The 265236-nt window shown below is 36.0% G+C and overlaps 4 protein-coding genes across 6 annotated transcripts in view; 2 read left to right on the plus strand and 2 right to left on the minus strand.

Annotated features, from left to right (window-relative positions):
* LOC144436804 (E3 ubiquitin-protein ligase RNF213-like) overlaps window positions 1–62827 on the minus strand; it is a 71136-nt gene extending 8309 nt beyond the window's left edge. Inside the window, exons 1-63 of the mRNA XM_078125664.1 lie at window positions 62654–62827; window positions 60214–60479; window positions 59582–59806; window positions 58107–58296; window positions 55991–56070; window positions 53517–53832; window positions 52646–52783; window positions 50663–50779; window positions 50292–50457; window positions 45350–45634; window positions 43753–44336; window positions 42680–42833; window positions 42084–42301; window positions 41086–41391; window positions 39824–40644; window positions 39236–39369; window positions 38854–38946; window positions 36790–36976; window positions 35471–35708; window positions 33932–34046; window positions 33191–33473; window positions 32087–32255; window positions 31408–31514; window positions 30324–30521; window positions 29691–29813; window positions 29032–29149; window positions 27863–28172; window positions 27347–27480; window positions 26768–26860; window positions 25057–25251; window positions 24320–24483; window positions 23238–23460; window positions 22447–22617; window positions 21926–22101; window positions 21654–21773; window positions 20874–21039; window positions 20285–20367; window positions 18638–18791; window positions 18179–18286; window positions 17736–17821; window positions 16375–16563; window positions 15809–15920; window positions 15020–15229; window positions 13955–14085; window positions 11310–11779; window positions 9709–10182; window positions 9225–9406; window positions 8697–8912; window positions 8249–8445; window positions 7433–7541; window positions 6868–6968; window positions 6482–6628; window positions 5979–6218; window positions 5374–5509; window positions 4763–5158; window positions 4451–4567; window positions 3974–4078; window positions 3544–3597; window positions 2713–2922; window positions 2132–2213; window positions 1656–1785; window positions 1202–1358; window positions 485–677 (exon numbers count right to left, since the gene is read on the minus strand). Of these exons, the coding sequence (XP_077981790.1) occupies window positions 485–677; window positions 1202–1358; window positions 1656–1785; window positions 2132–2213; window positions 2713–2922; window positions 3544–3597; window positions 3974–4078; window positions 4451–4567; window positions 4763–5158; window positions 5374–5509; window positions 5979–6218; window positions 6482–6628; window positions 6868–6968; window positions 7433–7541; window positions 8249–8445; window positions 8697–8912; window positions 9225–9406; window positions 9709–10182; window positions 11310–11779; window positions 13955–14085; window positions 15020–15229; window positions 15809–15920; window positions 16375–16563; window positions 17736–17821; window positions 18179–18286; window positions 18638–18791; window positions 20285–20367; window positions 20874–21039; window positions 21654–21773; window positions 21926–22101; window positions 22447–22617; window positions 23238–23460; window positions 24320–24483; window positions 25057–25251; window positions 26768–26860; window positions 27347–27480; window positions 27863–28172; window positions 29032–29149; window positions 29691–29813; window positions 30324–30521; window positions 31408–31514; window positions 32087–32255; window positions 33191–33473; window positions 33932–34046; window positions 35471–35708; window positions 36790–36976; window positions 38854–38946; window positions 39236–39369; window positions 39824–40644; window positions 41086–41391; window positions 42084–42301; window positions 42680–42833; window positions 43753–44336; window positions 45350–45634; window positions 50292–50457; window positions 50663–50779; window positions 52646–52783; window positions 53517–53832; window positions 55991–56070; window positions 58107–58296; window positions 59582–59806; window positions 60214–60479; window positions 62654–62827 (12346 nt within the window). The remainder of the gene's footprint in view (window positions 1–484; window positions 678–1201; window positions 1359–1655; window positions 1786–2131; window positions 2214–2712; window positions 2923–3543; window positions 3598–3973; window positions 4079–4450; window positions 4568–4762; window positions 5159–5373; window positions 5510–5978; window positions 6219–6481; window positions 6629–6867; window positions 6969–7432; window positions 7542–8248; window positions 8446–8696; window positions 8913–9224; window positions 9407–9708; window positions 10183–11309; window positions 11780–13954; window positions 14086–15019; window positions 15230–15808; window positions 15921–16374; window positions 16564–17735; window positions 17822–18178; window positions 18287–18637; window positions 18792–20284; window positions 20368–20873; window positions 21040–21653; window positions 21774–21925; window positions 22102–22446; window positions 22618–23237; window positions 23461–24319; window positions 24484–25056; window positions 25252–26767; window positions 26861–27346; window positions 27481–27862; window positions 28173–29031; window positions 29150–29690; window positions 29814–30323; window positions 30522–31407; window positions 31515–32086; window positions 32256–33190; window positions 33474–33931; window positions 34047–35470; window positions 35709–36789; window positions 36977–38853; window positions 38947–39235; window positions 39370–39823; window positions 40645–41085; window positions 41392–42083; window positions 42302–42679; window positions 42834–43752; window positions 44337–45349; window positions 45635–50291; window positions 50458–50662; window positions 50780–52645; window positions 52784–53516; window positions 53833–55990; window positions 56071–58106; window positions 58297–59581; window positions 59807–60213; window positions 60480–62653) is intronic.
* Window positions 62828–81642: 18815 nt separating this feature from the next.
* On the plus strand, window positions 81643–126583 carry LOC144436226 (histone-arginine methyltransferase CARM1-like). The gene is made up of 14 exons (XM_078124963.1): window positions 81643–81775; window positions 86245–86367; window positions 90401–90507; window positions 97590–97694; window positions 103753–103863; window positions 105649–105826; window positions 112000–112090; window positions 113161–113242; window positions 113643–113818; window positions 116225–116279; window positions 117222–117304; window positions 117916–118184; window positions 121453–121578; window positions 122942–126583. The coding sequence occupies exons 1-14, from the start codon at window positions 81643–81645 to the stop codon at window positions 123205–123207; spliced, it is 1905 nt and encodes a 634-aa protein (XP_077981089.1). The 3' UTR covers window positions 123208–126583.
* A 2483-nt stretch (window positions 126584–129066) lies between these two features.
* On the minus strand, window positions 129067–136922 carry LOC144436575 (mediator of RNA polymerase II transcription subunit 8-like). The gene is made up of 8 exons (XM_078125396.1): window positions 136895–136922; window positions 135562–135680; window positions 135139–135173; window positions 134522–134631; window positions 133428–133568; window positions 131855–131942; window positions 130819–130980; window positions 129067–130543 (listed from the first exon to the last, which is right to left on the minus strand). Exons 1-8 carry the CDS (start codon window positions 136898–136900, stop codon window positions 130455–130457), a joined length of 750 nt encoding a protein of 249 aa, XP_077981522.1. The 5' UTR covers window positions 136901–136922; the 3' UTR covers window positions 129067–130454.
* A 69-nt stretch (window positions 136923–136991) lies between these two features.
* LOC144436100 (KICSTOR complex protein SZT2-like) lies at window positions 136992–236660 on the plus strand. 3 transcript variants are annotated; one of them, XM_078124785.1, is made up of 65 exons: window positions 136992–137123; window positions 138388–138513; window positions 138710–138883; window positions 139966–140043; window positions 141701–141793; window positions 142494–142593; window positions 143214–143414; window positions 143827–144047; window positions 144908–145007; window positions 147309–147332; window positions 152968–153016; window positions 153958–154115; window positions 154417–154513; window positions 155008–155142; window positions 156512–156667; window positions 163750–163815; window positions 164090–164140; window positions 165376–165528; window positions 166192–166306; window positions 167332–167540; window positions 169080–169310; window positions 169668–169746; window positions 172370–172563; window positions 173061–173226; window positions 174043–174292; window positions 174779–176133; window positions 176966–177066; window positions 177360–177600; window positions 178166–178295; window positions 179010–179351; window positions 180379–180625; window positions 181072–181156; window positions 181972–182157; window positions 182555–183779; window positions 184584–184728; window positions 185230–185323; window positions 186174–186312; window positions 186627–186779; window positions 187610–187712; window positions 188226–188317; window positions 188723–188790; window positions 189196–189337; window positions 189827–189951; window positions 191067–191325; window positions 191984–192160; window positions 193182–193412; window positions 194309–194436; window positions 195341–195400; window positions 203619–203777; window positions 204555–204702; window positions 207336–207508; window positions 208208–208397; window positions 212118–212281; window positions 212541–212717; window positions 213030–213300; window positions 214061–214140; window positions 214614–214894; window positions 215667–215892; window positions 217007–217081; window positions 218835–218873; window positions 222450–222663; window positions 223280–223437; window positions 229903–230418; window positions 231693–231962; window positions 232893–236660. In XM_078124785.1, exons 1-65 carry the CDS (start codon window positions 137091–137093, stop codon window positions 233022–233024), a joined length of 12360 nt encoding a protein of 4119 aa, XP_077980911.1. In that variant the 5' UTR covers window positions 136992–137090; the 3' UTR covers window positions 233025–236660. The 3 variants fall into 3 exon arrangements, with proteins under 3 accessions (XP_077980911.1, XP_077980913.1, XP_077980912.1); XM_078124787.1 differs by lacking the exon at window positions 218835–218873; XM_078124786.1 differs by lacking the exon at window positions 147309–147332.
* The last annotated feature ends 28576 nt before the right edge of the window (window positions 236661–265236 follow it).

Here is a 265236-nt window from a genome sequence, read left to right on the forward strand (position 1 = left end):
TATTATCACACTGTATGTGGATATCATTCTTATTTACATTCATTTGCATATATACAATCGTACGGTTTAAGTTAAAAGATACCTAGAAAATGTTAGTAATAAATTCAAGTGACACATGAGAATTTTCATTCAAACACATAAGGAGGATAAATAAACATGAATATGTCTCTATGTACTATATAGATATCGGCAAAGGAAACACATTTCAGATCTATTCTGTTCTAGGTCACACTAGTGTTTTGTACGTAATTTTATGATAACTATACACATACATTTACAAAGTTTTGAAACAAAAAGCAACTGATTATCACATTGAAACATTGTTTTATATCTATTGAAATCATTTGTTAACAAAAAACACTATTTGACATCAGTACAGCTGTCCCTGTTATGCATCCCTAAGCAAAACACAAATGTACACGAATAGCACATGACTATAAATGCCAAACTTTTCAAAGATGATTAAACAATTAATTAAAAATACCTGTTTGTTCACAAGGTGGCGTCATCATTGAACATAGAACGAGATGAAGGGTCAAATTGGCTTCTTCTTCACTACGTCCAATAGCTTTAGCTAAGAGCTGTACATCCATTTTCATATGTTGACTTAGGAAATCAACTACCTCTTCTGATGAAAGCGAGGACTTGCCTTTTAGATGGATGAGGTCTTTTACTTCCTAAATGAAAGTAATATTCTAATTATTATAATATGCAATGTGCAGAGGGTTGCAGTTCGATATCAATCAATATAAGGCCCCGAAAAGTTAAAATTAACAAATATTTTGAAAGGCAACCACAATCTATCAGAAAATACCATTTGCTTTGTAATGGGAATACAATTTCACGAAGACAACACAAACACATCTTCTGAATATTGCTTTGTGTTATGTTTATTGATACTTTGATAATCATTAATTGGCAGTCTTTGAACAATTATTTGCTGCGTCTAAGTATTGGCATTGGGAATGGGTTAAACATCTACAGCGAATACTGAGGGTTTAGGAAATGAAGATGACGACACATTTGATTGATTTTAATTAATTGATTAATTTCATTGATGTCTGATAAAGTCTTGTTCTAGTACTAACATTGCTCATGCTTGTATACATCACACTTACTATGTTACAGCATCTTTTTATCATCGGGTGTAAAATGTGTAACTCGAATAAGAGTACCAAGTATTATGAATATTTTCAAGTACCTTTGGGTGGTGTATACATCCGAAAAACATTGCCGCATGAGTTATGAATCGTAGGACAGCAAACGACACAGGGCGAACCTTTCTACAGCTAACGGGAACTTCTTCTTTTCGTTCTTCTGGTTTTCCAATAATATGTCCTGTCATTGGTAGCTCCTCACTGTTAAGATTTAAAGACATAATCACATGCGAATGCACGATCACAAGAAACTTGAAAGTGTAAGGTATTATTTGATTGGAATGCTAACCAAACTGCGTCTAGTAGTTCGGAATTTTGTTATTGTAACATACCAAGTGAATACTAATACGATTTTCGATTTGACTACAGTGATTGTATCGTCAAATATATGCCACAGTTCCTTAGCGTGGTGGTCATAGACGGTCACATTCAATTAATAATATGAAGGTACACATATCCATTTATTTCAACCACAACGATGACAAATAATGTACTTACTCCCTGGCGATTGTATTGTCTTTTCGCAGTTTATGCATCTCCCCTCCAATTTTAGCACCACATTGACAAACCCCTCCAACCCAGGCCTTACCACATTCTCCAATATAGTAGGGATGCCCGTTGGGACAGGCTTTGATAAAGAAAAAAATGGAAATTCAGTAGGTTACTTCAACATTTACTAAACAACAAATTTGAAATTAGAGAGTATTTGCGGATGTAGATATATTTATATCAACTTAATTTCCAAAAGATGAACAGGATACATACGGAATTACTTATTACTTACATTACATTCGCACCTATTTTGTATTAGTGAGCTTTATACAAATTGACATTTCTTCTCCCTTCGGTTTTTTCTGTCATGTGATATTTTAAAAGGATAATTATGGCATGCCGTCAACCTCTTAATACTTTAATACCTGTAACCTTTACGGGTATAAATGACAGTTCCAATAAGTAACTTAAACTTTACCTACCATACCAGCATCCTGCTTCCTCAGTAAATGCTCGTCTCAGTGACAGGAAATCGTCATCTGGCATGCTTGGAAGATATGAATCCTTTAACGAGAGCATGTTTACAAAGCTTATTTGCATAAACAGAATATCATTTCTTAGAATCTCATGTTCAATTTAACAGATTTGATGAACCTCTATATATGAGCCATTTCCACGGTGGTTTAGCGCGAAATCTTCGGATTTATATACGTTTACTTTCTAGATGTCAAATCCATTATGCTTTGAGATATTTGTTATTTAAATCTCCATATATGCCAGTTCTTGTAAAAATTGATCTTTCATAAATAACATAATAAGAAAAGCATCGTAAAATGAAAACAAACTATTGTGTTTAATTATTTTTTTCATACGAATTCTAACTACAGATGTGCCTTTAATTAATTGTCTAGTAGACTGAGTAATAAGATATACTTCCTTTTGAATGTAACTTAATCCAAGTATCTGTTTTTCAAACTAACCATTGTTCATTACAAGGCCAACCAAATAGCTTTGATATTCCTGTGATAAAGTTAAACCCTACAGCATTAGTAAATCAACTTGCCTTTAACATGGCTGGTGAATCCATTAATAAGAACAATGGTTCCAGTGGTCGTCCTTTGACTGTAACACGCATCACAGCATAGAAATGAACTAAAAGTGATGTCAACCACCGATCTATTGATATACGTTGTGTTGGCAATAGGAAAAAGCCATCCTGTGGCTGGTCTCTCTCCAACACCCCATCAAGGAACTTGAAGAAAGAGGAACTGTCCTGTGAAAGGGAAGTTATATACAAAAGAAATGAGGAATGTACAGTATAAGCAGCACTGCGTCACGAAGGGGAATGTTAATCCAACAATAAAGATATGTCCTTGAACTTTGGGTTCTGCTGAGTCATGTCATGATCTTACGTAATTTTTGCTCGATTGATAAGAAACACTAAATTGATACTTATCCTCGCCTCTATTGCTCTAGCAGTGGTACACTGGCAAATAAGTACTTAGAGTCATAAGTACTCATTGCTCACCTAATACACACAGTCACATCTGCCAAGACCAATGAGGAACAGTGTCCAACTGCTAGAACATTAAAGGCGAAAAATAATTCCAATTTCATGAAAGTGAAAATCATGTAATGTGAAAATGACTGCAGAACCAACCGTTTACATAAAATACCCTTACTTCCTAGAGTGGTGTTCTTATTACGTCTAACACCTTATCGCAATTAAAGTCTTTTTTACCGAAAGCGACATACACTGCTTTAATAATAATTATATACTCGCAATTTTTACATCTCGTACATGTAGACCAAAATTGCCTCTTTATAAAACTCAGGCGATTGCATTTATACATCTCATTCAATGTGTATTATTGCATCTATCAATGAATATTACCGTTGAGTCCCAAAGAATGCTGAATTTGGTTTCATCCCGAAAGTATTTGCTCATCTAAGGGTATAAATGAAACAACATTAAAGCACACACATTAGGGTTCATGATTTAAAACGATATTGAAGATCACCTTTTTATAGTATTAGAAAAGAACCTTGGTTCACATTGCTGAAGGCAACTTTCATTCTCACATCGAGAGTTTCCCATATGAAATGCTCAATAGAGAAATATTCACTTCAACTATTTATACAGTGCACTGTTTTCAAAAGCAACTGAAAAATTGCAGTTGACAAATTAAAACACATTATCTTGCTATACAACGGCATGGTTCATGTGTTTTGCATGCTATTGATTTTTTCAGTAAATGAAAGGTCAGAAAATATAATTAGCATTACATACATTCGCTCCCTTTTAATATACCAAATATTCTTACCAGTAATCGTCTTTCGATTTCTTCAAAACAGATAACACTTTGATGGAACAATGCAAGTAGAAGGCATACCTGGACATGACCTCGTCCGCAAGTGGACATTAGTCTCTGGAAATGGACAATCAGCAACATCAAAAGCAGGAAGACAAAATAACCACACATTGTGATATAATGTTATATGTCCTATCCGAGTGTAGTCTGTATGTGTTCAATAACAATGACTTCAAGTGGCCGTTGACAAAGGTTTAAGTTGCAGAGTTTGCATGTCTCTATATGATAATCCCTTTCAAATCCAATACCTAATCTTTAGTCCCCCTGATAAACACTATTATTTGATTACGCATATACCCATCACACATGTCTATAAAACGTTGTAATTTCATTTCGTTAACTAAACTGGTACTTTCGTTTCTCAAACTTACTTTTAAATGTGCTTCAATTTAAGGACAGTAAAACTATACATTAGGAGAAAGGGCAAACCTTTGTTACTGCTACTATATCATTTGGCATGCATTGTTCATTTCGGATTGATGCTATTGTCTGCTTTACTTCGCTGTAATATTTCCCGCGAACAGCAAATGGATCGAAATTTGAGACCTGTACAATTGGAGTAAAACATTATTTGTGGTGACATATTTCAAAGCAAGTTATGTGAATACTTAAGGCTTGATAATTATACATGGTTTCTGGTCGGACATTCATATTGCCATTTTATACAATTGTTCGCTGTACGTTTAAAATGATTAAGAGCGATGACCTTGGCTTTTGCTTTTGATTTTAGCTAATGTTTACCTCTTTCCCTTCCTTCAAAAATGGAGGAATTATCCAGTTCAGTGCTTCGTCCTCTTTTATCTTAACAAGGTAGTCCGAGCTGTATCTACGACAAATCTGCTTCAGAAGGAAACTCGAAATGTGTACAGACTTGGGTGCGTTGATGATACTCTGTGCAGTGGTCATACCAATCAGTACGGAGTGGTCAGGTTTGATTATTTGTCCACTCTCATAAATCTCGTGGATTTCTTTAGCCAATGAGCAGAGACCAAACCGAATGATGGCGACGTCCTGGATATCTTGTACTAGTAAAGATCGTCCTTCTGTAGAAGCCTTTAGTTGCTCTGTATATTTTTCAAGTCTTCCCCAAGCCTCCTCTAAACTTTCGTAAACACCTTTTCTGCTTACGAACGAATCCTATGAAAAAATATTTACATCTTATAATTTCATATAACCTTCATCATATTATAAAGCAAATAGTAACAGCCTTATAATTGTCGACATTGCAGTTGTTCATGTCCTTGTACTTGATTGTAGATAATTATGTCGTCTGCAAAATTGCCCCCATTAACACTGAGGTAATGTGTATGCCGAAAGCCAGTTTGATGACCAAGTTGTAATGAACAACTCACCTCGATGCATTGTGAGTACAGCACGACCAACTCTACCAATGACGCGTTTGCTCCATAAGGATCGTTATCCATATCCAAGTCCAATTTTAGGCATTCGTTGAAGTGAGATTGTAAACACTTTTCAGTTTTTTCCTTCCTGTGACACATTTCGATCATTTTATATAAAAGTAATTATCATAATAGTGCATTTACACAAACACAGACTTAACCTAATCCTAAATGTATTGTGTCATAAAGATAGATACCATGGTCGAGTGGTTTTGAAGTAATACAACAATTTTTACATAATTATGAATGTTTTCTTTAATACTTTTCTGCTTGTATATTCTTGCCACATATTTATTCATACTACAGCATATTGTTCATGTGCAAATGGCGTTCAATACATACGATTGACATTAATTCAAAATTTTATTTTTTTCCTATTATAAGAGTCATTTCCATGTTCTGTCAAGAGAAAACACCATCGATATTCCACCACACTTTAGTGCTATCGCAATATCATGTAAGGCAATGCATGAACAAGCTAGAATCACAAATCTTGTTCTTGTATTAGTATGAAGGCATTTAGCTTGCATCTGCTATAACAAGGAAGAAATACCCACCCGCATGTAAGCAAAAGTTGCAACATAATGGATCGGACGACGGGAGACGTATCATTACAAATTTCAACGGGTGACCTCTCGGGTTTGTATAGCTCGCTTTCTATAGCTATATATCCGAACAGCTTGTCTATCATTCCATTGTCAACTGTTTGAATTCCCTCACTCTTGAGATAAAAGGTTGACACCAATTCGAGAAGGAACAGGCTACAACGATGTTGGTATACCTTTAACTCGTCGATACTGGAAGCAAAGTAGATTACAATACATTGATGATATATGTCTACTAGTACTTTTAATATCAGTAATACGAAAAGGTTTGTACACTCCTCTCCCAGTCCCACTCCCCAGCATGTTGTCATGCCCACTCACAACTGACATAAATTTCCCAAAATTAAATCTAAGTCAAATTTATCCGTGTTGGACATTATAATACCTCACCCTCACACTTATAAACACTCCAACTGTTGTGCTATCTTTGTTTACACATATAAATTGTCACTTACTTTCTCTCGAAGGCTTCATCACGACTTTCACGAATTTCAGATGATTTGTGAGGCTCCGCCTTGAAACAGTCCTTGCAATATGGTTTTCCCAAAATTATGATTAGTGTTTTGGCCAATTTATGTTCACCAGCTAAGCAGGTCTGTTCCCTTTATATGAAATAGAAAAGAGTTTGTAAATTAGACACGTGATGAAATGATTTTGCTCAATCCATTGTCTTAACGCACACTTCACCCAGCAATTGTTATAACGTAAGCAAGTGTAAACTCTTGACAAATACTTGTTCATAAATATTACTTCTCAGTAGCCTACTAAGTGCATAGTAATAATATTTATTGATTTTTAAAAGAAAAGATAATCCAGAGTTCAGAACATCTGGATCCCTTACCTGAACAGTCGTTTTATAATGTTATTGTTGCATGTCTTCAATAACCTTTCGACCTTCTTTAAATGATCAATCTTGGATACCTTTCTTTCTTTCAGCAGAGACTGAATGTATAGAAAATAATTAGATGTTATTCCTCAATATTTTCCTTCGTTCAGCCTGGGGAAATGCGAGTGACCTAAAGGGGCGTTTGTCAATACGAGTCGCTAGACAAGTATTTTTACGGCAGAATGAAGAATAATATTGGAGAATAACATAATTATACCACTGCCGATAATATCAAAGGAAAATCGGGGAAAGTAATGGCAATTTTGAACGTTTTGACTCGTATTTCGAACACAGCAGAACCAGTGACGTAGACATGCCTTGTCGTGACGTAGGATGACCAGATATGTGCCATGCGCATTTTTTTATACACACATATATGTTGACGTTTCACTATTTAGTTCATTTTTCGCTTCATGCCTTGTAATACATTTAATGAACTACTTTGAGGACATATCATTTTTTTCAAACGTCTGACCTTCCTTACCTAAAACGATTAATTCTACAAAAGATTTGCATTTACCTGAAAAAATCTGAATGGATATCTAACGTCATTATCTGTAAGATCTTCATCCGATGGTGACAAATGCTCCATGAATAGTCGAATCATTGAAATTGCATTCCATTTGATTCTAGATTTATGAGACAAAAAAGGAAACCCTGCTTGTCCACGCTATTATTCACTTGGTATAGCCATGGATATTAGACACTCCATAAATCTATAGTATAGATACATTGCATATGTTGATACACTGTGAAAAACACACGTTAAACATACACATTTAAGCTTTATAAAAACAAACATATTCGTATTGTATATTCGAACATCCATTGTTTTCGATATGAGGTTGACCACGCCACATTACATCTAAATGTAATAAGTCGTCGCTTGTTTACAATAACACTGTGTGTGAAATTAAGGACCGTTCAGGTCAAGTCAAGTTTTAGTTCCTGTCTTGAAATTTGCTGCATAAAGATAGCATCCCTGGACATAGATAATGGAAATATTATAGGTTATATGACTTCGGTGCAAGGATAACCGAACACTTCGGTACGCGTCGTGCTGATTGTATCCTTGACCTCCAACCATATAACTCAATATCAAGGCTATAATACATAGCATTCAACGGAAGTCCCACACAGACAGACAGACAGACAGACAGACAGACAGACAGACGTGTAGGCGGGTAGGTATACATACATACATACATACATACATACATACATACATACATACATTTCTACTGGCGGTACGGGGGGACGCACATTTTCTAGTTATATTTCGTGTAGGTTTGAGGTGGTAAAATCGTGTATTTTACTTAACGAATATTTCATTTACCTGCAGGAATTTATCAGACCAGATGAATTTGCGCTAGTTATGTCATGTACATTCTGTATGCACATTTGTTGCGCAACAGCTCCTATATTGGGAAGTAAAACATTAAGCCACTTTTTACGATATGACGCCTTCATTAGTTGGGATTCGTCAGGAATTAGCATTTCCAAACAATGGTCAAGGGCAATGACATCTACATCCTGATGGACAACAAAAGAGAATAATTAGTGCAGCCAAAAATCCGACCAACATGTAATCTATATGCTGTTATACCAATGCAAATACATGATACATCTGATATCGAACTGGGTTACCTCTACCAAGAGATTTCAGATCACACTATATTTCTAGGGGAAGACATACGGCTATAATATATGTGTTGCTAGAAACTTGTATGTATATCATTTCCTTTCCATTTTTTTAATTTAAAAAAATGAAATGTGATTCTCACCATTTCGTCAATTCCCTCAAGGGCGTTTAGTTCGCCAAGTACGTCCGGCATAGTTTGTAGCAAGCGACTAAAATTGTCAAGTCGTCCTTTAACATTACGGTATGCTAGGTGTATATCCACAAGGTTAACACGGTGATTCTCTCCTGGCGTCTCGGTCAATTCAGGAGGACTTGGAAGAGTTTCCCGTGCCCTCTTCAAAATGAGTTGGGCGGCTAACTATAAGAAAATAAGGAAATAATGCATATTTTAGTATTTCGGGTATACAACTAATGATTAGAAATATAAATATGCAAATTATCATCCTGCTGTTGGTGAATGACATATATGAACTATAGAAATAAGAAAATGTCAAATCAAGTGAAGATAAAGATGAAAGACTTAAATGAAAACGCATGTTTAGGAACATAAGGTAAGATAATATTTATTACATTACATCCCTTAAGAAATTAGCGCTAAAAAGTCTTATTGCTTAAGTGACCTTTATTCGCGCTTACTGTAAAGGAAAACTGATACAGTACTACAGAATACCTTATATTCATTTGAGTCCTCGGATTTGTAAACAATATGGATGAAGTCGTGCAAATATGTATCCAGTATTTCATCCCAGTCAGTATCTAAGTTTTGTAGATGGTCTGTGATCGTGCGACCGATGGAACCATTTTTTAGGATATTCCACAATCGCAGTCCTAGTCTTTGGGACTGATCATCACCTGAAATAAATGTTTGACAATATTACTACATTTTATGTGTATGTGACATGATAAACGGTTTTATTTACTTGCCAAAACTGCAGGTTTTCTGGGCACTATGAGCAGTCTTTTCAACAATAACAATAATAATCAAATGCATAACCTAAACCTCAAAAAAAACTGTCTTTGAAAAGAAAGATTTGTTGATTTGACGAAATGAATAAATGAAAGCAATATACTTAAATCATGGTGTACAATCTACTGGATAATGCCAAACGTTAATAGTTTGAACACCAATATTGAATCTAAACATAAGTACTTACATTGCAAGTTTTCTGCTGAATGTATAACTTCGTTGATAGCCTCGAGAACAACCCACGTGAATGGAAATTTCCAGTTTACTATGGTCTTCATTTTGTTGCAAACATCCGGAGTAGGAACCTTACGTGACAGTGAGTGGTCCAATAAGCTGTCAATGTATATGGGTGTAATAGTATCATCTTCGAACAAGGAAAGCCACATTGAGTAGTGCCCTTTGGATCCTCGTTTAAATGTGTTCAGTTGCTGGAGGCCATTGTTTTTGTTCATGTATGAAATCAACTCTGCCAACACTGGCGCAATTTCATTGCATAGTTTAAGAATGAGAGTTTTCCTTACTGTACCACCAGCGATCAAGGCACTTGGTGAACGGACCTCGTTATGAGCCCAACGGGTACCTTTGCCAATAAGGTTGTTCTCTCGTTGCTTCAGTAAACCGCAGAGGCGTTTTGTCACAACCTTTGAAAATGACTTTGATTCTAGTTAACAAATGCATACAAAACATACGATTATAATCACAAAATTTAAATGTGCCAAACTATATACAAAACTAGGGCAAACAGTACTTGTCTGTAATCATTACCATTTTGTCAACCCCCCCCCCCCCACCCATTATATAGTTAGAGTCCCTGGTAGACTAAGTTTGGAAATGAAGACTACAAGGTACAAGGTACAAGGTACTAGACAGTGAGTTAATGTTGATTAGTATAGAACGTCCTGGCTAGAAAGTATTTCCTAAATACCAAAGAATTTCAAATAAACTGAAGTATGTGTGTTGGGGGTTGGGTGGGGGTTTAAAACGTCCATGCTGAAGTAAATTGTGTTAAACGCATTATATGTTGAGCGATACAATATTTAGTAAGGCAGAAATAAGCTGTGCGCTGTTTCACACCTAACAGCGATCATTATGCCTGTCGTCTGGTGATCGCTGCAAAGCGTGGCACACTAAGCATAGTTTCTAAAACGTCTCATTAGGCCTGTTAACTGAGCATCATCCATCAGCAATCATGTATTTTCTTCTCCCTGAACAGCGTTTCTGTGTATATTCTAGCCTAGTATGCAATTCAAGTAGTATGTCATCTCTTTAGTTAGATCAATTAGCACAATAAGACATTTCTAACAAACCAGTGATAGATTTTCTTAACAGGAGATGGGTACCGGCTTACTAAATACAACCAAGATGAATGCTTTGGCTAACGAACAGTCTAAGTAATAGAATTATAACTGAACAAGGAGACATTTTCCCTTCGACTATAAGTGGAATCGTCACTGGACATATGAGCATGCACTTATCATAATTGTATTTGATGCAGAGCGAATGTTACATTGGTGAAGACATTGTTTTTAAATATGCCTCAAACAGCATGTTAGTTGACCAAGGTGAAGCCAGATGTTTCTTTATTGAAAAAGTTGTGTCTGGTAACCCTAAATACATATCACCAGTTGCATACAGGAAATTTCTACATACTCGTAAATAGCTGGTCTGGCTACGCCGAGCAGCATTTTCCAAGGAAACAATAGACTTGTTTAGATACAATAATTGAGTCGAATGTGTTTTTGGCGATAAGGTTATAATGGCTGCATAGTCATCAAACTCTTTTCCTACCTGAAGGGAAACCCGGTTTCAGTAAGTCCTGAAGGACACTCACTATGTCTTCTTTGGACAATTGATGAGATCCTTCCGTCTCGTGCTGGTTTTCTATTTTACCTACTGCACTTTGGACACACATTTTAAGGATAGCAGTATTATCTATATCGCCATCGTCTTCGTTCAAAAGAATGCCACTAGGTGACTTGAATGCAACACGTTCTATTTGTGGAGCGTCGACAGTTGGCCTGCGGAGCTCATCGATGTGTATTGACAACCAGGGACTTATGGGTATATTGAGTGGTACATTCTCACCAATTCTAGAGAAATGAAGAACAAGTACAACATGCCGATTGCATGTAGGTCTTGCTCGCCATTCATCTTGAATAAGGTATCGAGAAAATGGTATCAATCTGAAGTTGTTTGTGTCTGCTGCAAGCTGGAATACCAATATCTTCGTTCCACTGTCACTATTCATATAAAAGTCCCTAGAAATGTAATATATGAAATAATGTCCTGGTTTAATAAGAATAAGTCTTCGTGGCTCTGTCAAAAATCTGTAAAACTCTTACTCAGAAGGTAAAGTCCAGCTTTAAATATAAAGATAAATAAGTAATAGATGTGATCTGAGCAACAGCATGATATATGTGTATGTGTCTGTGCGTGCGTGCATGCGCGAGTGTGTGTGTCCCTTCTTAAGTGTCACCTCTAGTATCTGGACATGATTTAAAAGAAATTTATCACATTTAACAAAACCGTATATACAAATAACACAGTATAATACAGGAGAAGACACTTGAATGAAGTATGCATGTCTTATATAGTCGTTCATTTGTATAGCAAATATAGCTGCCAGTCACTAAAAAATGACATGAGTACCAAAATTAATGCATGTGTGTATTTCCAGTTCTTTATTATCTATGCCCAAGATTTGGAGTAGAAAAAATGGTCACACATAAATGCCACAAAGTGTTTCAATATTAGAATTAGCGTGATGTTGATAACTCGATCTGAAGGTTAAGGTCAAAGTCAGAGATCAATATGTCCTTAAAAAAAAAATAAAAAATAAAAAGCTTGCACCTGACAATATGGAGTAGCTACGTAGGCTCTTGAATGAAGTCGACATATTATAGTTGTATATGAGCTATGCAGTAAATATCGAGCTTTATACGTCACCTGTCACCAATCTCGCATTCTGATTGGTCGAGAGCCCTGCAGATACACAGGCGTATTTTTCACCAACAGCCGTATTTTTGCTTGTTGTATCACGTGATCACTACACGTCCCCTTGTAAACAAATCTAGCAGACAACTAGAGATCGAGCTATAACCAGCATTTCCAATGCCAAATTTGTTGTCAATCGAACAAAATATCACCGTTGTATACATTGTAACAAGTCTTTGAACTGTACTTTTCATGTCACAGGGAAATAGTCAAAAATTCCACACACAACCGTGAAAGTCCAGTGACGGCGAACGCACGGTCGTCACGCGATCGTAAACATGAATTCCTAAATTTATGAAGGATATGAAAATTACCACCACAAAGGGTGTAATTTTTGCTTAACTAGAACAACAAAGCATATCACGAACATTTATGTACATTTAATGGAATACAGTACGCAAAACAAAGACGCACTCATTTTTCAGCTGATGGTTATTAAGTTTGAATATATCGCTGAGTGATATGCAAATAGTAAACATTACGTCATACTACTGAGCAAACGCGCACTCTGATTGGATGATAAAGTTAAGGCTGACATGTAAACAACCGCATTGCAGTTATCAGAGAGGTGCATGATACTACGCTCGACAGTATAACGCGGAAGTGATTTTATTTTAACATGAAACAGCATTTTTAGACATTCAAAAATGAATTCATAGTCGCAGGTGACGTATAAGTATGTTATTTGCCAAATACTGTTCCACATCTTGCTGCTCGAGGTAATTTTTCTGGTATAACGGCTCGCCTCCGGCTCTCCGTTATACCAGAAAAAATACCTCTCGCAGCAAGATATGGAACGGTATTTGGCAATTAACATATACTTAACAACAAATATGGCAGCTGCTCCTATTACTCTGGTGTCAATAAGTTACCTTAATATGTAAATATTTATCTTTATAATATACCCAGTGATAATGCTGTGCCATGATTCGCTAGAATAGAATGACTATTTCCCTAAGGGAAAAGTTTCATCAACTATTACATGGTCACGTGACCACCGCGAGTTCACAAGAGGTCGAAATGGCAGCTTCTGACGTTTAAGCATGAGGTATATTATAAAACACATATTGCCTGGCCTATATTCGGGCTATAGCACCCGTTCATTACCTCCTCGTGACTGGCCTCGGGAAATAGCATGTGATTCTGGTAACTCACAGTCCCTCGGGTGTAATAGACGGGTGTTAAAGCCCTCATGGCCAGGCAATATGTGTTCAATATACATGTTACGTGGTATGAGTGAAGATGCTATTAATATCAAGTACACGGTGAAGTTGATGGTAAGTGATAAGGAACTAGTATAGTATCAATCGGTTTTTATAAGACATTCTGTTCTGTCAAATTGACGTTTACCATCTGCTGTCACTTGTCACTATAAATATATGATGTCATTAAATCAACCGTAGAAGTAAACGGTTGTTTGTATTCTACTTAATACTTACTGAAGGACCTCTCTAATCTCCTCTTCTGAGGTGAACTGTTGTAGGTTTACGACATCCATGATGCCTTGATAAAAACTTGGCAAGTCTGTCAGATCTCGATTGACATTTAGAAGTTTACCATGAGTTGTAACCTACCGTAAAAATGATTGATTATATATACACCTAAACATACCATACATACAAATCAACGTTTGTCAACGATTAACTGGAGAAAAGTTCGAAACTTATAATCCATCCCTTTTCACACGAAACACAACACGTTATTCAATATTTAAAGCAAGAGCGAAGATCATACAATGCAAATAAACAAACGTGGTGTATGACATACATTTTGAGACAGTGTGGACACATCATGTAAGTAAGAAAAAAAATGGGATACAGCGTACACTTACATGCAAAGCCATAATCATTAATACATATTAATGATTATAAAAAAAATATTATTAAAAATAAAATCCCTCTCCTCGCCAATTTCAAAACAATCTGACTAAAGATATAGCAAGACAAACTGAGTTTCTGGATCCAAAAGACTACCACCTATGGGAATAATGAAATCAACTGTAAACAATATTTGGTCACGTGACTGGATATAAGTGTTAAATCACCAGGTAAGGCTGAATGAAACATCCTAGCAAGAAACATTTAGTGTGATATATATATATATATACATATATATAATATCATGAACCATACAGTTCTAATCCAAATATTTCGAAGAGACTGAGCTCCTCTTCATCGGTGGGTCTCCAGTTCTGTCAAACAAGTCAAGTTATGTTACACTTTAAATACTGAAGACAGAGGTTATTGTGATGCAAAATAGTGTTCTTGTCTTGGAATGGTATTAATATTACACTCAACCAGCTGTATATATATATATACAGTCAGGTAATGACCTACTATATATCTTGGCTTGATATCCTATGAGAAAGAATATTGATTCGAAACGTCAGGGTTGAATTTATTTATCAGGACTGTTCTACTCTTTACTTTTGCACTTTTGCACTGTGTATCTTGCTTGATACTGTTGAATGAAGAATTTCAAATCTATCTATCTATAGTTTATACCTGTGCAAGTATTCCACTGTTTTTGTTATCTCCTTTGTTTGGTTCACTGTTGATGTGTTCGTCAAGGAAACGGATTAAACTTGAGTGAGGTTGTTTTATGAAATATTCTTCACGGATCTCTGTGGTAGTACCAGCTAATGGTGAAAGACGTATTACCGCATCTGGTGTGCAACATTGCAGCAATGTCGCTCTTACTGCTTCACGTATTTCCTATATTAACAACATGAAGATTTGAATGTTAAGCTATCGAAAACTAAGAAAAATATATTATCAAAGCACAGTGTTTAATTACCACCATGTCAACACAAAATACAGAAATATTAACTTATAAAAGAGCAATAATAAAACTTGTCGCATTATTATATAATATTGAAAGGTCAAATGAACACGCGGTTGGAAAGATGCGATATAACTTGAAAATACAATACATAATACTTTGGCTACGTGTTTTTTATTCCTATGAAAGATTGTGATAAATGAGACATAGAAGTGCACATTTATTAAAGAACATTCAGTAAAAAATACACTATTGTACCCACTCATACTGCATTTCCCTGTAAAATATAATGTTTAGTATTTATACAAAATACAAAATTGGGTGGAATTCTTCTCAAGACTCATGCAGTTATTTGGAAACACTTTTCTCTTTTTCTAATTAATTCAATATGCGTTTTAAGAGCCGCGTAACACTGTGTACATCATTCTTAAGGGAACTACTGGTCATCCATTTCAGAAACACGTGTCCTGCCCAGCACAATAACTTGTTTATAGTTTGCTTAGATATCTTACCTGTTCACTTTGACCACCCTTTCTAATCGACACCTGATGGACAATCATTGCAATTGAGTCTTCTCCAAGTCCAATGAACACATTTACTGGCTTATATTTATATTCCATCACGCTTTTGGCAAAATCACATACAAATTGTATTTTTTTTAAATTTGCATTAATTCGGTGAAATGCGTTTCTTTCAAATGCACTTGGCATTATATAATTAATCATTAATTTTAGTTGATACGATATATGCAGACACATATTGTGTCAAACATAGATAATACTACGATTTGAATAATTTGCCTTCAGTTTAATTTAAAATCTACAGATTACTCAAATGTCTGGAATGCTAATCCTACATGCAATCATTAATACAGATGTAAATTTACTAATTTACATTTCGTTATGTTATTTTGACACTTGACATAGTAACCACTTGCAAAGCGTCGAATACGTCAATAAACTGATGAAAATGTAACCCTGTTTACATGCATTGACAGTACTTGAACATATACCAGAAATATGGTTGCTATTGAGTTCAACATTAGATGAAGAGTATTACTGGTCAAGGGAAACCTCACCTTCTTGATGCTTGACCCGTATGCTGGAAATCACTGAACGAGTTTACCCATGATGTTATTTCAACAACCATTTTACGCTCTGATGTTGTCAATAAATCATCAAACATTAGATAGTGTTTCTCCAGACGGTTGATCAGTGGGATTGGGTAATTCTTCATAACAATATCTCTCTCAGCAATGATGATGAGTCTGTAACAAGTATGCAAAACTTCGCATTTCACATTATGCATGTGAAAATGGTAGATGACAAAAATGGCAGAATATTCGACAAATGTTAAGAATCTGAGGCTAGTGTGCATGTATGTATGCATGTATGTATGTATGTATGTATGTATGTATGTATGTATGTATGTATTATGTATGTGTGTGTGTATGTGTCTATGTATGTATGTATGTATGTATGTATGTATGTATGTATGTATGTATGTATGTATGTGTCTATGTATACATGTATGTATGTGTATGTATGTATGTATGTATGTATGTATGTATGTATGCATGTATGTATGTATGTATGTGTTTGTGTGTGTGTTTGTGTGTGTGTGTGTGTGTGTGTGTGTGTGTGTGTGTGAAGATAGAGGTTAGGAAGCGAAGTTTACTCTTCATCTCTCTTCATCTGTTTTACTGTGTGTAACATTTATGAAGTTTAATTGCAGTTGCATAGCTTCTGGACATTATATCAAACGTAATTACGTGTATCACAAATCTTTCTACGAAAATTAGATATGTTTATTAACCTCAGACTACTACTATTGCTCAGAGGTCAATGTTAGATTCATGTAAATGATGGTTTTACAATGGACCATCTCACCCCTATTATTACATCTCAACGCTCTTACAAGCTGTCATTGATCAGAATCGAATCACATGACCTAGACTATTGCCCGTGCGGTGATACCGATGACGAATGATGACGAACTAACTATGTGTGGGCATGTGAATGAGTGGACGGTGTAATAAAACTAATAAGACATACGCTTGGTTAAATAATAGAACATGCCAGCTTGGGCAATATCACATATTTAGTTCCTGTACAAGGGTTGGCGCCCTTTACAAAACTTTTGATGATACCCAAGCCAACGCTGTGAGTATCATCAACATTTTGGTAAAGGGTGCCTTGTACAGGAACTAAATTGTGATATTGCCCAAGCTGGCATGTGCTATTATTTAACCAAGACCTAAACATATACGTTGGCCAATATAAAATAACCTTAAATCACTAAATGGAAACAATGGGCAAATCACAGTAAGATAATGTATGCAAGCAGTATTTCCAGTGTAGAATTTCTTGTGTCTGTTTAACTGATGTTCATAGGTCATTGTACATTACACCAAGAATACAAATAAGAGAAATGTTTTACCTGAAATCTTTACTAACACGTGAATTGAACCGATTTGTCCCTAGGCCAAGGTTGACATACCGCAGCTTTCCATACTCGAAGTAGTACTATAACAAATACACAATGTACAGCATACAGTAAGATATATTTTGTTAATTAGCTAATAACTGGCTTTGTCATATCCCTATAATATACAGACATTGAAAATGTATAATTCCACGTGTTTTACATTTGATAGTTGCAAAGATACTTAGTGAAATCCTATATGATTAGTTGGTTAATCTATGCAGCAATGGGAAGACTTTGGTATCGAGTCTACAGTTACCCAATTGCTGGAAGCAACAATAATGCAAAGACACCACCACAAAGCAAATAGAAATTGTAAACCAAAATTGTAAACAAAAATATATAGATGTATTCCTCAATAATAATGAATGCCCAAAAGGAAAAAAAGAACAACATACCTGATTCATTGTGTCATACAGAGACTCGTAGAGATTTTCGGCATTAATAAGTACGACAGTCTGTCCAGTTTCCATGCAAAGTTTGATTCGCTTTATATTCCTGCAAACCTGTCAAAAGTATCGAGAATTATTATTCATATGTTAAATCTAAAGAATTTAGAAGTATATACTTGATATTGATATTAAATTGGCGATACGGATGGAAATGGATATGTATTGTCGATTTTGAATACATAAAACAACTTCACTTTGCTTTTCTATCTGAAAAAAAACATCTTTTAAATTTGTTTATCATGCACAAGGAATTATTTGTAAACAAGGTCGGTAAGCAAAAGTAATCATTTCAATACATCTAGTCTGTGTATATTTCTTCCCCATCTATTAACATCTAACATTATATTGAACTGTGTCTAAAATGTGTTCTAAGACAACCCTTCAATATCTTATTCGCCGGCTTACCTGAGTATATCCCTGGTCTCTCTTCAGTTGGCTTCCAAAAATGACCAAGGTTTTCTCTGCATTCAATAATGGTTTACCGGTATCATCTTTCAAATGCCAAATAACATCATGGGCGGCACTGTGTTTTGTCATTAACATGAGATAACGGGTTTCCCTGAAATGAAAAGATGACTGACATTTACGGTAGGAATCCATGCCTATTTAATGGATTCAACCGGACACTTTTGGTATAAACTTTTGTCATCAAGATAACTGATGATTGCCTCAAAAGTGTCCTGTTAAATCCATGAAATGGCCGACGACCCGTACTATAACGAACTTCGATTTCAATTTTTCTTAGGTTGTTCTCCAGAATGTCGCCATTATTATCCTGCAGGAAACGAAAATTTGACATGACAAATCTGATTGGACTCTACCCATTGCAGGCACGTGCATACTAGATATCAAAGCAAATCCGACCATAGGTTCTGGAGAAGATGTCGAAAATATCATTTTTGATCAAACATCCACTAAAAGCAGATAATGACTCATATCATCTTGGCATGAACAAATCAAGTTCAAATCAAATCCCAAGTCACATGTACACAAAACAATTTGACAGCCGGTTTCACAAAAGATGATAAAAATAGAAAAAGTTGAGGGATGACAGGCGGGGATCACTCTTACCCTTAAAACTGGCCAATTACATGTAGATACTCCCGATAAGCTGAAGTATTTTTAAAACTATGCAATGATTTTTTTCTCTGTCAAAGGCTTCACTTCAAAGAATTTGCCCAATTGTAATACACTCCTCTAGATTGCGCGGGAGAGAAACATATCATATCCCATTTTTGTATTCCATATCAACATGTCCTTTTTGGTTAATGCTGATGTTATAAACATGTTTAATGGTAATACGTCTGTGTCTGTGTCTGTGTCTGCTTCTGTGTGTATAAGTGTGCCTTTGTCTGTCTGTGTATCTAAGTGTGTCTGTGTGTACAGTATTTTGGCTTCAGGCTATTGACAAAAAGACACAAGATAGTTGTGAAAAATTATCTTTACAAGATGATACATAACAATAACAATACAACATTAAATATCTACACTGTGTCTCTCCCTCCGTTTATACTTGCATAATAGTATGAATTTAACCAGCTTTATATTTTCTGATTGCATCTGAAGGTGGAGTTTTTGACAATTGTGATTTCTATAAAAGTATAAAGGTATGTATTTTTCAGGCAAGTCGATATCTAGAGTACAAACTAATAATAAACAGAAGTGATATTCGTCTTCTATTTGCCGACCCTTACAATATTTGCACATTCCATTCTGTTCTGTCTTGGAATGCAAACTTTACGATCTTCTTCAACTCCTCCTGGATGTACACATGCTCTAAAATCTACTAAAAATGTATCACCCATTGTTTCAACTGTAAATTATGCATATGCTAAGAATCAATTAATTTAATAGAATCCTTTCCTGAGACTTCGTTAGATAATATGTATCTTTTGTTATTAATATGCCAGAATTTCGCTGAATTCTAATCAAATCTTATCACTATCCCATATGTCTGTACCAAATTCTTTCCGGCCAATAAGGATGATCAAAATGCCACCTTATTCCTGTTGATAATTATACTATAAACGAAGACTGAAGTCGTTCACTCACCCACTGGAGGCCACAGATTTCAAGTTCGTGAGAACAAGATTAAAACTTTTACAATCGAATAGTTTCTTCTGTTGGAGGATTTCCTGAAATCAACAATGGTTGTAAATAGTTAATGAAAGCAATAACTATGTAAGATATCAGTTTGAGGTTTTTTAGATAATATTAGCGATATGTATTTCCTCCAGTGCATTCAAATTATGTTATACTGTGGGTATGTAGACAAATATGAAATATTAATGCGGATCATTCGCTCGCATGCTCAAAACTTCTCTGTGAAGCATAATCATAAGAAGAATGTGAGATTTCTATAACGATTCTATACTTTCTCAAACAAATTAGTCATTAGGTCTTTGACCCAATAGGTCAAGCAGTAACGAAAGGTGAAGCCAGAGAACTTATCGAGGTAAATTAAATCTTTCATCATGATCGACATACTTTTTATATATACAGAACCTCCATCACTCACTCACTCACTCACTCACTCACTCACTCACTCACGTATTTACACATACGATTAATAACAGCAGATCAATTTGATATTTACAAAGTTTGAACCTTGCTGTGTTCAAGATAATCCACATGAACTTACTTCCTCTTTTGGCGACGAACAAATCCCCTTACAGCGCCTACGGAAAAAGTCGATAGCGTTCAATGTCTGGTGGCCATCGAAATTACGACAAACACAGTGTTTCAACTCCTGCCAGGTTGGTTTTCTTCCTTGGGCATTACATACAGCAGATAATTGCTTGATAAGGCTGGAGTATTAAAAATAAATGATGCAATCTGGTTAACAATTCTTGACAGTCACTACCAGTATGTTACTCTTGCAAAGCGGCATTCGTTGACATTGGTAGCACGATATGAAATGGTATTAACGCTCGAATTATGTCTTTTGACAACATCTTTATGAAACACAAGAATTTCGGTAAGTCACAATGTATTTAATATCAACCACCAACTAGATGTGATGAACACCTTCGTATATCATGTACCAAACACGTTTCTCACAGTGTGTCTCATGATATTGTGTGTTTTTATGCACTACACAAAAGAATCGAGTTCAGATAGGTTCAGGCATTATTGTCACGCGACTGGTGATATCCTTTGGATATCGCCAAGATGAAATGGTTGACAACTCGTCAAGTACCTAGAATATCTATGACAACACACCGTCATGGACACCAAAGATTTACCTAGCCGCCACTGTTTGGCACATTGTCCTGTGCATTGCATAGATATTTTCCGAGCAATGATATGCATATACATTAATAGTATATGCATTAATAGCACACAGTGCGCATGACAGTCTGGACAAGTTAAGGTAAAAGTGATTTTGTTTCAGCATGTATTTATCAACAATGCAACTCACCCGTAAAAATCTCTCAACCCATAGTATTCCCTTTCTTTGGAGCATTCTTTGAAAAGGTCCAAATATGCTTCAGACAAAGGGATGATCAATTGTGTCATGTCGTCTGTTGATACGATTTCCCTGCAATTTAAAACACCAAGAGTGATGAAAAGGGTGTTTTCTTTTGATTTGGATAACGAGCACAAGAATTAAGTATACAATCAACTTGTAGCTTTTGTATGATATATGTTGGTAGGATATTGTGCTAAGTTATACTAATAATAGCTACCCACCTTGCTGTTTTCTCAATCTCCAATATACTTGGGACATCTCGAACCACAAATATCCCTCTGTTCATTTTTGCTGGGTCCAATGCCCAATTGGACATTCCTATGAATCCCACTTTTTTCCAAGCAGCTGGCGTATCTGTATCTTCAATACAACCATTTTCAAGTAATGGATGCAATGTCTGAGAAAAAGACCAGATTTGTGTTTTTCGGTTTCAAAATCACAGAAATAATTCAAAGATTCAATATAAAACCCGGATTCAATGTGTGCTGCCAGAGTATGATAACGGGTAACCCTGAGTCAGAAAGTAGAAAACTTCGATGTTGAAATGATAAGATGGCAGAATTTTAAATAAAATGAAACTAATAAAGGCTATGGGTCTTCTGGAATATTGCATTACGTTGCAAATAAGCCTCTATGCACAGTCTACCTTATGTTTAGTAAAACAAATATAATGAGGAACAACATATGCAAAACATTACAAAAGAAAGACTGTCAACAAATTAAGATAATGTCCGATATGTACCTTCAGTGGCATTGATGGGGTGTCTTCAGCAAGGCCAACCTCATCAAGCACAACTACGCCGATTTTCTTATCCAGTTGTTGTTTTCTTTGGAAGTTTGCACAAAGGTTGAATGTCTCAATGATATTTTCTGCTGTCGAGTGCTGACTACACTGGCAAGACCACATTTGCACCTGAAAATGAATGTTATATGAGGACACCTATGAATTAGATAGATGGTACGTTTTAAATACTTCTGATCAGCCAAATATGACACCACAAAACGAAAACCTGCATATTCTTAATTCATATATAAATATCCCGCCTTATAAAAACAGGGCATGTTTAAGAGATAGATTCAACAAACCATCATGATACATGGTATGGACATGCAGTAAAGGTAAGATCCAATATAATCATTGCGAAAACGATTACCTAAATATGGTGGATTAATTATCTACTGCATAGCTTTAACACCAATGTGACTCGGAAATGTATATCCTTTATGAAATTCACCATTACAACTTACTTTTAGAAAAGAAATTAGTTAACGTATCTTATAAACAATGCGTGTCATACTTTTTAAAACTATTTTCTGTTCTAAAATTGCATAGTTGAATATGGTGATTTTCATAAAGGATGTACATGTCTGAGTCATTATGATTTTCGAGTTATGCAATAGATAATTTAATACACCATATTTGGGTACCTTTTCGGTACCTTCGCCTTCGTGCTTGAAGATATTAATACACATGGAGAAGCTACAATATCAACATAATACTTTAGAATAAATGGAGAGTAAGTTTATTCATACCGATTTGAGGTTCTTCAACAGCTCTGACGACGAAGCTAATCCTTTCATTTCATTGTCAACTATGGTCTTCGCCAAGGACTTGGAGCTTCCAGGTTTCCCAACAAGAAATATTGGAATCCTTAATTCCAGACAAACGATGATCATAAAGACGTTCTCTTTCAGGGCTTCATTCCTTGCTATGTTTGGATTCAGATTTATACAATCAAGGAATACGTCCTGACATCTGTGGAGGTTTTTTATATGTAAAACATGAATTGTAAGAACTTGCAAAATCCATACGACTAGCAGTATTCGAAGGAATCATATAAGGTAGTGATAACGCTATTTTTACTTGTGAGATCGAGAAAGCGAAAAAATACTATAATTTGGAATTGTCAAAAAAATACCAACGATATAAATGAAGGTTGGCAGTGTTGTTAGCTCATTTTAATATGAATTATAATATACATATTTTGGATTGTAATATATATTTTGTTATGAAATGGCTATATCATCTTTATAAAAATATGTAACAGTTAGATAACACTGTTATTAAGAAATAATTGTATAGGTATCAATGATTTATCAATCAACGCGTCACAAAAATGTCAGTGTTACGAATGAGTTTAGATGTACTTAACATCATTATGTGATAGCATATGGTAGCGTTACATATAAAATCATAAATGTTTGTTAACAGTACTTGTTTAAATTTACTACCAAACCATACCAGATTGACTACAGCGTTTTAGTTAGGCAGCACAATGATTGTTTACATCACATGTACACCCAACGTTTTGTTGTAACACATTACATAACACAAACTAACAGACACTGATAGCAAGCAAGCACATAATACGGTACGTTTTGTGTCACTGTGAACACAAACCAACATCACTATCAGATGAAACAATGAATATTCAAACACATAACTGTTTATTTATGTTCACAGTGAGATAACATTTGACATTTCATATGCGTGAGCGTTATTACTGCACTGTATTTTTTCAATTGGTTTGTAATAAAAACGTTGTGTTAGATATAAAAAACATCGTGTGGCCGAAATGAAGCATCGTAGTCTTTCTGGTTTGGTAGTACGGTACCTTGTTATTTCTTCCTCTATATATTTTTCCCCATCACCATTCAGCTTGTAACTGCCAGAAAAACATGGCGCAATACACAAACGATAGCCTACTCGGTTTTTCAATGATGAATGGTAGCATATCCCTGCTGTTAGAATCGTGCACCGTTTAACTTTGAAGGAATCCTGCAAAGATTATGAACTTATGAACTACGCATTGATATCCCATATTACGGGTCATTTAATTTGCTTAGGGAAACACTTCACAAGCAACATTGTCTTATCTTGACTGACACTGCACACTAGCATCATAACGATGTCGGACATGGTCTTGTTGACATTGTAAACGTTATACATAACAAATAATAATACCACATAATTGTAGGGTGAAGGACTATTACTATATGCTACAATCGGCAATGGAGGGGGGAGATGTTGTTTATGCTGTACACTTGGGACGTTAAAATGGCAGAATCATAGTTATGGTGGTGGCGTTGTTCATAGGATTATAAGTAAACCATACTCTGAACAAATTTGACATGAACACCTCCCGTAAGATACGTACGTGTATAAATAATACTGCAACGTAAGAGTTCAAAACTCAGTAGATTGTCATATGGTGTCATCCAAAGGTTATCTGTAGAGGAAATTGTGTGTAGCTGGGGCCATTATTTGTCCCAAGGTGTGAATGATGGTATATGGTGTGCATTTCTTCACAAAAAAGTTTTGTAGCAGAAAAGTATGGTGAATACTACTTACGTCCGTAACGTGTGACTCGACATATCCTTCGTCAAAACAAAGCCAATGAGACCCACTGATTTCTTCAGGTATACCACTGTTGACGGACACTTTGTTATCCATAGCAGGACTATATAGATCATAATTGGTGTATAGCCACGTGAATACAGTGATAACGCGTTCGATATCTCGAAGCGTAACAAATCGGCATTCTTCCTGTTAAAAGATTTCAGAAATAGCTGGCGTTTTAGCAGAACCGAACATAATTTCATTTATCGGTACATTAGAACAATTAAAGCGCTTTAGTTGTACGATATACAGACACGCACTTCGGGGTTCCTCAGCTATAAAACCTAACGAATAACTGTAACACTTGGTTTGTGAAACACCTTTCCACAGAGTGAATTTTTAAAGTGAAAAGATGGGTTTATAATTAGTACAAAGTAGAATTGACTCAATAAAAGTGAACCTTTCAACTTCATATTTCTCCATAATGACAATTAACGTAAATGAAATAAAACTTATAACAAACCTCTTTAAGGAGTCATTTGATATGGAATCATCCAAAATGGGACAACAGTTTCAGTAATGTTTTAAAACACCGTATTATATCGTAATGATTAATCAATATTTCATAATAAATTCAACTGAAATTTATCCGGGGATTTTCAGGCAGTAGTTTTTGATGTCCGTAAAAGGGTGCCTGATCATGATGTTCGCTGAAATGTATACAGTTTCACGAACCTCGAACACATGATAGAATGTAAGGTCTAAATAATTTTAATTGTACATGATTGTTCTAATTTCCCGTTGGATGATCTGTTAATTTGTTTTGACTAACCCCTTGCAGAGTTCGGCTAAACAAACTAATAATGAACAAACCCAATGTTTTAAGGATACTACTGTGTACCGTCACCGAGTTTGAAATGCTCCAAGTACCAAGTATCCACAAATCTTCGTAGGAGACACTATACTTCAAATACTTTATTTGTATATGTGACTGAATATGTAGCAACAAATAAATACTACAAAAGTGTCTGGGATATGGAAGAAATGGCTTGCTCATGATAAATGACACTGAAGGTCAGAGTCAAGGTCTTATAAGAAAGCTTGCAACTGATGACATGCGGGGTAAACACTTGAACTGAGTCTCCGTGTACTACGGTGTCTGAGTTATGTAGTAAATTGTGTTTTTTTACAACAAATATTGTCGCCATTCTGGGTTTTTTAAAATATACCTACAGTAATATCTATATATATATATATATATTTCTCTTCTTCTGTACACCTTTGACAATACTTTAAAATAACAGCCACACATAGACTCGAAGAGTCTACAGCATACAAGAAATTGTATTGAAAAGGTCCAAAAAGATAGTTTGTACCTAATAGTACAATGTGTGTATGTAGACACTTGAATGGAGTTTCTATGCATTACAGTTTTTGAGTTATGCTGTAACTAATGATTTTTTTTACAGCAAACGTTGTCGCTAATCGGTCAAATTTGCACATGGCATATATGCATATGCATATGCATTTGCTATGTGTCCCATACGATATGTAACCTTTGCGCCAAGTTTGCATGAAATCGGATATTGTGTGTCGGAGAAACGACGTTATGGACAAATCAACACGTGCACACACGGATGCCCTCTTCGGTGACTAAAACCTGGAAAAGCTAGGAAGTGAGGGATAAATCTACCAAAGTGAAGAGTTGAAGAGGCAACCTTACCATTTGATTTCTCATGTACTTATGTGAAGCCACTAGCACCTTAATCAACAGGGCTTTGTCATCGTCAGTCAGTTTGACATTCAGATTTTTCATCTGGACAAGTAAAAGAAAGATTGAAATGAGTTTAATATGCAATTGTGCAATTTTTCTTATTCATACTGTTGACATGTATCAAATGAACGTTTCCCCTGTGTGTATATTTCGTGTATATACACACACATGTAGACAGACATACTGGCTGGCAGACAGACAGACAGACAGACAGCACTGCATCAGTTTGATGTTTTGTTAGAGAGAGAGAGAGAGAGAGAGAGAGAGAGAGAGAGAGAGAGAGAGAGAGAGAGAGAGAGAGAGAGAGAGAGAGAGAGAGAGAGAGAGGGGGGGGGAGAACACCACCACTTTTTATGCTTTTTTGGCCATGAATCGTTTAAATTTCTCAATAAGTGTTCCACACGGTGTTGGGCTTTCTATACCCACTTATACCATATGCTGAAATGCCCATCCTTTGAAATTACAGAAATTCTTTAATTACAAGAACAATGCCTACATGCCATATAAATAGTTAAACCAAAGCCGTACCCCATGCATCACCATGCTCCTAATGTAAGTTTCTTCTAACAGTAAACTGAGTTGTCCGAAATCCCAAACACATGCTAGAAGACTTGGCGGCAATTGATGTACACGGTAAACCAGATGACGTAGAGGAATATTTCCTGTAAAAATACATAAGAGGTATAGCGACATACTGGACAAAATTTACTTCAAAATAGGAGTAGCACTCCAATACTATAAGTGCGTCGATGTGTCATGGTTCACATTTGACATTATTTTATCCTGACACTGGTTATGGTCTGGGTCATATTATCTATAAATATATAGATCGCATATTGAGGTAAGGTGTAGTCACAATGGGCTCGCAATGAGAGCTTTTATGTATAACTTTATTACCATATCGAACACAGTTGCAAATTTGTCTTATACGCTCTTAGAAAATGGCGCGCATGTAATGTATATGTTAATAGCATTGATTAGTTGTACCTGGTTTGACTTAAGCAGGAAGGTTGACAGAAAGCCATACTGTATATCGGAACTTACCTAGTTTTTCAAGTGTGTCAACCGCATTGACTCGAAAACCTAACCCTGCGGCTTCGAGGTTGTTGATTGCCTGCTCTGGTAATTTTCTATATGGATTACAAGCAGCTACAAACTGAAGACACGTTGTTTTCAGAGGTCTACCATTGACGGTACGGTCAAGCATAACCTCCTTGATAAGACTAACAGCTTCGGTTGTATTAGCTTCGTCGAAAAATAGTATGGTATATACATCATCTCCATTCTCCAGTGCCTTCTCTTCAGCTAACTCTACTTTCTTCTCTATGTCATTGAATGTTGTTCCACCATGAACCTAAAATGTTTAGAAGCACATTGGATTTAAAAACCATCATATATTAACAAAGAGTAGGCAAATTCACGCATTGGTGATTTTGGTGTCATAATAGTACGCTTATATAGACCCTTAGTAAACTACCTTTACCTAAGATTTCTCATACTAGTAACTAGACACAATGACACATCTGATCTGATAAATACATTTTTCTTGTAAATGCATAACACCATCATCACCACCACCACCACCACCACCTCATCTTACCCAACATATACTTTCTGTATCCATTGTTAATAATTTAATTGTTAATTGTTAATCATCAATAATTTAGGCATTTGGGCTTTGAGTGAAAACATGTAGTTATTTGAAAGAGAACATTAACACATACATAATAAAATCTGAAATTCCATGTCATGCCTTATTGAGCAGCATACCACGGCAAAGCGTTGCCTAATACCACAACGATGCACATCTCAGGTAAATCCTTCTTTGCTCTGTAAATGCCCCCAACTGTTACAAAGTAACATCATTAATTATAGATTGGACCTTGAATAAATCGTACCACAAGCAATATACAGTAAATATGCTTGAGTTATGTGAAACTAAAGAACAAAAGAATAACATATACAGATGGGTCCACCTTTCCACTCACCCATCCCTACCTACCTACCTACCTACTTATTTACTTACCTACACACAGACTAACTTACCTACATACTTACCTTAAATTAACCTAACCTAACTTTTCTCTACCCTATCCGACCAGACTACACCACCCACTCACCTACCTGCCCGCCTACCCACCCACCCACCTACCTAACTAACTAACTACAACATGTAAAATGACACTACATAGTATGAGCAGTTTTGTCATTACCTTCATTAAGAAGAAATTACTCGGACCATCTTCTCCTTTCATCATCTCACACAAGTATCTAATAAGTCTTGTCTTTCCACACCCTGTTTCTCCCATGATAACCACAGGGACACCGCATCTGTAAGCACATCATGAAAGTGGTTATCATAAACCTGACATATTAACAATTAGTAATCAACTACCAAACATATTATTATTGACTTAGCATAATAACTTGGTTATATACATCTTCGAACATTCGTGAAAAGTAAAGGACACTATTATCGTAACTGAAATCTTGTCCACTTTGCAGCGTGTTCGTTATTGCGTTAACAGGTGGTTGTAAATCAGTGTCCAGTGTCGATCGTTGTTTAAATGACCAAATATTCGACCAGTCTGCCCAATCGTTTTAAGTGTATCGTCAATAGGCTTTGCCCTAAAATCGTAGATGCATGGCTTTGAACAAGTCTCAACTAGACATCGCGAGTAACTTTCCCATCTAATACCTTGGCACTTCCATCGTTTTTTTGCTTTGATTTATTAACACACACATAAAACAAACACACACACACACACACACACACACACACACACACACACACACGACAAGCACTGTCTGAAAAAATATACTAACGTTGATAATCTGCTGTTCCTTTTACTAAGAAATGTCATTGTCTTACCTAAATCGCATTAGAATGGCTATCATCTTCGTGACACAGTCTGAAGTCAGTTCATAGCTTGGATCAGGGTCTTTCGCACATCGAAGATTGAGAACTCTTTCCATGCGTTGAAGTTGTTCGTATCTATCGTATGTGATAAGTGAACCAAGATAGTCATATCAATCAAACCTTTTTTTTCATTCTAAATATAAATAAGGCCTTGTTTTCCTAATAATTACAAGTGAAGAAAGTGCAGATCCGAATATCAGCACGGATACATTTGTTGGATGTCTGTATCTCTTACGGAAAGTGATATAACATACATTTCAATACAATTACTATATCCTTTTTGGCAAAAATACAAGCACAGAAGTTAGACAGACGGACGAATGAACGGAAACACGTGTCATTCTTATAGTGTGTGTGTGTATGTGTGCGTGCGTGCGTGTGTGTGCGTGTGCGTGTGTGTGTGTGTGTGTGTGTGTGTGTGTGTGTGTGTGTGTGTGTGTTCTTATTTCTCCGATGCTTGTGGACACCACCCAATCCTGCATTTCATAAAAGCTAGTACAAACATATACTTAAAGGGACGGCGTGGCAGCTGAAAATAGATTTTAATGGATTAATTTTTTTTAAGAAATGGAAACAGTTCAATACCTTTCAAGGTGGTCAAAGTTCAATGATAATTCTACCCCATTGATCAACAAAGCTTCTTTCAATCGATATCCAAGTCTGATATCCGAAACAGTTGATTTCATATCCACAGTGCTTGCAAGGCTACCATCCTCCCGAACAAGGAAGCCATGGAAAGTAAGAGATGACCCGTCTTCATTAAAAAACACGTATGGGTGAGGGCTGTAAGAGGAAAGAAAGGAATTTAATATTTACATATCTGCAAAATAGGCTGTCTAACAGTAAAGGTAGACAGATTTAAACTGAATGCCTCCCATTAGGGCAAAACCATAGATTTTTGGCTGAACTATAGCTATTATACATGATGTACCACTTATTTGGAAATTAATGATATGAAACTGTATGAAATTTGAAACTTACATTCTTAAGATATATCCGAATTACCGAAAATAATTAATGATGCAAATTATTAATTTAACAGTAAGCTATATCAATAAGTTAGCTTTATAGGACATATGCACTTTGTTATAGTTAATGTATGTACTAAATTATATGAAGGATGGGTCCCAAAGATATAGCTTAATTACTAAAAACCATTAATTATACAAATGACTAATTGTTCATTGGATATTTACCAAAATCTAATCATTTTGTCATTCCCATATGACAGATGTGTAGCAAGTTTCATTAGAATCGATGCAGCAGTTTTTGAGATGTCGTGTCAACAGATAGCCACACACACACACACACACACACACACACACATACACATACATACATACATACATACATACATACATACATACATACACATACACCTACCTACCTACCTACCTACCTACGTACGTACGTACGTACGTACGTACATACATACATACATACATACATACATACATACATACATAAATAAATAAATAAATAAATACAACTGTAACTTTGGGAAAAAGATTTTCAACCCAGTAACTGGTTTGATAGTACTGTGGGTATATATAGTTCTGTGCTCTAAATGATTAATTATTCAAGCAAGGATGATGCTGCCAATGTTACTTATTTTAGAAGTGAAATTTAATGTTTGGTCTGAATTTAAGTAATTAATAAAATAAATTACCTATTCTCCCATCGTCGACGGGTTTTACAAATGTCCATTAGATCTTTAACTAGGTCATCTTTTTCAAAACTTCGATCTGATATATCAAGGCTTGGTGTTGCAAAGTCCTGTAATATATCAAATGCACGTTATCTTTGATCAACTCATACCTTATGGCAAGGGAAATTACTTTACCGACACCTCGTTGTTCCTGTGATGACACTACGTAATTTAAATTTTTCTTGTAATTTATAGTTTTAGCGAATAAATGCTAAAAGCGCTAAAGCGAAAGTGTGATGCCGAAAAAAAATTAGTCAATAATTTTCAATGATGCGTATACTGTATAAAAGACAATATCAATAAATGCTAAAATGATCATCAACCAAGTCACTATCTTGTGACAACGTACAACCGGCGAAAAAAACACCGCTATATTCATCTGCATATAGTGTGCTAAGGCAGTGCTTCACGCAATGGATCCGGGATTCCGCTGTGTTTATGCTTTGACAAGTTGCCGACACTCAAAACATTATGTCTCTGTATGATCCGTGTCTCGTCCCTGATTGCAACGAGCAAGCAATCACATTGGTTTTATTTCGCGAGTTGTAGTTTGACTTTCAGTAACTGCCCATTACGAGTTGATGTGAAAGAAAGAATGGAAAGGAAGAATAACATCGCCATGAGATTGAAAGTGGTTTACCTGTGCAATAATCAATATGAATTTCAACACAAATATCCTGAGATCCGGCAGATCGTCACTTAAACTGTCGTCACAGAATGGACTCTTCTCCCACTGGCACAGCTGGTAGTCAAAAAAGCTAACAAAATGATGCAAAACTGCCCATGTAGGGTCTTGTATACCAATGTATCTGTAATTTCCCAATAGAATATGTGAATACTGTAAATACTCGTAGGGTTGTTTGCGTGTATTCTCGACGATTGAAATATTAAAAGTAAATCGTGAGCAGACGATGTGTAAATGTGGTGAGTATGAGACGAAATTCCAGCTTTGACTTAATTTACCCCGGTTATCTCTCTCCTGGGGGCTGTAGACAATCAAAAGTGGTACTGCGTCTCGTTCTACCCCTGGACAGAGAAAGTGGTTAGGTGGGTCACAGGTAGGGTAAAGATGGATAAATTAGACTTTTCAGCCTTGGGAAACAATTGCTACATAACAGAATGCTGGGTAATAAAACTTCTACTAATGCCTTAGCTAATGAGATCAAACAATAGCAGCTTACTATGTTATAACACAGGCATATATTCTTTCCATAATCGCAGCAAATCAACGGAAAGACTCCTTTGTACATTACTTCAGAAAATAGAATATGACCAGTGTTTAACTATACAAATTGAAGGCCATGTGGGTCACTAGTCCATACCACAGGACGCGATCTAAGCCAGTCACTTTAAGCTGTATGACAAAGTTGTGTTATGAAAGTATGCATTCATGTTTTTATACACTTTTCAAAAGACTTTTTCTAAAATCAAAATACTATGATTTGCAAATGAAGCCGTGTGTGTCCTTTACAACTATCATATCCAGATAGGTGCAAGGATCAAGTAGTGGAGTCTTGTACATGTAAGGCGACACGTCCTTTAAGATGGGGAACATGCAGAGTGGAAGATGGGCGCTATCGAATTATTGTTATGTTGCCTTCATGATATTACTAGTATCATGACAGAAAGATCAGTCAAACAGACCAAACAGTCGCACAGACCGAGTGCTTACCATACATGTGACATGACAGGCATACATCAGATAATGTGTCTTCAGTTAAAATGTGAGCAAAAGAATACTTACTTCAAGATTAATTCCAAACAGCTTGTGCAGTCTTTCTTGTTAGATATTGTCTTGTAGCATTTCGAACTCTCCCTTTGTTTAGGTACTTTCGGATCCCGGGTGAATATGTGTTTCAATTTATGTATGAACGTGGTGTCGACGTTTTGAATCCCAACTGGCTCGACGTGTGATGAAATTTCTTTGAAATTCCTCAGATAGAAATACACGTGTTGGAACGGTCTTCTCGAGAAGGCTTCACTGTCCAATTCACTAATTTCTGTTCCTGTTCCATCGAATTGAGACACTTATAAGAATATATGCGACATAAATGTTAACAATATGTAAAAGAATGGTTTCTCACAACAATGCCTTGTTCCCAAATAAACGGACTGGATAATTCTAATTAAACTGTGTCTTATTATCGATATGAATTGAATAATCAAACCTAAATGCATAGTTGACGCTAGGGAAAGGTTTGCCTGGTTACATTGACGCCATCACAAATGTTTACTTGATTTTAGATCATCCTTCAGACTATTAGCTATTGCTATGTTAAACAGACACATGCATACATACATACATACATGCATGCATGCATGCATGCATGCATGCATGCACGCACGCACGCACGCACGCACGCACGCACGCACGCACGCACGCACGCACGCACGCACGCACGCACACACACACACACACACACACACACACACACACACACACACACACACACACATACATACATACAGTTTTTATAAATCTCACCTTTTTCTCTCTCTGGGGAGTTCCCTTTCATGTGTTCCAAGGCTTCAAAGGGTGACAAGCAAACAACAGTAGGAAGAATCTCTAGTAAAGACCTATCCTGACCGGTTTGAGATAACTGTAATTGACAACCAATAAACATGATAACATAATGTAGTATATGGATTGAAAAGTCAAACCTCTATATTGTAAATTCAATGTCATGGGCATTAAAAGAATTGTAGCCTGCAACTCTCCAGCTTGAATTGATTATTGTCAACTGTACATTGTGATTGATCACTAATAAAGTCATTGATCATAGATCGAGTTTGACAATTTCTTGTCACTGGTTGTCTGTAACCACAAGTAATCTGCTCATGGTCGTCCAGATGCGGGAGGGACATTCTACCGATCTGCCTGCTGTGGGTTACTATAACTAAGAAATTCTTAGTGTTTATCGTCTCAACATGTTCAATTTGGATATCTTAAATAATAAATATAAAAGGTACACTATGTTTGTGATGCTGTTTGATCGATCACGATACTTAACGTGTTTTGAAGGCAGTAATGTAACTTCTATGAAGTATATATCGACAGTCCGCCGTCGCCATATTCTCCCCTTGTCATCAGATAGCTGTTTCAATATTGCCAAATTAAATATGAATTCGTCTATCCCAGATTTCACCTGAAATACAGCATAAATATGTACAAGAACACAGTGTTACCAAATTTACAAACGGTCTATGTGTCTTGACCAGTACTTCTTCCCACGTGAGTCTCAAGCTTACGTTGAAATTGTAGAAACTCTGGTACTGAAAACTCATTCAGTTTTACCTTAGGTTGTGCTATGCTTTTGTCTATGACTGTCTGTCTGTCTGTCTGTCTGTCTGTCTGTCTGTCTGACTGTGGACACGATATCTAAAAAAAATACTGCATCGATTCCAAATTTCCTCAGATCAAGAACTGATTTTGCTAAACATCCAATGAATATAATTAGTTATTTGCATAATTAATGAGTTTTAGTAATTAGGCTATATCGTAAATTGGCACAGGCTGAGTTTGTAAACTTTTCACTCAGGTGAAAATACTTCCAGAAAACTTTGATTCAACTATTCTAATAATGTTAATTTAAATACATGTCTCATATGGCGTTACAGTTGTCATTACTAGAAAACTTGATTGCACAGCGGGGATTGTTTCGACATTTTTCATAGGTATAGTAAATTACGTCATCGATTTGTTTATAAGTTAGATCTTAAAGGGGAACCCCATTCCAGGAAATACAGTCATCTTCATACAACATGGGTTTTGGAGAGTCATATCACGATTTTACATCATCATCCTAGAATTATTTTTCATTTCAGAGAAACACCAAGTTGATCTTGTCCATTTATAGGATATCTTTGCTATGGGCTATTGCATCATGGGAGATATCAGATATACATAAATACAAAATGTTATAAACTTCATTGTGAAACAGCTGTCATGAATATTCAGATGCTCAGACAAAATTGATTATTCAGTACATTTCGGTGTAAATAAAAAAAATTCCTTGAAACTTACAGATGGTGATATATCGATGTGATATATTCTTGGAATGTTGGTTCTTTTGTCTCCACCATTCAAAGATTCAATAAGTCTACTGGCGATATCTCTGCAATAAACTGTTTGTGTATGGACAGGAATTTTCATGAGGGTTTCCTGGGCTTTTCCTTCCTTTACCAGTTTCTCGTGTAGTCCTGTTACCAACAGTGATTTTCCGTTTCCAGGAAGAGACGATGCGATGGTTCTGATGCAAAAGCTGTCGGAAACAAAATAAACGTAGAACTCCTGAGAGTTTATAAAATACAATGGATACGGTGTGCATCTAGATACACGCCATCGATTTGTTTATAAGTTATATCTTAAAGGGGAACCCTGCGGTATAGAGCACTGTCTTAGCAGATTGATACTCACCGAGTATACACCAATAAAACAAAACGATGCAACCTGTGTTTAACCGAAAAACTAACCATTATTTAAGCAGACAAAAACTCCACACTAAACAAAAGAACTGAGTTGATATCTAAATGCCGACACGAGAATAAGTTTTATTTGTCCAACTTCAATAGAGCATCTATCACCTAAACTAAACCCGTTAACTAACGGAACATCAAAGCCGCCAACACCTACTTGTCCGCACCCAATTCCTCACACAATAACAACCAACACCTTCACACACACACAGCACCAACCCACCAACACATAGACAATAGTGATGATATTTCTATTGTCTGCACTCTATATATACAGCACACCCAGAGAGTAGAAAACAGTTGTCTGATGATCGCACGATGCGTGATACTCCGAGTTACAACCAAGAAAGAGTTCCGGAACTACCAAAACTATATATATATATATATATATATATATATATATATATATATATATATATATATATATATATATATATATATATATATATATATATATATATATATATATATATATATATATATATATATATATATATATATATATATATATGCATTAGATATAATCTAATATAATCTAATATAATCTAGATATAATCAATTGAAAACTCACGACTGCGAAGACAAAATGATGCAGTGGTGTGTCAGTGAAAGAACAAAACGGGTGAGAAAAAAAAAGATTTTCTAATTAGTGTTTCTTGACATCGAGTGAAAATTAAATGGGATGGTGAAATCGTGAAATGATTCCTCGGAACACAAAGTTTATGAAAATATATTTATTTCCGGGAGTGGCGTTACCCTTTGTCATACTCGAGAGAGATGACTGATCAGGAGGACGGAAAAGATGAAAAAGCCAGCATGCTCTGTCCATGTACATGTGGTGCTTTAAAGAATTAGCAACTCGCTTACCTATCTGAATCTTTTACAGGTGAGGATTTTAGACGTTTTTCCCTCCGTTGTAGAAACTTGCGTAGGAGTTCTCCCAAATGTACATCGTTCAAGCAGTCTAGTGTTCTTACATCGACGGACTCGTCATCAAATGACGTAGCAATCCATTTGTCCCTTCCTTCAGAGCATATAATTGCGACGTGGTAGTCTGTAAATAGATTTTTACTTTCCTATGTTCATTTTCGCGATGTTTAATGGAAGTTTCGAGAGCAAAATATACTATTTGATCTCAGTGAACACTGAAGCAAAATACACAAATACAACAAGACACGGAACGACAAAAGTTATCATTTGGAAAATCCTTATGTTTTGTACCGATGGTTTAGTGTATGCTGTACACCAATTTCAATACGGGTGAATGAACCTACACATAGCTTTGTAGAATAAGTCAAACTAATTTGATAGCTTACCAGTTCTTCCTTGACAATATCTGTTGAAACAATCAGTTGAGTATTGCAGTATATGGTGTGGTAACAGCTCTGGGCTCAGGAGGCAGAATAATCTTCCAAACTTGCAGGAATCTTTGACAGCGCGTCTCCAAAATAGATCCAACTATATAAGAATTATAATGTCGTAATATGGCATATGCCAAAATGTCTGTAAACTATGTATAACCTAGCCTGTGCTACCACATTTGTATATTTATGTAGATATTCCAATCCATTATCTTATTGCTTACTAACTTCTGCAACAACAAGCATGAAATAACTGATTTTGACATCTAAAAGTAGGTCGATAGACTGGTGTGCTTTTATGATATATAAACCCCGCTACTCATTTTTCATCTGATGTAAATATTGCACAATAAATACTTTACAAAAACTGTGATGTGACAAAAATGATTATACTACAGCTAGACCGACTTGGCCAATCAGAGGCCTTGATTTCCGTTGGTTATATGGAGCCATAACCCACTCTTTCTTAGGGGTGTGACCTATATTACTCTCAGCACTCAATTTGCATGCAATAAATTACACACAATTTTGAAGAAGATCCGTTTGAGCCAATCACGCCATAGTATAAGTAAGATAGACAACTCGCTATGCCCCCTCGTTTATTGGCACACAACCCTCCTGAACTCGTTGACTAACTATTACATATCACTCACATCTTCCTTTGTAGTCTCTTCTGAGCAGATAAGGACATCACCACTCGCTGGGACTTGAAGTTCGTTGCCATTGAAGTATAGGGAACAACAGGCCTTAAGTATGTTTCCTACAGCATAAATAAATATTTGCCTATATATTAATATTATTTGGCGATTATTAATATTTTGTACTTGACCGTGTGTTTGTAACGTAAAGTATCATTCACTTCATAAAACAAATATCACATACTCTATTTTTGATATTTCTTGAAAGTAGAACGCCATTAAGATCCCAAGATCATAACTTGCTATCACCCTTTCAGAACTTCTGCAATCAAATATTCAACCTGCAGGCGAACAAACTTGTCCTCAAATCTGAGTCAACGAGCCACACTAATCGGTAATACGTGATCGATAATTGTAAGTAAGACCAGGGTCATGGTACCCGACATGCAGGAACTAAACGATCCAAGCTTTACGGGAAATTTTGAAACTTTGAAAATCTTATTAAAAGATGTATCAAGATCAGTGAGACTGATCACAAGGTTTCGTGACTGTATTGAGATAGACACAATAAAGATAACACACAAACATCCCTTACACAGTGTCTGCTCTGTATTTTGTGTTACAGTTGTATTTGTTTTTGTTATCAGTAACAACATACAGAGCGAACACAGTGTAAGGGGTACTAGACTTTGTTGTGTCTATCTCAACATGAAACTATGACCAGTCTCACTGATATTGATACACCATAAGTAGCATTTGCAAGCTAAGAGGAATTCACCTGTAAGCATAGAGCGAGATCTTACGTAAGAGCACTTGAATAAATGAAAGTGTATCTTTAATTCATAAAACGCATGCAGAGAAAAATAATATCTGATATTTACGATTGAGCACAAAATTCGATGCCAACAGGCTGATGCACAAAATTAACATACCATGTTTCACACGGAAAATGCACAGCTTTCCCTTTTCAACTTTTTCACACGAGTTGATTGATGAATCAGCTTTCTCATGTTTACCTCCTTGATCTTATAGAACAAAAATAAAATATATAAGCACACTTTATCTTAGGAAGCCGTCATTATTCATGACCTGAGGGAGGTCGAAGGAATTATGTTGAAAATCCAGGAAATCCCTCCCTCTCCCCCCCCCCTCTCTCTCTGACTCTCTCCGGTCCCCCCCCCCCCCCCCTCTCTCTCTCTCTCTCTCTCTCTCTCTCTCTCTCTCTCTCTCTCTCTCTCTCTCTGCATTCCTAACATGCATTATACAATAATTCAACTAAAGACATTTAAATAAACTGTTTAAGCGAAGACTTACCTTGCATGTCCACCAATTTTTCTAGAACAACTGCTAGAAATTCAAGACTTAAGTGACTGACATTATCTTTAGTCATCATCGTTTGATCAACTTGGTAGCTAATCCAATGTTCCTCCAGCTGACGAACCAGAACACTAAAAGTTATAAAAAAATAAAAACAATATATATTCCCAATATCAACAGTGCCTTCGATTCGCGATATTGTGCCTTGATATCGGGTTTTATATCCGAGTATCTCGGATATTACCAGCCTGGTGCACATGGGAGTGTTGATATATTCTTGCACCAAATACGTATCTACAAAATTATGTGATATTTAAAGTTTGTATTAATATATCAATGGTTCCAATTATCCAAAGTAATTATGAAAATGACTCATTAAGATGTAAAACTAAATAAGCTTTATATGAGCTTTGTTATAATTAAGGTTAGTTACCATATTAACTGAAATAGGATACTCACAATATTCAAACACGACCCTTCAAAATGATAAGTGTTCTGGGACACATGCATTTGACGAACGCAGATCTTTCTTTACTGAAAAACATGTTTAATGCATCTGGCTTGCTGAACGTTCATTAATGTTACCTTTCAAGAAGATTGGTTGCGTGTCCGCGCCCTTTTCTTCTCGTCTGCCTCGCTTCTCTAGAACCCCTCTTTTTGGTCCTTCGCACCGCGTCAGCTAAAGCTGTTTTACTCTTGACGTCTGATATATCTGCATATTCGCTTTCCTTGAAAGCATCATACATTTCGCTGACGTCATCGTCGTCCTCAGTCGGGTGGTCAATGCACCAGAGTTCACCTTGCTCGACGTCACCGTTGCACGCCTGAAATGCAGCTCTCGCGATATTGTCTGTGACGCCATCGATTTCTTTCATTTGCCGTAAGAAATTTGTAAAGGCAGTTAAATCTATATCACCTTCGCAAAGTGGTAGAGCGACGTTTTCCTCAATATTTTCTAGACAATTTTCGATAATATCTGGTAGCTTCGCGATGGTATTTTCATCATCGAAAACAACCAGATTCAGTAATTCCAAACTTGTGACCGCAACGTTTCTTTCCGTCAATGACGTAGACTGTGGTAAGAGCTTTGTGAGCTGTTTTCGTAGTGTGTTTACCTGCCTGACGTTAAAGTTATTGAGGACATGATATTTATCCCTGGCATTGCTGACAACGTCCCTCCATTCTCTAATACAGCCTTCTGTAAACTCTGCAAGCTCCTGTAAAATATCCAAAGGGTCAGCTTGGCTTGTAATTGGATCTTCCTTCCCTACTTGTATTCGTACATTGTACTTTGTCGACGGGTTTCGCTTACAAAAGATATCGACTTTCGAATCCGAGAAATAAAGGTCGCCATTGGCTCTCAGAGTTGCGAAGTTGTTTGCTAGACGTGTGATCTGTTCAAGCATCTGATATAATACATGATAGAGAGAAAAGGAAATCCTTTATTAACGATGTAACCGGGGTATAAGAAAGCTGTATAACCCACTCACCATATCTTTCACCCTTCAATATCTTAATTATTCTAGATTAAAACAAACAAGATGTAAACTGAATGTCTCCCAAAATGACAAAATAAACAAGATGTTTGATTACTGTTCCCTTGCGCATTGGTAAATGAAATGCAGGTGTATTGAAATATGAAGGACATTGGAAAGAACCTGAAACTATCTGTGTTTAGAAAAATGTAGTTCCAATACAAATTGAACGCCTTCTTATTATATAACAGTGTATGGAATGCAATATAATCTTTCATTTCATCCATGACAGTTCCGACAGACTGGGGTAAAATGTGGCATGCAAAATTAATCTTTAGCACCTAAATGCATTTTTAATATTAAATTACTCACTCCAATGTATGTCTTCAGATTTGACTTTTCACTGTCTTCCTTCCCAGCTACAAGCATCAACTTACTGCGTAGATCCTTCAATTGTGATAGCGACCACTGTCTAGGGATAGACTCGGCATCCATTTCGTCACTCGTCACTTCTAGGGTAACGTACTTGTCAAGAGTGGCGCCATCATCATCTGGATTTGTAATATGGTATAGCCCTCCATGGTTTATTATTTCCATCTGGTGAAAACACTTTACTTCAGATGGGCTGTGGACGTCTACGAGCCGTCTCAGCCATTGTACCTGCTCTTGACTATTTATCTGTAAAAATTGAGGGGATGGGAGATGTTTTCCAAATCGAATCATTATTTGGTTCTGATATGCAGAGACAATTTAATACTTCATAGGTTATCAGATCGTTATTGATGCTTTAATATTTACTTCACAACATCTTATTAGCCACTGTCATGACCTCTTACGTCTCCACAGTTTGTCAGGATTGTTATACTGTTAGAGAAGTCTGAAGTGGTCGATAAACGTGTCACAAAAGGGTGACGTTTTAATAGTAAAGTACTGGACATTGATTTTAGGTTGACCCGTGGTCAAATTTGTTTACTATGTATGTAAATCACTGACTGTTTACTTTGTATGTAAATCAGTTAGTAGGTTCTTATCATGATAGCCCACGAGATGGCTGGGGAGGAGAGTGTTTATCTTGTATGAAAATCGGTTAGTAGTGAATTGGCATATTTAACTACCAATTGGCTGGTTTGGTAAATATATATACCATACTATAAAAAGGGACAGTGTGGCCAATTCAGGACACTTCACTGCTGTAAAATCTTGTCTTGTCTGTGATGGACCTATAACATGGAGTAGTGTGCTATTCGAATCATGAACACTGAAATCTGTCCTGGCCAGCAAGCAACCCATCGTACCTGGGCTGTGAACCTAATTGTGTGGAAAAATGCATTTCATCTGTGAACAGTCTTTAGTTTTACATGCATACGTACCAACTTGTTTGACAATTCCCCATCACTATCTAATGATGTCCATACAGCTTTGCAGGCATCGAAAAATTGGTTCCAGTTTGATTCTACTGCTAGTTCAATCACTAAGGGACAGTATCCAGTAATAGCACCTTGAAACATGGCCACTTTATCCATATCAACGTCACTTTCTTCAACCTCTCTGAGCAGTAAACTGGTGTACGCTCTGACTTGACTTGCGTCTGTGGAATATATACCGAATATAAAGCTTTAAGAAAAGACTGAATTATATACTGACTGTTTTAATACACAATGTCAGTCATAAGTATTCAGGGTTTGTGTCAATCAATCTATTCAGATCCAAATGGCGTCTGATGACGCAAACCACCAGCAGCTTGAATCCCAAACTATGCAGCAGTGTATATGTATAAAATGATATTGCTCTATTTTCCATTGGCATGAACCTTAGCTAATATAACGCAAAGTCCACTGCCATAGTTAACCAAGCCAGCTAGCAATTACTGGGTGTTGAGAGTTGAACCAATTCAATAGTAACCTTATTTTTACATCACTTGTACATAACATATTTGTGGTCAATGACCGACAGCTTGCTAACTAACCTTTCATTACCTCCTTGCACCAGTCAATAGTTTCTTTACAATCCAGTAAAGCACTGAGACAGTCATACCTCTCCCCATCAAAATCGCGTAAGATGTTGCTACAGTCGATCAAGTCTTGGGTAACACTACTCATAGGATCATCTTCTTTGTGTATCTATCAATAAGACAGATTAGAAAGTAGTTGGCCTATCTTGTAGCCAGTATAGACTTGGCCTATATATGAAAATACTCGCATACACAGGCAGACAGACTTCTCACTACAGGCTTTAGTATACATAAACTCAGTGTAATGTAAAATGACTGTGCTGGAGTAAATAGTCCGGGTGCTCAATGCATATGTATGTAGAGCGGTGTAAATAACACAGTAGACAGGTTCGGCTACAAGTTTTACGTGAACGTGAACGTGAACGCGTAGAACCCACAATCGCGTCGATGTAAACGCTCACGTACCGTGGCCGAAGATGACAAATCGGTCTTCTAATTCAAGTGTCGGTCTCACCAGCAAAAAGTGTTTGGCTTCCCGTTAACCGTCTGTGTACGCGCAATCTGAATTTCTTTCTGGCTTACCTTGCAGATTTAGCTTCGGGATGACCATGCAAATCGAGGACCCAATTTCACGAAAAATGACATCAATGGATGCATTCGTGTTTGTCTCTATGAGATAACTATCTAACAAAGTACGTGTATAATCTATAGACAATACGATGTGATTTCGTTGTCTAAAAATGAGAATAAATTCACATGTTTACGGTTTAATACGTTAAATCAGCTGCTGTCTTCATGTAAAATCCGTAAGGCCGTCTTTGTGTACGCCAGCGTTGACACACAATTTGATGAGGTCATCGCAGAAATTCGTGACGTAAAACATGTAGCCAAACCTGTCTAATATCGAGCAAGATATACACAGGAGCCGTTACTCAGTATTTCACGCTGTCACGATCATAAGACGACTCATCATGTCGTATGATGATGACAACAGCGTGAATTGAAACACTGTGTAATGGCTCCTATGTATTGTGCTCGATACTGTGTACAGTATATAACAATGATTTGCATGTTAACGTTTTACTCACTAAATTGAGAAGATTGTACACCAGTTGGAAATCTCCTTGCAAATGTAAAACATCTTTACATTCCAACACTAATTTTGCTGATTTTTCAACTTCTTGAAAGCGTAGATAACTTCCGACTATCTCGAGAAAAGAATCAACGTCGGGTGTTAAACCTCCACGATCAGCGAGAAACACATCACAGGTATCTCGAATACTTCCATTTGGCAGCTTGGTGAAATAATACCTGATGTCATTCAGTGTCATACTATGTGTGTGAATTTGATTTACCAACGACGCCAAAGACTCCTTTACAGCAGGCCATAGCATGGCTACTACTTCAAACATCACTTTCTGATGGTAACTAGTTTTCCGACGACTTTCTTTCCACTTGTCCCATTGTCGTATGAAGACACGTTTGCTGATGATATCCTGTGGCATATCAACTATTAGCTGCTTCACCTCTTTCGGCACTATCTCAGGATTTATGGTGGGTTTGTTGATGTCAACGTCGTCAAGAGTAATTGGGGATATTTGGCACAATGTACCAAGAGTGGTCTGGTCATTATCAATGAGAGCAATAGCTTTGGTAAGTACTGCTGTGTCAACTAAAATAAGAATAAAAAAATGAATTAATTACAATACACATCAACAGAATTATTTTATAATGCTTGCCATGAAATGTAGATGCAATAGTTTCTAACTTATTTGTAAGCATGTATTTATGGTTATGGTCATATACGTTTGGTGTATACATTATTTTCACTTGAATACGGAACTCTATTGTGTAGCTTAGTATGTGATGCATCAAATGTGAACTAAAAACGAAAGAGTAGACAGTTAGAAAATATGTTGATATAGGGATGTGACTGTTGTATAGAGGACTACTTGATCCAGACATTTATACAGACTTCTGACTTTTAATCCGGTGTTCAAGAAGTGTAACTTCTCTAGAAAAAAAGCTTAATTGACAAAATCATTTAAATAATATCAATAACGCAAGTATGTTACACAAGCATTTTGATTTAAACTGCATCACGGTACGTATCACGCATGTAAATGTACGCATCACGCATCAGATGTATTATTCTTTAAATACGCAAATAATAAAAAAAGATCGTTAAAACTATTAATATAATGTGCTTCATAAAGAATGTGTGAGCAATGTGTAAGTGTAACTAAACTATTATCCAAATAGATGAGTTGATCATAAAGGTATTAAATCCAAATGATTACACACAGATTCCCCTCATGAAATAAATCTTGGAGAGTATTGTCTTTGAATCAAGTCCTTGACAAATGAAACATCAACAATATTCGTGAACTGATATGCAAATAAGGATAATTTATATGGACGAATATCAACTAAAAAATGAGACAATTCCTTGACATAAATACATGTGGTATAATGTTTCATTTCATGCAGGAATATTTTAAAATGATGATGATAGCTTATTGAAATTAATGGTATTCATTACGCAAATTATATTACGAAATTTCAACAAAAAATTAATATGCAAACAGGTAACTAATATGCACTAAATTTATTCAAAGCTTAATCATACATCATGTGATAGAAAGTATTGTTAATATGGCCATGATACCATGAATTCTAGCTTACCTTGTGGAGATAGAGATTCGCTGAAATCACGTATGTATGATAGAGAACGTTTGAACTGTTCAAGGTATACATGCTCACGTTTCCTGATGACCAGTACTCGCGAATATATTTCTTTCTTTATACTCCTCATCAACGTTTCAAAGATGTTTTGGTTGTTTATTATCTTAACAAGCAATTCGATAGAAACCATCCCACTGACTAAAAGATCATACACTTTCTTCAAAGCATTTGCAGCTTCATCTAGTCGTGCCTTGCCTTCGTCAGGTAGGTGTTGTTTGTGTTGGCCTGTAGAACAAGGTAATTAATTTGAACAACATCACAGAAACTTGAGGAAGCATTGCAAATGAGAATCAGCATGACTCAAACCCCAGTTGTTGTATACGGAAACAGGACTTGAGGGAAATATTGTAGAGGGTATGGAAAAGAACAAGCTCCAGTTTCCGAAAACAATAGGCGGTGTACGGAGCGGACGTACAGTGCGTGAGCTCCAACTTTACTCCCTCTTTCTTCCATCAAGATCGAGTACACATACCTAGCTTTGCATGCTGTGCATGATTATCCCTTGTTGCCAACACATGGATGTTTAAATGACGAAAAAGAAAGGCAGGAAGCAAAAAAACCGCAACATTAGTACTAGCAGTGAAGGAAGTCCACAGCCAAAACGTAGCAAGATGGCCGACGCGGGAAATTCAAATACCAATCCATTCATACCCAACCCACCAACTGACAAAAATATCACCACACAGTTAAGTGAAATCCTCGAAACTCTAGCAACCTTTGGGAAGCAAATCGAGAAGATATCCTCTGTTGAACAGCGTTTAACAGATCTCCACGCGTCAGTTGAATATGTTAGTGATTATTTCGATACTTTCCGAAAACAAATGGACGAGATCAAGTGCGAGGCTGAACAATTACAAGCGGACAACGTTAGTCTAAAAGCTCAACTGAGCACCACCCAGAGAGAGCTGAACCACACTCAAGATGATCTTCATGAACTTCAACAATATACACGTCGTAACAATCTAGAATTACACGGAATCCCCCAATGTGATGGTGAAGACACCGATGATATTGTAATAAAAGTAGCTTCTGCGACTGGTGTGGAGGTCAACACAAGTGACATTGACATCAGTCACCGTTTACCAAGTCGTAATCGTGATGTCCCACCCGCCATTATTGTGAAGTTCGTTAGAAGATCACTACGAAATAAGATATACTACGCCAGAAGGAATATCCGAGGTAAAACCCCAAACCTGCTTCGTATCGGTGAAAATACTACCAATAGTATCTACATCAATGAAAGTCTAAGTCCGGTGATGAAGCGTCTATTTTACCAGGTGAATGAAAGACGCAAAAGACTGCAATGGAAGTTTATTTGGACGAACAATGGCAAGATTTACACAAGGAAAGATGAACATTCTGAAGTTGTTGTGATACCATCTATGAAAGCTATTGATCGCCTAAACTAAGGATTACTCAGTACAACTAACTATATACTTGTAAATACAACACAATAAGAGGTATATGTCACCCCCCTGCTACTACCAATATTTTTTCCACAATCCATTTTAACATTAGGTCCATAGGAAAACATTTTGATGAAATGGTAGAATTTTTGACTCATACTCAGAATTTCTCCATTATAGCATTATCCGAAACTTGGTTACGTAATGACTCTGACTGTTCTCTGTACAATCTTCCCTCATACCAACTTATCACATGCAACCGTCCACATTCACAAGGTGGTGGAACAGCCATGTATATTCATAACTCATTGTCTTTTATACGCATCAACACATTTGACATTTGTCACTGTGAGTCTGTTTTCATTGAAACACTTATTGAAAAGAAGAAGATAGTTGTCGGTGTAATATACCGTAAACCAAATACACCAATTCATGAATTTTTAGATAGCCTGGAGAAGTGCCTAAGTTATATGTCTGTTAGAGACAAGAAGTGTATAATTCTGGGAGATTTAAACATTGATGTTAGTGAAAACACACACACCAGTACTAATTATATGACTCTCCTGAATAGTTATAACTTTATTCAAACCATTGACACTTCGACCAGAATCACCACTTTCACGGACACAACAATAGACCACATTATCACAAACATTACAGACCATTTCGTTGAAACTGGAACTATAGCTACCGACATTAGTGATCATTATCCAATCTTTGCTTTATTTACAAACATTAATCACATTTTCAATCATAATACTACCTTTCAAAATGTCGACTTTTCCAAATATAATCGTGAGACCTTCCTTTCTGAGTTAGACAATGTTTCCTGGCAGCCTGTATATGATTGTGACGAACCAAACCACGCATATAATGTTTTTTATCAATTATTCCATGATATTATTACAATACACGCCCCCCTTAAAAGAACAAAAATAAAGAAAACTAAAATTCATAAGCCTTGGTTAACAAAAGGACTATTAAAGTCAACAAGAACAAAATATCGTTTATTCTGTAAAATGAAAAAATCGCCTAATAATATTGAATTTAATAAGAAATACAAGCTTTACCGAAATTTGTTGACAAGAATTTTAAATTCCGCTAAAAAGAGACATTATCATATGAAAATACAGGCTGCCAATGGAAACACTAATCAAACTTGGAAAGTAATTAATGACATCTTAAATAAAAACAGCAACAAAATGACTTCACCAAAACAAATTAGTGTAGATCACAAGATCATTTCAGGGAAACTACATATCGCAGAAACATTCAACGACTTTTTCACCGACATTGGCCCAAAACTTGCCTCAAAAATCACCCCAACGACAAATTTTAATCATTATCTAAATGATAATTATTATGACTCAGTCTTCTTGCACCCAGTTGTGTACAGTGATATTGTGGAAAAGATAAAACGCATGGATCCCAGAAAAGCTATGGGATATGACAACATTCATCCTAAACTAATAATTGATGCAGCCCATATCATTTCCCACCCAATAACACACATAATTAACTGCTCACTTTCCCAAGGTATATTCCCTGACGCCCTCAAATTTGCCAAAATCACCCCAATTTATAAGAAAGGATCGACCCTTGATGTTAGCAACTACAGGCCCATCTCAATTTTACCAGTCCTTAGCAAACTATTTGAATCAATCGTTAAATACCAATTAGTATCATTTCTAGATAAATTTGACATTCTTCTCAGTACTCAATACGGTTTCCGCAAAAAGTTTAATACGAAAATTGCCCTTGCTGACCTCATATCTGACATTACTGACAAAATGGACCAGGGCTTCGTCACCTTTGGCATTTTTATCGACCTCAAAAAAGCATTCGATACAATTGACCATCATATTCTTATCCAAAAGTTATATTATTACGGCATTAGAGGTGTTCCGCTCCTTTGGTTTCAAAATTACCTTAAAAATAGACAACAGGTCGTTAGCATAAATGGTATCAACTCCAATCCAAAACAAATTAAGTGTGGGGTACCCCAAGGATCAATACTTGGACCAATCCTCTTCCTCATATATATTAACGACATTAACAAATCTACTGACGCCTTCAATTTTCGTTTATATGCAGATGACACTAACCTATTCAAATTCATGAAAACTAATAATATCAATCTTAATGTTATAAATGATCATTTTAAAAAAGTTAACGACTGGTGCAATGCTAACAAATTAACAATTAACGTTGACAAAACTAACTATATGATTATCAAAACTCCCCAGAGGATATCTCACATCGAGGGAACCCTAAGTATTAGCGACACACCAATTAAGTGTGTATCATCGGCCACATATCTAGGTATTTCCATCGACCCAGCTCTCACCTGGGAAATCTCACATCGAAAAAGTAACCCGAACTATAAGTCCCAAAATCGGAATCATCTCTCGTATTCGCCATTATGTCCCAAGGTCCACCCTTGTTTTACTTTACAACACTTTAATCCTCCCCCATCTTAGTTTCTGTCTTGAAATTTGGGGTAACACCTATCGTACATTACTCGAACCACTTATAATCTTGCAAAAGAAACTAGCTCGACTTATCACTTTCTCTGATTATCAAACACATTCTGCGCCCCTTTTCAATCAACTCCGCATATTAGATATCCATAAACTGTGTAAATTCCAAACATGCATGTTTGTCTATGACTTACAAAATAACCGCTATGCTCATAATATTAACCACTACATTACTAACCGTCTATCCCATAGCTACCCTACCAGATCAGCCCTCAGTTGTAACATTCCCATTCCAAAAGTTAATCTTACAATTTCTCAAAAGAATTTCAAATATGCATTACCCAAACATTGGAACTCCCTACCAAACAAACTTAAGAATATACACAAGCGACATGAATTTAAAAAATGTATAAAGACACACCTTTTCTCTTGATGCAAATTTGTACTGTAAATATGTAAATATCTTTTTCTGTACATGTGCTATAATAGATTTGTGAATATGTATGTGTGTATTGATTATTACTATATTATTTGTTATTATTAATTATTTATCATAAGTACGCCGTGTATCTTTACCTTCTATATTTTGACAGGATGAGGACCATGGACTAGATTAGTTTCTAGTAAACTATTTCCATGGTCCTCACCAGAGCATTTTCTTTTATTGTATTTGTATTTTCCTCTCTGTAATGTTATTATCTTATGTTTCTGGTGAAAATAAAATTCAATTCAATTCAATTAAAAAAAAAATCAAATTATTAGAAATTACACCGCGGATCGGTCTCACATAAGAGACCATCTTCAGGGATAGACTGTAAAAAATAGTGCACAATGTTTACCAATATGAGCAGGTATGGTGAATCACTCAATCTGCTCCAACCGGAACGTAGACATCGGGCACTGTAGAATATATTTTTCTGAAACTGGAGCGTGTTCTCTTTCATACCCACAAATATAGATGTATTAGATAAACGTCATAGAAAAAAATGATCTTACCATCTAAGTACCTCGGCCATAACTTCACTGCTATTAGGATGTCCAGTTGTTTTATGATAGGAAGATATGATGTACCTTGAGGCCAGTCTCTGCAGATAAGTTTCGACAACAACTTCGCATATCGTTTGCCAGATGTCTCCAATGAGAAAATATCTTTCTCAATGTCCTAGTTTAGAACAAATTGAAGGCACAATTGGGTTTTTTCTTTGCCAAGTTTATCAAACAGATTTCTCGAAGGTTATCATATAAATGATACTATGTTTCGAGGATACTGCTTTGAAATTCGCTGTACTTATCGATAAACTGAGCACAAACATGTTTACTTTATGACTGCTACTTTAGGAATACAAATACAAATACTGAATACATACCGATTCACACCCTTTCAGGCAATCTGAAACAGCATCTTCCATTGTTTCATGAATGAGAGGATTTACTGTCATCGACTCTGATACTAAGTAAATTTCCATGAGTGTCTTTGTCGATACCTAAAGAATTAAACACATATATACCATCGTACAGTCGTAAACCAAACCCTATCTAAAAACAAATATTAGGTACCTTATACAAATTTGAATTAAACATAACAATATATCGTTTAGATTTTTGTACTACTACATTCCCCATGACAGTGCATGCTCCCGATGTTAGAAAATAAATAAAGTACATTGTAATGGCGATGGAAAAGCAGAAAAGTAAATAAAACCTGGTAATATAAATTAGGATGAAGCTCTTATTATTGTTTTGTGACAACCGCTTTCAAATTAAGAATCGGCAAATATGAAAAGGAAGCAGATAAAGTTAAGGTATATAGACCATACAAAAATGGGGAAAAGAACATTTTAGTTTTTTCAAAGAATGACAGATTATTATCTGTCACCACTTGTGTTGTGAAGCTACCCCGTTGTCTCTTTGTAATTTACATATAAGTGTAAGGTCTGAAAAATGATTGACAGGTGTTATTGTGCCAGAATTATGTATATATATCTATTATAAACCCATTAAACATAGTATTAAATTCTTATAGATTACCATTATCCGAACAATAGAACAGCAGCTTTTCCAAAAAATAACCGGTAATTTACGTCATCGATATGCAAATTATGTTGGCAAACAAGATTGTCAATGGTTTCTTTGATTTGTAGGGGTTGACGATCATACCTTTGCTCTAACTTTTGAAACAGTAATGGTCTAGATATAAGACTAATATGCATGGATAATACAACTGATTGGCAGTGTCACTGGCCTAATATCAGTTTTTAATAAGTGTCTTTTATAGGTTTTCTATAAATCGATGTTATTGACTTCTTCAAAGCTTTCATTCACATAAAATAGCACCACGATGTTGTAACACAAGTATAACGATTGCGATAATCTTCAAAATTTGCTTGTACACATGCTAATCCACCCTTGTTGTTACCCGTGCCATATGCACCAACATTTTAGTGTCGCTATATGCAGTTTCGTAATTGCTAGGTGACGATGTGTATGTTTTTTAAATAAATATTTATCTACTTCCTAACTACCCATTATTATATTCGCCCTATATCCCACCAGTTGCTGTTATGGGCATGATCCTGTTGCTCGGTACGCTTGTATACATTTTTAATGTGTACTCACCTCCAGGTTTCATCTCTGCAATACACACTATCAGTTGACTTTTGCAAGGTCTTGTTGCTAGGCATATTTCCATACATATTTTAAATGTCTGTTCACTTATCTACCCATCTCTTTTTGTTGTCTAGGCATTATATGCCATCATTAGACCGTTTTGAAGGGTGTGGTATTGTTGTTCGGCATATTTGCATACATTTGAATGTTTATTCACTTGAGCACCCATTATTGTTTTTATCTTTACAATATGAATCACCAGTTGACTATTGCTATGGGTGTGGTCTTGTGGCTAGGCATATTTCGATACAGATTTGAATGTTCATTCACTTACCTACCCATTTCCTTTGGTTATCTAATCATTATATACAATCATTAGACCGTTGTGAATGGTGTGGTCCTGTTGCTTTTTGCATAATATTGTTGACTGTTTATTCACTTGCTCAACCAGCAATATTGTTAGCTGTGCAAAATATACTAGCATTTGGCATTTGCTAAGGGTGTGGTCATGATTGAGAAGGCATGGCTTTAAACAATATTTACGGACTGAATAACACCTCTACAACATCCCCACCATATCAGACTCATTCACTGGGTAGCTTGTGACTAGATATATGTTATTGACCAAAACTGAGGCTCAATCAATAGCTTTATGTAAAAACAAGTTCCAATTCACAAATAACTTAAGTGTAAGCTTTACCAAACATAATTCTTATTAATAAGAAACCGCTGGGCATACTTACTGAGTGTTTCTGTTTTCCTTCTGATTGCTTTTTTGTCGTCAAACGTTCTTTAAAACGAACCATTATCATTTTCGTCCACACCGACCATAGCTCATCACTATCTTGGGAGTAAGTAATGTTGAGGATTTTGGACCATCCCTTGGTGATAGAGATACACTTTTAACTAGAGATACACTTTTAGAGATACACTTTTAATGTTTCCAGCCGGTGATACAATATATAATACTATACATTTCAGTGGAGCTCTATCTAGTATTAATATCTTCATTCATATCTAACCTGTTTAAGAGTTAAACATTCACAATTATAATTACCATAAACGGAAAACAGCTAGCACCTTGACCATCTTTCATTTGGCAGCAATCCTCTGTGAATATTTCGTATTCTTGCTGTATATATTCATGCTCATGAAACCTTAGACATTTTAATAGTTTTAAAAATTAAGTGGCAGTTGTTGAGTTTGATTTTTGGGGGCTTTTTTGGCAAGTTTTGTATCAAGATTACATGTTAAAGACTGATGCTTTCGTTTTCACCATAGAATTAATAAGTATGTCATCCTTATTAAGAAAGAATTGATCATCCTGAAATTATGGTCCTTACAGGTTAGGTTACTTCTATTTGGCTTCTACCTAATATTGAACCTTTGACCAAGCTATATATGCACACCAGACAACTGCCTATATCACATGCAAAATAAAATTCAACAAATCGGCACCATTTAACTGGATATAATCATCCGTCGTTTAAATATGTTTTGAAGCTTAAGAAATTATATGTCACATGAATATTACTAGATGATAATTCTTTTCAAATACAGATTATATAACATTGTAATTTGTTAATGTATATGTAACTTTAAGAAAGGAAATACCTCAAGTTCACGATTCAACAACTTCTTCCCTGATGGCATCTCATCCTTTAATGTTGTACATAGCAATCCAGACAGTAGCCAAGAACCTTCGACGACTTCTCTTTCTACATCTATCGGTGATTCATCTTCCGTGACAAAAGGTTGTTGTGCCAGTGTTGCTTGTTTGGCAAGATATATATGACTAACATAGTATTCCTTCAGATTTAGCACTTGGTTAGTTGTCATCTGAAATTTCCCAGCGTCCACAATCTTGAGAAGTCGCAGTGCCATAAGGAATTCAGTTGACATAAGCCTAATAAAGTCAGCATCAGGTTTCCTAGGACATGAAATTGCCATAAAGTAGTATTACCTGTATTGTTTTCATTTCTGTGATTTTGTCAAGTATATAATGCGCAGTTGGCATTTTGTGATTAGCCAAATAAAAAAGTTGTTTGGTTTCGGTTACCCGACCCCACATAGTTTTTCATGCCGACCCTAAACTTGTTTTTACATATCCGAGAGAAAAAATTAGAAAATCGTGAACATTGTGAAGTCTCGCAAGAAATAATGGATGCGGAAACTGACATCAACTGAAAAAGACAATATAAAATTGTTCTTCCAATCTGTAATGGCTGTACATCTGATGAGAAGAAGCCAATAATACATGTACAGAGACCATATAGCAATCAACAGAAAAACATAACTACCTGAACTAGACACTCACATATGATAAAAAAATATTAAACAACAAAATAAAAAATCTACCTACCCCACCTATTTTAATGTAATTGGAACAAAACAATTTTTTTACGCCTTAACCGTCAACTTTGGCTTCAGTCCACATGACAAGTTCATAATACATGTACAGACCAGATGTAAAGTGAAAACTATTAGACTTGTATTTTCAGAATGTAGACTTCTGATCTATAGCTGTCATATATTATATACCATTATGAGAAACTGTATGAAATGTATGTGTAGCGGTTTGGTAGTATGACGCCACCAACGTTCGTCTTGGTTTGTGCTTTTCGATAGTCATGTGATGTGTTTTGTTGTTGTTAACGAATGGCGGAAACTGAGTTGCATCTCACTGTGCACACTCGTCTAAATTTCATGGATCCGGCCGTTTATCGTTAATGAACAGACTGAATATTGTTCCTGCTACTAAATTTAGGACCAACGAAGCTGATGTTCGCAAGCAAAGGAGCTGGTCGACATAGTTGATGCCTTTGGGTCGAAGATAATTCATGTAGTCAGCGAAGCCAGTGAACTTGATGTTGCGTCAAGTACTAATGCCTATGGTCTTATACTTATACTTGATTTAGTATCGTATGGTCAGTATAACGACAAACCCTTAATTTCTTTATCTCGGTGTGTTCCAGTCATCGCCGGAACACCAGATTACCAGATTGTTTAATCAGAGAGTTCTACAAGAAGTTTGACTTGCTGATACTTTTGATTTCTTGGTCAACTATTCTGTATCCTCGAAGAGACCATGTGCGTTATGCAAATGAGGCAGTCTTTCGTCATTGTCGCATATAGATGTAGTGAACCAAGTTCTGTACATGTGTTATGTTAGCCGTTTGCCGTTGAACATTTCCTGTAATTATCAACGACTGTGAACGCTATCCTGTGTGATTACCTTCATTGATTCATATTTCCTATCATTGAACGCTTTCCTGATACCTAATTCTACAATTGCTGTATACTATACGGGTTGAGTTGCTGTTGTTGTGTGTGTGTCATCAGATTGCCGAACGAGCCGTTGCCATTACCAGCTGTTGAAACCCTACAACTAGTAATCATCGTGTAGAGTTGTGTGGAATACTTTAGAGCTGGGTATCCTTTATTAAGCAATAGACACTTCGTGAACATTTATAGTAACTTTGTAACTGTGATAACTTTGTATTAGCATTGTAAGAACTTTTGTAGAATACTTTTGTACATTTTTACTGTAATATTTCCAGAGAGCCTTACTTACTGAACTTTGTAAATACTTTCCAGAAACTCTTAAACTATTTGTATTGACTACAGTCAAGACTCAATATCATCAATCCTGAAATCATTGTGAACAATAATAACGTTGGTTACTGTTATATCTGTGTCCAGTGATATTATTTATGTTTGTGAGCAACACTAATACGACTAAAAGCCCCCACGATCATGCACTAGTCAAAGTTTATACACAGTCCCTTTCTAAATGTAATTATAGTGATCCCTGTATTGTTTGAACTGAGTACATACAGCTTACATATGCATATATGCAACGAAGATGCTGTCTATACCAACAGGTAAAGTAAATAACACAATAACTATATAGATGTGCTACAAACATTTGGCGCTACTTTAGTAATGCCCTTCCTACGATTCTAGGGACTAGCTTCTAGTTTGAATATGTATCAGTCCGCGGAATCCTAAAACTAACATTGATTTTTGATTAACGTCATGACACTGACAGACGTGAGTGTATGATAATACGGTCGTTGTTTACTCACCTGTCAGCTATCGATTTCAATGCAGTTTGTGAGATCCTGTGATTCAATAAGGAAATGACACGTGTACATGTGTTCTCAAGCTGGAGATGAAGAACAGCAGAGACACTTACAACATTATCAATACACTGACAGACAAAATTCTTTTTTTTCATGATTTCTTGTTTGTTTTTTGCTTTGGGGTGTTTAATTTTGATGAATATAAAGATATTTAAAGAAAGGTTATATATATACGATATCAATACACATTGTTTCCATGTAACCTTCAGTAATTGACTTAGATCGTATCACGTGGTATGGACCATTGACCCATAGTGACCTCAATATTCATATAGGGGCACTAGTCGCGCTCTATTTTCCATAGGTTATATTATAGTAGCAGAAGTCTTATCGGTGATTTGCTTTGACTATGGAAAGCGCTGATGTAATATGAATCACTTATTGCCTGGCCTTATTCGGGCACTAGCAGACGTCATATTGCTCCTCGTTCTATTACGTAGCAACTATTCTCATCGGCTTTCAGGAAAACGTAGGCTACATTACAGCTCTCATTGTAATAGACGTCTACTAGTGCCATCACAACCAGGCAAAAGTGTATATTATCACATAAATACGTGCAAATCTTCACCTGTGTGACGTCAAACAGGGCAGATAAAAAAAAACTGTTCTACCTAACTATTTTTTTTCTCTCAACTGTTTGAGTGTTCCTGTTAATCCTATGCTACGATCATATTACTAGCGTCGTAATAATAATGTGCTTTCAAAACGTAAATGAACACATTACGTTACGAATATCCTTGGGTGGCATGAGTCTGATACGTAGAGGTACTTTTAGTTTTATCAAATAATTTTCATTCTATCTAAAAATCATGTAGATTATCGATGTAGCAGCCGGCAAGCTTACTTCCAATTTTCCGTCGAGCTCAGAGCTCCGGACTTACACATCCCGAGCAAATGTGATTAAAATGACGGAACAGAAGTCGCATTCAGACAAATTTTACTTGCGTTTTTAAAACTAAATTTGATATTAAATGTACATCGCAAGGTTATAACCGATACTTTTGCTTGAGAAACCACATCACACTGCAGATCACGCAATTGCGTAATTTGCATAGCCGTCGGACGCCTTTTTGAAATACACGATGAAGAATAAAGTGCGATGAAACCATGCAGTATTCGTAAAATTCTATTCAAAATTGTAGAAAAAATATGTGGAAATACTTAATTATGTGATAAATATATAATTCCACGAAATCAATGTTAGTTTTACGTCATATTAAATGCTCCTCGTATGATTCGCCTACCGGCTCGAATTTGTATTAGTCCGCGTAATCATACTCGGAGCATTATGACGTAAAACTAACATTGATTCGTGGGAATACAAAAAAAATATAGCATACAAAGCGCACATGTCCTACAACGCTTGTTGGTGTAGCTTTCAGTTTTAATGAGTAGTTTGCATCATTAATAATTTATGTAATTAGGCTATATCTTAAGGATTCTAGCTTAAACTGTCATATAATTTAGTGCATGCAGTGAGGATAATAAAGTGCTAAGCGTCTGACAAGTTTGCTGATGTAGCTTTTAATTGTAATCATTCACATATATAATTAATTATGTTTATTAATTAGCCTAAAGAATGCACATTAATTTCATTATAATTCGGTACATGCATGGAAGATAATACGTGCACGTGTTTGACAATGCAGCTTAAATTAGTAGTAATAAATCATTTGCATAGTCAATGCTTTTCAGTAAGTAGGCTATATCTTGGGAATGCACACTTCAAATTCAATCTAATTAAACATCAACCGTAACAAAGCTCACGAGTTCTAGAGGCTCTATACAGGGCATGTAGTGGGCTGATATAAATTTCACTTTTCTGGCAAGTATCCCGGATGTTCCTTTCTAAAAATATTGGGATTTCAAGTATAATGAGGTATGTAATATTACAAATACTGGCACGATCGCGAGGAAATAGCTCTGTGAATGGGTTTTATTTTGCAATATGGAAAACATGTTACCTTAAGCAGGCCACTCAAATTTCGATACATCTAAGCTTATCTTAAATTGAATAAGTTTATAGCCTAACTGAAGTCATTTAATTGTATAAACATACCTTTTTCATTTGCCCCTTTTCTATATCATACATCAATCTAGCAGTAATAATATATTCGGGTACATGCTGATCAGCTGCCAAGGCCTCCATTTCCTTTGAGTTTGGAGGGGTAAGGAAGGCTATCGACCTTATTATCATCTCATCAACACCAAAATACCCAGGAAGCTGTTTTAGTATTTCCGTATAGATTCTTTGCATGGAAGATAGAGATAAGATACAAAGTCGACTTTGGATTTCAAACTTGTAAACTGTTATAATTTGATCAGATACCTTTGCGTGAAATATCACGTCATGATAGGGACGTTATGATACTCACGATAAACGTCATCCAGAAGCACCTTTCTGATTGGACAAGGCACAGTGATCGCAAATTTTAAGAAAATGAAAATAGATTAAATAGAGTACTTTTCAAAACAGGGACGGTATAACTAATATATCCATTTCCAAACTATGCCACTGTGAAATCTTGCAACTCGTGTATCTATGCAGAATCGGCACTCACGGTAATGCGACGAAATTTGAGGTGATACCGAATGAGTGACTGTGTCATATATTAATGATGGGGTGGACAACGTACGCCACATTTTAACCTGCCTGGTTTGCATTTTTAGGGGAAACTATGTATGACCATATCAATCCCATTTTAAAATAGTACCTAATTGCATTATCTTGAAATATTGATCTAGTTGCTTAGTGTCCATGAATTTCACATTTCATTTGTAAAGCTATGGTCAATTGCTTAACATCTTCACAGATCATTTATGTTGACATAGAACGATTTCGGTTTCTATGATTTTCTACTTTTCATTGCTTTATATCAGTGAAAATTAAATTAACGTTGTGAAGAAATTATCGTGTAATGACCTGACGCTACTTGTCATGTACAATTAAGCATAATGATTTTAGTATACTGGCAATGGTTGATTCTGAAATCTGACACTATTTCAGTGTCAAGGCAAGTAAGTGAGGAGATCGGAAAAGGGTAGCTTTATATGATTTAGTCTCTATGTATACCATTCGGAAATCTTTGTAAAACAAATGGTGCTAACATTTGATCAATACCAGCTTATAACTAATCAACGTTTGCCAAATATGATCATATAACAAAACTTGCAAAGTTTGCATTGGTAAACCCAGGTGATGACATCACAATCTCTTTGTCTTGGTAGTGTGTCAAGACAACGAAATCGATCTGTGACGTCATCATCAGAGATTTTCCTATAAACCCTTACAGGAAATTGCCAAAGGCCTGAACACATATTGAGTGCAGTAGGGCTACTTTTACAAGATTTCAAAGTTATATAAGTTACTGATCAGGTGATATGTCATTAAGCAAAATCGTATGTACATCGAAGGCAGAAATAAGCCTGACGAGACTTTCCTTTGGACCTTTAAGAACATATCTCAGGTGCCATTTGAGGTTCATACATTTACACATTGGGGATTTATTTACAGTAAGAAATTAATTGTCTTACCCTTTTTCGTCTTGGTCATTTTGCAACTGGGCAGTGTATTTTGCTGCTCTTATACCACTAAGTCCCCACCAGCCAAGATCGGTGATGTTTTCAGTATTTGTGAGACAAACTGGGTTTTCATCAAATAATTGCAATACAGGAAGACAATACATCCAGTACCCATTGGTATATTCACCATCAATAATAATATTGCAGATATTAACAATTGCAGACCTAGCTTGGCGCCTAGTAAGAAATAGGAGCTATTATTTTTATATGTGGCAAATAATTTTGCCTCACAGAATATTTCACGACATGATGATGTTTAGAACAGCCTACACCTCATTTATATCTTCAACCAATGACAATCTTAAATCATAAAGTAATAACACAGACAGTAAAGCAATAAAAACACTAATAGGTATTAGCAGTTTATCTAGCAATGGTAGATATCTCAATTGAAGATGCCAATATTTACAGTTTGCTAATTGTCAGCGTTGGAACACACTCCATACTGTCAGTTGGTTAAATATCAGACGACAAAAAGACTATTGTTATTATCAGCTGTTAAATATGGCAACAATCATGGGCAACAAAAGATTTGTCCCTTGTAAATTATATGAGCAAACAGTGACAATTAACATATTGACTACCTGATTGTTTCCGTATCAAAGTCTTCCTTGATGGCACATGTAATGTTACTCCAGTCCTGCCTTGATTCCACCTCAAGGAACATTGTCCGTACCAGCTCATAGTATAGTTGTTTTCTCTTCATTTGTATTTTGTATTTTTTCAGTAGTATTGCTATTGCAACAACATATATAATATTGCTGATAGCTTTCGTTTGACATTTCGGTGAAGGTTCTTGCCTCGCCTGTATCAGAGAGTCAAGCTTGGACACCAATCTCGACAGTATCACCTATTAAGAGAATTATACAGATAAACTGCTTTCGTAAAAGTGGGCTTGGCAAGCAGTCTAAAATACATCTCTTAATACCGAGATAAAGCGCGTTTCCTCCATGTCGCAATCGTTTATAGCATCCATATCATGTGTAAAAGTATATTTATTACATTTGCTTTAATTATCAGCTCAGCAAATGGTGTATCTCGATGTAATGAATATATAAACAATGCTGTAAGTGCAAAGCGTAACTTAATCAAATCCCTAGGGAGAAAACATATATCTGTCATAAGATGTTTACATCTCGGTTTAAGCTATAGAGAATCAATTGTGACACACTCCTTTATATATTGTCTTATTACTACACCAGTGTTATTTTACACTATTGATGTAAATGCCATATGTCATGTTGTTATGTTATTATTCATTAAGGTGTCATATGTGGACTTACCAAATTATACAGTATTTAAATAAACTTTACAACAACAAAAATAAAATGAAATAAAACAAACGATTAAGGCTAACAGGTAGTCGAGTGTTCCGATTTGTATGTGAATTATTTGGGCAACTACAGGCAATCGTTTTCGAACAACATGCCCCGAGGTTTATATATAAAAGACATTCAAAATCAAAATAAATTCTAGTTTTAATGTTTCAGAAGTTGTTGGGGATAATTTTCTAACTTAACCATTTATTAGCAAATCTGCCTCCTAAAACCACACTAAACTTGTGTATATCCTACGAATGTCACGGCAACTGCTATAGCAGTACTAGTGTTGCTTGATGTGGAGCTTGGCGAGAATCTGTTGACTATGTTAAAAGTCAACACTGCATGGGAGCTTGTTTCACTGGGAGAATAAGCTGGTGCCTTCTTTATTCATAATGGACCTTTTTCATTAATACAAACATAGACATTGTGGACATTATGAAGAGAGGGTCATCGTTGCTGTCATACTATCCATTGAACAAGTAGCCACACCATTATTTGAACAAGCAAAGGTTTAAAGAGATTATACGCTCCTCACTTCATTTGTTTCCAAGAATGGCTTACCCCAGTGTGCAGATGGCCTCCTCTTAATAATGTAATTTGCTTAATACTATAACTATGTTTAGATGAAATCTAGCGTAATGTGGATAGTGAAAAATGTCTTTTCTTTTGTGGGTTCCCAGGAATGCAACTGAGATAAAATAGCGCCAATGGCATTGTAGTATAACTGTATTTGTCTGTTGCTATGGGCGTGGTCTTGTTACTATGGACATTTGCATACATTTTGGGGAATCTTTATTAACTTGCCTACCCTTCCCACTTTTCATCTTTGCAATGCAATCTATCATTTAGCTGTTGCTATGGGTATGGTCCTGTGGCTACGCATATTTGCATACATTTTGAAGCTTTATTCACTTACCTACCCATACCTGTTGTTATCTTTGCATTGTAATATGCATCGTCATTTCACTCTTGCTAAGGGCGTGGTTATGGTCACAAGGGCCAATTGTGTCGAAACATTTCCAACTTAACTGCAGAATAATACCTCCAGAAACATCTCCACCGAGTTTCAACCCCATTCACCACGCAGTTTCAAGATTTTTTTTTTTTACCAAAATGAGTTTTTGTTTACCTAATTTGCACATTGTTGATGGGATCTTCACGTTGTGAACACACTTTCATCAACACGTCCCCTGAGTCATCCCCATTACATTTCAACCCAATCAGCTCAATATTTTTTGGAATTATAGGTTTTTGACCAAAAAGACACATTTGCATACCTAATTTGCATATCACTGATGGGATCATCATGTCATGAACAATTCTTAATCTAACCACCTCTAAGAATTTGAACAATCTCCCAACTATACACCCGCGTTAATATACCCACCAAATATCACGGTAATCGGTCCAGTGGTTTTTGACTTTAAGTTGTTTACACACACACACACACACACACACACACACACACACACACACACACACACACACACATCCAGACATACAGGGACTTTGCCATGCCTGTAGCACTACTGAACCTTATCAGTATAGTTGTGCTAAAAACTAGCCCTGCCTTTGTTCCCATTTAAATGTACTACAACTTTACCATTGATTATAAATCTGAACTCACTTTTTTTACTTTAACGTCTTTGATTTTCTTAACTTTTTGCCTCTTTTGTCAGCTTTTGTGTAATGGCTTGCATACTCTTCGCTGTGTTACACTGTCTACCAAATCGAATACGTCTTGAAGAGCTTTGCTTGCTTTCATTGGCTCTCCGTCAAATACACGAAATCCAATCCAGCGCGGAAAGTATGATTCCAGGGCATTTTCAGCATCTCTTCCCCTCACATCATCTATGTTTCCCTGATGTCTGTCCATCCTAATAACACTATCATAGCAATGAATGACATCTAGGAAAGAAAAGTGTATTTTCATTTAAAGTAGGGTTTGGTGTAAGAGTATCTTGGTTACTTCATACTGTGAATAAAGTCTGTAAAATAATGACTGTAAAATTGACATAGAGATGAAAAAAAGATATTTTCTTTAGGGTCCTTGATGCATGTTAAATCTATGTGTACAGTGGCGAACGTGAAGTAAATATACTATTTTGTATCATGGATGATATTATAAATAAATGGAAGTTGAGGCTGCTGGAGATGTTACTAGTCTTTGTCTTGCTAAAGGGAACATTTGGTTGAAAGTTTTGATCAAGAAAACCAATGTCTTGGACATCTAAGAATGAATATCATTGGTTATATAAAGACTGCCACCCCAATATGTAATCATGAACCCAATATCCAATACTAACCCAATATGCAACACTAATCAAGATGCAATAATTAACAACATCACCCAAAATGTAATACTAACCCAATATATAACAACACCTTAACCCAATATGTAATACTAACCCAAAATGTAATAACACCATAACCCAATATGTAATACTAACCCAATATGTAATAACACCTTAACCCAATATGTAATACTAACCCAATATGTAACAACACCATACCCCAATATGTATTACTAACCCAATATATAATAACACCATCACCCAATATGTAATACTAACCCAATATGTAATAACACCATAACCCAATATGTAAGACTAACCCAATATGTAACAACACCTTAACCCAATATGTAATACTAACCCAATATGTAATAACACCATAACCCAATATGTAAGACTACCCCAATATGTAACAACACCTTAACCCAATATGTAATACTAACCACATATGTAATAACACCTTAACCCAATATGTAATACTAACCCAATATATAATAACACCATCACCCAATATGTAAGACTAACCCAATATGTAACAACACCTTAACCCAATATGTAATACTAACCCAAAATGTAATAACACCTTAACCCAATATGTAATACTAACCCAAAATGTAATAACACCTTAACCCAATATGCAATACTAACCCAATATGTAATAACTTTCAACCCAATTTGTAATACTAACCCAATATGTAATAACACCTTAACCCAATATGTAATACCAACCACAATATTCAATACTAACCCCAATAAGTAATAACCTTCGACCCAATATTGAGTACTAACCCAATGTGTAATGTGTAATAACAACTTAACCCAATATTCAATACTAACCCGATATGTAATAACTTTCAACCCGATATGTAATAACTTTAAACCAATATGTAAATAACACCTTAACCCAATGTGTAATACTAACTCAATATGTGTAATAACTTTAACCCAATATACAAACCCAATATGTAATACTAACCCAATATGTAATACTAACCCAATATGTAATATTGGGTTACGATTATATCCAATTAAACATTGTTACATATTGAGTTAGTATTAGTTAAGTATTATTACATATTGAGTTAGTGTTACATATTGGGCTGATTATCACATATTGGAGTGGTACAGATTGGCAACATGCAGATGTTCAACAGGTGTGTAAGTACAGAGTGTTTCAGGCAAACACAGGGTCCATATGCAGTGATTCGTAAAATGATACTGAACACATATTGCCTGGCCCTGAGAGCTATAGCACCCGTTTATTACACCCTTCGGCCTCGGGAAATAGCATGTGATTCTGGTAACTCACAGTCACGAGGGGGTAATGAACGGGTGCTATAGCCCGAATATAGGCCAGGCAATATGTGTTTTATAATATACCTCATGCTGTGAACTCGCGGTGGCAGACGACATCGTCAGAAGCTGCCATTTTGACCTGCTGTGAGCTCGCGGTGGTCACGTGACCATGTAATAGTTGATGGAACTATTTCCCTAGGGAAATAGTTATTCTATTTTCCTATCATGCGACTGATTCTAGCGAATCATGGCACAGCATTATCACTAGGTATATTATAGTAGTTTGTAGTACTCAACCAGACTATTATATATAAAACAGACTTGTGCAATGGAATGAATGGCAGGATATCCACAGCATTGTATTATTTTCTAGGAAGTCTAAGCTATGTGACGACAGAAACAAATTATAAACTTGAAGCGGGAATATAATTACCAGTCCCAGTGTCCGTCAGTTGTAACCATCTGTAAACGTCCTCTTGGTCATGCTCATTTTTGCAGGGTATATATTCATGCTTTATTTCTCCACCACTTTTACATTCACCGTAAGTATAGCGTAGACCCTCCTGCAAGTCAGTACTCTGAAAAGAATCATTTCCCTCCAACAATATCGAATCTCCAGTGGCTGATCTCCTAATATATAAAAGATATATATACCATAAAGCACACATGCTAAATGATGACATTACATCTGCCAAGAATAAAGCCGATACTTTGTCCTGCGATATAGCGACAATTACAAGAATACATTAATGTTTACCATAGCTTAATATCAGAAAGTGTTTAGATAACTTAAAGAGTTTCATTGCAATCAATACAGCAGTGTTTTATAAGATACTCTGTCCACATACAGACAACTGCAAACAAAGACAGACAGACGGACGGACAGAGAGACAGACAGACAGACAGACAGACAGACAGACAGACAGACAGACAGACAGACAGACAGAGCTACAGCACTAACTTTCCTTTCAGTTGGTAAACATGACTACTTTATTTGAGAAAGGTTTCACTTACTTTGTTTCCTTCATTTCAAACGCCCAAAATAGTGTTTCTCGAGGATCATCTGCTTTCCATAAATATGCTTTCATCTTTGAAGAGTTCAGGTTGGGATAATATATGTCCCTTCGGACCATAGTATGCAGATGAACTGTACACTTTCTAAAGTGGCAAAGGCCGTAACTTCTGCTTATAAAGAACATACGTTGTAGATCAATGAAAAAATGTTATGACATACTAGTATACTGTCTAAGACGGACGGACGGACGGACGGACGGACGGACGGACGGACGGACGGACGGACGGACGGACGGACAGACAGACAGACAGACAGACAGACAGACAGACAGACAGACAGACAGACAGACAGACAGACAGACAGACAGACAGACAGACAGACAGACAGACACATATCATAGACAGACAGACAGACAGACAGACAGACAGACAGACAGCAAAAGAAAGAAAGAAAGAAAGAAGAAAGACAGGCAGACAGACAGACAGACAGACAGTAAGAAAGAAAGAAAGAAAGAAACGGGCGGGCGGGCGGGCAGGCAGGCAGGCAGACAGACAGACAGACAGTAATATTGATAGTGGATACACCTAATTCTTTGGTCACAGTTACTGCATTTAATTACCTACTTTATAGTTCAATATTATGAATTAAGAGATGTTCAGTATTTTTTATCTATGGTCGTCGAAATAAATTGATTACCTTGAGAGACTGGGCCTGGGTGACGTGTTTGTTTGGTCGGGAAAGTCCAAAACAACCTAAAAACAAACAATAACTTGACAATATTAAATTATTAAATAAAATAGGTCATCGAGATCAACAATGAGTACATGTGATGTTTTAACTTTAGGGGTATTACTGGTGTACAACGTTCAGACACAAAATTTGACCTCCATTGCAGAACCAGTGTCCATAGGTGTTTATAATCAATGTCGGGTTAGCTGCCTGCATGTTGGCATTCGATAATCGACATATGCTAGTCGTAGACGCCCTCTCAGGCATATTCTCTTCATTACACACGTTTATTACGTTTGTTAGTTATGATCAGATGAAAATGAGTACTGAAAACCTACAATTCAATTCTACGTTTTAAATATGCCAAAAATGTTTTCGCTAATGTCTAAGCATACAAACAGAAAGAATAGTGAGATATGCAGCTTACTGTGTGGCTCTCGAGAGGAATATCGTTGCAGTTTTTATTATAAAGTACAGGAATGATATGGCCATCGTTGATATCGCTAAAGCAGCTAATAATATTGGCCCAATCAAGTTGCTCTTCACAAACTTATTACCACTCAGCGTATGTACGTCAACGAGCTAAATTAGAACTCTGGTGTAATGGCTGGGTAGCAGGAAGGAGATCTGGACAGCTTTTAATTAAGCGTGATGTGTCAAACTGACATGTTTTTTGATAAACAAGTCCTACTTACTGTTTCATCGTCTACTACACTATCGTCCGCTTCTGGGCAAGTTGGGTCTTTTGCTGTAAAACCTTCTGCTTGAACTACGTCAACCAATCGTGACTCTGGTTAAAATTGGGATCAATAACAAGGTGAACATGTCTTAAAATTACACGTGCTCATTTTCATAATTCCATGTTATTATTCTAATGATAGATACTAGTAATTATTATTGGAAGGGTTTCAGAGGAGTATTCCCCCATACATACATACATACATACATACAGTACATACATACATACATACATACATACATACATACATACATACATACATACATGCATGCATACATGCATACATACATGCATACATGCATGCATACATACATACATACATACATACATACATACATACATACATACATACATACATGCATGCATGCATGCATGCATGCATGCATGCACGTACGTACGTACGTACGTACGTACATACATACACACACACACACACACACACACACACACACATACATACATACATACATACATACATACATACATACATACATACATACATACATTCATTTATCATTAACACGAAGTCTTTTGTTATCATAATAACAAATATTAAGATTAAATTTGAGAATTAGTAATACCTTGATCTTTGGTAATGTTCATTTTATCGTCATCATGTCCATCTTCGCTAGTTATGTTACTAGCCATGCTTAGGTCCCACTTATCCTAGTCTAATTTCCTGTAAACATGGCAGTTAATTCTGGAATGATTATTGAGAAATAATAGACAGCATTAGGACACTATAAAATAACACACAAAAGTAACGAGGCGCGCATTAAAAGATTGTCAAATTTTATATTTCAAAACTTTCTGCTCGTGTTGATTGCTATCCTTGAATTGACAATTTACAGGTGAGAAAGATAACACTAAACTCAGAGGAAGGCTTTAATGCAATAATCTCAAGTATTCCATGGAAACATACCTGTAAAGTTAAGTAGGCTCTAAAATGCAATGTTTTGGTAACATATATAAAAATAATGATTTGAAAACAATAGATTTTTTTCTCAAAATCGCCTAGGTATGGCTATTTGTTAAGCTGGGGGTTCAAATAGATCAGTCTCTCTCTCTCTCTCTCTCTCTCTCTCTCTCTCTCTCTCTCTCTCTCTCTCTCTCTCTCTCTCTCTCTCTCTCTCTCTCTCTCTCTCTCTCTCTCTCTCTCTCTCTCTCTCTCTCTCTCTCTCTCTCTCTCTCTCTCTCTGACTGAAATACGACAGAGCACATGGAGTTTAGTGCAGCATTGTTAAAATATAACCGACCACTTTGACCTGGTTTGAATGTGAGTGTGAGTGCGTTTTGTGAAAATAGCACTTTTGTAATGAAAATCACCAACCTATCACCACAAAGACAGCAGTGGTATAAGTAAGAAGGTATTCCATTTACTAAAACAATATCAGCTATTAGTGATTTCACATTCTAGGCCTACTGATTGAATTTACGACTACGTTACATTATAACTCACCCTAACCCTCTTTTATGCGTTGATACTTTATATCCACTACAGAAAATTTTCTATGGTGGTGTGAGATTTATGTTGTACTTCTTATAGGTTCTGAATAAAATACAATGCCCTAGTTCCTTGACGAGATCACATGTCAATGCTTCAATGTTTGACATTCAAATATCATAATATTTCCTTTCAAGTTCCACTTCTTCTCTGTCTGTCACTCCTCTCTGAGTAACAATGATACATTCTTTTCATTTGATCAAAAAGAGCACTAAACTCCTTCACATATATTCTGAAATGTAGTGTTTACGTTGAACCTAGCCAAACCGTCGTCGAGGTTATCAATCCATCTGACCTACAGTTCAGACATTCATAATAAATTTACCATGTTGAAGTGTCATACATCACAGTTCACTGCTGTTCTGTCTGTGAGTATGCGCACAAGTGTACAACATGTACAGTATATCGGTGCCTTCGATTTCTACGCATTCAGTTCTTAAGCATTCCCACGTCGTTGGTATGACTACTTGTAATTGGTTTTTTCCCTTTGAAAACATGCCTATAGCACTCAGTGTATCATCTATTTTGGTATGGTCAGTATCGTGACTAATTATGAAATTTGCCTGAAGTTCAATACGACAAATGCCCATCGCAAATGCCTAGAGACTTTTCGGGGGTTCGTAGCGCTACATGTAGCTATCCCAATCTTGTAGTGGTTTTGATAGCTAAGTAATGTAAGATCAGAACAAGTTTATGGGATACGTTTAGTGTTTTTATAGAAAGTCTAGCTATAAATTTTAACGTACAATTTTGTGTATGTCTACGTGCCTGTGTGTATGTAAGAGTAACATACAGATTTTAAGATGTCCCCAAATAACAAAGTCTGGGTTACAAAATCCCTTAAAATGTTACTTAACAAGAAGAATGGGCTGATACCTTTCAGGCTACACAGATGTAGGTCAGGCTGTGTCCTACTTATATCTTTTCTTTATCCCTGTTAAAGAATATTAATTCTAAACATCAGATTGCATATATTGATTGGGACTGTTTCACTCGTTCCTTGTGTACTTCTTTGTTTAAAGACGATAACTTAATTAGGTGTTGAGAAGTTCTGAGAAATTAGAAATTAGAAAAGCCAAGCAGAGATATAAAGATAAAATCGAGGAGAAATTAAGTGCTGGGTCCTTAAGGTCAGCATGGGCTTGGATAAAAACTATGATGGGTCTTCAAGAATCAAGTGGGGATGGAATCAAGTGGGACAATAAAGCAGACAAAGAATTACCAGACGAATATAATACGTTCTACTGAAAGATTTGATGTTCATTACTCCAGTATCGAACAGAGTAAGATCAGAGTTTTGATTGATCTGGAGGAATTGCGGAATACATTTGAACACCACAAGACTAGTAAAATCCCAGGCCCCGATAATATATAGTGGGCATATCCTTAACTCTTGTGCAAACCATTTATGTGGCATTTTTCATTTTATTTTCCAACTGTCCCTTGACCTCCAAACAGTACCAAAGTCTTGGAAGCCGGCTACTGTTGTACCAAAAGAAAGCACATCCTAAGGCTGTGAATGATTTCAGACCGGTGGCTCACTTACATCACTTGTGATGAAATTATTTTAAAAAGCTATCAAGAATCATATTTTAGATAAAACCCAGACCATTTTAGACCGATTGCAGTTTGCTTAGGGGGTTTCGAGGATGCCACTTTGACCCTTCTGAACTTAATTAATAAGCAACTTGAAGGTAGTAAAACATATGCCCGTGTATTATTTATGGATTTTTCATCTGTATTTAACACCATATTCAACCACATCTCTCAATTGAAAAACTGTCATCTCGTTTTAATATTTATCTTCAGGTTGTTGGGTGGATTTTAGGTTTCTTAACTTAACAGATCAACAGATTTTCTATTGGGCACAATGGCGGACTGGAAACTTGGCAAATCTGTCGGTCCGACGAAGAATCAGTCGTACTGTGGTTCTTAATAAAACACAATTGCTTACTTCCTTGACGATATCACAATGTTTCTGTATATTTGTTGTCAGGTAACTATGGTGGACAAAGTTATATATTCAACAAGTTTGACCTTTAAGGTACGCCCCTCATTACAACCATACACCCTGAACAATCCACAGTGAATGAGAAAGTAACCACACAGTGCAGGTGGGCTCCTCCAAAATAAAATTTAAATTCATATTATGTCTTATTCCGCAGCATGCTCGTATCAACTAGCACAATCGGAATATAGTCTAAACGTGTACAATCCTTCATGCTGTAATTAACCCTTTCGACTTGATAACAGTTTCTGTGTTATTAGACTAGTAGACATGGTCAATGAACTATTTCCTAGGCTTATATAATTGATTACACATATACATATACACGCACGCGCACACACACACACATACATACATACACGCACACACACACACACATGCATACATACATACATACATACATACATACATACATACATACATACATACATACACGCACGCACGCACGCACGCACGCACACACACACACACACATACATACATACATACATACATACATACATACATACATACATACATACATACATACATACATACATACATACATACACACGCATACATACATACACACATACATACGTACATACACACATACATACACACACACATACATATGTTGGGTGTCGTAGAGTTGAACGGTATAAGTATGGATAGTTCAGACGTTACACTCTAGCACTCACACTCTCATACTCTCGTACGGGATCGTTCAGGTCCAAGTCGGGAATTAGTCACGACTGAGAAGATATTTCGGCTTGCCAGAATCACCTAACCGAGAGCTCGTCTCTCTTGAGCTCCTCTCCTTCTGGATGTTTTATTCTCCTCTCAAGTATACTTCGAATACAATGGAATTTACACAACGACTATATAAATAGCAAGTCACACCCTAAGATCATGCCATCATAAAAGTTATTACGCATTTTTCTCTAACCAATCATGGGAATTTCAGTTACATCATGTTTGCCCAGATTCGTCATCGCCAGTCTATTTCTGACCTATGGCCTACAATGCCGAAATGTAGAATTTATTCCCATAATTCCGAAATACGATATTTTGGATCGTAACACCACCCCCCGTTTTCCTAAAGGAGCGACCCGCGACTTGAGAACTGGAGAAACATGACGAGTGGCATAGCCAAAACTTTCTTGTAAATTTGTTTTTGTGTTTTTCTTTTTATAACAACTAAGTAACACCGTTGCATAGATACAATATGTAATCGGTAATCAGGTAAAATCGTCTCAAGGAATGTTAAATACAGAGTATATAAATATATATGAGAGAAATACATGTATACATAGAATAAATTACAATGTAAACCAATTATGAAATCAAATAAGTGATTAAAATAGCACTGTAATGTTGATATATATCTTGAATAAACATGAAAGTAAACATAGCACTTGATGTAGTCCAATATAAATATTGATTATGGAACACAGTAATTGATAGTAATTGACAGTAGTGATCAGTCCTGTAAATATATGAAAAAAAATATCAAGAGAACAAAATGTCTCGAACAAAAAAATCCGAAAAGACGACAGCATAAGTCGTAAAACATGATAAAAGTTCAAATGTTCGTCTCAAAACCATGCCTTCAATACCCGTAAAATAAAAGTAAATACACAATCAAATGAAAATAATTGTAAATCATATATGCAACGGAATGTCACTGTATGTTCAAAGTTTAAATGCATTTTGACTTCAATTTAGAGTTCATATAGAAAATTTACCAAGAGAAGATATTTCGGCTTGCCAGAATCACCTAACCGAGAGCTCGTCTCTCTTGAGCTCCTCTCCTTCTGGATGTTTTATTCTCCTCTCAAGTATACTTCGAATACAATGGAATTTACACAACGACTATATAAATAGCAAGTCACACCCTAAGATCATGCCATCATAAAAGTTATTACGCACTTTTCTCTAACCAATCATGGGAATTTCAGTTACATCATGTTTGCCCAGATTCGTCATCGCCAGTCTATTTCTGACCTATGGCCTACAATGCCGAAATGTAGAATTTATTCCCATAATTCCGAAATACGATATTTTGGATCGTAACACATACATACATACATACATACATACATACATACATACATACATACATACATACATACATACATACATACATACATACATACATACATACATACATACATAAGTACGCACGCACGCACGCACACACACACACATACACACACATACATACACACATACATACATACATACATACATACATACATACATACATACATACATACATACATACACTTTCGCCATTATGGACATATATTTCTAAAATATTGCAAATTGTCGTAGTAACCGTCTTGGCATAATTCCACATACATGTATTTCAACACACAACATATAAGAAACCACATCTCGAACAAGAGAGTGGAAGTAAAATTATCCGTCGTGTCCCTGGATGTGAAATGGGAAGGATATTATACCCCTTTCCGATTTCACACCATGTTATCTTATACAAACGTGTATATGTAGTTTTACTTTGAAGTGCTATTTCTTGTACTACAATTGAGTTTACTATGATCTCGCCATCTTTATTGCAGTGAAAGCATTTTACTTTCACTTTCTACTTTCGACAATTATAGACAATTTAAATATTGTATATCAGTGTTGGACTCGACAGTACCTTTGAACATATTTGTGGTAAGATTTCATTTCAGTTGAACAAACTTAATATTAATTGTCACCATAGTATTTTCAGTCAAACGCAATGGCCATACATATATGTGTCTATGGAAGTACTCTATAAACGTACGTGACTATGGAAGAACTATGTGCGTGATTAACATAAACACACACTTCATTCAATAGCATACATCGTTCTATTCCTTACTGTAGAATGTGTATAAACATGATTATTGTATTATACATGTTACATACCTTAAGATACATTAAATGTCTTATTACTGCAATACACTTCCGAGTTGTCTCTGATATCAGCTGCACTGTCGAGTCGAGATTTGTTGGCAAATGTAGAAGGCGGAAATTCCAAACTGCTTTTTATAAGATCGGACTATTTCATTATAACCAGGGTGTAACATACTGTTGATTTATAAATAATTGGGCTTATTCAAATGTGACCGGAAGTTAAATAGTTCTTCACACTTGAAGTCAATGTACTTTCTATCGCATGCACCTCAAATATAAAATTTCCTTTCAAATTGACATTCCTTTTTATCATCACCCCTTTCTGAGTAAGAATGGTAGATTCCCTTGTTTGTTGCTAGCCGAAAGTGTAGTGTTTGTTTGGACCCTAACCATACAGCCGAGGTTATCGATCTGCTTGGCCTCTGACCCTTAGTTTAGACATTTATAAATTTACCATTGCAGTGACTAGTGTCATACACCACTGGTCACTATTGTCGTATGTAATTACCATATCGTTATGCGAACAAGTGTACTATATCCAGTATACATTTAAGGTGAAATGCACCTCGACTTTGAAAGTCGTCGGATCACTTTCAAATTTGTACCAGTGGTAAATTATGATGGAAGATTTATATTTTTTGAAAAAAAAATTGGCGAGTCCACCGTCCAGTTTTTGAAGGAGGGCGCCCCCTAGAGTTTCATTGTTCTGGTTTCGGTCAAAAAAGCATATGTCAAAATAAATGAATCCCTTGCAATATCATTTTTGGATGAACATATTTTTTTCAGGTCATTTTGCTTTCTTAATATTATGGTGCTTACATTCATGTAAATAATAGGAATATTTGTGTTATATTTCAAGATTAACAATCAAAAATGAAAAACTTTTTGCCATATTTTTTTTGAAAAAAAAAAAATATTTTTTAAAAATTTTTTTGCTATTTCCCCGTTTTAACTTTTTGAAATAATTTGACGAAAGATAAACCTAATCATGGCAATCAAATAAATTGAAAAAAAAATTGGGGTCGCCATACAAACTTTTGAGATATTTTACATCAAAGTCGCATGGTCACAATGCATTCCAATGTCTTCCAATGGGTATTTATGGTATCTTGTTGTCACATTGGTTGCCATGGAAACAGTAAATAGTGGTAATCGTTGATGTAACTAATGTTCCCTCCTAATATGAGATTTGTTTGGAAAACTATAAATGTGTGTAACTATAGTTACTATAAAAGAAAACAACTTGAAACACACCCTGCGAGAAACCAAGATGGCTTCCCCTATTACAATTACTGGAGGTATGGATCAAACAACCATAACATAACAATGTATGTATGTATGTATGTATGTATGTATGTATGTATGTATGTATGTGTGTATGTGTTGTCTGTTTGTCTCTGTCTGCTTCACCACCAATCTGCCTTGCAATCTGAGAGAATGCAGTAAAACTTGAATAGGCAAAGGCTATAGCAGTCAAAGTACACAAACCAAGAAACAGCTTGTATAGAAATGAATAGAACTTACAATCAAGACCATCTCAATCAATACCATGGTAGTTTATCTCCACTTTTCTGTCATGATTGATGTGTTTGTAGTGTATACATAAATGAGAACTATTCCTGTCTCAGCTAGTAATGTAATGAAAAGATGTAAGACTTTGCTAACTATTAAACGTGGAGTATGCTCATTGCAACTGAATTCTGCTGGAGAAGAAGTTGATCATTTACAAAACCATAATGTGCCTGTGTTGATATACAGACAATGAACACACAAGCAATCAATCAAAATACAAATTAGCAACCATCAGCAAATGTTGACAAATAGAAAGTAATATTTATTAACATTAAAAACAACTAGAAAACATGACAGCTTTTTATGAAAGTGAGGATAACATTATCTCCTAATTTCATCAAATAGATGACAACTATTGCTAAAATTCAGATATGTTCAAATCTCAGCGATATTTATCTCTAAACTTTACATAAATATCCAAACAATGGCATGACTATTTTTTAACCATGAACTAACACAAGTTTCAGTACTGTAATATTCTGAATTCAACATTCACAGCATAGAAAGCATGTATCATGTTACATAATGTAAGCAACATTAGGACACATATATTGACAACATCCATAAAAGACACATTATCTTCACTTAGGTGCATGAATTGTGTAAGAAAATTACCCCTACAGAGAGAGGAATGTTGGAGCCTCTAGCCTAAGAATTGTCAAGTTTAGGTGATGCTGGCATTGGAATACATTTAGTCCATCAAATATTACATGCATCATTGTTCACAAAGTTATTTAGTAACACTAGATGGCATTTTATTAGAACAGTCTTGCAGAACTGAATCGTAAAGGTATGATTATCATTACCACTGTTGATCACTTTTATCATCAAGGAACTGTAAATGGCTGTACTTTTTCAGTAACAATAACATTTGTGTACACATTCCTCTGGAGAGAGTGGTGTACTGGTTTCTAAATTGATCTTCACTTTGTGAATTTGAACCAGCAAAGTGTATTTAAAAAAATTCTTAGACACTCGGATGAAGATGTAATCATCATGTTTACTGGGTTAGCTAGTGGTAGATTGCCGACATCTCAATACTGGCCTGGCAATAGCTGATATAAGGTTTTGTAAGCTAATACAAGTGTCACCACTAGTGGGTTGTCACCACAAACATCACATCTGACACATCACTTTCAGTCCATTTCTTGCACTGGAATTTGTCAGCATTTGTACATATGTAAGCCCTGAATAGAAAATAAAACATAACAGATATTTAATTAATAATCAGTTGGTAACTTACATTATGATATAAAATTAGTCAGTGAAATAAAATACTTATAATAATATTTAAAGTTTATCTCATACATTTACTTGAAGTAATGACAGTGGAGATATGGCTATATTATTCACACATGAACAGAACATCATCCCATCAACACAAACAAAATGGTAAACCTAAATGATGTTCATTTTGTAAATTTGCAAAAAGCTGTTAAATCTTTCAGTAAGTGAGCAGTTTTATAAGGTTCATGAACTACAAAATTGCAATTTGAAATGTTGTAACTGAAGGATTTACATCTACATGTGGAAAGCAATGTCTCCTAACAAAACTGTATGATAGACAAAACAAAGTTATGATCAGTCTAGTATTCCTAAAGTGAAATTATTATTGTTTACCTATAGTCAAAATATAGCCGCCAAAAAAAAAAATTTTCATGCTAGTGGGAAATGTTGTCTAAATCTCTCTATGTGATCTCATGATTTTTGAGTGCTAAACCCAGATGAGCTAAGAAAAAACTAAAAGAAAAAAAGAAAAAGAAATAAATAAATATGCACGTTTTAGAAATGCAATAACTTCTAAACTTTCCACAATTTGAGGTTTCGCTTGATAATAGTTGATTAAGTATATGCCATTCTGTCTAAAGGAGTTAGTGGCCCACGCTTGCAAAATTGATACGATCATCACTAGTGTACTCACAGGGAGCTCAGGCTCAGTTAGTTTTGTTTACAAATATAAACAAACAAGTAAACAAACAAACAAATAAACAAACAAACAAACAAATAAACAAACAAACAAAATAAACCGACACATGAGTAGATACATACATGAGTAAACGACAACAAACAAACGAACAAACACTACCCCCCCTTAGTTTTGTTTACAAATATAAACAAACAAGTAAACAAACAATCAAACAAAACACAAACAAGTAAAAACAAACATACAAACAAATAAACAAGTAAACAAACAAATGAATAAATAAATAAATAAACAAACAAACAAACAAATAAACAAACAAACAAACAAACACAAACAAACAAACAAACAAACAAACAAACAAACAAAATAAACTGGCACATGAGTAGATACATACATGAGTAAACGACAACAAAACAATGAACAAACACTACCCCCTTAGTTTTGTTCACAAATATAAACAAATAAGTAAACAAACAATCAAACAAAACACAAACAAGTAAAAAACGAACAAACAAACAAATAAACAAGTAAACAAACAAACAAAGAAACAAAACAAATAAACAAAATAACAACAGAATAAGCCGACACATGAGTAGATACATACATGAGTAAACGACAACGAAGAAACACTACCCCCCCCCCCCCATGGTCATATCTGGAAATAAGTGGGTTATTTCCAGATGTGACAATGTGGGTGGGGGGTGTTTGTTCGTTGGTTTGTTGTCGTTTACTCATGTATGTATCTACTCATGTGTCGGTTAGTTTGTTTGTGTTTGTCTGTTTATTTGTTTGTTTACTTGTTTATTTGTTTACTTGTTTGTATATATTTGTAAACAAAACTAACTGAGCCTGAGCTCCCTGTGGTGTACTACTAGCAAGTGTACACACATAGCGTGCGTAATTTATACACCACATAGTGTACAGAAAGTTTGAAACAGAAACTACCTTCGAGTTTTCTTCGTTTTATCTTTCACATTTGTAAAGAGAGATCCTGAGGTTCGATCAAGGAGGGTATTAGACTACATTTGACTGTACCCGCTGCTGAATTGTACAACAATTCACATGTGGAAAATATGATGAAAGGTCCCGGGAGAGAGGTGGACTGTGATGGTGACATTGTACTTTTTTCGTGTCTACTTCCGAGTTCGATCGGTAGTTCATAGAGAAAGTTTGATACTTTGGAGGGATATTCGTACGTATTCAACTTTGCAGTCACAACGATCAGGGGGTCAACACGAAAACAATAACGGGAGACCCAAATTGACATTCGCATTCTTTTGATTACACTTACATGATATCTTGTCATATGACTTAACATAGCCTAGAGACTTGTCATGATGTACATGTAGCTATCACAAACGTACAGTTGTTTGGCTGAATAATGAGATCTATTGGTTACACTTAATCGCTTTGTATAGCAAGTCTCGCTATATACGTTCAATATTGTCGTGATAACCTACCATGTCGTGCCTTGAATTGATTCATAAAGAAATTTTATTCGAAACGTCGGATTGCATCTATTTATTCGGACTGTCTCACTCGTTCCTTATGCATTTCTATGTATGTATGTATATATGTATGTATGTATGTATGTATGTATGTATGTATGTATGTATGTATGTATGTATGTATGTATGTGTGTGTGTGTGTGCATGTATGTGTGTACGTATGCAAGTATGTATGTATTTATGTACGTATCTACACCGTGAGTGTGTGTGTGTGTGTGTGTGTGTACGTGTGTGTGGGTGGGTGTGTCTGTGTGTGTTTAACGTATGCAAACTCTAAATACAGTCCCTAAAGGGAAAGAATACAGTGTGATTTCACAATTTTTTAATAACAATGTGAATGTTAAATGTGACAAAATATGTAGGTTTCATTCACATTCACTTATCAGTATGGGAGAAGACGTCTTTGTCCTTGTAACAAGAATGGTCCGCTGTGATTTAGCCATCTCATTATTGTTGAATATCGCCCTCTATCTGAGTTCTATTGTTTTTCTGTGAGCTGGTTTGTCTTACTTGACTGAATGAAAGATAGCATAGTCATAAAACGAGGACCTTTAAGTAACTCTTGATCAAGTTTTGTTGATATTTTGTTTTTGGTTGGATGTGTTCTTATTAAACAGAAATGATCATTCAAACTGAACGCTGTTATACTTTCCGCTGTAACTGAATTTACATAATGCGTCCGTTTTACCTCCTCGTATATTCTGCATTGCCTGTGGTTCGTATGAATTAATTAATTATGAATACGCCTAATTTTATCTGCTGGCAAATGTATTGTATATATATATATATATCTGTGTTCTTTTCATAGTTAACTATACCATGTTAAATTTGTCCATTGGGGAATTGTAAAGCCACAAAAGATACCGTGTTGTTATACAACCTAATCGACGATATCAATAGTAAAATGTAGGATTTAAAAAAAAAAAAATTAATTAATTAATTTAAAAAAAACTAATTATAAGTTCTTATATTTTGGGGAATGGTGATTTTCAACCGTTTTAGTTCTCATCCTACAAAAAAAAAAAGACTTTACTTTTAATGGAATCTGTTTTGTACCCCAAAATACAAATAATGTCATCGAATAGAAGTGGAAGAATTTTCGCTATAGCAAATACACTGCACTTTAATATATAAAGTAAAGTTTCAACAACAGAACTATTTGTTTTCATCTGGTTTAGTTAGAAAGGGTGGGGTCCTGAGGCCTTAGTAAAAGAAATTATGTTTTTTTATTCTACATTGAACCGATCTCTCCCTTATTTTCTCAGTCGGCAATATGTTTAATTCCGTGTATTGATTATTATGTACATATTTTAATATCATCAATTTTGTTTTAGTGTTTATATAATGAAATATGAATATAGCATTTTATAACCCAAACAAGTAAATAAATAAGTAAGTAATAAATATAACAACTGTAATAATCTGATCCCAAATCTTACACCAGGAATATGTCTATCAGTTGGAACTTTACAAAGTCATGTTTTTCTTCCTACGTTATACGTACTAGAATATCATTGATACTAGTTCGGTGTTGAGAGTTTTTTTCGTTCCGGGGTTTAAACGCAAAACAAATAGTCAATTTTGAGTACAAATCCCGGAACGATTAAATGGCTATTAAAAACAAAATAAAAAAAACTCAGCTCAAAATCAAAATCAAAAAGCTAACACTTCAATGATTGCAGCTATGTCACCATCAGTACGTACTACGTAGTTACAAACATAGTCACTGGAAAGGTGTGAACCTATATACCGGTATATAAAAAGTTCGCCACTTTCGGAACTAAGGCGTACACCTGAAGAGAGCTTTCCATTCCCAAACGTCGGTAAATAAAGATTTACATAAGTATTGTAGGACAAGGATGAACTGCAGACTAATATGTTGTAACTGGAACATATAGACTTTATTTATCAAAGCCCTGGGTTCAGACTCACGGCTTCACCTCAAAGCCTGGAGTCGACTGAATTTTACAAAAACCACTTTACAGGAAAACTTGGAATGTCTATTTTCTAAACATGACTATAATGTAAATTACAAAATGACGCTCATAAGTACTGATGAGCCGCCATGAATTTGAAACAAAAGGACACCATATACATGGGGACAATTGTTTTTCAGACATGCTATCTTTTAAAGTGCTAAACTTGTAGATCCATGACCATTCTCGCAAACCAGAGGTATTATTTCTACCACTACACTTCGAAATAAAAGTCCCAGTAGGGACCGGCTCGCACGTTAGGAACGGTACCGTAAAACGGTCGTGGTTTGCGACGATGATCCATGACATAACGCATATCCTCATTAAAGATGATAGGTAAATGAATGAAGTACAGCGCCCTCTCTCAGTAAGAAGATATATTATCCTTTATATATTTATATTATAAGACCACAATATATAAACGCTTTCTTGTTTGTTTGTTTGTTTGTTTGTTTGTTTGTTTGTTTGTTGGTTGGTTGGTTGGTTGGTTGGTTGGTTCTACTATTACATATTAGACTGTCTTAGTATTTCACAATTAAAATATTTCGTTTTAATCAAGAATTGCCACCCCACCCTAACTTCATGACATCAACTCGTATCGAAAACAACTTTTTTTTTTAATCGCAGCGATTGTTCTAGGGGAAAACGAGTGTGCGTATTGTGTTTTTCTATTGTATTTCTTCACAGGTATATAAATAGTTATTAATTAAAATTCCTTATATTGGTTTGGTTAATCGCTCGGGTATTATTAACGTCTAATCTGAGATGTACGTGCGTCAATGAAGATGTAGGCTAAACTCCTAAAAGTTATAACCGAAATCAGGCCCTATAACTTTAACGATTATGCATTGACATTTTCGTATATATTCGTATTTATTTATTTATTTATTTATTTATTTATTTATTTATTTATTTATTTATTTATTTATTTATTTATTTATTTATTTATTTATTTATTTATTTAGTGTATGGGTGAGAAGTGGGTCATGCAAAAAAAAACCCACAGAAATAATTGCGTATGTCACGAGTTTAAAGTTTGGCACGAAACGTAGCCCTATATGTACACGAGTATATTGGGTCTATCACAGACAACTATACATTGTCTGTGGCTTTATGCATAACTGTGGAGATTTACATTGTACTTTGGACGGATACATACCGGATGGGTACCGGGTACGGTGAGAACTTGATAGAGGGCGCTATTCTGACCAACGTGACCCTTTTGTGAAAATTCAACATGGCGCTCGCGTTTGACAGCGTGAAGTTCAGTACGTTCACGAATGAAGGCGATGTTTATCATCAAAATGACTCTCCTCTTCGCTTAGAAGTTAACACAGATGATAGAGCTCCTTCCCTTAGGTTTTTCAACGGTAAGTTTTAAAATTATTTCGAAATACTTTGAAAGATGGGACAGTGTTGATACTGTCAACCTAACCGGCAGTTAAGTTGCATGTGTTGTCTGCGAGGGGCCTTTGTTTGTTATTCCGTCCCGCATCAGTCCCCTCGAGATCGTTTTAAAGTTGACTACTGTATACTACTCAGTTGGTAATCTTCCAATAAAATATTCTGGTTTTGCAATTGTCGAATCAACTCAGTAAAATGTGTTTTGGCGTAGAGTAAATTTGTGACGATGTTATCCCTGGGCCCCGGAAGTGTAGCGTGCGCGTGTTCACACATCTTTTGTTGATGGGGAGTTTGAAGGCCGGTGTACGGTGTCGTTGGCCGGAAAACATTTATTTTTCATTATTAATGAAATCGTTATGACCCTGTTGCAGTTTTCAAAGCTTGCAGTTGTCAGAAACCAGTGTTTGTTTCTAACAAATATGGTATACTATACAAATAATATATATTTCGAATGAGATACATTTTGTAGTATAACGCTTGCAAGTTGCAATAACCGTAAGATATGAGAACAAAGTCATCTTTACTGAATCTAAAACCCAATATCACTTTTCCCCTAGTCTCGCTGCCAGACTCGTGACTATCGTCTCTTAGCTTTGTAAGGCGCACTCGAGCGCCGAAGCCGCGAGAAATGAGGGTTCGTTCCCGAGTTTGGCGAGCTCACTTCACGCGGGTGCCCCTATTATGCGTTACAATTTACAAAAGCTAAGGGACGCGATAGTCACGAGTCTGGCAGCGGGACTACATTTGTCGGTTTTCCCTTGCATTTGCTCGATTTTCGAAATTAAAAAAAAAAAAATCCTATAACAGCATTAGAAAGTCTGTTTACTTAGTTTACACTGGTAAAGCAGAAGGTTGCTACCATTCAAGTGTCTCTCCATCTCAAGGAAGCCATGATACATGTTGTAATGATGCAGACATGATAAAAAAAAAAGATGGTGGATGCACATTTTAATCATCTCTCTACTGTAGCAACTAATTCATTTAGGGTGTGTATGTATGACCTTCAGTCTCATCACAAACTGATAGCTTACAGGTTGTAACATGACCACACTGTTTCCTGCCAACACACAAAATTTGTATTATAAATTTAAATGTACAGAGATGAAATACTTTATAAAAAATAGAAATAAAATTGATTCTTAATTAGGGGCTAATTCCGTTAGATGCCAATTTAGGAATTTGAATTCTATTTGTTGAATACCATGATGAAAACAGGTCAAATTGCAGTGCATCAATTCCATGGTTTCCCCTAGCAACAGTCTAATCTTTGATTCAGAGAGGGGTATGAAAGGGAAAATGAACTAATTAGGTTCTTTCTGTGTTTGTGTGTGTGTGTGTGTGTGTGTCTGTCTGTGTGTGTGTCTGTGTGTCTGTGTGTGTGTACACATCTGTCTGTCTGGCTGACTGTCTGTGTCTGTGTGACTAGCTTTAATAGTAACTTATATCTCAGAGACTTTACTATCTAACACAACATACATGTACAGTGTACAACATACATGTACTGGCTTCTCAGAACTTGAAGCCTTTCAAGTACATTGTACCGTATACATTGTACATGTACTCATTGTAGGATATCAATTTGACCTTATGTGGATGAAGACAACTCAGTCAAATTCATTCAAAAGTTAAAGGTGAAAATACGACAAGCTCATCATCAGCAGTACTAAACAGTACCTGTTACCGCTTTAGATTGACAAAGTTGAACTAGCAGGTTTCCAAACCTGGCTATATTTACTCACAACTACATCGTATATTGGTTCACTTTCAATGTTACACGTCAATGTGCAATATTTTTTTGTGAAATAAAATACTAAATTTGACAAACAGATTTTGGAATTTGTTTACATGTATCTCAAGTGCATAATAATTAATATACAATTGATAAATACATAAATGTTAATTCTTGTTTTCAATTTGTAAGGGTGGGGTGCTTACTATGTACATGTACTTAGTATTGTACAATGTACTATTATATGTACAACTGTTGTGAATCTCATTGTATGTGAAGCCAATATACATGTAGTATTTAGCAAATTACATGTACATGTAGCTGGAAGTCATCATACTTTTACAGCACTGCCAGTTACTGTTATTCACATTTTGTGTGGGTCTCGAGTGAGATTCGCAATAATTATAGGTGTAGTGTAACTCTCTCTCTCTCTCTCTCTCTCTCTCTCTCTCTCTCTCTCTCTCTCTCTCTCTCTCTCTCTCTCTCTCTCTCTCTCTCTCTCTCTCTCTCTCTCTCTCTCTCTCTCTCTCTCTCTCTCTCTCTCTCTCTCTCTCTCTCTCTCTCTCTCTCTCTCTCTCTCTCTGTGTGTATGTATATGTGTGGGGTGGTGGGGTGGTGGAGAGGGGTATAATATTATGTATATGTATGCATAAATGTTCATGTACAATGTACATGTATCTGTATAGCAGCATACATGTGCTGTACTTACTGAATATGCTACCTGTATTTAACTAGGATATATACTAATTCAGTAATTGTATACTGTAATCAGATCACAATATACTGATTGCATGAATACATGAATATATTACATTCTTCTTGAAATGCAATCACTAATATCAGCTGCTGAGTTCTTTCAAGGTCTACAGTAACTAAAAATACTCATGAATAGTGTTACTGTAATCTTACATCCTGTTTTTGAACATCCTTTCTTCTGTTTGGTGGTTATAACATACATACATTACTGATATTAGAAGTGTAATTGTATGTACAACATGTAGATGAAGCTATAATTAATGTATCAAAACTTGCAATCTTTAAATAGAAAATGTTTAGTTTAGCGTTATTTTTTATATTCAGTTAAAAAAAATAATAAATTATTGCATTGTAAATCCAGATATTTGTACAGAATATTGCAAAGTGTTTATTTTATAGCTGTGAAGTATTTATTGGTTCACATATACAATGTGGTTAAGATTACAAATGTATATGGTAGATTTTAACCTTTGTACAGTACCCAGTACTTCTACTATCAAGCTGTGATCACAGGTGGTGTGTTGTCCTGGTCTGAGTTCATGGTTGGGTTGGTATGCCTAATGAGATAACTGATAGATACATGTATATATCAAATGTACACATGTACAGACAAGTGTTCTAACAGTAACAGTTATCCTGACAATCATCACAGTGTGTCTGGCCTACATGTACATGGAGATACAAGTCAGTCTTTGTTTGATTTGAGGGACAAAGGTGAACTCAAAACATGTACAATTTCTACAAACTACAGACATGTTTAGAGACAGCTAATAGAAGTAATGCTCTTAATTTAGAACTTCAAGCAAACGTTTGTAACTTTTAGACAAGTTACAAATGTAGATCCCTGCTGATTTGTTTCATACCCCTTCCCCCAAAGAAAATTGATATAAAAAAACAGACACATGTGTGCATGCGCACGCGCACACGTACGCGCACACACACACACACACACACACACACACACACACACACACACACACACACACACACACACACACACACAGTCACCTACATGTACATTTTGTACAACAATGGAACATTTGACTCATCCAGTCCCAGCTGGCTACAGACTTACAATTGGATATTTACATTTATGTGTACCAATGTATGCATGACTAATATAAAATCATGCATATATTCATGTGTTTAGCGCATGGCTTCTATCACTACTACTGTTAGTGGTACCATTTGTTTTATGAATTGACACAAATACATTTGGGATACATGTATATATATATATACCTGTATAATGTATGTATATTGTAAGGGTACATTGTGTATACATGTAGAAGCCAATTTGACGCACCACTGATGCACACAATTTCTAGTGATGCACCAAAATGTGGTTTTCTCCTATCTTTTACTATGTAGTGACTGGCAAGAAATGTCAGTTTTTATCATTTTGACTCACAACAACAAGCTTTGGCTATCATTAGAGGGCACATTGCACTGAGGTACATGTATGCTGAGTATTACATCATAATTCATATGTACAAATTGCATGCATTAGATGTAAATGCGGTTATGCGTTAGTCTCAAATTTGACAATCATGTTTTTGTTATGGGTGGTAAGTAGGTTAAATCTACCTGAGTTTCCCTGTCATTTTACTGGGATTCACCACCAAAATTACGGTGTAAATAATGTATAAACCTATGATACATGTACATTGTAACATGTACATTGTCGTTGTACCAAATTTCCCACTTCCCTGTTACTGGTGTTTCCAGCCCTTAGCGAAAACACGGTGTAAAATGTTGGTGTGTTTTTTTCATGTACCCAAACTGTGCATGGCTTCAGTTTAGAATATCTACATACAAGTATGTGTTACTTTACATACATCTAATGTTCAAGGTACATGACATACATTTTGTACTTCAAGTAAGGTGCAAAGTCATGTTCTACATTGTACCTACATGTTTACACTTTTTTTTCTTTTTCTTTTTTTTCAGGCACCCAAGCTGTGTATGGCTTCAGTTTAGAATATAGTATAGAATATTGTAGAATAAGTAAAAAAGGATGTATTCTTAAAGTAAATGAAGATTCTTATCTATTCCAATTTAGAACTCCTCATGGTAAGTATTAGTCAAAATGTACAATGCTGAAATCATATACATGTATGTATGTATGGATGTATGTATGTATGTATGGATGTATGTATGTACATTTGTATGTATGTATGTATGTATGTATGTATGTATAAATGTATGTATGTATGTATGTATGTATGTATGTATGTATGTATGTATGTATGTATGTATGTATGTATGTATGTATGTATGTATGTATGTATGTATGTATGACAATGTATGTATGTATGTATGTATGTATGTATGTATGTATGTATGTATGTATGTATGACAATGTATGTATGTATGTATGTATGTATGTATGTATATATGTATGTATGTATGTATGTATGTATGTATGTATGTATGTATGTATGTATGTATGTATATATGTATGTATGTATGTATGTATGTATGTATGTATGTATGTATGTATGTATGATGTATGTATGTATGTATGATGTATGTATGTATGTATGTATGTATGTATGTATGTATGTATGTATAAATGTATGTATGTATGTATGTATGTATGTATGTATGCATGTATGCATGTATGTACAATCATTCACTGTAAGTTCATATACATTATAACTTTACTTTGCACCAAGAAGTGAGCTGGTTTTAATATTGCTTAGTGCAAACTGAAGCTATTTGTATGACGTTATTTCTTATTATAATTTTGTTGCATTACTATATCATTAAATTGTATTTTGTTCAATTAATCTTTACCAAAAGTTTAAGATATACATACGTTGTAGCAGCTCTTTCTTCACTTTCACCTTGGCACATGGTAGTTTAACCTTGCACTATCATATGGTAAGAGACATGCATATAAAGCCATGTCCCCCAACTGTACTATTACTAGTAAATCAAAACTGATTCACACTGAGTCAATTCAAAATTGGTTTGAAGCCGGTTTTTGTCCCCCATAAGAAAACTGAGCAATGGATTTGAATTGATTCACTTTTGCTTTTGTGTCAATGTTTGAACCAATACTTTGAATCAGGCCAAAAACAACCATCGAGTTGCTTTTGAACCGATCAAATTGAATCAATTCAAATCAGTTTTTGGTGCTTCTGGGGACTGGAGAGCAAATCTCAATTCAATTTCGAACCAGTTTATATTCAACCATATGGGAACAGGGTTAAACACATGTAGCAAGACTTTTGCAGGAAATCAGTTAGACAATACTGAGATTGAATGAATGGATCAATGAATGAATTAATGTTTTATTGATCAGTTCATGTGTACAATGCATTATACCCAGTATACTGTGAATGTGTTGTAACTGTACACACTTGAACTTTTTTAGCTCGTTTTAATAGCGCAAAGTATATTTCCACTAAATTATAAACCCATCATGAAATTGTAGGACTACATGTACAATGTAGGTCTGACTCACACAAGTTATTTTAGAACAATTGACTAAGGCAAGGTTGTGTAATGTGAAACAAAACACTTAGAAAATTGTGATGCTGTACAAATCTGGTTTTTTTTCTGTATACATTGTAGTTACTGTGTTGGCCAAGGGTAAGAAATAACATGAGGGGGGTGGGGGTGTTGACAGTGAATGCCATTTTAAAGGCGTCACAAGATTTAGCACACATAGTACTATTGTACAGCTGGTTCCAGTCTACTAGTATTTTTACAAAGAATGACTGCTAACAAACTTGTAACGCTATATCTCAGGTTTCTGTCAATGTAACAAAGTTCTCTGTACGTAGGTTGAGATTAATAGTTCAATGTAGGATAAAAAATCTAAAATCTTATACTTAGACCTCAGACCCCCCCCCCTCCCCTCCCCTCGCCTTCTAACTAAATTGACCAAAATTGCTTCAAACCACACATTCAATATCAAATCAGTATGTAGTAGTTAGTAGTGATATGAATTATAAAGCCAGTATGTTGTAGTTAGTAGTGTTATGAATATAAAGCCAGTATGTAGTAGTTAGTAGTGTTATGAATATAAAGCCAGTATGTAGTAGTTAGTAGTGCTATGAATATAAAGCCAGTATGTAGTAGTTAGTAGTGCTATGAATACAAAGCCAGTATGTTGTAGTTAGTAGTGTTATGAATATAAAGCCAGTATGTAGTAGTTAGTAGTGCTATGAATATAAAGCCAGTATGTAGTAGTTAGTAGTGCTATGAATATAAAGCCAGTATGTAGTAGTTAGTAGTGTTATGAATATAAAGCCAGTATGTAGTAGTTAGTAGTGCTATGAATACAAAGCCAGTATGTAGTAGTTAGTAGTGCTATGAATACAAAGCCAGTATGTAGTAGTTAGTAGTGCTATGAATACAAAGCCAGTATGTAGTAGTTAGTAGTGCTATGAATATAAAGCCAGTATGTAGTAGTTAGTAGTGCTATGAATATAAAGCCAGTATGTAGTAGTTAGTAGTGCTATGAATTATAAAGCCAGTATGTAGTAGTTAGTAGTGCTATGAATACAAAGCCAGTATGTAGTAGTTAGTAGTGCTATGAATACAAAGCCAGTATGTAGTAGTTAGTAGTGTTATGAATACAAAGCCAGTATGTAGTAGTTAGTAGTGCTATGAATACAAAGCCAGTATGTAGTAGTTAGTAGTGCTATGAATACAAAGCCAGTATGTAGTGAGTAAAGAACAGTTCTTTTGTTGACACTTTACTTTATTTTAGTGTCGTGCATTTATCATAGCAAAAATTCTTCCATTTCTCAACTTTACATTTTTTAAAGAAATATTTGTATTTAGGGGTACAAAACATCCATTAAAAGTAAAATCGATTTTGTAGGATGAGAACTAATATGGCTCAAACCCCCCCCCCTTCTAAAGTAAAAGAATTTAGTTTTTTATCCTGCATTGAAGTACACATGTATTAATCTCACCCCATAGAAACAAAAGTGTGATTATCTCCACTTTACTAAAAAATTGCTTCTGTGACAATATCCTTATATTTGAAGGGTATGTAGAAATATTAGGCTAAGCTTACTTCTCATTCAATTTGTCATGCAAGGGGTATTAAGTTGCTATGACAACTGTAGGGGGTATCACATGTCAAGTTTCACATAAGCAGATTGTTAGACATGAAACTGAAATTAAAACTTATGGTGTGCTATTTTGACATCATTTGAAGTGTTTTGAAATGAAACTTTTGATTCTAAGTGGGATTTGAGAAGTTACAGGAAGACTCATTGTCCATGATACATTTTTGTAGTTTACTTAGGGAGAACTGTCACAAATAAAATGACATGTACATGTAGTGAGCTCACTTGAGACTCAGAGTAATTTAGTTCCTATATGGTATCATTATGATTTATATCTCCACTCACACACATGGTTTAGTTAGAGCATAGACCATCCCTCCACCCACCGTGGGTGAAAGGTCTATGGAATAGAGACCATGTTGCCATCCAGACTAACTTGAGAGTATGTTATTGTATGAGGTCTGCAATCTTCTTGATGTCACATGTTAAAATATGATGAATTTGAATAAATTTTGTGAAGTTGTTCAACTGCATATTAAATCATAGTCGGAGTCAAAAAAACTATTATTTTTTTAAATGTTGAAATATTATAAATTTTTCATTTATAAGTATTTTGTTTCTCCTTTTCCAGATATATGTAATTTAATATTTTAAAAATCGTCACTTTTTGTGTTTATTAGCTTTTCTTGAACAATTCACCCACAGAAAATGGAAAACACAAGAAAATGAACATTGACAAAGTCTGTGAAAAGGAAAAGGGTTGTGAATTGAATCTCTGAGTCTGAGTCAGTAGATTACTGTAAACCTAGATATTTTCACTACTACAAAATTTTGCAATTTTAAAGACGATACTATGAGGGGATGATACCCCCAATTTGAGCGAGGGCGGTGTACTCAATTTCCTGTTTGCCATCTAAAATGGCCCATTGGTTTCAAAGTATCGTGATACAATTTTTTGTGTTGATTAACCGTCTTTAGTATTCTTATTACTAATAAGTTTGAAAGTGTTTAATTAAAATAAAGCTTCTCGTCAAAGTTTATTTATTGACTCCTTGTTTTTACTTTTTTTGCAGATAATGATAGGTTTGAAAGTATTGTTAGAAAAGTGTCGACCATAAAGAGGAAAAAATCAGTTTTCACTGAGAGGACAGATGCAGCATCAGCTGAACAATATTTCCAGGTATGTATGCGTACATAATGTCTACATTGCATTGGTATTTCCAGGTATGTATGCGTACATAATGTCTGTATTGCATTGGTATTTCCAGGTATGTATGCGTACATAATGTCTGTATTGCATTGGTATTTCCAGGTATGTATGCGTACATAATATCTGTATTGCATTGGTATTAACAAGTATGTACACATACATTAATGTCTGTATTGCATTGGTATTAACATAAGTATTAATGATTGATAATCGTAATAATAATAGATTATGTTTTTCTATGTTCAGCCAAGGAAAATATGAATGACCTAAGGACCTTTGTCACTACGAGTTGATAGACATGTAGTGACAACCCTTTAGGTCACGAGTATTTTCCGGCTGAATGAAGAAATATATTGGAGAATAACTATTATACCAGTGCCAGTAATATCAAAGAAAAATCGGTGAAAGTACTGACAATTTTGAATGTTTTGACTCACATTTCGAACACAGCAGAACCAGTGACATAGACACACGTTGTCATGACGTACAATAGCCAGAGTATATATTCCATATTTTTAGTTCATTTTGGCTCATGCATATGGTATTATAATAATAATACTACAATCGAGATAACCTCCTTGGCATGTCAACTTCTTTTTCTGCGGATGAGTCATTATTACCCCCTAGCACAGACCTAAACTGATACCAGGTCGTCAGTTCTACAGCTGGGTTTATATTTTGTATTGTGTATTTAATTAAAAAGCATACAAAAAGAGTGCTTGTGCCCACTTTATAGGAAAATTGAACTTGTAAGTTGTAGAAATATCCTGCTTTCAGAATTTGTTAACATGCATTTAGGCACATATGGTTTCCTTTCCAATGAATGAACTGAACTAGGTACTTATGGAGTAGTTTTATTTGGAGCTTTCTCTCTGAATAGACATCCTGTGAGTTGAGTGTACAAACATTGTGTACAAAACATTAAAAACACAGCTTTGCTTTCCAGAAGCAGGCAGAGTCTGCAGGGGATTTTGGTAAACAAAAGCTGGTTGACCTTATTTGACCCTAAATAATTAGCATAACAAAACTAATTAATATGCACCATGTGTTATCGTTATAACACCTCTTTGCAAATGGTTAGTCCTTGCAGGGACACCATTTTACAGGGTATAACAAAAGTGCATTGACATTACGAAAACAGTGCAAAGAGCTGTGATGTATTGACAAAGTTGATCTTTCAGATTTTGTATACCACTGTTTCTCTTTGCTATACATGTAACTGTATAACAGCTGCCAGTATCATAAAAAAAATGTTCTTCTTCTTCTTTATAAATGAGTAAGGTTGTACTAGTGACTGTAGCAGCAGAGGGAAGTTTAAAATAAATACACACATTACAGTGTAAAAACTAAGTAGTCTGTGTTTATTCAAGCGCTGTTATTGACTGGACCTTCATTTTGCTATGTTTTGAATGTTAGTTTGTACTTCCTTGTCAGGTAAAGAAGTAGAAGAACATTTATTTCCACATCATTAAGTGTTATTGCTATATGGCGTGAGAATTTCATGGGGGTACCAGGAAAAATTGACATGCTATGGTTTCCAATATCCCATACATATACATGTATGTGTACCATAATTTCAGTTTGGCAACCCCTGTGAAGTGACTTTGGAACTCCGGTAGATTTGACAAATGTAACAACGTCGTGCCCCTTGTATTATAACATTGATGCCTGTAAGGAACCCTACATACATGTACATGTACATACATCTTAGGAAACCTAATCTTTACCCCTTATACATGTACAAATGTAACAAGAAAAGTAGTCTGCAAGTATCCACTGTAATGTACTGTAGTGTGCGTGCGTGTGTGGGTGTTTGTACATGTGCATGTGTATGTGTGCATACATGTGCATGTCATTGTGTTTGTGTGTGTGTCACTGTGTGTGTGTATGTGTGTGTGCGTGCATGTTTGTGTGTGTGTGTGTACATGCTTGCTTGTGTGTGTGTTTGTGTGTGTGTGTGTGTGTGTGTGATGGGGGGGGGGGTATCATTTTTACTATCTTCATGATCAGTGTTTTTTACTAAAGTTTTGGAACCTCAGTATCAAAGGGAGGAAATCTGGTAAAAACTTGCATATATTTCCATACACTACACATGTACATTGTACCTTGTTACACCTACACGTAGGTGAACCCAAGGGAGTGTACATGTAGATTGACTGTACCTTACCCCCATGGTAATATAGTAGTCAGTAATTGTACTGTGGAATAGCTCAGTTATTGTGCCAGGGAATAGCTATAATTGTCAGTTATTGTAGTGTGGAATAGCTATAATTGTGATGTGAGAGAGAGAGTGAGTGTGTGTGTGTGACATGATTTGGTAAGTTGCTTCATTCATAGACATTGGACAGAATGTCTCATCAATGTTTATGATTGCATCAATGGATTCAACTTTATAATACATGTATGTTGATAAGTGATTCTTCTCATACACTTAATACACATGTACACAAACCAATACAATATTATGAACTGATATAAAGATACAACATGAACAGGTCAGCCTAGGAAGTTGCTGGTAATTGCTGGCATTTGCAGGTAAAAGATGGTCTTATGCAGGTGAATTTTTATAAAAACCTGCATTCAGCAGGTGATATTTTAAATTTACTGGCATTTAACTCATGAAATTTTTCAACTTGAGCTGCATTTGACGGACAAATTTTGAAGCCTACATGTACTCGCAGATTGACTATTTTCATAATAATTAATTTTCATTCAACACCATCCCTCAAATGTATAAATTCAAGAAAATCATTCAAAGAAGAACTAAGAAATCACATCGTATCTAAGACCTAAGGGCTTGTTTGTTTTGTATGTAACTTAGTGTATATATTTCTTACAGAAAACTTGTTTTCAGATGTTTTTGTTTTATTTTTATTTTCTGTTTTGTAGTTTATATGTTGTGTGTCTGGGCCATTGGATTAAGACTAGTTCCACTGAACTATTTCCATGGCCCTCACCAGGGAGGGTGACCATGCAATACTAAATTATATTTTTGTCATGTACACTTTCCCAGTCTAAGTTCTGTCATTCTTTTTGGTGAAAATAAAAATGAGTTAATTAGTAATATTGAACAGATAAACAATGGTACATGTATTTGTCACAGTGAATGTTGATAAGAATTAAAGTTAATTTGGTATATATTTATATTATTTTGTTCCAAACTTTTAAAGTTTAGGAGCATTTACTTTAGCTCCCAAAATTTAAAAATTCAACATGAGCAAATTGATCGTAAAAATCTTGGTCAAAAGAAAGATTTAATTTCCTAGGCAGAAAAAGTAAATGTCGAAACACAACCCGAAAATAAATGCCATATTTTCTGTTTGAATGCATACAACTTGTCTTGCGTGTAGTATAATATACTGTATGTATCTCAAGGTTCAACACTCTGGTGATATATTGAGATTGATATTGCAGACACACATCTGTATTCCATAAAGAATAGACTGGGTGATTAGTTTATTGAGTTTGAATATTAAAATGTAGTAGAATCTATTTTAGAATTCATGGTACCAAGGACAACAATTGAACTCTGCAATGTTGATTCATTGTCCAGATAATCACTTGACAGTGTCACAGAATGTTGATTAAGTTTAGACACAGTGTCATGTTCCTGTGTTTACATTCAGGGAGATATATATGTATGTATAATATGTTATAAATATACAATGGAAAATTAATTCATCTGTGTATTTAGTGTTCAGCGTTTTTATTGCGGGCAAAACCAGCTGCTGTATCAGATTTCAATGGGATCAGAGAACAGGGAATCATAGCTCAATATATTGTTGTTAAATGACAAATATATATATGGGAGGATATATGATTCACTGTGTTCATTAACATGGCCATATGGATGAGAATTGGGTATTTGTTTTGGATTTATTTTTAATTCATAGAGCAATTTTGTCATGGCTTTCTCCTTGAAAAATTAATGTGAAATGAATGCCAAGTCCTTACAATAAATTGCAAAAGATGAAATAAATGTATAAAATCTGTGTTATTGTACGTACAGTAACAAATTCTTTACACGTGTTTTAGCTTTTTGCAATGTTATGCCTTACAAACATAGAGTTGGCATATGTTGTTTCACATTAATTTTTCAAGTAGGAAGCCACAATAAAATTCTTCTATAAATTAAAAATCCAAAATACCAAATCCTCATCTTATGGCCACTTAAAAATAATTTGTGTAGTTTTATATTGTGTATTGTTATTGCATGAAAAACAAATTTAGAAAAAAAACTTTAAAAGCCTCCAATTTTTTTTAATTGTGGAAAGGTATTTAATTTATTACATTCATGAAATAATTCATGTTGTTGACATTTTTGTATAAATATAAATAAAGTATAAATAACTCTATGTACATATAAAATATTAATTTCTACAGAAAATAACACTCCTACATGTAGTTGGTGAAATTGTGGAGTGTTTAATTTATAAAATTTATGAAATCATTAATCCATATTATATATATTTTTGTTTGAGTATTTTATTTATCACTGGCAAAACAAATCACCATCAAATTTCCAATATTACCGGAAAAACAGAAATCAGAAGAAAAAAAAGGTCCTTAGTTGTTTGATTTATTGCGAGTGTTTTGTCACAATAATATATTATCTTTATTAAATAATTCATTTGCATTTTGTGTGTTCAGTATTTTCATTGCAGACAAAAAATAAATTACTAGTAAAATTTTCAATAATGCCAGAAAAACAAATCAGAAAAGAGAAGGAAAAAATATTTGATTTTTAGGGAGTGTGACTAATGTATTACATTTGTTAAAATAGTTCATCTTTTTTTTTATTGGTATTTTTAGTTCAGGCAAAATAATCTAGCTATTATATTTATAAAGTAAATAATCGGCTGAATTTTGATATTAATGTCTAGTATTTTAATTGCAGGGGAAACTAGTCTATTTCTATCAGATTTTGTTACTGTTGTCAATATTGCAGAATACATTTTATTTCACAGATGTATGCATGCACACGTATCTGTCAATTCTTTTGTTGAAATTCTATATTTTAAAAAACAGCGACCACATAAAGTAATCATAAAACTTGGATATTAAATTCTCTAGATAGTCATATGTCATCTAAATATTTTATGGAGATGTTTGTATATTATTATACATGTACATGTGTACCCAGTATCGATTCCAATGCAATTCAGTGGAGAGCGTGCGCATCAAACCTGGCCAATAATTTTCTGTATCACGCCCCAGCACACTTTGCCCAAATATGGCAAGTGGCACGCTCATCAATATCTGTTTGGTCAGCGATTTGGCTGTTGATTTCTTCATGATTTTTACGTTTTCGCAGATAAAATAATATTTGAATGTCAATTAATGTGATTATGCAATTGAAATGATGTTTTCATGCCAATACATGGGGTATATATATAATAAAACTTTACCTCCTAAAGTTACATGTAGGTCCATCTATTGTACAACCTCAGTCCACAAAACTCATATCCAGGCCATAAAGATTACATTGTATTACCGTTTTATGGTTTATTTGTTTATTTTTCCAAACCTTATAATTTTTATCTCACCTTAGCCACCCAAAATATATATCATAGTAGACAGATTATTTTGAACTCTTTTGCTATGTTTATATTTTTGTTTATTTTTATGGAAGTTTTTTTTTTGAAAATAGAATCTCAATTCTGTAATCAATTTTCCGGTTTTGTTGCATGTTAGGTCTTTTGTATAATTTAAACATCTATTTTGTATTGTACATAGGCAAAAGCATTACCAGGAAATGGGAGGGGGGGGGGAGACAGACAGACAGGAAAGGAGGAAGATAGACTGACAGACACAGACATACAGAGACAGAGATGGACAAAGACAAAGACAGGGAGAAGGGAGAGAGCTAGAGAGACACAGCCGACAGACAGACAGACACAGACACACATAGTCTATTCTTGATTATAACTTTATCAATATCAGTGATTACCGTACATGTTATTTGCCTTCAGGACTGTTTATTTGCCAAATTGTAGTAGTTCGCACTAATAGTACATGTATGTGTATACCTTTCACACATTGAAATAACACTTGGAGCCATCATGTCAATTTTGAAGATGTTGTACTTATTAAATGTTTCTATTGCCAGGAGTGTATTGATGGCACACTATATTTGTAAATCAAATCTGAGTTTAATATTCCCCATCCCCAGGCCATCATACTAGTTGATTAGTTGGTGCCACTCTATGAATTCTTAAAAAGCAGTTTTTAAGTTTACATGTACATGTATGTTCTTTGTCACCCTAGGCTAGTTTCTCACAACTCTAGTCTTATTTTCTGCTGATAAAACATTGATTCAGAAACAGTTTGTCATCATATTTGAACATTAGACTTTTGGAAATGATTTACAATTTCCAGTTGAGTTTTTTAAATTCAAATCGTGTTCTTTATGCTGCACTTTGTCTGTACATGTATACCTGCTGTCTTGTACATATTGCAAACACAGTGTTGACACGTCCAAAAACATGTACATGACCAAATTAAAGGCCCAAGCTTCATTCCCAGGTTCTCACGTTAGAGTTATGTAATCAGTGGCGCTGTAAGGATCAAGTACGTTCATTCTGTTGTTCTGGACCAATATTTTCTGTAATGAAAGTTTGCCAGACAACTGGTTTCCTACCCAAATCTTAACCCAAAGTTGATATTCTATGTCTTGACAACGATTCTGTGTCATGACAACGCACGTCTATGTCACGACGATGCATGTGTACATCAATGGATCTGCTGTGGTTGAAATATTCATCAAAACATTCAAAATTGCTGTTACTTTCGCTAAATTTTTCTTTGATATTACTGTTGCTGGTATAATTGTGTTATTCTCCAACATCTTTCTTCATTCATCCATGAAATACTCGTGACCTAACAGTCGTCACTACTCATCTACATGTATCTATCAACTCATAGTGACAAGTCCCCTTAGGTCACTCATATTTTCCTTGGCTGAATGAAGAAAAATATTGGGGAATAACATCTAAATTATTGAGTGATAATGATTCATTTTGTTGTTATTTTGTTTGTGTGTGTTTTTACAGTTTTATGGATACCTATCACAACAACAGAATATGATGCAGGACTATATAAGGACATCTACCTATCAGAAGGCTATGTTACAGAACCATGAAGATTTTAGAGATAAGGTAAATTTAACTTTCAAATCTCTACATGTATACCGTAAGTTACGTTTCAATCAAGACTCCACTGACTAGCCGTTTCTTTTCCTCAATCAAGACTTCACTGACTAGCCGTTTCTTTTCCTCTGTATCCTTCTCTAAGTAAAACCAATCTTTACATGTATTACTGAAATCTGTAGAACGCTTATCACTAGTGTTGAAATGCAATTATGATTTTATTACGTGTCAATTCAAAATAAATTGTTATCATACAAGCCCTTTCCCCACCCAAGTCAATTTCAAACCAATTCAGACTGAATCAATTCCGTCAAGTCTGTTCAAAACTGGTTTCTGTCCCCATGAGAATGCTGAGCAATTGATTTGCATTCATTCATTCACTTCTGCTTTTATGTTGGTTCTGAACTGATTTTATACTCAGAAACAATGCAAAATCTACCCTCCTGAGATGGTTTCAAACTGATTGTACTAAATCAGCTCAAACTAGTTTTTATTGCATGTGGAAACAGGAGAACCGATACCGATTCAATATTGAACTGATTCAACATTCCATGTAGAGACAAGGCTATCAAGAAGTCAAGGACTTTTAATACAATTTATACAGTATGAACTAGATTGCAATATTACAATACTTATTAATCTTCGCAACGCAAGTTGTCGTTTCTCCCACTATTGAAATCGTAAGAGTCATTTTGACTTGAAATTGAATACTAATAGCGCTATACAAATGATAGAATTAGATCTTAATGGGAATTGATTGAAGTGAAGTGTGTGTGTGAGTTGGCTAAATACATTTACTAATGGTATGGTATAGTGCTAGGGAAAGTAGTATCCATTTACTGAAATGGATTTGCCAATTACCAGGGGTTAATAACACTAGAAGTTGATGTGGCAATTAAACATGAAGGGATTTGAAAGTGCGTGTCAATTACATTGTACTTATTGATTCAGTTGCTATTATTACATAGGTATGTTATAATGTAGCTATTTTTACATAGGTATATTATAATATAGCTATTACTATATAGGTATATTATAATGTAGCTATTATTATATAGGTATATTATGATGTAGCTATTATTACATAGGTATGTTATAATGTAGCTATTGTTACATAGGTATATTATAATGTAGCTATTATTACATAGGTATATTATAATATAGCTATTATTATATAGGTATATTATAATGTAGCTATTATTACATAGGTATATTATAATGTAGCTATTATTACATAGGTATATTATAATGTAGCTATTATTATATACTATTAGGTATATTATAATGTAGCTATTATTACATAGGTATATTATAATGTAGCTATTATTACATAGGTATATTATAATGTAGCTATTATTATATAGGTATATTATAATGTAGCTGTTATTACATAGGTATATTATAATGTAGCTGTTATTACATAGGTATATTATAATGTAGCTATTATTATATTATATAGGTATATTATAATGTAGCTATTATTACATAGGTATATTATAATGTAGCTATTATTATATAGGTATATTATAATGTAGCTATTATTATATAGGTATATTATAATGTAGCTATTATTACATAGGTATATTATAATGTAGCTATTATTATATAGGTATATTATAATGTAGCTATTATTACATAGGTATATTATAATGTAGCTATTATTATATAGGTATATTATAATGTAGCTATTATTACATAGGTATATTATAATGTAGCTATTATTACATAGGTATATTGTAATGTAGCCATTATTACATAGGTATATAATAATGTAACTATTATTACATAGGTATATTGTAATGTAGCCATTATTACATAGGTATATAATAATGTAACTATTATTACATAGGTATATTATAATGTAGCTATTATTACATAGGTATATTATAATGTAACTATTATTACATAGGTATATTATAATGTAGCTATTATTACATAGGTATATTATAATGTAGCTATTATTACATAGGTATATTATAATGTAGCTATTATTACATAGGTATATTATAATGTAGCTATTATTACATAGGTATATTATAATGTAGCTATTATTACATAAGTATATTATAATGTAGCTATTATTACATAGGTATATTGTAATGTAGCTATTATTACATAGGTATATTATAATGTAGCTATTATTACATAGGTATATTATAATGTAGCTATTATTACATAAGTATATTGTAATATAGCTATTATTACATAAGTATATTATAATATAGCTGTTGTTACATAGGTATATTATAATGTATCTAATTATTATGTTACAATTATTATATAGATATATTATTATATAGTTATTTGTAGTTATTGTCTATTTGTCCTCCTAAAATCAATGCTTACTTCACCAAATAAAAGTGTTTTGGGGTTTGCATAGATCTGTACTCTTTTGGATATAGACTGTGTCCTAGTTGCAGTTCACAAGTATGAAGATTTAGACAGGGTTGGTGAGGTGAAGATTACTTGAATGCCAATCACAAACATCAAGTAAAATTGATTTTACTTGCTTACCCCTTAACAAAAACACTAGTAAGGAACCCTGGTTAAAAAATGACTGGGGAACTCGGGTAGATTTTACCTGCTAAACAAAAACACTGGAGCAGGAGCCCTGGTAAAATGATTAAGGAACTCAGGTACACCCCTTAACAAATAAAACTGGTCGGGAACCCTGGTAAAATGATTGGGGAACTCAGGTAGATTTTACCTAGTTACCACCCTTAACAAAAAGACTGGGGTTGGAACCCAGGTAAAATGACTGGGGAACTCAGGTAGATTTTACCTACATGTACATGTACTATGACCTTTATATAGCAAAAACACTAAATACATACATTGTATTCATATATCACATGAATCAATCACATTTTGATATCAACACCTGTTTCCTGTGCCAATTTAATAATGGCAACTTTGGATATGAATTGATACATTACAACAAAAGAGACCCTTTATTGAAATGACAACAATTAGACATAATTATGGTGTGATTAATCTATTTATAGACACATTTCTGATCATTAGTGTGTGAATTAAATTAGATTTACATGCAATATCGCAATAAATTTCTCCAAAAACAGCTTAAATCTTTGTCTAGTTATTGCACCTCAAGAAGCTTTTTTCAAGAAGTTTGAGTTGACATAATTTAATAGAAATCTCCCGAAATTAAAATGGAAAAGTAATAGATCACTTTAGAATTATTAATATTTTTAAAAAGATGAATTTCTGACCATTAGAGTATGCATGCAATTAGATATTGTATCAAACTTAATGGAGACGACAGTTTAGGTGAATTTTATGACAGTAATAAAATGAGTGTTCTTGAATAATTGAATAAGTACATATTTACATTATTTATAAGTTATAGACTACAGTATATTATATGAAATAGACTAAATTGCAGAATATTAAATTTCAGATCTCTATTCCTGCATTTTAATAAAATTGCTGGACATCATTCATCATATTATTGGAAATTCAAAGGCTTTGTCCTTGGCCAAGAAATTTTTTTTTTTCGTTTCTTGGTCTAGGGGAAATGGAAAAGTTATATGACAACGTTTTTTTGTTTGTTTGTTTTTTGTTAATTCCACTATATTGATCAATAGGATTATAGACTATAAAGGAGAAACCCATCACAGATTTATGAAATACAAGTGTACTGTAGCTCGTTTGATACAATTTGTGACAGTGTGTACATGTACATTTATGTACTACATTGCAAACACACAACATACATGTACATGTGCAAAAAGAGAAAGCCATCACAGATTAATGAAATAGCTCATTTGATATGGTACATACATTTACTACATTGCAAACACACGATGTATAATGCACATCTACAATAAACGCTCTGTACACACAATCATTTTCCTGTCCTGTGCATGCACTTCACAGGTTTGAAAAAAAAATACGAAAAAAAAGCTCTTAATGTTCACATTCTTAGGTGACATAGACTGGGACGAGAAACAAAACAAAATTATTTCATGGCCTTAAAATGTATTTCTCAAAACAAATTACAGTGTATATCTGATAGTACTGGTCATCAAATTTCAACCCAAATTAAATTAATCAATGCAACAAATGATTGATAGTTATGAAGGCTTTTATTTCCAAAAACAACTTTACAAAAAAATTGATGTTTGCATATATCTACATCATACATGTGGATGGGTTGCCCCAATCCAGTCATTAGAGTTAATGTATAAAAAAAAAACAGTTTAGTCATTAATGTGTCAGATAAACTATAGTACAATGTACTAGTGTGATAATGTCAAGGTCACAATTCCATGGACATGATTAATTTAAGTGCTTTACCATTCACTTACATGTACATGTATGTTCCATTCTTTTTACATGTAGTTTGACCTCTGTGGTTATATTTCATCCTGATATTATTAATTATCATTTGAGATTGTTACAATGTACATCACATTGAAGTGATATTCCAGTTAAATGCATGTATTATGTTACCAGTGATTATAAAATGTGTGTACATTGTAGTTCACGAAAAATTGTATGTAAGAAGTTTATACATTTATATTTTCATCATTTGTATATTAGATTACAATGTACTACCAAACCAGAGAAACTATAGCGTTTGAATTAGGCAGCATATTTTTTGTTGTTGACATTTTACCCAACACTTTTGTTACAACAAATTTTACAAACAAAATACCAACACTGATAGTGCACTCACACATAAATGTTACATTTTATTTCACTGTGAACACAAATAAATGGATTTGTGTTTGAATCTTCCTTGTGTCATCGGACAGTGATCTTGATTTGTGTTCTCAGAGAGATATTTAATTTAATATGAATTTTAATATGTGCGTATGCTCTTGTCCATGACTGTACATTTGTATTTTGTTTTGTGTACTTCATAACTAAAATCCATTGTGTGAGATGTCAAAACCATTATGTCTCCTTAACCCCTTTAATACTGAAAACATTCCCGCCAAAATTGTTTGGACAAAATTCTTGTTTTATGTAAGTTTTTGGCATATATCAACTTCATTTTAGACTGGAATTAAAGAAATGTTACTTCCTAATAAAGTAATATTATTGTAATTATGAAAATATTCATATAAATTGGGTCCCCATATTATTTAAAATTCGTCTCTAGTCATGAAAGGGTTAAAGTAATTCTGTAGTCACTCTAAGTTGATAGTAAATGAATATTAAGATTTCTACATTACAACTTTAAATATATGTAAGATTAAGAATTGCTTTATGACTGCAATGTAGGAAGTAATATGGTGTTATTTCTTAGTCCTTGAAAGTTAAGTTTGATTATGAACATTTTAAGCTACGTGTATGGCTCATCTTCAGTGTAAAGGCTTTTTGCGCATACATACAAATATATTACAACTAGGCAAGCATACAAGACTGTACAATGTAGTTTGAAATTAAGCCAACTCAGTGCTACAACATGTACACAGTGTTTTATTTAAGGGCGGTAAGTAGGTAAAATCTACCGGGGTTCCCACATCATTTTACCGGGGTTCCCCACCAAAATTATGATACATTGCATGGGAAGCACTACCAGTTTTACCTCTTTCCCCCTTTCTGTTACCGGGGTTCCCAAACCTTAGCAAAAACACTGGTACATGTATGTCTGTAATGCTTGGCTGGTACTAACAACTCACCAACATGTGAATGCCTTACTGTACCAGTCCTAAGACTGTAACATCAGACTAGTATACATGTATAGATTTAAATCAAGTGACCCAACTCATTGCTTTGTTTGTACCACTAGGCTGGTACTCACAACTCACCAACATGTGAATGAGGTACTGTACAGTACCAGCCATGTGTTAACACCGGTCTACATGTATACATGTACATGTTGGTCAGTGGTAGTAAATCCGAATTAAGATTTATGAATTGCACCTTACATTGCTACATTGTATGTGTGAACTTTGAATTATTTGAATGTTTTGAAATATTTAATTTTGCCTGGTCTCAAAAATATTGAGGGTTGGAAAACATATAAGAAGGGAACTACTTGTACAAAATCATGTAAAGTTCTTATAAATGTGTTGCTGTGTTGTTTTTGCTGTAGGTTGTTTTAGATGTTGGAGCTGGTACTGGTATTTTATCTTTCTTTGCAATTCAAGCTGGCGCCAGGAAAGTGTATGCAATAGAAGCAAGTTCAATGGCCACTCATGCAGAGGTAAGAACAGCCAGCCAACCAGACAGACAGACAGGCAGACAGACAGACAGGCAGACAGACACAGACAGACAGACAGACAGACAGGAAAGTGTATGCAAGAGAAGCCATTTCAATGGCCACTCATACAGAAGATAGAACAGACAGACAAACAGTGTATGTGATAGAAGCCAGTTCAAAGGCCACTCATAGAGAGACAAGTGTGAGACTCTGAAGTGTGTACAGTGTACATGTATGTAGAAGTCTGGTCAATGGCAACTCTGGCAGGGGAACATGTGAGAACACAGACAGACAGACAGACAGACAAACAAACAAACAAACAAACACAGAGAAATACGGATAGGTGTTTTCTCATCCAGACTTTACACTGTCCTTCGAGACTTACCCAGATTAAAGATAATTAATATAAATTTCACATCCGTGTTATTTATTGTGTAACAAGTTTTCTCACCACACAAAGTAACAAAGGCCTCAAGTCCCTCTTGATATAATGAAAATCATACTTCAAGTTCAAAACTACTTCAATCTATGCAAAAATGTTATCACGGGAGCCATAATTCTCCCAACCTACAGGTCTTTAACCGTCACAGTGTCAGCTAAGGAGGAGTACCTGTAGTATTCAATGTAATAATTGATATCATGTGAATACACACTGGTTACATATTGACAAAGTTTGCTGTTTTGGATAAACTTAATATGATATTATGATGACCTTATGGCTTGTGAGTGCCAGAGTGGGTATTTAGAGTATCTTGTTCTCAGTGTTATCTGCTACACTTTCTCTTACTAGTATCACCACAGGTAGTCTAGAGGTTTTCCATGATTGGGTATGAATCTGAAGATCTCTTTATCCAACTCAGATGTAAACCCAATTGCTAGCATCTAGACAACCGGTACTGCAGAGAGCACTACCTAGCAAAACGCAAACACCCTGGTTTGCCACAGGACACTCATGCATAGTGCTCTTTATAGACCAATATTATAGTTTTGTTATTTCAGCAGTAGCATGTCAATGTACAGAATTTTCTAAAATCAAAACCATTAATAAGCTGCCGTAGCAATTGTTAGAGGTTCAGTGAAAGATTCCAATTGTCACTACATGTACATTTAAGTCTCGTAATTCCATTGTTGAAATCTCATGCTTACATTGTATTCTGTAGCAACAGCTGGGAGAATGTCTTTGTATAGCTATAGTCATATATAATAACACTGCAACCTGTATTATTACTCTAGCCAGATGAAATTTAGGACACAAATTCTTGTCTTGCCACTGTAAAAACTTTCAGTACTCTCAAATTAAAAAACAAAAACAAAATGATAACTTGTACATTCATGTGTATAATAATTTATTAGCTTAGAGAAAGAATTTAAATATGAAAAAAATGAAGACAACTTTACAACAATAAAAAGAAGAAGAAAAACTGTCATTCGTATATGTACACATGTACATTTTTATTTGCAGAAGTTTGGCAATCCACATGATGACAGGGGTCCAGGGGTAACACCTACATGTACATATGGTTCTTCACCTTGTACCTTAATTTTAATAGGACACCCGAGTGAAAAAAGGACACCTCGGTTAAAAAAAAAAAGGCAGAAAACTCAAGTATATTGTAGCTTTCTTGCTTACCAGCCTTTAAACAAAACTCAACATTCTAGTTCTCGAAAGTATGATGGTGTGCACAAATTTGTGTTCATAATTATTTTTGAAATATGACATCAGAAAAAAATGACCATGATTTTGATGATATATCGATAAACATATCAATTTCTCATGAATTATTACAGGTATTAATTCACAGTAATAAATTAAGTGGAAGAGTTCAGATTGTTCCCGGAATGGTGGAGGAAGTGACGATTCCGGAACAAGTGGACGTCATCATATCAGAACCCATGGGATATATGCTACTTAATGAAAGAATGTTAGAAAGTTATTTACATGCCAAGAAGTGGCTCAAGCCTGGAGGTAGGTAGATCAAGTAATAACACCACAGGGAGAAGAGAAATAAATATTGTCTGTGTTAGTAAGTTATTTGCATGCCAAGAAGTGGCTCAAACCTGGAGGTACATATATCAAGTAATAACACCACAGGGAGAAGGGAAATAAATATTGTCTGTGTTAGAAAATTATTTACATGTCAAGAAGTAGCTCAACCTGGAGGTACATATATCAAGTAATACCACTGTGTCGATTATAAACCACCACAGGGAGAAGGGTAATAAATATTGTCTGTCAAATCTATGAGAGATTAGTTGAGTTACCAATTTTATGAACGAAACAAGATTTTAAAAAACCCAAGAAAGATGAAATATCATTGCTTAAATACTTGAAAACTCAACGTGAAACAATGCTGATGAAGTCTGTGTTTGTAACTCAGTAGATTGCAAAAAGATAAAAATGTTTAACAAATTTCTTATTTTATGTACCACAAACATTTTACACATTTATTATTGTTTTGCAATATATTGAGTTACCAAAATGGACTTGGCATGTTATTTCACATTCATTTTTTCAAATGGGAAGCCAAAATAATATTGTTTTATAAATTAAAAAATCCAAAATAAATGCCCAATCCTCATCCATATGGTCACTTTAATATTTGCACAACAAAATACAACTTGTTACATACATGTACAACCGCATCCCTCATGTGATTTTGAGAAATCGGTGTGTAACCCACGACAGTGCAAATACAGTAATAATATCCTAGTTAGACCCCCAGTCAGCATACGATTCCATAATAGTAAATTAATGAAACACAGAATTGATCATATTTAGCTGCCAAAGCAAACAGTGATGTGATGAGTAATCCATGGTGAGTAGCACAGCTGGTACTGTCATATTGATGAGTCTGTTTGTACAGCAATACACAAGGGACGCGGTCATCATAGTTTATAGCTATAACATACACAATACAAGGTACATAGACACCTAGGGTCAAATTATTTTTATTACTCATGTTGTGTAGTAATAATGTGTGGCCTTATGGATGACGATTTGGTATTTATTTTGGATTTTTAATATATAGAACAATTTCATCATGGCTTCCTACTTGAAAAATCAACGTGAAACAACATTTGCCAAGTCATTATTTATAACGCATAGGTACATGTACATGTACTTTGAAAAAAATTAATAAACGTTTAAAATGTTTGTTATTGTACATACAGTTATTACAAATTATGGCCACTTTAAATAATGAATTAAAATGATTAATATTTCAAATCTTTCCGCTGTGACTGTCAATAAAAATGATTACATGAATTGATTGATATTTTCATAAAGTTTGATTAAAATGTGTTTTTAGGCTGTTATTATTGAAATGAAATTTGTGGACTCATCTGTCACATACATTCTATTTGACTAATTTCTTTCCACAACTGTGAGGTTTGGATATTAATGTTGTGTATTAATTCCAAAGTTCGCTTCAACACAGATGCATGTGTATTGCAGAAAAAGCTCATTGGCAAATGAATGGTTCAAATTATAGCTAAAATGATGTAGGCTTGGTGTTTCACTCATGGGACATTACGTTTTTTGACACAAAGATAGACATATTTCAACTCTAAACTAACAATAACAGAGACACAATAAACACAGCAGGATCCATTGCCCAATCACATTGAACATTAATAAGCATTGCTATTCTTTCACAGTGCAGAAAAAAACAGACTTCTAATCACAGTATTACACATGGACTTGATAATTTTAATGGCTACAATTGTTTATTTTCTAACTGATAATCAACATATCAACTTGACTAGTTCTACATCCCCCACTGTGCACAGCACCTATTTAATTGTTTCTTTTGCATTATAAGTTGTCTGAGGGTGTGTATTAAATGTCATATTACATGAGTGAAAAACTAAGCCGACATCATTTTATCTGTACGACTATGTCAGAAAATGACATACCAGTATATTCACATTGTCTGAATTAAAAGAGATTCAATTTTTTTCCAGACTAATTAACATTCAATGAACTGTATTGCATGGTTTCCTATACATATTATATTTCTCTACGATCCGTTTTATGTTAGTGTTCACTGGCTCTGCATGTTACAACATACTGTTGTCTTAAATGCTCCAAAGTTAAATACAGAAAGAGTTTTGTCCCGTCGGCCATCAGATTGTGAAATCAATGCTAAGTTGTATTTGTGTAGGTTGTCTTTGTTTTTGGTCACACTAACTTTTCAGGGTTTTTTGTGAATATTGATTTTATTTATTCTGTACAGTTGTGGGCTGTGAACTACATATCCTTTGAGGACTAATAAATGAATAAAAATAATAATAATAATGATGCAGAAACCAATAAGAAATTCCACACAAGATATATACTTTAAGGTTGCAAGATTGAATGAATACAGTTTCTTGCAACAGTTTGTCTAAATGAAATTAATTAATGTGCCGCCATGCTGACATCAAATGTAAAACATCAAAATACATTGGTGCCCGCATCTGTGTCTAGTTGCAGTGTTCTTAAGGGGGGAGGTGTCAAATTCAAAAAAGTCGATAGATTTTTCTTATACTTTGCATACTTAAACATTGATATCTGAATATGTAAAAAATGCCCAAAAAATACTATGTCACCACCTTTGTTTTCAAGATAATTACCGTTTCTTGTATCTACACAAATGTTTTTGAGTCAAAATAGTAGATTTACAACTATTAACTACATCACAATTTTTGATAGTTAAAGATTATCCCCGGAGCACTTAATGAACTTACATTTTTTGTGTGCAATGTATAGTATGTCTAGACATATTTTTTTGTAATTTCTTTTCATTACTTCATAAAATATTATGTTCTTTTATCCCCAACTGCTTTATTATTTTTTAAGAAAAACTCAAGAAAACTGCAAAAAAGATAAAAGTCCGTGATAGATTTTTTTTATATGCTGTAGGTGTACAATGTATTATTCCAGCTATTTATCAATGACAAAAAAATAGGGGGTCACCACGTCCGGTTAAATTCTAAAATTGAAATTGTAACCCCATACCCCATCTAAATTTTGACATTTTTGACAGAAATATCTTATGAAATTTCGTTGAATTTTGAAAAAAATTAAAATGAGCTTGTTTATCTTTGCTCATATGTATAATGTACCAATGCCCCTTCATAATTATACAACAAAAATCATTGTGTGTATGCTAACTTGAAAATGCCAGTAAAAAATATGACCCCCCACCCCATCAAAATTTCAACATTTTGAACAAAAATCACGTGAAATTGTGCAGTATTGGAACTCACAGGCACCAAGGGATATTTCTATTAGTTCATATGTATGTGAAATCAACTGAACTATTCATATATGGCGTTTATTTATGTCTCCAAATGTCAAAGTGCTCATAATATTCACAAATGTGACCCCCCACCCCATCAAAATTTCAACATTTTGAACAAAAATCACGTGAAATTGTGCAGTATTGGAACTCACAGGCACCAAGGGATATTTCTATCAGTTCATATGTATACTAAATGAACTGAACTAATCATATATGGAGTTTATTTATGTCTCCAAATGTCAAAGTGCTCATAATATTCACAAATGTGACCCCCACCCCTTCAAAATTTCTCCATTTTGGCTAAAAATCACATGAAATTGTACAAAGTTGGAACACACAGGCACCAAGGGATATATCTATCAGTACATATGTTCACTAAATCAACTGAACTATTCATGTGCAGAGTTTATTTATTTCCCCAAAGCCAAAGTGGTCATAACATTCAAAATTATAAACCCCCCCCCCCCCCCCCACACACACACAGACACACCCCCAGCCGATCCAAATTTCAACATTTTTGGACAAAATTCACATAAAAATGCAAAATATTGGGACACATAGGCACCAAGGGATGTTTGTCAGTACATAATTATGTATGATAAATCAACACATTGGGGGCTAGGTCAATAGTTCAATGTAGGATAAACAGCTAAAAACTTTTAGTTACCCCCCCCCCCCCCCCCCAACTTAATTGGCCAAAATTGAAAATGTCCATCCAATCAAATCAATAAGTAGTAATGCTATGAATACAAAGCCATTATGTAGTTAGGAAAAACAGTTCTTTTGTTGATACTTTATTTTAGTGCTGTTCTACAGTGTCCATTTCTCAATTTGGCGAAATTTTTTAAAAGAAATAATTTGCATGTTTAGGGATACAAACAGACCCATTAAAAGTAAAATCGTTTCTATAGGATGAGAGCTAGCTAGACAGCTAAAAAAACACCCCAAAAGTAAAAGAATTTAGATTTCCATCCTACATTCAAATAGATATTGATCTCACACCTTATATCTCCATTGCATTGTTGAAACAGTTAAATGTTGATTTCCTATAATAAAATTGCTAGTGTTTATTGCGGAGTGTGGTCACTATGAAAAATAGGAAATAACTCATCAAATTGAACTATAAATAATACTATCATTAGCTGTTGATCCACTCAACTCGGCATCCAGTAAGTATATGTACCTATAGCTCTGCATATGTGGCACTGCATTGTGAGGAACCAAAAGATACAATGTATGCTACTAGATGTATTTATTGATTTTGGGTACAAAAATAAATGTAGAACCCCTCATTGAAACTTTATAGTAATGTTACCATGGATACTTCTTTTATGGGGAGACAATGTAAATAGTTTTTATAGTACAACTTGTATAATTTGTTGCAATTTGAACTGTATGCTTTACTATAAAAACTCGACTCACGCAAGTCAGTGTGACTACCCGTAGGCCGTATAGTTGGCGAGACATAACAAATAAATCTATTTTTGGTTGAATACATCTGAAAAACAAACTATATTCATTAAAATTCATTGGCAGGACGTTATTATACTGATACAGGGATGTATAATGTCTGGGGGTTCTATTGGGAATGAATACATGTGTCGGAAACTCTTAGTCCTCCTTGCAGACGGTGTACGCTTGGAAGGGACGACCTCTGCCGTATGCAAGCAGGACTACTAGACCCCTAGCGAAACCAAACAAGTGCACACCATCGTGGGAGAGCATAATGCCGACAACAGAATAAGTTTTGGAAGCCTTTTACAAAAGAGTACTGTTATCAATTTGTTATAGGGTGTTTTTAAGGCCGGTAAATGATTGCAATTTTACTGGAGTTCAGGGACTGAAGTTTCTCGATCACCGACGCTACGCTACGTGACCACTGATTACTAAGAAAGTAGCGACGGAAAATGCATAAAATGCTAAATGATGTTTCAACTAATAAAATGGCAAATTTGCTTCGCAAAACAGCATCTTCAGTGTGCGAGGGAAGTTTTTGAAAAACTGCGTAGTCCGATGATTTTATGTTTTGCTTCTATGGTACCTGAGAGTTGATTGTTTACGTACATTTGAATAATAGTGTTTTTGTTGCAATTTTTTCGCCATTGTTGTGTCTACGTACGTGTAGTGTGGAAAATTATCAAATGCGAAGATAGTTTTATATAGTGATCAATATGTCACCTTCTCACGTCAAAAAACCCACACTGACAAAACCCGTCACCGACATTAAAATGATATTCATGACAGTATAACTTACTCTGTAGAGATGAAAGGTGTGAATGGTGTGTGGGCCACGTTTCCAGACCGGCAATATAGCGTAGGGAGTGTGGTTGATGGTCATTTCATCAAGTCTAAAATTTATAAAACAGCTCCTCTTTAAGTCATGCATGGTAGTAAAGCTAATTTTCTTCGCAAGGACTTCTGAAACTCAATTATACGAGATTACCTTCCGTTCACCCCCTAAATCTCCATGAGTACGTACAGTGCTTGAAAAACATTTAACACTTCACTTCAATTCCGGGTTTATTTAGCGTTCGAATGTTGACAAGAGCGCGAGTTTCAGTCTGCGCCAAAAGTTGCGTCGTTGACGTAATTCGAATTTGACACCTCCTACCTTAAATGGTTTATTTCATTTAGACAAAATGTAGCAAGACATTGCAATCTTGCTACATTGTATCTGGAAGTATAGAATGTACAGTTTCATATTGATTTCTGCATGGTTGTATTAAACAGAGCCAGTGAACTCTAACATGGAGTGGGCTGTAACAGAGCCAGTGAACACTAACATAAAATGGGCATGTCTGTCTAATAGAACTATTAAGTAATCATTTCATTTGTTTCATTTCATTTACAACAGGTAAAATGTACCCTTCGCAAGGAGACCTACACATAGCACCATTTTGTGATGAATCTTTATACATGGAACAGTTTACCAAGGCTAATTTCTGGTAAGTTTATATACAAGTGCCGCTATTTGACACACAATTTAAATATGAGATAGATGAACTATTGTAAATTTTCAGGTAAAATGTAAAAATAAATTGAGTTTCATGATTGCTGTAACCTGATTACCAATGGATAGATAACCAGATGGAATAGATGTTCAACATCCAGTCCTGCCGTTATGCTGTCAGAGAAAAACTAACCATCTCATGCTAGCCAAAAATGACAGTGGCATGCTGGCCAAAAATGATCATTGCATAGCCAAAAATGACAGTGGCATACTAGCCCAAAATGACCATGGCATGCTATCCCAAAATGATCATGGCATGCTATCCCAAAATGACCATGGCATATTATCCCAAAATGACCATGGCATACTATCCTAAAATGACCATGGCATACTATCCCAAAATGACTATGGCATGCTAGCCTAAAATGACCATGGCATTGTAGCCTAAAATGACCATGGCATGCTAGCCAACTATGTCCACTGCATGCTATCAAAAAATGATCATTGCTAAGTCACAGATCCTGCCAGTGGACAGAAGTTTTGCTGAAGTGGTGTTACTTTATTATTAAGTGAAATTATCACTGTTATTGATGACAAAATTCAGCATTTGTCCCAAATCTTCCTGTGGATGATAGAAATGAAGGTGATAAACTCACCAATGTTTTGTGCCAGTGTAACAGAAGGATGTATATATTAGGGTTGTCGGTGGCTAAGTGGTTTAACCACTTGCCTCTTACCACTGCAGTCAGGTTTCAAAGCCATTCAGGGTTTGATTAAATTTACTGTGCTGTAAGTAAGAAGAGTGTCATTTAGTTTGACTGTACCATACAACGCAGGTTCTCCCCAGGTACTCAAGTTTCCTCCTGCATTAACACTGAACTCATGATGAGGGATGGCCCTCACTGGACTACTTGGGAAGAACTATCCAGTATAAATTATTTATTTATTTATATATTTATTTACACAGTATCACTCTCGATTTCATCTTGGACTCGTATCAACAAAAAACTTTGTGAAAAATGGACGTCATACAAATCATTAAACTCATTCCTTTTATATTGACAGGTACCAACAGTCATTCCATGGAATAGATCTTTCAAGTCTTAGAAATGCTGCCCTACAAGAATGTTTTAGACAACCCATTGTGGTAAGTTCTACTATTTTCCATCCTAGCTGCCCTACAAGAATATTTTAGACAACCAATTGTGGTAAGTTCTACTAGTTTCCATCCTTGCTGCCCTACAAGAATATTTTAGACAACCCATTGTGGTAAGTTTGACTAAGTTTTCATCCTCAAGCCAGGCCAAACTAAAGCCCAGGGAAGGCAGATGGCACTAGACTGAAAGAGAGATCTTGAGATTTGATGCCACGGATAGCACTAGACTAATCCAGTACAGTACTAGCTCAGTTGAAAAACAGTTCTTGATCTGCACAGCAAATGTGAATCAGTACATTAATCATAAAAACACAAAACATACATGTACAACTAGTTCTGTATAATTGTTGTCCTAATTTTCTGTTCATTCCATTATTGTGGTTTTTTTTAGGACACTTTTGATGTCCGTATATGCCTGGCCAGGTCTGTGAAGTATACACTAGATTTTGAGAAAACCAATGAGTTTGATCTCCACAGGATAGATATACCATTGACTTACACCGTATCAACCTCAGGGACTGTGCATGGTTTAGCTTTCTGGTTTGATGTGGCCTTTATAGGAAACATGTAAGTACTTTGCACTATTACTAATGACAATTTCTACTTACTTGGAAGCAAATCTCAAAGTTTTGTCAATGTCCCTTTCACATTGTCAGGTGTGTACAATGTAGGCTGACGATGCTGACTAGATGTTTGTAAAAATTTGGAATTTGCTTCCAAGACATCTTTTGACTGAGTGGATGAGTCCACAGTCCACGATCATTCGTTCTAGTTTACACTGGGTGTAACTTTCTGGTTTGATGTGGCCTTTATGGCAAACATGCCAGTATTTTTTGGCAGTTTACAATGTATATGGGCAATACAAAGTATGTAACTTGGTTATCTTTGATGGAAACTTTTTTTTTTTAATTCTGAAACATAGTGAACATCTATGTTATTTTATCCATTACTATAGGAATACCCAAGTATGACAATTACTACTCCAAAACCATACTCTATACAGGAATAATTAATTCGTATATCACAACCATGGGTACTTATTACAATGTACTTGGAGAGTAACGTTTTGCCAATTCAGGTTGAAAGGCTTTGTCAAACTGTCTGTTTGCTAGCTTTGTTGCTAGGCAGTGTAGTAGCAATGACATGATCACAGAGACAGTGTAATTGGTAACCATCACTGATTGTTAGATGGCAACCCCATCAGCACATATCAGAGGAAAAATTATCATTTATTGCTGAAATTCGGGTAATTTAGTAAAACGCATAGTTCAAAGTTTCCTTCAGACTTAACATGTTATATCTATTTCTTTCAGACTCTTAAAGTATGAATTATTAATTGAAGGCAATTATTAATCAAAATAATCATAATCTGTAATACTTATAAAACACATTGCATTAAAAATAATCACAATGCTATACAACTGATTAGAAAAAAAAATATCAATAAAACTAAGGATACCTTCAAAATGTAGACATAAATTCTAAATTTATTTGACAATAAATTTCCTTACCATGCATTGACCACTGTGTTCATATTATTATGCATCTAGTACTGCCACCATTAATATCTATATGTAGCCATAGACAAGATTGATTTCCAGATAAATTCCCTAAAATTGACATCGCATTTAAAGATTAAACAACCAATTCATTGCTCCGCTGGGGAAGATAAATATCCTTTCTTTTGTATTAAATAGGTAGTTCTTTTTTATGATCTAAAAATTTAAGTAGAATTTAGTGACAAGAATAGAATGGATCCTCTTTTTACTGTCGAATTTTTATAGCCTTTCATTATTTTGTATACAGGCATTCATCAAATGATCAGTTTCATACTTTCATTTCAATACATAGCGAGTCAACTTTAGTATGGTCGTAAATATATAGAATGCGCTTTTGTTATATAGTTGTATTTTTATGTTTTTCGAATATGTTGATAATTTTATCTTGTTTTTGCAACCGTCTGTTAAAATGAAGATAACTAAAAATGAAAGCATAACGTTTGATTTGAAAGGATTTGAATATTTCTAACAATTTGGAAATTTGTGTTTCAAAGTATAAAACGTAGATATTTTACATAATTATATTAAAGTGGCCATATGGATGAGGAGTGGGTAATGTATTGTGGATTTTTTCATTTATAAAACTATTTTGTCATGGCTTCCTACTTGAAAAATCATGTGCCAAGTCTTTGTTTGTAACTCAATAAATTGCAAAAGATTAATAAATGTGTAAAATGGTTGTTGTTCAATAACATATTTTAGCATTTTGTAATGTAATGAGTTACAAACGTAGAGTTTTTTTTAATGTTGTTTCACGTTGATTTTTAAAGCAAGAAGCAATGATAGAATTGTTTTATAAATTAAAATTCCAAAATAAATACCCAATCCTCATCCATATGAGCACTTTAATACAAGTTTTGGATTTGAAAAACTTTAATTTAATACATTTTCATATTTATATTGAGTTGAAAAATTGTTAAAACGATTTTTAACTGAAATGTTTTCAAAATTTAGGGTAAGTTTGTGTTTGTAACTCATTACATCGCAAAAAGCCAAAAAATGTGTAAAAATGTTTGTTACAGTAACAAACATTTTACACATTTATTATGCTTTTGCAATTCATTGAACTCCAAACAAGGACTTCACATATGTTGTTTCACATTGTTTTTTCAAGTAGGACGCCACGATTAAATTGTTTTATAAATTAAAAATCCAAAATATATACACAATCCTCATCCATATGGCACTTGTTTATAGTCTGGTGGTGAGACCCTGATCTTTGCCTGAAAGGTTGCTGAACCAAAGCTGAGGATAACAGTAACTGTGATGTGCAGGGCAAGCCCTCAACAGTACCTTTGACACTGTCTGACCTATGGTCACTTTTGATTTAAAAAGTTAGTAGAATTGTCTGATGTTGACTGTCTAACAGCTAGACTAACTTATTAACTGTTAACTTTCGAAATTTGTGTTACAGGACCACAATCTATTTATCGACTGCCCCAACACAACCTCTTACTCACTGGTACCAAGTAAGTACATTTTAAAACTACAATTCTCTTTTTCACTATAAAATTAAAAAATTGTTTCTCAAGATGCAGTACTAGTATGCATCATATTACAGTGTTGAAACACAAACCATTGACGGTGTCCATTGTCATAGAACTAGCAATGACCAGTATTTTTCCCCTTGTTTATTAAAGGTGTGACTGAGGTCTATTCATTGATTTTTTAACCTGATATCTGTAAAGGTGTCATCATTAATAATTATTATCTGTGAAATAAGTACACTCCAAAGGTCAAAGGTCATGTTGTAGACCTGCCTGAATATAATTCTCGCTACCTGCAATACAATTCTACACATCACTGTGGAGTCAAATGGAACAAGGTCGCGTGACAACGCGTTCTAATGTCGACAACTACACTTCCGGTCGGCTATGCTAATACACAGGTATATTTCTTTCCCATTTTCAGTTCTAGACATCTCTTGTAATTTTGCTCTGGAAAGATACTGTACATATTTAAATTTCCCACCTCCATAATTATATGAGCTTAAAACTTGCGTTTATCTTATTTGTCACAAATTAAACTGTTTGGAAGAAACATTCACGTGTATTGACATAGGCGACCAGAAGTGTAGGTGTCGACAAATGCAAGTGCGGTCGCGAGACTGCGTTCCATTTGACTCCTTAGCGATGCATAGAATTGTATTGCAGATAGCGAGAATTAGGAGAAGATGCGGCCCTGCTTAATTTGAACACTGGGGGCGCTATTCAGTCTACAGCCTTACATACTGGCTCACGTCATGAATAGTCCAATAAAAGCATTGAAAATGTCATTAACACACCACAGGGGCCATGATTCTATGACCGTGAATATTACAAGGTTACACAAACTGTAAACTTCATTCAATTTATTGATTTATTGATATCACTCAGCAATGTTGCAACTACATGTATGTATTGTCTCTACAGGTCAGGTGTTTACTACAGACTCCAATCTTTGTGAAGGCAGGTCAGGTTCTCTCAGGAAAAGCTGTTCTTACCTGTAACAAGAGGTATGCATATTGTTATGTTCAATGATTTCCTGCTAGTGTATATGATACATATAGTGGCTTGATAATACACAGGACTGTCCCACTATGGGCATTTACACCTGAGCATTGGAATTTGGATGGTGCAAATTAGTCCCGATTCCAACTGTAGTCTACTAACCACAGTCTGGTCAAATGAGTCCTGAGACCCACACAGTCATTAGCATCATGTCTTTGTTAATCAATCACAGAATTCCCTAACCAATGATAACTTCATGTTTATTGGGGCAGTTACGCTATAATGTCTAAATACATATATGGTATATTTGTCAGATCAGGATGCTACTTATACATTGTTTACATAATTCTAACAGTTGGTGGTTTACTCATTTGCATGAACAACTTTTGGTTCATGATTTCTCATTGAACTAGACTGTGGTAAAGAGATGATTTGATACCACGGATAACATCTAGACTATGGCGGAAGTAACTTATGAAGTACAAGTCATGTATATTTTTTCATTAGGTCAAATTGTGCACATTTGGTCTTGATCATTATAACAGTATGTGTAAGTCTGACATTCCAACCACAGTTACTGCAGCTAAGGGTATTTACGTCTCTCATCTCATTGCAGGCAAAGTTATGACATTGATTTAGAACTGGGAGTGCAAGGTTCTGGTACAGTGTCTACCAACAGACTGGATCTAAAGAACCCATTCTTCCGCTACACTGGAACTACCCCTGCAGCACCCCCTGGCTGTGATAATACGTCTCCTTCTGATAACTATTGGAATCAGGTAGCACCAGACCAACCTACTGTCACTATCAATGGCATTGATAGTAATGGAATTCAGAATGGTCCAGGCACCGGAGGAGTTGTACAGTCAAATCTAGTACCCCTAGGTGAGTAGAAAATAGTACTAGTACTGGAGGAGTTGTACAGTCACATCTAGTACCTCTAGGTGAATAGAAAATACTACTGTGTGAGTTCTACAGTCTTATCTAGAATCCCTATAGGTGAGTACAAATTGGTACATGCACTAGCAGTAGAGGGAGTTTGCGGTCTAATCTAGTATCCCTAGGTGAGTAGAAAATACTAACAGTACTGGGGGAGTTCTACAGATAAATCCAGTACCCATGGGTGAGTAAGAAATGTTATCGGCACTGAGGAGTATTACAATCAAATCGAGTACCCCTAGGTGAGTAGAATGTACATGTACTCAAGTCGTTGTTGAGTCTAATCTAATACTAATCTCATGAGTATTAAAATACTATCACTGGAGGAGTTGTACAGTGTAATCAAGTATCCCTAGGTGAGTACAAAATGTTAGACATTAGAGGGGTTACAGTGAAACAAGTATCCTTAGGTGAGTAAAAAAATACTATTGACACTTGGTGATTACAGAATGTTAGTTCTTTCGGGGTTGCTCAGTCTAATCTTGCCCCTATGTGTGACACACCTCTAGAAATATTACACTGTAGGTTTATTTACACTTTTACTGTATTTCCAGCGTTGTCAATATATCTGGCATTTGAATTTCTTCTATGCTATGTTTCCATTCGCTTTTCTCACATCTCCCACAGCCCCTTGCTGTATCATTATTTCATTGCAATCAAGAATGCATGAGCAAAGTTGTATGGAATGCAGCTCATATACATATACATAATATACTCCTGTACAACTCAAGAAATGTTCTCTGACTGTGCTAGCATCTGTTCTCACAGAAGGTTGGCACTATCACTTGATCAGAATGTGCTAGCAACTAAATGGGTCAATGCCTGCACCAGCCCTGTGTTACAGTGACACCAGGCTAGCTCAGTGCTAACACAGGGCTGACACTAACACCTCGCCAGCATGTTTCAGCAATTAGAAGGGTGAATGCCTACGCCAGCCCTATGTTAACATCAGGCCGGCTGAGTGCTAACACTAAGACCTCGCCAACATGTTGGAAAGGTTAATACCAGGCAAGAGTCTAGTGTTAACTGACCTTTCTGGTGTCAGGCTAACATAGGAATATATGCACTGTAGTCTAGTGTGTATGCCCTAACTCATATTCACTACATATATTTTGTGAACATACAGTAGAATTTACTTTTGACATGAAACACATATTGATTTAATGAAATTAAGCTAACCCTAAATCAATGGATTCCTATCAGCTTTTTGCAAACATAACTAAAAAAAAAGAAAATAAATATAATACCTTTAGAAATCATATCTTCTCATAATACTTCCTAAGTTAATGCCTGCATAACAACATATCCAATAAAATTTTGCAAGCTCATCTGTGCAAACGTTAGCTCTGTGTTCATAAATTTAACTTCAGTTTACACCAAGAAATACTGTATCTCACCAAAGCTTTCACCAGAAAACAATGATGAAGTCATCATGATGGATATCTGGCGAAAGCATTGGTAAGGTACTAATAATTGTTACTGCCCGGATATGGGTTTTGTGGACCGAGATTGTTGGTTGAAGGCGGGCCGATTTTAGAATGTCCACAAAACCCATATCCGGGCCGTAAAGGTTTTATCATATACCCTATGGAGTGACACGGAAACATCATGTGAATCACATAATCACATAAATTGAAGTGAAATGCTATTTTATTCACACAATTGTAAAATAGTGAAGAAATTAAGAAAGCCAAATCAGTGAGCGAACAGATATTGATGAACGTGCCACTTGCCATATTTGGGCAAAGTGTGCTGGGGCATGATAAGGAAAATTATTGCCTGAGTTCAATGCGCATGCTGTGCTCTCCATTGAATTGCATTGGAAACAATACTGGGTATATGATAATATTTCTTAGTGAAAAATGAAACGAAGTTTATGAGTATCCAGTAAACTTCTAAATTTACATTTTTTACTAGAAACCTCCATTTTTTTTACAGATGTTTTAATTATACTGTCATTTTCATCAATTATTGTTAATTGCTACAAAACATTGTACATGTACAGAAATCAGTGACAGCTAATATATGCATATTTCAAATTTATCTTTTTGAAAAATAATTTGTAATTGTAATAGCTGACTTGAGTGTGTTGTGTACCTGCTTAGAAAAGTGTACCTTGTGTTTGTGTGGTTCTTATTAAATGTGTGTATTCATGCTGTCTGTAATACCATGCTTATGGTAACCAATGCATCATTCAAATCTAAACAAATCACACAGACAAAAAACGTCTTCTGAGAGAAAAAAAAGTTACCCGAGAACAAATTTGTTAGTGTTTCTGCATATTGATTAATGTCCATTTCAGCGTGTCATTTCTATTTAGACATCCAAAAAAATATACAATCTGTTTGCTAACTTTTGTCATTGACAAATGTATTGCTTTGAAGTGTCCAATTTGCAACAACCAGACACACTGTGTTAATTGTAGTGTGTTAACCTTTCTGTAAGTGTTCTTACCACCAGTGAATTCAATAGAATTTGCTGACGAAATAATGCCACCATTTGGACATCAAAACACAGACTTGTATCAACACAATAAAACATGTCTGCTTTGTACTACATAGTGAATAATAAACACTGTGTTGACACTTTTCTAACATGTTGTTATCTGAGTTCCATAGGTGATAAGAACCCGTTATACAGTTAAAACACCACTATTGTCAATGTGACAGTGTGTCAGTTCCTTGTAAACAGGACACTTCAGAGCAATTCGTTGTGTAATGCATAAGAATATTAAAGTGGCCATATGGATGAGGCCGGATTGGGTATTTATTTCGAATTTTTAATTTATAAAACAATTTAATCATGGCTTCCTACTTGAAAAATCAACATGAAACAACATATGTCAAGTCCTCGTTTGTAACTCAATAAATGGCAAAAGACTGATAAGTGTGTAATATGTTTGTTATTGTACATACAATAACATACAAGTACTTTTTAAATACATTTTTAGCTTTTTGCAATGTATTAAGTTACAAACACGGACTTGGTCAGTGTTGTTTCACATTGATTTTTCAAGTAGGAAGCCATGATAACATTGTTTTATAAATTAAAAAATTCAAAATAAATACACAATCCTCATCCAAATGGCCACTTTTAACTGCACCCAGAAAAAACATAATTGTCCTACATTGCATTGGTTTCCATAGCTACGCAATGCTTGTGACCATTTCTTTGCTGTTTACTTTGCCCTGTCTTTCTATATGCATGTTGGCAGTGTATTATGTAGGAACCAAAGTTAGCACCAACCAATCCCAAGCTACACCTTCCCAGCCAAGTCAAAGCTTGTCAGGTGGCCACATGGGACAAAGCCCACATTTACCCAGTCATATGTACAGGGGAGGTAGGTGGTGTCACAATTCTACAGTCATGTCTCTCTCACGGGAAGAACAACAAATTTTCAAATGAATAAATTTTGATTTCTTTCTGCCAATTTTGATTGATTTATTGATTGATTGATTGATTGATTTGTATATTACTTAACTCAGGCTCCAGGCCCATTTTAAAAAAAATGTAAAATATGCACAAACTTGTCTTTTTGTATCTCATTCTGGTGAAATAAATATTTCACAGATCACAGGCTTGAATTTTGAATTTGAAATTAATAGGTTAGAACACGCTAAACTTTGATAATGGCCAAATCTGTCCATCTAAGGATGGTCGGAGTTTGATGTGACCAGATCAGTTGTAGTGGCAATGAACAGGGATAGTTTTAGAGTAGCATTCAGAGCCGACTCACATGGTAGAATGTAAAATCTACATTGTTTTCTTTACCCATAGAACCATGTTAATGTACGCATAAAGCAGCCATTTTGAATATCACTACTGATTACTATCTAAGTCCCTGTTTTACATGACACTGTTTTCAAATGAAAATGCAAATATTTTGGATACTGCCCTCATTGAGAGATGACAAAAGCACACAGGAAAATGCAAAAGATCTGAAAACAATCTGTTTAGATTCAAAAAAAAAAAGAGTCCTTGCAAATGGGCCAAAACTGAAAGATGCCAAATCAATGACGTGGTTGACCAAAATTGTAAGAATTTGAAAATTCAAATATTTGACCCCAGGAATGACCCCATCGGTGCCATGATACATACATACATACATACATACATACATACATACATACATACATACATACATACATACCAACATATATTTCTGTGCCAGCAAAACATAGTAAAATTGTAATAATCTGCTATTCAGTTAAGTGATCACAAAACTGACACATTTCATTGAAGTTTGGGGAAATTCTTTTTTTGCCATTTGCACATTAGCAAGAGCATAAAATAGATTATTTTTGGGCAGGAAGTGCTCCATAACCCATACTTGGTGTATGATGGAGACTGTTGGAGCTCTATCCATGCCTGTATTTTACAATTTATTGATATTTAACGTGTGCACAATGGAAGTGTCTTAATTTGGGTGAAAAAAAAGTGTTGACTGTTGTTTTTTAGTGATTTGGGATATAGGGTAGGGTAGGAAGACACACTCGGTATGCTTTGTCCTATGTATGGCTTGGGATACAGTATCAGTACAGTACAGTACATTACAATTCATTTCATTCCGTATTCACAACCTTGTCAACCCTTAACATTCTAAATTTCATGGCCCTCCATTGAATATCTTGTTTGCATACATACATACAGTGTGTTATTTCTATTGGACTTGTGTTTTAGTTTCTTTCTCTTTTAATCACTAGCAAACACGGATCCAATCTCCCACTCAACTGTGATGGCCAGTGGTGCTTCCCAGTTACACAGTGGACAAGTTCAGCAGAGAACCTTACCCGTGCCAAGTTCAGTAGGTTTGGCAATGACCTCAACACATTTCACCCAGTCCAACTCTATCGGAGGAGCCAGCCAGTATACTATGACCAATCAGTATCTCCCTGGCAACGGTGTCACCGGGCAACAGCTGCCAAGCAGTGTAATGATGCAAGGGCATCACGCCGCCGGCGGGTTTTGATGATGAACACAGGTGCAAATACGTATATGATAGATAGGGTAAACTTTAGCTATTAAGAATATAGTGAAACGTATAAAGCAATGTATATCGTGTGAGTGTACTTCCAAAATTACTGAGTTCAGGGAATCATTCTGTCTGTGCACAGTGACGAAAAGTACTGATCAAAAACCATTCCATAAAGAGGAACAAACCAGTAGGATAGATCAGAAAATAAAAAAAAATGTGGGTGCGCCGTACGTTTTTTGTGTATGCCAAAATTAGATATTTAAACTCTTGCATGTCTCTGTACTAGCACTGCAAGTATTTGGTGGATCAGTGTCCAATTTCAGGATTTTTTTTCATCAACTTCAATGCAATTTAATTTTCCACTATGTGGAGTTTTAGTCGTGGCAAATTTTGAAATGTTAACGTTATTATGTACACTTCCAGCCAATTTTTTAAAAGACCGATAAACACAAATCTATAGTGTATGTTTGTTCCCATTCATAATTACGGATTTAGTATTTAGTATGCCATCTTTGATTTGAAAGAAATGTGTTCAGTTACATTGTTCATCAAAGCTATACATATAAAAGAAAAGTTCATCTTGACTTGTCCAGGAATGGTTTCCATGCCGACAATGCCTTGAGGAGTTTCCAGGTACATTCTACTGTAAAAAACGAAAGCCAGATTAAAAAGATAAGATCATATGATCATATTGATCTGTATGTCACAGCAAAAGAACGTATTGACTTGTCATGCATAGTTACAGTTTAATTTCAGAAAAACAAATTTTTCTTCATCAAAATTATTAACATAGTAAAAAACAGAGAGATAGTTGGTTATTCCAAAGTATGACCAATTTACACCATACTGCCTATTTCATGGTCAAATTTTCCGTTACATAAAGTTAAATTTGACAAAAGTTGGTTTTTAAACAGAGGTTGTAAGGGGCAAGATAAGTAGTTCAATGTAGGATATAAAAAAAATAAATTCTGTTAAGTTAGGCCTCAGACCCCCTTCTAACTAAATTTGTAAAAATAGAAAATTGTTCAGACAGCACAATTTCAAGTCAGTATGTAATAGTATGAATATAAAGCCAGTATGTAGTAGTGTGTAGTGGTATGAATTATAAAGCCAGTATGTAGTTAGTAAAGAACAGTTCTTTTGTTGACACTTTAGTGCTATGCATTTACTATAGCGAAAATTCTCCCATTTCACAATATGACAACATTTTTTTTTTTTTTAGAAATATTTGTATTTAGGGGTAGAAAATAGATCCATTTAAAAGTACAATTAATTTTGTTGATGAGAACTAAAATGGCTCAAACCCCACCCCCACCTCCTCCCCAAAGTAAAAGAATTTAGTTGTTTTTTTATCGTGCATTGAACTCTTGATCTCACCCCTAAATACACAAACACAATTCAACTTCAAGTAAGTACAAAGAACCATAGGGCTTTGGCTCTGTCTTGGTCTTACTTACATGTGACAACCTGGGTAATTTATTTTATGTGAAAAGCTGATTAACATTTTTGTCGTTGAATTTATAGTAGTAACAAAAGTTTGGAATAATTGTGTGGCAGTATTAAATTGTTACTATCGACTTTATTGTGACTTCTACGCACCATACTATCATTTATATTACATTGATGGATTATTTCCATTGTCAGTCCCTGCCATTGATAATATTTCAACATTTAGAGCCAAAGACTTCCAATTTCTTTGTTTCAAATTGTGTATGAATTAAAAGACAAGTGCTGCATACTGCTTGGTATAAATACCATCTCTGTTCACTTTAATTGCAGATATTTTCAAAAATGAGTATAAAAAAAAACACTAAAAAGTTAAACAGGTTGGAGAGGTATTACATGTATTTGCCAAGTTAGTTATATCATAGACAGCATCTGTGGGTATATTCTACCTTCTCTGGCTCTGTGACCTTTAACCTTAGTTGACATTTTACCCCCATTTGATTTGACCTTTAACCTCTGTTGGAACTGATTTTCTTGAACCGGTTGCATATAGTAATACAGTGCTTTTCTTTCAACGATGTGCAGTAAATTGTCCATCTTTTGAAAATTTAAATGAATATCAAAACAATGGGAATTAATAGAAGATTTGACAAGTGTTTATAATGAAATTTAATTAAAACAAAAACGTAGTTGGCGAAATAGTGGTTTAGTGTTAAATGTCATTGATGTGCGCATTTGTAAGCAAGCTATGATCTGGTGGTGGTGGTGGTGGTGGTGGTTGATGATGTGGGGTATTTGTTTCTGAAAATAGGGGCCAAAAACATCTTTAAAGGTTTTTTATATATTAACACAGTTTGCTGTAATGCTGTGATGTACAATTGATTTCAACTTTTTAAGTTTTTTTTGGTTGGAAGTCGTTGACCTGTTTGATTACGCCATGTTTGTTATACAGTACTGTATGTAGTAATGTTGTTTCATAAGAAGGCGTTAAATTTCAGCACATTTTATGCATTCTACACCCACGCATTACAATTGATGGAGAAATGACAGTATGTTGAACTTTAAATACTACCTTTGCTAATCTGTGTAGAATTTTATTTCATTCATTTCTTGATTTGTCTTTATAATTTGAATTGTTATGGTTTTGATGTCTAGATAAGCGCCGTAGTTGAGATGATGCTGTATAGAACCTGATAGTCTGAAATCAGAAATATTTGTGTCTATCACTGTATTCACTGGACTCACTTACCCAGACCCCTCTCTACTGTGGACTTTACTACAGGACCCACCTAGACAAAGAGTCTGGGGGGAAACTCAATCTCAAGTCGACCCATGCAGTACATGCCTTCCAAGTTAGTCATGAAGAATTGGTCTTACAAGGCCTGTTCGTCGTGATTTAAATGGATTGGTCACTGTACTTGAGACATGCAAACCTATCGTAAAGGAACCTAGATTGTTCAGCGTGCAATATTCGACAAAATATTCCTCAGAATGCACTGGTCATGGAGAGAGATCTGGTGTGGGCAATTTGGGATTAAGTTACTCCAGGCGCTTGGGATTAAGTTTCTCCAGGCGCTTGCCAGGCTGGTCTTGTAAGTGAAGCCCCCCCCCCCCCCCTCCCCCAGTGGAGTCTGGGTAACTGAGACTATGCATTCACTTATCAGTTTAGATTACTGTAGAATACATGTAAATCCTAATGTGTGTGTTGTTTCTGATTATTGTGTAAAAACTGAACCACCAGTTCAAGTTATGACCCTTGCTAGGAATCATTCTCACAACCATAGCACATACATTGTATTTACAAACTAAATTTGAAAGAGAAAGTTGAATTTTGATGAAGCTTTTTTTCCCCTGAAAACCAAAATTCAAATATGGCTGCATCACTGTAGAAGCTCATAGAGGGTAAATTTCTCCTGACATTGTACTCATAAAATATCATTGCTTTGGATTATTTGTGTTTATTAAAAAGTGTTACATAAAATTTAATGGGAGAGAGAGAGAGAGAGAGAGAGAGAGAGAGAGAGAGAGAGAGAGAGAGAGAGAGAGAGAGAGAGAGAGAGAGAGAGAGAGAGAGAGAGAGAGAGAGAGAGAGAGAGAGAGGGAGGGAGGGAGGGAGGGAGGGAGGGAGGGAGGGAGGGAGGGAGGGAGGGAGGGAGGGAGGGAGGGAGGGAGGGAGGGAGGGAGGGAGGGAGGGAGGGAGGGAGAGAGAGAGAGAGAGAGAGAGAGAGAGAGAGAGAGAGAGAGAGAGAGAGAGAGAGAGAGAGAGAGAGAGAGAGAGAGAGAGACACAGACAGACAGACAGACAGACAGACCAGTCTTCCAAATATTTCACATGATATAATTGAACCGATTTTCAAACATGAATACACCACTCCTCCAGTGTCTCCTGGAGTGAGCAATATGTTACGATACTTGTGTGTTTTTGCTCAGTTTTTAAAATGCTAATGATTGTTTTATTAAAAATAACTAGATACCAACAGACACCACAGCCTATCTACATGTATATGACTATGAGTGATCAGAAACAACCAACTCACATTTGGATTTAACATGTTCTACTTGGTCAGTAAGATCAGACCATCAGTGGAGGTTAGTTTGTAAAAATATACTGTGTGAGGGCGCCCTCACATAGCATATTGCACAAACTAATCTACATTGCATTGTGAGGGCACCCCACACATCAGCCCACCCAGAATGACACCATGCATCTTGCTGTCTCGGTTGATGGGTCCAGTGACATCATTCAGCAGCTAGTTTTAATATTTATTTTCACTCATGTAGCATTTCGGGCACTTCCCCTAAAAATGGCAGAAGCTGAGTTTACAAACTGTTTACACAAGTCAAAATACTTAAATAATAACCTTGGTTAAAATGATTTTAATGTCAATGCATGCTCTCTATAATATTACAATTTTTTCTTCTGGCATTGTTAAAACAGTTGATAGCATAGTATGGATTTCTAGAACGTTTTTGATACGCATGATAAATTACGTCATCGGATCCTTTGTAAATTATATCTTACATCATTTTAATACCAGGTTGGGTTCAGTTAATTACAAGCGGTGGCTAAATGTGCTCCAGTTAGTAAAATACTGCAAGTACCTTATAAGTATGCAGCATAAAGTACTCCCAAACACATGTAAACTCAGCTTGTGTTCTTCTAACTTGAGTGTATCTTAATTTTTAAATGTAAATTAGTTTTAAAGTACATGTATGCTGTGTGAGGGCGCCCTCACAGTCAAACAATACTTCCCCCCATATTGGGGTAGCAGTTATTATCATTGGCCCCGTGTAGTCTCTCGTCGTGTTTGTTGTTATTTTACATTTTGAATAACAGGCACAGTCTTAAACTTAGTGTTCTATGCTTCCATATACTAACCATTTTCAGTGCTGTTAAGTAGAAACAATAAATAATTTGTTTATTTCACGCATTGTAGACAGCTAGCTAGCTGTCCCCTCGACATGTAGATGTTAGTTTATATATATCGTCAATCAGAAATAAAGAACCAATATGTTTGAAATTCAGCCGTGTACACTATTGTGTAGATGTTAACCTATGTTGTCAAGAATTTAATTACAAAAAAAAACAAAAACAATATTCTGTTGAATTCAGTTGTGACCAGTCTGTAATTGGTTTGCATATTTTAATTAAACTGTTTAATTGATGCAGTCATTAATAAAACGTAGTTTGATAACAAATATTGTCTGGACTTACTTTTCGTTAAAACAGGAAAATATAGTTACTTTGGAACAGTATTAGTTGGAAATGAATCATTTCAATCTGTCGAATTACAGCATTTGGTGATCAAGGTTCATGGTAGATAAAATATGAAAATATCACCCACTCCTTTCTAAATTATATTATTCCAAAGTAACTCAATAAAGGCTATATTTTTCTGTCCTATTTATTCTTGGCACAATGAACAATTTAGATGTTATTCCCCAATATTTTGTCTTTGTTCAGCCAAGAAAAATACAAGTGACCTAAGGGGCCTTTGTCACCACGAGTTGATAAGACGAGTAGTGACAACCTTTAGGTTATGAGTATTTTCCAAAATATTGGAGAATAAACAGAATTATAACCAGTAATATCACAGAAAAATCGAGGAAAGTAATGGCAGTTTTGTATGTTTTGACTCGTATTTCGAAAACAGCAGAACCAGTGACACAGTGTTGGATTCCCGGACATGAACAAAAGTAAACTGTGTACACTCGTGGTCTACCATTCTGTGACACCCCCCCCCCCCCCCACACACACACACACACACATACACCGGAAATAATACAAAAGAATGACAAGCAGACGATTTGTCACAAAATAAATGATTGAATTTTATTTCTTGAATTTCATATCAAATATGACTATATAATACTGACAAATATGTCTAAATGAACTGTATGTGTTTGAGACAGGTCAGTTTTACAGTATGCACAGTTCCTCTGAAGGAGAAAATAATGAAAGATCTCAATATTTATACCATCAGTGAAAGAAAAATTATACATGTGGAAATAGAATTCTTTGTTGTGATTGCTGTTTTCTTCAGATGTTTTATTACACAGTAAATAATCATAGACATTATGAATGTCTCTGGGTTAATTAATCAGTCAAGAAGTATTGCCATGTTGACCACACGGGGGCGCTCTAACTTGGTCTTTGCCCCATATCTCACTGCGCACACGAACTGCTGGCTGTTTGTGTATGTAGTAAAAGTAGTATTTTTCAGTCTTAAATTTTTGAAAACTATATTGAGAGAAAGAAGTGCCGGGGTAAACATTGATACTATGTTCTTGAATGTATGAAGACACTTACAGAATAGGGAACTTGTAATCCAGACTGAGCATGCTCAGATACAAAGGACTGTGGGATTATCTGTGGTTAGCGTAATACGTAATTTGGAGCTACGCTGATAAAATAAACCTCCCACAATGGTCAGGGTGACTATGAATTGATTATTTGTGGTTACAAACAATGTAACAATATAGTTTATAATACTAATTGATTACTATTTATTATCACATTTCCCATGATGCAACATTCAACATGGCGGGTTTGCAAGTTCCCTATTAGAAATGTGGCTTGAAATAAAGGCTAGGTATACACCAGCAAAATGTGATTCATCAGTGATGATGACAAGATGATATGAGGTAATGGCTGTCACCAATGAGTGAATTCATTACATAATTTGTTCAATTTTATATAAGGAATCTCCACCAGTGTTTTGTTAAGGGTGGAAGGCTGCAAATATTTACTGGCGTTTCCTTCCAAATTTTTTTACCAATCCTTTTCTTCCCCAGCTATCCTCTATGTCTCTGTATGCAAGCAATACTTGTGAATACTTCACAACATTTCTTGATCTAGTACTAGGAAAGCCAATAGATTTTGGATCATGTACTTTAAGATAATGGCATTCATCTGTCTATGACGGCATTCCACTGATGAGGGTAACATCAGTCTGAGGGCAGTCGACTGAATGAAAGTAACTTTAAGGCATTCATCTGTCTATGAAATAATAAAGGCAGTCAACTGAATGACGGTAACTTCATGGCATTCATCTGTCTATGAAATAATAAAGGCAGTCAACTGAATGACGGTAACTTCTTGGCATTCATCTGTCTGAAATAATACAGGCAGTCAACTGAATGACGGTAACTTCATGGCATTCATCTGTCTATGAGGACAATCCATTGAATGTAACTTCAGTACATTCATCTGTTTATAAGGGCAGTCAACTGAATGAAGGTAACTTCAGGGCATTCCTCTGTCTATAAGGGCAGTTCATTGAATGAAGGTAATTTCAGGGCATTCCTCTATTTGGATTGCCTCTTGCACTGTATGGATGTACACTTGGTTTGATATTGGTTTTGATGCTGCTAGGTGCTTTACCTGTGGAACAAATACACAGAGGATATTGTAAACACAACATTGAATATTTGGGGGTTTTTTTTTAAAACACAAAACGCTGAGAAATGAAGTTGTTTTCTGGACTATTCACTGTGATTCATTTCACAAACACTTAAAACATGCAATGCAATAAAACAAACCATGCCAGACTGTTCAGCTTTGCAAAACTAAAAATCTTACATTTTTCATTCTAGTTGATACAAGTCTCAAGTTTAAAGACTAAATATATTCAATTAAGAAAAGGAATGTACAAATACCTGGTTCTGGTGCTCTTTGTTGAGGTGTAGGTGTCTGTTGGGGTACCACTGGTGCTGTTGGTTGTGGTCTGTGTTGTTTTAGATTTTTACCAAAACTGATGGCGGCAATCAATGCATTGGTGTCAGCCAGTGAAGACATGGTTGGCATTGCTGTCCTTAGACCTGTCAATCAATCAAACATATTGAGTGAAATTGACAGTTTTAACATATAACCATATACTAGTTTGACTGACTGTCTAATACAAACATGTTTGCTATTATCTTATTATGAACTAATACAACACAAATGCATGAATATACAAACCTTGCTAGTCTGTATGTGTATGGTCATGAGGGCGCCCTCATACATCGACCAACCCCTATCAAGAATCAAGACCTTTGAGGATGGAGTGACATGATGTATCTATCATCTTACAGTCTACACTTTTATTCAATCTGGGTTTTTTCTACCTCTTAGTGTCTCTCCCTGTCTGTGTTGGTCGGTTTGTTTGTTTGTCTGACTGTCTGCCTGTCTGTCTGTCTGTCTGTCTGTCTATATATATATATATATATAATATATATATATATATGTATATATATATATATATATATATATATATATATATATATATATATATATATATATATATATATATATATATATATATATATATATATATATATATATATGTGTGTGTGTGTGTGTGTGTGTGTGTGTGTGTGTGTGTGTGTGTGTGTGTGTGTGTATGTATGTATGTATGTATGTATGTATGTATGTATGTACGTACGTACGTACGTATGTATGTACGTACGTACGTATGTCTGTCTGTATGTACGTACATACGTACGTACGTATGTCTGTCTGTCTGTCCATCCATCTGTCTGTCCATCAATCCTTCCCTCTCTCTCTCTGTCTTGCTCTTGCCTTGTTCTTGTCAGTCTCCATGTCTCTTTTTGGTTTTTGTCTGTGTCTGTGTCTGTGTCTGTCTCTCTTGCAATCTCTCTCAATCACTGACTTGATCTCTCTCAAAAAGCATCAAATCATAAATCAACTCACCTGTACTTTCTACATCCCATTCATTCCGTGAACTATTTATAAGATCTATCAGATTTGACGCTATTTTATTTAAACTGGTCACTTGTTGCTGAAAGAAAGAATGTTGTAATCAGAAATCCAACAATTGTCATTCTAGGCAAATTCTGCAGTCATATTTATAACACAGTAGCAACATATAAAACATTACTCAAGACAAACCATTTTTGGCAACGAATCCTCGTGAGGACCAAGAGCCGTCTACAGACACTGTTACATTTTTTGTTTCATCTTCATTTTCTCCTTCTAAAACTTCTTCATTCGTCCTTAGTTTCTTCAACTCCTTGGCCGCATTATCAAGTTCAGCTAGCAGTGCCTTATTGGCCGCATCTGCCAAGACTCTGGTGTGTTCAGAAAACTGTGTTTTCCAAACTGGAGGAGGTAACCCCATGAAACTAGCAAATTTTGCCAGACCACAGCGACCCTTCCCAATACCTCTACCCGCAATAACAGATTTCCGGTTTATTTCAAAAAACCTTCCATTCTTTGTTGATGATGGATAACGGTTCCGATGGGGCATCACAGTTGGGGTTAGAGCATTTCAGTTCCAGATACGAACCCCATCTCATTCGTGTTTCGGGATTCTCATTGAGGTTTAGAATACCCGATTTGCACCCTCCACAGACTGCTCGTTTACGGAGTTGTTCAGAAATGATATCTAAATCGATAAAACGAATCGATCGTCTGCAATCTGTAACTTCTTCCTCGTTCTCTGTGTCTTCCAAAGGTATTTTCTTTTTTGAAATGCCGATGTCCTGCGTTGATGTACAAATATTTGAGCCCGAATGTAACAACTCTTCTTGGCGACAGTATGAGCCTTGGTCAGATTTTTTTAGCTTGCCCTTTACATTATTGGCCAACTTGTTAACTCTGGAAGGACGTCCTCTTCTTTTAAGCATTTTGCTTAGCAGTTCATCAGCAAATGGTGTTACTCGTACTTGTGATATGCCAGTATGCAATTTCAAGTTTATGTAAATGAGTTGACAAGTACTTGACACATTTTATCAAATGTATGCTAATAAGCTGTCAAGTACTTGACACTTTCCGCTATATTATTATAATGATATGAGCAAATCGTTGTAAAAACCATGTGCATTTATTTTCTTTTTTATTCCTTCCCATACCTCAATATTGTGAAGTGCTACATTCATTTGGGTTTCATACAACGATAGCTAAGATGGTTGGAAGTCATTCCCCCCCCCCCCCCAAAAGTTAATTTTGTAATTTTTTCTAGTTTTTTGCGTGGTCTCAAACTTTAAGTATAAAGTGAAGACACATCTATTCAAGACAGCTTTCAGTGCATGTGGCTTGACCCCTTTCAGGAGCTTGAGCTGAAATATGGTTATGAAATAATTTTGAGTGATTGATTGATTGATTGATTGATTGATTGATCAATTAATTGATTAATTAATTAATTTATATGTTATCTGACTTTGTATGATTAAAATCACATTTGAAGGGAAAACAAGTTGATCACAACTTCCGCGTTTACATCCCATCAAAAAAAAACACCAAAGAATTATACACATATACATACCTGTACCATTTCTGGTGTAAGCTGTGATGCTGATGATGACAATTGATGTTCTTTCTCATCTAAATCAGGTTCTGGTTTAGTCCTTAGATAGTTAGGGACTACTTCATGATTAAAGGCAGGTACTCTTCCTTCTGTCATTTTCTGAAAATATTTAATAATACACCTGGTTTAAAAATCAATCTGAGAATAAGTCATACAGTTTTTCTCTACGATTACACATGTACCAGTAATTACTTGCACTGGTGCACATACATACCTAGTGGTATTTGCGCTACAATGCAATACCGAAAATGTTATTGCATACTTACGTACAAATGATATGCAAATGAGTTTGCATTCATTCCTTGTGTACAACATAACACAGGGTATGATTTTTACAGAAATTTGCTGTTTTGGATAAATATAAAATGTAGCTATGTAAGAATAACAGAACCCTGTGCCATGAATGCAAGTGTGCGTGTGTATACCCAGGAGTACATATCTCACCACACTTTCAAAAGTATGATCATGGAGAACACTGCAAGTGCTTGTGCAAATACCCTAAAAGTATGCCACACTTACACTCACGTGTAATGGGACTCTGTGACAGCCATGTTATCTATGATGTATCCTATAATAGTATACTTTGTATGAACGACTGAATCATATCCTAAATATACTTAGAATGAGATAATTTGAAGTTCACAGTTGTTATGTCTCAAATAAAAAGACAAATCTAACATGTTGGCCACAGAAAAATTCATTTTGATTGTCTTTAAACAAGGAACAAAAGATAAAATGGATATGCATGTACAGTTCACAAACAGCTGTATTCAATGCATGTAAAATGCTCTGTATGTTCTCAGAGTTTTGATTTAGCACATTATTTTTTTTTGCCCATATTCATATCGGCATAAATCAGAGGTATGTTTTGTACTTGCAATAACAAGTACCTTACAGTTTACACTGAAAATCTTATTATGCAACTATACCCCTCAAATGTACTATTGTTTACCTATGAACTTTGCAAAGTGGATTGATCCACCACAGTAACAATAGGATCATACCATAATTTTCAGTACAACGGGGGTGATATCTGACAGAGCGTCACCTACCTCTAATTCTTCATCTCTTTCAGGTGCCAGTACAAGTGGAAGTAAAATAAAATTTCTCATGGCTGGAATTTTATCACTTTTCAAAACTTTATTTAATGTATTGATTTGACCTGTATAAGGTAAATGTACAAAAAATATTGTCAAATTTATTGTAATGTCCTAGAGATTCTGAAATTATTCACTTTTTTGTTGTAGCTATGGTGTTGTTCAACCCATAACATCAAAATAAAGCACTTTCTGTATGTATGTACCACAATCGTTTATAGCATCCATATCAAGTGTAAAAGTATACTGTTTCATTTGCTAATTGACAACATTAGAAAGGCCACATACTCAATTGAAACAGGATACTTTTACACTTGATATGAATGCGATAAAACGAGTGTACATGTACCACATAGAGAAAATGCTTCTGTGTTACTTGTTGTAATATTTACTAATTCAATAAATATTTTTCCCCCAATAAATGTCAACTATGTAAGGTGGTCTTATTCTACTTAGTGTTGATACAGGTGTAACCATGGCAATAAGTGTTTCCTGTACTGTTAGCCACTACACTAAAGGTCTGTTTCTACTGACAAACAAGTGATATTACAACTTCCTTAAAAAATACTTACTTGAGAGAAGAGCAAAGCTGTCAAGAACTGATGGCCTAGAAAATGAAGAAAAGGAAAACACTTAAAGTTTTTTTTACACAATTTTATGCAAGAATAATTGTAAAAACTTGTAAGTTATGGGGAAAATATTTCATAACATGAACATTCAATTAATTTCCTATCTGTAATAAGCACACATCATACTGCCATACATAATTATGGTTGGTAATTGGCTGTAGACATGTATAACAATACAAATCTGAATTTTCTATCACTTGGGTAATGGTGCTAACTTCAAAATGTTTGTAAACAACAACAACAACAACAACAACAACAACAACAACAACAACAAGAATTAAATTCAATAAAACTCGTCATAACTATTCATCTGTCAAATGCATTACATAGATAATGTTTTTACGGCCTGTAGTTATAACTACTTACCAACTCAGTGTCTCATGTTCATGTTCAAGTTTCATTATAAACTGTGTTATAGAATTTTTCAGATCTTGTACCCTGCTTAGCATGGCATCCAGGGAGGTTTCTAAGGCTTTCTCTTGATTCTGTTGCACATAAAAATAATTGAATAACAGTACAGTTAATTATTTTCAAAGGAGCTTCGAAAGTGAAATTTGTCCCTTTCAAAAGGTAGTTTCTATTCAAAATAAGTGAAAATTCACCCAAACATTCGTGTATTAGATACAACTCTGAATTTTCATTACATTTTATATTGTTTGAGGACAGATCTCAAACGTAGACCTGATAATGATATACAACTTGTTGACAGTTCTAGTCTATTACTAATTACCCGTGCATTGGCCATGTTTTGTCTTTTGTGTTTCCAGTCTTCTATCTAGTATCTGGTAATTTTCTAATACATGCCAATATAACAGACTGTAAATGAATCAAAGCAAAAGTGACAGGGAGACAGGCATTGAGAAGTTCCACTTGCAAATGGAGTAATTTGGGACTGCATGGATTCTGACATTGTCCTGAGAGAAGGCCAGTCAGTCCTGACTTACAAATGTACATGTACAAGTATGCAAGTAGGATTATGCAGGCTAACTATGTGTTTTGTTGATTTTTGTCCACATTCTATATTTTAACATTCAAAATTATTATTTATTATTATTATGTATTTATTTATTACCAATTTGTTACATCATTGAAAAAGAAGAAAAAGGGTAAAGGGAGAACGGAAATGATAGCAAAAGCTAGTCCAGTCCGTCTCCTATTATATCATGTTAATTTATATTATGTTATGTTATGTTATGTTGTGTTGTGTTGTGTTGTGTTATGTTATGTTATGTTATGTTAAATGTTTTGTAATTGTTCCACTAACCCCCCTCTCCCATCCTCTTCTGACAATATAACATCACAAAACAGACGTCAAGACAAGGGTAAGTTAATTTATGAATTTCACTCAAAGTCATTACCATTAAAATAAAAATAATCTATAATTCATGCATATATGAGATTGTCTTCGCTTTAATGTTTAGTTAGGTTTATATATCTCATTCAAGCGGGCACATAAAAAGTTATTTTTTATCATATTTTGAACGAAAAGGAATAAAGAACAAAAAAATACAACACAAGTGTTACAGTCTCTGAATCTGCGATCCTTTGTTACACCAGACAGGCGCAATGACGGTACACTTAAAAACTTCCTAGAAAGTTGTCACCGACGTGTGCTTTCAATCATATACAGCTAAATATCAACGCCTAACTGACGTACAAAGTCGCTAAACATCACAAAACGTCAATATTTTCAACTCACCTGCATCTTGCTGTCTGTCTGGCTGTGTTTTCCCCGTTGACAAATTTTGACCCCGGCCTAGTCGAGGTCATCAAGCATGCGCTCCTTTGTCACGAGCAATATGGCGACGTCGGAAGTAGTTTTCGTGCAATCGTGACGAACAACATGTTTTATCGAACAAATGTAAACAGCCCAAGAGAGCGAAGGTAGCCTTGCAATGTCGTCCGACACAAAAGAAGAGGACTGCGAGGTAAATGACCACGTGTTTCCCGCGACTAACGTACAGATATTACAGTTTGCATTTCGGTGACTTCTCACAACTCGTACATTTGTAAAAAATGATTGTTTGGAATGGTGGGTGATGCATGATGCAAGGATGTTGACAGGTCATCGGCCGATTTCGTACTATCGTAGTTTCGAATGGAAATCAAATTAACTAGGATTTCTAAAGAGTCAGCTATAAAAATACTATAAAACTATCTCATCTTATCTCACCCACCACTACGTAGGTTCATCTAATACACGAAACGCCGTGATATATCTAGGGCAAGGCTGTTTATTTTATTCGACAACTCTATGAACTTGTTGTATGCAATGACTTCTCTGTGACCGTTCGTCCTAAGCATGCACGTAGCATTACAGTGTATGACTTAGCCTATCTGAATCCTAAGCCGTACATTGGTATTCTTGTTTTGAAGTATATCATATAATTTTTTGAAGGTGTTTGTGTTCTTATTTACATGTAGTTCTGTATTTTTGTTGTTGTTCAACTTATTCATGATGATGATGATGATGGTGGTGGTGGTGGTGATGGTGGTGGTGGTTTTCATGATAATGTGATGGTGATGATGATGATGATGATGATCATGATCATGATCATGATCATGATCATGGTGGTGGTGGTGGTGGTGGTGGTGGTTTTCATGATGTGATGATGATGATGATGATAACGGTGATAAGATGATGCTGATGATGATGATGATGATGATGATGATGATGATGATGATGATGATGATGATGATGATGATAAGATGATGATGATGATGATGATGATGATGATGATGATGATGATGATGATGATGATGACGACGACAATGACAACAACAATTATGTTTTAGTTGGTTTCTACTTTGAAAACATTCAGGGTACATCTACATGTACACTCGCAGAACTATATTTCAATTATGATACACCTGTTGGAAAGAATGTACATCATTGGACTAGTTCACATATTTGTATCGATGCTAAGGACGGGTAGGATTAATTGTTAATAATGGATAGGATAAACTTCAAGCATGCTGAGGGTCATTGCAAGTGGCTGTTATTCTCTCACCACCTCCCCCCACCCCACCCCCACCCCCATATTTCCGGTACTATATTAGTATTGCTGTCTTGGGAAAGTCCAACATCACTTTTACAGTTACTTTACAAATCCACAAATAAAGTATGTCAACTGACAGTATATTTTGTGTTTTTAAAACCTGACTCTTTTGCTACAAATCATTTCATTACAGCTCCTTGATGCTGGGGAGGTGTACCTGTTGATGAAAAAGGAATATCGTATTTCCAGAAACATCAGAGCATCATGGTTCTTTGCACATCTCAACAATGCCATCCACATTAAATCAGAAGATGATTTGGTAAGAACTGTGCTCTGTCACAAAAGAAATCTGTAAATTTTGTGTTTGATGTCTTGGCACACCAGACTGATTCCAGTCTTGTTCTATTGATGTGATAGTTAAAATCTTGTATTAAATACAGCGGGAATAACTGCTTTTTTTAAAGCAAGACAGAGGTTTTTTGCTGTAATTTCTTTAATTATTTTTTTTTTTACAGAGGAATTCCAAGGAAGAATTAGAAGTTCTTTCTGTGATTCCAAGAAATGTTAGAAAGGTGACATCAGCTAAACCTTGTAAATATCGTCTGATACCTACATCACATGTCACCTTTCTAGCAAGATGTTACAGATTGGTATTTATACTAGATCTCAGTCCCTCCATGTTATGTGTTGTAAGTATTCTACTACTAGTACTACATGTGGTTATTGTCTAATATTTCACTTAGTTGTTAATAACACAACTCCTGGTTACATCGTTTACTTGATTAACAGTAAACTGGAAAACTCATCCACTTTGCTGAAATAACAAAATTCTACTTCACAGTGTATGTGTCCCATTGTAATCCAAAGAAAGTCATATACTAGAGACCGTATGTTTTCGTGAGCGGTGTCACTTTTATGAAACAGTGTACCACGTGAAATCCATTCATTATCTTCTCTTGCTAAATTCAAGAAGGACATCATGACACGTGACTCTAATTGCAAGAGCTTTCTAACTATTACATCAATCTACTATTATTGTTCCTGTTCAGTGTCATAGAACATTATATTGTTTTGGATTTTGGCGCTATACAAATTCTTTGCCAGAGTGATTGAATTCGTCTGTAAATGGATAATGTATTTCATATTTAATGTAGTATTTCTATCAAAACAATATACAGATTTATTCAGGGCATTGCATATGAGACTGGTAATCTCTTTGTGTATCTGTGGTTAGGTGTCACAAGAAACTGCCCCAACTTCTGATGGCAGATCTCTTCAAAATTTACCAAGTGAAGTAATCAGCAGTAGACTCTGTTGACTGTTGATATCATTTCATTGTAACAGAGGTACATGTAGTCTGAGAAATGGTTATCGAGAGAGCTCAGCCTCTCGGTTAAAGGTACCAAGGTCGGTACTAGAAGACCACTACACATAATTAGAATTATTGTGATCACCATGTCCACAAAATTAGAAAATACATCAATCAATCAATCAATCAATCAAATTTCTGTAGTACTGATCTCCAGACCAATGGTTTGTTCAGTAGCGCTGAATAGCTAAAGCACACCATAGGCTTTGGTGAACAAATAAGTCTTCAGTTTTGTTTTGAAAATTATCCAGGCTGGAGGCTTGGTGAATGTCAAATGGCAGAGAGTACTAGTATATGTTATCTCTATACTATTTTAGGATAGAAATGTATGATATGTGAGAATTATTGATATTATCACACTTTCACAAATGACTAAATTGTTGGAATATTTCTTTTTCACAGGATATATTGTCTGGTCAAGTAAGCTATGACGCTGTCTTTTCACATTTTAGAAACTGTCTGCTTGGTCTTATAAAGCCAGTAAGTATAAATTTGTAGCACAATTGGTCATAATTTTGGACTAGACCTCTTTCAGTAATCAGTTGTGCTTCAGTGCCATTGGTGGTTTTATTTCAATATGGTGATGAAGGTTGAATAACTGTTAATAAGCATTATGACAGCCGACAACTATAAAAAGAAAATGTTCAGATTACTATCTGTTTATATGTAAAACAATTGTGATAGGGTTTTTCTAAAACCATTTTAGAGTTCCACTATTGTGAATTCTTTCCAATTCTTATTCTGAAAACAGTATCAAGCTATGTTTATACATGATATGCAAATTTACCTCAGTCCTACAATGTATCATTATTAGTCCCCGCCGGACGAAGTCCGGGACGGGGACTTATGGATTGGTTCCGTCTGTCCGTGTGTCCGTGTGTGCGTCCGTCCGTCCGTCTGCAGCCGTTTCTTGGAGATGCCTGGACCGATTTTTTTCAAACTTCGTACAGGGGCAACATACAATGGCATACATATGCACGTCAATTTGTTTCATGATACGATCCAATATGGCCGCCTAGCAGCCACTTTGTTTGCAAATTTTCCCTGTCTAAAGCCATAACTCAGACATGCTTGAACAGATCTCATTCAAAGTTGGCATTAGGACAGTGTTTTATGGCATATATGTGCATATTCATTGTTGTCATGATATGATCCAATATGGCCACCTGGCAGCCATTTTGTTTGTGAATTTTCATGTCCAAAGCCATAACTCAGACATGCTTGAACAGATCTCATTCAAAGTTGGTATTAGGACAGTGTTCTATGACATACATGTGCATATCCATTTTCATTGTGATACGATCCAATATGGCTGCCTGGCAGCCATTTTGTTTCCGAATTTTCCATGTCCAAAGCCATAACTCAGACATGCTTGAACAGATCCCATTCAAAGCTGGTATTAGGACAGTGTTCTATGACATACATGTGCATATTCATTGTTGTTGTGATACGATCCAATATGGCTGCCTGGCAGCCATTTTGTTTGCGATTTTTCTATGTCCAAAGCCATAACTCAGACATGCTTGAACAGATCTCATTCAAAGTTGGTATTAGGACAGTGTTCTATGACATACATGTGCATATCCATTTTCATCGTGATATGATCCCCCATACCCGACCAATCCTTTATTGTTGTAGGCATGTTCCATGTCCAACAAGCAGACACAACATATCTAAGTCTGTTCATTTTAGGTTCACAAGTGTTGTTGCGTGATCAGAGTAGTGATAATTCCTTAAAACCCAATCATAGCGGGGACTATGTCATTCTCAATGACTTGTTACCCATGGAAAATGCCACATAAGAAACAATATCACACACTACATGTATATTCTGTAAATCTATCACAAATACTGTGTCTGTCTCTGTCTGTCTGTCTGTCTGTCTGTCTGTCTGTCTGTCTGTCTGTCTGTCGTGTTCATGTGTGTGTGTGTGTGTGTGTGTGTGTGTGTGTGTGTGTGATCATCAATATCACATTTTGCCAAGAAAGGGATGCCATGATCAATGTCATTTTACTGTACGATGTTTATAGTAGGGAAAAGTATTTTGTACATAGTATGGATTGTGACATCCACAGACATATTGTTGACAGTTTAGATATTATTATAACATACTTAACTTTGTGTTGTTTCTGCTTAGTTTACAGTGCCTGGTAGTAGCTTAATACAAACACCTCAAATCTATGTAACGGTAGTTGCATATACACCATTACTTAGTTCACATGCACGGCAGGTAAGTCATGTATTATATTGTATATTATACCATACAAGCTAAGTTGAACAAATATGTAATATATACTCTGGTTGTCATGACAACGCGTGTCTATGCCACTTATTCTGCTGTGTTCGAAATATGAGTCGAAACATTCAAAACTGGCATTACTTTCCCCAATTATTTTTCTATATTATTGCTGCTGGAATAATTATGTTATTCTCCAATGTTTTTCTTCATTCAGTAGGAAAATACTCATGACCTAAGGGTTTTGCCACTACTCATCTATTGACTTGTAGTGACAAAGACCCCTTAGGTCACTCGTATTTTACTTGGCTGAACAAAGACAAATATTGGGGTAACACCTATATAATTGTATAGTTCTCATACAAAGTATGAAGATATCAATTTAGCTGAATCTTGATTTCAAGTACACTACAAACTAAATCAACCACCACTCCCTGTATTCTAGAACCGTTATGATACACATGTACACTTTCATGTCAGTTTTCAAATTATATGTGATAGATTATTGAAACAAGTGAGATGCTTTAAAGTTGATGCAGTGATTCATTCACAAGTCATGTGATGCCTGAGACCCCCTATTACAAATATAAAGTGAAATGATCGTCCATCAAAAAACCAGGATGAAACCAAAGTGATAGGTTAAATAGGGGTGTAACTTACAATCTATGTGGGGTTTTTAAAATTATTTTTACAGGTATTAGTCCAGGGTTGTCTTATAACCAAGGACAATGTGGACAGTTTACTTAAAAGAGTACAAGCAGATTTAGACCAGTTTGAAAATTGTCTGTTTGAAGGTAAGTTATAATAAAATACTAATGTTTGTTTTTATATAGTCCTTTCCCACTCTGTGCTCAAAATGCTTTACAATTATTACCCCTGGCATGGATCTATAGCGGCACAACGGCCCTTTATACTTCTTCAACTCCCTGGGAAGCATACAATCCATTACAGCCTTTATATTAAAGTACATAGGATTAAATCATTCACATTGCAACCTCTATCCTACCAGATCCCCAATTATACAGCTGGGTTGACTGAGGCACAGTCGTGGTTCAGTTCTATATATCTACATGAAACAGTTCCAAAATCATTCCAGATGATGTCATGTTGTGAAAATTGAACCAAAATCACATCTGTCTCTACTATAAACTCTATAAACTTGAGGAGAACTGACTTGAGATATGATTGGAATCAGTTTACATTACTTGAACAGTGTCCCAGTTGCCATACACAAAATATTACATCAGTTTCCTTGGAAATAATAACATAACATGTTTATTTCTTTTGTTGTGAATGTATATAATTGTAAGGCATCCTCTCTGCTTCATTTCTTGTGAATCTAATTGTGACTAAAATATCTAATGTTTACTTTATTATTTATTCTTGTGTTATGAAAATAATCTATTTTATTCAGCATCCATGGAGAGTATAGGTATAAATCCACACCTAACAGAAGCTGATCAACTGACTGGTGGACTATTTGATGACATCATTGATAAAAGACCAAGAAGTCCAGCTAAAACTACTGCCATGGCAACCCCTGAAACTGGTTTAGTTGATATGTTGAGGTATGGAATATTGGCTCTACAGCTACTACCTGAGAATACCAGTGCTGGTAAGTATCACTTGTATATGCTTTACTACATGCATAATGAGAGTGCTGTGAATAGATTATCCAATGTAGATTTACCCTCTGTGTCACCATGGATACAGTTTGGATGTAGGGAGTTGTTTTTCTACTCTGAATCTTATAACTATCAAGTGTTATGAAACAGTCAGTTACACAGGGAGGAACAACAAATCTTACAACATACAGCAGACTCTTTGCACAACAGCTTTTCAATGGAATGAGACTTGATTTATTAGGTGCCTTGTGCTATCAAGTTTGTAGGATACCCTCTTGTAACTCCTGGGTATTTTGTGTACCAACCACCCTTAACAAAAAAACATTATTTTATTACATATATGTCTTTTGTTTACCCAGTGATGACAGCAAAAAATTGACAATGTATACACATTGCTTGCAGGTATTATAGTGATTACTGACGGCATCACAGGACTTCCTGACATGGCTATAACGGATAACTTACTATCTGAGCTAAGAAAGAGCACTGTAGCGTGTTCATTTATTCAAGTTGGTCGTGGATATCATCCACATTGTAGTTTTGGTGCTGTACCACATTTAGAACTTATGCAAGCTGTTGCCACGGCTACGTTTGGTGCCTTCCTTGCCAAGTGTCCTAATCTGGTAAGTACATGCAAATACATAAGGTATTATTTAATGGATAAAGACTGGGTTACCCAATCAGGTATATAATATATAAGGGGTAGTGCACCCTCTAATGATAGCCAAATTTTGTTGTTGTAAGTCAAAAATGAGAAAAACTGGTATTTCTTGTGAGTCACCATATAGTAAGAGATACATTATAGGGGAATTGTTGTGCATCACTAGAAATTGTGTGCACCAGTGGCATGTCAAATTGGCTTAGCGGGCACACTGGTAAGTGGCGAGATCAATAGCTCAGTGTAGGATAAACAACTAATTTGAAATTATTTCAGTTAGGCCTCGTAAATATGTACAAAATAACAAGTCAAAAGTTAAACATATTCTAAAAGAGGTCTATACAACCTGTCTTTTTCTACTCATGCAGGAATGCCTTTTCTATCAATTTTGCTGTCTTTTCCACAGAATGAAACTGTATATTAGAGTGTGTCACAACATTGTATACATGTTGATATTTTATGCAATGAATAGTTATGTTTACAGTCAAAACTTTGCTGTGGAGTGAAAAGGAAATATCCTTTTGATCAAGTTTTTAATCCACTTACTCATGAGATCTTAAGACTTTTTTTTTTTACCAGTTTGACCTTTGTTCAATGTCTTTTCTCTCCCTCCCCATCCCATCCCATCTCATCCCATCCCATCCCAACGCAACCCATCCCATCCCATCCCATTTTCACCATTTTAACCAGTGTGTGTAATCTCTCCTCCGCCTCCTCTTCCCCCACCCATTCCATCATTTCAAAATTTACGACTTGCATTGTGTAATTGTGATTTGTTACAAGAAAATTCTAGTTTTTGAACTTTATTCATTTCCATCCTTACAGGACCAGGATAACTCTGGTGAAATGAATGTATACCACAAAGCATTCTTCTCATGGAACTTCCAGAAAGGTTTGGATGGAGTCAAGATCGACTACATCAAAGGTATGGTGACTAAGAATATCAAATTTACTGCTTACACTGAAGTATCATTTCAGTATTACTGACCCAAATTTATTTACACCTTCAATTCTTAAATCAGATTTATCCATTCTACAGGTTTATGTGTATGTATACCTGTACTTCAGAGTTGGTAGATTCATTAGGTTGTCTTTCTGTGAGAACTTACACAATCACTCCTCCATGTAGGTTAACACAAACAAATACAATACGTGATTTTTTTTAAGGGATGTGTATTATTTTTTGCATGAATACTGTAAAAACTCATGCTTACCTTGTACAGAGTAAAAATGGAATGACAGATCCTGGTATTGTTAACAACTACATTTATGCTACAAAGTTTTCAGGGATACGTTTTATTTATTATGTAAATCCTGTAAATAGTTACTCTTACCTTGTACAGTGTAGGAATGGTAGAAATGGAGATATTGTACAATGCACCAGTGTAGGAATGCATGGTAGAGTAGAAATGGAGATCTTGTTGTGTAGTGGTTACCGCATTTTAAACAGATTGAGGTAAATTTCATTGTTACTGTTACTGTAGTATTATGATAAAAACTACAGTTTTGGCTCTGTGTTTTATAGCACAAACAGTTAATAGCTAAAAAAAAACCTCTCAGAAAACAACAAGTGGTAGTCTTTGTACCAAAAACAATATGACATGGTTACTGTTAGATTGAATGCTGTAGAGTAGAACCATAGACAGTGTAAAATGATTTCAAGTGACATCCACTGATAAAAGGTGTCTGATTAAATCTGTTTAAAAAGTAGTAAGTATAGAAAATGTCTTAACCAAGGTTACTACATGTACAGTTATAATAACTGCACTTTCCATTCTCTTTACTGTCTTGTACACCTGTATAAACACATATGGAATGAATCTTCTCAATAAATGACCACCTCCACATTAAAAAAACAAACACTCAAATACACTTTTATATGTGGTATACTGGCTTTGTTTTCAAGTTGTGGTAAGAGGGACTTTATTCTTGCTGTGAAGAGGTTGTTATACTGTACATGATTTCCCCAGTAATCTTTCGCCTTCAACTTGTACGTGTAAAACTATAATCATGTGTCGGGACCTCCTCAAGTTGGTCGGCAGCATTCATCGAAAATAGCCAACACAAAAAAACTGCAGCCCACTACAAAACATTCTATTGTTCTTAGACTAAGTACATAATATAGATATTAATTATCACACATGCCATTGAAAATACATGTAAGTTAACACGTCTGAGGAGAATGGCACTTTGAAACAATGAGCGGGAAGATAGTCAAAGCTGGCTGAGTTCCTTCTGTAGACACCTGTGGTTATATATATGTGTGTGAAAGTCCTATAGAACACCCCTTTGTTTCTCTTCATTACTATGCATTTATTGTATATGTTATGCTAATTATATCATGAATATTATTTAGCTCATGAATATTAATATCATCCAGGAGTGCAGTTACAGTTGGAAGGTCCCTGGATGTGTGTAGACCCCCCTCCTTTGCATTTTTGTCCACTCTGAAACCTACACATACACAAATGTAGTCACATATCTAGCTGTTTTGTACTTGACCATTTATCAATATTTGTACATACGGTAATATACAGTCTTACAAAATATCAGGTAGAATTTTGAAGTGCAAAATTGTGGACTGTAGGAAATCGAGATTGGTCAGATATTATTGATGCCATATGAACTACACTGTAGTATCATGGAGGTATATACCGCCATGGTAGTATGTTATGACTTGTGAAGTTGTAGAGACTCATGCTCGCAAGCAAGGATATATTTTTCCACCGACTTAACCAAAGAATAACAAGGAAGTGTGCATTTTGGTTCACACAGCCGTTAAGAGTACAGTGGTTTATGACAACCTAGTGTAGGCTTTATGTTCTAATTAAATGAGCCATGCCTAGTTTTTCTTCTATTCAATATCAAACTTACAGCGTCAGATTTGCTTTTAAGTGTATTACCAGTACAGTGTGTTATTGTCAGTGTTTTTAATTCAATCAACTTCATTATCATATGATATAATCTATTCAAGTGTTTCAATGTAAAAGTTGTAATTCACTCTGTGTGTGTTTGTGTGTGTGTGTCTGTGTGTGTGTCTGCGTGTGTGTCTGTATGTTTTATACTCTTGTCAACTCTCATGCATTTTCCACTGTTCTCTCACTGCATGGTGTTGTGTATTATTGGTGTCTGTCTGTCTCTCTGTGTGTTTTTTGCAACTGTGTGTCATTATTATCTTCTTTCCCACATTGATAGTTTTTACTTCTACTATTTATTACCCCCTCAGAAAATTTGTGGTTACAATTCTGTGGTAAGTCATTAGTTACATATGCTAATCCAGCTAGCAATGCATGCCCTGTTGTAACTTGTAAGTTTGCCAGCAACATGCCAACGCCATAACCAGCGCTTTTGCTCTAAAAACTGACTGCATTCCCTCAGCCTAACTTTTTAAGCATATACTGCATAATTCTGCACATGTGAAGCCGATATAAGATTTTGTTGAAGTGTGAGAAAACAGAATGGCCTCCATTGATGTTGGCATTTCAATGACACCACCTATCCAATATAGCGCCCTCTAGCGATTCAGCTGTTTTGAACAGATGTCTGACCATTATTCTTCTTTTTTTCTGTTCATCCAAAAATTTTATCTGCAAAAATATCAAAGAAACACCTTTAAAAAGCTATTGCCATAAAGCCAATGAATACAAACATAGCCTTCCGAATGTTTTTTATTGACTGTACCTGTGGTAGCATTTCACCTCATGTCAAATAGTTCAAATAGAACAAGATAGACTTAATTCTCCCCTTGCCTATAGTAATGTATTCCATAGCGGCTTGGCGTGTGAAGTCATACTATCAACCAAGAAATCTAATGATTTTTATCATGTTATGGTAGTAAAATTATAACTTAAGTAACACGAAGAATGAACTAAGTTAGCAAATATTTTATATACAGTTATGTTATGGTGGTCGAATTGTAACTTAGGTAACACAAAGTATGAACTAAGTTAGCAAATATTATATACAGTTATGTTATGGTGATAAAAGTTGTAAAATTGCAACTTAGGTAATGCAAATTATAAACTAAGTTATTACATATTACATACAGTCGTGTATATTAATTTATATCGTTTATGAAAAGCATACATAATATTGACTCGACTAGAAATCACTCAACCAATAGTATACGCCAACATTAAAATATGACATTATAAAACTTGATGCAAATATGATGTGTATTTTCCTGAAGTTCTGAAGTTATAGGCCTGGCTTGATCATTCACCAATCAACTGTTCACTCTTCTACATCACTGCCTAGCTCTATCACTAGAGGGTGCTGTTCCTCACAAAGGTGTATTTTCATTCACAAAACAAAGGTTCCACTGTCTATATGGTTCCACATAATTGTATCCACTTCACATCATTTGCATAACATTTGCATAACCTTAAAGCCCTCTTTATCGCTCTTGCCTCTCTAGAGAAAAAAAACCTGGAATGTGTATCTCTCTAGTTGTCTTGACTCTTTAAAAAAGCATGATATAAACAGTTATGTAACTTGTCTGTGTACTATGTTGTTATTATGTTCAGGGTATTTTTTTGTAACATAATTTTTCGCTCTTTATAATATATGTTATATGTGTATTAATATTAGTTAGATATGCCTACCGACCCCCTTTTTGTGGTTTCCCATATTTGTACAAAATTGAGAGATTGACGTACTGTCTCATACGATGTACAAAGTGATTGACAGAGACAATAAATGATCTCCTCTAATTAACAGTCACAATCAATATTATCTAATAATGTTCAGTTAAAGTGACCATAGGAATGAAAATTAGGAGTAATGAATTATTAATTAGCAAAATTGGGAGTGCAAAAATAATGAGTAATTTTCATGGGATGAAAAATTAGCTATTTTGTCGCATCAGTGCAGTATGGTCTTATCGGCCTAAATACAATTGCATAGCAGATACGACCTTTCTGCACTGACGCCAAGATTTGTCTCTGAACTTTAATTGACAGAATAACTCTACTACCTTTTTTTCTACTTAGAAATACAATGTAACAGAACATATATCAAGTCCTTGTTTGTAACTCAATACATCGCAAAACATTGAAAAGTGTGTTACATGTTTGTTATTGTACTTACAATAACAAACACACTGTAGAGCAATTTATTGACTCAAGCGTTACGAACACAGACTTATGTTCCTTTTCCTTGTATTTCCAAGTAGAACAATATAGTAAGGTTGTTTTATAAATTATAAATAAAAAATAAATACCTATTTTTCATCCGTACAGCCACTTTAATTGAGCCAAAAAATACCACTCATCATTTCAGCAGATTAGCTAATGAAATTGATGAAAAATAATGGAATAGTCAATAATAATAATCCAAATGTAACAGTCTTCTCAATTTAGCTAAAAGTGAAAATATTATAAGAAATAATCCTAATATTAAAAATAAAATTATAATAAGTAATATGAAATGATATGAAACTGTTTAGCAGTACATTGGTTACATAATTAATAGAGAGGAGTAGATTAGTGGTTGATAGATGATGTACTACAAGTTACAACCCACGAAAAAACTCCAGTGAATTTGCTTTCTAGTGGTAACCAGGAATGGGACATTGTTTTATGCAAAGACATACAATGTAATTTGTGTCTGTAACTTATCAAAGTATAAACATCACATGAGCCCAGATTCCATAACTATGTTTGTCGATAGATTGCTACATGTTAAAACAATTGAGTCCGACTGTTACTATTATATTGCTACTTCCTTAGATATAAAAAAAAACCTGATATTAAAGGCAATGTGTAAACCTACATTAAAAAAAGTATAACCTGTAGATCTCCAATGTCGATGATCAAAGCTACACTGTCTGTTGTTTTTGTAGCAGTTGTAAATTGTTGTTTTCACCTAATTTTTGTGTTGGCAGGAAGTCTTTCCTCCACTTATGTCATTCAAGCAAACGTACTGGTATTTTTTTCGTGGGTTGTAATTTTACTGTAAACTAAGACTCATCAAAGTGTAATCCATATGAATTTTATTGAGTACGTACATTTTATGCATGTGTGATGAGTTTGATTTGACATTGGTGAATTCTGTGACAAGACTTATGATATCTGTACAGCGTATTTAGTTTATTACCTATGGCATAGTAAGGGGTTTTACAATAGAAGTACAGACCTGTGTGTAATATTTAAAGCCACAATAGTTGTAACTGTAACTTAATTTGTGTGCTTGTTTTGTCATTGTATAAATTTATGTTATTGTATCCAAGGTTGGTATTATCATATAATGATCAAACTTAGACTCACTCACAGTCCTCGGGGCATCACATTGCTAAAACAGCTGTTTTCTGTGTACCAATATCTACTGCATAATTTGTACTGTTGACCCTCATTGACTACATAGGGCTAATCATTTGTTGACATGTCACTGCGATTGGGGAATCGCAATAAGGAGTCGCAGGAACTGTAGTCGATGAGGGCCCACAGTACAAGGATATTTTAGTACAATTATTCGGTAATATTGGTACATAAAAAACAGCTAATAGTGATGCTCCCAAGGACTAGTGAGAGAGTCTAGATCAAATTCTATCAGCGTCCAACTGTTTGCAGTTTTTTGGACGAAAACGTGTTTACAATTTGTTGACAAGCGATTATATGATCTGAATCATTGCCTTGTACTGTTTACACATGGACATCACGTAGGGACATTCATATCCGGTAGATGGGTTGATCAGCTTAAACTCTTTCCAGTAAGAATCGGTGTATTTTTCAAAAGGCAAAAATTAACAAAAAATAATATTGATAACACATTACAGCTACTGGGGACCTTATATAAGAATTGTAATGGCGTTAATTGAAGTTGCATGCATAATGTTATGAAATGAAGTTTATTGCATGAAATGCATTTTATAATATGGCTTGTTCTGTATTGGCTGAAAAATTTTCATGGAATTTGTGGCTGAGTGTGGTAGTGTTTATCGGAATTAGACTTTCTTCTACATGTATATGAAGGGTTACACAAATGAGTACAGTGATAACGGAGATAGGTTTACCCTTTGGATGTGTATGCTAAATGTGCAGATTCATACACCTAAGCTCAAAAGTGTGTACATATTATTGACAGTACCATGTGACTGTGTATTCTAGAATCCAGTAGCAGACTGCAGTTGTGATATGATTTAAAGATTACAATGTTTTCAACTGTCATTTTACCATAAATTTGGTTGCAATCTTATAGAGAATTAGGGTAGATTGTTACCCATTAATATTGATCTAAGTGAAACACTATTAATGGTAAATTTGAACTTTATTTTTTACACTATGGTCATCGGTAAACTGTGCGTAGTGGCGTCCATCACAGACAAGGAAGAAACAGATTAGCAACGGGTTTTGTTCCAAGGTGTTAATAGGGGGATTACAAGCTCTTCCTTTGTCTGTGGGTCCATGTAACCTCTGACCTCAAAACAGTGGTCTGAGATGTAACTTACAAATTGTAAGCAGAAGGAGAGACATTAGGGGTTCATTAGAATTGACATTGATGTGTTGATTATTACCTGGTCAGCTGGCTTTCATGTGTCCATGTCTACATTTGAACACCAAAACTTTGCAGCCACAAAACGTAAGATGTAACCACTCGCGGTGACCAACAGCTTGTTTGTTTCATTGTTAGGAATACAAAAAATAGTATAACATGAAATCTGCAGCATTACTCAGAACATGGATAAGTTGTGTCTTACTGCATGAGATTTGAATGTTTGTACAGCAAACACCACCTTCCTCCACTCTCACTGATATCCTATCATCACCATAGCGATGATGATGATGATGATGATGATGATGATGATGATGATGATGATGATGATGATGATGATGTTGAGGATAAGGATGATAATGATGAAGACATCCTCGTCTTTATAGCATACAAATAGACAACTGATGCACATAATATTAAAATGGTAACTGAATACTCTTGTCAATAGCCTTAGAATCTGGTCATGTGTGGATTCTTGGCACTCGCCATTTCCCAACCACACCTTGCATTTCACTAGTAGTGGCTGTTTACTTTAATGAATGTTCGCCCAGAAAAAAAGGCACAAATTCTTATTGGTTTTAAATTCTTTCCACTGTGAGATGAAAAGAATAATGTCACCATGTGATTAGAACCAACTCAGAGGGTTGACCTGTGTGATGTATAGTACATAATTACGATATTGAATTAGGGTTGAACATCGCTGCGGTAATCTGCGTTTAGGTTTGAATAAATGGCTGCTAGCGAAATACCAGCTGTGGCCGTGAAAAGGCAAGAGCCAGAAATCCTCACAAAGCCAGATTGTAGGCTACAATGTCAACTAACCCTGCATGTAAATGTAAAAGCTGTATTTGGTTAATTATACAGGGTTAGAAGATAGTCCCAACTGAACGAAGTGACAGTATTGTAATTCGTAATATCTCTGCTGATGTTGTTATACAGATGTAATTTAGTAGCAATAAATTAGGCCACAAAACAACTTTGAATGTTCCACAGTTTATAACAGTCCAAAGACTTACATTTGTATGCAGAGTAGTGCAGAACAATGAAGTGTTATTCTTAGTAAAGCAGCCTTTGTCAAAGAAGTTTCTCCAATGAAATATGGTACCATTTACATTGTATGTTCAAAAGTGCCTACCGCAGGAACCAAAACACAAAAATAAAAATGACAAAATTAAAATAAACTTAAGATGTTTTGCTGTACACTGTGTGTATAAAGGAACTGTAAGCTAATCTTTGTGTCTGCTAAAATCTTTTTGTTGATATTATTACTGAATTACAATATTGTCACTTTGAGATGCTTGGAATGAAAAGATTTTTTTTTTCCTTAGGTGGAAATATAGATTATGGGTGTGTAATATTCTGTGATTCTTAAATGTTTGATTTTTGTGTCAAAGGTCGTCAACATGAAGTGATTTCAGCAGATATAGGATGGACTTCAGACAGGTAGGTGATTTAATAAAAGGCAGGGAAAGTAAGTCTGTTAGCAGATATGATGTAATGGGATACAGTGGTGTGATGTGATGTGATGTGATGTGACATGATGTGGATTGACATAATGTGATGTGATAGGATGTGATGCCATGCCATGTTATGCTATGTTATGTCATGTTTATGTGATTTGATTCGATGCATTACAATGTGATCCAAAATGATACTGTGGGTTTTGGTATTGTGTAACATGATTCTAATGTGTGATGTGATCTCATCTGATGCAATATGATGTGATGCAGTGTGATGTGATGCAGTATGATGTGATGCAGTGTGATGCGATGCAATGCGATGTGATGCAATGCGATGTGACATGATGTGATGTGATGTCATCCATGTGATGTTACTTTGGTGTTGTATTACAAATGTAATGATTCAAGATGTAACATGACATGATGTGATATCTCAGTATGGTATAACATGCTTATAATTTAATAATTTAATGCTATGCAATGTGATGTGATGTGATGCAATGGAATATTATGTGATGTGATGTGATGTAGTGCTATGTGATGCAATGTGATGCGATGCAATGCAGTGTGATGTGATGTGATGCAATGTGATGTGGTACAGTGCTATGTGATGCGATGCAGTGTGATGTGATGCAATGCAATGCGATATGATGCAATGCAATGTGATGTGATGCGATGTGATGTGATGCGATGTGATGCGATATGATATGTACCTCAATACAACAATAGACATGTGGTCATACTATACCTTTTACACACATCAGAAACTCTGAATGTCAATCATCCTCAATGTCACACATTGCATAGAAGAGATGTACCCCACATCATATATAGAGAAGATATATACAGCAGTCCATACCACAATTCCCATATTCAAATACACATATGTGAAATACTAATAATTGATTGTGTGTTTTATTCCAGCATCAAGCCATCCTTTGTCCTGGATGAACACGGCATGTGTAGAATTCCAATGATTAGAAAGAAACATGCAGAAGACAATTTCCAAACATCGATCTTCAATATTCTATCTCTTAGATTACGTGAAGGGTACACTATCAAAGATGTAGCTCTAACTAAAAGTAAGTATTCTAAATATGAAATGTGTCTATCTTTTATTGTGTAAATAAACATCATGTCCCATGAGCTTTCGAAATACCTCACAACCCCATTTTGCTGTAATCACAATGTTTTGCAATTGAAATATCGCATAGACATCATTTTACTGTGATAACATCAATATAATTTGTATTTGCAAAGAAATCAAAATACATTACAATGTACACACGATAGTTAATAACTAGTGAACACAATACTGTGGTTATAGACACTCAATGAATTATGGGTGATCCATAGACTAATATTGTAATTTCTCTTTTTAAGGTGACAGCCAATTAGAAGTGAGATTAGCATTACCATGGAGACACAATGTCAGAGTGGAGTACCTTGCTCTGTCGCCATGGCCAGTATCAGCTGCTAAGTGAGTATCTGTACATTGTGAATTCAAAGGTTGTATGTTGTATACCTGTGTCCAAGGTTGAGATGTGTTAAACACTCATAATATCCCATTGTTTATGAACCAAAAAAGATGACTTTTGTCACTTCTCTTTTGATGTACCCAACGTATATTGTATACATGCATCGAGTGCATATATGTGTGTTTTTGCATTCATGTGTGCATGTGTCTGTATACATATATGTGTGTGTATATGTGTATGTATGCGCATAAATGTGTGTTGTCATGTATGTATGTATGTATGTATGTATGTATGTATGTATGTATGTATGTATGTATGTATGTATGTATGCATGCATGCATGCATGTATGTATGCATGCATGTATGTATGTATGTATGTATGTATGTATATATGTATGTATGCATGCATGCATGCATGTATGTATGCATGCATGTATGTATGTATGTATGTATGTATGTATGTATGTATGACAAATTATTTTGTAAACTCACACAGGAGAACTACCCATGTGGAGGTGACCATAGAAGGCAGCTACGAATTCCTTCATGATGTGACATGCACTACGAAACAACTACACAAGAGTATGTACAGGACTATAGTTGTCAAGAGATTCTGGCAGACACTACAAAGGTAAGTATGTACAGAACTATAGTTGTCAAGAGATTCTGGCAGACACTACAAAGGTAAGTATGTACAGAACTATAGTTGTCAAGAGATTCTGGCAGACACTACAAAGGTAAGTATGTACATGACTATAGTTGTCAAGAGATTTTGGCAGACACTACAAAGGTAAGTATGTACAGGACTATAGTTGTCAAGAGATTCTGGCAGACACTACAAAGGTAAGTATGTACAGGACTATAGTTGTCAAGAGATTCTGGCAGACATTACAAAGGTAAGTATGTACAGAACTATAGTTGTCAAGAGATTCTGGCAGACACTACAAAGGTAAGTATGTACAGGACTATAGTTGTCAAGAGATTCTGGCAGACACTACAAAGGTAAGTATGTACAGGACTATAGTTGTCAAGAGATTCTGGCAGACACTACAAAGGTAAGTATGTACAGGACTATAGTTGTCAAGAGATTCTGGCAGACACTACAAAGGTAAGTATGTACAGGACTATAGTTGTCAAGAGATTTTGGCAGACACTACAAAGGTAAGTATGTACAGGACTATAGTTGTCAAGAGATTCTGGCAGACACTACAAAGGTAAGTATGTACAGGACTGTAGTTGTCAAGAGATTCTGGCAGACATTACAAAGGTAAGTATGTACAGAACTATAGTTGTCAAGAGATTCTGGCAGACACTACAAAGGTAAGTATGTACAGGACTATAGTTGTCAAGAGATTCTGGCAGACACTACAAAGGTAAGTATGTACAGGACTATAGTTGTCAAGAGATTCTGGCAGACACTACAAAGGTAAGTATGTACTGGACTATAGTTGTCAAGAGATTCTGGCAGACACTACAAAGGTAAGTGTGTACAGGACTATAGTTGTCAAGAGATTCTGGCAGATACTACAAAGGTAAGTGTGTACAGGACTATAGTTGTCAAGAGATTCTGGCAGACACTACAAAGGTCCCAGACATGTGATTATTGTCTTTTACATAGTTCAATTACTACTGTAAACCCTATGATTGAAAGTTACAATCAGTGTATGCCCTCTAAGGCAATTTTGATATTTCACTGGGGTGTCATGCCTAGCAATTTCTAGTGTTTAAATAAAGTTTTCTTTGGGGATTGTTGCTCCTTTGTTTCCCAGAATATCATGCCCAAGTGTATACAGCAGGCCTCTTCTAAGCCTGATTTGTAAATTTTATAACTATTTGAGTATAAAGGTTAAGTTTGCACATTGTTGGTGAATATCACTTTTCTAGGTCCCTAAAGCATGAAAAAATGCAGCTACTATGAAACCAGCCTTGCCTTTTTTTACCCTTCTTTGAAACTTCCTTTCTGATTAGCTAGACTACCATTTATTTTGTCTACAATTCAGTTTACAACAGACAGACCAAATGTTGGTACATTTGATGTCATTTGCTGCCAATCCAGCCTATTACAACATACCAGACAGTATCAAGAAAGGTGTTCCATTATTTTACCTACCACCTAACTCTGGTACACCTGTACTTGTAGAATATGGAAGTGCAAAGTAAGTTATAAAACTCAGTAACTCCCTACATTTGTCTTCTAAGTTGACTGTTGGTATTAAGTATAGTCACCACAAAAATTAGTGTTGTGGCATTTCTACCCTTGTATATTAGTTTCTACATTGGAAATAATCAGTGGATGAACACAGTGCTGAAAAGTAACTGTACAATAAATGTTCAAAGTATAGTAATAGGTAACTGGGGGTTTTGACACTGTCCTGTGGCAGGTGTAAACTACAACAGGAAAAAAAGACTTCACTACCAGAAATGAAATTCTTGAGACAAGAAAAAAATTCTTCACACAAGAAAAAAATTCTTGAGACAAGAATCAGTAGGTTAAGAATTGCAATTCTTGAAAATTCTAACCGATGAATTCTTATATCAAGAATTTTTTTCTTATGCCAGGTTTAGCCAAAAATCTTGTCCTAAGAACTTATTTCAAGAATATTCAAGAAAGAGAATTCTTGTCCCAAGAATATTCTCGAGAATAAATTCTTGTCTCAAGAATATTCAAGAAAGAGAATTCTTGTCCAAAGAACATTCAAGGAAAAGAATTCTTCTCCCAAGAATATTCAAGAAAAGGGAATCTTGTCCCAAGAATATTCAAGAAAGAGAATTCTTGTCCTGAGAATTATCAAGAAAAAGAATTCTTGTCCCAAGAATATTCAAGAAAGAGAATTCTTGTCCCAAGAATTTTCTAGAAATAGAATTCTTGTCCCGAGAATTATCAAGAGAAAGAATTCTTGTCCCAAGAATATTCAAGAAAGAGAATTCTAGTCTCGAATATTGAGGAAATAGAATTCTTGTCTCAAGAATATTCAAGATAAAGAATTCTTGTGCCAAGAATATTCAAGAAATAGAATTCTTGTCCCAAGAATATTCAAGAAATAGAATTCTTGTCCCAAGAATATTCAAGAAATAGAATTCTTGTCCCAAGAATATTCAAGAAAGAGAATTCTTGTCCCAAGAATATTCAAGAAATAGAATTCTTGTCCCAAGAATTTTCAAGCAATAGAATTCTTGTTCCAAGAATATTCACGCCACAGAATTCTTGCCCCAAGAATATTCAAGAAAGAGAATTCTTGGCCCAAGAATATTCAAGAAAAAGAATTCTTGTCTCAAGAATAATCAAGAAATAGAATTCTTGTCCCAAGAATATTCAAGAAGGAGAATTCTTGTCCCAGGAATTTTCAAGAAAGAGAATTCTTGTGCCAAGAATATTCAAGAAAAAGAATTCTTGTGCCAAGAATATTCAAGAAATAGAATTCTTGTCCCAAGAATATTCAAGAAAGAGAATTCTTGTCTCAAGAATATTCAAGAAAAAGAATTCTTGTCTCAAGAATATTCAAGAAAAAGAATTCTTGTCTCAAGAATAATCAAGAAATAGAATTCTTGTCCCAAGAATATTCAAGAAAGAGAATTCTTGTCCTAAGAATATTCAAGAAAAGGGAATCTTGTCTCAAGAATATTCAAGAAAGAGAATTCTTGTCCCAAGAATATTCACGCAACAGAATTCTTGCCCCAAGAATATTCAAGAAAGAGAATTCTTGTCCCAAGAATATTCAAGAAAGAGAATTCTTGGCCCAAGAATATTCAAGAAAAAGAATTCTTGTCTCAAGAATATTCAAGAAAAAGAATTCTTGTCTCAAGAATAATCAAGAAATAGAATTCTTGTCCCAAGAATATTCAAGAAGAAGAATTCTTGTCCCAGGAATTTTCAAGAAAGAGAATTCTTGTGCCAAGAATATTCAAGAAAAAGAATTCTTGTCCCAAGAATATTCAAGAAAGAGAATTCTTGTCTCAAGAATATTCAAGAAAAAGAATTCTTGTCTCAAGAATATTCAAGAAAAAGAATTCTTGTCCCAAGAATAATCAAGAAATAGAATTCTTGTCCCAAGAATATTCAAGAAAGAGAATTCTTGTCCTAAGAATATTCAAGAAAAGGGAATCTTGTCTCAAGAATATTCAAGAAAGAGAATTCTTGTCTCAAGAATATGCAAGAAAAAGAATTCTTATCTGGAGAATATTCAAGAAAGAGAATTCTTGTCTCAAGAATATTTAGGAAAAAGAATTCTTGCCTCAAGAATATTCAAGCAACAGAATTCTTGGCCCAAGAATATTCAAGAAAGAGAATTCTTGTCCTAAGAATATTCAAGAAAGAGAATTCTTGTCCTCAGAATATTCAAGAAAGAGAATTCTTGTCTCAAGAATATGCAAGAAAAAGAATTCTTATCTGGAGAATATTCAAGGAAAAGTACTCATTATATGGAAAAAATGATTTCCATAAATACAGACCCTTTAATGAAAAATCTACCCCAAACAAAACTTGTAAATTTTAAAACTTTTATTAACATAAATAATGGCAATATACATGTAAGTTAATAAAACTGTCATTAAATATTTTTTGAACTCTTCTAAAAATATAACATTTCAATGTCGTGCAACACTTCAACCAGTTTCATCTTCTTTAAATACTTTTATATGCCATCATACATTTATCTTGTTACAGTGAAATGAAATCTGGATATTAATTACAAGATATTTAGCCTAACTTAAACGGCCTCAGTCCATTGAAATAGTTCACTGGGCTTGCCCCAAAAACTTAATGGACCTTGATTTCACAAGCTCAAGGATAAAAGTATGACATTGACAGACAACCCCAGTAAATTTGCTAATAGCCTATTTTACGACAGTTAACAGCAACAGGGTACCTACCCAAGAAATGCACACTTTCTGTAATTTAGATGGCAACAGAAATCTTAAATTGCAATAGGGAGACTTCATATTCAATTGCCCCTGAATGAATTTCAATTTTTACTTAAAAGATTAAAAATCAAACAAATCATAGACATTGGAGAGAAATGTAGTGGAAAGCAAGCAAAAGATCAAAGGAAATCAATTGTGTACAAATGGTAGAACTGATTTATTCCCCGTCTATTGGGTACATTACTTTTTATCCAAAATATCCACTAAAAATAGGGATGTGCACAATTAATGTCAATGCAATCTGACCAATGACTTTGGACAAGAAGTCAAAATAGCCTGATTGATCTGTGCAGAAAATAGTCATTCTCAGTGCACCAAATATCAAAGTAATCTGACTTCTGATTTCAGAAAAGAAGTGACAACGTAAGTTTGAAAAAAAAGGTTGATGAAGAAGTTGAAATAGAATAGGCTGACAGACAGACAACAGAGAATCATCATAACTTTACCTGGCTGTTGTTTCCAGTCCATTTCTCATCAATGTCCATGATCTAATTAACTTGAATCAAATCTTTAAACAATTAAATGCTCTTTCTATCAGGAGGAATTTCTTTGCACAGAAAAAACTACAAGTTGGGAAAATGAGGATCAAATTAAAAAGTTAAACAACAATTGTTCCTACTCGCTGTCATCGTTCGTCTGGTACTACAATGTATCTATGGAGTTCCTTCAGCTTCTTCCTATAGTATACGATGTGTTCTTCATGTCATGTGGATTAGTAAATTTGTCCTGAAGTACCTGTTCTTCGAGGAAGAGGTCATCATCATCATCTTTCAGCTGCGCAGCAGTCGACCATAAGTTTCCTCCAGCCACAACGGTTTTGAGCCATTTCTGACAGTTGACCATGATTCAGCATGCCATCTGCATCTCCCAGAAGACAGTGGATGTATTTTGAGAACAGGGTTCTTTGCCTTCCAGGTTTCCTCTTTCCATGTTTCGGGGCATACAATGCATACTCCTTGACAGGCTCCCCATCAGGCATGCGCAGTACATGTCCAAGGAATTTCAGTTGACGATTCCTGGCTCTCTCGACAAGGGGCACAGTCTCTGTAAGATTGTAGATAGTAACATTTGGTACTTTGTCAATCCTCTTGATGTTTAACATTATACGGTAACATGATGTGCCAAAGGAGTTGATTTTATTCTCCATATCCTTAGAGATTATCCATGACTCGCAGCCATACAACAATATGGTGACACAAGTTGTACAAGGAAGAGGTAGGCTTGAGCTACACTGTCATGGTAACCAACCTGAAAGTGAACAAGAAAGAAATTGTCTCAAAAGTTGTCAAAGACTTCCATAGTAATCGAGTACAGTTTAATAATTATATCTATTGTTAAGTGTTGCCCATGACCTTGTCTTTGTACTAAGTGTTGAGAGCTTCTTGAGATAGTAAAACAAGACAAGTTACTGGGCTATGTAGAATGTTACTTCTGGAGATGTACATGTAGCTAGGCAAGTTTCATGGCAATGTAAAATCTCCCCTCTACTGTCTATGGTAAAATGTACCTACATGTAGGCCAGGCCACACCCACAATGGCTGATCTGTCAGTCTAATTTATGCTAATCTGCACCTTTTCTAAGTACATGTACACATGCTCAAGATTGCATAAGGTTTGTTTACATGGTGTTAGTTAGACTTCGAGTATATTGAGTGAAGTGTACTAAACATTGCTTACAGGATAAATTTGATGACATTGCAAGACCTTTCACTGGCAGGAGAGTCAAACTTTAAACCTCAAGCCCAGTGTAACAATGACCATGATAACATTTATACAGATTCAAAGTTCTGAAGAATGTGAAATAATTGCACACTTACCAAAGAATGCCCTCCACATTGCTTCTTTAACGTCTTCGTTTTTAAACTTGTTGATAGACTCTGAACACAACAGAAGCCACTCTCTAGGCTGGGTCGATCTTTTTTCTAAAACCGGTCAAGGTTAAACCATCTTTTCAAGCATATGATGTATGATACAGGATCAAAAATGACAATGTTGTCAATCTTCTAACAAAGTGTGGTGTGCAGTTGTGAATTCAAAAATGGAGCCAAATGATGCTATCCCAGAAAGCATCAGGGCTGTCCACACACTTCCATATATGGCCATATATACAAGCTTGACCAATGGAGACACACTATTAACAAAAGGGATATATCCTTTTGTTTGTGCATGGCTGAACAAGAAAAAGTAAGAATTTCATTCTTGTACCAAGTATTTTTGGGCAAGAAACCCCAAGAATTCATGGATAGACAAGAAAGAGTAAGAATTTCATTCTTGTACCAAGAATTGTTGGGCAAGAAACCCCAAGAATTCATTTCTTGTATCAAGAATGCATGGGTTGACAAGAAAAAGTAAGAATCTCATTCTTGTACCAAGAATCTCGTTCTTGTACCAAGAATTCTTGCTCAAGAAAACTCAAGAATTCAATTCTTGTAACAAGAATGCATGGGTTGACAAGAAAAAGTAAGAATTTCATTCTTGTACCAAGAATTCTTGCTCAAGAAAACTCAAGAACTCAATTCTTGTTTCAAGAATGCATGGGTTGTCAAGAAAAAGTAAGAATCTCATTCTTGTACCAAGAATTCTTGCTCATAAAAACTCAAGAATTCAATTCTTGTAACAAGAATGCAAGGGTTGACAAGAAAAAGTAAGAATCTCATTCTTGTACCAAGAATCTCGTTCTTGTACCAAGAATTCTTGCTCAAGAAAACTCAAGAATTCAATTCTTGTTTCAAGAATGCATGGGTTGACAAAAAAAAGTAAGAATCTCATTCTTGTACCAAGAATCTCGTTCTTGTACCAAGAATTCTTGCTCAAGAAAACTCAAGAACTCAATTCTTGTTTCAAGAATGCATGGGTTGACAAGAAAAAGTAAGAATCTCATTCTTGTACCAAGAATCTCGTTCTTGTACCAAGAATTCTTGCTCAAGAAAACTCAAGAACTCAATTCTTGTTTCAAGAATGCATGGGTTGACAAGAAAAAGTAAGAATCTCATTCTTATACCAAGAATCCTTGCTCAAGAAAACTCAAGAATTCAATTCTTGTTTCAAGAATGCATGGATTGACAAGAAAAAGTAAGAATTTCATTCTTGTACCAAGAATTCTTGCTCAAGAAAACTCAAGAATTCAATTCTTGTTTCAAGAATGCATGGGTTGACAAGAAAAAGTAAGAATTTCATTCTTGTACCAAGAATTCTTGGGCAAGAAAACTCAAGAACTCAATTCTTGTTTCAAGAATGCATGGGTTGACAAGAAAAAGTAAGAATTTCATTCTTGTACCAAGAATTCTGGCTCAAGAAAACTCAAGAACTCAATTCTTGTTTCAAGAATGCATGGGTTGACAAGAAAAAGTAAGAATCTCATTCTTGTACCAAGAATTCTTGGGCAAGAAAACTCAAGAATTCAATTCTTGTTTCAAGAATGCATGGGTTGACAAGAAAAAGTAAGAATTTCATTCTTGTACCAAGAATTCTGGCTCAAGAAAACTCAAGAATTCAATTCTTGTAACAAGAATGCATGGGTTGACAAGAAAAAGAAAGAATTTCATTCTTGTACCAAGAATTCTGGCTCAAGAAAACTCAAGAACTTAATTCTTGTAACAAGAATGCATGGGTTGACAAGAAAAAGTAAGAATCTCATTCTTGTACCAAGAATTCTTGGGCAAGAAAACTCAAGAATTCAATTCTTGTATTAAGAATGCATGGGTTGACAAGCATAAGTAAGAATTTTATTCTTGTACCAAGATTTTTGTGCAAGAAAACTCAAGAATTCAAATCTCATATGAAGAATATGTATGGTATATTTCTTGGAGATTCTTATATTGAGAATTGCCTTTCTTGATGTTAAGATTCAATAAGAAAAAATTACTGACAAATTCTTGGGGCAAGAAAAAATTCTTGTGTCAAGAATATATTTCATACATTTTGGCATTTTGCATACTTGAACTTTCTTATTTATTCTTGAACGTGCTTGTTTGTTGTTAATTTTCTTGTGTCAAGAATTTTTTTCTTGAGACAAGAAAGTAAGAATTTTATTTCTGGTAGTGTTGATGTTGTTCCTCATTCTAACTCCTGACATCCTTCCCTTTCTATGTAATTCATGTGAACCACAGAAAAAAATTCTTTTGGCAAGTTTTCCTTAAGCTATTATGGCATATCAAATATACTTTTCATGTTTGTCAAGATGTACTTTAAAACATACAGTCATGCTTGTTATGTTTAGCCCAGTGTATTTCTATAATGTTTGTTGTGAAATACTCATTATACACAAATTATTATTTTTCACTGTCTATACTTCGTAATGAATTCCATTTGTTTTCAGGGAAACTGGTCTTAGTCAGTTTGCAACATACTGGAAACCAATTATCTTAATGGACATCAATATATGGTAGGTGTGATTGGAGATATAGACAAAATATATCAAACGTACCTAAGAATCCATATTTAAATTGCTTTTACTGAGAAAAGAAATATATTTAAGAAATAGTTCAGTATTTTTCTGGATTAGATCGGTTCTATACTTTTCATTGCAATATGTTTTTGGTTGATTTTATTCTTAAAGAAAAAAATATAATTTATGATTTATTATTAATAAAACATTCTTTATGAGGAGAAATCATTGCGAACTGAATTCATCATAATTCTATTCTCTCTGTCAACAGGCAAAAATGGTTACATACTCACAGAATAGGACTTATACTGGTACATGATCTGTAAGTGAAATAATTCTTTCTTAGACATATTTTGAAAAGAAACAACAAAGAGACGTGTATCTCAATTACTCAGTATATATCAGTATTACGGCTAAAACTCTGGAACTAGCTACATCAAATGTGGAAAACATAAGTCAAAGTTTTCATCTAAAACAATTATTGTTTAGTTCATACATAGAGGATTGAAAACTGTAAAAAAAGAAAGAAAAAAAAGCTTTTTCTGTTGTAACCACTTTGAAATGCAATACACTAGATAGTATCTGTTACCCAGATTCTCACCACTGGGGACCTACTACGGGACCACCCAGATGAAAGTCTGGAGAAATAGTCCCAAATCATCAACACCGGAAGTTGTACAGTCGGAAGTTGTACATGTACAGTACAATTCTTCCAAGTCAGGAAAAGTTGGCTTATGAGGCCCATTCTGTGTTATTTAAGATGTACCAGTCACTTGACGCATGCAAACCTTTTGCGAAGGAACCTGAATCATTCAGCATGCAATGTTGAATGTGAAGTATTCCCAGAATGCACTGCTCTGGGAGAGAGATCCAGTGTGGACGATTTGGGATTACATTTCCCCTCTGACTTTTGTGTGTGGTCTTGTAGTTGAGCCCCCGGTGGTGAGAGTCTGGGAAACTGAGCCTATACACAAGACTCAATATAGTGTATAAGATACAACTTTCATAATTTCATGCCATACTATCAGCCAGTACTCACATTGTTTAGAAGCCTGATAGGACTGAACAACACAATGTATTTTCCAGTGTAGCCTCAATAATGCACATAATGTCTTCATAAATTATTTATCAATAAATTGTAAATTTGCATAATGTTCATAAGGTTTGATTTGACAAGGCATACATACTAATTTCATCATTTACCGTAGCTCCGCGGGTTAGCGCCCTCACACGGGCAAGCGCCCAGGCCTTTCTTTTTTACAATGTCGACTTTTTGGGCAGTTACGGGAAACCCCCACCCCACCCCCACCCCACCCCCCCCCCCCCAACGATGTGTAACTGTAAACATATTCCACGTGGGTGGACTCCACATACGTAGCTTAATGAAATTTATTTAATATTTATATTGAAATTGCAATTGTATTATTATTATTTTCTACCACAACATCAAGTTGAAAATAAAAAAAACTTAAAAGCAATAGTTTCAGTTACAGCCACTGTATCTCAAAAAAGTATTTCATCAGAACAGTAATGTTTTTCTTTTTTGCCTCCACATAGACCATTACCTAAACATTTACATTTACCCAATGTGAGTGGAAGATACCATTCTATCATGTGTAGGAAAGCACTGAGTGAATTGAACTCACTTCTAAGAGAATGGAGTACATTTGTATTGATGGAAAACCATTCCTATGTCAAGTTACTATTCAGGTGAGGACGTATGACTTTATAGCATTATATATAATATAGTTACTGACAAGTTTATTACATTGAAGGAAAACGTTTACATGTGTCTGTGTGTCTTTCTGTGTCTGTGTCTGTGGGTGTGTCTTTGTGTCTGTCTGTTTGTATGCATGTATGTATGTATGTGTCTGTCTGTCTGTATGTATGTATGTGTGTATGTATGTATGTGTTTGTGTCTGTCTGTCTCTATGTATGTATGTATGTATGTATGTATGTATATATGTATGTATGTAATACTATGTGTCTGTGTCTGTGTCTGTGGGTGTGTCTGTGTCTGTCTGTATGTAAGTATGTATGTATGTATGTGTCTGTATGTCTGTTTGTATGTATGTGTTTGTGTCTATCTGTCTCTATGTATGTATGTATGTATGTATTGTATGTATGTATGTATGTATGTATGTATGTATGTATGTATGTATGTATGTATGCATGTATGTATGTAATACTATGTGTCTGTCTCTGTCTGTGTGCTTATATTCAAATTTGTGTAAATGATTGAAAAAATTGTTGAAATCCTAAGCAACCATGGTATTGACCATTGCAATAACAAATGAGAGATTACCTTACAATGTATTATATAAAGATACCAGGTTATCTTACCCTGCCATTGTCAACATTATTCTCCTTTAGTGACAAGGATGGTCCTCCTACATCATTTTACATTCTAAGAGTGACTTCTAAACCTCCCTGTATGGTGCTAAGATTGGCTTTCCTAGGGGGTACACCAGGACATGAAAGAAACGAGGTAAGATTGGCTTTCCTAGGGGGTACACCAGGACATGAAAGAAATGAGGTAAGATTGGCTTTCCTAGGGGGTACACCAGCACATGAAAGAAACGAGGTAAGATTGGCTTTCCTAGGGGGTACTTATCAGGACATGAAAGAAATGAGCTAAGATTGGCTTTCCTAGGAGGACACATCAGGAAACCAGGCAAGGCACTTAATCCCAATCAGAAAGTTTTTGAAATTAACTCTTTGGTGAGAATAAGATGGTGAACATTTTAGTACATTTGTGTATTTTGTAATGAACTGTCACATGACAATAGTCTTCTCAAGTTTGACTTCAACATGTTCCTATACACATGAAGCATTTACCCTGATAACGTTTATTTGGTATCCAGTGTACAGTCACATGACCTAAGATAAATTACATGTATATGGGAGTGGGGGCAAGCTCCTATGCAGCACTACCGTAAAAAAAAAGTCAACCTCCACAACTTCCAGTCCAACTTTCCAAGTAGCGCTGCATTCAGTGGGAGCCATTTTGGATTTTGACATAAAACTATTATATAATAGCATTCAAATATTAATTATAAACATCATACTTAAGGGCAGATTAGTTCATAAACAATACAAATATGCATATTACCTTTTCTGTTCGGCCAAATTTCACTAATCACTAGAACAATTTTTTTGGAAGATATGTAAAGGAACACTGGTCACTGGTTGACATACCAACTACTAACTTTGTATATATATACACTGCACTAGCTTTTGATGGAATTGTTCATAATCGTAATTTCGTGGAATATATTTCAGAATTGAGTCACTCTATTTTATCAATGAATTAATTATTATTAACACTATGCATTTGTAATGTTAAAAATGCAGTTTAAAAAAAGGTAGCGGACGTGTGATGTAAACTCTGTGATATGGCAAAAGTGTCCACATTGAAGGCAGTGGTTGGGGAGTCTATAAAGAGCAATTGATCAGACATATCTCAAAACAAGACTACACATATACTGACTCCCATACTATTTCTCCTATCAGATTGTGAATGCTTTGAAGGAGAAATTACTGAGACTGACACTACCACAGACTGCCACTCAACAAGAGAAAGAGATAGCCGTCAGTAAAGCGACTCCCAAGAGGAATGTTACCATAGTAACACCATCCAACAGACCAACTTTACAGAGAAGTATATCAGAGAAGAAGTGTATTGTAACATTACATAAACCAGTGGAGAAAATACTCATCAGGTGAGATCATTACGTCTTTCATGATATATGCTACTTTCAACTGTAAATTTTTTTTTCGTAAAATATTTCCAAAAAGAAGAATCTGGTCACCCAAGTAATTGATGCAGTAGTAAAATGCCTAAATTTGAGAACTTTCTGTCGCAAAATGTCAAACTAATGTTCATAAGTGAAAAGAGCTACTAAATACTCCTGAGCAAGAAATCTTTTCAAGAAAACTGAAAAGGTAGTTGAAAACTTCTAGAAACTCCTGTAAAATTAAGCAACATGTAAAAACCCATGTATGTGTAAAAGAAAGTGTTATTCGCTACTGTCATTACCAAATTATGATATTGCTAGGTTAAGGTACCAATTACAATGTATATGAATCCACTCTACAAGAGACAGACACATACAACAATTGTATTACAATGTATATAAATCACCCTCTGCAAGAGACAGACACATGCAACAATTGTATTACAATGTATATAAATCACCCTCTACAAGAAACAGACACATACAACAATTGTATTACAATGTATATAAATCACCCTCTACAAGAAACAGACACATACAACAATTGTATTACAATGTATATCAATCACACTCTACAAGAGACAGACACATGCAACAATTGTATTACAATGTATATAAATCACCCTCTACAAGAGACCGACACATGCAACAGTTGTATTACAATGTATATAAATCACCCTCTACAAGAGACAGACACATACAACAGTTGTATTACAATGTATATAAATCACACTCTACAGGAGACAGACACATGCAACAGTTGTATTACAATGTATATAAATCACACTCTACAAGAGACAGACACATACAACAGTTGTATTACAATGTATATAAATCACCCTCTACAAGAGACAGACACAAGCAACAATTGCATTACAATGTACATGTATATAAATCACCCTCTGTGGGAGACAGACACATACAACAATTGTATTACAATGTATATAAATCACCATCTACAAGAGACAGACACATGCAACAATTGCATTACAATGTATATAAATCACCCTCTACAAGAGACAGACACATACAACAATTGTATTACAATGTATATAAATCACCCTCTACAAGAGACAGACACAAGCAACAATTGCATTACAATGTACATGTATATAAATCACCCTCTGTGGGAGACAGACACATACAACAATTGTATTACAATGTATATAAATCCACTCTACAAGAGACAGACACATGCAACAGTTGTATTACTATGTATATAAATCACCCTCTGTGGGAGACAGACACATACAACAATTGTATTACAATGTATATAAATCCACTCTACAAGAGACAGACACAAGCAACAATTGCATCCATAATGTCGTTTCTTCCTGCATAGCTTACTTTCTTATGCTGTATTACAACTCAGACGACTACATACCCTGTTCCACTCTCAGTCTGTGTATAAACTATTCAGCCGTCTCCTCTATGTGGTCTACAAGTACATCAGTTGCTTCTCATATAAGATAATGATGTGTCTCACTCACGCCAAATTCTAATAAATATTGTTTTTCATTTCAGATATGATAGATTACCTGTAGATTTTTCAACAGTGTATGCCCAACAACCAGTATCACTGTCATCCAGTCAGATAGCAACAACTGCTAAGATGCCAAACAGGACTGCTTCAACTATGTTTAATACATTGTCTAAGTATATGTATCACCAGAGATGGGTATGGTCTACATATACCGGTAACTCTATCAAGATATCTACACAGAGTATAGCCAAGATATTATCCACGATCACCAAGTAAGTCTATCACCCTCCCTCCCTCCCTCCTTCCTTCCCTACCTGCCTATGGTAGCTAGCCATCTATCTATACCTATCTACCTACCTACCTACCTCCCTCCCTACCTACCTATTTATCACCGGAAGGATAGGATCATTGGAAACTTCTATTTATTTGTCATTGCCTCTTACATGTAATTGCATACTTTGTAGGTAGAGGGCAGTATTCTCAGAAATTGGTTTGTCATCAAGCATATCATGGCATCACTTCATCACTAGAGGGCAGCATTCATTGAAAAGATGATATCGCAGAAAACACAGTGATAACAAACTGTAATAACCATACTTGTTGTGTGTGTATGTGTTTGTCTCCCACAGAGTCAGACTAGCTGAAGGTTTCAACTTTGCCAATTGTAATTCTGGGATTATATCTTTCCTTGTTGAACTTGAAATGAAGGTATGTATGTATGTAAACACATGATAAAATGTCACCTCTTCAATCTAACAATAGATTTGGAGATAATAATAAGACAATGGTAATATGTTCTTACCAAAAAAACAGATAGATGTTCCACTTTGTTTACAACCAAGTGAGCTTTTGCCAATGAAACCCTGGATTCAAAAAACTGAACGAAACCTTGTCGTTATGATAATTAAAAGATTCTGCCTACATTTGAATTCCTGTTGGTACCTTGCAGCGAACTTCAGGAATCTTGAAAGAACTGCCATTTCTGTTGAGATGTATTTTACTTTTTTGAAGTCTGATGAAGTGGAGTATTCAGTCATTCCTTTAACAGAAAAAGTACTCAAAATGTATTTTATTCTCTTCTTCCATTTTTTTTTGCCAATACACAGGACCTGTGGAATTTCAGCGTAAGATTTCATAGTCCCCAACCCTGGTTTTCATAGTTTTTACCTCGTTCATAGTTTTTACCTTGTTCTTAGCATTTCAAAATAGTTTTCAATATCATTCATTTCCATTTTATATCCAACTATGATTTCACATGTTATACAGTTACTGTTGAGTTTACGTTCACAACTTGGTAGTTATTTGTTAGTTAGTCTTTAGCTTTTTTTTTTACATGCATGGCACCAACGTTATTAGCGCATTATTCAACCAAAAATGTTTCCTTGCTCTGGAATCATATTTTGTATTGGTTCTGAACTCAAAGCGTACATTAATTTACCTAGTATATTTTAGCAAACACACTCAGCCTTCTTCAGTTGTTATTACAACAGTGACGAGTAGACAGAAATACAAGTACATGTAGTTCACACCAACCCTCCTGTGATTATATGACAAGTCTAGGTCATTGAACCATAGACATGTACATGTACAGTAACAGTTTAACTTGTACTTAGTTGTGTACAAACAAATACCCACTAGGATTAACTTGTATTTAGTTGTGTACCAAAAATACCCCCTAGGGAGAAAGAGGATTAACTTGTACTTAGTTGTGTACAAACAAATACCCCCTAGAGAGAAAGAGGACCAACATGTACTTAGTTGTGTACAAACAAATACCACCTAGGGAGAAAGAGGACTAACTTGTACTTAGTTGTGTACAAACAAATACCCCCTAGGGAGAAAGAGGATTAACTTGTACTTAGTTGTGTACAAACAAATACCACCTAGGGAGAAAGAGGATTAACTTGTACTTAGTTGTGTACAAACAAATACCACCTAGGGAGATAGAGGACTAACTTGTACTTAGTTGTGTACAAACAAATACCACCTAGGGAGAAAGAGGATTAACTTGTACTTAGTTGTGTACAAACAAATACCACCTAGGGAGAAAGAAGGCAGAATGATTAGCCAAAATATACTTGTTAGATTATTACGGCAAGTTCAGAATGCATACAAGATGGAGCACTGTTGTTTTAATGTGCTTCAGATTTATCACATATTGTTATTATCACCATTTGGTTGGGAAAAAAGATGGATATTAGGTTTGATATAAATTATACGGAGATAAGAAATTAAGAGAGGTGAATGTTTTCACTTCCATATCTACAATGTAATGTATTGATATATCCATCTTTTTTTACATAGTATATTTTTAGTTGCAATTGCTGGCTTTTTGTTTCGGTTTAGAGGTCAAACCCTGAAGTGAATGGACATCAGTACATTTGGCACTCTCATTGCTTAGCTCTGATTTTCAGTTTCCGGTGTTTTTTGCTAAAGTTTAGGAACCTGTTAATGTGCCATGGGAACTTGGCTATATTTTACCTGAATGCCACCCTTTAAAAAAATAACATGTTTCCAAGCTTTGAGAAAGCCAATGTCATGTCCATGGTTCTTTTATAAATATGTTTGCCACTGTATGTATAAATGTTCATCATACAGGAAGTTGTCAGAGATAGATACAGCTTGGTGCCATGGTGAAGCCCTCCCATTGGTATATTCCTAATGTGGCCTTTGACCTTGCATAATTAATTGATAAGGTTCAGGTTTGCCAAGACATGCCGTTTTACCCAACAATGCCTATATTTTTATTACTTCACTCTACTTGATTTGGGTACATCTTTTTTATCAAACCCAAAAATGATAAATTTAAAACTATGATTCATGTTGAGGTTATTTAATGCACATGTTTTGCAACCTGAAACTGTTTTGATACATTGTTCCCAACCCATTAATCCACAGTCACTGTTTAAAGGGGCAGACAGTCTAGATTATAATGTTTTTCTCTGTTATTTTTGTTTACACGAAGATTATTTTTTCTGTCTACTAGCACAGACAAGTAAGAAATCTACATATACAATCATAATAACAAGAGACACCGTCAGCAACATGTTTTTACAGATCAAGGCCCATATACCACTTCGGACCAAATTCTAATTGATGCCAACTCCAGACTGATAAGTGAATTTAAACGATGCATTTCATCTTGTTCAACATCCAAGTTTTTCTTAAACATAGTAAAATTCGCTATGGAAGGCTTTCCCTTTAATTCATATTTTAAAGAAAAGTGACACAGAAAAATGTTCATTTCTGGACTGAGCCCCTTTACTCAGAATGTCCTTCACCTTATATAACCCTTCATCTATGCATTACACCCATACAACTGACACTACAGGTCCCTTGCCAGTCCAAGATAGCAGGTAAAGCAAATGACACAGACACAGAAGACAACCAGTTGACAGAGTCAGATGCTAGCTGTGATGATAACATTGGTAGTGGTGGTGGTGGTGGTTATGATGATGATGAAGTGTACGTTTGTGTGATGCAATACATTCTCTTTCCTCCACACACAACTACTTTAAGAGATAGGTAGGTACTCTTCTTGTTTTTGTCACCTTGTAACTGTTTTCAAAAAGGAGCACTTCCTAATTAAAACAGTTATTTTGGATGAATTAAAGAATGTTATCTGCAGATATTTTCATATTTGATTCACACTTCTTCCTTGGTGTCTGTAAAAATACCATTTAGAAAATCAATTACAGACAGTCAGTCAATCAATCAATCGGTCAGTCAGTCAGTCGGTCGGTCAGTCAGTCAGTCAGTCAGAGATTGAGAGAGAAGGCTAGGCACTAATAGGCAGACAGACAGACAGACAGACATAAAGAGGGAAGAGACACAGACAGACAGATGGACAGACAAGTTAGATAGTCTTTGTTTGTTATGTTTGTGTTCACTTACCTTCAGTCACCTTTTTTTAATGTAAGGTGAATTGTGAAATCAGATGTTTATAATTTCCCTGATATTAACATTCAGTTTTAGAAAAGATTAATGTTACTGATTAACCCCTATCTTTAAAACCTTTACAGTTTTACAGCAGACGAGGTAGATCCAGAATTTGACACTCCAGAGGCTGATGGTGAATTACAGATGGTAACAGAATGTTGGATTGAACCTCAAAGTGGTATTGTCTTCAACTCTCCTGAAGAAAGAAATTACTTGGAGAATCTCAGCTTTAAACAAGTGGCCCAGGCTGTAAGTTTTGTCATAGAACCAACCAGTGACTATCATGTACAAAAATAGTTTCATTCACTGTGTAGAATTCTCAATAAAACTTAATTTCATCAATTTACAGTGCAATGAAATATCAGAGGAGGAACACTATACAGGAATGATGGATCCACTCTACCAGTTGTATACCTACCATTGCTATAGGAGGAGAGCCGGGGGAACCGGTTCTAACTTTGACAAGACCTTAGGCTTGAGGTCATGACCTTTTTTCTAAGTTCATTGCCTCATTCCCAGATGAAAATGGCTGTTAGTCGACGAAATATTGGTGGACTCTGATATTTAATCGCACTGTTGATTGATGAAATTAAGTTTTTATTCAGTGAATATCAGTTTTCACATAGGATGGTAAATGGTCATGCATGCTTATCTTTGGGGGCAAGTTCAAGACGATTTCAAACAACCTCACATACCCGGTAACGGTAACTGTTATAAATCAAGGAAATTTCAAGAAACCTCACATAACTGTCTTATTAAAGTCAGGACACTTTCAGCAAGGTTCTAGTATGTGTCTGCATTAAAAATGACATAAAATGGTTCCGCCATCTACCTGAAGTAGATGTTAGGAGTGGGTTGTATCCTTTGTATTTTGTTAGTCATGACCATCACATGACATTAAAGAAACAAACTCGTGTCAACATTGATATCCCTGCCAATATATGTATAGGTCAGACCATTCATAAAGTGAACATTTAATTTGCATTTGAAAGCTCTCAATTTATATATTGTGTGCATCGCGGTAAAATTTCTAATTCTCATACGATTACTTTGATTTCATGACAGGTATTCCCTATAGACCAGGAAGTGATGACAACTCTACTCACATTTGAACATTTACGTCTGATGTGTCATAACGTAGCTGTGTCATCACCAGTTGTCAGTTCACCATCCACACCTAGTTTCAAACAGTCCAACCAGGAAGTGTTAGAGTGTAAAGAAACTACAATACATAAAGTACCCTTTGATTTCTCTGTCACTAAACTCTTGCCAAAATGTCAGCAAGTTGAGTTATTGTTTTCAACATTTTCAGAAGGTAAGTTTGTTGTCTACTCTGATGTGTATTATTATCTTACATTGTTGGAGATGAGAAATAGTCTCAAAGGTTTTATAGTTGTAGTAATAGTAAAATGATTATAATAATTTTGGGTTTTTATATAGCACTTTCCCACTTTGTGCTCCAAGTACTTTACAATTACACGTATTACCTCTGACATGGATCTATAGTGACACGACGGCCCTGTACTTCCTCAGCTCCCTTGAGAGCATACAATCCATTGCAGCCTCTATAAGTGCATAGGATTAAAGCATACACGTTGCAACTCATATCCTATCAGGTCCCCAATTATACAGCTGGGTTGACTGAGACACAGTCTTGATTCAAATCTTGCCCAAGAACTTTATTCACTCAGAATCAAACAGCAGCAACAGGGCTCGAACCTGCAACCTGCAGATTCCAAGCTAGCCACTCTAACCATTCTCCCATCATGACACAACTCAGTTATGTAACTTTCTGTTGTAGCTGAACAAGTACCACCTGAAGGGGATACAGGAACAGACAAATCTGAAACTTACCAAGAGAGTGCCAATGAGATTCTATTTCAACTCCTACATGAACAGCTAGAAGATATGAATAACAGAGAAGTTACACTCTCTGATCATGAATGCAGTGAGTTTCCTAGACTAGTCCTACAGAGGGATAGACAAGGTGTGAAACCTGTCTTTGAGATCCCGGACAAATCGGATGAGAAGACCTCGAAGAAACCACGACAAGACACTTTGAAAGATACTTCTCTCAACAGCAGTAGAAATCAGCCATTCTTGCTGCCGGGATCAGAGAGAACCGGTGATTGGTCAGACTCCCAGCAAACTACCAGTTCTGCTAAAGATACTTCGCAGCGATTGGAAGATGTCAGAAAACAGCTCAAAGATGATTCGTCGGTACCCAGATGGTCATGTTTTGTTAAGACTGTGGAACACTCGCATAACAAAATGCAATTCACTATAATGCCAGCAAGTTATGAGGACTTAAAGAAACTGATGAAGAAAAAGGACCAGGAACAGTTGCCTAAGAGACACGAGGAGGGAGAGAAGGTAGATGCAGGACTGCAGGCAAAAGAGAATGTGGAAAGTAAGAAGGATTCTGGGAAGAAGGTGGAACTAAAAGACGATGATGAACCTGATGGGCTTAGGGAGATGGAAAGAGAGAGTAAAGTTGGACGATCGCCAAGAGAACCAAGGTGGCGAAGACAGTCAGGTACTACTGATAAATCAACTGATGCTGATGCAAAACCTTCCTTTAGGAGGTCATGGAGTGTTGAAGCAAACAGACGAATCAGCCAAGGTACTGATAACAGTAGTTGTACTACCAGTGGTCTATCATTACCTATTTATGTCTACGACTGCTCCTACTCATCACTCACAGATCAGCTGATTAAGAAAGACACAAACAGGAGAAACGTACATGATGATGTCTTCCAGGATCTCAGATTCGTGCCTTTTGAAACCGCGGAAGATTCCGATGATGATGGTGATGATGATGATGGAAGGTACGAGTATGACGGAAAGGAGCCTGGCAGGCCAAGGAAAGAGAGAAGACAGAGTGGAGGATCTGGGAAACATTACAGTGATAGGAGACCGTCATCCAATCTAGTGACGCAGAATCAAGCATTAGCCGTATTGTGTAACACACTGTCTGATGGGTTCTATCGTTGCTTTGTAACCGGGTTGTACAAGAGTTTGTGTGTGTCACGACATGTGGACTGTCTGGATGTAGAATTAGCTGTAGACAAAGTGTGTGAAGAGGCACTCTTAGAAATTGATATTACTGACTATCTACAAGCTGTGTGTGGACATGTGACTGATTTCAGTGAAAAGGTAAGACATCGTAGATGAACCCCTACAGTTCAAGAAAGGCTTTCTCACTGGCTAGAATCAGGCTAGCTCAATGTATTAACAGAGGGTCAATGTAGTTTTAACACTGAGCTGGCACTAAGCCCTCACCAGCATGTGTTCATAACCAATACAGTTATACATATAGTCTCGGTTACCCAGACTCTCACCACTGGGGGCTCTGTATACGAGACAACCCAGACAAGAGCCTGTGGAAACCATGTTTCAACTACCCCCTCGCTGGAAGTCACACAGTACATTTCTTCCAAGTCAGAACATATGGGCTTATGAGGCCTGTTTGTTGTAATCAAACTGGATCACTCACTTGAGAAGTGATAACTTGTTGTGAAAGTACCTAAAAATCATTTAGCCTGCAATGTTGGACGCAAAGTGTTCCCCAGTATGCGCTACTCCAGAAGCTACTTCCTGCGTGGGGTAGTGGAAATGTGGTTTCCCCAGACGCTCACTTGAAGTGGTCTCGTAGGTTGAGCCCCCAGTGGCGAGAGTCTGGGTAACTGAAACTAATGCAGTTAATGCTTACACCAGCACAATGTTAGTCTGTGAACAAACTAAAACAACTTTGAAACGGTCATCAGTTTAACAATTTTACATCACAGTGATACTTGATACATGACCAAAACACATGTGTCGCCATATAATAGTAAATCTATGTTACCTGATAAAAATATCAACTTATTAAGCAATGTTAAAAGAGATTGGCATACAGTCCAAGTTCATAACTCAATTTACAACATTCCATCTTCCCAAAGTTTTTTTTTTTAAGAATCAGTTCAAACTCTCATTTATACTTATATAGGTAAACATACAAGAACACGCCATGGAGAGTTTACAGAGAACAACAAGACTGGCTGGTAAAATAGAAGAAGACTCTACAGATAGTAAGAGTGTGGCCACCAGGTAATGCCTATATTTGAGTAGTAAGAGTGTAGCCACCAGTTAAGTTTTGGGAAGGGATTAAGATGTTGCCTAGTTTTGAAACTGTGTTGACAACTTGTGATTTTGCAAATGAAGCAAGTCAAATTGAGTCAATGTGTATGATTATTATATGGTTTTTAAATTTGTATTTATATAAAACAGAACTCTCTCAATTGTTATTTCTCAAGTTGATTGGCTAATGCATCAGTCACACAATCTGATTGGTTCTGTACCTTTCTCTTTAACCTGTGATTGGTTTGTACATCTGTTTACAGTAATGAGGAAGAAATCCCATTCACACCAGACCTTGCAATGATTGGTCAATCTAGCACCAAACCTATGTGTACGTTTCCACTATCATCTCTGAAGACATCCAAGATATGTGAGGCATCAGAAGGACTACATGATTTTATAAGAAAGAAGTTTAATGAAATCTGGGGACAGTATTTCAAACCTGTTCCTTCCAATCCAGACTTCTACTTCTATGATCCACCAAATAAAGAAAATAGTCTTTCTGTAAGTAACAATTTTAGTCCCCAAACTGAAATAGTGGGAGGAACTTGTTTTGTTTTAGCCCCAAAACTGGAAATAGTGGCAGGAACTTGTTTTTTTATTTTAGCCCCAAAATGACAGTAGTGGTAGTAATGTTTTTTAGCCATCCAACGTGCAGTTATTTTCATTTTATCCCCCAAGTGGCAGTAACAATTCACTTCTCACACCTCCACAATAGTCCTTGAAAAGCACAAGTGATATCTGCAAATTCTTGGAACATGAAATGTAATGATCAGCCATAAACATTTCCATTGCATGATTACATAATATTTCTATCACTTGAATAATATGTTTAATAGTCAGTTGATGAAATGCTAAATACAAAAAATACTTTTGGAAAGTGAAATTAGTTGACATGAACGATCCTAGACAGTGAATTGACAACTGTTAAAAAAGTATTAGAAGTGATTAGAAGTGTGTTAACACTGTTATACTTAAAGGAATGTCTCTCAGTCTCCTTTATCACATGAAATGCTCATCTTCTGTAATTGTGTTATAGCATTTACATTGTTTGTTTCCATGACAACAGGATGATGAGGGAGAGTTAGAGGATGGAGTTTTCAGTGACACTGTATTGGATTCTAGTACATCCGATTTCACTAAAGATGTCATTACAATGACAGACAGAACACTTAGATCCTCAGTGGACAAAGACCTTGGTAAGATATGTGTTTTTTTACTTGGAACAAACCACTGCATGAAATATAACATCTGTCAATGACCATTGAATTTCTGTGCTCTGCTTAAATATCAATTTAAGTGTGTGTAGCCTCAAGAGTGTGCAAGGCTGTAAAATCTGGTATGTAAGGGTCCCATTTTCCACAAAGTGTTCATCGAGCACTTGTATGCTCAATTTGTCATTTTCGGGACCCCTACAAACCTCTGTAATAGTTGTGCTACAAACTGGCTGTTTAATGTTGTGTGCATTTTGTTTAATGTAATAACATCATGGTGATCACCAATTAAAGAGGAAAGCTAGGAACTTCAGAGTGTACAGATTTATACTAAGAATTTCAAGTTTAAAACACACAACCATACAACAAGTTATTACAATACAGACCATGTCTGCATGTCAAAGGATGCCATTTTCTTCAGAGACAAAACAAACAGTTTATGATAAGGAATTGTAACATTACTTTAAGAAGACAAAGTTTAACATAGTTAAATGTAATTGTCATGAGTAATCCTTTCACCTGTGACACCTGGGTGCCTTCATATCATGAATATTCAACAGAAACACTAACACAACACTAAGGTTCCCACATGCGGGTTTGGTTTCTATGGAGACCCGGAGAGAAACTGACATTTTGATTTGCATGTTCTAGACTTCCTTAAACATTCAAATATCTTTTTCAATATTTTACACACAACAGTTCCTTCAATTCCAAAAGTACACAGTGTTCCTAGTGACTCTCACATTGAGTTTATACATGAAGAGTCTAAACCAGATCAGATGACACCCAGAAGTGCTGATGAGAGGGGGTCTGATTACACCAGAAGTGGTGATGATAGGGGGTCTGATTTCACTAGTGATAGTGAATATCTTGACATCTACACTGATGATGTCGATAACGAGATAGACAGTGAACTAGGGAGCTCCATGGAATCAGTAGCTGGTAGTATGATTGGAGGAATGCCACCACTCTTTGTTTGCTTGACATGTTCAGTCAGGAAGGGGAAGAGTAAATCTGTGGTGTCTCTACCCACATGTCTTGGTAAGTATATTTATGGTGTCTCTACCCACATGTCTTGGTAAGTGTATTTATGGTGTCTCTACCCACATGTCTTGGTAAGTGTATTTATGGTGTCTCTACCCACATGTCTTGGTAAGTGTATTTATGGTGTCTCTACCTACATGTCTTGGTAAGTGTATTTATGGTGTCTCTACCAACATGTCTTGGTAAGTGTATTTATGGTGTCTCTACCCACATGTCTTGGTAAGTGTATTTATGGTGTCTCTACCCACATGTCTTGGTAAGTGTATTTATGGTGTCTCTACCTACATGTCTTGGTAAGTATATTTATGGTGTCTCTACCCACATGTCTTGGTAAGTGTATTTATGGTGTCTCTACCCACATGTCTTGGTAAGTGTATTTATGGTGTCACTACCTACATGTCTTGGTAAGTGTATTTATGGAGTCTACCTACATGGCTTGGTAAGTGTATTTATGGAGTCTACCCACATGTCTTGGTAAGTGTATTTATGGAGTCTACCCACATGTCTTGGTAAGTGTATTTATGGTGTCTCTAACCACATGTCTTGGTAAGTGTATTTATGGTGTCTACCCACATGTCTTGGTAAGTGTATTTATGGTGTCTCTAACCACATCTTGGTAACTGTATGTAGGGTGTCTCTACCCACATGTCTTGGTAAGTGTATTTATGGAGTCTACCCACATGTCTTGGTAAGTGTATTTATGGTGTCTACCTACATGTCTTGGTAAGTGTATATATGGTGTCTCTAACCACATCTTGGTAACTGTATGTAGGGTGTCTCTACCCACATGTCTTGGTAAGTGTGTGTAGGGTGTCTCTACCCACATGTCTTGGTAAGTGTATTTATGGTGTCTACCTACATGGCTTGGTAAGTATCTGTTAACAAATACATATATTGCAAGTAGGACACAAAAATGTTGTTTCTTCTCTTCTTGTACAGATAGAATTATTGATGGACTGTTTTGATGACTGTAATGTTGACATTGACCCAAATAACTGTAAGTTTCTTTCTCTTCATATTACAGGTGGAATTATTGACTGTTTTGATGACCCTGATGTTGACATTGACCTCTCAGATTTAAACATCACACTAGATATAATCTGTCTGACACTACCACCTGACTTAGACATGTCAATGAGTAGTTTGAGACCTGTCAAACGTGAAAGAACCACATCAACAGGAAGTATGAGTTCACCAGTAGGCTCCCCACCAGATACAGATTTCATGGGACTGTCTGTACACAGTGAACTATCACTACCAGACTCTGCAGGGTAAGTTAAGGGGCACAGCAAACTGTCGATGTCAGACTCTGCTTGGTAAGTTAAGGGGCACTGTGAACTATCACTACCAGACTCTGCAGGGTAAGTTAAGGGGTACAGTGAACTATCACTACCAAACTCTGTAGGGTAAGTTAAGTGGTCCAGTGAACTGTCAACATCAGACTCTGCTTGGTAAGTTAAGGAGCTCAGTAAACTATCAATATCATGATCAGACTCTTCTGAGAATTAAAGTTAAAGGGCATAGAGAAAGTATCTATACCAGACTCCACTGGGATGTCATGGGGCTTAGTTAACTTTCAATATCATTGATGATAAAGTGAACCTTTCAGCAATATTAGCTGTCACCATTGTATTCAAGTTGTCATCATGGTAGAGCTTTTAAGTTATCAATTTACAAATTAATTGTGATGGTTTTTTGTGTTCTCATTTGCTTTCAGTAATTTCCCAACTGAGTTGACAGTTGACCCTCTAAGCACCCTACCTGACATACAGAAAGAAGTCATAACACAGGCTGAGGAACAGGTAAGACGACCCTTTAACCTTTAACCTTTATAACCTTTGACATAGACACCATACATGGCATACAATCTATTTTTCAAGCATAGCTTGTACAAGTATGTTGTCAGTTGCCACAGTGTAATTTGGTTTTTTTTTATTATCATTCCAAACATTACAAAGTTACCACAAAAATATGGTTCTTAATATGGTCCTGTAGCCAGCAAAATAACACAGTATATGTCATTGCCTTCATTATCTCACTTGATTTCCAAACCTATAGTTGGTTGAATGCAAACCCAAGAAGATTTGTCACCACTAGTCTCACTCTGTCATATATTATAGGGTTTTCAAAAAACAGTAGAAATGATGTTGATTTGGCATTTCATTCATAGGACATTACGTTTTTGACACAAAGATAGACATATTTCAACTCTAGACTAACAATAACAGAGACACAATAAACACAGCAGGATCCTTTGCCCAATCACATTGAACACTGATAAGCATTGCTATTCTTTCACAGTGCAGTCAAAACAAGCTTCTGATGAGAACATTACACATGGACTTGATGATTTTACTGGCTTCAATTGTTTATTTCCTAACTGATAATCAACATATCAACTTGACTACTTCTACATCCCCCACTGTGCATGGAACCTATGTACAGTAATTGTTTCTTTTGCAATATAAGTTGTCTTCAAGTGTGTGTAAAATAAAATGTCATCGAGTGAAACACCAAACCAACATCATTTCAACTGTAAATGCCATGAAGCATTAATTTGCAAAATTTATGAAATGTAACTGACAAAATATTTCAATATTTTTCATTTATTTCCCAGATAAAATGGTTGTTGAAAGACGAGATAGCTTCAGCCAAACGATTGATGACGCCTATTAATGCATCTACATTAGAAATGGTGGCTGCCCATGTCCAGGCCTCTACTGATAAACCCACATGTAAAGCTGAACATGTACCGTTACAGTTTGTGTTCGGAGCTGAACAGAGTCTTGGAAAGTTTACTGAGGTACTATACATTTAGAGTAACCATAGACAATTTACTACAAATTTGCAGCTTGTTTTAGAAAGTCTGTTTGACAACTTGATGTTTGTGTCTTCCACTGTGATTTTCATAGAATGACTTTAGGGGTTGCCTGAGTCTGAGGCCTAACTAAACGAATTTAGTTTTTTTATCGTACATTGAACTATCAATCTTGCCACTTACATTAATAAATTAAAGACACTGATTCCATACAGTGTAAATTTATACATTGTGTCTCTTAATTACCTGTACCTGCCTCCATCTGACCTTACTCTGATAATTGACCAGTGATGATGAAATGTAGTTAGCCCTTAAAATGCCTAGAAATGTAAGTAGTTTTGACAGTATGAACCCTTAGTTGTTTGGGTTTTTTTCTTTGCAGGAATTTGAAGAGATGGACATTACAGGCTACTGTCTACAGAAAGAGGACACTTACTACTACTTGACTAGAGACAAAGAATATATGACAACCCTAGCTAGAGCTAAAGCTCTTGAAAATGCAGTTGCTGCTCTCAGCAGAGAGAGTCTTTTAAATCGAGACGATATGTTAGATCAAAGCCTAAGTTCCAATGATCCCAAATCACCAAGAGTAAAATCATTTGAGCAAGGTATTGAAAATGTGCCAGTTAAAGAGAAGGAGAAAGAGAGCCCTGGAACGCCAGTGCGAAGAGGGTCAAGAGATATAAAGAGAGAGGCTGAGAAAGAGAAAGAATCGAAAGGAACAGAAGTGGAGTCTGTTGCCAAGCAACTGGATGATGGAGGAAGAGAAAGTGAAGGTCAAAAAGATGCTGGTGATGAAGAGAAGAAAGTTGATGAGAAGACACTAGATGATGATGCCAAGGGGACTGACGATAACAGTAGTGGAAGTTCTATACAGATATTGTCTGAAGAACATGGTGGAGAATCCAGACAAATGCCAAGTGTTGATCAGCCTGGAAAAGAAATCAGTGATGTTGTGGTTGTCACGGATACTGAAGCTGATGTTACTGAACAGCATGATGAACAAGAAGATGGTAAAACAGAAGCTGTGTCTATGATGAGTAAAGACGGTAGTTTTATTATCCTAGAAAGGACTAGTGGTACTGAGAGTAGTAGTAACCATGACAATGACGAAAACACAGATAAGACGGCTAGTACTGAGATAGCAGAGGATGTAGTCGCTGTGTTGGAGACCGAGAACCAACCAGTTGAAGGGAACGGGGAAGCTGGCGGTGACCAAGAACAGAAACAACAACAGAGTGAAGATGATAACAAGGAGAAATCTGAAACTGTTACAGATACAAGTCAGATCCAAATAGAAATTGAAAATGGATCAACATCAGAAGCTATGAGTATACCGCCCTCAGCAATCCCTGAAAGACTATACACCGATGGCACCCATCGATCTAGTCCGTCATCAGAGGGCACTGCTCCTTTTTCACCATCTATGACATCGACAGTGTCATCATCAGGAGTCGGTACACCACTGACAGAAGTGAATGAATCTGATAATCTGCCATCGTCAGATGAACGTAAACACCGTAGACAAGCCAGTATACTGTCTACAATGTCTAGTGGTTTCACAAGTGTGAATGCCAGTAGAATTAGTCTGGAGGACGAAGAAGAAGGTAATTTAAAAGAAAATTAAAATAATGGTGATTGATTTGCTTTATAACTGCTATAGTACAACCGTCAAAAAAAATGTTGTGTTTGCTTGATTAATTTGTTTTATAACTGCTAAAGTACAACCCTAAAAAAAAAACACCACTGACATGTGTTTGATTGAATGAAATGAGCAAAGGAAAGATTATAGGCAAAGACATAATTAGGTAAAACAACAAATTAACTGATACTAAAACAACAGCTGGTGTCTCTGATATAGGTTCACGCAATGCTGTTATCGGTTTGTTTATATCTGTGGAAATTCTAATGTAACAGTAACAGTTGGACTCGATAATCTCTTTATATGTATCATACTGTACATGTACATAGTCTTATTATGTTTGGTGTATTTTATCTGTATAAACTGTCATTTAAATTTCCCAACTTGTCGAATGAAAACAGTTTTTGATTCTGTATCTTATTGTGCATGGTTCAGAGCTCTGATTATGGTTCCGAATCTGATTATGGTTCAGAATCTGATTATGGTTCAGAATCTGATTATGGTTCTGAATCTGAATCTGATTATGGCTCTGAATCTGATTATGATTCCGAATCTGATTATGGTTCTGAATCTGAATCTGATTATGGCTCTGAATCTGATTATGCTCTGAATCTGGTTATGGTTCTGCGTTCTGATTATGGATCTGAATCTGATTATGCTCTGAATCTGGTTATGGTTCTGAGTTCTAATTATGGTTCTGAATCTAATTCTGATTATGGTTGTGATTCTGATTCTGATTCTGATTCTGATTCTGATATTTTCTGTCCAGGATATGAAGGAGGTACAAGTGACAGCGATGATGAAGGTCATATGATGTCAGAGACAGATATTGGTAGATACCAGTCATTGATGCCTGAATTCTGGTTGATTCTTAAAATCAATGAAGACAAAGTGGATGTATTCTTTCATAGCAGGTCAGTTAAAAGAGTAAAAATCTACCTGAGTTCCCTACCGCATTCTCTACGAGTATTTAGTTATGGGTTTTGAAGTAGGTAAAATTCACCTGTCAGGAATTCAGTGACTTCCTTGGATATTTCACCAGGGTTCCCTACCAGTGTTTATTTTGTTACAGGCAGTAAAGTGTAAATTAAAATCTATCTGAGTACCCCTGGTATTTGTTGAAGAGGTAAAACTTAACAATACCCCCAGTTATATTTTACCAGGGTTCCTTATACAAGTACTTTGTTAAGTAGGTAATATATACCATAAATAAATCCTCAGGTGTTTGATGAGGGTTCTCTATCCAAATTATAGTAAAAGCTATGGAAATATATACAGGTTTGACTGGCTTTCCCTTCTCTGTAACTAAAGTTCCCAAACACTGCTTTAGAAGTACAACCCCCCCCCCCCCCAAAAAAAAAAGCAGAATATTTCCAATTATTGATTTATTGCATGATTTGTTTTCCTTTTCACAGAGATTATGGTGATACAGATAGTCTGGACACACAGGGTGCTTTATATGGTAGAGTTAAAGACGCTATTAGACAGACTTGTAGAACTGTCAATCAGGTTAGTTTACTTCAAGTGAACCAACACTTTTGTAAAACATTGGTCTAAAATATCTATTTTCGCTATAATCATTCCATTTCCAACAATTTTGTTCATTTTCACTCACTAAGAAACATGGAATGTAATGCAAAAAGGGCTCAGCTTTAGGAGGACCTGTTAGCCGTACTAGCAAGGTCCACAAACCCATATTGTTTTATCATATACCCCATGTACAATGGAGTGACACGGAAACATCATTGGAATCATATAATCATATACATGCAGGACATACTATTTTGATCGCAAACACATAAAATAGTGAAGAAATTAACAAAGCCAAATCACTGAGAGAACGGATATCGATGAGTGTGCCACTTGCCATATTTGGGCAAAGTGTGCCAGGGTTTGATATTACCTGAGTTAGTTGTATGTGCTCTCCATTGAATTGCATTGGGAGCGATACTAAGGGGTTGTTGGTGGCCAATCAGTTAGCTCATGTGCCTCTTACCTCTGCAGTCTTGGTTTAAGCCACCAAGCATCAGCTGGGTTTAATTCAAATTTAACCAGATCTGTATGTAAGTAGGGTGATGCTCAGTTTGACTCTGCCGAACAATGCAGGTTTCCATGCATATCAGGTTTCCTCCTGGTTCTTCAACACTAGCCTATAGGGCACTAAGGCACTGCTCTTGTGGCAACCATTCAACAAATTTCTGTATTTTTTTGGACGAATAAAGATCATTATTATATAATAATTATTGTTATTACTAGGTATATGTTAAGGAAAAATATCACCTTTGTTTTGAAGAATACTAAATGTAAGATTTGTGACAGGTGACATATAATATGTTTTCATTTATACTTGTATGTTTAGATGATGTTACTACAAGATCTTCATGATACCAGACTATGTAATGCTTTACTGGTTGCTGAAAGTGATGAAGATGTCTGGAAACAAGACGAGTTTACTACTTCATCTACAGGACTACCAAGGGTTAAATCAGATTTAGAAGGTAAGTTTTAATACTGGTGCAATATCGGTAGATGCATAAACCAGATATTGAAGTCATCATCAGTCAAAATGAGTGGGTTTGCCATGACAAAAGGTCTAACAAATTGTATGGTGAGTTTGGTATGTATATATTACACAGTTTAATAGCCTCTTTTTGACTTATTTTGTGAAGTTCATTATGATGTAATAATTTGGTTACCAATAAATTCATTTAAACACTGTACACTTGCTTTCCAACTTGAACTTGAAATCAGATGGTGAATTTGATAAAACCACTACAGAGTATACCTAAATGGGTTATTTTATCTCTCGCAGAATTTTCAGATGCGTACCAACAGAAAGGTGATTACTTAGCAGCCACTATGAAATTTGATCCAGGTTACTTTGCATGTGACTGTGTATGGACAACTCACATAGCTGTACATCCCAGACTTAGGACAGGCCCTGGTAGAATGGGTGCCTCTAGAGGTATGTAATCAAATCTAATGTTTTCCTGGACCAGTACTCTCTCCTGGCTTCAAAATTTAGACTCCATTTTATACACAATGACGTTTTCAAATGGAATGGAAACACATAAAGCATGTATATTGTTGTGTTTACACATACTGACTTCACAGAGATAACAAAATAATGCAATATATGAAAATGCAATGATTTGAACATGTTGTCGAAAGTGAATCATTTTCAAAACGATCATTTTTCATTCAAAAACGGAGTCCTTGTAGATGGGCAAAAACAATAAAATTCAAACACAGTGTCATGTAAACAGTCAAAAACACACTAATTTGAAAACACACATATTTGAACTCAGGAATAACACCCCAACACACACCCATCGGTGATGTGCTAATGCACATGCTTAAACCATGTCATGGTGTTTGTCCATGTTCAACATTAATAGCATTATTTTCGAATTGTTTTGTCTTCAGTTTGGCATTTCTGTGTACAACATGAAAACTGCTTGACCAGCCTTCCATGTAAATACATGAAAACACATTTAAATGAAAGTGATATTTATTCGTAATTTTATTTTTAAAACATTGTATAAACACAACCTTAGACTGTCAGAAATGTTAAGCCTTAGGAAAGTGTATGAACTGTAGACTTGAAAAAACAAGAACATTTACTATAGTGTGTTATATTTACAAGGATGTATATTTCTGGACGGTGCGATTTTTTAATTTGAATTCTTTCAAATTGCTTTATACCTTACCATTCTTCATAATATTAAGTAATTAGAATTAATTTTGATTTAAATGTTTTGATTGATTTATTTATTTTCCCATTCATATTTTTAGGTATACAAGCCTTGAGAACTGTAATTGATGCACTTGCTGTGAGCAATAGGAAAAATATGTTTGTGTACAAAGAAAGGGAGAAAGGTAGTGTCTTTTATCTCAGGTAAGAGTTGTTCTATAGGCTTGATATATCTCCACATTGTTGTCAGACATTCTTAAAGTTGATATAGTGAGATGTCATATTTATCAACAGCTTTAATATCATATTTTGTTATTGTCACAGAGTTCATAAATTTCACACTGCATTTTTTCAAAAAGTTAAAATTTCAATGTTGGTTATATATATGAATGTAATAATTAAATTAGTTAGTTAAACACCGAACTTTACTAAATTTGCCTCGTCCTGACAGTCCTGTCCCAGCTGATATCCTGCAAATAAGATGTTATTGTGACAATCCTCCAAGAAGTGCGCCCTCAACTATACAAAGCTGAAATAAACATAGCTTATAACAACGGAACACTAAAAATATTATTGACACTCTCCATAGAAAAGGTAGAGCTGAAATGTTATAAGTTTAGGTTAGAAGACAGACACCCTGTAACCTGTACATTCTAGATCCTTTATACCCACTTGTTGTTCTGTTATCTTTTAATACTTGTTTATATTTTTGTTTAGATTGTATGAATCTATGTGTGTCACCACAGAAGGAGTCAGTGTATACTCAGAACCTCCTACACCAAGACTTGATGAACCTTCCTCTACTTTGGGTAAGAATTTTGAGACAATCTCCCCTCTATTACATTATGTTATGATATGTTTATGGTACATTATATTATGTTATGATATGTTTATGGTACATTATATTACATTATGTTATGATATGTTTATGGTACATTATAATATGTTATGATATGTTTATGGTACATTATATTATGTTATGTTATGATATGTTTATGGTACATTATATTATGTTATTGTACAGTATTTTAGGTTATGCTTTTCTTTGTTTTGTGATACAAAACTTAGAATTTGTAGTGTTTTAATTCTTTCTCGACCCAAATAATTTGCCTCCAAATCAGTCTAATATGAGGTTATTTATAATGGTAACAGTACCATACAGAAAGAAAGACTACTGTAACAGTATTTCTAATTTTAAGCTATTATTTTGACAGTATCAAGGGCATCATCTATAATGTCACTACCAGTAGATAAGACTGCAGCTGAGGAAGACCAACTCTCTGTAAGTAACTGTCTTGTCAAAGTTCTCATGGGGTAATGAAACCATCTCTGTTATATTTTTTTTAAATTGACCTTGTTGTCTATCATAACTCATGATAGTACATGGAGTGGATTCTGGAATACGAAATGGAATTGAAATTTCTTTGGCAATGATTATATAGCCTGATGACAGTAATGATGACTTATATTATTATTATTATTATTATTATTATTATTATTATTATTATGATGACTTATAGTGGTCCATGAACAAATTTAAATGTTTAGGCCAAGAAGGACCAGTAATGATAAATTGAAAGGAAAAAGAATGCCTGAAAAGAAAAATAGTAATAATCCTGAAAAGAAACTTTAAAGTACTTCATTTTTTTTTAATACAAAAAACATGTAATCATTGGTCTGACTTTAGATTGCATCTGGGGGAAGTAGAAGACCATCTGACAGAGATTCAGGTGTTGATACAATGTCCATGATGTCAAAGGTCAGTGGGTCATCTAAACACCAAGTAGGAGAAAGTGTACAGATAGATGTACATGGAATTACTCAGGCTGGTAAGTCTATCAAATAGCATATGAACTTTAAACTTTGACCTTTGAATGGTCAATAGATCGTTCAAACACCAGATCTTAGAAAGTGTACAGATAGAAGTACATGGAATTACTCAGGCTTTTATGTCATCTACCAAATAGTATATGAACTGTGAACTTTCACTTTTGAAAGGTCAGCAGATTGCTCAAACACCGGGTCTGAGAAAGTGTATATGGGTCAACCAGAATCTGTGCAATGGGAAAAAAGGTGAATACATAGCATACATTTATTTGTATACATGTAGTGTAACACTCACCAAAGTACGCTGACCTCCCACTTCACAACCATTCATCTAATTTAGATACAACAGTTAGGTCATGTGACAATATGGTGTAAAAAAAATGTCTCAAGAGGTTCCACATAATCGCTATCAAATATACCTACTATGTTGTTGGCCTACAAAATATTGCAAACCTAAGTATTATGAATAATAATAATTATATTTTTTTCAGGACCTGAGATATGTCAAGAATTGATACAGGTACTAAGGAACAGACTGTCAGAACATACCCTGGATATCATTACTATGTTACTAGCCAGGAATCCATTGTGTAAACTAACACCTACTGATGTACAGGTATGCTAGTCTATGTAATGAATGATAAACCAAAGTGGGTAGGTTTAGTGTGATAATCACAATCATGACTCAAATTGAAACCAAAACAAGCATCAGAATTAGAATTGAATTAAACTTTTGTTCCAAACGCAAACATGAAAATATGTACTCGAAATATTTGACTTCACAATACTGTCTTTATCAGCTTTGTCTTTGCTTTCATTTGAAGCATCAAAATTGACAACATCTTGATCAAGCTATACTTAAACAATAATGTACTCCCTCCCAGCCCATAATGGACGAAAGCAAACTTTGAACGACATAATGGGCGAGGCGACAGCCGAGCCCAGTATGGAGTGCAAAGTTTGCTTGAGTCCATTATGGACTGGGAGGGAGTACATTATTGTTATTATTTTATAGTTTTGCCAATTCCAGTGAATTTGTAGACCGAGAAACGCAAAACAACGGATAATATACACAGCGCTGAACATCGTCTGCCATGTTCGGCCCGGAAGCTGAATACTAATCATAGCGACGCACGTACGTACACGTACACACACACATATACACTTCAATGAACTGCTGTGAACACAAATTTGTTTCATTTTAATTTGAATCTTTTTAAAAAAATTCTTACGGTGTTTACCCCATAATTTCCCTGTTCTTAAATACCCACACCTTTATTGCCTTACGGACATAAGCTTGTATTGTTATGCTCGTTCCGGGGCCGCGATGCCCAATAACGGAGTACATTATCAGTAATAATGTACAGCGATGACGTCACAAAATTCACTGGAATTGGTAATGCTATAATATAATTTATGATAATGGTTACCAGTAGTTATGTCACCCACTGTGTAATGCAATATATAATTATGATATATTTTTGCTACGGTTTCAGAAACCCAATATTATAAAACGAAAAGTGGTGAAATTAGGTATAGATTCCCACACATTATACCAATTTGGCAGGAAATCCGGATTAGATACCTTGGAAACCCAAACAGAATTACCTGATGTACCCATACACCTATAACAGAAACACTGATCATGACATTTACTTTTGATGGTTCAACTTGTTGAATTCCTTCTCAACTGTATGTGACTGTCTTCATCTTTTCTCTGTCCTTTTCTAGTTCATCCAGCCACCAGGTGCAGACCCAGCCAGCATTATTCACTTCACTATACCCCAATTCTGGTCAGCCCAGCTGTTTGCTATCGGATACTACCTTCGTCAGAATATGTTGCAATTTCTACACCATCCTAAGTATGTAGATAACAAAGCAGAACATCATTTTCAACACTATTCTACACATATTCATGCCTACACAGACAAGGAGATACCAGAGAAAGATGTCTTTCTGTATAATAGACCACAGTCATCAGGTCGGAAAGGTAGGGAGTCATTTGACGTATCTCTTCTGGGTTGTCCCGTCTTGCCAGAGATAGTTGATTGAAATTGATAGGTGATTCATTTAAAGGCAAGTTTAATCTGTACAAATTGCAAAATCTGTCTGTTTATAATAATCACAAAATTATAATCTGGGATGGTCAAGTGACAAAAAGGCAATAGCAGAATTCAAATTACCAAAAATGTTTATCAGCTTGGTAGATCAAATGAAATACAAAGGTTATAACACACAAGCAGTTCAAAGTTTTTTAGCATTGAGCTTTAGTCTGTTTTGATCGATGATCCTCATCAGAATGACAACTTCCATAGTTACATCTGACCACTAGGTGGCAGTATGATCAGAATTCAGAATGTTACTTCAGTGTTTAATACCTGTACAAAAATGTAACATGTTTAGATATTTGATATGAACTTCATGAAGTTATAAAAATAGTTATGAAAAATACTGCCCCCTGAAATGAAAGGAAATAATACTCTCTATGTTATGCTTAGCGGTTACTAAAAATATACCAAAGATGATGCAGCCATAGAACTGTCGATGCTAATATAATCCATGGCTATTTTCAACACCCTAGGTATAGCAGCTATAGCACTGTCTATAGTAGATGGTAACATATCCATGACTTTTTTTAACCCCCCTAGGTATAGCAGCCATAGCACTGTCTATGGTAGATGGTAAAGGTAATCCTGTGAGCATCATCAGCAGCCCTAGACCAGTGGTAGTATTGGAGTCTGACCTCCTAGCTATGGAAGAATTTGACAGTCTAACCCATGCTGCCACATACACAACAGAGGTAGATCAGGATAGCAAATATCCAGGTGAGATTAATGTTGAGGGTCTTAAAGGGTCTTCACGGTCTTCTGTGCTGGCATAGCAGGCTAATGAATATTTGTATCTCTTCTTGATTTTCACAACATTTTGATCCGTATTTAAAGTCGTGTTATGCCAATAGATGGTGAGTTCATTGTTTGAAATTTTGTATATATTGTACTTCTAACAGATCTAACTGCTGTTCTTCAGTACTGTGTTTTTGAAATTGTGACATTTTCAGCTGTGATGACTCTCTTTGTATTAGTTTTCAACAGGACAAACTGATTTGCTTCACAAAATCCAAAATGTTTTCAGCAGTTCGACTTTATAGCAAATAAAAAATTTACACATTTCAATCTGTCTTAGTTGACTTACAATCCTTGTCAGACTGACTAATCTAGTAATTCCCAGATTGACCAATCTGAAGAATAGTTAATTAGTATGTAAATTAGTTATGTGTTGATGTAGTTTGGTGTATAGGAGAATATGACCTTTCACCTTTAATGGTGTATAACTCTGCAGGGAGCAAATGTACTTTCATAAAGAGTTCTGAAGAGTCATTTTATGACTTCACATCACATCAATTTTGCACGATGAAACACCAAATTGAAACTCTATTTCAGCTTCATTATTCTAGCCATGTCCAATGTTGTTATGTCCTATGAGGTAACCATGGACCACTGCTAGAACAATGGAGGTGAAAAAAAGAATTTCAATTTAGTGTTTCTTGATAATCATGCAAAATTTAAGTGATGTGAAATCATTAAAGGAAGTCTTCGGAACCCAAAGTTTAATAAAATATGTTTTATTTCCTAGTGTTCCCCGTTAATAACTCTCTTTATACTGTCATTTCATCAGGTCCAACTGCACTAATTTAGTACAATCATATTATAACATTGGAGGATAAATTATAAACCTTGCTAACTCTGATATTCCTGTCCAACAGGTCCAACTTCACTCATACAGTTCATATACAACTTGTAGGATAAATTCTAAACTGTGATAACTCCTGTTATTCCTGTCCAACAGGTCCAACTTCACTTATACAGTTCTGTATATGGGAGAGTGGTAACGTAGACATACCACAATTGACAGATAAACTGATGTTAGCAGTACGCCATTCACTGTGTGATGTCATAATGGAGTACCGAGTACTAACAGCGCCACTAGGATTCTGGCCATACACTGATGTCAGTTCTGTTGGTACCTCACTAGCTACGTCACCAGTACCTACACCGCCAATAGTTACACCACCTAAAGGTATTATACTTCATATAACTTAAAGAGCTTCTTTCTTACCTCAACCATACAAATTGAATTTTGGATTGAAACCATTCAAACTGATAAAGTTCAACTGTTTGAGAACATTCCTCCTTAGTCTGTGAGGTATGACGTGTCATGCCACACTACCAGCCACCAATCTGACATGTGTCTTACAGGTTGTCCCTCCTCTAGCCATGTACTATGAGTCATCATATTACTCTGGTGACCAAGGCTTCGGTATTACGAAGATAGACACAAACTGAAACTATTGTTCTTCTATGTGGTAGATTACACAAGTGGGTGATAGTGGTTCCTCTGTTGTGCAAATCTAATCACCCTGTGATCAAGATAGTGTAAACATTGTAAGTCCCAAAACAGTACACTGCAAGTTTATGGAACTAACTTTTAGAGAGATGTCTACTGAAACTATACTTAAACCAACATCCATTCAATAGCTTATCACTGTTGTATCAACACATTGTGACAATAATTTTAGTTTGTGTCTATCTTAGTAAACCAAAGGCTTGATTGCCAGAGTGGTATATTTTCACTTGGGATCATGGTAGCAAGATATAGCATTAGCTTATTTGTATAATTGTGCCACCTGTTATTCTGTTGAAATTTAAAAGTGACATAAGTCTCACATTTGATTTACAAACCATTTCTGAATGAATAATGTTAGAAAGAACTGTTAGGTTGTCAGTAATAAATACTAGTATGTGAATTTGAGTACTATAATTTTAACCAATACACAACATATTTTTGATAAACTGAGCTGAGAGCTTTCAACTGCAAACAGTCAGTCTTGTTCACTCAATGATAGATGGCGCTGTCACAAATATATGAACTTATTATTATTATAATAATCAGAAGACACCATGTCATTGTTACAGGTGCTAGTGAGAGTAAGTCAGCTGGCCAATCACCATCACTGATTAAACAGATGACATTACCTGCACCTGATAGTAAATCAGCTGACCACAGCTTGAGTACATCACCAGTCAACATCTCATCCAATAAGGTAAATAGAATCCCATAGAATGTTGAAGTAACAGTTCTCGTTACCATGGAAATTCACTATGATTCTTGACAATGTGTATGAAGTATAGTATGAGTGTACCATCAGATCTGACCTGTATGGATCATTTGGATCATCACACAAATTCATCTCAGGTTGCAGAGATCATAGGTCAGAGATAATTCCCAAAGATATATAGGAGCATAATGTTACTCGTATTGATCAAATTAATGCATGCAGGAAACAGGAATATAATGAGTTTGTATAATGGGTGTGAACAAGAATTTAGGTATTCATATCCATACATGAATCAAGCAGTCAATCAAATTTCTATCATGCAAATCTCCAGAACAGTGTTCTCTTCAGTATAGAATGACCAAAGCACACCCTTGGCTTTGGTAAACAAATAATTGTGTTGTATATGTTATTGCCATTCTTAAAGTATAATGCTATTAGACTAATGTATCATTTGAAGTACAACATTTAGTCTATCGGTCATACTGAAAAATATCTCCTTATGCATAGACTCACACACACACAGAAAAATACACATGGCATTGCTCACTCATACACATATTTACTACATTCTCATTATGGGGATCAGATTCAACTCTATGCTGACGTTACAAAGTCATAAACTTGTTATGTTGCATGTGGGACACGTCCATATTTGGGAATGACTTGTTATGGATGGGTGATCACTTAGAAATTTTTCATAAACTTGACCCAGAGTCAGCCTGAATGCATTCACAAGCATAAATTAGTCCAGCTTAAACCACAGTCCTGACCTAAACCACCCTCTGACTAACCTAACATGAAAGTTGAGTTGAGACTGAGTCGGCATAAAGTACCCCTATAGAGAGTTGCCACTGGCACTTGACAGGATTGTTGACGTTATTTTTCACAGCGGATGTCTATGGCCGATGTATTTATGCCATCACAGGAAAGGGGATTTTTCCGTCAACAGGTACAGTAGAGTTGAACACTGTATACTAATGAAATATTAAATACAATAATTACTAAATTAATGTAAAATCTGCTTCCCTTTCTAACTACTTTTCTCACAGGCTTTGCTAATCTTGTCTTTTCTTCTTCTGGTCTGTCACAGTCTTGCCTTGTGTTAGATTCACTCTCAGTTCACTGGTGTTGCTGTATTGTCATGTGACCAGTTAGGTGTATAGCTATGTATTCAGAAAATAAGCCTCGGGTCTACTTTTCTCTATAAACTGCTCAATATGAGTTTTTTTTTCATGAGAACTGTGGTCCAACGACAATGATAAACCAACTGGGAGACTTAGACTTGAGATTGGTAAAATTGGGTTTGATAAAAGCAGTTGACAAGTCTGTTAGTCTACAGTTAAAAAAATTTATTTACCGACGTTTCAACCCCACTTGGGAGGTCTCCTTTAGGGGGGCTAAGAACAATAAAATGAAGGAAACAATGCATTGAATGAAATAAACCAAGTCATAGAAATGACAACAAAAGTGAACAATTTGGGATTCGCTGCCAAGAAATTTTTTGACTCTATGAGAAGAAATTTTTTTCATTTCTAAAAATTGAAAATGTTCTACTAAACAGCATATAGTGATAGTACAAACCCAGAAAGCATATAGAAACTTGTGTTGTGAAAATGGTGAATAAAATGAAAAAAACAAAAACTTAATGCATAGTTATGTATGTCTGAGTTACTTGTTTATGACAAAGCTAGCAATGTCTGTTAGAGTGAAGACAAGTTGTTAATAGTATGTAATTATTGAGTGTGCATCATAAAAAGGGACAATTATTGAACTCATAGCTACAGTTACTATATCCAAGTTATGTCAAATAATGACAATTCAGCAAAGCCAGTGGACTGAGAGTGTGTCTACCCTAATATGTGCCTTGAGTCATGGACTGCTGCCAATGTAATGATATTTATATTACACTGAGAGGATGAGCATGATGACATATAAATGCATGCTGTATTTCAGAATGATAAGTGTCTTGAGCTAGACAGCAATTTCACCACCACAAGTATGTTTAATGCATGAACAAATTTGAAATCTTAATACAAAGGTCTGAAATCTGTGTATAAGTGAACTGTAAAGCATTGCAGTTACAGTTTTACACTAATTGGTACACTTACATGGCTTGTGAAGAAAATTCCTAAAATTATTACATTTTAACTTTCATGTACTGGCACAAAGTGGGAGAATCTATCTCATACTAATTAGCTTTAAATTTCTGTCTTGAAATTCAGGTGCTGGGTGATTTAATATCTTAAATTTATACTAACTACTTTTAGCCCTTCTGTCTTATACATATCTTCCTATAGTCTAGATGCTATCCATGGTATCAAATTATCTTTTTACCACAGTCTAGTTCAATGAGAAATCATGAACCAAAAGTTGTTCATGTAAATGAGTAAAACCCCAACTGTTAGAATGATGTAAACAATGTATAAGTATCATTCTGAACTGACAAATAGACCATATTTGGACATTACATAACTGTACCCAATAAACACTAACTTTATCATTGGACAGAATTCTGTGATTGATTATTAAACAAAGATGTGATGTTAATGACTGTGTGGGTGGTTTTGGTTGAATATGAAATTTTATCTCAGGACCTCATTGTGCTAGATATGAGGAGAGATGTTGAGATTTGATGCCATGCATAGTATCTAGACTACCAGGGGTGTAATCTTTCTGTGGGTCTGTGGGGGGTCTTTTCTTGGCTAATAAAGTGTAGACAGATAGAATGCTTTTCAATGTGCTACACTACTGTGTGTGAATATTTCAATTACTTTGTGTAAGGTTGTTCTAAAGTTCACTATTTCACCCAATAATAGTAGGAGAGGGATTTTTCTGGATAAAAAGTAAACAGTACAAATGTATGTTTATAATGGCCAGACTGCCGTACAGTGTTTGAATATTTCAAATACAGCTGCTACACCTAACTGTAGTTATCCACAGCCCACATATTTACAATTGTTATATTACAATGAAGTTAAACTTGTCTCCCTAGTAACGTTTCATTTCTAATAGGTGGTTGGGTTCTGATTTCTATCTTCTGTCTTCTTTAATAAGTCTATAAAAAAATTTGTGTTTTTCTGCAAACACTGTTTTGACATTGGACAAATATTATATTGTTGATAACTTGAATATGTAAACAGATTACCAAACTGTCATCTCATTATATACATATATACACATACATACACACAAACACACGCACACACACACACATACATACATACATACATACATACATACATACATACATACATACATACATACATATATACATACATACATACATACATACATACATACATGCATGCATGCATGCATGCATGCATGCATGCATACATACATACATACATACATACATACATACATACATACATACATACATACATACATACAAACACACACATACACACACACACATTCACTATGTATATCTGTAGTGCTGTTTGTTTTGTAAGTGTGTGTAGTTATCCATATAAAAAAAAATTGTGTCAAATACATGAATATTTTCATAAGAAAATCGAAGTTTTAACACAGAAATGAACAGCCACATGCATTTGAATGTACACAGATATAAAACCTATGAACAACCAAGCAAAGTACCCCAGTGTGTCTCAATTACAAACTTATTATTGACAAGATGAATTCAAAGAGAAATCAAATTTCCTGTGCTCAATTATATGTTCAGAATAGAGAAGTGTTCACATTAAAAAATTACAGCATATGCGATACTTGATTATTTGGTACTGGTTGTGTGTCCCAGTACATAGGCAATCATCTTTTGAATATACTATATATATACCTGTGTATGATTTTCAGTACTGGATTTGTTTCAGCTTAATTTGCGCAGAAGTTTTTTTCCCCAGAAATAAGTCCCACCAACATATGTTATGAGTTGTCATACTTCTATACTAAGATGTCACAGTGGTAAAACAGTATAACCAACACTTGCACTGAATGCTGAATGGCCAAATGCATATTTTATCTACTAGCAACATGTCTACTTTCACCCTTGTACTGTCCGCCAAATTTAAGTACACCTGACATGTCCTAAATTGCCATTCTGCCAAATGTTCCATGTGCCAAAATGAATACGTCTAGAGTATATTATGCTATTATAGATTTCTAAAAGGAGTTCTGTGAATTTCAAAACATTGATCAGAATGTCTATGTATGATTTAATATTGAGATTATAATGCAGACATTTTGCTATGCATGATATTTCTATTTGTCTCTAGACTTCACCTGCTTATAGCCCTAGTCCACACTCTGCTTCATATGCTGATCCTAGAACTAGAAGAATTCTTGCAGAAAAATGTGAAAAGGTACATGGTGCTGCAACAACTAACAGCAACCTAGTAACTGCACTGCAATGGCCACTATGAGCACTGCATGGCAAAATGTTATTAATAGCAATTGAGTAACCACTAACACAGTTGTAATGCATGGTTTTGACCTTTGACTCTGACGTGAACTGAAGTGCAATGCATGGTCTATCGTTTGACAGTAGTTTTGTATAGTTGCTAGAAGTGAAGACTTTATTCAACATTTCATGAGGGAACTACTGTCACTTCTAGGAGCAGGAACAACTCTGTCTACCTAACTAACATTAAATTGCAACTTTAGAAACTATTGGCACTTAATACAACCTGCGAAAAAAAAACATGTATGCATTTGCTTGCTTGTGGTAAGGAGGAGTGAGATAAGTTTCATGCAAAGACATACAATGTATTTAGTGTCTGTAATCTTATCAAAGTATAAACACCATGTGAGACCCGGATCCCATAACGCTGTTGTTAGAACACTACACATTATAAGGATCAAGTTCGACTGTTACTGTTACTGTTACTGTTACTGTTACATTGTAACTTCCACAGAGATAAACAAACTGACAAAAGCATCATGTGAACATACATCAGATGCACCTGCTGTTGCTTTTGTATCAGTTGTATTGTTGTTTTCACATAATTGTGTCTTTGCATGACATCATTCCTTGGGTGACTTCAATCAAGCAAGTGTTTTTTTTAACGGGTTGTAGCTAACGCTTTTATAGTTACAAACACTATTAAAGTCTTTGACCATTGTTATGTGATAGCAACTTTGTAAACTTCTATACTGGGGTACACAACAACTACTTGCTCTAGAAATGTAGAGACTAGCCAGTATTTACAGCAAAATAAGTAAATTCAATATTATGGTAACATCACTGTTTTGTGTAGGAGATGTGTAACAGTTGTTGTTGTTGTTGTTGTTGTTGTTGTTGTTGTGTTTCTGTTTTCAACAAAACTAACACAATGTGTGATGTTTGTATTGTTTGTTCATCTGAAATGTCCATTTGTGTGGTCAGTTTTATTATTGTGCATTATTTGTTTGAAGTGTTTGTTTTAGTGTAGCACTTGACATTTTAACTTACATTATTTGTTTGTATGTAGTGTTTCCAACTGTTTCCACTTGATATACAACATGACACTGTCACAATAGACATCTTTTGAAAGACTTATTTCATTTGCTTAGAAAACAATGGCAAAAATTCTTGTGAGAAAGAACTTTTATTTCTGTTTTTCCCAGAGAAATGCATGTTGTCTTACCCACAGACAATCTACCTTGTCTGTGTCTTAACTGAGGTTAAGGGGGTTTACCGACAATAAAAGGGAAATCTCTTGTATGCTGCAGTAGACCACTAATACTTCTCTCTATTTTCTACCGACAGCGATCGAAATCAACTTCATTTGATACATTCTCACCACCTTTCTTTAGAAAGTTGATGCAGCCTACATGTATACAGGTAGTTGTCTTGCAGTGGTGTATGGTGTTCACGTTTTACAATTTTCTTTCCCTTTTTATCCAAGTTTACAGGCTGATGTTAAAAATGTAGAGTCAGACATCTTCGTGCTTCTGAAGTGACTGACTGCTCACTGTAAATGCATGTTCAAAGAGTTGCAGTTGGTTTAATAACATCGATGACTTACAAATGCATGGACTTACTTACTAGGTGATTTGCACATCATAAACACATGAAAGAGTATGATTGGATCACAAAAGCCAACCTTGGGGTCACTGGGTTGTCTCAGCCAATCAGTTTGTAGGATTTATTTGCCAGGTGTACTTGACTGCCACACAGTACAGGTGGTAGGATAGGTACTTCAAATAGTATTTTAAAGTGTGACCAGTCATCACAAATTGATAGTCTCTGGGATAATACTGACACCCTTTCTGTCACATGGCATGTTTCTGGCATGCTGGCTTAGATACCAATTTCCACTCTGTGAACTCACTCTGTTACACACTCATCAGTAATCTGGTTGTTTTGATTTGAATCATAATCTAATCTTTTACTGAGATTTCAATAATAATAGATCACTTTTTTGTCTCCAGTTTTTTATATTTTTAACTTTGCATTGTAAAGCATGAATGGTGTTGTTTCAGAGACTGTCGGCATGGGATATTAAATGTAGTTATTGTATACTAAGTAGATTTTATGCTTGTGTTAGAAGGAATAACTTGTGTGTGGCATAGTAGTGGTGTGTAGATGGTTTCAGCATGGTGATATTACCATGAAATATATTTCGCATGATGACATCACAGTGGGATAGTTTGGACATGATGACAACACAGTGGGACAGTGTGGGCATGATGACATCGCAGTGGAACAGTTTGGACAGGATGACATCATAGTGGTCCAGTGTGGGCATGATGACATTACAGTGGGACAGTGTTGGCATGATGACATCACAGGTGGACAGTGTGGGCATGGTGACATCACCGTGGGACAGTTGACATGATGACATCACAGTGGGACACTTTGGACATGATGACATCACAGTGGGACAGTGTGGGCATGATGACATCGCAGTGGAACAGTTTGGACAGGATGACATCATAGTGGTCCAGTGTGGGCATGATGACATTACAGTGGGACAGTGTTGGCATGATGACATCACAGGTGGACAGTGTGGGCATGATGACATCACCGTGGGACAGTGGACATGATGACATCACAGTGGGACACTTTGGACATGATGACATCACAGTGGGACAGTTTGGACAGGATGACATCACAGTGGGACAGTGTGGGCATGATGACATTACAGTGGGACAGTTTGGACAGGATGACATCACAGTGGGACAGTTTGGACAGGATGACATCACAGTGAGACAGTGTGGGCATGATGACATTACAGTGGGACAGTGGACATGATGACATCACAGTGGGACACTTTGGACATGATGACATCACAGTGGACAGTTTGGACAGGATGACATCACAGTGGGACAGTGTGGGCATGATGACATTACAGTGGGACAGTTTGGACAGGATGACATCACAGTGGGACAGTTTGGACAGGATGACATCACAGTGAGACAGTGTGGGCATGATGACATTACAGTGGGACAGTTTGGACAGGATGACATCACAGTGGGACAGTTTGGACAGGATGACATCACAGTGGGACAGTGTGGGCATGATGAAATCACAGTGGAACAGTGGACATGATGACATCACAGTGGGACAGTGTGGGCATGATGACATCACAGTGGGACAGTTTGGACAGGATGACATCACAGTGAGACAGTGTGGGCATGATGACATTACAGTGGGACAGTTTGGACAAGATGACATCACAGTGGGACAGTGTGGGCATGATGACATTACAGTGGGACAGTTTGGACAGGATGACATCACAGTGGGACGGTTTGGATACAGTGGCATCACATTGGACAGGATGACAACATAGTTATAGAATTTCAGCATTATGACATCACATTGGGACATATTCAATATACCTAACTTGAGTACACAAGGAATAGTGTTACGCATGCATGTATATTGTTCACAAACTTCAGATACTTGAACTATCATTGTAGCAATAATTTTCACATTTCAGGTGTCTGCATGTCACTGGAAGTAATCCAGGTGTATCATTTATCATATAGTCTATGTTAAGGAAGATGCCTACTCAATAATTGATAACTGAGCGGGGAAAAACAGTAAATATAAAAAATCCAAGCTATTTGAAAAAAATCTAAAGTTTTGACAGTTTGTTTGGTAGACAAAATAAAATGCATTTTGAAATGTATAATAATGTCCAAAACAAAGGTGGTATATTTTATATGTTATTTTGTTTCCCTCACTCAAAGTCAGTTTATGATTGTTTGATAAAACACAATAAAGTCTTCAAAGAACCACAGTTGTGGTGCATTTTGTGTAAAACACATACAAATCATTATTTTCAACTGATTAGATAGCAGAATTTGACCCACATGGCCACACGTACAACATTCTGCAAAAGAAGTGAAAGAAAAACAGTGTTTCAACTAGATAGTTACAATAGATAGTCTAAATGGATTTCTTCTGTCTTAACCTGTGTTGGACAAGACATTGGCATCTGTGCAATATTCTACTAAGCTTATTCTACTAATTCTTCTAGTAACGTAGGGAATTGCATCTTCAAAATTTGCCTGTAATAGGAAATTTCAGTGTACAGGATTGGTTGTATGGTCTGGTGGGTGTGGTTTGCATATCAATGAGATTAATTTGCATAATGTGTTGTCACTTTTCCATCATGCTTGCAGTGATCACAGGGCACCAGAGGTTAAATGCTGTCACACAGTCATCCTCTCTGACACATAAACATGTACTTCAAGATAGGAGTACCACATTCTATCAAGTGTTGTGTCTGATTTGTATTGAATTATGTCCACTTTGTGATTCATGTGTTGTACATTGCATTTTACGTTTTCACACAGAGACCTATTCTGATAATAACTAACTCTCTATGGTAATATGATATAAACTACTGTCATGTATGCACTAGGGTGGGTCAAGTTTGTCACTTGAAGTATAATATGTAGTTTGAAAGATCAGAATATAAGGCATGGTATGAACATTATAAAGGCACTATATGCAAACAAGGGATTTGTATAAAATGATCATGCCTTTATGATCAAAATCTTTACACCACGAGGAACGTTACTTCTCTTTCTTTCCATCATTACCCACCCTCTACCTCACACAAACCTGCCTCCTAATGAGCGTTGCTACATTTTTTTACTTTTTAAATTGTTTTTGATAATTATTTTTCCATGACCAAAAAGGGATGTAGAACACCATAATACAGAATCTTGGTTGTTAATTTTGTGTCTTTCTACAATGTTTTGTGTTTCTGCAGCGATCCAGTTCCATAGCGGCACCAGACCATGCCAGTATGCAAAGCATGCTAGATTCGCATAAATCCCGACGTCAGTTACTTTTTGACGGGGGAGTGTCACAAGAATCACCCAAAGTACCAGCTGCTATATCTATGGCTATGTTTGGTAGGAGTCCTAAGGTATGGTAATCTTTCCTTTCTGTGGCTGCTCCTTGTACACCTGACAAATCAGAATCGCGATCAAACTCATTTTTAACCCTTCATGATCCACTGAGGAAAATCAAAGCAACAGCTATTCATTAACCATCTATGTCACTTTTCAAAAATCAAAGTTTTGTGTGTGAACAATGCAATATTTACAGTTGAAATGATGTTGGTTTGGTTTTTCACTCGTGTAAACATGACATTTAATACACACACTCAGACAACTTCTATTGCAAAAGAAACAATAATAGGTTCCATGCACAGTTGGGATGTAGAAGTAATCAAGTTGATATGTTGATTAGAAGTTAGAAAAATAAACAATTGAAGTCATTAAAATCATTAAGTCCATGTGTAATGTTTTCATTAGAAGCCTGTTTCTACTGCACTGTGAAAGAATAGCAATGCTTATCAGTGTTCAATGTGATTGGCCAAAGGATCCTACTGTGTTTATTGTGTCTCTGTTATTGTTAGTCTAGAGTTGAAATATGTCTATCTTTGTGTCAAAAACGTAAAGTCCCATGAGTGAAACATCAAGCCAACATCATTTTAGCTGTAAATGTCAGATTAGGATCAAAATTTTAGTGTGAAAAACATTTGTCTGGCAGAGCTATTTGAAGGCATAGTCCTACACACAAAAAAGAGACTTGCCGTATTTTGATACTAAAGACTCTACTGATAAGATAACACTACATGTAAATAAAGACAGTGGGATTCCAACTTTTGGAGTTAAACTTGGGGATTTTCCACTTTCAGGGAAGGGGGGCTGATGAGGTAGAGAGACAGCAAAGACTTCAAAAGAGACAGAAGAAAAGAGAAGAATTAGAAGCAGGAGAGAGAGGAATCTTACATCCTGTGTATCAAGACACTTGTCAAGACTGGATGGAATTTGAAAACAAACTTGGTAAGTAATTCTTTTAAAAATGGAATATAAAATGTTAGGTTTGGTTACATAGGCATATAGAATAGTATCCTGGTTAACAGATATATAGGGTCATATTTTTCATGACAGCGGACTAGTTGTATGTCTGGGGAAGTATAGTCCCAATACGCCGTATTCCGGTTATCGAAAAAGCCCCGAAAAGATAAAAGATATGATTGTTTGGCCACTAGGGGCGCTGTTTTAGAACCGGAAGTGAGGGCCAGAAATTGTAGAGCATTGTTGCAAAGCATAGAGTCTATAGGCATCGTAACCACTGACTAAAGATTGTCTGTCATTCCCCGTAACTTTACGCTATAATATTGCATTATCGCCCATCAAATAACGAAATAGCAAATTAACCTCTCGTTCTCCTAATATTTCGCGTAAGTTTGGCTCTGCAATTCGAACGTGAGGAAAACCCAAAAGTAGCAACATTTTGAAACGGGTAGTACACTGACATCTCACTCACGTTTTCAGTGTGACCTCGTCCATTTGCGTTACCGTTGGAGAAATTGTAGTGATTGCTTCCAGTCAAACATCGGAACGGAAAAAGGTACAAAAACAGAGGAAAGAACCTTCAAAATCACAATATACGCTACAGTTATTGCACCTTGTATAAAACCAATCTGATGTAGATGTCGGCTAATCGTTCATTGCTATTTTACTTTCGTTATTGTGCGTGAATTGACCTCCGTGGTACATGTTTGATCGCCTCCTCTACCGATCAGGACAAAAACGTAAACATGTACCACGAAGGTCAATTCAGGCAAAATAACGAAGGTAAAATAGCAATGAACGATTAGCCGACATCTACATCGGATTTTAATCAGATCGGTATAAGACATGGTATGATGAGTGAACCACGTAAACGTTACATGGAAGGCCAATTCATTGAAGGGGTGGGCGGTGTGGTACATCACTCACAATAACAATATTTATGATTCGTTGCCGACTTCAATGGGTTTTTTTTATACACTGGTGGTCCTGAATGAAGAATAGCAAGCTAACCAAAGTGTGATAGTAAAGTTGAGTATATCAATACACATATGTTTATGCCAACTTATAACCAGTACATGAAATGTTTTTTTCCGGACAAAGTTTTATGATTTCACCCGTGGTGCTACACCACTGTTCTAATAAACAAGAAAGGCCTAAGTATGCGGCGACATCAGTTACAATATAAACATGTGGCTTGGTAATTGTCGACCGAACTCTCAATATTGCAATGACTGTAGCTGGAAGCTGTTCAATCTGATTAAAATCCGATGTAGATGTCGGCTAATCGTTCATTGCTATTTTACCTTCGTTATTTTGCCTGATATTATTTTTCTTGGTACATGTTTACATTTTTCAGCGATCAGGCAGGCTAAAAAATGTAAACATGTACCAAGAAGGTCAATTCAGGCAAAATAACGAAGGTAAAATAGCAATGAACGATCAGCCAACATCTACATCGGATTTTAATCAGATTGGAAGCTGTTGTCAGATTTGTAATTTTCTAATCGTTCTTTTGTCCAGCAACAGACACCAGTAAGGTAAAGAAATATGTTTATCATGTCTACATCAGGTATATTTCGAAGGTCATCCGTCCAACTTTCAATGTTTCCGCTGTCGATTAGTAATCTTTTGATGCCCGACATCCACTATTCGTCTCCTCTTCCGTTCTCTCAGAAAATTATCATTTTCTAGTGTTTCAAGACCAAGGTTGACAGCATTTCTGGCGATATCTAGTAGATTTAGAAGTAGTAATTTTCCACTCTTTTATGAATGCACGGGGTTCTTTTACGCCCATTTTGTTGACAGCTTCATACATCGCCATACTATTAGATGCCATGACGAAAATTCTGGCCCTCACTTTGTCAGATATGGTGCGCCCTCTCGCGATACTTTCCTGCGAAACAACCGGAAGTTCGATAACCGGAATACGCCGTATTCACCCACACTTGAACTCTCTCCCAGAGCAGTGCATTCTGGGGGATATTTCATGTTCAACATTGCATACTTAACAATTTAGGTTCCTATTACAATAGGTTTGCATGTCTCAAGTGTCTGATACACCTTAATTATGAAGAATGTGCCTTGTAAGCCCAATCGTCATGACTTGAAAGAAATGTACTGCCTGACTTCTGCTGCGAATGACTTGAGATTACATTTCCCAAGACTCTCATATATCTCGGTGGTCATGTAGTAAATCCCCACCCCCACCCCCACCCCCACCCCCCCCCCCACACACACACACACCAGCTGTGAGAGTCGGGGTGACCAAGACAAATAAAAAGGGAAAAAATTCCTGATTGTTATAGGCCCAGTTCAGATTTGGATTACTATTTAGATGTGAAAAACAGTAGTCTGACTGTAAGCTGTAAAAAAAAAAAATTGGTCCAGAAAAACAGAATGAGCCTACGTAATTGTTAAGGCCCCACTGTGAGAGAACCTGTGATTGCATGTATACCAGGCAATAATATGGTAATGTTACTGATTATTACTGATGTATCAGCCAATGAAATTATAGTATGACTGTTAATGACAGGTGTATAGCCCAATGAGATGGTAACACTGATATCACATGTGTGAATCAATCGGCCAATAATGTTGTTATATCGATGTCATTACAGGTGTACCAGCAGTCCACAAGTTAAAAGGAACACTATTCTCTAGGTTTTCAGTTGATATATGTATACAAGAATTACTTAGTCTGATCAACTCTATATGTCCTGATATTGTTAACAAGGTGTTCAAAGAAATGGACGATGGTTCTTACCAACCAGTCAACCTATCCCAACAATTGGTAAGTTTTAACTCTATTGGTATGTCCTGATATTGTTAACAAGGTGTTCAATGAAATGGATGGCGGCACAGTTTTTGTACCGGAGGACACATCATAGTACTCACAACAACTAATGATAAATTACAGTCTAAACTTGTTGTGCTCATTTTTCATTTTGCAATTTTGCATCATCTGCGGTACGTCATTACAAAAATTGGGGGGGGGGGGGGGGGGGGGCAATTATAGTTTTGCAGCAAAGCAAACTTTCAGGACACTTTATTTTTAAAAGCTGCAGTAGCTGTAACTGTTTTGTTTAATTAAATGAATTACTTGTAATACCGTACACCCTGAACAGTATTGATGAATCACCTGTCATTGTATTTGTGTAGCTATACACATGATATTGACAGTACAAAATCCATTCATTGACAGTTTGATTTTTGGGTCCACACCCTAAAACCAGCGACCGATGATTTCAACATGATACTGTAATACCTTAAGCTAAAATCGGCCTCTAATTACAGTGTCACATGTACTGTATTTAATTATATGTATTTTTTAAAAATTTCAGTGAATATATTGTTCAACTTGGTTGTCCGATAAAAAAATATACTAAAGGTAACTCCAGTTACAGCTAGTCCAGCGTTAAGCTGTCCGAAACAGTCCAAATCAGAAGTTTGCATCAGTAGCCATTTGTTGACTCTTTCTCTTTACTCACAGTCTCCAGAAGAAAAAGCTGACTCATCTCAATCGGAGCCATCCAAGCCCTTGACAACTCTACCGATACGACCACCTGGTCTTAAAGTGAATTATATGATAGTTGGACGTAACATAACACAGTGGAGAGCCACCATTGACATGGATAATGGTGAAGATACAGCTAACTACCCAAATCTTATGAACCCAAAGAGTAAGTCATTAGAATAGAGTTTTATGATGTACAAAAGTGACAAATTGACATGATATGTGAAGTTTACATTTCGCATGAAAAGGTTAGGGTTGTCGGTGGCCAAGTGGTTAGTTTATGTGCCTTTTACATCTGGCTTTGAACAGTTATAGTTTATTACTGTCCGTAGATTATAGCCAATAGTGTCTTACATTTGCAGTGTTCTCCCCAGGATAGATTGCAAAGATGGTGGCAAATTTGCACATTAAAGGCCAAGGTCCAAACAGGCTATGTGCCCACGCTACGGAAGTAGGTTTGCGCATGTGCAACGGAATACGTTTGTTTATCTGGGAGGAGCATTTGGTAAATCCGACCCAGGTAGTTTATCAACATAGTAGTGGCTGTTCACACATATTGGTTACATGTAGTTCTTGCCTAATCCGAAGAGTCCCTTGTTATATTTTTTTCAAGTCTAGTGGCAGTGTTTCTGCTTCGTTTTTTTCCGGTGCGTACGTACGGCCAGACACCCAGTCTGGGTGAAACACGTATTTCTATAAACTTATACATACAAATTATAACCCGAAAAATTATATTTTGAGGGACCTGTTCTAACACGATCCAAACACTATTACACAGTGACAATTTGTATCATTGAAATTGTAAACTGAAATTCTTGGGTACGAACAAACTTACTTGTATCATTTGCACAAGGTACTAGATTACAGTTGTACACGTACACACTAGCGTCGGCATTTGGTCGATCGTTATCACACCAAAATCGTTAGATAGATGAGAATATTTTTTACAGATTACATGTAGGTCGTGTTTTGACAACATAATCGTGAAAACTTCAAAATTAACTTCACAAGTATCGCACGGGTCAGGGCGGACTAAGCTTTGCACTTCCATATTTACTGTACACTAGGTGGCTAGCTACGTGCGATCTCGAGTTTGGTAGAAATGTCATTGATGTTCCCGTTATTTTCCTTCCGTGTTCTAATTCTTTGAAAGTATCTGTTATGGCTGTTTTATGATTGATTAAACTTGTATTTCCAAACCCAATGTCCCATCTCAGAAAACAGTCAATAAAATCACAAACATGTGCTTCTCCGAGTTATCCCGATGTGTACGAGTACCACCCCAGCTACTATTTCAAAACAAACGCATAAATGCATATGTCGTGATGGGGTGAGTACGGACTCTTGTTTGGTCTCCGCTCTGTCTCCGTGCGTATGTTTGACTACGATGTCAGTCGATGTCATTTACATGACGAGGATTATTGCTGGATAGTGCCAAAACATATGGAAACGATTTTTGAGAAATCTGGAAAGAATTTAATACGATTTCTCAACTTTCAAATTTGAATGAAACAAATATTTATGATGCCTCCATGATTGTACTTGTAGTCTTGTCAGTTCGCGTTACGTTCATCTCCACAACATGCACAGAGCTAGAGATCGTAGAGAACAGTCGACAGGTATAGGAACTAGACTAGGCAGTGGTGTATGATCTATGTGTACAACATAGACAGTTGTCCTTGAAATTTGATGATCATTACAGAAATAAAAGAGTTGCCAACGTTAGATTTGTTTATGAATTATATCACTCGTTTATCAGTATCAAATGTCGCACTAAATGTTTCAAACATGTCTTGCTTCGGGGTCATCAGAAAATTTAACTGAAAGTATGGGAATTCTTGATCGAAATATATTCAGTCATAAAATCCTCAGGTTTCTGACAATTTCCAATACTTGTTACAAGAAAGGCTGCATTCCAAGTATATTTGGTTAGCTACATGTATTACATCTGATGCCATACACGTGACACGCACGATCATTGTCCAGTTTGCACCACATGGTGTGCCTCGCCTCCTGTACACGTACCGTACGTCTATCTTGTCTGTCAGTGCTACATTTTGCTTCCTCTCTTTATTTTTCTCAGATGTTTTAAGAATTTGAAAATAGTCAGTGTCCGATCGACAAAATTTCTTTCCGTTGAAGTTTAGAAAACATTTAGTTCTACTCTACGTAAACGTCGTGTTGTTGCATCATACATCATGAGACGTTACATTGACCTCACACTTCGCTTCGCGCTTCCTTCAACGTCCGGTCCCTATGAAACTGGTTCGAAGGCTTTCGCTAGCGATAGCGTGGCCAGTCTTGTTTTACCGCGTAATCCTCAAATGTTTTCCAAATAATTATGAATTTATTTCTTCTTTTTTTTTTTTTACACTTTGGGTATTTTACTTGCTATTAGTACTTCTGGGAAACTCATTTAATTTTCCGACCTTAGAATTTTTTTCAATGGTCGTCAGATTTTAGTACTTTCCTTAGCCGGTCCCACAACTAAACTGTTGTACGTGGTTATACTTATAAGTTATAGCTGGGCGTTGTGACCGGTAGGTAACCGGCTATTATCTACATCACTGCCTACTAGGTATAGGTACGTCAACGACACAACTACTTGACAGAAAACACTTGTCGCGCGCACAAAAAGTTGTATGAAATTGTGATTTTACTAAGGAGTGTAGCAACCCAGAACGTACATCGATCAAACTGAGAAACATTTTGGTTTCATTTTATGTCATTCTATTTCAGTAACAATATGTATCATTTTCACGTACCGTTCGCACATGTGAGCTTGATTTTAGGCAAAATATCGGGCTAAGAGAGTGCACACAGACTCTTTTGTTCGCTTGTATTGTTTGCATTCGGTATTTGGCATTTCGCACGTCGTTTATTTGCACCATTCACAGTGTCTTATCATGCTTTGTGTAACTTGTAAGCCTAATTGACAACTGGCCAACGGTTTTTACTAGTCAAATTTGAAACAAATTTTGGGTCAGTTTGACGGTAAACCTGCTATATTGGCTACCAAACTTAGTTAACGTCAGTTATTTCTACTCATGTTGCATCACTATATATTTACAAACAGTATATATGAAATATGAGAGCCATGTGAAACTTTTTCAGTGCAAAATGGGATGAAGACATGAGGGCAAAGTCAGTGCTCCTTACAGCAGTTTGAATTTCCCGCATATGCATACATTACCCATAATCCTCTTTATATAGTGGACCTTGGCCTTTAATTTACATGTAAATAAGATGGTAATTTGCATATAATATGCATGTCTTCAACATTGGAACAAATTCTCATATGTTTAGATTTAACACATACACAAATAGACATTGGCGATCAGCCATTTCTCTTCATGTAAAAGTATATTTAGTATAATATTGTCATTCAAAAATTACTAAACCTCAAGAAATGTAGAAGCACAGTAGAGTAGAAACCTATTGAGCATGATGGCTTAGGTGGCAAGGATAGTGTTATTAGCACCATGCTTTCTCTGTAGCGGGGGGAGAACACTGCATTGTAGGTAGGAGGCAGCTGAAAATATGTACTTCAATCATATGGAATTACCCTGGAACATGGTATTAACAACTTGGTATCAACCAGAAGCCTTATGTGATTCTATGTATAGCATAATACATTGCTGTGTCTATGTGACAGGGTCACATGTTCCAAGGTTACTGTTTTGGAAAGACTGTTCTGAATGAAATTATATATATATTTATTTATTTATTTATTTATTTATTTAGAATTAATGATTACCCGGTAATTGGTAAGAAAATTGTTGTGTTTAGGGATCTTATGTTAAACTTGTTAACTTTGTAACATTTTTGATGTCTGCTAATTTCGTAGTAGACCTAATTCAAATCAACATATTGTGTGTTATTTCAGCTCGTAAGAGTTTCCAGCACTATGACCCGTTAGATCCCGGTGTAACAGCAGCTGACAAGGTAGCTGATTATATGGCTAGTTTTAGTGTAGGTATGGATACACCGCCTGTACAACTAGTGGTACCCAGACAAAGATTGGTTATGATAGCCATACAAGATAAACAGGTAGATATTCTTGTCCTCTGTTTTTATTAGTAGGCTCTCAATGCTAATGTGACTCACCCACTGACACAGCAGTTTCTCTTACACATCATGTGTGTGTGTGCGTGCACGCGTGTGTGTGTGTGTGTGTGTGTAAAATATATCAATGAAGGAAAAAACAAACAAAAATATGCAAAACATGATTATAGTGAATTAATTATTGTTATTTCAATTACAATACATACATTCTATTCTAAGGGCAACTGTATTTTCGTAATTTCAGTTAACTGGCTACACGTATAACTGGTCATCAGAACTGACCAACATGCTGGATAAACTAAGTTGTAGATTATTTATGTGGCACAATGCAAGGACTCATTTACTACAGGCTATTGTCAATCAAAAAATAGGATTGTTCCATCACAGAAACTTTGGTGATCTGGAAGATAACAGGGGAAAGGTAAGCGGACACAGCTTTTTTTCACCCTACACCCCCCCCCCCCCCCCCATTTCTTTGACAAGTAAACTGACCCACAGTGTAAAACAATGGATTACTCTAAATGGTAGGGTCCTGGGTGATCAGCATTACACACTTTCCTCATGTGAGTAAACGAAGAGACATCTTTGTCCAAAATGTGAGAAAAAAAGGAGGGATTCTTGCAATTGTTGAAAAGTTTTTGGAACAGTTAGCAAGAAAAAATTGTTAGCAGAAAAAATTATGGCTTGTATTCTCATTGTCATTTCTGATAATTTCATCACTATTTCACTACAGGAAATGAACCCCTTCTGCCGAAGTACAGATGATATCGATATGCTAATCAAACGTACTGCTCCACCAATGAGAGAGCACACCAGTCGAGGATTTTCCAGTACATTGAGGGCGCCCTCACATCATGTCCATCCTGGTGTACCAGTATTTGATGAGATATTCAGAGACTCTGTGCCACCACAGCCAGTACAGAAATGTTCCTATAACACTCACAGTGATCCTGTAATCAGACATGGTACACAACTAGTGGAAATACATGCCAGACATAAAAAAGGTAAGTGTTTGTGAAAATCAATGTTGTGTTAATGAATCCCCAAAGCACTTAAATAACACAACACCTGACTTGATTTACAGTAAACCTGCAACTCAGCCACTTCTCTCAAATAACAAAAGTCTACTTTATGTGCCCTGTCATACAATAAGCATGCATTCTCATAAGCAGCGTCACTCTTATGCAACAGTATACCACTTGTACTTCATTCTTCACCAACTGTCGATAAGTTCAAGAAAGATATCAAGACACATCTCAGTGTTTCAAAGAGCTTTCTCAAACTTTTTACAATGATCTACTATTGTTCCGAACATTATATTGTATTGAATTTTGGTGCTATACAAATTATTTTGATTGATTGATTGATTGATTGATTGATTGATTAACTGATTGATTATCTCAACATCAGTGATAATACAGTCCTGTTTTTCCTGACCTACTACCATATTTTGTCATCAAATATGTATTGGGTGTAAATCTTTCTTTCTAAATGAAAGATTATCAAAAAAAATGTAAATTGAGTTCTCACAAACATGATCATTTTTCGTAAAAAAAATAAGTAACAGACTATAAAACTAAGAAGTGTACATGGCATTGAGTTATTATGGATTTGAGATTTAAATATCAATTGTCTCTATTTGTATTGTCTGAGTGTTTGTATGTATTTGCTCCAACAACTCACTAGTATTTAAACCACAATGTTTTCCACACTATCATTGTAAATTGAGTCTTTTTTAAACACTTTTCTGTGTATAATTTACAGAGGCTGAAATTCGTATGAAGCTGGAGAACCTGTATGTAATGTGGCAGCAAAGAGGGACACACTCCAATATGCCAATATCGGTAAGTAGTTTGTAGCCCCCCCCCCCCCCCCCCCAAGTGTACTACACTCCAATATTATGCCAATATCAGTAATTAGTTTGTAGCCCCCAAGTGTACTACACTCCAATATGCCAATATCAGTAATTAGTTTGTAGCCCCCCCCCCCCAAGTGTACTACACTCCAATATGCCAATATCAGTAATTAGTTTGTAGCCCCCCCCCCAAGTGTACTACACTCCAATATTATGCCAATATCAGTAATTAGTTTGTAGCCCCCCCCCCCCCAAGTGTACTACACTCCAATATGCCAATATCAGTTTAGTTTGTAGCCCCTGTGTGTGTGTACTACACTCCAATATGCCAGTAAGTAGTTTGTAGGCATTAAGATGTAAGTATTTCATAACAGAAAAAAAACAAGTGAAATTTGCTTTATAGTGTTTGGTTGTTGGTAATTACTTTTAGCCAATAGCATCTCTCCTTACATTTCATTGCAGGAGGACACCATGACACTTCTGAAAATGTCGTCCCGATTGGTCCACTACTGTGCCACACCTTTGCTGTTCAGTCCATGGTGGAGAAAACACACACTAATCTCAGACCAAGATAGTCCTGGTAAAGTGATGACAAGGGGTACAATATCACCTAAACCTGACAGAAATAATGAAGAACCCTGGCACAATGAACTTAGACTCAGTTTTGCACAGCAATATATACAATATTTACAACAACTAGGGTTCTCTAAAGTTAATACCAGACCACCATCACCTAAGAGAAGGTATAGTTACTGATCCTAATCTAACTTTCATAACACTTTGTAGATATTTAGAAGTACATTACATTACATTACATCACATTAAATCACACTACATTAAATTACATTACATCACATTGCATTACATTACATTACACCACATTACATTACATTACACCACATTACATTACATTACACCACATTACATTATATTACATTATATTACATTACATCACATTAAATCACATTACATCACATTACATCACATCTCATTACATCACATTACATTACATCACATCACATTACATTACAGTACAAATACATTACATCACATCACATCACATCACATTACATTACATTACAAATACATTACATGACATTACATTACAAATACATAACATAACATTACATTACATTATATTACATCACATCACATTACATTACATTACATTACATTACATTACATTACATTACATTACATTACATTACATTACATTACATTACAAGCAAACCCAACAGTGCTTTTTCCCCAAGTTGTATATTCTACATAGCAGTAAATGATAACTTCTATAACATGTACACATCTATCCCTTCCTTTAAAAAAAACAAGGAATGGGAAAAGATAAAAAAAAAATGAAATAAATAGTTGTTGATGTGATTGTTCTTTTCAAATTTTGCAATCAAACCCCTACCCCCTCACAATCTACCTACCCCCTCACAATCTACCCACCCCCTCATGACACATAAGTTTCATGTGTCAAAAATAAACCTTCATTTGAATATTTCACTTTTCCAGTCCCAGGATGATCAGACAAACTAGAGCTACAGTAGTGAGAGGTAGTCACTCACACAGTCACAGTCACAGTCACAGTCAAAGTCACACTCACAGCGAGACTAAAAAACCTAGTGGACATACCAGACTGGAATTATTAACTCAGTCTAGTGGTAAGACTATGGGACCAACCTACTTCTTACAAAAAGCTGTACCTGGTGGAATTATGCTTATGGAACTCTCTTTTCAGGTAAACTTTAAAGTGTTCTGTGTATAGAATAGAGGTTGATAAGAGAGGTGTACATGGATAAGATTGGTTGGAATAAAGTGTAGCCAAAGTTATCAATGAAGATCTCTCTTAATCTTATCGAACTCTAATCAACTTACAAAACAATGTAGATCTCAACCTTTCGTGAATTTGATTTTTGACAGCATCAAAATTGTCACTTGAGGCTTATGCAATAGTTTGATTTGCAACAGTGTGGCAAATATTCATTGCTATTGTGGTAGTTGGGGAGGGGGTAGAGCGTTAGCCATTGTTCAACTGCTCGCAGTAAGATGTTTTCTTTATGACACAGAAAATTTATAGCAACTGAGCTATGAAGATTTATATTGTCGATACATCAGGGTCAAAGGAAGTTGTCTTCTTAAAGTGGCACAAGCTGAGTTCATAAGCTTTTTTCGCAAGTGAAAATACTAATACATAAATCCACAATTAAACTACTCTTAGACTAGTGTATTGTTAATATCAATGCATGCCTTGGAAGTTGCCTTCTATATCATTACAATTGTCTTCTGGCAATGTAAGAACAGTTGATTGCATAGTAGGGATGTCCCAGGTATCTTCTGATACGTATGATAAATTACGTTATCAGTTCATTTTATGTGTTATATCTTAGTACAAGGTTTGAGTTCAGTTAATTGCAAACAATGGTTAAATGTGCTTCAATACGTAGAATACTGATACTGCGAGTACATTTTAAATTTACAACAAAAAGTGCCCAAAAATGTATCAACTCAGCTAGTGCCCATTTTAAGTATTGTGAAATATTCTGGTTATCAGAAAGATGAAAGTTTGTGTAGTCTAGCCACTAGGAGTGCTATTTATAAAGCACCCAAATTTATAACTTAACATGATGGCCAGAGTAGTTTGAATATTATAGCGCATACTGAAAATTTGCCTTTGACAAGTGTTCAAAAGTCATAATCTAAAGATATACATGTACAATGTAGCTGTGATTTCGCCCAACCTGTACATGGTAGATTTCACAAATTTCACATGCCATCCAAAGACATGGGTTCATTCAACAATACCAAAGATACAACATCACATTTTATACTTTATATTTGATTTTTGCTTGCAGCATTGTTACTTCTTGGTCAAACTGTATGCATTAGAAGCATCAAGACTACCAGCTGGTAGGGCTGTCAATCCACAGGTAGGAAATAATCTATAGTTGATATAGTGTGTAGATTTCATGACCATACTGTAATGATATAACTATTTACATATGGCTATTTTATGCCATACACAAGACAGCTAGAACACGTGTGAACAAAAAATGTGGGCTTTATATCCTGGTCGTTCTACATCACAATAATTTCCATCTACGTCATTGGTTGAATGGTGCTCAAAATATGTCAAAATATGTCATATTTCTATTCATTTTTTTTCAATTTTTTGTACAAGGAAAAATAACTATCATTCCCTAATATTTGTAGTCAGCTGGAAAATACTCATAATCCAGAGGGCTTTGTCACTACCTTGTCTACGAACTTGTGGAGACAAGGCCCCTTAGGTCACTTGTATTTTCCTTAGCTGAAGGAAGACAAATATTGGGAAATAATATTATACCATGCATAAGCCAAAAACATGGATTTATACCCTGGTCATTCTACATCACAACAATGCTCACTTATGTCACAACAACGTGTGTCTATGTCGCTGGTTGTGCTGTTTTCCAAATATGAGTCCAAACGTTCAGAATTGCCATTACTTTCTCCGATTTTTCTTTGACTTCTAGCATTGGTATAGTTATACTATTCTCCAATATTTTTCTTTGTCCAGCCAGAAAGTACTCCTGACCTAAAGGTTTTGTCACTACCTTGTCTATCAACTTGTAGTGACAAGGCCCCATAGGTCACTCGTATTTTCCTTGACTGAAAGAAATAATGTATAATATATATATAGTGCATGCATATATAAAATACACACTGTAGAGTTTTTTCACATTGCCTCACTTTCATATAGCATCAAGTCATCAAACTAACTATATATATATATATGTGTGTAACTGTAACTATATCATCTATAACTATATATCTTATATACATACACAATTTATAGACATATATAATTTTATGTTATATATATATATATATATATATATATATATATATATATATATATATATATATATATATATATATATATATATATATATATATATGTATGTGTGTGTGTGTGTGTGTGTGTATATATATATATGTGTGTGTGTGTGTGTGTGTGTATATTTTAAATAATTTTGTATTCTTTTTCTACCTGATTATTTTCCCCACTTTTGTTCACAATTTGTCAAGTCTGTACTTACCGAGTGCCTTATTATTAGGTGTAAATGACAAAGAGATAAAACTTGAAATAAATCTCAGACTAACTCATTCTTTATCGCAATGTGAAGTTCAACATTGATGACATCACCTGTGATTACATGATGTGTAACTTTCAGCATTGATCAGTGCATATCAACGGGAGTAACAGTCAACGAAAGTGTTTTAACTGCATGTCACAATCGTTTATAGCATACATATCTAGTATAAAAATGTACTGTTTACATTTGCTTTAATTATCAGCCCAGTATGTGGTGTCTCTCAATGTAATCACTCCGTAAACAATGTTACCAGTACAAAGCACAAGTTAGTCATAAAATGACTAGAGAGTAAACATAAAATATCACAAGATGTCTTGGTTTCACTTTAAGCAATAGATACTCACAGTTGTAGCACTGATTATACCACATACTGGGGCTGATAATTAAAGTACATGTAAGAGTATACTTTTATACATGATGTATGGATGCTATAAATGATAGTGACAAGCAGTGAAAATGCTTTATTTGACTGTTACCTGTTGTATTTGAGGCATGGCTATTTTTATCTGATTCGTGTCTTTCTTACTGTTTTCCTTGTCTGTAGGCATCATTCTACAGTGAACAACCATCGCAGATACCCCATGTATATATCCATTTATTTGTTTCTTAACATAAGTTGTTTTTAGTTTTTATCAATTAAAACGCCTTCCCCACTGCTATAAAAAAAAAACTGGACATTCAAACACCAATATTATAAATTAAAGTGCATCGCCTATAAGTTATAACGCATTGCATGATTACCAATGCAAGCATTCTATTCTGAGTTATCAGGTGCTATTTCAATTCATCAAACGTTTGAAAACGCTCACATAATTTTCATGGTGTGTTTAGTTTCCCCCCTCATTTGACTTGTGGCAATCAATAAAAACCAGTTAACAGGAAACAGAGAATTGTCTGATTCGATAAAAGTCTTACAAGAAACACTGCTTCATTTCGTTGTCAGGTGCAATATGATTTGTACCAACATCGCTAGATTTTGTTTGCATGAGATACACATGTACCTTCAGATGACCTATACTCTTAAATTATAAAAATTGTACATAAATTGATTTTGACAAGCCAGGCGATAAATTGTAACAGTGTATAGTAAGATCATATCACAGCAGACGACGTTCATTTTGTTTCAGGTTAACTCGCCTTCACTATTATATTTCCCAAAATACTGACTCTTTAGATGAACATCTATTTAAAGATGGCTGCATTTTTGTTTTGTCATGTATAGAAAGCTAAAGACATTTTCAAAACTTGCATGATCCATATAAATCAACCTTTCTGATTGGTCAATAAGTTGCATAATAATGGCATATTTTGGTCATGTGAGTGCATGCTTCATCCATGAAAATTATATCTGTGTGTTCAAGGGTTTGTATGTATTGACCCCTAGATAATTCCAGATGCACATGCTGACTTCAAGGCAGTTGGTTACTTGGGGAATTCTTAATTTGATTCACTTCTTACATTTCCATTCCAGTCCTGCAGTCTTTCCTTTGCTGATAATTGTGATCATTTCGTTAATATTTTTCATGACTTTTTTGGGTCAAAACTTGCAATAGAAGCTGTATCAAGCAATGCTGAAAGAATTCTGTTAATATTCTAGCACCTCTTTTGAATCAAAAAATTCCTTTGCTGTCATTATATCTGTTTCGATGTTTAAAATCTAGTTCCAAATAAAAGTATCATTCTTGCCACCTGGTATTTTTTACCTGATAACTAATAATGAACCCAGCTTTGATAAGGAATTTGGCGGATTAAGATGACATCATGTATGCTGCTTTGTTACTGTGGAAACAGGGTTGGTGTGGCATTTCACTGATGGGACACACACAGATGGCCTACACACTTAGGATGTAGGTGATCAGTGATACACCAACCCAGTTTCTGCTGTAAATAACTATCTGGACTTGAATAAGGAAATACAAAGGTTCCAGATGTACACTACTTGGAAAATGGCCGTATGGATAATGATTGGGGTGTTAATTTTGCATTTTGCATTTCAATGTGAACCAGCATATACCAAGTCTGTGTTTGTAACTCAATAAATTGCAAAATGTTATGTGTAAAATGTTTGTTCTTCTACGTACAATAACAAACATTTTATACATTTTTGTAGCGTTTTTGCACTGTATTGAGTTTCAAACAGAGATGTGGTCATTGTTTTTTCACATTTATTTTTCAAGTTAGAAGCCATGATAAAACTGTTTTATAAAATGAAAAATCCAAAATAAATACCCAATCCTCGTCCATATGGCCTTAAGATACTATTGGATGCATGCATGGCTTTATTCCATTCTTAATTTATAATACTGTGTATATTTTTTGATGCTAACAAATTTATATTGTATAATATTTTGTTACATTTTTTATTTCATTATGCATATATTTGAAAACTGAATCAAACATTCATTTTTCATTTGTTGACATTGGAATGTTAGAAGCATTTCCTTTGGTTTATGAATTAATGTAGTTGTAATGTGATTGCAGACAAAATGGAAGAAGTCATGTTGCTTTAAACTTTTTTGAAATAACATCACTGCTTATGCTTTGAATGGTACTATTTTTTTGTAACTTATATATATAATTATATATTATATATTTACACATTGCCTGTTATGATTCAATATTATGTTTCTGTAATATTCTTTATTTTCAAGGAATTTGATTTCACTAATTTCATTCGCCGTTTATTTCTTAAACTTTTTATTTTCACGTACTCAAAGAAATATATAAAAAGTCAGGATGGAAAAGATATATTGAAGGATACCAAATCATGACAGAGACATCGATGGAAAAAAAGCAAAATATAATTCCAAAAGAAAATAAAGTTTTTTACAGATTTAAAAATCAGAGCAAATAGCGGAATGTGCATGTTCTAAGCTACTGCTATGGAATTCAAGCCATTGGCAAACTAAGATAGACACAAACTAAAATTGTTGGTGATATACTACTATGGAAATCAAGCTATAGGCAAACTAAGATAGACACAAACTAAAACTGTTGTTGATATACTACTATGGAAATCAAGCTATAGGCAAACTAAGATAGACACAAACTAAAACTGTTGTTGATATACTACTATGGAAATCAAGCTATAGGCAAACTAAGATAGACACAAACTAAAACTGTTGTTGATATACTACTATGGAAATCAAGCTGTAGGCAAGCTAAGACACTAACTAAAACTATTGTTGATACTACTATGGAAATCAAGCTATAGGCAAACTAAGATAGACACAAACTAAAACTATTGTTGATACTACTATGGAAATCAAGCTATAGACAAACTAAGATAGACACAAACTAAAACTGTTGTTGATATACTACTATGGAAATCAAGCTATAGGCAAACTAAGATAGACACAAACTAAAACTATTGTTGATATACTACTATGGAATTCAAGCCATAGGCAAACTAAAATAGACAAACTAAAACTGTTGTTGATATACTACTATGGAATTCAAGCTATAGGTAAACTAAGATGGCCACTAAGTAAAACTATCATTGTTATATCTGGTAGTTTACTCATTTTTCAAGTGGTCAATAAGAGATGTCTTTTGGTATGTAGTGCTAGAGATACGGCAGAAATATCGTGCTTATCATACACATTTTACAATTTTACAAGAACAATTTAGATAGATAAGAAACAGGCTTCCCACAGACCACTCATTACAAATATAAACAACACCGTCCAACCCCAACTGATGTCCTTGTCTGTGCACAGACGCACACAATAATTTGAGTGTGTTTGCATGGTTCCCCATAGTGACATGTGTGCAAATACTGTGCCTGCTTGTTGGCAGGAGTGTGGTGTTGTTTATATTTGTATTGAGTGGTCTGTGGCAAGCCTGTTTCTTATCTATCTAAATTGTTCTTTTGGAACATGATAAAGTGTGTATGATATGCATATTCTTTCGGGGACCCTTCAATATTTCTGCTGTAAAGTAGCAATAGTGTGTAGTACACTGAGTGAGGGTGAATGTTTTGCTACTTGATGAAAACTTACCTTCAGCAATGCCTCTCTACTGTGACTGTAACATAACTATTGAGTCCCCTAAAATGAAAATGTTGTAACTAGGTTTATCTTAGTTTGTTGATAGCGTGATTTCCGTAGTAGTATCAGCTAACAACCACACTGACTATTTGTTTGTTATTTCTTTACAGTTATCAGTACTCTTCACCCATGAGTGTGACAAGTTTAAAGACCTGATACACGTCAATTCATTTACATTTGATTTCCATCTACGCTGCATCCAATCCTACCTGGCAGGCAGACAAATCATATTCCAACAGGGTTACCATGTCACCAGTTTTCTATCCGATTTTATCAAGTTCTACACCCCGGGTCCCAATTTCTCACGCAGTCATATATATGAAGGTATGTCACGCAATTGTTATATTTTTGTACATTAGAAGTTCTCATTAGAAGTTCTCACCACTCTAAGTATCTTACATCCTTCTTAATCCTCCACAATAGTTCTCTTACATTTTACTGTATACCGGTGTTTTATTTATACAGAAGTACATAAAGAATGGGTAAAACAGTCTTGATCAATAAATACAATCTGATGTTTAGAATTAATATTCTTTATCAAGGATAAAGGCAAGATATAAGTAGAACACAGCCTGACTTACATCTGTGTAATAACTGAAAATGGAGATATAATATATACCGGGTATATATACCCTATAAAGGCACAAGATCAACCCTATAAAGGCACATGTTCAACTTTATGTTTCTGTTTTTTCTGAAATCACAAATAATTGTAGGTGATGTAAAATCATGAAATGACTCTCCAGAACTCATAGTTTATGAAAATGTCTATTTCCTGGAGTGACATTCCCCTTTAAAATATTCTTTCCATTGAATTTTCATAATGAAAACATTAGACTGGATTAAATATGATCATAATTTTACAATACATGTAACTATTTTTGATAATCATAAATGTTAGTGATTTGATATACAAAGCCATGTATTTTGTTATTAACAGGTACTATGTCATTCCGAAGTGAACACACCCCAGCAGACTTACTATTTGAGTATATGTTACAACATGCACACAATTATTCAATGAAAGCAATGCGTATGGTAAATAAAGCCTCACCTGATGCCGACAACTCGGAAGTACGGGACCATGAATATATTATGGTATGTGTACAATCTCTCTGGATGTCCAACATCAATGCCTAGTTCTGCTGTGTATGCAGATAAGTTTGTAAAGGGGTACTAGATCTGTCTAACTACAGTTTGATTGCACATGTTGTTGTTGTTGTTGTTGTTGTTGTTGTTGTTGTTGTTGTTGGTTGAGCCAGGGCTTGAAGTAAAACAGATAATTTGGTAAAAAGACAAAATGTCAGACTCAAGACTAAAAACATTTTAATCAACATTTTAGCAGATGACCATCATCAGGAATAATAAAGTGTAGTGTACGACTTTGATTTGACATTATAATTCAGCCAACTAGTCATATCATACATTACACCTTATGAGTCCAGAGGAAGACCAAAACATAGAATTTGTAATAAGTAATTCTGTTCATCGAAAATACTCACCTTTATTATACTACTATTGGGTTACCCTTTTGCTTTTAGCCTAACTTCGCAAAATAAAGTCGTGACCCCTGACCCACCTGTGGCTATCCCATGATGCCCCTTTTCCCGCCAGTACTAAATTTTGCGAGCGAAAGAAGACGTATATTTTCTTCGCTCACGACAAATTAGCCTTTTCAAGCCTTGGTGGATTTTTATAGCTGACTTCTGTGGCACCCAAGTCCCTGGAAACCCAGCTGAGTCCTTTCTTTTATTCTTTTCATTCAATTGTGCTTGTTTTAAGCTTCGCTTTTCTTTGTTTGTTCTGTTTGTATTGAGCGGTCGTCTATTGTATTCCGTTACACGACCGTTTCATTCTTTTTCCGCTTTTGACTATTGTTTGTTTAAAGCGTGTTTTCAAACCATGCTTCCGAACCAAAAGAAGGGGTCTTGTGGACATGTTTTCCACATAGAGGACCTCCACAAATTTTGCCCTTCTTGTCGGAAGTGTTCCCGTACTTCACCATGCAAAACTGTATGCGGTCATTGGGCAGACGATCAGTGGCAGGAATTCGATAAACCTATTGAATCGTCACGTAAACCAAAATCAAAGCAGAGTAAGCGGACCTCCGCTGCTCCGAGCACTGATTTAGATAAATTTTCAGGTAAGTCTTGTGTAAGTGTGGGTTCTCCCACGACAAAACGCCCTTCTGAGGGCGAGGTCTTAACCACAACGGGTTCTGAAGTACGGGTTTCTCGTGGACCTATGCAGGACTCGTCCGATAAGGGACGTCCTGATACGGGTATTGTTAGTGGAGAGTGTCCTGTAATTACAGACAGCCCCTCTTCCTACAAAGCTGATTCTCGTTCTCCGTCTCCGACACCTCAATATAGCGGTCGGTTTCGAGAACCTCCCAGGCGAACTGACGTAAACCCTTCGAGCCGTCCACATACCGTTCAAGGGTCGTTCAGTGAACGTCAAACCATGCCGTCGAATAGTCTAGATTCTTCGCGTGGGGTAATACCGGAAGTCAAAAGACGCACTTCCCGTCCTACCGCTAGCGGATCACATGATCAGTCACCTGATCCTAGGTCGATACCATGGCCTCCTACGGGGACGCTACCATATCCATTCAATGCTATGGGCTACCCACAAGGTGAAACTTCCACAGATTTGGATCCAAGACAAAATCCACTTCCTTGGACTGCCTTTGGCCAACCTACAGGGTTTTGGCCTCCACCTAATTATTGGTCACCTTATGGTTACCCCCCCACCATGGATACCCATCAGTCTAGGGGTCCCTGGGGAGGAGGGGATAGAGATAGAGAGAGGTCACGGCCGCCTTATGACCGTTCCCAGTGCCACCGTCGTTCACGCAATCCGCAAACGGAACGTGACATAGGGGTACTTCGATCTCGCAGAGATCGCTCTCGTTCCCCACGCCGCTCGCACAGTCCACCGAGGCGCGGGGATCGTAGATCATCGCTTTCACCGAGACGCTCTTCCAGACCACGCATGCCGGTAACGCGTGAAGAGCGTTCTCCCTCGTCTTCACCGACACGTTTCTGCCGCTTACAGGGCGAACGTTTCGGATCCCTATGGAGACGCGATCCCGATGAAATGTCCTTAACGGCCCCAGAGGATCGCGACCTCCTTGGGGGCGCTGACCATTCGGATGACGATCGGGTTAGACTGCCGCCCTCTGAATCAGAGGGGAGAGCGCCCTCTCCGGAACGCTTTGCTGATATTCCATTTAGTCAATGCGTTGAATGGGTTTATCAACAGTTCCCAGATAAATGTACCCGTCCCACTGCAACGAATTCGGTACAGTCTGAGACAAGCTTAGCATTGGAGGGCCAGCTCGAACAGACGGAGTATCAACCTGCTACACTCCCCCTCTCAGCTATGGTCACTTCAGTACAGGGTAGAGTGTCCTCAGAGGTTTGTGGCAAGGGTCCAGGTCAGCCGCCAATGCGAATGAATAGGTACCCTTGGTTCCGCTATCCAGGGAAACCTTATCGTACCCACGCAACCGATCAACGTGTCAACTTTCCAGAGCTGGACACTGATGCTGACGCTGTTGACCAAGATCGTGATGGTTTTAAGAATACTACCATTGATAATAAACACTTATCACGGTTAGGAGAAGGATACGCATTATCCCTTCGGATATTCTCCTCTATCGATTGGTTCCTTGCTACTACGGTGTCAGAGATGAGGTCCGCCCATCCTGACTCACAGAAGATATTTCGTCTGATGCAGGTAGTTAATAAAGCACTTAGCCACGTGACTGAGCAAACGACTAGGTCACGTGCTGCCTTGTTACTCCTTCAGCGAGATGCTTTTCTGCGTCGTAACTCAATTGTGTTGCCAACAGAATTAAAACAGGAAGTTCGCGCAGCACCGATTGATGCACCTTCTCTATTTGCTGGCACTTTGACTTCTATAGCTAACCGTGCCAGCGAAGCAAAGCAGCGGGAGCGTTTGATTTTTGACACTCCTCGTTCGAAACCGCATACAAACTTCAAACAGTCCCCAGTCAGTAGTAAGTCCCCTGTGACAAACATCTCACGAGGTTCACAGAGGGGTCGAGGACGGGGCAGACAGACTTCCCGAGGCCGTGGTAGAGGCAAGCCTCAGTGGTCTGTGACGAACAAAGACAGCAAACCCGGACCACCCTCAGAGAGGGGTGCAAGTGGTTTCGCGCAACATTCCTGACGGTGCTCCCGTCTTCTTTGCCGCCCCTACTACACCCTCTCAATCAAGCGTAGGGCCAGTAGGGGGAAGGCTCCTGTCATTCACCAAAGAGTGGCAGCTGATTACCGACGATTCCTTGGTTCTTTCAATAGTAAGAGAGGGTTATCGCCTAGAGTTCGAACGTCACCCACCACTTACAATGTCTCCCTTTGTCACAGTGCTTCCAGGCAACAAGCAAAAAAGAGAAGCTCTGTTAGAAGCAATTCAAAAAAGGGGTAGTCAGACAGGTGAACGCTACCAATGCAGGTCCAGGGTTTTACAACCACCTGTTTTTGGTGCCAAAAAAACCGGGGGGGTGGCGCCCAATTCTGAACCTAACAGCACTGAACCAATTCATGACCGTGTCCAAGTTCAAGATGGAGACCACGCGATCCATTCTCGCCGCTGTTCAGCCAGGGGAATGGATGGCGTCAATCGATCTAAAGGACACATATTTTCATGTACCGATTCACGATTCTGGCGCCCATCATTACACCCCCTCTCTTTCAAGGATCCTATTCGTCCGTCTCTCCGCTTGCACCTGCTTTGATGGGTGGACGAGAACAATTTGCTAGAAGGGAGGTCCCTAGCGTATCAAAAAGCGAACCTGTCCCTTTTCACCGATGCTTCGAAAGAGGGATGGGGAGCCCACTGCGACTCCCAGGTGGCCTCAGGTCAGTGGGGGGGGGAGTAACAAGTCAGAGACACATCAACTGGTTAGAACTCAAGGCAGTCTTTCTAGCCCTAGTGCAATTCGAGACTCTGGTGTCGGCTCGCCACGTACTGCTCCACTCCGACAATACGACAGTGGTAGCATATGTAAACAAATGGGGGGCACAAAGTCACCAGACCTCTGTTATCTGCTCTGGGACATGATGTTTTGGTGCAAAGAGAGGGACATAACCCTAAGAGCACGACATCTCCCCCAGGAGGTAGCAAATCAGGTCTTCGCTCACTGGGGAACCCCCCTGCTGGATCTCTTTGCAACTTACCACAACGCAAAACTGCCAATGTTCGTAGCTCCAACTCCGGACACAAGGGCATTAGCAATGGATGCGCTGTCAATCTCATGGGAGGGAATATTAGCGTATGCTTACCCTCCAATAGTGATTCTTCCTCTGGTCCTTCGCAAGGTACAGGAGGAGGATGTAGTCCTTATTCTGATAGCACCGCTATGGCCAAATCGGTCTTGGTTCCCTTGGCTTCTGTCTCTTCTAGTAGATTGCCCAATTCGGCTTCCACAGAGGACAGACCTTCTCTCTCAGGGTCGGAGCATTGTTCACCCCAGCCCAGAGAGTTTTCATCTTCACGTATTCAAACTATCGAGAAATCCCTCGTTCAGAAAGGATTTTCTATTGACTCTGCCGCGGTTATCGCAAGACCGCAGCGGGCAAGTACTCTCAGCACTTACAACAGCAAATGGGAACGATTTTGTGATTGGTGTCAGCGAAGGCAGATTGATCCAATCCATATCACTACCAGAGACTTTGCAGACTTCTTGTTAGATCTCTTTAATGTTAAGAAATTTGCTGTAAAAACTATAATGGTATACCGCGCAGCAATTGCATCTACCATTAAGAGTACAGGAGGCAAAGACTTTGGTCAAGATAAAGTTTTGTCTAGCATGATTAGGCATTTCCATATCAAGCGTCCTCCTAAACCTATTTCGGTCCCTCAGTGGAATCTCGCATTAGTCCTGAGGGTACTGGAGAAAGCTCCCTTTGAACCTATGCAATCAGTTTCATTGAGAGCAATGACACTCAAAACAGTCTTCCTCTTGGCCTTAGCGTCTGGCAGAAGACGCAGTGAGATCCATGCTTTAGATGTGAGCAAGGGGAGAATTACCTGGTCTGAATCACAAGTAATTCTCAGGCCTCACCCATCTTTCTTAGCAAAGAACCAGGTACTGGGGTCTTTTTCTTCCCCCATTACCCTTCTTCCTCTCTCTAATTTGGTAGGTTCTGACAAACAAGAGAGATTACTTTGTCCGGTTCGAGCCATACGTTGGTATTTGCATCGTACAAACTCATTCAGAGGAGAGAGATCACGTCTCTTCATCCCTTATGACTCCGACAACAAGAGCGATTGTTCGGCAGCCATAATTTCTAAGTGGATTATTCAGACAGTCAGATGGGCATACCAGGAAGCATCTGATGATAGTTTAAGGTTATCCCGGGTCACAGCCCATGAAGTTAGAGCCATCTCAACTTCTTGGGCAGTACATGCAGGAATTCCAGTAGCAGAAGTGATCAAAGCTGCTACCTGGCGTTCTCCTAATTCTTTTATAAGCTACTATCTTAGAGATATGGCCCAGGATGCATCTGAATTGCAGTCTCTGGGTCCAGTCTGTGTCAGTCAGCACATTGTATAATTGGGATGTCAGGAACTCCCCCCTCCTAATTGGCTGACAAATTCTAACCCAATAGTAGTATAATAAAGGTGAGTATTTTCGATGAACAGAATTGAAGTTTCTACCGAAACTAATTTCTGTGAAGAGAAAATACTCACCTTTATGTGAATCCCTCCCACCACCCCACAGTTCCTGTTTTGTGTACTTTTCCGTATTTTTGTCTGTTAATATGACAAAATTTAGTACTGGCGGGAAAAGGGGCATCATGGGATAGCCACAGGTGGGTCAGGGGTCACGACTTTATTTTGCGAAGTTAGGCTAAAAGCAAAAGGGTAACCCAATAGTAGTATAATAAAGGTGAGTATTTTCTCTTCACAGAAATTAGTTTCGGTAGAAACTTCAATTTTTATTCATCTACTTCAGCCTGACTCTTTGTCCGTTTTACCAAAAGATACAGATAATTATACACTGTATCCAATATGTGTGCCTGGAAAGAAGTGATTTTAATTGAAATTGGTAGCTGATATCCAAAACAGTGTATGATACAAACAAGTATTCTACAGGCATATAAATTACAAATACAATGACGAACAACCCCCCCCCCCACCATAATTCACAGAAACAACTGTGTTCACAGTGTGTCATACATTACTATTGATAGACAAGCTGTGATATGACAACTTTTGAACATTCTAAAATCAGCAATGAATTTGTTCATTTGTATTGATCTACTATCACACATTCATTTATGAGAACAATTTGTATTATTACTTTTAAAAAGAACTCCAATTTTTATGGGGGGGGGGAACGATTCTAAAATTTGCACATTTTACAAATTACAGAAAGTTATACACTTCAGATTAAACTTTGAATATGTGTAAATTTACATAATGAATGTCTGTGCATTGTGTTTCATAGAATGTCTTTTAGTGGAAGAAGAGGTCAAAGGTCATTGGGTACATTTATGTTTGTTTGTTTGTTTGTTTGTTTGCTTATAGGTTACTCAGACACCAAGAGCGGGTACATTTGAAGACACCGATGGTTTCAAGCATTTTGATGACTTTGAAGTCGGTATCATTATATCTCACGACAGAGATAATAGACCACCAGAAAAACATCCAAAAAGTGAACGAGAGCTCTTGTCAAGAGTGACTGGTTTAAAAGGTGAAAGGAGTGAAGCCATCAACAGGAAATTACTCCTAAAACTCAAATACTATGTCATCTTAACTAGCAGGAAAGATCTCTTCCCAAAACTGACATTAACCAAACGACTCGGCAAACTACGCAGTACTGATATACCGCCACGTGAGACCACACATGGACACTTGTTGATGATGTCACAGGCCAGGACGTCAGCTGATAAGATTAATATCATTGTGAAGCAGGTTGAAATGCACTGTAGGAGAGATACGCTATGGCAACGGATGTACTTTAGAGATATCAGTGGTGATGATGATAGTAAGGAGAGTAAGAAGAAGAAGAAGAAAGATATGGAAGGAGAAAATGATGACAAGGTAAGACTATTTAAGAATTGATGACTAGTTGACTTTCAATTATTGACAGTGGACAGACGATTGAGACAATTTTTTGAAATTTTAAGTATAATATTAGTATTGAATTCAATGTGAAAGGCTTGTGTTTGTAACCAATGTGCCCTCTAAACCAATTTGACATGCCACTGACACACAATTTCTAGTGATACATCCAAAATTTGGTGTTCTCCTATCTCTTACTATGTAGTGACTCACAAGAAATCCCAGTTTTCTCATTTTGACTCACAACAAAATTTGGCTATCATTAGAGGGCACACTGCTTGTAAGCTTCTGTGAAATAGACTGTGAACACAAATAACTTGCCCAGTTACTTCATTTGAAAGATACATGCAGGTACCTGTTATAGCTAAAATGATATTGGTTTGGTGTTTCACTCATGGGACATTACATTTTTGACAAAAAAAATAGAAATATTTCAACTCTAGACTAACAATAACAGAGACACAATAAACACAGCAGGATCCATTGCCCAATCACATTGAACACTGATAAGCATTGCTATTCTTTCACAGTGCAGTAAAAACAGGAATCTAATGAAAACATAACTCATTAATAGCTACAATTGTTTATTGCCTAGCTGATAAACAACATATCAACCTGACTACTTCTACATCTGCACTATGCACGGCACTTATTTAATTGTTCCTGTTGCATTTTAAGTGATCTGAGTGTGTGTAAAAAACATCATGTTACATGAGTGAAATACCAAACCAACATCATTTTAGCTGTATATGTCTGTTGTCTTAGTTATTCCCATCAGTGACCATAAATATTCTATCCTTTACTAATCACTATTAATATTAGTTTGATATGATTAATGTATTTGTGGGCTGATATTATGCTTTCCTTGAAACATATAATGTGTAAGAATATTTTACCCAGCTAGTGATTCAACTTCAAGAATTATTATGATTACTATGTAAACTAAAGAAGATAATGTGTTATGAATAGAATCTTTATTGCATTCGTGAAGAAAACTACATTTCTTCATTGGAATTTCTGCAATAACTGTTTGGTGCTAAAAGAAACTAGTAAATGTATCAACTAGAGTAATAATAGTTAATAAGATTTATATGAAGACATAAACTGGCAGCTTTGAAGAAGATACCGTAGGTATTTCTTATTTATGTTGATACATTGTCAGAATTTCATAAAAGTGAACTTCCAGTTGTTAAGAATTATCCTCATAGATGACATTTCTTCTCTCTGATTATCATGTCCTATCTCTATTCCAGCCCACCAAACTCAATTTTTCAGAGTTCAATGAACTATTACGTATGGTACACAGCACACCATTAACAAACATAGACTCTCAACTTGCAACACTCCTTACTCTGCCGAGTATCTGGTATGAGAAGCTAATGAAGGTGTTACAAACCAGGTTTCCAGAAAGTAGCCGATGTTTTACATCCCAGGACGGAGAAGTGAAGTACTTGGCAATACTAAACCCACATTACCTTGATATGATGATGTTACTGTCTGTAGACGGTCACTCTAAGAAAACGGTATGTACTCACAACTCTGGTAATCAAGGCTTCAGTTTACTACTAAGATAGACACAAACTAAAACTATTGTCATAACATGATGATACAACAGTGATAAACTATTGAATGGACGTTGGTGTAATTACATGTTTAGATGTCTCAGTAGGAATGAACATTGGTTGAATTATAGTGTCAGTAGGGAGGCATCTTTGAAAACTAAGTTTATTTTAGAGGTCCATAAATTTGCAGTACTGTTTTGAGACTTCCAATGTTTACACTATCTTGATCACAGGATGATTTGGGTCGGTGCACAACAGAGGACCTGCTCTCACCCACATGTATAGTCTACCATGTCAACCAACAATTATATTAGTAATAGATTGTGTCTATCTTAGTAAACAGAAGCTTTTATTACCAGAATAATACATGTACAATGAATATTTTTTATTTCTCACTCTGGTAATTTGTGATGTTCTTTAAGCTTAAAATGTACATTTAGGAACAGTTTCAACATACACACATACCATTATGGATGAATTAACCCTGTGGTGCTCTGTTGGATATGTGCTGGAGACACTTTTACATGCACTTAGACTTACTTTTTTCAATAATTACTTTGAAACAAACACAATATTCTGAACAATCTAGTTCACACCAAGGCTTTTGTGAAGGTTTTAAAAAATCCTTAACAGAATTTGAAACATGTGGTTCTCTATATCTTATGTCATGATTTTGATGGGATCTCAGATAAATGACTTGCAGAACTCACTGATAAGTGCATTTTAGCCACACACTGCCCTGCAAATCTTATATTGTTGATGTCAGATAAGTGATGGCTTTTCTCTTTACAATACATGACTGACCAAAAGTTTGGGTGCTATGTCTTCAGTGAAGGCTTGTTAACTATTGTTATGCTAATATGATGTTTACACTACTCTCTACTGTTGTAGGATTTCTGTGCTGTGTACCGTGAACCAATGAAGGAAGTAGACAGGCCAGATAAGAATGTTATGGCTATACATGACCATGTACAAAATGTCGTCAATGCAGCATGTTACCATATGTGGGCTACTATCCTCTAGGACATGAAGCTGATGCAGCTTGTAAAGGCTGAGAAGAACAACTCCGTTTGATGTATTACCTTAATCTGTAACATCTATCTTGATTGGCCATTTGGGTGCTTTTGCAGTGATCAAGAAGAGTGCTTCTGATTGGTCTGGTACCAGAAATTTACTGTGATAAGAAATAACGCCTTTCTCAGTTGGCCGAGTAACTTGGCAGTGATCAAGAAGAGTGCTTCTGATTGGTCAGTTAGCAGACACTACTTGCAGTGATAAGAAATAACAGATATCTCACTTTCTCATGGAGTGACTTCGCAGTGATCATACAAGAAGAGAGTTTCTGATTGGTTAACTTAACCAGCAGATATCAGTCACCTCAAGTGGTCATTGAATAGTGTTGAAATAATCAAGAAATGGGTCATGGTTGTCTGGGCAGCACATCTTGAGGCTGATTGGTCAGTCTGTCGTTTCTGTGCAACTTAAGATTTGCAATAGTTGATGATATTGTCATTCTACAAGATAACGTTGTTCAGAGTGATTTGTGTGACTGAGTTCAGTTCATTTTCATCATATCATTGACATGGAGTAGCAGAATTGAATAGTTTGCTTGTTGGCAGTGATACTGATAGAGAAGTCTGTCTGCTGTACTCCCTGTAAGGTCACTTTGACATTGGACTGTGATAAACAGGGTAATACTTCTATGAAGTTTAAGAGGTATTTCTAGTGTGTTTTGCATATAGTAAGGTGACATACATTAGATACTTGACTGTGTAATAACCAGGGTAATGTTTTTACGAAGAATGTAACGTTTGCCAATTTGTGTAATTTCAGTTTTCAGTCATCACATTGTAAAAATGAAAAATATTGTCAAATCGTGGTTTAAAATTAGAGCGAGAAATCTTGTATTCAAAATTTTGTAAACAGAGCATCTTCAAATTGCCACAATTTCTCACCAGAACTGGTTACCGCAGGGGTATGTATTGTTTACAGTGGTTTTGTCACAGCGCCCTCAGTGGTGACTTGCCCTTTTGTTCAGTACAACAGAGTACAAGCAATATATATGGTGTTCTATTTTGAGTTGAAAGTAGCCATATGGATGAGGATTGCGTATTAAAAATCCAATATAATAAATACATAATCTTCCTCCATATGGCCACTTTAAAATACATGCAATGGAAGATTTATTATAAACACAACTGCCTGCAATGGGTTCTTGCCAAATAGCTGAAGCTTTTTTGTGTGTGTGTGTAATTTGAGTTCCACACTGAGCACATTATAGGAGACACAATTTTATAGAGATATTGAAAAAGTAGTGACAACATACATGTATACAACAACAGACAAAGTCTTGTATGATGTATTTAGCATTTGTAATTATACATGTGATGGTGTGCAATGGTGGACTCGTATTTCAACAATCCAAACTTAGTTTAATATTTACGCAGGGATGCCTTTCGTAAGAGCTTATTATCTTTTTCTACTAGCTTAGTTTTGTTATACATTGACCAAGTCTGTGTTTGTGGCTCAATAAGCTAAAAAAAAATTAAAATTAATCTTTTGCATTTTATTGTGTTACAGACAAGGACTTTACATATGTTGTTGCACATTGATCTTTCGAGTAGGAAGCCATGATAACATTGTTTTACAAATTACAAATCCAAAATAAATACCAAATCCTCATCCATATGTGGCCACTTAAAAATGTATACGTAGGAAATTAGCTCTCTTTTTTTACATGCATATGATACAACGAAAACCAGACAAGTTTCAAAAAAGTCATTCATTCAGTAATTACAAAATACTTTCAGCTATGAAAATCCAATATTATATCTCTCAAATTATAAAGACAGTCACAAGTTAAATATGTGTGTGTAACAATTTGAATACAGGGAAGTTTATTTGGTTGTTTATTTGTGAATGTTTGGGTGTTTATTTTCATGACATACTACATAAACGGAATGAGAAATGGTGCTGCATATGATATGTATAAGATTTCAAATGAATTCTAGGGTGAAGTTGTTTATTTTGCATTTTTTTGTTTTGCATCAAAGTCGACACTACCGTGTGGTAAACTTTTCACTATATGTGTCATGAGACAAGATTGGCTGTTTAGAGTAAAAATATATGAAATGGGCTAAAGTATAAACAATATATTGATCTGTATGAAGATGCCTTGTATTCAAAAATAAAATATGTCTAGGCCATGATTGGTGTCATAGTATGATCTTTAATAATTGCATTCTTTATCATAAAAACTCAGTTTTGGAGTTTGAGGCCTATGGACCTGTTGAATGAACTAAATAGAATTTACTGCCATACACACCCTGTGACAGGATTGTCTTGTCACAGGCATGCAGCACACCTGCCACAGCCCTAGTCAGACAGGCCAGCCATAGATCTGTTAGATCAGGTCTGCAACAGGTCTGACACAGCAGACTTGCCACAGTCCTGATGAGACAGGCCTGTCAGATCAGGTTTGACACAGCAGACTTGCCACAGCCCTGAGACAGGCATGTCAGATCAGGTTTGACACAGCAGACTTGCCACAACCCTGATGAGACAGGCCTCCCATAGATCTGTTAGATCAGGTCTGCAACAGGTCTGACACAGCAGACTTGCCACAGCCCTGATGAGACAGGCCTGTCAAATCAGGCCGGCCACAGGCATGTCCCACTAGGCCTGTCAGATCAGGCCTGCCACAGACCTGAATCCAAGTGCCTATGCAGGCTCTGTAGGCCAGGCCTGCCACAGTCCTGTTGTGGAGCTGATAAATTTTGGTGATGGATACTACATGATGGCATAAATCAAGGAAGCAGATATGAATGATATGAATTGTGTTTGATTGATTAACTGCACCGAGATCGTCTGCCAATACTAGTAGCTACTTATGTGGTGTACATTGCAGTAAAAAGATGCATGGCTTAGTTGATGATTCTATCTATCTATGTCAAATTCTAAAACTTTAAGCTTTTCTGATGTCAGTGATAAAGCATGTAATTAGCCAGCATGTTCTTTACCTTGACAGGAACTACACTCAGTTGAAATAGTAGTTTTGTGTGTAAGAAGTGGACTAAAATTTGACTAAATTTTTTAGAGCTGACTGCTCTAATTTTGAGTGATGAAAATTAGCATGTGAAAGATTTCCTGTGAGTTTAATTTTCAGTCATATTTGAGATTACAAAGCATTCGTATCAGACACTAAATATAAATCACAGACCTCGGTTTCCACAACACAGTCCTTGCACTGAAGTTTTGATACCCGAATTAAATAAGGAAAGAACTCTTGGAAAATTTACACTTTTTCCGTGTGATTTTAACAAAAAACTTTCCTGACAAACCAAGGGAACATGACCACCCATTGAAATGAGTGAAAACAGCTGTGCCTCTAAAAGAAAACAGTACAATCATATTAATACGGCACAGAGATCGAGAAAGAATTATGTATTTGATCTGTCTATTACTCTCACTTTAAATGTGTACATATATACAATATAGAATGCCTTCAAATAATGGAGTGGAAGGGACAGACACGCTTATTGACACAGCTTTTAACCAGATTGGCATACCAACAGACACAAGATATAATCCTGTTTTATAGCAACATGGCATGTAAATTGAATTGAGTTGTACAAAATATAAAGTCTTAATAATAAAAATGATTACATTCTTACAACACATCTAACCTGAATCCATTGTTCTTTGAGTGTGGAATGAGCAGAATTTACAGGAATGTCTGTATTACCCAAATGGTAGTTTGGCATTAGGCATTCTTTTCTGTTTGATTGTATTGGCCAGTCACCTCAAGTTCCTGTTATGTAAAGGGTTTTGAAATGGCAATGTGTGTGTGTGTGTGTCTGTCTTGTCATCATGTTCTCTGAATCTGCTGGGCCACTTCACATGAAACGTGGTAAACATCTTCCATATGAGAAAATGAAAAACTGATCAGGATTAGTAAATATCATATGAATGTTAATGAGTCATTTGCATAATTGCAGTGTTCAGGAATTATGAAAGATTTTTGGAATGCATGCTTCCAAAGCTTAGACAATGTACATTGATGATAATAAAGCACATATGCCCAAAAGTGTTTGGTGATGTATTTTTAGGTTTTAATGAGTAAATTGGCATAATTAATGATTTTTTGGTAATTAGGCAATATCTTCAGAAGGCAAATATCTTAATCAGATGTATACATTGATGATAATAAATGCATGGCTTCTACAAAGAAGTTGATGCACAGCTATGGACTTTGATAAGCAATTTGCATAATTAATGACTCGTTAATGAGTTGATAAAATATAATAGAAATAAAACCAAGAATTTTCGTGTCCCCCCCCCCAAAGCTATACATATATTTTTACCTCCTGTTATGCTTCTGTGTGTGTGTGTGTGTCTGTCTGTCTGTCTGTCTGTCTGTCTATTGACACGATATCTCACAAACCACTTCATCAATTCTAATAACACTTACTAAATATTTTCTGTATGGTAATGACAAGTAGTGATTAGGTTGTGGTAAAACATCCAAAGGAAATTAATTAGCTTTTATATAATTAAAGGTTTTTATTAATATATGCCATATCTTATGAATGCATACTTCAAAATTCAAAATAATTTGGTACATACGTTAACTATTACAAAGTACATATGCCCTATAAATTGTGTTGAATTAGCTTACAGATGTAAAGAATACTTTGCATAATTAATGATTTTCGATAATTAGGTTATATCATAAGAATTCAATTCAATTCAATTCAATAACTTTATTATCCGTATATGAATGCGGAAATTTGTCTTTCGGCTCAAAACACAATTTACAAACAATTTACACAAGTACAATATATACATATACATATACATATACATATACATACAGTGAGTTTAAAATGACCTTACAGTGAGTTTAAAATAGACACAGTTGTTGGAACGAACGATTTTTTAAAAAAGGTTTTTCCTTGCAAGAGGCATTCTGTAACGCCGACCAGATGGGAGCTTAGTGAAAGAATTATGTAAGGATGCATATAATCATTGACTATTTTCTGGGCTTTCCTGTTAACTGCCGTATGATAATGACATGCCAGTGTTGTTTGACGACAGCCAATGATCTTCTCTGCTGTGTTTACAATACAACAAAGTTTACTCTTGTTTTTAACCTTGAGATTACCATACCAAAGGATTATATTGAAAGTCAAAACACTTTCAATAAATAGATCTATCCACCAATTGCAGTACGTTCTGACTGACATCGAATGACTTTAATTTCCTAAGGAGATATAGTCTCTGTTGAGCTTTTTTCGCAATATAGTCTGTGTTTTCGGCAAAGGAGAGCTTGCCATCGAGAATTGACCCAAGGTATTTGAAACTAGTGACAACTTCAACAGAGTCTCCATTCATTGATACAGGTGTGAATTGGTCAGTTACTTTATGTGCTACAACTAATTCTTTTGTTTTTGAAACATTCATTTCTAAAAAGCTGTCTTTACACCAATTCTTTAAAATTCCAATGTCACAAAAATATTCAGCTAAAGAGTCTTCATCAAGTAACAGACCAACAAGTGCCATGTCATCAATGAAACCTTTAAATTTCATATAATTTGATATTTATATCAACCATAGCAATGAGCACTTGTCCTATGGGGTTTGTTGATAAAGCTTGTAATTTCAAGGAGTTATTTGAATAATTAATGATTTTCAGTAATTAAGCGATATCTTAAGAATTCACACTTTAAATTCAATATAACAAAGGACACAAATCTTATAAAGCCTGTTGCCATATTTGTTTATTTAATGAGTGTATAATAAATTATTTTCGTTAATTAGGCTATATCTTATAAGAATACAAACTTCAAATTTCATATAACTTGACATGTACACATCTATTACAAATCAGGTGTGTTTGATGTAGTTTTTTATATAGTTTTTAATTCTGATGTGTAATTTGCATAACGAAACATTTTTGATAATTAGGCAATATCTTTAGAAAGATAATTTAGTATTTGCATTGATGGTAAAGAAGTACATGCGTCTTAAAGCTTGTTGATATAGCTTATAATATTAATGGTTAAGTTGCATAATTAATGATATTTCAATAATAAGACAGTATGTTTAGTATACAAGCTCCACACTTGATAAAATTAATTTTCCAATAATGGGGTACATCATGTAAACAAGTATAATAGCTATAGGTCAGAATTTCGTATTCCAAGAAGTTTCATAACCCCCCCCCCCCCTTTTTTTTTTGGTAGTTAGCAGTAATGTTGTTGTTGTCGTAAGTGTTGTCTAGATAGTACATAGCCTGGAATCCATGTGGATGGCGATTTTAAATTTTGGTGATGGGAAACCCAAAGTTTAAAATCCCCATCCGCATGGATTCTAATATAGATAGTATATCACCCAAGACAACATATCCGATCAATACCATCGTATGAAATTGAGTTAATTAGTTAAGGTAAGAAATGGACTAAAGCATACATAATCGGTGAGAATGAGATCTACGGGGAGAATTAAGCTAAAAACATTTGGGATCGAAATGAAGCAATTACCAGTAGTGAATACTCCACAGAGTACTGTGTTTTAACACTGACAGAGATAAAACAGCAACCACAGACGGGTTACTTGAGAGATGCGATCTCCTCAGAAAGCTAAGAGATTTTTTCCTAATGATTTCATCAAAGGTTAAAATCGAAAAGCTGACAAGCATTGCGCTATTGTTCTGAATAAAAGAATGCTTTACACCTGACAATTTACGGAAAACCTGGGAATAAGCTCTCCTGGCTGCATTAAAAGTATCTACAAAGAAAATACTCCACAAATAAGAACAAAAGGAATATCAAAAAGACAGAAAACAAGTGACATTTCACAGAGAGGAACGCAAATTTAAAGTCACGGATTACCTCTGACATAAAAAAAAGTCGAGTCTGAGCCTGGATGTCCTCATTACATTATCCTTGAGGTCACAGGTGATCAAGTGACCAAAGTATTTGTAAACACTGACGTAATTTAGCAGTCTACCATTCAGGTAAATTGGAACTGGTCTGATCCTACGTACATTAGGTTGAATAAGCATACAAACTGTCTTTTTCTCATTTAAAAAGTTTAGAATTACTTTTTAATACCATAGTGGCCACAAGTATCAGCAAACATCTGCTGGCCATAGGCTCCAGTAAATATAATAACTAAATAATCAGCATAAATTAAATGGTTCACTTTATAGCCACCGAGAAGGCAGCCATAGGGAAGTGATGAAAGATTCTTACTGAGATCATCTAAATACACAGTGAAAAAAAAAGAGGTGAAGTAATTCCACCTTGTTTAACTCCATTCTTTGAATTAAAAGATTCAGATAAACACCCATTCCATCTAACCACAAAGTCTTGATACCTGTACATGCTATGCTAACATCTTAATTAAGTAAGGTTTGACCCTTTGTCTAATAATTTATTGAAAAGAATATCATGACGAACATAATTAAACGCTTTAGATGCATCCATGAAAGTGATGAAAAACGGGAGTATTACGACGGTAATAATGATTTAAAATTTCTTTCAAAACGATCGACGTATCAGTGATTCAGTACCATGCCCTGGTTTGAACCCGAACTGGTGATCAGTGGTCGACAATCTATACAGCGATTTAACCAAACATATGCCACACGGATAATATACTATCTACATAGCTTTGTTATCTTAATTGTCTGTGTTATAACAGAGCGTGACACGTGTGAAATCAGCTTGTTATGATTAGAATAGGGTCTCTTGTTTATTCAGTACTTTTGACAAAATCGACAAACCTTATTATCTGAACAAATCGCCAGAAAAATAGATAGTGAAATACTAATAAATTATATACAAGAAATAACTGTAGCTAAGTAGATAATCGCAATTCTCAAATTTCAGAATTTCAAATATATAATTTATTTACTTGTTATGTTTTACAGACAGCAGATGTGAAACTTTATCCCTTTATACATGGATCTACTCAATTAATCCCTGTGCTTCGATCTACGAAAAACGAGTAGAATTTACGGTAGGGGCCTAAACAGAAAGTATTTCGTCGAACCAATTTTTGTCCTCCTCCTCATGCTCTCGAGAAAGTTCATGTCCTCCCCCCCCCCCCACCGAAATTAATATTTGCATTTATACAGTACCCCCACCCCCTCCCCCTCTCGAATTCATGAGATGTACAATTGCATTGGGGACTTGCCTAAGGGAGTCTTTGAACTTTCGCTGGACCGGTGGTTCGCGAGGCGCTGAGAGTGTTGGTCAATGATTAGTTTGCGATCATTGATGGGGAGTTGTGAGTGGTTAAACTGATCCCTCTGTGTCCACATTTCGCGTGCTGACAAGCCTCTTGAGCGGATGCGAGTGTTGATGGTTGCAACTGCGGTGGAAAGAGAAAGTGGTGTGATAGTTGCACATAACGGGTCTTGGCGTAAGAGTTCGTCATGAATTTCTTGGATAGCCCTGTCCGCGATTGGGTTTTTATTGCGATTCTTAGTGCGCCCAATTTCTATTGATATGTGGTACTTATGGAGGAGGTCATCGTTCACTAGGGTAGAGAAACCTGGAGCAGGGTCGGTACGGATAACCGCTGGTGGCCCATCGAGGGGTCGCAGTTCAATGCAGAGTTGGATGAGGGCGTCGCGGAGTGTGTCGTGGCGTTCATTTTGAACAAGACTGGCTGTGGTAAATGATGTGACGCTTTCGCGGAGTACAAGTACGAGCTGGCGTTCGCGTTTGATTATATCGGCGGAGAAGGAGATGCCTACAGCCTCTGGTGGGTGTGTGGTGGACTGTTCGATGACGTTGTGGGGGACCTTGTTGAGGGAGGCACAGTGATGACAGGATATAGATGTCTGTTGGACTGACTTGTCCATGTCGAGCGCGTAGAAGTACCGATGTATGATCTTCTTCATTTGGTGACTGGATGGATGGTTGAGGCGAATGTGGATGGCAGTAATCAAACCATCTAAGACTTGGCGCGGTATGACAATACGCTCACGCTGCGGGGAGAACGGGTCGGTGGTTTTGACAACGAGTAAACCATCTCTTGCGATTGTGACGTTGTTAAGGTATCGCTTCACATCCTTGATATTGGTAAGTTTCTTAGATGGACGGGTGCCCTGTGTCAGATGTGCGTGTGTCCTACGTAGGTCTGGACACTCTGATTGTATGTTCAGCCAGGCTTTTCTGTTGGTGAAAGGTAATTTGACATTACCTGAGGTGATATCGCTAATAGAAAGGGATCTAACAGTTGAATCCTCTGTTTGTTGTACGAATACACAGACTTGGCATGACGGGGTGTTACACTCTTCAGCGTTACGGCTTGCAAAGTCAGACGGTATGTTTTCGGAACCAGCAAGGTGACGGACGGACGGAGGCCTGATATCGGCTAACGGCAGACAGAAATGTGGTCAAACGAGGACTAGCGGAGAATTCTCCACGACACAACTTTTCATAAGCCTGCATGCATGGTTTACTGTCGGTAAGTATGCAGGGCTTGTGGTGGGACTGAATGATGTAAGGTCTGAAGTGTTTAACTGCAACGGCAATAGAGAGGGCCTCAACTTCACATGGGAGCCACGTTGCTTGACGTCCACGGAGTTTCGCACTGAAGAAACCGGCTAAGCGTAACTTATCACCGCGCGATACATAGAGCGTAGATCCAATCCCATGGCTTTTGACAGCGGCATCGGTGATGATCCAAAGTTGATCAGATGGGCGTGGTAGAGTTATTGTCCGGTTTGATGACAATGAAGCTTGCGCGGATTGGAATGTGTGGAGAAGGCTGTCTGTCCAATTGACGGGGTCTTTTGATTGGTGACCAGCTGTTGCTTCGAGCGGTGCAAGGAGGTGAGCACATTTTGGTATGACCCTTGCTAAAACTTTATATGCCCCTATGAATGAGCGAAGGCCCTGAATTTTACTTGGGGGACTGCAAGATGATAATGTGGCAATACGATGTTGGCTAGCACGAATGGTACCTTGGTTCCAAACCCAACCGAGGATAGTGGCTGTGGCTGGGCAAATGACAGTTTTAGTTGGTGAGAGGCGTAAATCGTTGGCTTGAAGGGCTTGTAGTAGGCGTTCCCAGTTGTCTAAAAGTTCATCGATAGTGTTGGCTCCGCAATACAAGTCATCAGCTAGTTTTGCTATTGACCCCTCTGCAAGGAGGTCGCCTAGTACACGGCACATCATCTCCTCGAGAGCAGTTTCCGAGCCAGGCATTCCCATGGCCGAACGTGTGTAGACGCGGACACCACGAAACGGGGTGGCAACACCACAGTATTTTAGTGAGTCGCGGGATAGCGGGATCTGGTAGAATGCCTTGGTAAGGTCAGTTGTGATGATATACTTCCATTGGGCTATCTGTCGTAGCGTGCTGTCTACGTCTGGCATGAGGGACGGTTGTGGTTTGCTATAGCGTCCTACGTCAGTGAAGGCGGTGACGAGTCGAGTGCCTCCATTGCTCTTTTTTACTAGAAATGAGGGATTTATGTATTCAACATTCACCTGTAGGTCTTCAGGTTTGGCGAAAACTCCCATGTTCTCTAGTTCGTCGAACTTGTGCTGTAATTCAGTGAGCTTGTTGCGCGAGTACTGGGGAAGACGTCCCTTACGTTGTGGTGGTTGAACCGGTCCCATGTTTACAGTGGCTTTAAATGGACCTGATCTTCCATTGTAGCATTTTATAGATGGGTTGAATACTTCGTCGAAGTCTAGGTGTGTAGTGTGGAACTTGTCTAATTGAGGCTGGGTGAGAATGCTATCAGGGTCGAGGATAATAGTGGAGGAATGCAAGCTGGTGGTTTTACTGCTCGGTGTTTCCTTGGCAGATGAGGTGACTGTATCGTTGCTGTCGGTAGGGGGAATGAAGACAGGACGGACTTGGCAGAAGTGCTCGTTGCGTTTCAAAGTTTGTGGTGCCTTTGATAAGTTTGGTATACGAATTTTGCCAGACAAGCTAGCATAGATGTCTGGTTCGGGCCATGCTTTTACGGGAGAGCGTTTGTTGTTCAATGGGGTGTCCGTCCGCGGTTCAAGTGCAAAAGTACTGTCAGTGTGTTGGAGCTCTACTGGTAGTGCTATTTCTATGAAGTCACCGGGCCACACTGTGGTGGATTTTGCAGGGGCACGAAGTATATGTGCGCGACGAATGGCATGTTTGTGGCTGTCAGAGGAGCCGTAAGTGTAAACTGTGCCGTTTCCAAGCGATATTTGACGTTTTGCAGGGTGAACACCGATGTCATTGGCTTCCATGAAGGGAGTACCTGCAAGCATGTCGACGTCGAGGTTGTCGGTCACGAGGCCTTCAAATACGAACTCTGAGTCGTCACGCGTTACAGTGAACTTGGTTTCACCAACGATATTGAGGGGTGAGGATCCGTCGGCTTGGTGGGCAGATTGTGAGCTTGGCTTGATAGGTATGTTCAGACGCTTAGCGGTTGATAGACGGATCATATTGCCTGTTGCACCGCTGTCGATGGTTAGCCGAACGGTCTGGTAGCCATAGTATGTGTCCAGGTATGGGGACTGACGGACTTTTACGCGAAGTACACCAGCTGAAGTTGTGTCTCCACTGTCATGTCGGGAACACTCATCATCACTTTGACTATCGTCTCCTACGTCTTCGTCGATAATGTTTGCAATCAGACGAGCTCTTGTTATGAACTTACGATCACTGTCGGGTAAGAATTCACATTCACTTAGGAAGTGTTTGTCTGGACGGCCGGCTTGTTTACATAGTGGACAAGAACGATGTTTGTGTTCATATTTAGGTTTCACTCTAGGCTTGAAGGATGCGAGGCCGTGAAGAATTATTGTTATTATTATGGTATGGACGTGACATGGCAGTGCGCATTACTGTGGCATCTTCAGTAGAGCGTATCTCGTCTAGAAGTGATGTTAAAGCCATAGATATTTCTGGTTTTATGGATGCAAGAGTGCGAGTTCTTATTTCGGTGCCATAACGTTGTTTCACTAACCTGGGGAGATCTTTATGGATAAGCTGGAGCCAGTGTAAGACAATGTAATTTTCAAGTGATGGTGACAATTCTTCATCCTCGGTAGGAGCCTCATCGTGGTGTGTGATGTTGCTGCCCGTGCGTAATAAATTGTCTTCCACAAACGCTGTTATTCGTTGAAAGAGGTCCTCTGGTCTCTCCTCTGGTTCTAGTTGGATGTTGGCAAAGTCAAGGAGGTGCCTGTTGACTGGAAACCATAGTGCAGACGTATGGTCTGCCAAATACAGTCAATTGATGTCGATTTCTGAACGATGGTATTACGGGCAATAATTGGACAAAAATTCGCAATTTGACCCAACATAAGTTCAAGGGCAGAAGCTTTTTGTTGTGCAGTACGGCGTTTGGCTTCGTCGATTGGTGCACCATCGTCGGTGAGTCCCCTATGTGCGATAGTTTTGGTTTTCTTTTTCCACTGAAAGCCTTCAGCCAGAAATTCGGTGAAATTGTTGTCCAAGGACAGGGTATATATCAGGTTCTGACGCCAACTTTCAAATCATGTAATTGTCTCTGACTTATTCAGGCACCACTGTTTTGGAGCTCGTTGTAAACTTGCCATGCTGGATGTAAGTACGGGTAATTGAAGACAATGCGTGTTTTCCAGTTACATATGTGAACTGACTGGCTGTACACTGTATACGTGCAGACGTCTTACCTTGCCTTGTATGGAAATTGAGTCGGAAATTGTCCGTATTGACTCTCGATGACGTAAGGAACGATCGGAGCTGCCACCACGCCAATGTGGATGAGTTCACTAATACCAATAACGCTGAGACGACAACCAGACACGAAATGTCGGATGAATATGGAACGGTTTATTACAGAGTTCCGAACCCTAGGGAATTTACAACAGCAAACAATGGAGCGCGAAGATGCCGAGCGTGCGCAGTAAACAAGAGAGGTGACCTTGGGGAAAGGTCAACTGTCAAACAAACTAACGTACTGGCTAATGTACGAAGCCATGTACTGGCGCTAGATATCTGTGTTGAACTTTTTGGAGGAACTCACCAATGGTGAGCACTTTTATTGATAATAAGGACATGTATTAGTAAACAGAGGCAACAAGTGACTTTTAATTGTCTTCAAACACCCCAATTTTACTCTCAGTACATTTTATACTATATCATAAAGAGGAATTCGGGAGCCATTACAATTCTCTCCGATGCTAAAGTATGACCAATTGAGAACTTCCCAACCTCGAAAATCCGAGGTTAGTTAATATGCTAAGCTGGTAGAAATGTGTTAATTGGCCTCATCATCTATATCAACAGAAATAAAGAAGTGTCGGGTATTTGCATAATCTTCTTTTCCATCTTTTCATTGTATGCATGGTGCGCTCAGACCACTATAGAAAGTTGTCTTGCTGCTAGACGTTCGGGCTTTCTCCCGACGAAGTTCGCCGTGATGACGAACGCCCATCCTTGTCGTATTGTAAATTTGGAATAACACCTGAGGTCTAGCAGCTAGACTAGGACATGAGTAGTTGTGGCCAGATTCATAGGAAGTATTTATAGTAGGAGCACAGAAACTTCAAAGGCTTATTTATTCTTTATTGTTTAGTATAATGTCGTAGCGTTATTTTACAAATTGTGACGCGAACTTGGCCGCTTTATAATGAACACGCAGGACAATAGCCACCTTAGCTCTGAAATATGATTTGAGAACTCTCTGTCAGCAGTTGTGTCGCTGTTCTCTGAGTGCACATTTCCAAACTTTGACCCGTCTTTTTTACACCTGACCCCATGAAGACGCGACATTACACAAATATCCATTATCGGATAAAATCTAATTTTAGACTAGGTTAGATGCTTGCTCTGATTCACTTTTTATGATATTATCCTATAAAAAGTACTCTGTACGTGCGAAGAGTAATATTAGAGTCTAAAATTCGATTTTGTTGGCGTCTGTCAAATCTCTACCTAGTCTTGCTGCTAGATGTTCGTGTTTTCTTTCGATACTAATTACTATAAGCGAACGTAGTTCGCAGTGAGGGCTTGCCATCCTCGATAGCGATGTTCGGTCGTGTTTCATTTGTATCGGAAGAACATCCGAGGTCTAGCAGATAGACTAATCGCTACCATGAAAAGAGGCCAATGGTTTGCGTGATGTTGAAAATAAAACGCCCATATGATTATTATATTGAAACGGCTTAGTGAATACACACAACTAGCACTATAAACGGAGATGTGTTCCAACTCAGACTCAGACCACTAATGAATATTTTCAGTGATCTGAGGTTACACAGACATGGAACACAAAATTGCAGTCCCGTGCTTTTATAATGTTTTGCACTCGCAAATCCGTGATCAAAGAATGTACACTTGCTATTGAATCCAGGATGAATAAAGTTTAAACGTTGTAAACCTTTCTCGAATATATTCTGACAGTGATGTTGAATTTGAGGGAAAATTCTGTTTGACAATAGAATAGACTAGCCAAGATTACTGACTACATAGCTCTTCAATGTAAGTGTGAGCAGTGAAGTGAAAACAGCTAGTGTACTTCCCGTTTCTCGGACAAGGCAACATTATATCGCCCTTCACATGCTATTGTTTGTAATTGATAAACAAAAGGCGTTCTATGGAATATCATATCCCTTCATGTCTTCGTCGCTAAAATTAACAGAGACGAGAAAATGACGGAAATGCAAGTTATCGAACATTCAGGACAAACACCTTTTTCAGTTAGAAAAACTTCCCTTTTTGAAATGGAGATTAGTCCCCAGCATCATTTTCACAAACCTGCGAAGAGGCCTTGATTGACACAACATTGTACAGTCATGGACACAGTCTATCTGAGAGACATTCCTTACTGTTCACAAATATAGACATTTCTACTAGGCTACATCCATTTCGTAGGGTCTATGATCCATCTCAGACCGGTTGACCACTAGTGGTCTGAGGGTCCATGTCGACCTGCTTGCGTACGGAGTAAGTCGCCTACAGTTGTGAAACCTGGGCTTACCTGAAATGCTAGTAACTAAAGATTTAACGCATCTGTGTTCAAATATCAGCAATAAATCGACTATTTAGTAATTTTACCTCGCCTTGGCTACAAAAGTACTAGTCCCAGTCCGGAGGACCAGAAATCCCGGAATCATAAGTTCAATCGTAAAATTTATGCCCAAGTGGACGCCCGATCAAATGTGGCGGAGTTTGTAAGGCGGGACTTTGAAATCAGTCGGAACTGGAAAAGTTCCGATTTCGACACTTTTTGTGATCGTACCAGCGACTACTATCGTCAAAAAGATGCAAAATGAGTACATATTCGACCGATTTCTAATATTTGATAGCTTTATAAAAAAAAAATTATATGTAATTATTTTGTTATTGGTGCGAAAGTATTTTGTTTTCGCACTCGCTATAGGACGGTTACTTTTCGTAGGACGGTGTTGAGCGAAACGCGTGCACCGTCTGCAAGCAGGACTGTGATCCATGGTACAACATCTGAGCACAGGCAAGGAACACAGTTTCTTGTCTGTGATCTGAGGTAAAACTACTGACCATTATCGGATTGAGAGGTGTCAACGAGTTCCAGCAAGATGCTTAGTTTAGACAAACAAGTTTTATTTACACATAGCCCCAAAGCATAGGCTGGTGGCGTTATTCACCATATGGGTACAGGTGTAAGAAGGTGCTAAAAGGTGTTACTTTTAGCATCAGCAGAATTGTAATGCTTCAGTAATTACAAGGGGGAGGGGTTCACTTTTTACAAATCAGTCTTCGGGGGAGGACCATATTTTAGAAAATGGGGTTGGGGAGGGTCACATTTTACTTTGACTCTGTCATTGTATTGCCTAACTTTATAAATAATTATTTGGTGATTTTGGTATCCCATCGCCGCCACCGATTCTACATCCTACTGCTGCCACATCGGTTATGGAGATTTAATATTGCCATAGTATCAGATGATATTAATCAAGTCGCTGCTGACAAACCATATATAGTGAATTAATTGTAAGTTTTGATGTGAGGAGAGACACAGTTACGTTAGGTAAGATGTTTTAAAGATGTTGACTTCGGTCTCGACAATTTTTCAAATGTACTTGCATTGGTAAACAACCACTCCTCAGTAGGATTTAATTTGGTTCAAATCATGAGCAAAGTATTACAGAACCCACCTTTCAGAACATCAGAATGTTCATGCCTCTCACCTCCTACGCACCTCCATTTTGTTTCATGTCCTCCCTATTTTCTATTCGCCTCCTCCCCTTTGCCATACATTCTTTACGTTCCCAAATTAGTAAAGCTGATGGCAAGACCCTCGAAGACGACAAAGGTCGACACTCCTGCTCCATGACAGAATCCTCATATCTTACAATTCATACCACTTCCCTTCTTTCATGGTTTCACCATCAACTCCTCACCTCACAAGTAATGGTATGTTCTGATATTATGTAACAACGGTGGCAGGGATGGGCTACTGGTGTGGCAGCGGTGGTAAATTGGGAGACTGCCAAAGTTAGGAATTGGACACACTGTAAAATATACCTGGCTCCTGATTTTATTTTCTTGAAACTTGGTCTCACCCCCCCCCCAACAAATTTATAAAATCTGACCGAGCTCCCCCCCCTTGTTCTTAATGAAGACTCCCTTAGAACATTGCCCGTCACGATTACAGCGAAAATGATTTCTTCCTCTAGCATTCGTTATTGTCTACTCAGTCTGTTGTTTATTTTGTGTGCTGTGACTTTCTTTGTATATTTTGGTGGTCAGCCAAAAATACAAAATGCTGTAACCATAGTGAAGGCAGAACCAATGTCCATCTACGTAGATGTGGGAGCTAACAGAGGTGACACATTGCGGGCATTTTATGCAAGGAAAGTTGTAAAGAACACAAATAACCCGTTAATGGTCATACCACGCAGACTGTACAAAGAGGAGCCGAATGTATGGAAAGTTTTCGCTTTTGAGGCAGATCCCATACATACAACAGAGCTGAAGGAACTTGAAAAACAACACAGCAACCTCAAAATCTACACCGAAACTGCTGCATGGATTGACTCGAATGGCATCGTGATTTACGCCGATCGGAAACGTCCCGATAAAGGGTTTTGGGGTACGTCTATTTCTGATACAACGTCCAATGTGAACAAAAGTGTACCTATACATGTTGACAGCGTAGATTTGAGTGCGTGGCTGACTGAACACGTTCGACTCAACGACTTTCTTGTTCTGAAAATGAACATTGAAGGAGCAGAGTTTGAAATCCTGGACAAACTTTTGAAAGACAATACTTTCTGTTTGATTGATGGTCTTTTTATTTTCTACCACGCAAAGGTAGCTTTTCAAGGTAAAAACGAACTAGCGAATGAAATGCGAAACCGAGTGAGGGATAGGTCGGAGCAGCCAGACTGTCGAGTAGAAATTCTTTTCGAATCCCAACATTGAAAACCTGTACACGATAATGTATATATTACGATCCATAAGTGTCTTAATTATTATATATTAAGAATTGGACACTTTTTTTCGCTAAAAGTATCAAATCAAAGCGTTGGTGTCATCTTTGGTGAATTTTCATTTTAAAATTCTGATTTTGATCATGTGTAATTTCTGATCTTATGAAAGGTCAACCTTTATTCTAGAGTGAGCGCACAGTCTAGTGAATAAATGGTTGTTTTTGTGTTCTGAAAATGACATATCAATTTTCTTGACAGCCCCGAGGACATTTTCCGATAGTTTGCTGTTTCTTCTCTCTGTATCTAACCCCAAATTATGCATAGATGAAGATAAATAATACAGAATAAAACGTTATTAAAATTTTATTGGAATCATAAGTGAAATGCCGAAAATACGTTTGTTGCCCTTTTCTCAAAATAACAGTTTTAGCACAATTGAACTTCGAAGTAGTTCAGTAGGTCTATAGACGTCACAAAATGTGTGTGTGTGTGTGTGGTTGTGTATGTATGTATGTATGTATGTATGTATGTATGTATGTATGTATGTGTGTATGTATGTATGTATGTATGTATATGTGTATGTGTGTGTACTTGTGTTTGTGTCTGTGTCTGTCTGTCTGTCTGTGTCTGTGTGTGTGTGTGTGTGTGTGTGTGTGTGTGTGCGTGCGTGCGTGCGTTTAAAGCATTTAAACTTTGTATATACACCGACATTTTGATACGTAACAACATAGGTCTTCGACATCTCAACATCGCTATTTCGGAATTGTTTGACCTAACTATCTTTGTAATTTTTAGTTTATTTTGTCATTGTGTTCCAAAAGTTACTGTAATATTTATCCTCTTTTCGTCGAACGATGGGCGGTGGCCCTATTCTTTTGAAATAAATCCATGGTAACAGCTGTATAGAATTTCGCGCTGACAGCATAGTGAAAGTCATTTAATTCCAATGATTAAGTTCTTAACAAGTGGGGTTTTACCAAATGATAAAAAGTTGGTCAACCGTATCGCAAACACGCAGGCAAATTATTTGTTACTCAATGGAATTCTGTAGGTCTTTGATAAATTTTGAAACGAGCCATAATCACCGATTCTTACATACACTGAATTGTTGTCATGTAACTCATAATTATAAACCTTGTGTCCAACCACATCATGTACTTACTTTTACCTTTTCCTTTCATCCTTGGAGTTGCTATGATGAATATTCTGTTTAATAGAGTTTATCTAGTCTGTTTTCGTTGGGGTTATTTACTACAGTATGTTGAGTGTTCAGTATGATTGGGTGAATGTTTGTACAGTCAGGCCTGGCGTTGAATAATTGTGATGTTATGATCGGGAAATATTCGTTTATTAGCAACTCATCATAAACTCTTTAAAAGTCATTTATTTATTTCATCTGTGTGTATTAGATCACATTATTTCAATAAATTAGTTCAAAAGTATTAATTACATGTGTTCCTTTTCGTGTTTCCAGCTTCCATTTCATTATTTGTTCTTTTCATGGTATCATATATCTGATATAAATTTGATTGGAATCATAAGTGAAATGCCGAAAATACGTTTATTGCCCTTTTCTCAAAATAACATTTTTAGCACAATTGAACTTTAAAGTAGTTCAGTAGGGCTATAAACATCACTGAGTGTGTGTGTGTGTGTGTGTGTGTGTGTGTGTGTGTGTGTGTGTATGTATGTATGTGTGTGTCTGTGTGTGAGTGTGTCTATGTCTGTCTGTGTCTGTGCGTGCCTGCGTGCGTCTGTGTGTGTCTATATGTGTCTGTGTCTGTCTTTGTCCATGCGTGCGTGTGTGTGCGTGTGTGTGTGTGTGTGTGTGTGTGTGTGTGTGTGTGTGTGTATCTGTCTGTCTATCAGTATCACTCCCAACAAGCTAACGATTCAATTTCTGCTATGCCATGTCAATGACATGATGAAACTGAACTGAACTATTAAAACAACAGCACATGAATCACTTTGAATCATAATCACAGAGTTATCTTGTAGAATGACAATATCATCAACTATTGCAAATCTTAAGTTGCACAGAAACGACAGACTGACCAATCAGCCTCAAGATGTGCTGCCCAGACAACCATGACCCATTTCTTGATTATTTCAACACTATTCAATGACCACTTGAGATGACTTATTTCTTATCATTTTCAAATATATGCTCGTTAAGTTAACCAATCAGAAACACTCTTCTTGTATGATCACGGCAAAGTCACTCTACGAGAAAGTGAGATATCTGTTATTTCTTATCACTGCAAGTACAGTGTCTGCTGCTAGTTTAGCTGTAACTTCTAATTCCGAGTTTAACAGATTATTTTGGTATTCTGTAATCAATTCTCTATCATACATTGTTTAACACAGTTATGATCATACAGGTACACGTGGACAATTTATAGATGGGCAATGACACAAGGAGAAAGACGTGGGAGAAGGTCAAAGGTCACATATGAACTGGGATGTAATGACGTCATTCAGACTATACATTAGGATGTAATTGTGAATAAAGTCAATCTGGACACTTTTGTGTTTGACATCCACACTATTGGTGTGGTGTGTCTCTACTGAGCATGACAGTGTATCTTATTGAGCTTAGTTCCCGATCATGTCTATAAACCTGGTCAGATCTCGTACCTTGCAGATCCTTGCAAAATAGAGTGTTTGGGCACAGGGATCAGGAGGAATACATAATTTGTTCTCATCATTTTCGAGATTTCTGATATCATTTTATTATTTTTCTCTATAGTTCCCACTAATGGCAATAGGCACATATTACCATTAGTTGGATTGGTAGTATTTACACAGGTTAAGGTAATGTGTTGATTGGGCAAATAGCCTGTGAGTTTGTTCTAGGATTAGCTGTGCACTAATTAATTAAAGTTGATTAATGCTGATTAGAGAATGATAACGGTGGGAAATATGAAAACACAGTCAATGAAAATGATAACTATGATGGTAATATTTAAAAAACTTTATTTGAAAAGATGAGAAAATAATATTACAAATCCCGAAAATCATGAACAACTAATTATGTATTCCTCCTGGACCCTATGGTTGGGTGGAAGTTCTCCGACCTACGTAGTTACGTGTAACATACGCATTCAATATTGAGTGACATATTACATGTAGATTCCTTGAAGAGCAAATGAATATTTGGCTACATTTTTTAGGTCTGCAAAAGTCATATTAAGTGTTAATTGCGTACTTTTATACATCCATGATAAATTTATAATATCAATATCATCTGTGGCTGGAGTAATCTCTGCTCTTTTCTACACATGATAGAATACTTGAATTGAATAAAACACATACATTTATGACTGGACATGCGGTAATGTATTTGCAGCTATCTGAAATTACACGATATCTTGTGTCTCCTATTTAGTGTCTGGAACACAGTAGCCAGTAACAGAATAATTTGTATAATAAATTAATCTAACTTAAGAATACCAGCTTCAAATTTCATATAACTTGATACATACATCAACCGTAACAAATCACGTGTGTTTGATGTAGTTTTTTTCAGAAAGTGTTTAATTCTGATGTGCAACATTTTTGATAATTAGGCAATATCTTTAGAATACAAGCTTTAAATGTAAGATAATTTAGTGTTTGCATTGATGGTAAAGAAGTGCGCATGTCCTTTAAGATATTTCAATAATTAGACAGGATGTTTAGTATACCTGCTTCAAGTTCATTTACATTCATATAACTAATTTTCGAATAAAGGTATACATCATGTATAACAGCTATACCTAAGAATTCCATAATTTCCACGAATTTCCGTTGCCCCCTTTAAAACGAAAGGCTACACAAATATTTTTTATAGATGCAATTATATGGTAAACCCCCCCCCCCCCACACACACACACACTTTTTTCTTGTTCTTTTTGGTAGTTAGCAGTAATGTTGTTAGGGTTGTCTAGATAGTACATAGCCTGCAATCCACGCGGACGGGGATTTAGATTTGGTGATAGGAAAACCAAAATTAAAAATCCCCATCCGCATGGATTCGATCCAGAATAAATAGATAAGCCCAAGACAACATATCTGATCAATATCATCATGTGAAATTTAGACTGCAAAGTGGGGTTAATTAGTTATAGTAAGAAATGAATGAATGGAAGCATAATCATGATCAGTTGGTGAGAATGAGATCTGTGTAGAGAATTAAGGTCAAAACATTTGAAGTTGAAATGAGACAATTACCATTAGTAAAGATGGTGTCCCTCCCAAATGTCACATATGCCTCATGGATAATATACTGTACTATCTATATCCTGTATAGCTTACTAGAACAGGCGAAACACGTGTGAAATCAGCTTGTTTAGAATAGGGTCTCTTGTTTATTCAGTACTTTTGACCAAATCAACAAATCATCTGAACAAATCGCCAGAAAAAAGATAGTGAAATAAATTATATACAAGACATGAAAAGATGGGAATTATAAAAATAACTGTAGAGAAAGTACATGATCACAATTCTCAAATTTCAGAATTTCAAATATTTAATGTATTACTTGTTATGTTTTACAGACAGCAGATGTGAAACTTTATCCCTTTATACATGGGTTTACTCAATTAATCCCTGTGCTTCGATCTACGGGAACGAGTAGAATTTACGGTAGGGGCCTAAACAGAAAGTATTTTGGTCGAACCAATTTTTGTCATCATCCTCATGCTCTCGAGAAAGTTCATGACCTTCCCCCCCCCCCCCCCACCGAAATGAAGACAAGAATTTCCATAGCACCCCATCTCCAAAAGCTACACACGGATTTTAATATTTGCATTTATACAGTACCCCCACCCCCTCCCCCTCTCGAATTCATGAGATGTACAGTTGCATTGGACTCTACATTAAAATAACATTGCCAATCGACTTCAGCGTACATTAATTCATTTTAAGAGAGTTCTTGATATCACAAATAGAAGTGAGGTTTGAAAGGAGAGGTCTGATATTGGGCAGTAAATTATACTTGGAGATACTTACAGCCAGCAGGGCTTTCTCTCAATCTTGATTTGGGAGAAAACAACATCACCAGGATCGCTGGTTGGAATGGAGTGTCCTTCTCATGGGTACGTGTACATTGTACCTTGTAGTCTTCACTTCCAAAATTGGTCCACCAGGGACTATATAACTGGAAGGTTCTGACGAGAGTGGTGTTGGGCGTTTAGATGGATCGAAGTATTCATTGGTAGAGCGTGTTCTTGTTCATTGTGAGGTTTGTACTGTTTTGTAATTGTATACATACATACATCTATACATACATACATACATACATACATACATACATACATACATACATACATACACACACACGCATACATACATACATACATACATACATACATACATACATACATACATACATACATAGTACATACATACATACATACATACATACATACATACATACATACATACATACATAGTACATACATACATACATACATACATACATACATACATGTACATTATGTAAGTATAGTGTGTTTATTATATGTGTGTAAGTTTATGGAGGGGGTGGGGCATGGATGGAAAATCAAGAACTTGAGGGGGGGCATCAATTTTTCCCAAGCTTTTGTGGGGGGGGGGGGGGGGGCATAAAAAAAATAAACACAAGGAAAAGGGGAAATCCTCCGGGGTCCCCCTGGAAGTAAAATCTGGACACTCCCTAACAATAACAAAACACATCGTTATATATGCAACCCTGATAGATATTGCGCCCTCATCACAGATTATTGTATCCTTTTGTTTTTATCCGTATACTTGGCGATTATTTGTTGATTGGCTGGAAGAGAATACAGCTATTAACATCATGTTGCCTACCTAGTACATAATTTGATAATGTTTACGATAACCATATTGTCATGAATTTGTAATTACCGTGTTTGGGTTCAGACCTGACGCTGTATATACATGTTGCCAAACACCCAGTTAGAGAATATTGTATTGCAATAGCTGACATGAGCGTCAAAACAATAATTTAGACGTGTTTTTATTAATTTATGCCATCCCGTTTCAATAGGTATTGTTATCATTTTCCTGAGACTAAGAAAATCTAGTGATGAGTACATCACATACTAAAGATGTAGAGTGGGGGATGTTTACTAATACATGTCCTTATTATCAATAAAAGTGCTCACCATTGGTGAGCTACTCCAAAAAGTTCAACACAGATATCTAGAGCATCAAGATTTGTACTTGAGGATTACAAACCAAAATTAATTGTTACAGGCATGCTACAAAAACTAGAATGGGACACTATAGAAGTTAGAAAAAAAAATCAACGGCTCACAGTCTTACACAAAATCCTAAACAACAAAATAGACATCAACTCAGAAAATTATGTCAGGCCCAAAATCACGCGAAGTAGAAGAACCCACAACAAACAATTTGAAATGTACCAATACACAGCGCCCCCCCCCCCCAATATTTCCAGGGAAAAATTGCTGCCCCCCCCCCCGAAAATCCTCCCCCCCTGGAAGTAAAATCTGGACACTCCCTTACAACATCAACAAATGATAGTTGCAAATTAACCATTCACATAAAAATGATGTGACACACAATATAACACTCCTGTATTCCACACATGACAGCTGACCATTTTTCAGTTTTCTATTGTCTAATCAAGTAATGTTTGGCTAATATGATGTATATTTTTTTGAATCTCAGATCAACGTGTAACTGTATTCAATAAAAGAATTCATGATTTACATACATACTTGATGTCTTCTTTCTTGTGCTATCATACCACAGGGAGCCCGGGAACCGTGTTACAAACAACAAACAAACAAACAAACAAACAAACAAACAAAAAGTAAATAAACGAACAAATAAAGAAATAAAGAAGCAATTAAACAAACAATTAAACAAACAAACAAACAAACATACCTACCTACATAAGAATAATTAAATAAATATTATATAATAATAATAATTTTGATAATAATCACGTGAATATTAACCACCCTACCTGGGAGAGTTTTTATCCTGAGTTCAAAAAAGGGGGTAATTTTACTAACCTCCGTTGCCGTGGTAACCAAAATCACCATAATATGTGGATGATTTTTCTAAAATTTGACATAAAAGATGGAAAAAAATAAAAAATTAAAGAAAAGATTTCCTTGTTTTTGACATGTATGAGATGGGGCTATCTGTTGTAACACAAATTGCCGAAAATAGGACAGCTGTTTCCATGGAAACATAGAGTACAGTAAAAATGTTGTGTTGGGTAAACACCTGCAAATCTGATAAATGTAATCATAACATAATTTATTTGTTTATTGACCACCCTATATTGGGTAGTTTGTTATGCCGAGTTCAAAAATAGTTATCATTTTAGGAACATCTGTTGCCATGGTAACCTAAATCACCATATTATGCATTATTAGGCAAAATTTATTTCAAACAAAATTCCTTACTTTTGGCATATATGCACTAGTGCTATCCATTGTAAGACAGACTATCTAAAACTGGAGAGTGGTTTTCATGGAAACAAAATATGCTTACAAATGTCATATTTTAGTTAAAAAATACATCTGACATACACCTACAAACGAATGGGTTTGCTATTAAAATACCAAATATTTTGTTTCTCTAAGTCCAAATAAAATATGCAACTAGTGACAAACTGAGTGGTCTTTAAAAGCTTAACATGCATGTCAGAAGATCTGTGCCGATTACAAGGTCCAATTACGATCCCAAATTTCGAAGGGCCGGCCGGGCCCGACTACATTATAACATGTCACACGCAAGGAGGGCACTACATGTATATACATAAACAAACTGGTGAGTGGGAATGTGAAGAAAATTACAGGCCTTCGCTAGTTTTCTGTTAAATTTTACATGTAAAAGCTGGCAAACCGTTAGCAATAATGACGGCATAACACATAAATAACGACATACTGTGTGAAATTACGATTTATAATACAAATTACTCAGCTTGAAAATACAATCCCATCTTGACGTATTCTTGTCCTTTTCATTTGCGCTGACATTTACAAACATGTACGTTAACGAAGTCATCAGCTCTACATACCTTTTGCTATGAACAAAGTTCAACTTTCCTTTCTTGACAGTTTAAATCATATCCATATATGCATATGTAGTACATGCACTGTGCATTGAATTGAGATAAGCTGTTGCATATATCCAATGTGCACTAAAAATAATTGAGAGAAGTTTACGACCATGGGAGTGTGCTGAACAGTCATTGGGCCATCAAAGTCTGAAAGTCTTGAAATATTTTGCTCTTTATTCCTTTAAAAAAAAATAAATGACCAACCAACCAACCAAACAAATATGGAGAGGTATACTATATGTGTATATACTCATCCTCAGTTACAAATACACACAATGGGTGTGACTAAATAGGGCTGGATCAGACCTTAGGCTGATGCATCACTTTTTCAACCCTCAAAAAATGCTTTAACACCCCAATTTACGATCTCATGGCAAAATAAATCATAAATGTCGGGTACATAATATACTTTACTCTCAAGTCACTATTTCAGCCTCTTTCTTGACCTTCCATCAAAAAATGGTCGTTGAAATAGATGATTGAAAAAAAGCGTCTTGAACCTTCATCCTCAACAAATATTCATACATGCTAAGTATCGAACCCATCTTGACATTTAAATTTTCAACCACCACCACCACCACCACCACCACCACCACTGCTCTCTTATCAATCAGGTAGTCCGTAATATCCGAATAGACTCACATACACGTGATCAGAAGAAGTAGCCTCGTTCAACATTATTTTTATTCTTGGAAGAATTTTGTCTCGTATTTTGGTATTTCAAAGAAACTGTTTCACCCTTTTCTTTATTTTCGCTCGTTATACATCATTAACCGTAATCTACATATCATACAATGCATATTGCTCTAGATTAATCAGATATCTACAGATATGAACACTTAGATAATCCTATTAATAGGTAGGTCAACGTGTTTTACTTCTTCTTATCCTGATAACATGGAAGTTGTCTCACGGTGACCCTGTTTTTTTAAATGTATCTCCTTACCTGACAAACCCAATTTTAAACTCCGACTTTTTATTTTCTCCCATCCTTAATATTTTGGCAAACAACAAGAATATGCAATTGTCTGGACTGTTCATGTCATCATGTCATCTACAGTTATGGTGGCGATGGCGACACAATTAACAGAGCATTTTTTTCATGACGTTGATGGGAATTATTCAGTTGGGAGGGAGGGAGGGAGGGGGGGATGAGAACATATCAATGGGGGAGGGGCTGAGAACATGTCAATTGTGTGGGGAAGCTGGGTATGGGAAAGTGATTGTTACCAAGAATCCAATAAAAAGAAGATAGAGAGGAAGAAAAGGAGAGGCAGAGAAACATGAAGAAGACAATTTTTATTTTTTTATTTTTTTTTAAGCCGACCAACCGATGCAACCGCTACCATTTGATGGTGGTCAAGCTGTAAGTGTCAAACACTTATTAGCAACACTGTTGTTCGTAACATCATCGCACTTGGCCATGGTGAAAGCTTGACTGTGATCACATGATTGATAACCGTTGTTGCTAGGTATATTTGCATATCGTACAATATCTGCAACGAGTTGTAAAATCCCTTATTGCCATGCTCATAGCATCCAGACTGTAAAAAGTGTGATTATAATTTTTTCCTGAATTTTTCACTGACTGACTGACTGACTGACGTGAACCGTCCTTTTATAGGTATTACGATGAGAATCATAGAATTAAATAGTGCCACCATTATATGGATTTTGATGGCATGACATAACTTGGGTAACTGTTGTCACGCATTAAGTTTCTAATTCAATATAACACTTGAGGACATTCTATCCTGTATTGGTATTAATTAGTCTTAATTTTATGAAGTATGAGGTATTAGTATAGTTTTTTTACAGACGTTAAATATTTTCTTTTTGCAATATTTTAATTTTCCAATCATAGCTAGTCCTCAACAGTCGTCTGTCAGAACTTAAAGATTGTGTTCTAATTATTAAGGACACACTAATCTGAGAAAGAAGTATGCCAACTTGAAATTTGTGTCAGTGGGATAAAAAATTAATGGAAATATAACGTTTGATAGTAGTTTCCAGTCTAGTCTACCAGTGTTGAGAAATGTTGTGTATTAGAAACTATATTTTCGTCAGAAAAGGTCAATTCAAGAACAAAACTAGATAGATAATCCAAATGTTGTTTTTTTGTCTATAAATGTTACTACACAGAAATGTAACGTTACAATTGTTGACAAGTATATCCTCAACAGACTGGCGTTGTTCCAAAATGACTACTTTGAACTGATAAAGTATTCCACCTACTTGATATATGAATATTCATGAGTTCCAAGAAGTTATCTGTTTTCGTACTTTTACCTAGATAACCAGAATAAGGTCAACGAGTTATAAGCCATGTTATTGTAACAATGGAATAACTTTAGTAGCTTTGCTTAGGTTTTCATGCCCTGGTAACAGAATGAGAGAAATCTAGTAACATTTACATATGGTTAGTTCCTGTACAGACTGAACCATAACAAGGAAGAGAAAAATAGACCTGGTAATGTGTAAAGAGAACTCGGGTTATAATTTTACTCCCTGCTAGCTTACTATTATTACTTGTTTTTCATTAAATATTTCAATCTACCCTTATGAAATACCTTATAATCCCTTCAAAATTACATTGCATTTTTTAAAATTAAATTTAAATTTAAATTTAAATTAGTGTTGATTAACATTTAAAAAAAAAATCGTATTTCAAGGGTTATATTAAAATTCTCAGGAGCAGTTTGCATGTATATCAATTCTTTTGGTGAAAGGAGGGGCAGGGGTGGGGATTGGGGAGGGGTGCTATGTATGTTACACTTGTGTGATTTGCATAAATTGATCTCCCTGCTGAATGGTTGTACCGTGGGTTATTTTCATATGTGATCATTTCGGGGGGGGGGGGCAGTGTTTGGTTGTTCGTTGGTTTGTTGTCGTTTACTCATGTATGTATCTACTCATTTGTCAGTTTATTTTGTTTGTTTACTTGTTTGTTTGTTTGTTTGTTTACTTGTATGTTTGTTTTGTTTTGTTTATATTTGTAAACAGAACTAAATAAGCCTGAGCACCCTGTGAATAAACGAACATCGCTCGTTTAGAACAAGCCCCCTCCCCTCCCCCTAAACGAATGTTCACAAGTGCGACATCACACGTTTATGGTTTGTAAATCATGATGGAAACTGTAACGGTCACACCACTCTGATAGATGCAACGTAAAAATAGGAGGGTATGAAGTTCTAACATCGAACATGTTTTACCGAACAAACAAACAAATAAACAAACACTCAGACATGCACAAACAACAAATTCGAAGAAAGGGAGCTCTCTTTTACATTAGTTTGTACATGGCTTAGTTTTTGTTCTGTGTGATGATCTCCCAGAAGATAAGAGATAAAGCAAATTCTTTCTGTAACCGATACCTTGGTAATTATAAGATTTGGGGTGTTTTAATTTTGATACGAAAGAGGAGAAGAATGGACAAGATGTCTTTATTTAGTCAATAAAGAGAGAATTATAAATGATACAGCTGAAAGAGAAAAAAACAAGCCAGGGAAAGAAGGAAAAAAGTTTTATATCACCACAAAAATTAATCATTGCATCAATCAATCATTCAATCCATCAATCAATACATCAATAAATCGATCGATAAAGTTTTAAACAACAATTTTTACTTTCTGTTTGATTGATCGTCTTTTATTTCGACCACGCAAAGGCATTTTTTAGGTATAAAAACAAACAAACAAACAAACAAACAAACAAACAAACAAACAAATGAAATGCCAAACCGAGTGAGGGGAAATGGTTTTTGCAGCGAGACTGGAGGGTAAATATTCTGTATGAATCCCAACATTGAAAACCTGTATAGAATCTCAGGCCATTAAAAGAATTAGTGGTCTGAGATAAGTTAATACACTCAATAAAGAGTGACAAATTAATATAAATTCGCAAAAAACGAGAGTTTCGTTAAAATGTATTAGGTCTCAAATAGCATATAGAATGATGTATTTAGGGCTCAAATAGCATATGCTGAGAGTAAAATATTCACATGACATACATATTATTAATATAATTGATTTTATGACGGGATGTGGCATTCTGTGTATGCAAGTATTGGTATGTATATTGTTACAGGAAACAGACTGTGTAATGTCTATTTACATTGTAGCAATTTGTAGCTCACTTAAACTATCACAATTCTTTATTTTCTGAATTTCAAATATTTGCTGCTCAGTTAGTGTATATACTGCACCAACAGCAGATGTGTTCCTTTAGACTTGGTGCACTAAATTAACCCCTGTGCTTCGATCTAAGGGAACGAGCAGAATGTACGATGGGGTTAGGAGCCGGAGTAAAACATATTTGTTTTTGTTTTTCAAAAAAATTCGCACCCTCCCTCCTATGCGCACTCAAATAATTTTATGCTCCCCTCCCCCAAAATGAACCCAATAATTTTCGTAAGCCCTCTCCCCCACAAAAAAGGCTACGCATTGATTTAGATATATGTAATTATATGGTGCAATTACATGGTATATTATTACATGAAAATAGATGTAGCTAGCAATCAACTACAGCGACCATATATATAATGACATATCTCTTTACAAACACATGTGGGGTTTGCAGATAAGTCCCCTTCAATTTTGACTTTGGGGAGAAACAGCATCACTGTGATCGCTGGTGGGAAGGTTATGTCCCCTCTCACGGTGAACACCTTTTAAAAACATAAGAACAACATGTAGGAGGCCAAATCATAAGACTTTAAAACATGCACATTTTTGAAAACCATAGAATAAAATCAGTACATTATAATTTGGCTATTGTCTACATTTTAACCTATAAATGGGATATTATTAAGGTTCACACACATGCGCTTGACTATTGAATACCTCACAATAAATTATATGGTAGGTAAATGAAAGCTAAACTGCTTCTGATGTTTAATGGCATACAAACACATTCTCACGGCAGTCGCCTACCGCATAATTAAATATAGTGTTTAAGCGCAAAGCCACAAGACTTTTTTCAAATGTACTTGGTAAACCATCGCTCCCGAGGTCTAATTTGCACGAGCAAAATATTTCTTAGCACCCTTTCAGACCATCAGGATTTTCAGACCCCCCCCCCTCGCACCTCCATTGTTGTGCCCCCTTTTATCTTCAGCCCCCCCCCCCCCCATTAATTTTGCTCGTTGTCTAATCGGTAGATGGGAGCAAGGCCCTCAAAGACAAGGGTCTAGCTGAACACCCCTACTCCATCGTCATAATCCCTAATATCTTATCATGCATACCACTTCCCTTTTTTTCATGGTATCACCCAAACCACCCCACAACTAATGGTATGTTCTGATATTTTGACAGTGACAGTGGAGGTGTGGCAGCGGTGGCTTGCCAAAGTTAGAGAATCTGACATAGTAACATATGCTTGGCTCCTGATTTAATTTTCATTTACTTCCCCTCCCCAACAGATTTTTAAAATCTGGACCCCCCCCCCTATTTCTCCTACCCCCCTCCCCACTTGTTATTAGTGAAGGCTCCCTCAGAACATTGCCCGTCATTGGCGTGGAGCGGGTTCAAGGATCAGAGCGAAAATGAGTTCTTGCTCTAACATTCGTTGTTGTGTACTGCTGTTCATTCTGTGTGCTGTGACTCTCTTTGTATATTTTGGTATTCAGGAAAAAATACAAAATGCTGTAAGCATATATATAGCGAGAGCAGGACCAAAGTCTATCTACGTAGATGTGGGAGCTAACAGAGGTGACACATTGCGGGCATTTTATGCAAGGAAAGCTATAAACAATTCCAATAACGCGTTTATGGTCATACCACGCAGACTGTACAAAGAGGAGCCGAATGTATGGAAGGTTTTCGCTTTTGAGGCAGATCCCATACATACGACGGAGCTGAAGGAACTTGAAAAACGACACAGTAACCTTACAATCTACACCGACACTGCTGCATGGATTGACTCGAATGGCATCACGATTTATGCCGATCGGAAAAGTCACAGTAAAGGGTTTTGGGGTACGTCTATTTCCGATACAAAGTCCGATGTGAACAAAAATGTACCTATACATGTTGACAGCGTAGATTTGAGTGCGTGGCTGACTGAACACGTTCGACTCGACGACTTTCTTGTTCTAAAAATGAACATTGAGGGAGCAGAGTTTGAAATCCTGGACAAACTTTTGAAAGACAATACTTTCTGTTTGATTGATGGTCTTTTTGTTTTCTACCATGCAAAGGTAGCTTTTCAAGGTAAAAATAAACTAGCAAATGAAATGCGAAACCGAGTGAGGGAACGGTCGAAGCAGCCAGACTGTCGAGTAGAAATTCTATTTGAATCCCAACATTGAAAACGTGTACGTAACAGATAGTCAACGATCGCGAGTTCGGGAGGTTTATGGGCCAATAAACATGATAAACGAGGGAGCGTAGACATATTTCTTGACAGCCCCGAGGACATTTTCCGATAGTTTGATGTTTCTTCTCTTTACATCTCACCCCAAATTGTGCATAGATGAAGAAAGTTAATACAGAACAAAATGTGATTTAAATTTGACGTGGGATCATAGGTAAAATGCTGAATATCAGTGTTTACAAAACACAGGTACAGGTATTAAATATAGTACAGGGGTTGAGTATGTAGTGTGTGGTCTTTGCGCCCAGAACATGATCATAAATATATGGATATTAAATATTAAAGGGGTATTTTCATGTGTGAAGTGTGTTTCTCTCACTGCATGTGTATATCAGGCATTGAATTTCAGTTGTGCACATTG

The sequence above is a fragment of the Glandiceps talaboti genome, chromosome 6, assembly GCF_964340395.1.
Source record: "Glandiceps talaboti chromosome 6, keGlaTala1.1, whole genome shotgun sequence".
NCBI classification, from domain to species: Eukaryota; Metazoa; Hemichordata; class Enteropneusta; family Spengelidae; genus Glandiceps; species Glandiceps talaboti.

Excerpts from the sequence above, each read along its gene's own strand:
- LOC144436226 (XM_078124963.1), top strand. The coding sequence starts at position 81,643 with ATGGCGCTCGCGTTTGACAGCGTGAAGTTCAGTACGTTCACGAATGAA. Across the intron at positions 90,508-97,589 it reads CAGCTGAACAATATTTCCAG|TTTTATGGATACCTATCACA; the intron begins GTATGTATGCGT and ends GTGTTTTTACAG. Across the intron at positions 105,827-111,999 it reads GAAGTGGCTCAAGCCTGGAG|GTAAAATGTACCCTTCGCAA; the intron begins GTAGGTAGATCA and ends CATTTACAACAG.
- LOC144436575 (XM_078125396.1), bottom strand. Across the intron at positions 135,174-135,561 it reads GAACATGAGACACTGAGTTG|GCCATCAGTTCTTGACAGCT; the intron begins GTAAGTAGTTAT and ends TTCATTTTCTAG. Across the intron at positions 131,943-133,427 it reads TTACACCAGAAATGGTACAG|CAACAAGTGACCAGTTTAAA; the intron begins GTATGTATATGT and ends TCTTTCTTTCAG.
- LOC144436100 (XM_078124785.1), top strand. The coding sequence starts at position 137,091 with ATGTCGTCCGACACAAAAGAAGAGGACTGCGAG. Across the intron at positions 154,514-155,007 it reads TGGCCAGTATCAGCTGCTAA|GAGAACTACCCATGTGGAGG; the intron begins GTGAGTATCTGT and ends AAACTCACACAG. Across the intron at positions 179,352-180,378 it reads GTCTCTACCCACATGTCTTG|GTGGAATTATTGACTGTTTT; the intron begins GTAAGTATATTT and ends TTCATATTACAG.